The 288,358-nt window shown below is 35.3% G+C and overlaps 4 protein-coding genes, 1 non-coding gene and 1 pseudogene across 21 annotated transcripts; 4 read left to right on the plus strand and 2 right to left on the minus strand.

Annotated features, from left to right (window-relative positions):
* Nucleotides 1–31,009: 31,009 nt before the first annotated feature.
* Nucleotides 31,010–64,155, minus strand: ZC3H11D (zinc finger CCCH-type containing 11D). Its single transcript, XM_074325328.2, has 13 exons — nt 64,036–64,155; nt 63,575–63,695; nt 49,093–49,251; nt 48,087–48,164; nt 47,893–48,006; nt 45,884–45,994; nt 44,481–44,588; nt 43,920–43,922; nt 43,016–43,132; nt 41,465–41,569; nt 41,002–41,205; nt 39,187–39,279; nt 31,010–31,995 (listed from the first exon to the last, which is right to left on the minus strand). Exons 1-13 carry the CDS (start codon nt 64,045–64,047, stop codon nt 31,970–31,972), a joined length of 1,251 nt encoding a protein of 416 aa, XP_074181429.1. The 5' UTR covers nt 64,048–64,155; the 3' UTR covers nt 31,010–31,969.
* A 6,205-nt stretch (nt 64,156–70,360) lies between these two features.
* On the plus strand, nt 70,361–81,478 carry RLIG1 (RNA 5'-phosphate and 3'-OH ligase 1). Of its 3 annotated transcripts, XM_074325325.2 has the most exons (8): nt 70,363–70,626; nt 71,384–71,452; nt 73,370–73,487; nt 75,873–75,968; nt 76,800–76,916; nt 78,577–78,774; nt 79,790–79,959; nt 81,255–81,478. In XM_074325325.2, the coding sequence occupies exons 2-8, from the start codon at nt 71,450–71,452 to the stop codon at nt 81,441–81,443; spliced, it is 891 nt and encodes a 296-aa protein (XP_074181426.1). In that variant the 5' UTR covers nt 70,363–70,626; nt 71,384–71,449; the 3' UTR covers nt 81,444–81,478. The 3 variants fall into 3 exon arrangements, with proteins under 3 accessions (XP_074181427.1, XP_074181426.1, XP_074181425.1); XM_074325324.2 differs by lacking the exon at nt 71,384–71,452 and having other exon boundaries at nt 70,364–70,626; XM_074325326.2 differs by lacking the exons at nt 71,384–71,452; nt 76,800–76,916 and having other exon boundaries at nt 70,361–70,626.
* Nucleotides 81,479–82,065: 587 nt separating this feature from the next.
* CEP290 (centrosomal protein 290) lies at nt 82,066–171,032 on the minus strand. Of its 14 annotated transcripts, none has more exons than XM_074325316.2 (54): nt 170,883–171,032; nt 170,554–170,630; nt 170,139–170,265; nt 169,920–169,997; nt 168,803–168,872; nt 168,457–168,503; nt 165,950–166,093; nt 161,810–161,863; nt 160,896–161,063; nt 155,784–155,966; nt 155,012–155,101; nt 152,149–152,271; nt 151,238–151,361; nt 147,243–147,415; nt 146,376–146,538; nt 144,681–144,781; nt 144,520–144,607; nt 142,890–142,999; nt 141,246–141,330; nt 140,569–140,711; nt 137,538–137,702; nt 137,010–137,159; nt 135,267–135,382; nt 133,894–133,996; nt 133,577–133,807; nt 130,324–130,497; nt 126,260–126,371; nt 123,399–123,604; nt 122,307–122,458; nt 120,355–120,466; nt 119,289–119,744; nt 117,769–117,933; nt 117,071–117,178; nt 116,730–116,864; nt 115,269–115,535; nt 114,532–114,639; nt 113,671–113,870; nt 110,910–111,123; nt 109,840–109,977; nt 108,122–108,343; nt 107,657–107,779; nt 103,930–104,075; nt 102,935–103,090; nt 99,979–100,102; nt 96,870–97,001; nt 95,586–95,672; nt 93,809–93,973; nt 93,166–93,288; nt 92,024–92,196; nt 88,901–89,042; nt 87,647–87,720; nt 87,012–87,106; nt 83,440–83,519; nt 82,066–82,462 (listed from the first exon to the last, which is right to left on the minus strand). In XM_074325316.2, the coding sequence occupies exons 3-54, from the start codon at nt 170,238–170,240 to the stop codon at nt 82,235–82,237; spliced, it is 7,428 nt and encodes a 2,475-aa protein (XP_074181417.2). In that variant the 5' UTR covers nt 170,241–170,265; nt 170,554–170,630; nt 170,883–171,032; the 3' UTR covers nt 82,066–82,234. The 14 variants fall into 14 exon arrangements, with proteins under 14 accessions (XP_074181417.2, XP_074181419.2, XP_074181414.2 ...); XM_074325318.2 differs by having other exon boundaries at nt 160,911–161,063; nt 170,139–170,268; XM_074325313.2 differs by having other exon boundaries at nt 170,139–170,268.
* LOC141570301 (U6atac minor spliceosomal RNA) lies at nt 152,689–152,814 on the plus strand. The gene has a single exon (XR_012494306.1). It is a non-coding gene; the product is annotated as a U6atac minor spliceosomal RNA (small nuclear RNA).
* Nucleotides 171,033–171,243: 211 nt separating the features above from the next.
* On the plus strand, nt 171,244–217,438 carry TMTC3 (transmembrane O-mannosyltransferase targeting cadherins 3). 2 transcript variants are annotated; one of them, XM_074325305.2, is made up of 14 exons: nt 171,244–171,416; nt 182,079–182,295; nt 184,672–184,890; nt 186,448–186,547; nt 188,601–188,716; nt 189,167–189,339; nt 195,067–195,319; nt 198,994–199,142; nt 200,838–200,958; nt 202,854–202,965; nt 209,123–209,226; nt 210,497–210,666; nt 214,018–214,244; nt 215,941–217,438. In XM_074325305.2, exons 2-14 carry the CDS (start codon nt 182,107–182,109, stop codon nt 216,753–216,755), a joined length of 2,748 nt encoding a protein of 915 aa, XP_074181406.1. In that variant the 5' UTR covers nt 171,244–171,416; nt 182,079–182,106; the 3' UTR covers nt 216,756–217,438. The 2 variants fall into 2 exon arrangements, with proteins under 2 accessions (XP_074181406.1, XP_074181407.1); XM_074325306.2 differs by lacking the exons at nt 171,244–171,416; nt 182,079–182,295; nt 184,672–184,890; nt 186,448–186,547 and adding an exon at nt 186,572–186,604 and having other exon boundaries at nt 215,941–217,001.
* A 50,839-nt stretch (nt 217,439–268,277) lies between these two features.
* LOC109440040 (lipid transport auxiliary protein 1 pseudogene) lies at nt 268,278–268,836 on the plus strand (annotated as a pseudogene).
* Nucleotides 268,837–288,358: the final 19,522 nt, after the last annotated feature.

The following is a 288,358-nucleotide window of genomic DNA, read 5'->3' on the forward strand; positions in this document are numbered from 1 at the left end:
TGGAGCCAACAGAAAAGAAAACAAGGGAATTTGATCCCTGAACAAACTGAGACTGGTGCTGAGACCCCACTTTTGAATTCCCAACTATGTCTTAATAGATTCTATTTGGTTTTTAATTCATTATGAGCTGGTTTTAAATTGCTGACAAAATTGATTTAGCATCATTCCCTTTGCATTTTTTTTAAATCAGTATGAACTGTGCACTTACCATGTGCCAGGTGCTTCCTTAGCAATTTATTTATATTGAATCCTATCTTCTTCAAAATGAAAACCATATTATTATCCCCATTTCTATAGATGAGAAAATCAAGGTGCAGACCAGTTAAGTCACTTGCCCAAAGTGGTCCAGTTAGTGGTGAATGGAACTGAGATCTGAAACTACCTAAGATGTGGGATCCACATTGGATATATAGCTCCCTGCTGCCTACCAGGAATAAAATTGTAGTATGTAGGAAAAAACAACAATAATATAAATTTTCTGTCTCTCAAGGAACATATTGTCATGCTCTGTGGAACCATGGGGAATACTTAATAGTGTCTCTATTTTACTTATGCATTTAAATCCCCTGAGATGAAGCAATAATTCAAAGTTTAAAAAAATGCATTTACTTAAAATGCAATAAATGTTTTATATGGTTATAACATCTATATTCCCACAGAAATTGCTATTTTGTGACTCAGGAACACCTGCATGAAGTAAATTAGAAAACTTTATTCTGGGAAGTGAGGGGCTTCACTGAGTTAAGGTTTAATTTTGTGTAAATTAGTAGCAAGTGAGAAAGAATGAGTCAACCCCAAGGAATGGCCATCGCCAAAATGATGATATGGTGGTCCCAAGAGGTAGTCAGCAGAAGTGAGTATATGAAGGGTTCTGGGAACTGAGCTGTGGAAAACAGAAATCAATATCTGAGCCAAGGAGAAGTTATTGGAGCTCAGTTCTGGACCATTCTAGCAACAGTTGATAATTAATGTGGCTTGACTTAATTGGCTGAGTGATATGTAATCATTTTAACCAGTGTTTCAAAACTTGTTAAATCACAAGAGTTGCAAAGAGTATTGTTTGAAATAATGGATTCCTAGGTCCTCTTCTATAGTGCTTCACACAGGGGGTATCAGATGGGAATATTTGCATTTTAAATGAATATCTATAATAATAGATGGTTCTTGAAATCTGGCAAATTTAGGAACTAATCAAACCAAAGACTGAGCCAATGGTCATAACTATAAAATGGTGGTGCAATTTAAATCTGTGTAATGGGGATTTGTGCATCATCACTCCTTTTAGTTTTAGAAACATGAACAATCTTCATTCATGAGATATTTATTGACTACATACTACATGATAGCCATTTTGCTGTGTGTAGAAATTTGTGATGAACAAGTTGTGGCTTCTCTCCCCAGAAGTGTTTAGTTGACAGGAGAGATGCAAGTCAATAGTCAGTTATAATATAACTTTGATAAATTCAGTGTTAGAGTTAAGTATACAGTTTTACAGTAGCAAATAGACGCATATGGCCTATATTTAGGAAGTCGTACCTAAGTTGAGAATTGAATGGCAAATCAGGAATACATGGAGCATGTGCAAAGATTGAAGCTCTTCCGTGGGCCACCTTGTGTGAGGCAGGGGTAAAACAGACAGAAGTAGGCAAGAGACGTACATAGAAAACAGATGATGAAGGGGCTTCAGAAGATATGTAGAGTCACTGAAGAGATTTAAGGAAGACAGTGACATAATCAGATTTATGTTTTAGAAACAACAGTGTAGAGAATGAAATAGAGTCGAACCAAGTTTATAATCAAAGAGGTTAGTTAAGAAGCTGGGGCAGTAAATCAGCCTTTGATGACAGTCACCTATTGTATTAATTTTCTTTTGCTATCTCAAAATATTATCACAAACTTAGTGGCTTAAAACAATAGACATCTGTCTCTGTGGATTAGGAATTTAAACATGGCTTCCCTGGTTTAAGAACTTATGTGGCTGCAAAGTGTCAGCCAGGGCTCTGCTCTCATTTGGACCATCAGAAAGGAATTTCTTCCTCCCTTTCAGGGTTGTTAGCAACCTTCAGTTTCTTGTGGTTGTAGAACTAAGAGTTTCAGGTTTTGCTGACTCTTGCTCAGAGGCCGCCCTCAACTCTCAGAAGCTGACAGCTGTTCCTTACCACGTGGAGTTCCCCAACATGGCTTGGGTGGTAGAGGCATCTTAAGATCTCCCCACCACACCTGAATTTAGAAAAAGTCATTAGTGATGGAAAGAAATAGGTAAGGTAGGTCGAGTTATATTAAATCGATCATCTCAATTAAGATTATGTTGTTTATATCAATTCCAATACGATTGAGCCACTCATGAACCTGGGTCAGGTTTGTTAAACATAATAACAAAAACATTTGGACTTTCCCTTTTGGAGGGCTAATTTGCTCTATTAAATGCATTATTGGGGTTATCAGTGAATTGTCTTCACTACCATGCAATGATTATAAATTCAGCATTTGCTCAAAGTAGAGAAATAGACTTAGGGAGGAAAATTCCATCCCCCATGGATAGTCAGTTTGAAGACATTCTTTAATTACCAAGAAAAGATGCCCAAAGAATGCCATCCTTTTCCAGCAACAGTAACAGCAGGCATTAGTCACAGTCTTGGCACAGGAGCAGATACTGGAATCCTGAAACTTCACTTGCAAGTGGTTAAAACCAAGCACATCATTTCAAAATGTCATAGTTGACACTTCAGGAGATTACCAATGAATTCAATTTGGCCAAAACCTTAGGAATTTTTTCCAAATTATTCCCACCTTGTCGTTTTGCCGTATGTGTCATCAAATTCTAGTTTTCCTGTATAAATCCCCAAATGTGTTATTATTCAGAGATCAAAAGCCTGTTCAAATCATTCACAGAAATGTCGTAAGCTCTAGCAATATCCTGAGCAGTTAACAGGACTAAATTAAGAATCTTTCCTTTATTTTCAGTGCTGAAAGTTCAAATTCTCAAACAGAGTACAAAGTGTTCCTCAACAGTCATACCAATCAAGTATGTTTTTATCTGATTTCCCATATCGTTGTTAGTATACAGGAATGCAAATAAGCTGTTCCACTGGTATTGGCACTGCTAGACGATGTCAATTTGAATTTTAAATGCCTTCTTGATCACCAAGGTGTTACATCAGACATGCAGACCGAATTTGCCCACGGTGGGCACCACCGCAGCAGGTAAGTTCAAACTGGGGACAGAATGTTGCCCACTGATGTGTTGGCATTTTACAGAACGGCTGCAGAATAGCCTCGTGCTCACTACCCTTAATGGAGTTTTATTTTCTCCAGATTGCTACTCCTTCAGGCAAGACCCATGGGCAAGGAAAACAAGCCACACTTTCAGTCTACAAGAATAAATTAGATTGTAAGGAATAAATATGGCCACATAACCATAACAATGCTTTATGTTATTATTTATAATACTCAACGTGATAAATATAATAATATTATTGTGTAATGCTAGCTAATAATAATCATAGCTAATGTTTTGGTGGTGCATATAAGCAAGTCAGGGTGTTAAAGCAGATAACCACCCTAAGTTTATTCTTATCCCCATTTTAGAAAAGAAACTAAACTTTGAACCTAGTCATATATTTTATCCAAAGCATCTCATTTATAAGTGCCAGAGGCAACATTCACACTCAGTTGCATTTTCCTTGAAATTCTTAAAAGTATACAATGTGGCCAATTTCATTCCAAGAGTGTGAAAAAATAAAATAAAACAATGTGAATAAATGGTTGGTTGAAATAAAAGAAAAAAAATTTTGAAGAAAAATATATTGAAGAATCAATTCTTCCTGTCCATATTTGAAATTATATGATGCTTTACAAAATACATTTTTTTTCTAGAAATCATAATTAAAACAAGAGTACAATTCCCCATTTCTTAATGCTGACAAATGGATCCAGTGTTCTATAACTTTAACTTGGTTATTTAATTCTTTTTATTTTCCTAACGTACATTATTTCCCTTCAACGTTTCAGATAATGTATTTCACAGGGTTTCAAAATAAGTTTTGTTCTATTGAGTTAATTACACATTGCCCCTCTTTATTTTCACCCTTCGTATAGCACACAGAGTCTCTTCATTATTAGCTGTAGCAAACAACACTTGCCAGTGAAACTATTATCACCTAATCTCAATAAGTCTACGGGTACAGCACTCAGCTCAGGACATTTTTTTTTTTTTTTTCTCAGCTTGAATTCTGGACACATAATCATGCCATTACAAACACTGCCTGTGGGAAATAAGGAAGTAGAGCCATTTGCGTGCTACACCAACTGACATACCAGATGACAGCCAACTGCATAGCATTTAGCCAGTAAAACAATCAGAAACCACACTGTGGCTTCCATGCATGGAGGAGGATTGCAAGCATATGCTTCCTATGTCTTTCTGAATCAAAAGCACTCACCTTATTCTAGGTGTTTTATGTATCACATCCCACCCAGAGCATTACATGAGGTTTGAGGAACAAACCATCTTATAAACGAGCATCTTATAAATGAGATGCTTTGGATAAATGTATGGAGAAACTCCATGATGTTTGGGAGGTGGGGAGCACTTCTCGGTGAAATGGTTGCCTCTCTTTCTACTAGCTTTTTCTCATTGCCTTCCGTTCCCTACATACTGAGAACATGCCTAAGTGACCTGCAATAGCGTCTCAAACTGAAAGGGAAGTCAGTACCTTCCACATTCAATGGCTCCCTCTTCAAAACCTTTCTTCTTCTTCCCCCTTTCTCTCCTTCACTCCTGGATAGTCTGTCTAATGGTCCACAGTTCAGTTGAGAAATACTGTATACTTCTTAGTACCCATCATCACTTCAATACAATCAATGAAAGTAGAACAGAGTTTTGTGGGGAAAATAATTATGCCTCTTCAGTCACTGTCTCTCAGCTCCACACCCACCTTCTCTTATGCTTTGTGATGGAACTCTGTAAACCACTTTTTTTTTAATTACAATTTATTGGAGGTGGCAATGGTTAGTAAAATTGCATAGGTTTCAAGTGTACAATTCTGTAATCCATCATCTATACATCACATTGTGTGTCCACCACCCAGAGTCAATTCTCCTTCCATCACCACGTATTATTTGACCCCCTTTACTCTCATCTACCACTTTTCTTATGCACAAATTGCTGCCTGTGAAGCTTTGAAAATGAGGGGAGCTAGGAGACCGCTAGGTTGGAGGAGGAAGCAGGGGCTTGCTCTTTCCTGTTTTTTGTTGGCTTCTGGTAGACTTCCCAACTGCTATGGTTCCATGAGTGTCATATCAGCAAGGCTTCTTCATCTTGGCAGTGGCAGTTCCTTCCCACAGGAAGAAAAAGACTGGGAAACCAGAGACAGAAAAAGAGACATGCTTCTTTCCTTCTGTTCCCTGTGTGCTTCCTCTAGGATTCCTGTCTGCCTTAGTGTCCTGGGAGCAGCAACACATCTTCAACCTGGGAGAGGACGTTCCTTCCCATAGAAGCAGCTCAATCCAGTTTGTTTTCCCAGTACTTACAGACCAGCTTCATGGATATCAGCTCCCTCTGATTGGCATCCACTCCTCAAAGTCTGGGTAACAGCCCCAGCGGACCCATCCTCTGAGCTCAAAGATGGGAGACCCAGGTGAGCAGCACCCCTCTTCAGAGAGTGTGGTATGCTGGAGCCTGCCTTGCCAAGGGCCAGGAGAATAGAGCTATATGACAAATTATCAGACTCTGTGACTCAAGGAAATGCTTTTGTGGAGTGTTCTAATAGAGCAATTGGAGATAAAAGCCATGGTTTTAGAGCTGGAGAATTAATTTCTCGGATTCTCATAGTTGAGCATTTGTAGAATCGATTTTCTGAGCCTGTTAATATCATTGCCTTCAATAATTTTAACGGCTTTGTTTTCCCTGTAAACTCATATACTTCTGAAGGCCAATATTGTAAGCTCATAGAGGGTAGGAAACCCGTTTTGTATGCCTGTTCAATATACCTGAAATGACAACCACAAAGGAATTAAACGGCTTCTGCTGTAGTTCCTGACTTGTGTGTTGTGATCAGCAAGTTGCCAGAAAGGGTCTACCTACAGTGTCCCCCGAAAATAGAATGGTAACTTTATAACAACCTTAATTCAAAGTGTCAGCAGGAGAGAAAATGTAGGTAGTAACAAGAAATGGCAAATTGCAGCTTCTACAGAGCAAAGGGGTGAAAGAGCCAAACAAAACAAAAAATAAATAAAACAACAATAACAAAAACCTAGGCAACTCAGGAGAGTTATATCACGATTGCTTCAGTAAAGCATCCTTAAAACAGCAGTCACTGGGGCCTGCCTTTAGGCAACATTAATATTAGAAGCTCTGAAACCCTGTGAAGCTACCAGAGAGTAGAGAGAAACTGAAGGGGTGACTAGTACAATGAAAGCACAGTCGTGCTAGCCTTATGAGGCTGTTTATTCGGCAGCAATTTCATCCAGAGCAAGCTGATCACTTTTCCAACCCCTTAAATCAAACAGCAGGTATCTATATCCTCAAGGTAAGAAATATTAAGCTGTAGCAAACTTTCAGGCTTGAAACATTGCAGACGTGGAGCGGGATGATTTCTCAAGGTGGTTTCTCTCCCCATTTACTTGTTACTTTCATATTCTAAAAACTGCTAGGAATACAATTCCAGTTCCATATCCCTTTGTTGTTGTGGGTTTCATCGTCATCTTTCCTATACAAAGAAGGACAATTTTCATATGAATCATGGCCCAAGTTTTGGTCCAAACTCCCCATGGAAGTGTTTTGGAAATGTTTAGACTCAAAATACTCCTGTTCTTTAAATAAATAAATAGAAATAGAAGGTAGAGATTCAAGATCAAAACAAAAAGAGCTCTGGTACTCTAATTTATTTTCACTTTACAAATCACAAATCTTCAGTGATATTGGCATTAGTTGTAGAGGTTTCCAGAGGAATATGTCCTGGACTCAAGAATCATAGAGTCAAAATCTCAGTATTGGAACCAAAAGGTCATGTAGACCAAGAATCAGCACACTTTTCCCCTAAAAGGCCAGATACTGAGTATTTGGGGCTTTGTGGGCCGTAGGGTAGGCTGTCTGTCATATGCTCAGCTCAGCCACTGTAACATGAAAGCAGCGTCTACAATACATAAATGTATGAGTGTGGCTGTGTTCCAAGAAAATTTTCTTTATAAATATGGGCAGTGGGCTGGATTTGGCCTACAGGTCAAAGTTTATGACCCTTGACCTAGACCACTGAACCATGAAATGAAAAAGGAAGACAGAAAGAAGAAACTCCTTTAAGCTAGGGGAAAAAAAGAGGTCCTGAATATCTGACTTCTGTGTGATTATTCATATTTTTCAGGTATTATATTCCAACAGTTAAAGAGTACAAATCCTAAGTGTACAGCTTGATATATTTTTACGTAGAGACATACCCCCATAGATACCACCCAGATCGTGATGTAGAACATTTTCAATGGCCCCAGAAGGCTCTCTTATCTGCCTCCCAAATCAATTATCCAACGAGATAACCCCTATTTTCACTTTATAAATTAGTGCTCCCTATTTTTGAGTGTCATATACATGGAGTCAGGCAGCTTATTATTTGGTGTGTGATGGTTCTTTCTCAACATTATGATTGAGGAATTATTTATCATTTCTAAAATTATTTATAAAACTCTCACTCTAAAAGGTGAATTTCAAACATGTGTGTTCCATCATTATTTAGGGTAACACTACATATTCATGCTGGGGCAATGCTTCCAGGAGTGTGGTAGATCTTTTTGTGATCACTGTCCTTATAACTCAAATTGTATTACAATTGACTTGAGCTGCATCTAACATACTGGTAAAAGGTTTATTATCACACTCTTGGGACTCTGCCTCTTCCCGTCACCCCGTAGTCCTTACTCATCATCCAAGAGCACTAAGGGCTTAGGCACTACAAAGAGGGGTGGGTCAGGCTGGGAAGAAATCCGGCCTACATAGCTGTCTGCAGCATCTGTCACCGCAGTTTATGTCCCCAACCTCACAGATGTGCTGTGTAAAACGTGGTCCCCTAGCCCATGCCACAGTGAACTCTCCCCGGGTCTGTCCAAGTCTCACTTGCTGAGCCCCCTAACCATGATCCCTTGAAGGAAAGTCACTCTGTCAGCAACTCCACTCTCTCCATTTTGGCCTAGGCCACAAGGGACACTCGTTTAAAATCCCAAAGCTTTGAAGTGCTAAGGTTTTTTAGGCATCCAAACAGCTATTTATTTCTCAGAACACGATCCTAGAAGAGAAGTAGTTGGGTGTAGTAGTTAAGAACATGAACTTTGGATTTAGACAGCTCAAGTTCAATTTCCAGTCCCTTTACTTACTAGCTGTGTGAACTTTGGAAGATACTTAACTAATCTGTGCCTGTTTTGGCCTGTGCAAAATGGTGGTAATAACAGTACCTATCTTATAGGGTTGATGTAACCATTAAATTAATTCATGCATGTAAAGTGCTTGGAATAATACCTGATACATGTTAAGTTACACTTATATAGTGATACCAATTAACTTTAAAAGGCAAAGCCTTCTTGGTCATCTCTTTTGTATAATAATCAAGGTTTTATTATTCTACGTCCCATGGTAACAAAATTTAACTACCCATATAGGTTTAGTCAAATGTTCCAAATTTGGATGATACAGACATAAAAAGATTAAATACAAAATTGAATATATTGTATGATCTTTAACTGTAACAGATACACATATGCATAGAAAACATATTGCTAGGAATATGTCAGATGTCAGCAGTCTCAAAACTGTGACATTATAGATAACTTTAAATACCTTCTTCATATGTTTTAAATAATTTCTAATACAATAAGCACGTGTAACTTTTAATTTTAACAATAAAACTGCCTTTGTGTATAGCTTATTTAAAATAATGTATAAAACTTATTTGAGTACTAGAACTTCATATAGCGGAGGGTTAGCCATGGGGCAAGTCAACGAGCATATCAAAACTTTGGCTTGTCAGTATCTAAAAGAGGAATAATATCCCTGAATAATTGGGATAATTGGTTGTAGAAATTAAATCACACGAGGAAACCCTTTTATAATGTAATGTACTATACAAATGTAAGGCATGTCATTGATTATACTATTAAGTTTAAAAAGACAGAAAAGGTAATATTTTCAGAAACTCAAGGTGTTCATTTACACTCAGGCCATTAGGGGAAAAGTGAACAAAACTCCCAGCTAAGAAAGTGATTTAAAAGCTCATTAAACTATTGTTACTTCACTTCCTTTGTGAATGATCACAGGAGACTTTTGTCTGGCTTGAGCCTGCTCACATGAGAGAAAACCCACACTGAATACACTGCAAGTGCTAAGAAAAGTTTAGTACTACAAACACTGATGGAAAGTCTGCTATGAGCCAGGCATTATGCTACTTAGTAGGGATATAAAAATGAGTAAGGCAAACCATTATCTTAAAAAGTTTCACATTGTAGAAAATTTAAAGATAATTCCATGCGTTTTTAGTCTATCTTAATCTAGGATTGTATATCTTTTTAATCCTTGAGGAATATATTTTGATTATTGTGGTTCCTATTGTTTTCCACAATTTTTAAAGATCGACTTGGATGTTATTCACACACACACACACACACACACACACACACACCTATTGTTCTTGATTGTTAAGGTTGGTAGGCAGATGAGGAAACAGAGTCTGTTCATTTCATTCATAGTTCAGTTTTCTGCATTTATGGACATCAGTTTAATAAGATGGTGAGTCTGAGAAGTAGTTCATAAGAGTGAGTTGAATAAAATGAATTTCTCAATTCTTTCTACTCTTATTTTCTAAACTCTTCAATGAATTCTCCTTTTTTTGGTCTTCACCTTACTCCCTACAAAGCCAGTTCTTGAGATTACCACACTGAAATTTAAGAGTGGGAATTTGAGGAGAGATTGAAGTAACTTTACTGTGCTTGTTTCACTCGTCATCACATCACCTTTTGTCACACACGATCAGCAAAAGCAGATGGAGCTCACAAAGTATAGTCAAAGTCTGGCCAAAGAACCCCACTTCACTGACTAGGGAGGTAGCTCGAGTTAGAAAAAGTAATTTTGGACACAGAGTCACAAGACGTAGGTCCTAGTCCAGTGGTTTCACCTTGACTACGTATCAGCTGTGTAAACTCATTAAATGTCTCCAAATTATCTCAAGCCTCAGTTTCCTTAGTGGAAAGTAGACAGCTTAATAAATGCAGGGCTGCTATAAAGCACAAATGAGCTTATCCTCTTTTTTTCAGCCTAATTCAAAGCAGTGTTTGGCAATGGACATAAAACACAATTGATCTATCTGTTTCTCTTACAATGGAGTTATAAAATGGTAAGGAAGAAGTTAAAAGAGTAGACTGGGATCCATTCTCCTCCTTCATGGGGGATACCACTGGGGGAAAGAAAAGCAGCACGTAACCCAGTAAGTTTAAACTCCCTATCATTTGGACTTCTGGGTAAATAGACTATTAATGTATAGTAGGAAGAAGAGACTTCATCTCCGAAATGTCCTTATGCTTCATAGATTTCCCCAAAACCCCTGGCTCAGGATTACCTGTAATGAATAAGAGTCAGGATCCAGGAAGCAAAGCTCCCTGATGGATGTCACGTAAACTACGCAATTCTCTGGGGTATAAAACGAAGATGTTTCATAACTGTGGAACTCCCTACGGTATGAAGAGCTAGCAAACCACACTTGGGGACTTCATTTTTCCTGAGCCAGCGAGGCATATCTGACGTGGGAAGGAAGGACCTTGTGAAATATGCTTGATGTCCCAGCCCTCAATGCTTCACCTGAGCCATTTCATGGCTTCCATCCTCCTTATCGTGTACTAAACATTGATACCAGGTAAGGTCTCTGATTCCTGTGAATCTGATTTGGCAATCCAGTCCTATGTGTGAGTGCAGAAATATTTCAAAACTGCTATATCAATAGCAATCATAGCAATTCTGCTAGTGGGTTTTTGCTCTGGTAAACTGTATCTGTCTGTCTGTCTTCCCAATATGGGGGAGAGCAGTTTCCCTTGTGACTTCAGTTCTCTGACGGATGGATCTAAGAAGAGTTGTTGATATTTTCAGTTTGTTTGACTTTACTTGTTGTTAGGATGGAGTGGCAACTTCTAAGCACTTTACATGCCAGACTGGAATCCTGGAACCAATTTATAGTAATTTTAACAATGATAGAACAGGGAAGCCGAATGTTAATGGCAGTGGGATAGATAACAATTAAATATTTTACATCAGACTCACATTCTTAGTTATAATGGTTCAGATTTCCCATCAGAAAGGGAGTAAATTACAGAATATTTCCTTTAATAGGCATGTGTAATTTAGTTGTCTTCTGAAAATATTTAACTTTTGTAAATTCTCATTTAAGTGATTTAAAATATTTCTGTTTTATTTTAAGTATTCAAATGTATTCAGACGTATTAGAAATGTATCCCCAAAGTGAAAAAATGTCCAGCAAATTATTATACTGAAAATGTTGTAATTGAATTATTTTAGGAAATTCCACATATTATGACCTCCTCTTAATGCTAATTTGTATCACTCAAAGCATTCTATATTGTATTAAATAGCTGCAGAATGGACAGGGGAAGAACAGTCACCCAATTCTTCATTGAAAAAAAAAATGCTATTTGGCGATAGTAGTAGTTGAGACAAAGAGAGAGAGATCTAGCAATGAAGGTGACACAAAGGAACCAGAAGTGAAATAAGAGTCATAAGAAAGATGTAACTGTCCTATAGAAATCTGAAAAAAAAAAGACATAATGAAGAGGGAGCTGAAGTGCCAGCATGGTAATTTTGGAAACAGCAACATAAATAATTTATGCAACTGTCAGGCGGGGTCTCAGCTCCCACTCCCAGAGGGTGGACACAGAATTTGCTGAGGCCAAAAAGGAACACCAACAGAGCCACAGACAAGGGAGTCATACCACTATATTCTCACTGGTGGCTGGGTTGGAGACACAGGAAGCAGGAGCTGCAATCTGCCATCCGTGCTTGCTAACCCCACTTGCTAGCAGCAATCTGCCATCCGCTTCTCTGCCAACGAACCAACCCGCTAGCGTAGCCATGGCAGTTATATTAGTGGCTAATGGCTAACTGGTTACAGCTGACGGCCATCTGATCACTGCTGATGGCCGTCTATTACCCAAGTCAGCACCTTTCCATGTGAGGTCGAGAGCCTGGAAACTGCCCTCTGGGACTCTGTCCCCACAGCAACCTAGTCACTGTTTGATAATTATGAATTCTTATGTGTATATTTGACTTTTCTAGTCCTTTTATCTATATGTAAATTGAAAATAAGTTTAGATAGTCTACTTTTTGTGGGTTATGAGCTTTAAAATTGAGAAAATAAAAATTGCTTTGACATGGCATTTATTGAGCAGCACTTTGTTCTCATATTTAACTGACCTGAGTTTCTTGGTGGTAGGTTCTGTGCGTCGTTTTCAGCTCTCTAATCTTACCTTCTAGCACAGTGTCTGCCCTGTTGGGAGTTTAAAACATACTCATTGAATACAAAAGACAGGAGGAAGGGAGGGAGAGAAGGAGGGAAAGAATAAGGACAGTAAAAAGGGAAGAAGGGAGAGAAGGAATGAGGACAGAAAGAAAGGAGAGAGGGAGGGAGGCAAGGAGGAATTAGAAGGGATGGAAGGAAAGAAGGAAGGCTGACTTTAGTGATCCAGAAAAGAAAGAGTAAGTGGAACAAAATTCATTGATACCTGAAGTCCTAGCCAAAGTCCTTTGTCTAGAAGAGATAAGGAAATGTGGCTGAAAGGAGCAAAGATATATAACTGATTTCACAGACGAATGAAGATAAAAGGGGAATTTCCAGTGGGTGCCAGTAATGAGTTGTGTTTATGGTACTTTGTAAGCATGTGTGCCTAATTGGTCTGAATAGTTTTTTTTTAGTCCATTTACCCTATTGTCTTTCAGAGTTTCAGGGAAACAAATTATAATGCATTTGACTTAGATCCCTATAAAATGATATAAACATTTATATCATTCTCTATTCCACAGAGAAAATGAGGCAGCAAATTTGACACATAATAGTGTCATTCTATGAGCATCATACTTTTAAATACCATTGTCAAGAAACACGTCCTGATTGAATGTACTTCAGGCTAATAGAAGTTTAACAGAGGGTAAAGCAGTATCTCTCTCTCTCTCTCGCTGTCTCTCTCTCACCTTTTTAATTTATTTTAGTTTTTTTTCTTTTTCTATAGAATTTTTATATTATTCTTTTTTAAAATTAAAGTTTATTGGGGTAACAATTGTTAGTAAAGTTACATAGATTTCAGGTGTACAATTCTGTATTACATCATCTATAAAACCCATTGTGTGTTCACCACCCAGAGTCAGTTCTCCTTCCATCACCATATATTTGACCCCCTTTACCCTCATCTACCACCCCCCTCCCCCCTTACCCTCTGGTAACCACTAAACTATTGTCTGTGTCTATGAGTCTTTGTTTCTCATTTGTTTGTCTTGTTCTTTTGTTGTTGTTGGTTTATTTTTCAAAATAAACAAATTTCTCCAAGAGATAATCAGCCCCCAAATTTCAGTCTAGTGTGTTAGCTCCTGACAGTTTACTTATCCATAGCAGTACCTACTCCATTTTCTAACAAAAATAGATATACTATTATATCTATTGTACGTGTTTGTGTATGTCCCTTTCACTAGCATTAAAATAAATGTTTCTTCTTATCCTTTTTGACAGACTCGGAAGTTTTATTAGTTTTACTTCAATTTTGCTCTTTCTTCCTTTATGCACTAGTTCTTGTTTTATTTCTTGTGTCTTCCTCTAGTCCCTAATGAAGGAGGATTACCTTCCTGGACTCAAGCACTCATGGTCTATGGGTCCCACCTGCAACGGCTGATTTAAGTAGGGCCTCAGGCAGCCATGTTGCCTTCCTTGGGAGGTAAATATATCAAAGCTGCAGCCTGGCCCTAGGGAAGAATACCAAATTTGAAGTGGGACAATCTGGGCGGCTCTCTTCTCCACCCTAATGCAATTCATCACTGGCAGCATGATTCCGGCAAAGGCATCCTGAGAAAAATGTGCCCCAGAGTGTCCCTTGCTCCATCTGTCTTTACACTTTTATTTTCAAATACTATAGAAGCCCCCAAGCTATATTATAGCTTCTCTGGATCCTCATAAACTGAAATAAATTATTTTTTCTTTACATAAACTGTCTGCAATGAAAAGGTTATGTTTGTTTATTTTCATTTCTGGAGACTACTATTGCTATCATCAGTGAATCAGAAATAAATGTGCCAAACAAAATGTCTTACTATGAATGCTTCCTAGATTCATTTTGTATTTCTGTGATACTACTGACCTCTAGCGTTCAGAACACCGATATTTTCTTTCACTTCATTTGTACTTGGTATTTTCAAGTGTTCCTCATGGGTCTGGCTCTTCTATTAGTGAAATCTGATAAAAACTCTAAGTTCAATAATAAATAATTTCCTTTAATTATGAGAACTGAATCTGAGAATTAAGCTTTGGGGACTTTTTAAAATATGAATTTTTAGAAGACGTAGAAATATGTTTAATTGTCCTCATAGGCATTACTTTTGAAACATCTCAAAGTGAACATAGTACTGCTATAACCAAACACCCTAGTCCTCTTATGTCTCCAGCCTTCTATTTGTTCATACTAAAAACCTTGGAGTTAACCTTGACTTCTTTACTTCTTTCACCCTACAAATCCATGAGAAACCCTGTGGGTTCCACTATCAAACACGTCAGAATCCAGCCACTTTTCACACTCTTGCCACCACCATTCCGTCCCAAGCCACATGTTCTCTCCGGGATTATAGTGATAACCTCCTAACTGGTTTCCCTATAGCTATAGAGTCCCTTAGCTTTAGTAGTCGCCCTGGTCCCTTTCCATGGTCCCATGGAAAGCAGATTTGGGCATTACTCTGCTCAAAATCCTCAGAGGGCTTCCAGGGCTCTCAGAGAAAAGGCTGAAGTCTGGAGATGCCAAAAAATCCGTCTGACCGGCTTTCACAGCCCGCCTCTCAAACCTCACCTTCAACAACACTCCTTCTCACTCTGCGTGTGTCTTTCTCTCTCTGATTCAGCTACACTAACCTCTTGAATACTTCTTTTTCTAAATTTTAATAATATATTTTATTGAACCCAATATAGCTAAAATACTCAAACATGTAATCCATATAAAAATACTAATAAGGTGAGTTTCTTAGTTTTTTTTAAGTTTAAATTGCAGTTGATATAAAATATTATATTAGTTTCAGATGTACAACACAGTAATTAGACAATTATAGAACTTACGTAGTGACCGCCCTGATAAGTCTAATACCTGACACCATACATAGTTATTACAATATTATTGATTATATTCCCTGTGCTGTACTTTACTATGTAGCCCTATGACTATTCTGTAACTACCAATTTGTACTTCTTAATCCCTCCCCCTTGTTGACCTATCCCCCCAACACCTCTCCCGTCTGGCAACCCTCAAAATGTTCTCTGTGTTTATGAGTTTGGGTCTCTTTTATTTTATATTTTTAGATTCCACACATAAGTGAAATCATATGATATTTGCCTTTCTCTATCTGACTTATTTCACTTAGCATAACAGCCTCTAAGTCCATCAATGTTGTTGTAAATGTTAAGATTTCTTTCTTTCTTTTTTTTTTCTTTTTTTTCATGGCTGATTTATATTCCATTGTATAAATGTACCATATCTTGTTTATCCATTTGTCTATCAATGGATGCTTAGGTTGCTTTCATGTCACAGTTATTGTAAATAATACTGCAATGAACATAGGGGTGCATATATCTTTTTGAACAGTGTTTTGGATTTCTTCAGGTAAATACCTAGAAGTGGAATTGTTGGGTCATAAGGTAGTTCTATTTTTATTGTTTTAAGGAATCTCCGTAATTGTTTTCCATAGTGGCAGCACCAATTTACAATAGCACCAACAGTGCACAAGGGTTCCCTTTCCTCCACATCCTCACCAACACTTGTTGTTTTTGATTTACTGATGATGGCCATTCTGATAGGTGTAAGGTGATATTTCATTGTGATTTTAATTTGCATTTCCCTGATAATTAATAATGTTGAGCATCTTTTCCTGTTTGTTGCCCAGCTGTATGTCCTGTTTGGAAAAGTGTTTATTCAGGTCCTCTGCCCATTTTTCAATTCGATTATTTGTGTATTTGGTATTAAGTTATATGAGTTCCTTATATATTTTGGATATTGAGCCTTTATCAGATGAATCATTGGCTAATATCTTCTCCCATTCAGCATGTTGTTTTATCGTTTTGTTGATGGTTTCCTATCTGTGCAAAAACCTTTTAGTTTATTTTTTCTTCTGTTTTCCATGCCCAAGGAGATATATCAAAAAACATACAAAAATACTACTAAGAGCAATGTCAGAGTTTACTGGCTATGTTTTCTTCTAGGAGTTTTATGGTTTGGGCACTACATTTAAGTCTTTAATCAATTTTTTCTTTTTCAATTTATTCTTGTATATGGTATAAGAAAGTGATAGTTTCATTCTTTTTGCGTTTGTTCATCCACTCATCCCAACACTATTTATTAAAGAGACTGTCTTTACCCCATTGTACATTCTAGACTTCTTTGTCATAGATTAATTGACCATATAGGCATGGGTTTATTTTCCAGTTCTGTTCTCTTCCATTGCTCGATGTGTTCATTTTTATGCCAGTACCATGCTGTTTTGATCACTTTAGCCTTGTAGTACAGTTTGATATCAGGTAGCGTGATATCTCCAACTTTGTTCTTCTTTCTCAAGATTGCTTTGGCTTTGGGTTTTTCTGTGGTTCCATATAAATTTTAGGATTATTTGTTTCAGTACTTTGAAAAATGCCATTGGTCTTAATAGGAATTCATTGAATCCGTAAATTGTTTTGGGTAGTGTGGTTATTTTAACAATATTAATTCTGCCTATCCATGAACACATTATATCCTTCCATTTATTTCTATCTTCAATTTCTTTGTTCAATGTTGTATAGTTTTCTGAGTAAAGATCTTTTACCTTTTTGGTTAAATTTATTCCTAGGCATTTTATTATTTTAAATGCAATTGAAAATGGGACTGTTTTCCTAATTTTACTTTCTGATAGTTTGCTATTGGTGTATAAAAATGCAACCAATTTCTGAATATCCATTGTGTAGCCTGCTACTTTACTGAATTCATTTATCAGTTCTAATAGTTTTCTGATGGATTATATTAGTTTCAGATTATCTTTAGGGTTATCTACATATTGGATCATGTCATCTGCAAATAATGAGTTTTACTTCTTTCTTTCCAATTTGAGACATTTTATTTCTTTTTCTTGCCTGATTGCTGTGTCTAGAACTTCCAATACTATATTGAATAAAATTGGTGAAAGTGGATATCCTTGTCTTGTCCTGATCTTAAAGAAAAAGCTTTCAGCTTTTAACCAATGAGTATATTAGCTATGGGTCTGTCGTACATGGCCTTTATTATGTTGCAGTATATTCCCTCTATCCCCACATTGCTGACAGTTTTTATTATAAATTGATGTTGGATTTTTTTCAAAGGGTTTTTCTGCATCGATTGATATAATATGATTTTTATCCTTCACTTTGTTTATGTGGTATATCGTGTTGATTTGCAGATACTGAACTAGCCTTGCATTATGGGACTAAATTCCACTTGAGCATGGTGTATAATCTTTTTAATACATTGCTGTATTTGGTTTGCTAATATTTTGTTGAGGATATTTGCATCTATATTTACTAGGGATACTGGCCTATAATTTTTTTTCTTTGTAATATCTTTGTCTGTTTTTGGTATCAGGGTAATGCTGACCTTGTAAAATGAGCTGAGGAGTCTTCACTCCTCTTGAGTTTTTTGGAATAGTTTGAGACTAGGTGTTAATTCTTCCTTGAATGTTTAGTAAAATTCACCAGTGAAACCATCAGTCCAGGGCTTTGTTTCTTGGGAGTTTTTTGATTACTGATTTGATTTCATTGGTAGTTATTGGTCTGTTCAGATTTTCTGTTTCTTACTGATTCTCCCTTATTTCATTTCATTTAATTTCATTTCCTGGAGTTTTGTCCTGTTCTTTCATTTGGGATCAGTTTGTCTTCTCATTTTGGCTGCCTTCTGTGTTTGTTTCTATTTGTTAGGTCAATCTGTTATGTCTCACAGTCTTGGCAGAGTGGTCTTATGTAGCAGATATCTTGTGTGGTACTATGGTAGAGTCTCAATGGTCACCTGAGCTGGGTGCTCCAGGCTTGTTCCTTGTGTGGGTGGTGTGTGCTTTCCTATTGTATTTGAGCCTTGATTGCTATTAGCATGTCAGTGTGTAGGATTAACCTGCAGCCTGACTAGATGTGAGGATTAAGTGTGACTACAGTGGACAAGATGTTGTGTGTGGGCCAATCCCACAGAGCAGGATTTACTTTAGCAGGGCTCTTGTGCTTGCCAATCTACCCTTTAGGTGTGTCATTTGTGGAGCTGGTTGGTTGGTGCTCTGGTGAGGTCTAAAGCTGGCCACCAGGTGTGTTGGTACTAAGGCCTCTTGGGAGTGGCTCCAGTACAGTCTAGCATGGGGCCACCTGGTAGTGTCTACAAATTGATATGTGCTGGTAGCCACTTGTGCTGGGCTTGGAGGCACATAGGAGAGGCCATGCAATGAACCAAGCCCACCTGCCACTAGTGCTGGGCTTGGGGAGAGTTAGCAAGAAGTATAGGACACACTGAGGCCAGCTGCTACTTGCTTTTGGTTTGTGGACCTGTAAGAGATTTTAGAAGAATCCATAGCACAATCTGTGGCAGGCCATTGTGTAAGCTGCTGAAAGAGGTTAAGCTTGGGCAAGCCAGTTGGGTTGGGTGGGGTCTCCGGGAATCACCAAGGTGTGATGATTGGTGTTAGTCAGGCTAATGGAGCACTTAGATTTAGTACCTGCCTGCACCTGAAGGCTGCGTGGGGGAATGGCATAAGACAGGAGCAATGGCAACTGCTGCACTTACCTCCAAGAGAGAGCTGCTCTGACCCCTCCAGCACTGACTCTGAAGGTAGTCAATTCAGTTTCACCCCATATGGCCCTTGTGCTTTTTGAGCTTCTGACACTGTGTTGGAGCTCCCATTGAGTGAGTCTGTGAGTCAGTGCAGAGGCCTGTAAAGACCTGCAGCACATTAGCCTCTAATTGCCCATTGTCTTTATTGGACACAAACCCCACTGTTTTTCACAGCCAGATGTTATGGGAACTTCTCTTCCTGGCACTGGATCCTCAGGCTGGGGAGCCCAATGTGGGCCTGGGACCCCTCACTTTTTTGGGGGACCTCTGCAGTCACAATATCTCTCCTGATTCTTAACTTACGCATGGTGAGTGTGAGACAATCTTGTTCTGTATCTCTTTCCCTTCTGCTAGTCTTAACATGGATTCTTCTTTATATCTTTAGTTATAGGATTTCTGTTTATCTCGTCTTCAGGTGGCTTTCAATGATTATTGTTCTATAATTTACTTGTAACTTTGATGTGGTCATGGGAGGAGGAGAGCACCACATCTTAGCCATCTTGACCCGAAGTCCTTGGCTATTTCTTAAACAAAGACATTGACCAAGATGACCTGAATGTTCTCCTCAGCTTGAGTAAACTTTAGATAGGTTTCATCCTGCCTCTAGGCTCCTGGCTTCCTTTTTATTAGAGAATTTACTTTAGAAAACTTGTAACTGCGTTCTTTCTCAGCCCCTTTTAGATACAAATCTTTTTTTTTCTTTTCCTTTTTTTTTTTTAATTTCTTGCCATTTTAAAATCTAGGAATGTCTTTCTCAAGGACTTGAGAGCCAACACTTGGAAATATAACCATCAAGAAATATAGTGTCCCTATCTCCCAGTCTTTGTGGGAGGGTAAGAGCCTAATTTTTCTATTCTACATTGTAATATCACCTCCTTTCCATGAAGATATGAAAAGGTTTACTTTTCCTTTGGGTGGGGTCAAGTAACAGACACACGTGGCCTATGATGTCTCCACCAACACAGCTCTTAAAAATCTCCATCCCTTTATTTGTGGAGTTGCCTTAAATAAAATCTTCTTTGCTTGCTTAATTTTGTCAGGTGCAATTTTTCTTTGACAGCACCAAGCATACCAATTCCTTATAGTCTGGGTATTTGCTATTTCTTCACTCTGGAATGCATTGACCCCTAGGTATATTTGCATGACTTGCTCTCTTCCTTCAGACTTTTGTTCAAGAGGTCACCCATTCAGTGAGCGCCTCTACCCTAAATAAAACAGCAAATTCTATGACCCCTCCCAATCTATTGTCCACCATAACTTGCTTCATTCTTCTCCAAGAAATGTATCACCATCTAAATTAATATATATTAATTGTCTGTCTCTTCCCAATACAAGCTCCATGGGAGCAGGATTTTTTTTTTTCTAGTTTGTTTAGTGTTATATCCCTGACATTTTGATAGAGGTATTGTGAAACTATTCAAATAAACATTTGTTGCATGAAAGAACAAAAATGAATTGAGAAATCAATAGAATTCCCTTTTGTTTCTTTAGAGGCAAAACCAAAGTTTGAACTGTACTAATTTAGTTAGCCAAAACTTAATAATTCCTGACTTAAGCAAGCTGAGCACTTTCATTAGTATACTCTATAAAATAAGTATATTAATGCATTAAAAATGGAATTTTACCTAGAACCTACACAGGTATGAGGTAAAAATAAAAAAGGTAATAATTAAAAAGCACACTCCATTAAAAGAAACACATACTTCATAGATTTATTACTTCCCTTTGCTTCCTCTGAATTTCTGATTCAGCAACTCTATTGAAGAATCTTCTAAACGGTATTTTAGAAGATATGACAATGAATAAATTGTAGTTATTATGGAAGATAATGTGCTAATAAGAAATAAAACAATTTTGAAATGGAAATTCAGAAGAGAGTTAACTTATGATTATAATCGAACATCTGAAGCAAAATGGGGCTATATTTTAAAAGAGAAACTTGTGAACTGCTGGTTAACTGGAATATTTGGGATAATATTGGAGAAAAAAATTTTTACTGTATCATGGTCAACTTCCGATTCATCACCCCACCTCAAGCCCTATAAAATAACACTATACTTCAGAACAGAGAATAGTGGTTCAGCAATCTGTCACCTAACTTATGAAATGCTGAAAAACTATTCCCCGTTAAGTTCCTCCAATATTATTCAAAATAACAATAATAAAAGCTAATATATAGAAAGTGCTTACCATGTACCAGGTAAAATGTAAAATACTTTACATAGATCATCTTATTTATTCCTCTCAACTCTATGAGGTTGTATTATTAATATCTGCATATACCTGCCAAAAGTCGTCTACCAGTGAGGGGAAGAATGAAGATGGTTATAAAAGTCAGGTGAAGACATTGGATAAATTATCATATAAAAATTGTATAGGTGCTATATAAGAGAATAAGCAGTAGTTGGCATAAGAAATGTGTAATTACCTTATTTTCTACCACAAGGCCCTAAAATAACTGTCTAAAGGAAACTGCATCATTAATATCTACTCACAGATTGGCAGTAGGTTCCCAAGACTCTAAAGAAGAGAAGATTGTTTATGACTTCCTCCTTTCACAACCTACAGTGAACTCACGCAAATCCTGTGAGGGTAAATGGGATCAAATATATAGTGATGTAAGGAGAATTGACGCTGGGTGGTGAACACACAATGTGATATATAGATGATGTATTACAGAATTGTACACCTGAAACCTGTGTAGCTTTACTAACCATTGTTACCCTGATAAACTTGAATTTTAAAAAAAGAATCCTGTGGCAAATTTGCAGCACTTTGTAAAGACCCTGTTGGCAATGGTAGAGCATATTTTATTAAAAAAACAAAAACAAAAAAACCCTAATTACTGATCTTGCATTTGCACATTGCAAAACATCAAAATGAAAAGGTGAACACTCCAAGACCATCTTCAAACAACAAGAAGGAAAATTTGTGTTTAGAAAACTGACTAGAGTTTAAGTACGTAGATTCTAGAATCCTAACACATATTGGTTGCTGACTTGAGCAAGTTACTGAACTATTTAGAACTTCAGTTTTCTCATTTATAGAGTGGGAAGGTAAAATTAGTGCATATCTGATAGAATATTATGAGAATTAAACTCAATAACGTGTAATTCACTTAGCACATGTCTACCATGGAACAAGCACTCTATAAAGGTTTGATCCCTATTACTGTTGATGATATTGCTGTTATTCTTTGTAGAATCTCAATCAACATAGAACACTTCAATAAAATATAACATTTGCTAGAGATGCAAATTATTATTATAGTATTATGAAATTTATTACAGTATAATTTTCAACTTTAGAAAAATACTAATACTTATTAATTATAATATGCTCTAATTTGTTTTTGCCTTAAAAACCTCTTTTGTTTCCTTTTCTGATAGACTGTATAAGCCCACTGAAGACAGAGATTAAGTCTCCTTCATTTGACTCAATGACTCTTTATTCATGGCCTGCTATGTGTCAGCCATCATTCTATGCTCAGAGTAATCAGAGTAAACTAAAAAGTCCTTACCTTCATGAGGCCTTTCGTTTGGGAGTAAAAATTGGCAAAATGTTATATATACATATCTTGGCACTTCAGATATATATATATATATATATATATATATATATATATATATATAATTATATATATATAATACAGTATATATATATACAGTATATATATATAATTTTATATATACATAATACAGTTTATATATATATACATATACATATATAATAAAATTATATTTAATTTTATTTTTTAAAATTATGTCACTATAACATGCAGAATATGCAAAGGTGTGCTGGAGAGAGCTTTTTCCAGCTCAGGAGATCCAATTGTGTGCATTTCTTCCTAACTCGGTATTTAATTCTGTAAAATCACTTTGGTAGCTTTAAATCAGCCATGGTGGTGGGAGTTTTTACATTATAGAAATTAGCAATGCTACAAAATGCAGCTATCTTTCTGGATGTTGTTAAACATTTTAACAGTACCCCACTGGATAAAGTCTGATAAAGTGTGACATCACAATTTTGTGCACTTCTAAAAATAAATAACCCTTAACATAACAGCACATAATTATATTAATATGTTTTAGAGAATCAAATTTACAAATTATGGAACACAATATTAGTCTGAAGATGATTAATATATACATAGACTTATGTAACTAGACTTATTTTCTTCCAATAATGATTATTATTATTGATTATTCAGGTCAATGGAAGAAGCATCTCTTGATCATTCAGGGCCATGGAAGGAGCATAATATGAATAACCCAGAAAGTCAACCCATTGATACATGTTTTCTATTTAATTTTAAATATACTGCTTTGATGAAACAATTTGTATTTTGAATAAAAATGTATTTAGAATGATGTTAAGCAATTTGATACGCTTTAAACATAATAACCCACTAGCTATGGAGGGGGAAAAAAAGCTTCTGGGTATCAGGAAGAAGCAAATTTAAAATGATTTCCCTGTGGAAATCAAATGTGTGAAAATCATTTAGTTGACTCTATGCAGAGCTATAATGCCCTGGGCTAGAAATTTCCCAGGGCTGCATGCCTAGGGAGTATAAATTATTAAATCATAACTTTAAAAGAGGATTTTAAATTCTGTTACATGTGATTTATTGTTTAATTTTTATGTTATAATGTTTCAAATGTACTTCACTCTTATGTTTTAGATACATATTCCTATTAAAATATTAGCTATAGATTTGTTTCTGAATCAAAAATGTAAGCAAGGGCGACATTTGCACATCCTTAGTCAACGTGAGCTCTCATAAACAAGGAGCAAGTGAGTCTGAGAATTATCAGTCTGTTCTAAAAAAACCTTCAAACTGTATTTCTAGCCTCTGCCCCCACCAAAGCATCCAGATCTTATTATATTTAGTTGCTGTTTAATATCATGGAAGTTAAATAGCACATTAAGTCCTAAGAGTGTGGTCACATTGTTTCTATTAAGTTGATCAGCAAGTGATGATAGCCTGTCAAATATTTTTCAATAATAATAAATGGGTATCGTTTATCCCAACCCACCCCTCTCCCAGACACAACTCTTGGCACTTCAGATATTTATCTCAACCGCTCATAACAATCCTATCAGTAAATTTTTACAAATGAGGAAATTTATGTGCAGCGAGACTAAATATTTCCTCTCAGCTCAAATAGCAAAAAGCAAAACCTGGAGCCTAAAAAATGCCCTTTGGGGTACAAAGCCCATATGAGTTTATCGAATTTATTGGCAATTACCTTCTCTTTCTGTTAATCACGCTTCATGTTTTTCTATGGAAGTTTTTCTTTGGGGAGAAAAAAGAACACAAACATCTACTTGGCAATAGGGACAATTCTCTCCACAAGCAATACCATCCAAAGCCAACTCAATGCAAATTGAATGGGGAACCAAAAGTTCTCCCAGCCTTACTTTGGATGTTCCATTTTAATTAACCTTCAAATGGTACAAATTGTTCTTTTGAGTTTATGCCAGGGGCAAAGTAGAAGTTGTGACTCTTGTTTTTGCCAGGCAGTTTAGATACCAATTCGTGACAAATGAGTTTAAGTAAAAAGAAATTGTCAAGCTAAAATTTTCATTTCCAAGTCCAATGGCAGACTTTGGTAAAAAGAGTCAAAACAGATTTTCAAAGGAAAGGCTGTCTATAGTAAACTTTTCTGAAAGATAGCATAGACATATTCTAAAATTAGAGTTGAAAACAAGCTATTTTGTTCCCTCAAGTAAACCGAACAAAAGAGAATGTTAAAAACGTATAATAGGTGTATTGTGAGATAAGAAGCTATGCATATCCAAGAATAATGAATTAAATAAGAGAAACACCATGAAACACACAGCCCTGTACGTGATAAATGCCAGAGGACAAGTGACTAATCTCTTATAAATGTGCCCTTGTTTATTTGGAAAGTATGTTTAATTGGTTCTATGTGACTTTAGAAGTGGAACATGCTCCCCAGACAAGAAAAAGCTAAGGAGTTCATCACCACCAAACCAGTATTATAAGAAATGTTAAAGGGACTTCTTTAAGAAGAAGAAGAGAAAAAGAAAAAAGGATCAAAAATATGAATAGTAAAATAGCAAGAACTACATATCTATGAATTACTTTAAATGTAAATGAATTAAATGTTCCCATCAAAAGACCTAGAGTTGCTAAAAGACATATGCTGCCTACAAGAGACTCACTTCAGATCGAAAGACACACACAGACTGAAAGTAAAGGGATGGAAAAAGATCTGGGTGGTGAACACCCAATGCAATACGAGTATATTATTCTCAAGTATATGATGCACTATAGAAATGTTCACTTGAAACCTACATAATTTTACTAACCACTGTCACCCCAATATATTTAATAAAAATTTTAAAAATAATTAAAAGGAAATTGGAAATAATAATAAAAAAAAGCTGGGTGGCAGTACTTATACCAGACAAAACAGACATTAAAACAAAGGCTATAACAAGAGAGAAAGAAGGACCCAGTAATTCCACTTCTGAATATTTGTCTGGGGAGACCCAAAACACTAATTTGAAAAGACATGTGCTCCTATATGCTCATTGTAGCATTATTTACAGTTGCTGGGATATGGAAGCAACCTATGTGTCCGTCAGTAGATAAGTGGATAAAAAAAGAAGTGGTACATATATACAATGGAATATTACTTGGCCATAAAGGAGAATGAAATCTTGCCATCTGCAACAACATGGATGGACCTAAAAGGTATTATGCTAATTGAAATAAGTCAGGCACAGAAAGACAGATACTATATGACTTCACTTATATGTGGAATCTAGATAAACAAAATTACTTTAAATATAAATGGATTAAATGCTGAATTAAAGAACCTAGGCTGGTTAAAAGACATATGCTGCCTACAAGAGACTCACTTCAGATCGAACGAACAAACCAAACAGAAACAAACAGATACAGAGAACATTCTGATAGATGCCAGATGGGAGGGTAGGTGGAGGAATGCGTGAAGGAGGGGAAGGAATTAAGAGGTACAAATTGGCAGTTGCAAAATAGTCATGGGGATGTAAAGAATAGAATAGGGGATATAGTCAATAATATTGTAATAACTATGTGTAGTGTCAGATTGGGTACTAGATTTACAGTGCTGATCACTTCATAAATTGTATAAATATCTAATCACTATGTTGTACACCTGAAACTAACATAATATTGCATGTCAACTGTAATTGAAAATAAAAAAATTATTTAAAAAAATAAGAAGAGGAATATGCTTCCCGTCTCTCTTCCTGCCTTCTTTACCCAATTATTGGCAAGCAGAGCAGTCAGTGAGGGTTATCAAACTTTTCATTCAGTGGTACATTTCTAAATATGCCATAAATCATTTATACATTCAACGTATAGTTTCTGTATATTTTGAAGTTTTGACTGTGACATTTAAGTGTTTGATTCATCTGAAATTTATTTTTTGTGTGATATTAGGGAACACTGTCCTTTTTTTTCTTTTAACATGGATACTCAATTTCCCAAAACATCTACTTAATAGCATCTCTTTTCTCCAGTATTCTACAATACCACCTCTGCCATATAGAAGATTTACATAGATATGTAGGTTGGTTTTCTGGATTCTCTCTTTTCTTCCATTTTTGCCTCAAACACCATAACATCAATAATATGCTGTAATAGATATAGCATATGATTTCATAATATTGGATATCTTTAGAATAAATCTTGATGGACAACTTGCCACACTTGACTTTTCTCTGTTAGTAATTTATTTGCCATTTTTGAGGTTTAGGAATATCACATTAATTTTAGAATAAGTTTGTCAAGTTTCATGAAAAAAACTTGTTAGGTTTTGATTGACATGATATTTACTAAGTCCGTTTTTATTATAGACAACTGATATTTTTAATACATTGTCTATGAGCATGGTGTGGCATTTTATTTATTGTGTTGTTAATAACTTTCATTATAGTTTTATAGATTTCTGCATAAAAGCCTTGCCCATTTGCTTGCTTTATTGCTAGACATTTTATACCATCGTTGCTTTTATAAATACATCTTTTCTTGCCTACGTCACTTATTCTAAATATGTGTTAGTATATAAAAAATACAATTGACTTTTATATATCAATCTTATATCCCAAATTAACTAATCTCTCTTGATAATTCTAATAATTTGTCTATAAATATTTGGTGACTTTTGTATAGATAATTATATCACCTAGAAATAACTTCTTTCCTTAATTCTAATTGTTATAGGATGTCTATTACTTTTCCTTATCTTACTATGCCTACTAAAACGTTTATAAAAATGGCTAATTGAAGCAGTGGTAGTGGGTACACTTGCTTTGATCTTTGATCTAGTTATTTAGCATTCAAAATTAAATATGTTCATTGTAGGATTTTATAGCTATCCTTCATCATTGTAAACTCTGCTTTGCCTGTGCATATGTTTGATTATATGGCAAAAGGGAAATAAGGTTGCTAATCACCAGACCTTAAAACAGTGAGACTATCCTGGATTATCCAGGTAGATTACTTTTATGTGTCAGCTTAGCTGGGCCACATTGACCAGATATTTAGTCAAACATTATTCTAGGTATTTCTGTGAGGGTGTTTTTAGACGAGATTTACATTTAAATTGGTGGACTTTGAGTAAAGCAGATTGCCCTCCATAATGAGAGTGAACCTCATCCAGTCAGTTGAAGGCCAGAATAGCATAAAAGGCCGTCCTTCTCTGAAGAAGAGGGAATTCTCCATCAGACTGCCTTCAGACTCCATCTTCAATATAAGCTCTTCCTAGTTTTCCAAATGACTGACTTTCAATTCAAACTGTAACTCTTTTCCAAGGCTCCAGCCTGCTGGCCTCCCTCATCAGATTTTGGATTTCCCAAGCCTTAACAACTGCATGAGTCAATTCTTTAAAATCTCTCTATAGATATATAGATACAGATATATAGATGTAGATGATATAGATAGATGATAAACATTATAGATATAGATAGATAGATAGATGATAGATGATAGATAGATAGATAGATAGATAGATAGATAGATAGATAGATAGATAGATAGATAGATGATAGATCCTTTGTTCTGTTTCTCTGAAAAACCCTAATGCAGATTTTGGTTCTGAGAGAGACTGTGTGGGAATATAACCTTAAAAATGAGTTTTCTGAATTGGTTCTGAGGCTTCTGGAATTGGATCTCTCTTCTTGTTAGATTCAAAGACACTAATGACTATTTCAAGTAGTAAAGAAAGCACTGATAGCCCGTGGTGGGATGTGGCAATAGAAATATGGAAAATATTACAATTGGATAATCATAATCAAACACTACAGGATGTAGGTGACCATGTGTATGATGCCTTTGAACATTTTTGTCAAAATAACAAATATAATGATTGGTTGCTCTTAATGTCACTGAACATAGTGAGGAAAGAAAAGGATGAGCTCAGGGGTTAAAATTCCTAGTTCACTCACCACATAAATGACCTGAAAGCGTCTATGCCTGCCCTGAAAATGACCCTCATCTCTCATAGTCACTGGAAAACAAACCCAAAATCTCATCCTGCGAGTGACTGAATTACAATACAAATTGAATTGCCAGGCTCACAAGTTATTTACTGTTAGTGTGAGGGCATTGATTGGATAGGAACATCGTCCTGTAACTTGGAATGGGGCCATATGGAATGACAATTAAGAAGCTGGGAACACTGAGCCCCTGAATTCTGATGAGTCTTCTTTGCCAGGAGTAGCCTCTCCACCCCCACCTGAGATTAACCAAGAGGTAGTTGCCATGCAAGACAATGCTAATTCCCCTCAGCACTGACACCCACTACTGCTCTTGGAAATTGAATCTATAACTAGACTCAAGTACAGCAGGTGACTAAAGGTGATATACAAAGCATGACCCGTGAGGAACTACTCTACATTCCAAAAGAACTACTTGAGTTTTCTAATTTATATAGACAAAAATTCTGGGAATATATGTGTGAATTGATATTTAAATTGTGGGATAATGGTGAAAGGAACACAAAGTTGGATCGGGTCAGATTTGTTGATACAGGCTCAAAGCAGACATTCTGCTTTTGATGTTGCAGCTCAGGGAGTTATGAAGTGTTTGGTTGGTTGGTTGGTTGGTTGGTTGGTTGGTTGGTTGGTTGGTTGGTTGGTTGGTTGGTTGTTTGGCTGGCTGGCTGGCTGGCCGGCCGGCTGGCTGGCTGGCTGGCTGGCTGGTTGGCTGGTTGGCTGGCTGGCTTAAATATGGACTAAAAGGTGGCCCCGAGTGCATTAGCTAGAAATACCAAACCTGCCTTAGTTTACTATAGAGGAAGGAATTCGAAGGCTTAGGGACATTGGAAAGTTAGAGTGGATTTGTAATATAAGACTTAAGCACCCACCCATCCTGGGAGAGTCTAGCAGACACCTTCGTGTGTGCCCCCCAAATTCATATGTGTAAGTCCTAACTCCCAGTACCTGGTATGTGACCTTCAGTGGAGATTAGATCCTTACAGAGGTAACCAAGTGAAAAAGAGGTCATTAGTGTGGGACCTAAATCAATAGGACGTGTGTCCTTATAAAAGAAGAAATTTGAACACAGACAACACACGTAGAGGAAAGATGATGTAAAAAGAATGTAAGGAGATGATTATCCACAACTAAGGAAACAGACCTGGAGGATTCTCCCTCACAGCCTTCGAAGGGAACCAACCATGCCCAGAACGTGATTTCAGACTTTTAACCTCCAGGACTGTCAGACAATAAATTGTTGTTTGAGCCACTCAGTTTGTGGTGCTTTGTTATGGCAGCTCTAGGAAACTAATATACTAAATGTCCAATAAGTGCTATTTTTATTGCTGCTGCAGTTTGAAAAGAGTAGAATAATAGAACACCAGTCAAATTCATTGGAAGCTTTTGTATGTGTCATAAAAGCAACTGCCCACCACTGTTATCAGAAACTTAAGCTTAAATGCATGACTTCTACGTTTAGGAATCAGCAAGCATAGCTTCTTGCTGGCTTACTAAATTTTTTGGTTATCTACTTATCTTTGTCATCCTCTATCTTTTCTTATTTTAGATAGGGTTTGCTATCTTCTTTCTTCCCGATTATTAGTTTATCCCATTTAAACCAATTACCTCTTCCCTAAATCACAAATATAAAAATAGGTTGGTTAATTCCATCATCTACTTGGTCCTTTAGACAAAATGTATCATAATAAAAATGTCCATGTATTCAGGGATACTAGATGAACACATTCAGAAGAATGACATTCAAGCTTTCCTTCACATTTTTTGTTTTTCATTCCTCACTGATTGTTCAGCATTTTGGATGTAATAAAGATACAGACTGAGAATCCGTACTTCAAGAAAGATGTCTTGAATTGCCTTCTTAGAACTCTTCCTTCATCATTAGTTGAAACTTGGGAAAGACATAGATCTATTTGTTAAGTTGAATTATAGGATGTTTCTTATGAGCCTCCATCCAGACAGCTTTCCAACTCAGCTCTTTTTTTACATCCCTCTCAAATCTATCTCACCAAGATATTTTGCTGGCACAGTTTTCATTTCTATTTACTCTATTTGTGAAAACAAAATGACAATATCCTCATGTTTTTGTAAGTGGGTAGACAGAGCACCATTAGGTTTTGTAAGTGGGTAGAGAGAGCACCAGAAATTAGGTTTATTACTCTACAAGCTGGAATCACATCTTATGTTTTAAAATAAAATGTTTCTAAGAACCCTGATTCCCACTACCAATAAATATTGAACAAGAGGCTACCAATAACCACAAGATGGATAGAAGTATAAATACAGGGTGTCCAAAGTTTTAGTGAAGTTTTGAGCTTTAATGAACTTAGAAGTATTAAGGCTACAAACTTACAAAAACATCATTAAAAAAATTAATTACTTACATTGCTCTCTTATTTGTCTTTACGTGTGAAGAATACATTTTTAAGTTTAAATTTTTGTTTCAGTCACTCTGCAGATGCAACTTTAAAAATTAAATAAAAAATGTATTATTCAAGATACACAATTCTAAACAAGTGCAAAAGAAATGGAAATAAGTTTTCAAGTAGGTGTCTCTCTCATATTTATAAACATTTATACTTCTGGAGTTATAAAAGCTTAAAACCTCACAAAGACTTTTGGGACAACAGCTTATTAATTCACTGTGTTTTTCCTTTAACAAGTCCTTTTCTCAAATGCGATTGTATAATTTTTGTTTTCATAGTAAGAAAATGTTTATTTTTCAGTATTGAATGTAGTGCATCTCAGCAGACTGATTTTGTAGTTGCCAACTAAAAGACATTGTTTAGCAACTGCCCTGCATAATAACCTGTCTCTACAACACGTCCAAGTGTATTTCTATTGGAATTTCTCTAACATACTCATCACCAGACTGTCACCCTGGGACTGCACTGAATTTGTTTACACTTTATCTGTTATTATCACTGAAGGCTCAGCTTAAAACTTAAGGAAAGAAAGAAAATGTGAGGTTTCTTCCGCAAAGGATATTGCAAAACAGAGATCAAAGACACAATTTCACCCCTCAATCTGTGCAATCTAATTTAGCTTACAATTAAAGAATGATTTTAATTGTCAAACTTTTAAATTTTATTAAATGTTTGTAGCAATGCATCAAATGAATTCCAGACCTACCTATATAAATACACAGGCAGCTGTTCGCAATTTGCATTTTTATCAGTTTTGAAAGAGCACAATGTACTTCCTGCATCTTATTTTCAGAATTTGCATTTTATCATCTTTGACTACCCAGTATACAGTATGCTGTACTTGAATATCTCATTCTTTGAATTTTCATTTTTGATTGTAAATCAGATGATGTTTAGCACTTTCCTCTTTTCTTACTTTTCTCTTCTCTCAACCTCCAGTTTTACTTGCTTCCATTTCTTCTTGGCTCTAACAAAACACACAAATTATTGCAGTCATTTTCTTTTCCAGCATTCTTCAGGGTACTGACATTTTGCATGTCTTTTGCTAATTATTTACCATAAATCTAAAGGCAAAACAAAAACTAAGCCATTGCTTTAATTCTTAAGTTTTCAGAATGCCATTCAAACTAATCCCACTTCTTTCTGAAGCTTATTGTGTTTTGAATTTGGATGGATGGATTGGAAATAAAACTATATATATATATATATATATATATATATGTATATGTGTGTGTGTGTATATATATATATATATATGGCTGTACCATGGGGCACCCAGAATGAAAAGAATGAGTATTCCATCCTAGGAGACAGGTACCTCCAGTCACATCAGTTTTGTCCCTATCAGAAAGGAGAAGTGGCCCCAAGGGAAGGCTAGCAATGAGGATGACACCTCTAATTGCCTTCAGATCCTTTCCTCAGTTCCCAAAGACACATTTTCCTCTCCTATTGCATTATCCTTATAGTATCCAATGACATTTTCCCAAAAGGCTCCTCTCATCCATTTACACTTGTGTGGCCTTGGAACCCAGATATTTCTTGGAGGAATAGACTGGTGGCAGTTTCTTTTCTGCCTCCTCTCTTTAGCAGTCCATCTGTCTACTAAGTAATGCTTACGTTGCTCCTCTGTGCCCTAGCAGAAAGTACAGGGGAGGAAATACAAGCTAATCTTTCTCTCTCTTATTCTGGTAATGACTACAATTGGAAAGGATAAGAGTTTAAGAGTCATAAATTTTCTAGTATATAGCTCAGGTAAACACGAAAACTAATTTAATTTTGTTATAACTGTTTTTAATTTTTGGACTATAAATCCCATTCTGCCCAATGTAGAGAATTTATCTGGTCCTTTGCACATAAACTTTGTTAAATTCAGTGATGTCTTAGTTATTTCATATTTCTATTTCAATCACATTCAGATTTGACATTCTTTCTCAGGGTTTTTCTCCCTCCCCCACCTCCCTGCTACTTATCCTAATTTCTAGGATTGGGACAGGGAAGAATGACTGTTGCTATGTGACAACTAGGAAGAGAATGTCATCTCAACAATTTTGTGCCTCAACAACGTCTGGGTCATGTGCTGGGGTGAGTGGCAGCCCAGATAATGCAGTCTAGGGTTTCTCAAACTTGAATGTGCATCCTAATCACGTGGGAATCTTGTTAAAATGCAGATTCTGATTCAGCAGGTGTGAGATGGAGATTCCACATTTCTAATGAGCTCCCAGGTGCTGTCATTGCTGGTGGCCCTCAGATCACACTTCAAGTAACAGGGTTTGATCAGTAGATGATGGCTTCTAATCAAATCCCTCGCAGAGCAATCTGTTGAGATTTCAGCTGAGCCCTCCCCTCCAATAGGGTCCCCCCACAAAAGCATCTTTCTGATGTGATCCCCTCAGTCAGTCCCAGCCAGGAGATTTAGTGGAGATCTACTGGTCCTCTCTCCCAGGTAATCACTCTCACTGGAAACTCACAGGAATATATGATGCCCTCTTAAGCAACCTTGGAGCTTGGAAATCTCAAGAGGCTGTCTCCAGCCTTCTCGTGTTACACATGGCTTGCCCACCCCCCAACCCCACCACCAGATGGCATTAAAAAATTCTCTCCAAGGCTTTTCCCGCTAGGTGGCATCTGGGAAGTGCAATGCAGATCCTCTTCATGCTCGCATTCTTATCAACTTCAACAGGAATTCTATCACTGATCTTTCTACATCTGGAGTCTGGCATAGCTGGAGGTGGTGGGGGAATAGTACCTAATAAGTAACTCCACACTGTATCTGGTCTCTTGCTGCCACTCCATACTTTCCTCATTACTCTCCAGATTGAAAGAAAAAAGTGGTTTTCTCAGCACACATCTCCTGTCAAATCCCCTTTCCTGTACCATGCATGGATGATACATGTTTCATGTTCTGAAGTGACCCTTCCCTCCCCCAAATCCTTCTGCAATTCATGTTTAACTATCTGGGAGGGGAGGGGAGAAGGCTGCTGGGATACAAGAACAGACCCTGGGATGGGACCGGGGTGAGAAGCACATCTTCTAATACTCCAAAAAGTATCCCATCCACAAGGAAACCATGGGAGAAAAAGATGTGGCTCGGCAATTTGTAGTTTTAGTCAGGATTTTCATAGACCTCCCCTCCTAAATTAAATGCAATCACATGTGAAAACCCACACTAACTTAAGAGAAAATATAGTCAATTAATTCATGTTGCAGCAGAGTTCTCTTGAAGAACAATATGTTTGGGGAAGAGATGGGGAAAAAAGATAAATGATTGACTCCAGTACATAAACATATATACAATTCTACATACTGTGTCACAGTTGCAGCCAAAAGAGTTTAGAGAAATACTGCTTTTGAAGATCCCAGCTATTTATTTTGCAAAAGGAACTGTTTCTAGTCTGGATGTGTTCTGATTCATTCTGGAAAGCTCTTGTATGAGAGGATATGGATTTCAGATGATTCTGAAAGTTCTAGGCTACTGTTTTAGGAAGAAACTGCCTATCTGGAACTTTTTCTGGAAGGTTCAGTTTTCTGAAAAGTAATTAAAACCATCATTTTATCCTGTGTGGTTTTCCAAACCTACTGAGCCAGCCCCAGGATAACCTGGGAGAAGACAAAATCTTTTTAGCAAAAGAATCAACTGAGGTCAAGTCTGCTACAAACCTCTACCCTGGTGAGGTTCCCAAGATACCCACACCCTCCCAGAGAACAGAGTACAACAAGAGGGAGACCATAGTCTCTCTAAACTGTGTGGCCTGTAAACTTCATCTTAAAGGCCCTGATAGTTTCTACCAACCAATGCTTGTCTATGGTAGATATAGTAGGGCTTTAGAATTTTGTGTCAAAATATAGTTGTATGTATTTGCTTTGTAGTTCAGCAAAAAAATGTATATTAACATATAATATAATTGCTAAAACTGCTACACCTATAGCTAAGGAGAGAAATATATCAACAGATTCTGATTATACATAAGAATAAGCAAAGGAGAACACAATAAAACAAAGTAAAATTAAATTTCTAGTATCTAAACTTGTAGATCCAAAATGGCAGAGTAGATAAATGCTGTGCTTGCCTCATCCCGTGAATCCATCAAAGAAACAACTAAATTATAGAACAATCAACCTGGAGAACCATCTGAATTCTAGATGAACAGAGGTTTAATAACTGAAGATATAAAGAAGTTATGTTGAGACTGTTAGGAGGAGCAGAGACGCAAAACGGGGTGGCCACAAACCTCCGTGTGGCAGAGGAAAGTTGGAAGGGATATCTTGGCCACAGAGGTTCCCCATGGAGGAGCAAAGAACTCCACCCCACACCAAGCCTCCCAACCTGGAGTACTGGTGCCAAGAAGTGGAGCCACCACAACAGGTAACTATGAAAAAAAGAGGGGATTCCGACCATCTGGGTGGGATGGGAGGCTGCAGGAAACCCAGATGGCCTCATAAAGAGCCCATGCAGGCACTCACCCTGGGCTTCAGCGGAGGGACAATGACTCACATTGCCTCGGGGACAAACGGGGAGCAGACTGAAGTGTGTGGCTGCAGGCAAGGGCTGGAAGGACAGTCCTTGTTGGCCCAGTGTGGGGTTCTATGCCTGTGCAGCCTTCAGGCAGGGCGCCATCTTTTCTGTGTTGAGCCCGCCTTCAGAGGCCAAATCTGAATCTGAATGGTCGGCTGAGATCCGCTTGCTCCATCCTGCTGATTCATTTACACTCTGCCTCACCCAACTCCACATCTCAAGAGGCGTTTTGGCGACTGAACCTTACGGGAGCCAGCAGGTGGCAGCAGGCCTCAGTGTGTCCTGGCTTTTTGCAAAGCTACCCTAGACCCGGTACTGATGGCAGCTGTCCTCAATTTACAACGTGGTCTCGCCCACGCACTTCCAGGCACAGCACAGGCAGCGACCAACTGTGGTTCCCTTTGTACCTCCTACCAGGTACTCCCTGGCCAGTCACAGGCAGTGGCTGATCTGGGCCTGCACCTGAGCCCCTCCCAACAGTCCCCAAAACCAACATGCTTGGAGGTTGGATTCAGACCCCCAACCAATTAGCCTGACAAGTGGCACACAGAAAGGGTGGTCTCAACAGGCACCAGAGCCTGCTGGGCTGAATCCGGCTCCTTGGGGTAAGCCCCTTGCAGACCATAGCTGTGGACGTGGCCAAATCCCACAGCCAATAAGCCCGATGGCCAATGCCATTGGTACTGACATCCCAATAGCAACTGATGCTCAACTATAACAACCCACACAAGGGACACTGCTGGAGCACCCAGCAAGGTGACCAGGGACACTGTGCCACCGGGCTCCACAGGACACCTACTACTTAAAGCCACTGGCAAGACTAGGAGACACAGCAGCCCTACTTAATACATAGAAACAAACACAGGGAGGCAGCCAAAATGAGGAAACAAAGAACTACATCCCAAATGAAAGAACAGGAGAAAACTCCAGAAAAAGAACTAAACAAAATGGAGGCAAGCAACCTGCCAAATACAGAATTCAAAACAGTAGTTTTAAGGACACTCAAGGAACTTAGTGAAAACTTCAATAAAGAGATAGCAAACATAAAAAAGACTGGTCATAAAAAAGAACCAGTTAGAAGTGAATAAACAATAACTGAAATGGAGAATGCACTAGAAGGAATCACCAGCAGTCTACGTGAAGCAGAGGATTGAATCAGCGATTTAGAAGACAAGGTAGCAGAAAACACCCCATTGGAACAGCAAAAGGAAAACAGATTTTAAAAAATGAGGATAGCGTAAGCGACCTCTGGGACAACATCAAGCATAACAACATTCACATCATAGGGGTACCAGAAGGAGAAGAGAGAAAGCAAGGAATTGAGAACCTATTTGAAGAAATAATGACAAAAAAATGTCTTAACCTGGTGAAGGAAATAAACATACAAGTCCAGGAAGAGCAGAGAGTCCCAAGCAAGATGAACCCAAACAGGCCCATACCAACACATATTATAATTAAAATGCCAAAGGTAAAAGACACAGAGAAAATCCTTAAAGCAGCAAGAAAAAGACAATAAGATTGTCAGCTGATTTCTCAACAGAAACTTTGCAGGCCAGAAGGAATTGGCACAAAATATTCAAAGTGATGAAAAGCAAGGATCTACAATGAAGACTACGCTACCCAACAAAGCTATCATTTAAAATCAAAGGACAGATAAAGAGCTTATCTGACAAGCAAAAGCTAAAGTGATTCGTAACCACCAAACACGTATTACAAGGAATGTTACAGAGTCTTCTTTAAGATGGATATATATATGTATATGTATATGTATACACACACACACACACATATATTATGAATAGCAAAATGGCAATAACTACATATCTATCAATAATTACTTTCAATGTAAATGGATTAAATGCTCCTATCAAAAACATAGTGGCTTAAAGGATAAGAAAAGAAGACCTTTACATATGTTACCTACAGAAGACTCACTTCAGATTGAAAGACACACACAGACTAAAAGTAAAGGGATGGAAAAAGTTATTTCATGAAAATGAAAATGGAAAATAAAAAGCTGGGTTACAATACTTATACCAAACAAAATAGACTCTAAAACAAAAGGCTATATAACAAGAGACAAAGAAGAACCCAGTTATCCCACTTCTGAGTATTTATTCGAAGAAACCCAAAATGCTACTTCGAGGGGACATGTGCATCCATATATTCCCTGCATCATTGTTTACAATGGCCAAGATGTGGAGGCAGCCTGGGTGTCCATCGATGGATGAATGGATAAAGAGGAGGTGGTACATATATACAATGGAATATTGCTCAGCCAAGAACCCGAGGGAATGGGTTCTTGCCATCTGCAGTGGCATGAATGGACTTGGAGGGTATTGTGCTGAGTGGAATATGTCAGACAGAGAAAGACAGATGCCATGTGATTTCATTTCTATGTGGAATCTAAAGAACAAAATAAACAAACAAAACAGAAACACACTCATAGATACAAATAACATTTTGATGGTTGCCAGATGGGAGGGGGTTAAGGGGGTAGTGAAAAAAGGGGAAGGGATTAAGAAGTACAAATTGGTAGTTACACAGGAGTCATGGGGATGTAGGGTATAGCATAAGGAATATAGTCAATAATATTGTAATAACTATGTATCATGTCAGATAGGTACTAGATATATCTGGGTGATAGATGGGAGGGCGATTGGGGGACAGAGTGGAAAAGGGGAAGGGATTAAGAAGTACAAATTGGTAGTTACAAAATAGTCATGGGGGGCCGGCCAGTGGCTCAGGCTGTTGGAGCTCCATGCTCCTAACTCTGCAGGTTCGATTCCCAAATGGGCCAGTGGGCTCTCAACCACAAGGTTGCCAGCTCAACTCCTGGAGTCCCGCAAGGGATGGTGGGCAGCACCCCCTGCAACTAGCAACAGCAACTGGACCTGGTGCTGAGCTGCGCCCTCCACAACTAAGACTGAAAGGTCAACAACTTGAAGCTGAACGGCACCCTCCACAACTAAGATTGAAAGGACAACTTGACTTGGGAAAAAGTCCTGAAAGTATACACTGTTCCCCAATAAAGTCCTGTTCTCTTTCCCCAATAAAAATCGTTAAAAAAAAGAAAAAGTCATGGGGATGTAAAGCAAAGGGAATATAGTCAATAATATGGTAATAACTATGTATAGTGCCAGGTGAGTACTAGTGTCATGGTTATCACTTCTTAAATTAATCAAATGTCTATCCACCATGCTGTACACCTGACATTAATATAAAATAATATTGAATGTTAACTGTAATTGAAAAATTAAAAAACGGGGGAAGGTGAAGGGGAATAAGAGGTTCAAATTTCCATTTATAAAACAAATAAGTCATGGGGGTGTAACGTATAGCATAGGGAATACAGACAATAATATTGTGATAGTGTGGTACAGTGTCAGATGGTTGCTGGATTTATGGTGATCGCTTCTTTACATATATAAATGATGTACACCTAAAACTCATATAATGTTTATGTTAGCTATATATTTAAAAAAATCTTTTTTAAAAAGACCTACTAAACCCCAAGTAATTATGTTCATATATATCATGAAAATTTTCTAAATTTTCTAAAATATATTCCTTTCCTTGAGCTTAAAAACTTGTCATCCATTTTTAGAATTGTATGATATGTTAAAATCACTAGTAAATATTTACCTATATATATCTTTTCAGTTTTTGAATATGTTTTTGAAAAAGGAATTCTTTTTCGCCAGGCTGAACCATTATATGACGTTGACATATATTTATCTGCGGGAAAAAAAGAAGATTGAAATCAAATATTGTATAACTTTAAAATCATATTCCAGGAGTGTTTCAAAGTTATAAACATCTCACAGGTGAGGTTGTTCTCTAAGTAATTCATTTTACCATTTCAAAGCTAAGGCATCAGGAACACAAGTGCGCTTATTAAGACCATTTAAGTTATCAATGAATAGGGTTAACACATCTCTTCATTGGCTGTTCAATTCCATGACACTAAGCTAGAGGAGGGTATGGTATCTGGATGTGATCAAAATATTACATTGCCTTGCTTTACAATGATTTTACATACCATTCTGCTAATATTAATATTTGTAGAGTTAGAAGAAAGAATGGAGGAAAGAAAGGAGGGAAGAAGGGAGGGAGGGAGGGAGGGAGGGAGGGAGGGAGGGAGGGAGATGTGAAAGGTACAGCCCTGTTCCCCTTTCCTTTAGTGAAGTGACTCCCATGATGGCAGTGATTGCCCTACTGTAATGAACTCACTGTCCTAGGAAACCAAAGCATTTATATACTGAATTGGTCCTTAAATATCTACTTTTCCTCTGACAGCTCTATATTTGAACTATTATCTAACAAGGTTGTATTTATGTTTTCAAATACCACTATGCAGCTGTGGATCTCAAAGCCTCGTCCATAATCATGCTAAACATGTATTTGCTTTTTTCCCTGTGTCAACATTTTCACTAATAATGCAAAAGTGATCATGAGTGTAACCGCGACCACCTTAACACAAAGGTAGACAATGGCACCAAACTATTCTGGTAGTCATTGTATTCTTCATAGCTGTTTCCTCATAGTAAAACCATAATGAAATTAATAATAAAATAATCATAGTAAGAAAAAAAATTAAAACCCAATTTCACCTAAGAATATCCTTATTTTTGTATACAAATTCATACACCACTCTATTCAAAAACACATAGGAAAAAATATTTTAAATAAAGCTAACTTCTATTTAAATTATAAAAGAAAGGACCTAAGAGAGACATAGTTTTTACTTAAGTTTTACAAAGTACACAACATTCAGAACTCCACTAGCTAAACTGTAAAGATAGGAAAATACAAACATGAAACAATATAGGGATTGAGTGGCTTTTTGTTAAGTGGAGAAACGTGCAACTCAACTTCGAAAGAGCAAAATTCATCTGACAGAAGAAAAAGAGATTTGATTTCCTCCTGTACTTCTGACATATAGTATGATTTTGACTATCATATGATGGAATGATTTAGAAGCAATCTTTCCATGGTGGGAGAGATGAGAGGTTGTCAAAAATATTGCAGTTAACCCACAAAGTAACCCTTTCAGAAAGTAATCATGAAGGTCTAAAGAAAAGCCAAGGCACTAGCTTGAAAGTGATAATTGAACCATACAGTTAATGGAACTAGAAAATGTCGACTATTTGAAAACAATCCTCCAGAGAGAAATAAAGCTATGGAGGGGGAACAAAGTGCAGAGCTCTGAGACAAAACTAGAGGTGTGGGAGGTTCAATGTCAAGTCATCTGCACCAACTTGTTTTCCTCCATAGCCTTTAAATCATGTGCACGACTGCACATGGAAGAAATCCTCTCACAGGGTTTCTAAGATGGGGATGATGGCTTGGAAAAGGGAGAGGGGAGTAGACAGCAATGAAGATTAGTTGGACCATTAGGAAATTCCATGGGAATGCAAACCACAGACACGAGTAAACCATATAAGTAAACAGCCTCACCTGGACAAAGGTGGAGTTTGGGTTCCTTGTAAACATGGACCCGATTGGAGAACCCATTTGTGGGCCTGCTGTGGGGAGGTGCATTTAATGAGGCAGTCTTGACGGCATTGCTCTGAACATGGATAGAGGATGCATTCTCAGCATTTCTGGTTTTATTATTGTGATGGTAACTCATTTTACTTTTAGGATTTGGGGCCTGTACTGCTATAAAAGAAAGGGGAAAAGGAGTGAGGGATAAAACAAGCTGGTTTCATACCCTAAACAACATACTGCACTTTAAGTGTTTGATATCACGGTGGAAGACAATGCAAGCTAAAAGAACTAAGTTTATTGGAGTTGAGTTGATGTCTAAAATAACATATTATACCACAGTGATTTGTTTTTCGGGTATAAAATATTATTTGACATTTAATCTCTTCTCAAATTACAGTTTATGAATATCAAATATATATAGATACTATACCTCTCCTCATTCCTGGGCCGGGAAAGTTCTTTGGTTCATCATAAATCCATTTTATTTTTTTCACGCCTTTAAAATGAGGCTTCTTCACTGGCTGGACATCATCCACTTAGAGGAGACATAAATTGTTACAGTTTTTAAAAGAGATGCTTTCATCTGAAAATTACTGGAGGTGATAATTACGTATTTGTGCATTCACATGTCAAGCAAAAGAAAAAATAAATTCAACACCCTAATACTTTACTTTCTAGAACAAAGAGCGATTTATTTTTAACTACCAAAAAAAAAAAAAAAAGCTATCTTGAAAATAGATGAGAAAACTTTCTGTAAGTAGCATTCCTTAGAGAAAAATGCTTTTCTCCAAAGAAACATGTAGGTTCATTTAAAAGATGATAAAATTACATTCCAAATATAATTACATGTATCTCATGAAAATGTTACTGTAAGTAGTTTTAGAATTATTTTGAACATACATCTTTTTGTACATTTTTATCCACAATGACTACTACTTAAGAAGTTGGTTTAATGTAAAATACTTTTAGTGAATTTTACTTTCCCTTTTAAGATCTTAACAAGTTTTGTGTACAGATAGTTTGGTGAAACAAGACTGAATAATCAGAATCTGTAAGTGCTAACTAAGATCACTAAATTATTCACTTTTTACTTGCATGTTTTTTTTTTTTTATATGCATACTCAGTTTTCCAGGAGTTTTAAGGTACATTTCTCTAGACATTTGTTAAACAATTTAACAGAGAAGGGCCTTCGTTGTGATTTCTCTGTGCGGAAATACTGAACATTGACAAGTAACTAATGCACAGAGAAAAGGAACATGAATTGCACTATGTAGATACATTCGCTGTCTTCAGTGGACTAATAAATCTGCATTTGCCCGAGCTCTCAACCTCAGCGTAAGCATCAGGCCTTCAAAGAAATTGATTCACTGCCTGCTCTCCCCTCTCCAAACAAGATGCTCCACCCTTCCTCTCAAGTCCCATTCCACGGGCTTGGAAACCATATTTTTAACAAGTGCCACTAAAGTGAGCTTCTTTGGGAGTAAACCATCATAGTTCCCTTAGTGCTTAGCTGGGATCCAAGAATATTGTACGGGTTCAATAAATGACATAAAGGAGAGGAGAAAGGAGGGAAGGAGACAGAGAGAAAGATTCATGAGTCTTCATGCATCAAGAAAAGTAGCTCAAAGTACTGAATAGCGAGAAGTCAAATCAAGAAAAATAATCCAAAACATAATAAAAACATGTCAATGTATTCCAATATGGGTTAAATTAAAATGCAATACTAATGAATCTTTCGAGAAGGTAGCATGTTCTTAATTTTAATACCTAAATTAAAATAGTGGGAAAGTATGTTATTTACTAGGACCTACATCACAATTCATTGCCAAAGTTAGTAGAAAAATATTCTTTAATTCTTAATCCTGAATAATTTTTAAACCGTCCTTTTCTTTTCTTTTAAAAAAATTATATTTCAAATAAGCAAAACAAATCCATGATAAGACAAATATATCTAAGGCCAAAAAGAGATAGAGCTCTCACTTGAAGAGGGGTCCTCTCTGCACTTCATACTGATATTCTCAGTAGCATTTAATACATGCATTGTAGGTACTAGTCGGGTAGTAAGGGAACGCTTTGGATGAGGGCTCTCCTTGTTATCTTTTAAAGCAAATTAAGAAAATAAAAGGTATTAGTAAAAGAAGTGTCTCAGTTGGTATTTCACTTTTCAAACATTCTATGATGGGCATACCTCTTTAAAATATATGTATGTATATTACTTTTTAGAACTCATTACTGAAATGCCCTAATAATTGCCTTGAGTCCCCCAAATCTGTTACTAACAAAACATTAAAAATCCAGAAATATAGCCATTCTCTTCAATATGTAAGTTATATATATTTGGCAATATCTTTAATAACTCCATATAAAAGAATTAAAAGATTATCGATTTTACATCAAATGTGCCAATTTAAATTGAGGCTCCAAAGATACTTGAAATGTAACAACTTTCGCTTGTTTTATGCTTTGGAGCAGGACTACCCGACAGAGCTTTCTGCAATGATGAAAACAGTCTAGCTATGTGTTGTCTGAAATGATAGCCCCTGCTCACATGTAGATATTGAACACCTGAGATATGGTTAGTACAACTGAAGAACTTCATTTTTTGTTTTATTAAATTTTAATCAACGTAAATTTAAACAGCCACACGTGGATGGTGTGGATGGGTACTGTTACTAGTGTAGTTTTAGTTTTTGTTTTAATTTTTGCTTTTGATGGATTGGGCAAAAGTTTTCCATCTCTAAGTGAGAGAGAGGAACAGATTTACATATAATTTTCCATTAGAATCCTTTAATTTCATTACAAATGCCCTTTCCTATTAAGAACATTTATTCATGGGAAAACAGCAGATTCAGCTGATTAATATCAGATGGAGACTATGTAAAACCCTCTAATGACAGGGCAGATGTACTTTTAGTCTGTAATTAAGAGAGCTGCCCAGCAGAGAGGTAACAGTCGGGGCATTCTAAGAAGCATAAAACTAGAGGGTATATTTTATTATCATATCTTTTGATTATTCACAGGTTATAGTTAATAATAATTGTTAAATGGGGAAGTCAACATGGGATTAAAACTCTTTCCAGTGTTCACAAAGCTTTCTAAGAAAATTCAATCACATGTGTACTGAGTATTTGAAGTTGGAAAAAGAAACTAAAAATGACTTGATATTACCACGTAAGAGAACCAATAAGTTTAGAGCTAGCAAGACTCCTAGAAATCGTGTAGCCCAACAGGCTGCTTTTTCAGGTTAATTAGATAAAGTCTCATGGTCAAACAATTAGGCACGGTGTCAGGCCTGGAATCTTAGGGCTTTTGACTCCTATTTAGTGTCTATTTTTATTGATTACTTTGCCTATTGTATTCATTATCTTGCCTACTACAATCAAGCATTATGCTTAATTTATCTATCCAAATTAAAGATTGATTAAAATCATCAATGGTTTATTACCTTTAGTATTTGAATATTTTGACATGGTGATTTCTTTTTCTTCAGTTAAAGCTTGATTTTCATCTACTCCAAGAAATATGATCTTCTGTGGAACGTAACAATCACCGCCTATGAAAATACCTTAGTGTCAGTGGCAATGATGACAGAAAGTTGTACAAAACTATTTTCTTTTTTAATTTTATTGGGTAACAGTGTGTTTTTTCTAGTGGGAATAGAACCAGCAAGTTTGTTGTTAAGAGCATGCACTCTAACCAACTTAGCTAACTAGCCGCCCCCAAAACTATCTTTTAATACAGGATTATCCTCCTCTACAACATCCCTTTTGTCCATTTTTGTTTAACTACTTCTCAGTGATACCAACCCTATCTCAATATATGTCACATATATTTAGATTAACACATGAGTATATATGTATATGAATATACAGTATGTACACTTACATACTGATAAGCAAGAAAATTTACATAGTCACAATTAATTTTCCTTTGACATATAACAATGGTTGCTTCCACTCTTTATCACCCTTTAGAGATAATCAATGTAAATATAATTTATCTTTCATATAATATCTTCAGATATACAAAAGTAATTTTTATGTTCCTTAAAGGTCTTCTGTAATATCCATAGCTGCATTAAGTATTACTTATGTACTTAATTTCCAGATGCTTCACCTCATAAGTCACATAATTGTTTCAGGTAACCTTTATTAAAGGTGACATCCAAATGTGGACTGCCCTGTACAGAAATCAGTGAAACTAGTATAACAATATTTGACATTTATGGAGCATTAGTCTCTACGTCAGACACTCTACTGAGTACTCTAAGTGACTTATCACATTTAATTATCTTCCTGTACTAATCCTAATAAGTCAATATGAATTTACCTTAGTTATTTGCTAGCTGACACACATTACTGAATCATTTTGAAACCCTGTGGCTGAAAACATTTATTTTTTTCCTCACGATCTGTATCATGTCAGGATTTTCCCAACTTGAAGAAAACCTAACTTTAATGTCTTGATCTTAAATGAAGGCTTTGTTTATCCCATTTTGAGTTTGTTTACCTTATTAAATTTGACTCATTATTCCAGCATATTAATTTCCAGTCACCTGTAAATTTTATAAACATGTCTCCATTCATCCAGTCATTTAATTGTTTAAACATAAAGTCACTTATTCTACAAACACTTACAGAGTGCCCATGAATGACCAGACATTCTACTACAGGGATTCATCTACAGCAAGTCATTATATATACTTCCTGGCCTCAGGGAGTTTACCCAAAGCCATTGATAATAATGCCAAAACGATTTTGATGAAACAAAATTTGTTATGAGAGAAAATTAAGACTCACTTATTATATGATGATGTATTCAGAATCAACCAGTAATGAAATAACTCACCTCCATTTTCAAAAGCAGCTATGTCAGTCCTTGGTTTCCCATCCAACGATGCTTTCATCTTACCCTGCTTTTCAGATAGGCTAAATTTTGTTGGAACGGTAAGACCATCCCCTAGAAATAAAAAAAAAATTAAAAAAAAATAATTCTAGGAACCATTAGGTACTTAACAAGTTTGTGATAGAATTCATGATAATAATAAAAAGCCTAAAAGTTAATGCAAGCATTGTTTATAGTGATGTGATGAACAATAAATTTATAAACATTTGAATTTTAAGCAAATTTTGTAGTTATCAGGAAAGCATCAAACATTCATTTTCCTATGTGGATAATTTATAAAAAGGCAACTCAAAATTTAAGCAATCTAATACTATCATATGTGTATATGTATTTAGCTTATTTAATTTTTTATATAATGAACTTTGTAATATTCATTTGTTTATATATATTTACCATGGACAAATTGAGTAAAAAAGTATTAAAGTCTACTATTGACTTAAATATGCTAATTATATAGTGATAAATAATTCTCACCATTTTCCTTATACATCTCTAATTTTCTTCTAAAATAACTTTAAAAGCAGAATAAAAGAGATGTGACAACCTAATGAAACACATGATTCTGGATTGGGTTTTAAACCAGGAGAAAAACTGCATTTTGCTATAAAGGAAATGATGGCACAATTGGTGAAATTTGTAAAAAATTAAATAAATAAATAAAAGTCTATAAATAATACTGTGTCAGTGACAATTTTCTGATTTTGATATTTATACTACAGTTATATAAGATTTTTATAGGGGCATCATATCTGAAACTTACTCTCAAACAGTTCAAAAGTAATAACAACAATGTGAAAGTGAAAAATCATATATGTAAAACGATACTATTTGGGAAATCTGGGTAAAGGGTGCTCATGAATTTACTGAAATTATTTAAAAATAAAAAGCTTTAAAAAACATAATATAACGCATAATTGCATATAATTGTCTTTACAATCTACCATTTTCAATATTCATTTCAATACTAACTTGTCTGCTTTGTTTTTGGCTTGTTGTTGTTTTAGATTTTTTTTTGTTGTGATGGTGGTTTTGTTGTTTTGTTTTGTTTTGTTTTTGTTTTTTAGTCATGTGGACAATGTTGTCCTTCCCTAGATGGCTCCCACCTATCAGCCAGTTCTTTCTGATTGTTCTACCATCTGATGGTATATTCCTGCCTCCTCGCACCATATGTTTTAATGGTTTGCCACATATGTACTTGCAAAACAGGTACTTTATTCTTTATCCTATTATGCTCATCTTGATCCTGGGAGTGTTTTTTTTTTTCGTGTTTTTTTAAGGGGTAGGAAGGGATTACAATCTCTCTCACTGCTGCAAAACTTGTCTTTCAGCTCATGCTAGGGGCAAGAAAACTATATGAACTTACAGCATCCATGGATTTTCTCTGTGTTCCTGGTTTTATATCCAAAAACAATGTTCTTATTTTGCCCTGAAGAGAAAAATTATTCACCAACAGCAAAATCAGATTCACCGAAGTACAAGATCCGTGAAAGGCACAGCCTTGGATTACCCACCTGTGTTGCCCCTGAAATTGCCTGGTACACAGAAGGCACTCATTCAATGAGCAAGTGTGCCTGTGTTCTGCCACTAATATCATTCTGTGACCTGCCTGTTGTCTTTCTAGGGCTACACTGTCCTTTCTACTCATAAAGAAAAATCTACACCTATTTCCCAGGGAGATTTATTTTCATAGACAAAACAGTAAAAGCAAATTATTTACGGAATGACTACACGGGGCATGTGTTTATAAAGTCTATTCATTTTGTGTCTCCTTTTGGAAAGCGTGATTATATTAACAACAGCTTTTCATCTGATAAAAGCACTTCTTCTCAGTCTCAATTCTGATGTATTATTTATCATTTAATTCTAGTGTACATCTTGCTAAATAATTCACAGACTATCACACCAAGTATCTCTTGTGCATCACCTTAAAATGCTGCCTTTTAATTCCTTACCTTCTTGCAATTCCCTGCCATTTTCCGAAGACCTTTCTAATTCTTTTTCTGCTGCAGAGTCTGTGCTTTTTGATGATGAAGTATCTGGAGGAGCATGAAACCTGTAGTATTCACCTATCTCCCATAAGAGAAGTAATGGTTAGTATATTTGTCACATCAAGTATTAGAAAACCCACAAATATCTGATTGCTTACCAGATTTATAACACATCTCCCTTATTGCTCTTTTTTCTTCAATTTCTTCAGGAGTCTTTGTCCATAAACCAGAAGCATCTGTAGGATATGTATTTTTTAAATTAAATTGTCCCAAAGCCAAATAATCTGAAAATTTATAAACTAGAATGAAAAATCCCAAACATTGTTCTCATGGGTGGATTACCATTTTTTTAAATTTTTTAAATCCATAATTTGCAAACTGGCAAATATTTCTAATTGCTGTATTTCATGTATTAGAAAGAATCAGTCAAAAGAAAAGAAATGACTAATTACACATTATGTGTCTTGAGAAGCTGGCGATATAAATTCCCATGTTGCTGTCACAGTTGTTGGAGGGGAGAGATGCAGGAATGGGAGACAAAAGCAGGATCCTGAGCACAGGCGTGATGGTGGCCTGGACCCCACAGAAGGACACATTCCCAGGCAAAGACAGAGTGAGAGCTAGTTTTTCCGCAAGTTTATTTTGTCTGTACATACTTATTGGCATGTACTAGGCATGAATAGAATAGACTAGGATGTAAAGAACTGTTTCTAACCTTGTTTATACTTTTGCAAGGATTCCTTGGGATAATGCAGCTGACAGGGCTTTATAAATCATACACTACTCTATGGATCTCTGTAACTTAAAGGATTAAAGGTGAGATAGATGTAATCATGTAATCAACAGATGAACACACATGTATGTCAGTGTTAAGTTATATATAAATAAGTTATTGGTATCCCTATGAGCAACTGTACATATTTAAACATGAGATCTGACTCTCAGCCGCCATACACCAAAAACCTTCCGAGCCAAATGATAAGCATGTGTTCACATAAAACAAATGAGACCATAATGAATTTAATATACTTAATAAATTGAAAGCTATTTTCTCATCAAAATCTGCCTTACATATTACATTATAGACCTCTAATAGTTAAATATGTAGAAAATATTATGAGATTTTTGAATGTGCATTTTAAATCTGAGAAAAAGTTTACTAACCAGTTTGTTCATCTCCTTCCTCTTCTTCTTCCTTAAAGTTAGTTTGTAAAACTAAAGGCTGGTGAATGGGTCGTGATATATTCTCCTGAGTTTTCAGAGGTTCCTGACTCTGGGTCAGGAATGGAGTTTCTTCCTGAGTTTCTTTCTGTTGTGTAATATCTACAGAGAAATGCAACACTTCAGGCTTATCAAAATATTCAACAATCAACCGTTGTCCTCCTAATTAACTGCATACTTTGTTGAAAGGTTTCTCTTCTTATTTCTGAAAAGGTTATTAAACTAACAAAAAATATCAACATTATGCTGTAAGAGTGGAAAATGTGCTAATTCATAGATGTTAAATAGTAATTATAACCATAACTTTATATAGAACCATGACTTTATATATCACACTTTTGCTGTAAATGCAAAGTGATCAAAAACATTACTGTAGTCTTACGTTAGATGTGTGAGATAAGAATGAACTTAATTAATCACATTATGACAAATTAACAAAGTCAAATGCATATAAGGCATAGCTTATAATGGCAGAGTATGTGTGTCCAAAGAGGGAAAAATCCAATGGTTCTACTGTCTTGTGGCTGGGGGTGGTTACTTGGAAGTGAGAATGATACTTTCAGATTTCTCTATTGGCTACACAGTAGTTTGGACTAGCCAAAACTCTAGGTCACATTTACACGTTCTGTAACCTTCAAAACTCACCAGCGCATAACAGAAGTGGCTAATGAATATAATTATCTTCTATCATTGCTAATTTGACTCCTTTTGTTTTCTAAGCTAATAGTTATTTAATCTGGTTAATTATCAGAATCAGCTAAAGCAATTTTTCAAAGCATCTTCTAGGTCTTTGCTTTCTGAACTTCTGAATCAGTAGGTCTCGATTAAAGCCTCAAAATCTGATACTATTTTTTAAATGTCTCAGGTAATTATAAAGTCAGCCAAGTTTGGAGACCTCTGCCCCAAATCAATCATCCTCTAGATGGGGTTCTGGGTCATGGATATGCCCTCCCAATAATTTGAAAACAATCAATTATATTCCCCATCCTCAATTTCCACATATTTGTTTCCCCTAAAGTTGGTTTGGCTGACAACAGGCCTGAGTTCACAATAGCCTTTCCTCACTTTACAACATAAAGGCCTACCCTTCACTCATGCCAAAATTTACTACAGCACTTTGTCCAAAGAGAAATCCTCCTTTATGGATTAATCAAACTATCATGAACACATACAGCTTTCTCCATTACCTTGATTTGTACACACTTCTACCAGGAGAAAATCAGTGTGGTGGGCAGAATAATGCCACCCCCCAGAATATCCATAACCTATATATGTATTAGATTATATGGGAAAGAGGAATTAAGACTGCTAATCGGCTGACCTTAAAATCGGCAGATTATCCTGGATTATTTTGATGGGCCCAAAGTAATCAAAAGTGTCTTTAAAAGTGGGAGAGAGATGCAGAGGAAGACAGCCAAGAAAAGAGATATGACAATGGAAGCTAGGTCAGAGTGATGCAATGTCAGGACTTGACTATCCATTGCTGACTTTGAAGATGGAGGAAGGGAGACATGAACGAAGGAATACAGAAGTCCTCTAGGAAATGGAAAAGGCAAGGAAACAGAATCTCTGTCAGAGTCCCTAGAAGAAACACAGCACTGGGAACACCTTAATTTTAATCCAGAGAGACCTGCATCGAATTTCTAAACTATAGAACTGCAAAATAATAAACTTGACTTGTTGAAGCCACTTGGTTGGTCATAATTTGTATTGGATACTTTTAGCTATTATCAATATGTAATCCCAAGATTTGTCATTTGCTACAAAGAAAAGTTTCATTGAACATTCAAACCAGTAAATGTTAAAGCCACATTTTTTAAAAGCTTTATTGAGATATAATTCACATACCACATAATTCACTAATTTAAGTGCACAATCCAGTGGTTTTTAGTATATTCACAAAGTTATGCAACCCTCACCATGATCAATTTTAGGACATTTGATCACCCCCCAAAAGGATGGAAACCTATATCCATCCAAAAGCAGTTACTCCTCATGAACTCCCAATGCCCACCGCCCTACAAAAGCATAATATATTATACTTTCTGTTTCTATGGATTTGCCTATTCTGGGTATTTCATATCAATGGAATCATTCAACATCTGGTCTTCCGTACATGACGTCTTCCACTTAACATAGTGTTTTCAAGGTTTATTCTTGCTGCCGCCTCTCACAACGTTTTATTCCTTTTTATAGCCAAATAATATTCCATTGTATGAACATACCACAATTTATCCATTCATCAAAGGGTGGACATTTGGGTTGTTTCCACTGTTTGGGCTGTTATAAATAATGTCGGCATGAACATTTGTGTACAAGTTTTTGTGAGGATATACACTTCACATCTCCTGTGTATGGAGGAGCTGGGACATATTGTGACTATGTTTAATCTTTTGAGCCATACTGGTTTCCAAAGCACCAGTTTACATTCCTACCTGCAATATATGAAGATTCCAATTTCTCCACAACCTGTCAACATTTATCTTTCTGATTAAACCATCCTAGTGGGTATGAAGTGGTATCACATTGTGCTTTTGATTTACACTTATCTAATGGTTAATAATGATGAGCATCTTTTCATGAATTGAGTAACCACTTGCCTATTTTTCAGAAATGTCTATTCAGAGTTTTTGCCCATTTTGTAATTGGGTTGATTTCATTTTCCCCTTATTAACTGAAAAGACCTTCCTTTACCAATTGCTCAGCCATCTTACCTTCTACAAACCAGATGTCCATCGCTGCAAAGATCTGTTTCCACATTTTTATTCTGTTCCATTTGTCAATTTGTTTAGCCAATACTACACTGTCCTAATCTTTTTCACGGTAGAGGCCTTGATATCTGCTAAACAAATCCTATCCTTTCATTTTCTTCAAGCAAGTCTTGACTAGTGTTAGCTCTTTGAATTTTCATATAAATTTTAGGACCTGTTTGAATTTTGATTGTGATTGTTGTTCATATATTTTTTTTAAATCGATGTTAGGTATTGAATCACTATGGCAATTCAAATGTCACTGGATGTATTTAAAGGAGTAATACTTTTTTTTTAAATTTCAATATTGAGAAAATGTTGGAAAGTACACCCTTTGCAACTATTTAAACTTATGATCAAAGAGTTTAGGTAATCAAAAGTTTTAGAAAATAATTCATCAAAAATAAAGATTACTGCTCATTACACCTTTATATTCAGTGTATTAAAATATATATCCGAAGGAGAAAGTGATAGGATGGGAAAAACAGCACATTTAGTGACCAGAAATCACCCAGTTAGAAATATGAAATAAATAATTCAGGTGAATTACTTGGCAATCAAGTAACGCAAAAAAACTTCACTCAGATAACAGTTAAGTTTACTTCTCTATGATGGTTAAAACAGTGGTGTGCTTTGAGGTTTAACACATATTATTATAACTTTCTTCATTTGAGGTAACTTTTCCGTGAGACCTCAAATACCAATGCTCTGCATTTTAAGGAACTACTATAATGTACTTCCCATTAATTTACACAAATAGATAATTTTTGTCAACATTTTTCTACCCAAAGTACAGTTTCATGTCACTAAGATCAACTTTGGCGTGATCAGATATGTTTCATCTAACAGTTGGGGGGAAAAATATATATATATATATTACATACCATGTTTCGCCGAAAATAAGACCTACCTGGACAATCAGCTCTAACGCATCTTTTGGAGCAAAAATTAATATAAGACCCGGTCTTATTTTACTGTAATATAGGACTGGGCCTTATATAATGTAATATAATATGGTATAATACTGTGTCTTATATTAACTTTTGCTCTAACGCATTAAAGCTGATTGTCCCACTAGGTCTTATTTTTGGGGAAACACGGTATATATACATGACATATACATATCATACATATATCACATATATATCATATGTGATATATGTATGATATATGATATATGATATATATGGTATATATCATATATCATATATATGTATATATACCGTGGGTGCCAAAAAATGTATACACATGACATATATTCATCTTTTGTTATTGGTATATATTGAGTATTACAATTTTAATACAGTTTTTTTTTCCTTTCTTAAAATGTGTATATATTTTTTGGCACTCTCTTTCTCTCTCTCTCCATATATACACATATATTAGTAACACCATTATTTTTGCTTGCCCTTTACTCATTCCTTACTTAGTTTTATGTAAAGGACATCCATTTTCCTTAGGGAAATCACCTTTTTCCCATCTTCAATCTACTTAATTTGAGTGAAGAAAACCTCCTAAAGATTAGCTATTCTTTTGGCCTGAACAATTGTTAGAAATAAACGTGATTCCTACACATCATCAGATAAAGTTCAGTGTTAAGATTTTAGCTAGAAAAGGATTTGTTTCTTCTGAGGCTAATTTAGAATGATGATGATAGTGATGAGAATACTGAGTGCATCCTGAGTGCTTACTCTTTTCCAGGTATTCTTCTAAACAATTAGGTATTAATTCATTAAATATCCAAAACAATCCCATGACATAGGTATTATTACTATTGTTTATACAGATGAGAAACTGGGTCACAGAGATATTAAATTGTCCAAGGTCACGGTGGCAAGTATGTGGGAAGATGAGATTTTACCCCAGTCTGACCCAGAGTTCTCCATCTTTGCTTATTCTGACTCCAGGATCTAGATCTGAAGCTTCGGGGGCAATTACAGTATGTGGAGAATGACACTAGCCCATAGCCAAGAGTTGGCAAAGGAAATCCTGGATCCAGCTGGGGCTAATGTCTGCCCTGTCTCTAATAGCTTCAGTTACATGAGCTGGTAATTCTAGTTTTCCCTTAAATCAGATTGAGTCGGATTTCTCTTCTTAAAATCAGTAGTATGCTGGAGTAGGCTCAGATCAAGGCCTAAGAACTAATTGTCTAACGTTTAGGAATTTTGCAAACCAACAGATGTTATATTGGTAGCTTGAAATCATCCATGGTAGTATTATTTGCTCCATGTCTGCAAATACTGCCTATTTTTTGTTTTCCAAAGTGGGGATGGGGAGTAGAGGCACTTTTAAACATGTGACAGGACATCACTGCTTACAGTCACGAGAGCCTTATTTGGTACATATGGTAGACCACCACGTCATGCCCACACATTTCAAAAATTAACAATTACTGTCTGTGCTTTGCCAATTTTCAAAAGAAATTCAATTATTTTCATACAGATGTCATGTATGCTGTCATCATAATGCAATGTTTCCTACTATAAATCCCTTCCATAGCTAGAACACAAATGCAAAGGCAAAACATGTAGATTATAAGACTCTTGCATGATAAATTCCATTATTTTTAACCAATAAGTTGTTTTTATTCATGCTCTCTGGGAATTGGGTGCTATCTTCCCTTTGCTTGAAACAATAAAAAGTGTACTTATGTTTGTATGATTCACAGAGCACAGGTTCTTCACCAATCTTTTTCTTCACTTTTCACTCATTCTTTAAGAACGTCCACATGGGATGACTAGGTTAGGGCATTAGACACACTTGTATAGATTTTAAAATATACTGATTCATCTTCTTTGTGTATTTTTGCCAACAATGTTTAATCTAAATCTAATTATGAGGAAATAGATTCCCATTTAAGGGGTATTCTGCAACGCAACTGGCCTGAGCTCTTTAAAATGCCAATGACATGGAAGAAAAACAACAACAGGGAAATGTAGATATTAAAAACACATGACCATTAATTGCAACAAATGATGCCTAATTGGATTCTGGATTGGAAAACAAAACAAACAACTATAAGGCTATACTACTCAACACGTGGTCCCCGGAACCTGACAGCTTGTTAGAAATTCAGAACCTCAGGCCCCAGCCGAGACATACCGAATCAGACTCAATTTCACTAGATCTCTGGGTGATCCCTATGAATATTAAATTTTGATAAGCATTGCAATAAAGAACATTGTTGGACAATTGGGGAAATTTGAGTATGGACTGAATATTAGACATTCGTATCATATCATTATTAAAGTTCCTGTATGTGATAGTCATGTGTAATGTAGTTATGTAGGAGAATGTCCTTAAATTTAGGAGATATGTACTGAAGTATGTAGGGATGAAGTAAGTTTCAGGATATTTGCAGCTAACACTTAAATGGTTTCAAAAAAAGTGGGGATAAATATGTGTTAGTTCATTATATGCATATATGTAAGTATAATAGAAGGAAAAGAGAAAATGAATTGACAAACTGTAAGGAATAGAACATATGAAGGTCTGCCTGGGAACATTTGGGGATGTAAATTCTCACAGTGGCTGGGGTATGTGCTTGGCCTTGGAAGGATTGGCTACCCTCCCAAGGACCAAGGAAATATTTACAAGATGTGGAGCCTGGCCTTCGCCTTGGTGCAGGGGGGCCGAGCTCCGATACATCTAATCTCGTACCAAGGATTGGCCCCGTCTCCTAGCCAGATCCGAGACCAGTTCCTTGTGTTGCTAACAGGTATGCTTATTGGCTCCTTGCCGCTGTTGTTAGTGAAGTCCTCAAAACCCCAGAAAGCTGAGGCAGGCACAGTTGTTCCCTGGCCTCCTCGGCTGCTGCGAGATATTCTGCCTGTGTTGATGACTTTACTTGACTGGTATTTTGCCTGTGCTGATGAAAGGCCGTTGCTGTTTCTACGACTCTAATTGACTGGGCCCTGGTGATATGATGAATTGCCTCCTTGCTTGTTAGTGGTATGATGATATATTCTCCTAATGTCTGTCTTGTCTGTCTTACTTTCGCTTTGTGATAAAACTCTTTAACCCCTTCATCCCAGCTTGTGGTGGTGTGTCTTACGTATCGGGCCTTGAAATTAAGTCTGTGCACAGCAATCGATAATACTTATTGACACACAAACTGATGAGGAATATATGAATAGGTGTTCACTGAACTATTCTTGCAATTTTTCTGTAGGTTAAAAATTTTTGAAATGAAAAGTTGGAGGGAAAAATTACACTGAAGACTGGGCTCCAACACTCATTAATTTAATTGGTGGTCTATGTGGTAACCAGAAATGTTTTGTTTTGTTTTATTGTTTTTGTTGTTATTGTTGGCCATTATTGTTTTTTTAAGCTCCCAAGGTAATGTTAATTAGGACCCAGAGTTGAGATCCCCTGGATTAGGCGAACTGCAGATGTGGTCCCTGTATGTAGATGTATGTATGTATGTATTCATTCATTCATTCATTCACTCATTCATTCAATGTATGCAATTTTAGAAGCATGCTGGACCATGGCTGAGAACAGACACAGTGTCCAGTCACAGTGAAGAGTTGCCCATTCAAACAAAATTGTTCAAGTGTCAACCTTGTGTGGGTTATAGTATTTACTCAATCTCTCTCCTTTTCTCCCAAAGAGGAAAGAACTGAGTTGAACAGTTTTTTTCTCTCATAACCACTAATAATTGTCTTACTCTGCATAAGACAATGTCTTACTCTGTATAAGACAATGTCTTACTCTGTGTAATAATTGTCTTAACTCCCCCCCACACACACACACACACAAAATTAGACTATGTTTTGCCAATTCAAATATTCAAGTCAAAGTGTCTATCAAACTATTTAAAAACCATTTATTAGACAATGGTTTTTTAAGACTTGGAACAAAATGGTCAAGTACACATATTTGTTTAGGCGAGATCCTCTAAAGTGAGCTGATCCAAAGTTCATTTAAAGTGGCCAAATAGTCAATTGTCCAAGACACTGACTTAGAATAAATGAGAATGAAATATCCCATTCAATTGTTCGTTATAGAATAACATGGTAATTAGCCAAAGAGATGAACAATTGCTTCAACGTCTCAGCCACTGTTTTGAACAAATCGTCCCTTTACAAAATTGAGGGAGTCTGTTAAGGGAAACAGTTTCTCTGAGTACACTAACCTCTAATGTATACCATGGTAAAAAGAAGAAGTACCTATCATGCTTGCAAAGAAAATATGAAATGTACTCAGAAATGCCTAGCTAATTCTTTTAACTATAATAAATATCAACTGATTTATGTTTTCTTAGCACTATCATTTGGTTTAGCAATGATTTGCTTTGAAACTGGTTTAGCAATATTTACGCGAAATATCTTTCAAAAGAGTCCAAAACCTTTTTTAATTTGCTAGCAGGTTAAAGTTTAAATTGTGAAAAGGCTTACTGGCAGTTTTATGTTCTCTGACAAAAAATGCCGAACTCTTGACAATCACACTTAGTACTTAAAGACAACATACAACGGCAAATCAACTAATGAAAAATTGCTTTTGGCAAGCGCCTCATTGTGAAAGCACACAACTGACGTCTTAGGAGGCATTGTAGCTCCAACTCACCCACTTAATATGGACCACTTGATGGGTCACAATTCCTCAAGCAAAGACCCTACAAACTGTCACAGGCTGCACATTTAAATGCCTATATTTACCTTATGTTAGCCTAAGAGATAAAATCACACATAAATTGCGCAATGCTATGTGAATCGATACTTGGTTGTATTTTGCTAGCAAAAAAGAAAAAAGAAAAATGTCATAATCCCATCCTGAATTTATCAATCACATGCACTTACTGAAAACATAAAAATGTGTATTTTTAATAAAGGTACAATTTCATAACGCAATCTTTGTCTAAGGTGAGGAGATTTATGGTCCTATTTTTGGTTAATATGAACCTTAATGACAGGTGTTCCAGGAAATAGCATAGGAAATATTAGTTCTACAAAAGATCAAATTATACTTTTTGAGGTATTGAAATATTTCCAAAATGAACAAATAATACAGTAGTTCAATACATAATTCCACTGAGCTTAGTAATTTCCTACAGTCTGAAACTGAATCCTCTCTTCTAGAGCACAGAAATGTGTCTAGGCAAACAGAAGATAATTGCCTGCTTAAAACAAATACATAGTGTTCAGAATTTCCTAGGGTAGAAAGGCTACTATGTATCAATAGGTAATACTAGGTTCCTATGTTAGATGCTTGGGATTCCTCAGTGAGCAAAGAAAAGATTTCCGTTTTTATGGAACATTTGTTCTACAGGGAAGAGTCAAACAATGAAAACAGATGTAGTAAAGAAAATGATAAGGGTTATGGCAAAAAGAAAAGCACAGCAAGGCCAGGAAGATTGGGAATGAGTAGGAAGGAAGTGGGGAGGCTGATTACATCTCAAATAGAGTGTTCACGATAGACCTCATTAAAAGGTGATTATTTGACTAAGGCCTTGAAAAGGTAAAGAAATTAGCCATTAGGACACTGAGAGAAGAGCACTGCATGCAAAACCCAGGAAGCAGGAGTATGCATGCCTGCTGTAGGAAAAGCAAGGCAACCAGTGTGGTTGAAACACAATGAGCAACTAGAAGAGTTTTAGAAGATAAATTCGGAGAGACAACAGAGCAAGTAGAGTCATGTAAGCGTTTGTTAGGACTCTTATTTTACTCTGATTGAAATGAAAATCCATTGGAGGGGTGACATCTAATTTATGTATAAGAGTATCACTCTAGCAACTGTGCTTTGAACAGACGTAGAGATACAAGAGTTAAAGCAGGGAAACCAGTTAGGAGGCTACTGCAGTCATCCGGGCATGAGATGACGATGGTGGCATGGCTCAGGGTGGGCATGATAGAGGTGATGAGGAAAGTCAGAGTCTGGATATATTAAGACAGTAGAGTTAACAGAATTTCTACATAGATTAGACGTGGGGTATGAGAGAAACAAATGTGAGGCTGATTCAGATGACGTGAGCAAGTAGAAGGATAGAACTGGCATCAAACCAAGCAAGACGGGCCGTGGATATAGCAAGTTGGGAGTACAGGGGTAAAATCATGAGTTTGAACATGTTAACGTGAGAAATGTCTATTAGTCATCCAAGTTAAGAGTCCAAGTGAGAAGCTGAATACAGAGATGCGAAGTTCAAGAGAGGGAGAGAGTTCTGGAATGGATATGCAGATTTGGGAGTAATTTACACATGGAACATAATCAAAGCCACGAGGCTGGATGAGATTATCAAGGAGTAGACAGAGAAGAAAAGAGAACCAAGGACTAATTTCTAGAACATTCCACATGTAAGAGGTTGGGAAAAGAGGGAAAACCAGCAAAGGAGAGTGAAAACAGAGCACTAGATAGACAGGAGTGAAACAAACAGGGTATGCTGTCCTGGAAACTAGATAAGAAAATTATATCAATGATGAAGGGGGATCAAATGTTCAAATGTGTCAACTGCTAATGGTTCAAGTTATGTAAAGACTGAGAATTGACTGCTGGATGTAACAATTTGTATATCATTGGTGAAAAAACGGCTAAATAACTTGATTTACAGGGGATTAAGAGACAGTGGGAGGGGAGGATTTTATAATGGCAAGGATAGATAACCATTTTGAGGAGAATTGCTACAAAGGGAAAGAAAAAGAAATGGGGTGGTAGCTTGTGAGAAAATGGATCAAGAGAAGTGAGAATTTTTCTTTTTTAATAATTAGAGAGATAAATATGTGCTTGTATGCTGATAGGGATGATCTAATAATAATGAAAAAATGATTATGTAGAAGAGAGAAGGAAGAATTGTTGAATCGGTGTGCTTGAGTAGATGAGAGGGAGTGAGATCTAGCCAACAAATGGAAAGACAGGCTTTAGGTAAGAGTATGAACAGCTCGGCTTTGGTAAGGAGCAAGTACAGATGGTAATAGGTGGGCAGATGTAGTGATGGAAACCTGTGGAGATTCTCATTAAAGTTTCTCAGTTCAGTAAGACAGAAGACCACCACCTGGGAGGAGGGGTAGAGGGTTTAAGGAAAAGGAAGAAGCTATGAAATAATAGTCTGGGAGAGTATGAATGAACTGGGGGAGTGTCATGTAGTATGATTGGCAGTCAGCATTAAGGTCTCATTTGAGGTTTGTGATCATGAATTTAACCCAATAAGCATGGTTGTATATTTTTCTGCAGCTATGTTCAACTGTAATGGATCCCAGCACTGAGTGAGTAGTCCCCTGAGAGTTGTGTTTAACCAGTGTTATGGCTGCCAAGCAACTACAGTGAAGCCAGAAGGGAGCAGGAATGTGGAAGGTACGGGTAAAGGACAGATTACCAGACAGAGGTGAGGGAAGCTATCCAGGGGTGAGGGATTGTGAAAAGATGCCACAATCAATGAATTGGAGGTCCCGGTGGGTTTGAAGCTATGTGTAAGTCAGGATACTAGGACTGAAATAGAAAACTAGGTCATAATGTGAAATGCATGTAATTGATATCATGGGGTAGGGGGCAGTAGTTGGCATTCAGAGTGACTAAGAGAGAGTGACATGGGGACAGAATAAGATCAATGGAGGAATTGAGCTCAAGGAACTGAGAGGTTATGGTGATGGGTAGGTCATATATTTATATACTGAAATCACCAAGAACTGACGCAAGAGTATTTTTAGAGTTACAATGAGCCAGGAGTTCATACTTTTAAAAAATGAGGAAGAAGGTCCCAGACAGACGTAGACAAAAGCAAAAACAGCAATACTGTTATATTAATAATATAGGCTGTTAACACGGCGTACAAATTTGATGGTTTTAAGCAGTGGCAGAGAACAATTTGAAATTGGCAATGAGGACCAAGGAAACCTTCTACCTCACCTCCAGGTCAAGTGGTCCTTGAGAACTGGGAGAATACAAGGCCACTACTTGGAGAGTGCTGCAGGAAAGGCAGGGTTCTCAGGGGGGAAATGACTCTTAATTATAAAGATGAAGGGAAAGTTGAAGGAAAAAGTTGAGAAAGACTTCTGCTGATACTGGAAGGTGAGAGGGGAGGATGAAAGGGACCAAGTAAGAATAGCAGTGAGCCATGTGAGAGATGGGGTTTCTGGTATGAACTGATGTGAAATAATAAAACATTCACATATTGGTCTGCTCCCCCAGTTCCTGGCACAGAGTTCCTAGAATCTTGTCATTTCCTAAGTAATAAATGCACTGGGAGCATCTTCTGATCTAATATTTGGCCTTCGACCCTGGCTCCTGACACAGAACTCCTAAATCCCTTGCAATTTCCTGGGTAACAGGAGTGCCTTTTGTGCTAAGAAACTGACTCCTGGTGGGCTCCTGGATACCTTCCGGATGGGGGCAGGTCACCAAAACTGGGATTAGAAGCTTGGAACTTTCAGTCGCCCTTTCACCTCCCCCCATGCTCTGGGAAAGAGAGAGGGACTGGAGGTTTAGTTAATAATTATGATGAAGCCTCCATAAAATCCCTAAAGAACAGAGTTCAGAGAGCTTCCAAGTTGTTGGACATATCCACGTACCACGAAGGTGGCACGCACACCCCAACTCCACAGCGACAGGGGTTCATGCGCTCTGGCCCTTCCAGACTGCCCCTGATGTATCTTCATCTGGCTGTCATCTGTATCCCGTATGATATTCTTTATTATATAATAAATGAGTAAACATAAGTAAGAGTTTCTGAGTTCTGTGAGCTAGTCTAGCAAAGGATCAGTCTAAGGACAGAGAGATCATGGGAACCTCCAATGTGTAGCCAAGGTAGTTGTGGGTAACCTAGGGACATACTACTTGCAATTGATACCTGAAGTGGGGTGCAGTCTTTTGGGATGGAGCTCCTAACCTGTGGGGTCTAAGCTAACTCTGGTTAGTGTCAGAATTGTACTGAATTGTAGGAACACCTAGCTGGTGTTACAGAAAATTGTTTGGTGTTGGGAAAACAAATCTACCCATCTGGTGTTAGAAGTGTTGTAGTAGTGTGAGAGTAAAGGAGACTCTCACGAGTGTTGTTCTTTTCCTACACACACTGACATAAATAGTCCTGGTGAATTCAAAACAGGTAAGTGGCTATGATGAGGCTGTGCTGCAGGATGAATGGGTGTGTGGGGCTCCCTGCGGTCTCCTGCAGATAGAGGAAAGGAGGTTTGAGGAAGCAGGGCATTAGCAGCCTGTAAACCCAGCTTCTCCCTTTTACAAAGGAGGTAGGTAGCTTCGGGGAAGGGTTTGATTCCAGTGCACGAATCTAGTTTTGACCCTATGAGAGAGGGGAAAGCTTACTCTGAGACTCAGCCTCAGCCTTGACACCTGTCGATGAAATTGAGACTTCTAGAAAAGCCAGAAGTTATCTTCTGACTCCCAGATTCTATCTCTAATAGAAGAGAATAACGAAATGCATCCTTACAAAAACTTAGCCCAGGGCATGTCTTACAGTGGGGAGCCGAATAATTGCCATTTATACACTCTACACTTTCTTTGCCCAGACATGAAATCTTTGTTTCCCTCCAATCCTCAAAGAGCTGGTGTGGAAGATAGTAATTTTACCCATAGACCATTAAGATTCAAAGAAACTATTAACTAGATACAAATAATTTAGTACAAGTTTCCTCATGAAATAAAATCACATCATACGTACACCAATGAAACAAAGTTAATCACTTAGTAGATGCAAAACTTTCATCCCAGTAGATTACCTTTCAGTAGTCATCTATCCACCTCCCATACATCTATCTACACATCCAATTTTACTGAGCATGCGTGCTCCAGACACTGTGCAAAGCATTGGTAAGGAAACTAGTTAGGATCCCCATCCTTGTAATGTTTATAGTCTAGTGAGGAAGAGAAACATTGACCAAGGTATTACATATGATGAATATAAGGAGGTCAAAATTTTTCAGAAAAATATAACAAGGGAACCAAATATTTAGTCAAGGATTATCTGGAGCCAAATTTTCAAATCCCAAAGGACTGACACCCTGTAGGTTTACTTCCTGAACTATTCGATCAGGAGAAATGTGGTGGCCATAGCAGGAGAATGGAGTAGCTACAACATCAGGGAATCCTGACACCCCCAGCTCATCCTAACACTACGTTATTGCCATTCACTTTCAGGGCATAGACTCACCCGCTGCCCCGCACCCCAGAACCTAGTGTAAGGCTCATCACATCTCAGAATCGCAGTATCATTTAGTTGGATTGAATTGTGCCACAGCTTTTGCAGCAATGGAATCGCATGTTTTTTACCACTGAAGTCTAAGGAAGAACCACATATGCAGTTGTTCTTGCAGAAGCCGAAATGTGCAAACCAGAGTATGCTCTTGCTCTCCCCACTTTTGAGGTAGGTTTCTGCACATTCAAAGGGGCAATGGTCAGGCTATGACCCCAGGGTCTGCCTCCAGTTGTGCGACGCTTTGCTGAGCAAGATACAGTTTCCTTCTACCTTTTCAGATGAATAAAATCCACTTTAGATACACATGGTCAGAGGAAGTTTAACTTGCTCTTGGTTCACTTCATCTTATTAGCTGCTTGATGGCTCATTCCAAACCTCATCTCACGATTCTTGATAGAACCCTCCCAAATCATCCATTGGCTATTAAACTGTATTACTCACCTTGTCATATTTTACACAATGTGTCATTCTATGCTGCCACTCCAAAACCACGTTATGACATGGCATGTCTATGTTATTCAAAAAACGTACTCACTGCTACTTGGTGGTAAAAATAATCCATTGATATTTCGAGGTTTGCTGTGATAAAAGATACAACTGATCTTCACACAGCCAAGAGGTTGAGTTTCCCAGAAGCATGAAATACTGCAGTTTTGCTAAACAAAGGAAGTAGGGGAAATGTAATGATCAGTTGCAATAGTCATAATTAATACCATGTCCTACAACACAATACAAAGTGACAAAAACTATTGTAATTACTGATTTAAGATGGCTTTCAATGTTTCTAAGCTCTGCTATCTAAAAGATGCAATGGATATTCCTGAAACATATTCCTGCATTTTTCTAAGATTTTAAATTGAGCAAAGTGAAAATGCCCAAAATTAAGTAGTGAAAAAAAAGAATTATTTTTTCTCTACTGTGTTATAAGAGTATAGCTCCATATCATTGAAAGGAGACCCTTCTAACCAACAGGCATCTGATGCTGAGTTATTCTACCTGCATCTCCATGTGTCTAAATCTGCAAAGTGGATCTAAACATTTTCCTTCTCTCCATAATGAGCACACAGTGTCATTGCCAAGGGCCTCTTGACAGTGTCGGAACCGGCACTGGGAACCCTAGAAGGAAAAGGGAAACAGTGTAGACAACTCAGTATGTCAATATTAGTTTTCAACAACAGTGGGCTGCTAATTAATTAAAGAAAATATGAGGAGATCAAATTAGAATCACACACACACACACACACACACACACAAGAAAACATGCTAAAGATATAAGGCCATAAGTCTAAAAATTAACAAATGAGTCTACTTTTAGTAGTGAGACACTGACAATACAATCTAGTTAAACAGTACAACATGCCACAAGTCACTAATCAAATGCTATTTTTTGTTATCATTTAATCCGTGTGGTTCATTCAGCATAAATATATGAGACCAGTGATACTTTTGATCCAAGGACAGAACAATTTCTCTTTCTGAATAAAACCAGATACATATATTTTTTTAAATCACCAGTCATATTTTAATTGTGGAGATGATCTCTATTCCTCAATCTTTTATTAAATAAATGTTTTCTTAGTCTACGCAGATTCTGTTAAGTGCATTTATATAGGGAAAGTGAATGAAGCTTAAACTTTAGATTATTACGGAATTTTAAGTAATTATCACATTATGTTACATTACATTAAGTATACGGGCGTGCCAATAAAATGTATACACATGAGTTGTATTCATTTTTGTTATCAGTAAATATTGAGTATTACAATTTTAATACAGTTTTTTCCTTTCTTAAGATGTGTATACATTTTTTTGTCACCCTCTGTATATGTTTTTATGCCCTTGGTCTACAAAGATATGACAATTGTGCCAATACATATACACACCAACATCTTTATATACCAACAATATATAACAGATATTAGATTATTTTAATTGGCTGCTATTATTTTTTTTATTCTTTGTCTTTTACACATAGATCCAAAGTTGGAAAAACTGTAGGTCATTGTTTTTGGGGCAGAGAGGTAGGTAATATACAACAAAAATATTCCATTAAGTTCACCCTTCTTTTGACACGTTCCATGATTGTTTCTTATCTTTTACAACCCTTTTCTCCCATCTTCACTGTCTCAACCTTTCAAAAATGGATCTGTGCCTCTTGTAGCACAGGATAATACAGAGTCTAGGAAAACCAGTATTTGGCATTCTGGCTCCACTACTTGTTCATAGTCACAAAGTCAATACATTACTCACCTTCTTTGTGCCTCAGTTTCCTCATCTGTAAAAGGGGGGGGAATAAAATGCCCTCCTCACAGATTGTTGTAAAAATTATGTCAGATATAGTATTATGAATGCTATTATTATTTGTATTTATTCATGTAATTATTTATTGAGAACTTACTACCCATCAATCACTATGCTAAGTACTTGGCGATATAGCAGTGAAACAAACAAAACTCTCTGTCCACATAGAACATAAATCTATTATTGTTTTTCATCCTCGGGTTTAAACATAAGGTAATAGGCAACAGAAGTGTATCTAATTCTTACAGTGAAAGAAGTTGATTCCATTCAGGTTTCCTAGTAGAGATGAAACACCTTATACCAGACACATCATGTCTTTCACTGGGTTAATTCTGATATCAGCATGAAGCCTCAAACATTGAGTTTCTAGATTTATTTGGTTTCATTGTGATCCATTAATCCTAATCTCTTAGATTAAATATTTTCCCCCATTTAACTTAATAAACTGTAATTCATACTTGATTAATTTATTTGTATTATTTCTTTTCCTTTTTTCATGATATGTTTGCTGTTACTTTCACTTTTGACCGGAAAATTCATTAATTGGGTTAATGAATTTCAAATAAGGAATCTATTTGATATATTAACTAAGTTTGATAGTGATCTAATTTATTTGAGTTTATATAACTGAAATCACATTAACCAAACAGTGTGATATATCATATAATGTTTCAATATTAGGAATGTGATGTCTCAAAGAGCCTTAATATGGGCAAAACTATCACATGAAGATAAAAAAGCCATAGGCATGTAAATGGCATATATAAGTATATTTTCAAACAAATCAGAATTTTAAATCATCTCAGATTTCCTCAGAGAAATTCAATATACCAAAAATAAATGATAAGCTTTTACTTCTGATTTTAAATATGTAAAATATTTTACAGGAAAATAGTAAATTTTGATTCAGCAATGCAAATTATTGCCTTATCTTCCTTCATTTTATTAAAAAGCTTTAACATGTGAATACTGTAAATTGTATAATATTTACCTTCATGCATGTGGAATTAAAAAAGAAATAGCAGTCATTCCCAACTTCTGCCATTTTGAACTCTCTTGCTGCTAATCCAATGTTTTTTTTTAATATAAAAATTGCAGGGATATAAATATAAGAACTATCAGTGTGTAAGGGGGAAAAATAATTTTTTTTCCGCAGTTTTTCAGGCTATCAGTAGTATTCCTTTAAAACTGACCTCCAGTTGACAGTATATTACACAATAGATAATTCTTAAAGAAATTTAAATTAGAAGATACCTTCTCTAGCTTTGCAGAAATGTTGAAAGTGGTTGCTAGTAAGCACACACACTCAAAGTTCCAGAATTTTCCTCAGTTACCAAATCCATTGTTTGCTCATCACAAATGACCTCACATGTAACTGTAGGTTACCTTAGTGAATACTGTGCAGTATTTCTCTTACTCAATTCTAGTATGTTAACCAAAAATGGTTAGTAAAAATGAAATAGTATATTTTCTTTCAATGTTCTGATTGAATATGGAACATAAACTAGTTCATAATTTCATAACTTGAAAGTATTAAGTATTTCACAAATAAATGGCTATTTTCTAAACCTTATTTCTATATATAGTTTGAAAACAAAACTAAAACTTTAAACAGAGAAGATATTATCTATATTCCAAGACAAATTATTTAAATACGTACTCACCACTATCCACTGACATGGAGAAAAAATATTCAGATTGTGATATTACAATAGGTGTCTTAAAATAAATTAAACTACTTATTCATCTTGTAGCTATATTCCATTCATTTTTCATCCACCATAAAAGGAGGAAGAGCTTCTTCCTAAAGCAGAAAGATTCCAGAGCGCTTGCAAATTTTGAGAATTTGTTGAAAGCGAAGTGAAGTTCTCTGATTCCCAGAATGAGACATTTCAGTCAGCAGATGAGGTCTTTCTTCATCTTAGTATCTTTACTAAAAGTACTAGAACCCAGAAGAAATTAATAAAAATATCCATAGTAGGTGACTTAGAAGATGTCATTGAGATGACAGATTATACTAGATCAAAATGGGTTTTTAAATTGCTGTGTACTCTTAATTGGAAACAAAAGATCAAGACATATGGATTTCAATTTTGTCGAAGTAAAACAACTAACTTGGTATGAACTGTTTGAATACAGTGCTTTGGGGTAAAAATTGAGGAAATAAAATAAGAAACTATTGTTTGTCATAATTGTAAATAAGAGAAAATAATGAAAAGAACCAGGCAGTAGTAAAAGTAAATGAAGAAGTAAAGAGTAAAGATTTGGCTATCCACTTGAATATATTAGCAAAGAGTTATGGAAAAATCTACTATCTTGCCTTTTGCTTTGCTCTACCTTCTAACTCTACAACAAAGTATCCATCTTAAGCACACAGGATACTGGGAGAAACAACCCTAAGAATGATCTTTAAGTGGTCTTTGCCTCCAGAAAAACTCCCTCTTCACCTATCAACTTTTAGCTGCACTGGACTATTTCCAAATACTGTTACCAAGAACATTATTGTATGATTACATGTAACACCACGATTACAGCCATTGTGAAAATCCATGTTTTACATTGGGGAGAGGCTGACATGAAGTTTTTACTTCTTCAAGTATGTTGTAAACAACTATATTTCGTTAGACACAGCAAAAACAAGTCAAACTAAATGGGATTTTTTTTTTTTTTCTGTCATTGCAAAGAACAGTAAATAGATCTGTACATTTCGGTAGTCTATAGAATGACTGGAACCCTAATCTCTCTCTCCCTCTTTTTTTTTTTTTTTTTTTTGTAGAATTCATTCTAGTCTTCCAGGGAAAGCTATGACCATACCCAGGAGGATTTGTACTCCCTTTAATGGAGTAATGGGAAATTTGCCTCTGCAGCTGGGAGTAGGCACAAAAATTCTGTAAACATTTTGTGTTGGCCAAGGTAAACTCACATTAAGTGACTTTCATCTTAGGTGCATGCTAGAACACTACTAATACATCAGAGAAGAAAGTCTTTCTTCCAGTTTGTAATCCAATAACACCACTTTAAGTGTGGGGGCTGGTAGTTACTTCTAGATGGCTCTTCAGACATGAGAATCTGACAAAACTGCTGGCTGTTGCTGCCCATCCAGAGTGGGTAGTCGGTTTATAATTGTGAATTGGTCCTGTGGCTCTCTCCTGACTTGAACTCTTGTTTCCGCCAGAGGCTTTGCTCCAGGCACTGATGAAACCAAAGCACTGGAAGTAAAAGAGGGCTTCTTGAGGAATGATTAGCCTTGCGGCTACTATTCAGAAAGCAACTGGAATGTTTTAGAAGATGACCCTTTCTCAGAAATGACAGACTGTTGCATCTAGAAGATTCTGTGGCAGTTTGGGAAATAACAGTTGGTAGCTGTGAGGGTTAATTAATTGTTGTTCCTTAAGACTTATGAAACAAGCTGCTTTTTAGGTTTCCTTTGGAGGAACAAAAAAGTCAGTGGTTCTTGACTATAAAATGCTAAGTTTTGGGTCTCAAGATCTTGCAGCCAGCATCAGGTATACCCACTAATAAAATTTTTTTTGGCCATTGTGGGGGCAGAGCCCCAGAAAGCAGTTTCCAGGCTCTCGGCCTCACATAGACAGGTGCTGGCTCAGGTAGTAAATGGCCATCAACTGTGATTGCATGGCCATCAGCTGTGGCTAGTTGGCCGTCAGCTGTAACCAGTGAGCCATTGGCCACTAATATAACTGCTGTGGCTACGCTAGCAGAGAAAGAGTAGAGGAAAGAGGAGAGAGAATGGGGGCTAGCAAGAAGATGGCGGCTGGGCTGGCAAGAGTCGTCGGTGGGTTGCAGACAAAACGGACAGCAGGTCGCACGTCCAGTGAACCCAGCCTCCAGTGAGACCGTAGTGGTATGACTCCCCTACCTATGGCTCCGTGGGTGTTCCTTTTTGGCCTCACCATATCCTGCGTTCTTGTATGGGGAGCGGGAGCAGAGACCCCGCAGGCCTCCCTGCACGACAAATGGCTCCCGCACGACAGCCATTTTGTGTTTTCCTATGAGAACATCAAGCATAGCAGAAGAAAAAGTAACTAGTTTAAAATGGCAAATCTCTTCTTTCCTCCGTCTCCTCTGAATCCAGCAATCAAAAAACTAAACTGTTTCCAGGGATAGTTTATTCTTTGGTAACTCCCTTATGTATAGACATTCCAAGGGAGACAAAGTTGTTTATTTTTTCCAAGGGCTAGACAGCAAAATGCTGTACAGTATGGTACTTGCAGGTAAGACAATTATATAAATGAGACCTTTTCCTTGTCCAAGCACATAAAAAACGCAGTACTCAAAACTCCCCTATTGAAGATTATTAGCTTCGATGAGATGGAAAGGCAATTATTACTAAGTATTTAACGTTTATTTTATTCAGTCATCGACTCTCTTATCACTATTTGCCAATATTCTTTTGAGCAATAATCAAATAAAGATGTTTTAGCTCTGTAGTCGATTGACGACAACTACTGAAGCCATTTGGACTCTGTTGGAGCTCATAGTTAAGATAAATGAGATTTCTATGAAAAAAAAAAGAGATCAAAATCTGGTTATTGGTAGTGTGATTTTTGAGCTTTGCACTCCATAATGATCAGAACTAATGTTGCCTATATTATTGGGCACAATGAGGCATAATCCAAATGTCAATTACTTTTGCCCCAGACGTTTTAATTGTAGTGTTTTCTAACATCTTCCTGGGATATCGGTTTTCATTCGGCCTTCGGATGTCTCTGGATATTTCTAAACCTCTACACTGCTTGCCCCAGGAACTTTATTAAAGATAACAAGCAAGTAGGTTTCCTCAGAGTGGTGTTAAATCACCATGGAAATGATTCGTTATTTATAACTGGATATTTAATTTTCACAAATATCGTCGGTTACTACGTGTGGTTAAGCACACCCACCCAGAAACGGATTTGTTTTTTTATGGTCCTTAGAACCCGAGGGAACGCTCGCAGGAACGTACCTCGGAGGTATTTCGGCTTCAGCACTACAACTCCCAGAAGGCGCTGCGGCAAAGGGGCCACTTCCGGGCGGACGTCCCTGCCCCGCGCTCGGTGTTTGGGGGCGCGGGCGCTGCTGCCGTTCCTGGGCGTGAAAGTGTGAGTGGGTTGAGCGCAGCGGCCGATTCTTCTGTCCGCCAGGACCCGGCGTTCTTCAGAGGTTCGCTTTCCAGGTCCACTGCCTATTGGGCCCGCCATGAGGCGCCTGGGCTCGGTGCAGCGGAAAATGCCGTGTGTGTTTGTGACGGAAGTGAAAGAAGAGCCTTCCACCAAAAGGGAGCATCAGGTACTGAGGAGAACTGGTCCGTGTGGGCAGCCGCGCGTGGGCTTCTCTCCGCGGGGCTGGCTGCGCTTGAACCCGGAGAAGGCGCCCGGGCGCGTTGGAGCCGCCCTGTAGGCCGGGAGCGTTTGCAGGTTTCCTAGGGGAGGGATGGGGTAGGAGTCTACGCCCTGATCTCCTGGTTCGTGTATCTTCTTAGTTGCGAGGGAGGAAATCTGCAAGAGAATTTTTCTGATCAGGCGTGGAAATTGAAAACCCACATCTTAGTTAATACGCCTTTCTTCTCAGGTTACTACCTTTTGAGGAAGACCCCTTAAGTATTTACCACCGCAGCCCAAGCTTTACTTCTTTTCAAGAGTGTGGTGACAAAGTGGAGTTTTTAGAAGACTTGCTTTACCTGTTTTAAGACTTGCTTTACCTGGGAACCGCCGTCAGTGTTGACAACCAGCCTAATTAGGTCACTAAAGATCGGACCTCATAGTTGTTACCAGTAATTATCTACTTCACTCTAATTTTGGTGTTCCCATCTCAAGGTTTGCTGTGCTCCCAGCACCGTGTTTTACACACAGAGGGGCCTTAGTAAATACTGGTGAATGGTTAGTAACCTGTATCAGGACTTGACTATGTAGCCAAGACCTTGATAGCAGAATCCCCAGTTACGAGTTGAGTGCTTCCAACTCCTCATACAAAATCAGCAGGTACATTTGACATCGACCTCCAGCCCTCTGACATTATTCACGCTGGCCTTCTCCTTATCTTCCAGACTAAAAAGACCTTTAAGGCGTAGACCACCAAGTTATCTCTAGTTCCAGTTTCTAAGACCAGACACATGGTAGGCACTAGATAAGTATTTGCTGAGTTAAAGAATGAACCCTGGAGTCATTTTATCCCAGTTTTCCATTCACTTGATGCTTTATACCTTACAACATCTCATTCTGTCCTCCTTTCAACTGTCATCACTGTTGTTATGGTTCTTAGTATTTTATGCCCTACTTATTATTGCACCACCTGATTGTTCTTTTTTGCCACCAGAATGATCATTATTATGTTCTTTCCTAGTCAAAACCCTACAGTTGCTACTGGAGTAATTATCAAGGTTTTATTTTTTTTAAGCTCTGATAAACCTAATATATACATGACACATCGCCATCACTGGAGCTGTGATTCTCAACTCTGTATGCTGGGTGGGGGTATAGTTTGTAAAAGTACCTTCTACCAGGAAAACTAAACCCCTTGTCTCGTCCCTCTGCAGTTAAGAATAGCTTACAGTATTGCTTATAGCATAGCTTACAATTCCTTAACTATAATTCAATGCTTCCTGTTCATCAGGCCCCATCTACTCTCTCACCTAACTTAGTGGGAATTCTCTGTTCTAGCAAAGTCCTTTTAATCCTGTTAGCATACCAGGCACAATCCTGTCTCTGTATTTTTACTTATGGTATGAACGCTGCCTGGATCACCTCCAGAATTTTTTATTTTTTGAATCAGACCTTCTCTATAAACTCCTTGTTATCCCAGTGATTTTGCCTACCCAGAAATTGTAGAGGACCACTCTATTCTCTATTCGTTTTTATACACACATGCCTTATTTTTCCAGTCATATCTCACAGTCTTTAATGGCAGGTAGAGAAGGTATCTCTTGTAACTCTTGTTGTCCTTTGGCCACGTCCATAGCAGAGGGTGGTAGATAACTTATTCTTATGGAAGGGATATTTATACTCCTCAGGAGCTCCATGAGCAGAGTGGTCTCCTCCCTAGGATCTTTGATAAATCTGCACACACACACACACACACACACACACACACACACTCACGCTCACTATTGGGCTAAACCTTCTTAGTTCTACCACCACAAGTTAAATTGATATCCTCTGATTCTTATGTCATAAGTTAGTGATAAATCTCCCAGTCATTCAGTTTTATCTTAAAAGTACTGAATCAGTACCAGAATGGGGCTACTGTCTTAAGTTTACTCAACTCTAAAACTTCCATTTACAGTCTTAAGCCTGTACATACCGGTATAATGTTTATATTGTGCAGTGTTTTTTCACATTATGTAAGATGAATGTTACATCGAATAATTTAGACTATAAGACAGTGACTTAAGCCTTACGCAAAAATAGAAACACAGATGAAAAGTTGGTAGGAATCGTAGAAACAGTCTTTCCCTCCATTCTTGATCCTCTTTTGTCTTGTCTTCCTGTCAGTAGAAAAGCCATAAATACGCAAACAGTTTGCTACTAATAAAGCTGAAAGGGTCCCTGTTTGTTTTTCTCTTTAGCACTTACCACACCTAACATCGTATTACATTTTGTTACTGTTGTCTCCCTTGTTAAAATGAAAATTCCACCAAAGTCAGGGACTTTTTTGTTCACCTGTATATTCCCTACGCCCGAGGGCAATGCTTAACCCATTTGGCAAATAATTGTCAAGTAAATGATTGAATACACTGAACATCTATGTTAAGGATGCAGCACTGCTAGGAAGGTTCCTGGTGTCAAGCTTATTATGGTGGAAAAGAAACGTGAATAATTAAAAATCTGTGTGGAAAAACAGGTATTGCTGTGATAGCATAGAAAGGAGGAGGTGATTCCTGAGAACTTCACCGACAAAATATTTTTAAATTGTCTTGTAGAATAAACAGGAGATTGCCCCTTAGAACTAGTGAAATTAAAAACAGTCCAGGTGAGAGTGTTGAAGGCATGGATGCTCTCTGTGTTCAACCAGTTTTCTCTTTCTCTCTTTTAAGCCATTTAAAGTTTTGGCAACTGAAACTATAAGTCACAAGGCATTAGATGCAGATATACACAGTGCAATTCCAACAGAAAAAGTGGATGGAACGTGTTGTTATGTTACTACCTACAAAGGTAAAATAAAACTATACTATAAGTGTTTGTTTCTTAATCACTTTACAAACTATATGTATATCTGAAATGGGGCATTTGCTCTTCATAAATCCTTGGAAACCTAAGTATAAGTGCAAAGTAATAAAATCATAATTGTTATTTATTACATCGGTGTACCTCTCTCCTTTCTTGGGGGAGGAAAGGAAGGTAAGTAATGTGTATTTAATACCCATTTAAAGGCCATACAGTATTATAATAGCTTTATATGTGTTATCTCTGATTTGCACAATAAATTCTGTGGTTCACAGATACAGAATGTGAGACTCAGAGAATTTAAGTAATTTGTCTAAGACCATATAATTAATGAATGGCTGAACTGGTGATGGGACCTGGGTTTGTGTGACCCTACAGCAGATCCCAGTGCTGATTCCATTGGTTGTTATTACTACTAATCTCTTTGATTTGTTTTAATAACTTGAAAAGAGGAAGAAACTGAAATAGAAATTGTCAACTGTGTTAAGGGAAAAAGTGTTTGAAAAGGGGAAATATTGTTTGTGATTTCTTTTGGATAGTGAAATTACCTCTCAATTCCAGCAGGAGAGGTAGAACAGTTAAATGCAAATTAGACACATTTCTGGTATTAGGAATTATCGTCGTTATATAAAAATGAAAAACAGTTTTTCATTTTTAATTGTGATAAAATACACATAAAATTTACCATCTTCATCATTTTTAAGTGTCCAGTCCAGTGGTATGTATAGTTCACCTTGTGGTACTGCTGTCATCACCCTTGATTACCACCAGAACTCCTTCCGTCTTGCAAAACTGAAACCATGTTCCCATTAAACAACTCACCATTCCCCCTCCGTCCACCATTCTACTTTGTCTCTATGATTTTGACTACTCTGGGTACCTCATATAAGTGGAATCATCCTGGATTTGTCTCTTTGTGACTGCCTATTTCACTTAGCATGATGTCCTGAAAGTTCATCCATGTTGTAGTACATCAGAATTTCCTTCCTTTTTAAGGCTGAGTGATAGTTGGTATTTTGTTTATCCGTTCGTTCACTAGCGCATACTTGGGCTGCTTCCACCTTTTGGCTGTTGTGAACAATGCTATGAACGTGGTGTAAAAAATACCTCTTCGAGACCCTGCTTCCAGTTCTTTTGGGTATATACCCAAAAGTGGAATTGCTGGGTCATATGGTAGTTCTGGTTTTAATTTTTTGAGAACTTCCGTTCTGTATTCCTTAGAAGTTGCACCATTTACATTCCCACCAACAGTGCACAGGGTTCGAATTTCTCCACATCTCACCCACACTTGTTATTTACTATATATATATATTTTTTTTAAATAGTAGCCATCTTAATGTATGTGAGTGAAATGAAATTTTGGTTTACTAGTAAAAAGAACCTAAGGTCCATTCAACCAGAAATGACAATATTAATTTTAATCTAGTTCTTCTATATTTATATTAAGAAACTTCAGTGTCCATCATTGTGTGTGATTATGTATAATGATGGCAGTTGAGTAAGTTGGATTGCTAAAGAAAAGTCAGAGGACCCAAAATGACAATGCTTACAAATCCAGTTTGTTACAGGTGATCGGACATAATATAGCACCAGTATTAAAAGTAAAGGTGTACATCATACCCAAAGACTATTTCACAGCAAAGGGTCAGGAGAGGTTAAGTGAAAGCTCTTGTTCCCTCCCCCTCACCCGAACGTCCAGGCCCTGGCAGGACACACTCTCTCTCAAATCAGGAACCCCCGATGTGTGCAGGGAACGCCTCTGAAACATGGAACACAAACTGGAGTCTCAGGTGGGGATTTTTGTTTCATTGGTCACAAAGGCATCTTCCTGGTAAGTAACCAGCACCAACAGCAGAGCCCTCCAGGAGTGTCACTGAGACAAGGAGCAACTCCCTGGGCTCACTGTCACTAATACAGAATGCTGTCACACTGCCCTGAAACTTCCCGTGTTACTATTAATGAAGGTTTCATGCCTTGACCAGTGGTCAGAGCCATGCAAAACAGCTTAGCCAATGTCCAGATCTTCAGGAATGAACCCTCATGTTTCAGGGAAGGTATGAATACAGTTATCTGGTTATATTTCCATTTAGTAGAGGTAGCTTCAGTTTCTCACAAATGCAACTTATAATAACAGCTTGCAATGTCCGTATGAGAGGGTCATGTTATTTGTTTAACTAAAGGTGGAAGGCTTACATCAGGTACTGCTAGGTAGGATATGTCTGTTAGACTGCATATTTCACTTTGTCTTCTAGGGTTGCTTCTCTTGGAGAAGATGACCCTACTGTTTATTGGAAAATTTTATTCTGAAAGTTTTTCAAGGTAAGTTTTATTGTTTGCCATTTAATACTTTTCCTTTTATTATTATTTTTTTAGGTCGGCCATATCTTTGGGCTCGACTAGATAGAAAACCTAACAAACTAGCTGAGAAAAGATTTAAAAATTTTCTACATTCAAAACAAAGCTCAAAAGGTTAGTGGGTCTTTTTAAAAAAGCTTTTCATGATTTAAATAGCTGAAACTTATGACATTTCTTGCTGTGCTGTTTCTGTGCATTATATCCTTTTGTATAATTTAAGCACTTTGGAAAAAGAAGTATTAGAATTGAGTATCTTTGTATGTAAAATAACATTAAAATATGTTTAGGTGTTTCCCTAACATTTCTGTGTCTCTTCATTATAGTATATCAATTTTTTAAAACATACAAATTACTATATATATATGTACATATACATACATACATATATACATATATATACATATATATACATATATATACACATATATACATATATACATATATATATATATATATATATATATATATATATATATATATAATAATGAGCAATATATTTTGATTGCCTAAGTGACAAACATGTAATTTTATAATCAGGCACAAATCTCAAAAGATTATTAATATTTTTAATCATTAAATTAAAATACCTCTAGATATTATATAAGTAGATACATACACTCATCATTGCATATCTACTCATTCATATATATAATCTATATATTTGTATTCATAGTACATTAAAAATTCATTATAAATCTATACATACTGGAATGTTGGCTACTTTACTTAGACTGTTACCCCTATTTACAAATGCTGGTATGTCCAAATTGAAAATTTGAAAGTGTTAGTCCCCTAACCCTGAGAAGTATAGTCACACTGTAGTGATAATGGAGAATTATTATATGATACCTGATATTATGGGACTTATTAGATATTCCCACTTTGAATTTGTTCAGGATTATATATGTTTTAAAGTATCGCCACATATAAGATTATCTCTTTCAGAATTTTTTTGGAATGTTGAAGAGGACTTCAAACCTGTTCCAGAGTGCTGGATACCAGCGAAGGAAATAGAACAATTAAATGGAAATCCGATGCCTGATGAAAATGGACACATTCTTGGTATCATGAAATCTCTTCTAAAATGCAGTTTTGTGTTTACTGGGATAAAGAACAAAAGATCCATTTGATTAGAAATTATAGAATTTAATTTTAATCTGGTTCTTCAAAGTATTTAATCTGTTTAGCACACAATTTCTGAGTCTAATTTGTGTGAAGCTTAATAATTTATACTAAAGGTGTTTTGTATCAAGAATATCCTCTCAGTTTATAATTTTTTCTAAGATGGACAGTTGACTATCGATAGACTGTCAAAAATTAGTAAAGCATTGGGTGGGAGGGGCCTTGAAGATGTTAGGATAGATCAGATGATTGACCTTGTCTGAAGTGAGATAATTGAGCCTTTACATTTTAGATTGGCGCTAACAATATGTGTATATTTTTTGCAAAGATCCTAGAAGACTAATTCAGTTAAGGGAGGTGAAAATAGGTGTCTCACAAGTAGTTTTACTGGGGGTGGGAAAATATTTGCAAGTGTGCTGAGTAAAAGGGTACCCCAGATTAAGATTCAGTTTAACAGACATGTCTTGAGTACCTATAATGTGCAAAGTACTCTTAGGTTCTAGTAATACAAACATGAAGATCAGAGCCCTTGTCCTCAGAGATCTTGTAGACATTAGGGGAAATCCACCAGTAATAGTTTAAGAATAAAAAGAGTACACAAGATACAGTTGGAGGGAAGAGGAAGCATTAAGGTTCAACCTGTGATGGTTAGAGGCTTCTAAGGGGAGTGGACATCTATACAGAAGCTTGGAAACAGGAAGTTAGCTGGCAAGGAAGAGGGAGGGTCAGCTTAGGCAAACTCTCCCAAAGAGACCATGAAGTCTTTTGGAAATTTTATTTAACACTTCATTCTGGCTGGAATGTTTAGGGTGTGACATTTGAAGAGGTTATAAAAATTGAGGCTGGAGATGCGGTATTCCATGTAAAGGGATTTGAGGTTAATCCTAAAGATGATTATTAAACGGGTACAGCAGAACTAAATTTAAAATTTTAAAATAGAACTATGATTAAAATGGGTGGGTTTCACTGGAGACTAGTAGACCAACAAAGGTTATTACATTCATCTGGGTAATGAAGGCCAGAGATACGAGGGTCACAGAGGTATAAGTTCCAGTTTCTTTTTTCTGTAAAGAATTCTCCACAATGAAGTCAATCCAGGCAACAGAAGTTGGGAGGGAAATAATCATTACTTGTATTCTATCTTTCTTCAATTAATGTGGAATCAATATATCTTTAAGTAAATATTAAAACAATACAATAAACTGGAACAGTTACTGCATATAGCTGTCGTTCCTGAAACTGAACAGAAGGTAGAGAAAACTTAAAAAAATAAAAAAAAGGTTTTCATGCTGTCTTAGAATGGTGCTCAGTTGTTATTGAAAAGGCGAATTTTCTAGTAGAAGAATGGTGGGTGCTCTGTAGTGAATAATCAGATAAGTTAATTCCTCAATAGAATAAAAAATGAAACCCTATAATTAAAAAAGTGATTATGATTAAAAGAGTAGTAAAATTGGTATTTCCACTGATTTTGAAAGTGATACCTGTGTGTGATAAAACATCTAGAAGATACGGGAAATTTACCACAAAAATAAAAATTACCTCAAGTCTCAGTGCAGAGAAAAACAATATAATAAAAAACACTTTTTTCTTTAAATAACAGGTTGGGTACCAGTGGAGAAAAACAACAAACAGTATTGCTGGCATTCCTCTGTAGTTAACTATGAATTTGAACTTGCCCTGGTACTGAAGCATCATCCTGATGATCCTGGTCTTTTGGAAATCAGTGCAGTGCCACTATCAGATCTCTTAGAACAAACACTGGAGCTAATAGGAACAAATATTAATGGAAACCCATATGGTGAGTAAAGCCATTTTTCTCTTTAGTTACAGTAACTCATAAAGAGAACTGCCTAGGTTCAATTTAAACACATACACACACTAAAGAAATGACCAATGCATTTGAGTAAAGTAACCTAGGATTATAACCATTTCTATTAATTTATGTCCGTGGAGAAATTTAACCATTTTATTAATCCAAAAGGTTGATTTTAGCCTCTTGTTCTTTTCTATAACAACATTAAAGAACTATGTATGAAAGGTAATTATTCAAGTGTAAATTGAATTTTTAAAATTTAGGTGAACTGAGCTGAATGAAAATCATGATGTGCTTTTCATGGCTGGGTAATTAATTTAACATTAATTAATAACTAAGCATAAAGTAAGTAAAGAATTGGCAGTGAATAGCATATGAAGTTCTGATGAATTGAGTACAAGTCCTGAGGGCACTTTGGAGTCCATTGTTGACGGGGATGGATGAAGACAGATCCAAACACATTAAAGCTATAATGGCACAATCCTATCTAGAGCTTAGAAGCAAACTGATTGGCAGGTGGAAAGAAGCTAAGATAGTAATTATACAAGTTATCGGATATGGCATAGCTATTTGGCAAACATTGAATTATAGTTTAATGTGGTTGATGGTGTAAAGGAGGGGTTGGTGGACTTTTTCTGTAAACAGCCAGAATTTAGATTTTGTGTGCCATACCTCTGAAAAAACAGGCCATAGATGGTACTTAAATGAATGGGTGTTCCATTGAAACTATTTACAAAAATAGGCATCTGGCTGGATTTCACCCACAGGGCAGTTTGCGAAGCCCTGGTATAGAATACAGGAAGGTAGAATTTAGATATAATGGGATAAGGTGCCATTTTTGAGTGAGAGTTCTTGTATTATTTCTGTCTTCAAGGAAACCAGCTAAACTTTTTGGTAAATTTATTCTTAATATATTTTAAAGGGTTTTTTAGTTGGAGAGATAAATTTTCTCATTCTTTTTGAAACCTTTGTATGGCTAATGGAAAATTTTACCATATAGGGTTAGGAAGCAAGAAGCATCCATTACATCTTCTTATACCACATGGAGCATTTCAAATAAGAAATCTACCTACCTTGAAGCACAGTGATTTGTTGTCCTGGTTTGAAAGCTGCAGAGAGGGTAAAATCGAAGGAATAGTGTGGCACTGCAATGATGGCTGTTTAATCAAGGTAATGGCAGAAAATAGCTTGTGGAATTATGTCGTCTTACATTCCTAAAACAAAGAAATGGCACTAAAATACTCTCTACACATTGCAGTATTTCTGATGCTGCAGTAAAGAAATTTAATTTCCTCACCACATGTGCCGTCATTCTTTACGTGATGTTTTCCAACATGTATTTATTCTATGGGGATTGGTTCTTCTAGATGTGCTTCAAAATGAAAGGGATGAAAATGTTTGGAAACCCTGCGTACTGCATACTCCCTTCTTGGAAATTCACGTTGCACTTCAGTGCTCTCTGAGACATGCTGCACTAACTTAGTTTAATTTAGCATTTCCCAAACTTACTTGGTTATAGAATTAGTTAAGAATGCCAAGGGTCAGAGTATAAAGGATGAATTATTTTACACCTTGAACCCTTTCTGTCTGTCTCCTGGACTTGTCCATGATTTCTCACAGGTTCCTGAAATTTGTCATGTTCAAAACTGGACCTAGTCACATCAACCCCCTGACTCCAACAATTAATTCACTTAAGTCACAAACTTAGATAGCATTTAAACCCCACTCTCCATTACTTCATACATCCATTTATCAGTTCTTAAAGATTCTGATGATCTATTGAATCTGTGTATTTCTACCCAACCAATTAGCTGTTAATTTTAATTTAAGCCAAGATTCATGCTGGACTTATTATTTCATCCTCTTAAACGTTAATTATCAGTCTTACCCCTGCACTGTTCATTCTTCATGAATGAATGAGAATGTTACTTCCCTGCATAAAACTGTTTAATAACATTAAGACTTTTCATGATCTGGCCCCTGGAACTTGGTGGAACTGCCTCTACCCCATCTTCTAAACATCCACATTGTATATGTTGTAACCATACTTAACTAATTGCAGAAAAAAAACACACCATTATGTCACACGACATTCCCTTTGATTAGAATGCCTCCCCACCCACATTTTTCAATTGGCTAGCTTCTGTACTCAGCAACAAACTATTATTCATTAAATTTTTATGGATCCCCTGATTATGTTCCTGGCATATTTCCAGGTGCTGGAAATATAGAGTCAACAAAACAATGTCTCTGCCTTCATGAAGCTCACATTCTAATGGGGAAGATAGACAGTAAGCAAGTAAATATGTAATATGTCAGGAGGAGGACAGCTATGGGAAAAAAAAGGGTAAGATAAAGTGGAGCCTTAAATAGTGCCTGACAGATGGTAGGCACTCAAGATAAATATTTGCAAGTGAATAAAGATAATACAAGAGAAAACTGATACCCTTTTTTTCTCGTTTCAGGTCCATCGCCATCATCTTGGCTTATGCTGGCCAACTCCAGATACTTATATGAATTCAAAACCAGTAATTATCAACATGAACCCATACAAATATGACTATGCTTTTGATACTAAGTGTTTGTTTAATCATTTTTCAAAAATAGATAATCAGAAATTTGGTAGGCTCAAAGATATAATACTCGATGTGTAAACTGGAAATGCAATTAAAAACCAGCTTTATTGTTATATTTGAATCTTAAATATTCTGCCATGTTTAAAAGGTTCCTATTGTTCAGTGTCTGATGTAGCAATATATGCCTTCTAACATTTGAAGAAATGAATTTCCCAGATGCAAATATCTTCTCGGAATCTTACTTAGAATCAGCAAATGAACTTTAAAATGTAAGAAATGATAAGTTCCTCAGCTCGTACAAAGGTTGGAGTCTGTCCACTATAACTGAGGGGTAATTTAAAGACAACAATTAAACTAACAATTTTGGATAGTTTACTTTCAAAATTAAATGTTTAAGCTGAATTTAACCTAATCTTGCAGACATTTAATGAAATATGGCTCGACCTCTTATTTGTAGATATATATATATATATATATTTATAAAATCATAGGTACCTTAGATTTGAAAACCTTAACGTGTATATATAGCTAAGTATATGTAAAACCCAATTTTAAATGTTAAAATTTGTGTGAAAAGTTTATCCTCATGCTGTTTAAAACTTAAAACATTATAAATGTACAGAAATTCACCGTAGATCATTGTCTATTTGATAGTCATAACTTATTCTAAAAATCTTCAAAAATATACTTTTCCAGTATGTTAAAATTTTCATATAATTTTATTTACTAAAAATTCCAATTTAGGTAAAGGCACAAGGTATTGGGAAGGAAATCATGTAGGTCAGAGACTTGCTTGATTTCCAGATGGAATTTTAACTTATAAAGTTAATAAATAGTTAAATAATTTAAAACTATAGTTATAACTGCCCTTAATTGGGGAAATTAACAGGACTTCCCTCTTCATCTTCAGACTGTTCAGAAGCAGCAACAGGACTAGTTAATTCAACTCCAAATTGTTCATAAAGTTTTTTTAACTTTTCTTCTAAAAGAATATTCTTTTTAACTTCTTCTTTGTAATTATACTTCAGATCTTCAATTTCTTCAAAAAATGAAGGATCAAAATTTTCCAGTTCTTTCTTCAGCTTTTTTATTTCCTCCTAATAGAAACATATTGTCCTTAATTATATACGTATATAATGCACTCTTTAGGTATGAACTAAAGAGACGTAATTGCAAACATGAAAGCCAAAGTAACCTGAGTAGTCAAATACACTTGTAAAGGCAGAAGTATTTTCTTAAGATATTGTTAATAAGGTTTCATTGTACAGTATAAGTAACTTGTTAACTGTCAAATTAAATTATTTTTTGTACGTTATGTCCCAGTCTTTGACTAAAATTTTTTAGCTCTTAAATTGGGATTTTATCTTTCTCCAAAGGCAGTACACTCTCAGATAATCTCAGTGAGGCAACCAAACAGACTTGGCTGTTCACAACATGGAGGTTGTTTTGGTCAAGATTCTTTGGCTTAGATCTCACTTATATTTTTTTTACAAATATCTAACTTTTAATGAATAATGGTCAACTTCTTATAAATATATTTATGATCAGGAAAACGCTAGGACTTCTGCCTGGCTAAGAGTTATGCATCTAGTGAAAAGACATTTTGAGCTTCAGCAACCATTTAGAATAGCCAGCAATCATACTTAACTCCCATAGCAAGCTCTTTTGTTGTCTTTACAGATTTCTTAGACAGATAAAGCATAGCAAATACTTTTCTTTAAGGGAAGGGAACTATTCTTGAAAAGAATTTAAAAAATAAAAGATACTGTTTGCAATGTGACCCCAAAATTAAGAAAATAAAATAATGATCTATAGTTGTGACAATTAAAAAATAATTTTTTTTCTTATCTGATTTGTTTTATCTCAATTTTTTTGGTAGCTCTTGTTTAATAAATATTTTTGACAGCTGAATGTAATGAACTTTGTAATAATCAAGGTCAAATATAAAATATCCCAGGAATTTTTAGGATACATACTTAAGAATTCAAAAAGGCGATCATAAAAATAGTTTTCAACAGCTGTTTTCGCAAAACATTTGTAACACTATAATTAGATATATTAAATATTTAATTACCTTCATATGCTGCTTTTCTAGATCTGAGGTTTTGAGCTGTGTCTCCAAATCTTTTACCTTTTCCTTTAGTTGACCAGGAACTGCCAAAAAAATAATAAAATTTAGACTCAGCTTTTTCCCATTCTGAATAAGTTCAAGATAAATGATTTATTTTAGAGAATGAGGAAATTTATGAAATTAGAGCCTGGAAAATATGGCATTTTATAACCAAAACACTTCAGGCTGTGAATACTATACACTACCTCTGCCAGGTATTGTAATTCCATAGAAGGCAAAGAGAATAGATATCTGCTAAGTGTTAGAAGTGTAGAGTGAGGTTAAGTTTTACATGGAAGACTGTTAGGTTCCAGAGAAAAATTCTAGACCCAGCAAAACTTAAGTACTAAAAGTACAACAGAAGAATGAGTAGACTTAGGTAAGGGGCTACAACCATAAGCTGGCCCAGCAGCACTGCCTAGCAATTCCATGTAGATCAGTATGCAGTAATCGTGTAATGACTACTATGTGAAAAGCATGCTAAGCAGGATGGGTTACACAAAGATGTATACAAAGTCCTGAAACTTAAGTGGAATACGTAAGAACACAAACAGCACAAGGGCTTTGTTTGAATTTATGGATTCCCTCCCCCAGAGTTAACATCTCTAATTTTATAATGACAATCAAAAGGCAAATAGTATTTTTACTTTTAATTGCTAGTCTGCTATCAATTAACCACTACATATGTGTCATGTGATCATATTTTGCAGCCATTGAAGGGTAAAAATTTAAAAATAATGCGAATGTTTGAGAAAATAATGGGCAGCAAACACATTTTCATGAATGGTACAGGAAGTATATTCTATTAAGGTGCCCTTGAAATGGTCCTGTAATTATAAGTTGGAGACAGGAAATACGTTCCTCATCCTTATGGGAATAGAGGCAGCAGAACCCATCTTCTTTTGGAAGGCAGAGCAAAATCATACTTATCAAAGCCTTCCTCCTCACACCTTCACAGAACGTGCTAATGGTCTTTTACACAGTTGATTGTTAATCATCTGGATGCTATATTTAATTGATTATTTTTAAATTTATTGGGGTGACAATGGTTAGTAAAATTACTTAGATTTCAGGTGTACAATTCTGTATCACATCATCTATAGATCACACTGTGTGTTCACCACCCAGGGTCAGTTCTTCCATCACCATATATTTGATCCCCTCGTGGGAGTCTATATAGTACATGGATTGGTAATATGTAGCACTTTCCAAAAGTTAGCTTAATGACCATTTATATTTAAATAACGCTTTAGAATTTCCAACAGTTACGATTTGATTTTGAGCCTCAGCAATCTGAAATAAGTTATGTGTCCTATGTCCTGCAGACAAGGACTATGAAGGTTCAGAGATTCCCTCTCAGAAAACAGCCTTGGATAAAACTTGCCTCATGTCAACAGCACTAACAGCTCTTTGGTTCTGGGTCTAGTCCAGCATACTGAGCTGGCTGCTACGAGAGGTGCTATCAAGACAAGACTACTTTCAGCCACCAAGAGGCAATGTGGCATCGTGGTCAATAGCAGGGAACAGAGAGGAGCTTTGGTGTTTCCTAGATTTCGGTTTCATTTTGCCTCTGCTACTTCCTACCTATTGTGACCTTGGGGAGTGATTACTTAACCTCTTTGAATCTGTTTATCACAGGTAAAGTGGAGACAACAGTACCTACCATACAGGGCTACAAGAATTTAAATGCACTGGGCATAGTTTCTGGTACAAGTCATATGTGACAGCTTTAATACAAAGTAGCAAAGGACTAAGGTAGTATATTGAAAAAGCTATAGGAAATAGTCCAAGATTGTTCAGATATAAATTGGCATAATGCTTTGGCACAAAATTTGGCTATTTCCATCAAGCTATCAGCTATCATAAATATACAGTACAAACAATTGTTTCTCATTGTTCGCAGTAGTTACGGTCTATAGAGTCAACTGGAACAATGAATTCGTGTATATTAAACCATAGCTTTTAGGGAATACACACACACACCCACACACAGGGGGTGCCAAAACAATGTATATACTTTTTAAGAAAGGAAAAAACTATTAATATACACTGATAACAAAAGATGAATACAAGTCATGTTTAACCTCTGCAATTACAAAAGGTGCTCAAAGTGGTTACCGTCAGCGTCCAGACACTTCTGATTACGGTGAACTACTGTTTGAGCAACGCTGATCAAAATTTTAGTCTCTCTCAAAATGTGTATACATTTTTTGGGCACCTCCAGTATATACATATATAGATAGAGATAGATAGCTATAGTCTCTACCTATATCTATATACTCACACACATATGCGTACAGACATAAACACACATCTCAGATTATAGTCTGAAATCCTGGAAACAGCTCCTCCTGGTAGATTCTATTTTGTTTCAAAGAAGAAAACAAGGTTTGGAAGTGTCAAGTGACTCTCCTAAGGCTGCCCCATTAACAAATAAATGTCAGAATTGGGATTTAAACCCAGTCCACTCACCCCAGAACCAGAGCTACTTGCCCTGAATGGCACTACCCCTCTACCCCGTCTCATTCTCTGGTCATCTCTGTGTGAAAGCTAAAACAAGTAAGCAACAAACGAACCAGACAAAGAAACAAAAAGTCATAGACGTAGGTAACAGTTTAGCGGTTACCAAAGGGTAAGGGGGGAGCGAGGGGAGCAGAAGAGGGTAAAAGCGATCAAACATACGGTGATGGAAGGAGAACTGACTCTGGGTGGTGAACACACAATGTGATATATAGATGATGTATTACAGAAATGTACACCTGAAACCTATGTAACTTTACTAACAATTGTCATCCCAATAAACTTTAATTAAAAAAACTGCAGAGCGCCACCTTGTTGATCTCCCCTGGGAAAGTGGGGGTCAAATTTTTCACTGGCCTGTATTTTCGTAAAAGCACCACGAGTACTGATTATGGTGTTACAGGTAAATTTTAGTGAGTAGGTGAATTCACAAATACAGAACCTACAAATAATGAGGCTCGACTAGTCATTGTGTGTGAAAGCATGTGCATATACAGTACGTACGTATGTATATATGCGTACATAAGCACATAGGAATAGGGGAATGATTAGTAATCATTTCTGCGTGTGAATGGAAGCAGGTAGAAGGATGAGTTACTTTTTAAAAAAAGAAAATAACGAATATAGGCAATGTTTACTTATGTAGTTTTTAAATTAATTACCAAATGACAACATTTAGAAGAAAATGTTCAGAGGGCTTAAAAGGGCCTATACTTAGAAACTAGAAGCAACAAACCTAGTATTCATCGCTTAGCACTGTATCATGATTAAATCTGTAACACCCACATGGAACTTAAGGAGAAAAACACTGCAGTACTTGCTATTTAACACTACAAACAAAAACCTCGATGGGATTTTTATTATTGCATGGAGGAAGAAACATCTAAAAATTTATATCGGGCATTTAACTCTATAGGAAGATAGTTAACAGAAGTCTGAACAAACAATAAAGGCAGACTAATTAAAAAACTTGGGTTAGCGAACGTGTGCTTTAAGGGTGTTCTCAAGTACATTACCAGGTATAGTGCTCTGAGCTCCACTTTGGTCTTTGTGTACTTTTATCTGATGGATTAGTTCTGCTTTTTCTTTTTCCAGCTGACTATTAGCTAATCTAGAACACAACGATAAAGTAGTATTAAAAAAAAACAGACATTGCTCCAGAAAATATATGGGCATTTCTTATAAACAGTACAGTGCTTTGAACTTGCTCATATTTATAAAAGTACACATTCATTTACTCTCACTGCTGCCATACTACCATTCTCAAAGAAAGATCATGGAATCAACTCTTCATGTTTTTCTTAAAAGCTGGCCTGATGTCATTTTCAAGAGTAGTTTTCCTATTGGAGGAGCCTCATGAGAGAATACTACCCAGAACCCTGGAAGTAAAGACATTTTTTCTCTCTCTTTCATTAATATCTGTCTCTGATGAGTTAAGGTTTAATACAGTCAATGCTAGTAAGGGAGTTTAAACTAAATTACAAATCTTGATACCTATGTGAGGATCTGGTTTACAATTTTTTCAGCATTTATTATATAAAAGAGAAAGATTGGAATTAGGATGAAATAAGGCCAATAAGCCTTTTAGGTAGCAAAGTTGAAAAATCCTATTCTTTAAAGAAAAAGGGTATCATAGGAACAGATAATGTACCTAAGAATTTGAAGCTCCCGTTGAAGGCCTTGCTCTGTCTCAGCACCTTCAGGAATATGTTTGAGAATCTCAATCTTTGGATACAATGAAGTTAGAAAATAAAGTTTGACATGGAAATATGAGGTTTCATCAAGATACACATTTTCAATAAAGCATAATTTTAAAAGCTGGGTTTGCAAAAGCACACATGAGGATACATCGATCATGTTTTCTATTCATTATTCACTCAGCAATTATTTATTAACTACAGCATGCCAGGCAATATCCTCAGCTTAGAGGAAACAGCAGTGAATAAGCAAAATCTCTTCCTGCATGTTCCCACGCCTCCTCACAGCGAGGGAAGGAAAAAAATGAGTATGTGATGTGGTGTGTGCGGGGTGTGGGGTGTGTGGTGTGTGGGGTGGTGATGTGATGTGATACGGTGATGTAATGTGGTATGTGATGTGATGTGATAATAGTGCCAGAGGAAAGGAAGGGCTATCAAGAGAAATAACCCAGGGTAAGAGGACAGAATGATGGAAGGTGGCATAGGGTTAAGGAAGGTCTGAGGAGCCTCCATTTAAATAGAGACATGAAGTGAGAGAGTGAGTTAGGAGAACACTTGGGTGAATATTAGTCTGAAGAAGGGAAACAAGTACAAGTCCCTGAAGTTTGAATGAGTTTGGTTTGTTCAGAAGACTGAAAGGTCACTGTGGCTAGAACACTGAATGAGGAAGGGAAAGATGAAGCTAGAGAGGAAACCACATGCCACACCATTTACGGTTTTATTCCCGGGTAATGGGGAACCACTGGAATAATCTAAGGATGGGGCTGCTATGATTTGCTTTATGCTTTGAAAGGATTACTTGGCAGTTACGTAAGAATAGGTCAGAGATAGGGAGAAGGTGAAACAAGGCACGAGTGCAAGCAAGGAGACCAGTTAGGAAACGATTGCAATGGTGTAGGTATGAGAGAACAGCTTGGACTAACGTGGCAGTGCTGGAGGTGCTGAGATGTCAGATTTGAGATAGATTTTGAAAATTGAGCTGACATGATCTAGTGAAAAAGATGTGGGGTGTGAGAGAAAAAAACAAGTTGATGATCCAGGATTTTTGGCTTAAACAAACGGGTGGAATGGTGTCATTCACTTAGATGGGCCTCCCGGGGAAAAATTCGTCAAGAGTTCATTTTTCTCTACAGAAGACAATGCCAAGGAATGGCCTGAGATATAATTCATTTTTTCTATCATGTAAAGAAAAAAAACACATTACTTGCCTGGTGCTCGAGGTCTTCAGTGTATTTCTTAACTTTTTGTTCCCTCTCTGTTGCTTGTCTTACAAGCTGCTTAAGATCAGTTAGGCTTTGTGTTTTTTTGGCAATATCAGTTTCCAATTCTTTCAATTTGGTTTCATACATTCTAAAAGTATAAAGGAAAATAATTGGTGTAGACATGGAAAATAATTTCATTGATTTAAAAGTCAGTTCAAATTACTGCACTAAAAATAACCAAGATTATCTTATTATACTCTTCTAGTCAAATCTTTTGCTACATATTTATTTAGCATTAGGTGACAGCAAGGACTAAGTATCCCTAACCAACAGAGAGGCCAATTAAAACAAAGGATTTAGGTGTTTCTCAAGGTTATAAACAAGGATAGAGCATGAATTTGACCACTGTAAAATATTAGAATGAATGCCTTTTCAGTTGCAAAACAAAATCGAAAGTAAAATTCATCAGAATATTAAATTTTGTATTAATGACTATTAGGAATATAAAGATCATAAATTAAAGCATTTCATATACACACATAAACACACACAAACACACAAAAAAGAGAAGGTATACAGGTAGAACAAAATCAAAGGACTGCTAGGAGAAGAAAGATATGGAAAAGCAGGACTGAGACAAATGATCTGTGTTAAGAAAGGGATGAAGCTTATAAAAATCTAAGTAGATTTGTAACCATTAAAGAAATGATCAAAAGTTTTAAAAAAATTCAGATTCCAATAGAAAATTTTACAACATTGAGCTCAAATGGTTTTACAAGCACATCATACCACCTTAAAAGAAGACGATGTTTATAATATTCAAACTTTTTCAAAGAAAAGGAATGCTTTGGCAACAAAATCAGGTAAGGATAGTATGAGGAAGAAAATTATTATTATCTCAATATATTCAAAAGTTTTTGATACATCTTAGAAACTCAGATTAGAAGGCAGTATTTTAACCTAACAAAGGCTTATCGACCAAACTAATGAAATATCAGAAGCTCACCTCTTCATTTCATTGAACTTTCTGCTCAAATGCCACCCAATCAGACAGGACTTCTCTGATCACCCAATCTAAAACAGCTCTTGCATCACCACAGCCTTTCTCAGCAGGCAGGATAAGGCTTGATATGGAATAGGTATCACTCGTGTCATTCATTTCTTGAGTTACTAATAGAGCAACTATAAAGGTTTCGGCATGAGGAAGACCTAATGTGTCATGGGTCCCATAAGAGATCTCTAAACCACTTACCCTGAGCTAGATGTATAATCCCCGCTGCAGACCTTAGCACGTTTTTTTTGGTGGATATAGGAAGGCTAGAGGCCAAGGTCAGAATGATCCTTCTCTCTTTCAAGTGGACTCGATTAGGACTTAATGTCTTTTTCAAGAGGGTTTACTGAAGGCCTACTCTATGCTGTTACCTGTATAGTTGTCAGATTAAACAGATATAAATAATCTAAAAGGCAAAGTCATCTTCGAATATGGTTAAATATCTCTACCCCTCTCAAAGGTTTATATACTTTATAAACCATTTTCACATTAATCTTTTCTGCAGGCTTACACAGCCTATTTTAGAAAAGGAAGGACGGATTATCATCTCCATAGATACAAAAACTTGAGCTCACAGGAAAGAGATATAATTTACCTAAAGTCACAGTGAAAATTAGGTGTTTCTGGAAGCTACCTGGCTCTCCAAAGGAACCAAGGCAAATGTTTTAGAAAAAACATAGACTCTTAACATAAAGCACAGACTCTGGCATGTAGCAGGTACTTGAGTAATTATCTGCCGAATAAATACATCTCAAAGCAACTCAAAATTCTTTGAGTCCATACATGATAATGGAAGAAAATAAAGGACAAAGAAATCAACTGATAGGGTCGCTGGTTGAGAGCCTCTGCCAGAGTCCAAGCAGACAAACAAGACACCTTCTCCCCTTTACACTTTTCCCCGTGTTATTTCCTTTAACCCCCACCCTAGCCCTCTGACAGAGTTAAGAGAGGCCTAGAGTGGCTTCTGCCTCCTCTCAGTATGATAGGAGGACAGGAACCCAGGATCCTTTGCCTGGACTGCCTGGCCACCTGCGTTGCCCTCTCCTCTACCTGCATAATCTTCCTGTCCTTCTTACACTTGGATGACAAGGGCCAAGTAAGTGCAGGGCGGCAGGCCCACTGTGGGACTTGCTGAGGTTCCCATTCTAGTCGTGGTAACGGCGACTGCCATCCTACCCATCATCAAGTCCACTCTAAACAGCAGGGAGACACTAAAAGGGAAACTGGGATGCAGGAACATAACAAACTCTAGAATATGGGAAGATAAAGAGGGGTTGGCTTTCATACAGATTGACTAACGGGAAAGCACAGAGGCAGGATCTCATTGGTCTCTAGCTTTCATATTCCTTGAAGCAGCTGCTTATGGCTGGAAATGAGAATGACACCAAAGCCTTTTACTGACTAATCAGAGTCATGATGAGCCACTGTGGTGATAGTGGCAATGAACATAGTACGGCTTACTCATGAATGCCCATCACCTCTTCCACAGCCACAGAGCTTATTTGACAGGCAGGATTGCACATACTTGTAGAAAAGGTTCACGGAGTAGGAGAGAATCAAGTGCCAGAAGGCAGAGGGCAGCCAGTAAGACACTAAACCTGTTGCTGAATTCACCTGGTTGGGGGATTTGAAGGACAAGTTGCCCAAATATAACACCAAAATTTCAGTACAACCCAGATCCAGTATGCCACAGGTTGTGACAAGACAGCTCAGTTGTGCCTGGCTTATCCTTGAGATAGAAAACGAACACAACCAAGAAGCTGAGTTGCAGCTGGACAGAAGCAGCACCCAGGAAAAGCTGGGCACCATCAGTCCATGCTGGTGGCTGACAGCAGCTTCCTGATGCCCACCCAGCCCCAGCTCTGCTCTGTGCCATGCCCTGCCACCCAATTAAACACATTAAGGAAGAAAAAGAGTCTCTGGCAATGCTAGGACAAAAAAAAAGAATATCATGTTAAAATAACCAACCAACAGTTCATTAGGAAAGAGCTAAGTTAATCAGAACTGTCATATTCTGTTAAAAACAGCGGAATTAGAACTCATTAAACTTTGTGCAAGTTTAAACTATTTCCTCCTACCTGGTAACAACAATTGATTTCCAGCTCTTGCTGTCAGCTCCTTCAAGCTGGGGACCTCTACTTTCTGCCAACTGTAACCTCTTACCAGTCTCTTCTAGCTGCACTGTCATCTTCTCATTTAATATCTCTAAGTTATTCTTGGCTATACGCAATTTCTCTGCAGCTTCAGTTTCCTATTTTTAAAAGATAATTAGTATATTACAACAAAGCACAATAATATTGCCAAAGATGCAATATATTCAAAATTATCACTATAAATTAGAAAACAAAAATAATCTGGAGTCCTAAATGCTGATTAAGATTCCAATAAAAACCCAATGTTTCCTTTACTCTAAAACAGCAATACAATCATAATCACAACAGATTATGTAAATGAGGTTTAAAACATAAATTTACAAGTATTCTAGTGGTTACTTTAAATTTGTAATTTTGTTTGGCTACTTTAATCTGTCGTCTTTGTTTATCACACATTTAAAAGTTTTACTTTGACTCTCTAATACCAGTACGCCTATCTATAAGCATAAATTATGTGTAAGTACCATAGATTATTTCCACTATTAAACATCTACATTCAAAGTACAGTATCACTGTGGCCTCACAGTACATTCAGATAAGTAGTTTAAAAATATTAATTTCAATTTATTCACTGGATCATCCATATAAATAATTCCTATTTGTCTTGGCAAGGAATATATTTTGTCACTTAGAAAGGAATCTTACTGTTTGTTTAACAAAACAGTTTCATATACTCCTTATTGTATATCAGGCACTTTCTAAGTCACATGTGCAAATACCAACAGCTCTGTGAAATAGATATACTTACTATTCCCAATTTTATAGATGAGGAAATTGAGGTTAGAGGGAGGTTAGTAGCTTGACTAGTTAGTTACCATGGCTAATAAATTACAGAGCTAAGATGTGAATGCCAGCCATGTAGCTTCCACGTTATATGGCTTCTTAATTTATTTTTTTTAATTTAATTTTCAATGTTCCCCATGGTGAAAGGATGGCAAGCATACAAATATAATTGCTAAATCCCTTAATATCTCCTTTGAATAAACACGCTCATCAACGTTTTCACTCAGTTTTTTCAAGATGTATTAACATAAAAAAATAATTATAATCACTAACGGAAGTCATACTTTTTTAAGTTCTTTATGAAGCCTTTCATTTTCAGCAACAATTTTCTCTGTGCCTTTGGTCTTGGATTCATAGTGCATGCTCAGCTGTCGTCCAAAATGAGCTTTAAGTTTTTCTAATTCAGCCTTGTAATAATAATAATAAAAAATGTACATTATCAAGACAATGAAATAAAAGAAGATCTTGTAAACTTATAAAACTTAATTCAAAGTAGTTGTAGCGATTGTATTTGATAGTTAGAATTAGTCTTGTATCTAATACTGGTCATCTACAGCAAAGATTTCCAACCTTGGCTACACATTAGACAAATAAAAAATCACAATACTTATGGTAGTACGCACCCCAGAGGAATCTAAATACTCTCAGCACTGGGGGTTTAGGCACCTGTATTTTTGAAAACAGATACAGGTAATTATTTTATGTTGCCAGAGTAAGAACCATTGGTCTTGAAATAATAAGATGACCAAATGGAGCTACTCTAACTACTCTTAGCTTCCAATAAGTTCTTTCTGTAGGTGTAAAATACCAACTGCATCCATTAAAGCCATTTTATATAGTTAGATTATATTTAAATTTTTCTTTAAAAATTAATAAAAATTATAATAGTAAAACATTCCATAAAAGTGATCACATTTAAAATATTACCTTCAACTTTTCATTTTCCAGCTCAATATTAGCCATTTTTTCACTGGTCAGTATTCCTGATGCTTTTTTCAACTGTTCATTTTCCCTTTGGACTTTTTCAACTACTTTTTTCATTAAGCCAATGGTTTTTTCTAATTCTGGGATTGTCTTTCCACTTCTACCAGACTACAAAAAAACATATTAACTTTTTATTTAATCAAATATTTGAGAGAGTATAATATAAACACAACACATGCATTATTATACTCACATTATTGACTCCTAACATTTGAAGCCAAAGCTTGTATTACTTTCACTCATCATTAGAATAACCCTATGAGATAGGAATTACAATTTTCACTTTACATACAAGAATAGCAAGACTCAGAATTTAATAATCCTAGAGTCATGCAGCTGATAAGCAATAGCTTAAATACTCTAGCCTCGATGTCTGTTTCAAATGAATAAACTTAACAACATAAACATTCGATTTAGCATTAGCTCATTCCAGGATTGCAGAGGTTTCTTTATGTAGGAAAAAAACACAAAAGAAAAAATGTGCCTTTAAAGAGCTCGTGAGTTATCGAATTTGAAATGCAGCATAATGGAGGTGATTTACTTTAAGAACAACCATTGATTAGAAATTTAGTTTCCTTCCAATATAAATAGAAAAAAAAAATCTGAAATAAAAATCCTGGTGTAAAGTTATCAAAAGAGATGCATCACAAATTAATAAGTTTAACTGCTTATAATTTAACATAGAAACAGTTTTCCAATAGTCAAGTAATCTGCTTACTTTTTTGTCATTTTAGTCAGGATTCACACTGTCCAATGAATAGCCCTAAAAATATAAACTTTTACATAATTTTTATACTGTATACCTTCATAATTACCTTAGAAAAGGTTAAATTAAGAAACAGATTATTATTTATGACATGAATGTTTCTGACTGTCAACAAAATATTTGTCCTTTTCTACTGATACTCAATATTTTTACCAAATCCATCATATATTTAATATCACTGAAAAAGTTTTTGTCCATTATGATTGCTTCCACTTGTGCCACTTAATAATATGAGTTCAACATGGGCTGCAATCTTTGGCCTTGACCTCATGAGCAACATTTATTCATGTAAAAAGTGAATACAAAATAGCATAGGAAGAAATATACAGTAGTACCTCAGTTTTCAAACATCTCCGTTGACGAACATTTCGGTTTACGAACACTGTAAATTTTATGGATCTATGGTCTCATTAGATAGTAAAATTCATGCTAACTTTGCAGTTTTAGGGGTTGATTTTAAAGGTCTGGAACAGATTAATCCATTTTGCATTACTTTCTATGGGGAAACTATGCCTCGGTTTTCAAATGTTTCAGAACTCGAACAGTCTCCGGAATGGATTACGTTCGATAACCAAGGTACCACTATACAAGAATAAAAAATGAAAACAAAATACTAAGAAGTTGTCATGGACATCATAAAAAAAATTACAAAATGTTAGAATTGGACCAAGGAGCACTTAGGAGTTAGCTCAACAAACAGAAGAAAGATTCCTGAAAGTTAAATGTTTTCAAGGTGTGGAGGGATACGTAACAAAAACAGATGATGTGAAATAAAATGCATGTAAGCTATGACAGATGATAAGACAGACAAAAGCTTAATAATGTTTTGCACATAATAAAAACTGAAACTGTAGGCACTAGTAAAGACATATCACTACTGTTATGACATATCCAAACTTTTTCATTTCCAGCTTATCACTTCAAAACAAACATGGCATATCTTCACATACTCACCCCTCTGACATGGCCTAGTTTCTGCTCAACTTCTGCTTTCCCTTTCTTAAGAAATTCACACATTTCCTTCAAATCTCTTACTTGATTCTGTAAGATTAAAGCAAACACGTAACAATTTAGCAAAGCTATAGCCATTGGAAAGGAAAAGATAAATAATTCATCTGAACTAGCAATCTTTCCAACTGGATAGCCAAACGAACAAGTGGGTCTCTACAGCAAGAATTTTTAACTAAGACATGTTGAATTAAAGTATATAAATAAAAGAGTATTTTGTATATGACTTTCAAGATATATTTTCCACATTGTTGCCTTAATATACAATATAAATTTGAGTTGAGGACTCTGATTTTAACTGTCCCATTAGTTACATACATAGATCCTTACCCACAGTTGTCTGTTTTGCAGAGAAACAGACAACTGAACTTCTAACACTAGTTCTAACAGTGTTAAATCAGAATGAGAAGCAGGAAATAGCTTAATTATATGATTATCGGTGGAATTAACAAGATGGATAATATTTTAGGTTATAAAACAGAACTGAAACAATTAGCCAGCCAAGAGAAAACAAAATTCCCATAAACAGTATAAGATTTGGAAAACCAAAGATGAACTTTTTATAAACATCAAAATAAAGTAAAAATTCTAAGAGACAATTATCCTAATATATTTTTAATTTAAAGACTATTTTTTTAGAGACATCCTAACATCTTAAAGTGTAATCAATGTCAATGAAATACATCACCATCCTCTTGCCTCAGGGCATTTGCACCTGCTACTTCTGTTGTCTGGAACTCTTTTCCAGTATTTGTGTGACCCACTTCCTTCCCTGTCCCTTAGCTCTCTGCTAAAATATCATTTTATTAAGGAAGGCTTTCGATTACTATTCTGTTTCAAATAGTAATTCCCATACCCCCACCCAACACACACACACCCTTCACAGCAATCATGCTTTTTTTCCTTAGCATTAAACGTAAGCTGACATACTCTCCATTGATTGGTTTACTTGTTTATCAGCCTTCCCCACTAGAATGTAAGTTCTATGAGTGCACAAATTTATTTCATTGTTATTTCCCATTACCTAGAAGAGTGCTTGACACAAAGAGTGCCCTCAACAAATAATCGTTAAATGAACACATATAGAAAGTGTAACACTACCATAGAATTGTAGGAATATGAGTTTTTGTCTTCTTCATAAACTAATGTGGTAAGCACAACAATTAAGTAAGGAGAAAAAGATTTTCTGGCTTTAGATTTCCTAACTATAACAAAGAACGTTAAATTTACCTTCAATCTTGGCAAATCTTTATTTGCTTGTTCAAGTTGAAATTTTAGTTCAATATTTTCAGATGACAACTTCAAGTTTTCCCTCTGAAGCTCCTGTTCTTTTTGCCAGTGATCTGACTCTATTTCTGAAGTCTTCAGGAAAATGTGAAGTAAGGAAGATTTTTAAGGTTTAATAAATAAAAGCTGCATAAGACATACTGATTAAGACAACACAGTGCTAAAATGGAACATTTTTCCTCAAAGGAATATTAGAAAATTGGAGAGCTCTGGACAAACAACCACAAATAAATAAGTTAGAATACAAAGCTTGCAGGAGAAAAGGTAATACAGTATATTTTAATTAATATAGGAAGTGAATTCAATTATAACTTAACAACATCCACACATATTTGTATAATGCTTCCATATTACTCTTATAATGAATGAAGTAATTTATGATTTTTTTTTCATTCCAAAATAAAGCATGACTTTTATCTGTTATGGACTGTATTATGCCCACCTCCCTCTCCACTCCCAAATTCATAAGTTGAAATCCTAACTTCCAGTACCTCAGAATGATATTAATTTGGAGATAGGGCCTTTTCAGAGATAGTTGAGTTAAAATAAGGTCATTAGGGTTGGTCCTAATCCAATGACGGTATTCTTATACAAAAGGGAAGTTTGGACACAGACATGTACAAAGGGAGATGATGTGAAGACACAGGGAGAAGACGGCCATGTACAAGACACTGAGAAAGGCCCTGGGACAGAAACTTCTCTCACAGACTAAAGAGGTAATCAACCCTGCTGACACCTTGATTTTGGACTTCTGGCTTCTAGAACTGTGAGAATAAACTTCTGTTGTTTCAGCTATCAAACCTGTGGTGCTTTGTCATGGTAGCCTAGCAAACTAACACACAGAAGCCAATGTAAAGAAGTGCCTCAATCCCTTCCTCTTTCAGGAAGCTTTTCCTCATTCCTTGAGCTAAAGTAATTACTCGGTCCTCTGAAATTCAGTAACAGTGTATTTGCATTTGTCTTGGCGTGAATCCATCTTGGGTTATTATTTGTTTACTTTTACTTCTCATTCTAAACTATAGGTTATTTGAAAGAGAAATCTGCTTGATTACTTTTTTTTATAAAGTGGGAAGTCTCAAATTCTCAATTACTTTGTATCCAGTGGAAAAAAAGAAGCATTATAAACCTGGAAAAGAGGATGAAATATGAATTAAGTCACTTTCATCCATTTTCTCTTAATATTTAATTTTAGTCGATGTTTTGAAGACTCAGGTGCCTGGAATATCTTAGGTGGAAAGGATAAAGTAAAAAAAAAAAGGTAAATGCTATTTGATTTCATTTGGGAACAAATGTGTTATTCTGTAAGGTAATGTAAGCCGACCCAAAGTAGTATGTACATATTAATAGCATGTTCATAAACTGGACCTCCATTTAAATCCTGTTTGTTGATCACTAGAGAAGTTACTTATTCTCCAAGCTTCCCATGTAAAATACAAATACTACTCTGCGAAGTATTGTGAAAATTAAATGTAGGCACAGAGTCTAACACAACATAGATAGCAATACATGTAAGCTCCCTTTTCTCATTACATAACACATGGCAAAAAGACCACCAAAGGAATGTCTTATGCATGTTAGAATGTCACATAGCATCATAACAAATTTTTATCGACATTATTCCCTATAGTGAAATTTTAATCGCAGTGAGATTTTACAGCATGATGCATTAGACATTTCTAAGGCAAACAAACACCTCTAAAGTGCCTTATTTTTCTTAATGCTGTTACCTACTTGAATCATTTCAGCGACCTCCAATGGTAAAACGTAGTAACATGATCAAGAAATGTATACCCACTAATTTTGTTGGTGGTGGTCCAATGTTACTGTTTAAGGAGACGTTTACTAATAGTATTTTTTACAAATCCTACACAATTCTTTTCTATTTGCACTACATACGTATGCTACTTGCTAGAAGAAAACTCAGCTAACGCAGAGGTGAAGGGCTGCCACGTGCTCCAACCTGGGACCCGTCATTTCTGCGCTGGACCGGCTCATCCGTCGCAGGGTCCCCTGGGGCAGCTTCCTCCGCACACTGATTCGTGGCCACAGTGACTGCAGCGTGACCGCAGCCGCCCCCGCGGATGCTTCCGGATGTCTGTGTGTGCTCTGACTTCCATCTTCAGCTCTATGCCCCTCTCCTTGCTCCTCCTTGCCGGACTCATTCTCTTCCTTGTTTTTATGTTCCTGCTTATTATTTTCACAACAGTCTTGATTCATTTTCTCAATTCCAGGGTCAGGTTCATTTTCAAAATTGGAGTTAAAATCCGCCAAGGTACCATTAGTTGACCTAAGTGGTCTTGATTTATTGTTTGGTCTTGCCTCAGATATATTTAACTGAGTTGGATCTACGATATCTTCTGCTTTGTGTTTTTCTTCATCACTGTAATGCTGTAAAATATTTCTGGGTACCTGATAATGTAAGTTGTCACTGGCATCTATTCCCTTCCCATTTTTAACTCTGGGCACTGTTATGGGTGTTTTTTGGTTCCTGTGTAAAGTGTTCTTTTTGTGAAAAATATCACGCCTGTATTTATTAACACTGATAGCAAGGCTAGAAAGTGGAGTTGTGTCACATAACAGATTCTGCTTGAAGCAGAAGAAAGAGAAGAAACATGAAAAGAGAAAAAGGAAAAAAAAACATAACAGAAATATACATACTAAGTGATTTAAAATAAAACACAACAAACAATTCTACATTAGTGATTCTTTATAAAGCAAAACTAGAGACATATCATACGTTTGATGAAAATGTTATAACGTATTTTCCTATATTTATCTAATGGTATGTTCTTGCCACCACAAAACTCAACTACATTTACAATCTCTAGAAGTCATTTTTAATGAAGCTTTACGCAAAGCATAAAAATCTTAAGTTTACTGTTATTACCTAAGAAGGATTAAAGAAGTCAATATACCTCACTACCTAGTAAAAATAAAATTGTACTTAATATTAAAGACAGGGATCTACTGGTTTTGGCCAGAAAAGGTAGAGATTTATTTCACTTCTAAACTTTAAAATAGAAAAATGAAAAAAAAAAAGATGTACACTTACTGAAGGCCTAGAATATGCATCCTTCGAAGACTGTTTTTCTAAAGCATGTAGTTTTTCTTGGAGGTATCTATTCTGTAAACGTAAATCTTCTATAACAGAATCTTGAGGAAGAACTTGATGAGTTCTACAACAACAACCACAGACTCTTTACTATTCAAGCTTCAACTTTTCACTCCTTTACTATATTAAAATGCAGGAGAGAAAGAAAATGTATAACGTATTTCTTAACACTGTATTTATTTTAAATTCTACAAAACTTGCAAACTTTACAAAAAATAAATTAGGACATGACTATTTATGTTATAAAATGATCCTCTACAGATGATTCATTGCAGGGCTCCTTTAAACTATGCGTTAAAAGGTACATTTTGATTTACAGAAACATATTACATTTTTAAAGAACATGCATCTATGTATATGAAATTGTATAAGATAGCTGAATTAAAATATCTACTCTTTTTAAAACATTGCATAATTTCATTACATTCATGTGCTTCTCGAGAAGCTTAAGGATTTAAAAGGGCTCTTACTGTTGCCGGATAATAATCTGTTACTTCATGTCTACACGTATCTGCGTGACCCACAAGGCCCTCCACAATGTGGCATAACCTCACTTATTCAACCTAATTGTCCAGGAGTCTACCTTTACTAGGGCAAATCAACTCACTCTTACCCACACACATACAAGAGTCACTCCTGCCTCTATGTCTCTGCTTTCTTGGTTCTGCTTTCTTGGAATTTCCTTCCTTTAATATCTAGATTCAATGCATAAAATTCAGAAATTTACACTTGCACTGAGAGAGAAGACCAGTTCAATCTCTTTTATAAAGCCTTTTCCAATTCAGCCCACACAGATTTACAGTATTAGAAAAAAAAAAAAAAAAAAGATCAATTAGAAGGTTTCAAAACTATAATATTTTGATCCCTCTGAAAACTACAAAGGAAAAGAAAAAGGCTTAGTTTTGCTCTGACTATATACCGAGGGTGCCAAAAAAAGGTATACACATTTTAAGAAAGGAAAAAACTGCATTAACATTGCAATACTCAATATACACCGATAACAAAAGATGAATACAAATCACGTTTGACTTCTGCTATTATAAGAGGAGCTCAAAGTGGTTACCATCAGCATAATTTTAATGCTGTTTTTTTCCTTAAAATGTGTGTATATTTTTTTGGAACCTTCTGTATTTAGACTAAGGGAAAAAAAGGAGGGAAAGAGACACTGGTAGGACCAGATAGTAACTATAAATAGATATCAAAAGAACGAAGAATTCTTCAATCGCTTTTTTTCTCCTACGTCAAGGAAAATTCTGAAGGAGTTAAGAAACAATGACATAGAAGGAAAGGAGTTGGAATGTAAGTTAGGAGCTCATGAATGTTCCTTCAAAGAAGTTCAACTTCCTATGCTCACATTATATTAATAATGACACAACAGTACACATTAATGAAGAAGCACTAATGGTAATTATTGAAGATTAACAGAAAGTATAATAAATTTAAGAACAGTAAGTATCCTCATATCCAAATATTTCAGCTAGGTACCAGACTTTGACAATGATCAGTAACATGATTACAGATCATCTGTAAACACTTACAAGAGGAAAAAACAAATTAGGTGAAAAAAATCTACATTAATCTTGGAAGAAATGAGTGAAACAGAAAATTATAAGTACCGTAGTTTTCATTGTTGTTAGGACATGATTTTATTTTGCTTTGAATTACCATGACTAAATAAGAAGACACAACTTGGAAAGAGACCAAAACAAGAAAATCTCAAAGGCTCTGCTGAAGAAATGACATGGAAGTTTCCGGATCCAGGTACCATGGAGTAAACACATCCAACGTCGTCCCTCTCAAATGCATGGAGCATGCACTTGAGGACTTTGAAAAGTAAACAGTTTACAGATTGGGACAAGATACCAGAATTTAAAGTATCAGAAAACAGGTGATGAATTTACCTTTTCTTTTCTTCTAGTATTTATTGGCCAGGACACTACATTGCTGGAAACATTAAAGTGAGTGTCAGCACTGAAGGAAAGAGCTACCTCTGGGGGAGCCTTAAAATTCTAGCACAGAGAATGTGAAAATCCCTCGTTATTTTTTTTCCTTCTATCCGTTCTTCCCATGCCCCAACCCTCAAGCAATCCCATAGGCAGTGTTGGCAAAGACGGCAACGGGAACCCACAAACAAAATGGTTAGAGGGGAATCACCTCCTCCAACTAGCAGAGCTGTGATGGGTAGGAATGTAGTGCAAAAGTAGTTCCCCCACTTCGCCTCCCCCCCCCCTTTCAGCCCTCTGTTGTGTGCTTGGCTGCAGATGTGTGCACAGATGCTTAAGTGCACAGTAGAACAGGGAAACTAAAGAGCCTGGTTAGGTTCGAAGTACCAGAAGTACTTGGGGCAACAGGAAGTGTCAGGGACGTGGCAGAAAGGGAGGAGCTCACACAAGTACAAAGTTGTTTATGAACTTCTGGGCTCACCCTTGAGCTGTGTGTGTGTACGAATAGGATCCTATTCAGAACACCAAAGGCTCTGAAAACTGAACTCACAGAAGACGGCCCACATATGAGACTGTCATCTGGGAGGTACACGGGCAGGACAGATCCAAACAGTACTGTAAAGGCTTTGAAATGAAACTGATGTGGAACCATAGCCCACAAGAAAGCACGATGGAGCTTGGGCCTGCACCTACCCAGACCGACTGCCTGCTAAAACAAAAATATCTACATTTCTCCACAGATTTTATCTAAGATTCAGAGTCTCACAACATAATATTCAAAAGTTCAAGAATACAATCCAAAATTATATGGTATACAAAGAGACAGGAATATCTTAACTCACATGAAAAGACAATCAACAGAACCCAAGCTTAAAATAACACATATCAGTTTCTATGGGTCAACCCGTTTTTCCTCATTATAATGGATAGCACATTTCCACGTAATAGCTTACCTCATATATGACATGTCATTTTCTAATTCAAGATTTCTCTTTTTTAATTCTTCCAACTCTTTTTCTGATTCCAAAGCTCTCACTCCCATAACATGGTTAACAGTCATGCCAGTTGATTTTAGTTTCCTCTGCAAAGTAAGTTTCTCTTTATCAGCTCTGTGGGATTTAATATGGAATCATGAGAAAATACCATTTACTGTGTGGCTTATTCAATTTATTAAACCGTACCTTACTCATTACAACACCAATATACAAAATTTAGATCATTTTATATTTTCTCTGAGCTAACTTATTTTAAAATTATAGGACACTCCATTTATAAATTGTTAAAAATATATTTAAAACATAGTTTAAAGAAAAACAGAGAATCATAGATAATAAGTGATAATTAAAACTAGAAAATTTCTTATATTATCAAGTATAATGAAACTATATACTGTACAATGTGCACCCACCTTTTTGGCCCAAACTTTCAGAGAAAAAAACTTTAGTTTTTTAATTCAAATTTGTATTTGTTTACATTTAGGTAATTTTTTGTATTATAAAGGAATTTCAGCATTTATTTTTTAACATATTATGGTATAAGAAATTTATGTAACAAACAATTACAAAACACGAGAACAGATACAAAGTACAAGAAATTTTATGTACCGGTAACAAATTTACGATATTTACACATCATAGAAGGCCAAGAACTCTTTGTTGCAAGTTCGTGGTAAGTTCAACAAAACTAATTATTGTATTCCAGGGTATTATTTTGCCTGTGGATATCATTATTGATTTCTAGAGTTACACTTTCAACTCATAAGTATAAATAAAAGAATTAAAAACATGTATATAGATACAGAATTAGTACTAGCCATGTATAATGAGCATCCTTATTTTTCCCTCACAAATTTGGGCAAAAAAGTGTGCATTATACACTGCAAAATACAGTAACCTCCAGGTCAATTAAAGACTTTACACATAATTAATTAGCTTTACATTAAACTCACTTGGCAAAAAGATCCTTCATAGTATTCAACTGCTTTGTTAGAATATAGACGTCCCCCTCTTTTTCTTTTAACTTGTTTCGAATTCCCTCTATTTTGCTTTGCCATTTTTTACCTTCTTCCCATCTAATTAATTCTTCTCGAGCACTCTGTAAACAATAATAAAGGAGGAAGAACATTATCAATTTTTTAAAATTTCATTTTAAGAGTTATCAATTACAGTTTACTAGTACAAGGGTAAAACTAAACTTCCTAGAAAATATTAAACAGGTTCTAACTTCTATAATCTTTAGCACGCCACGTTATTCACAAAAACGCCCTTCAGTTTATGAATTCCATATTCTATAACTTGACAAATGAAATTCTGTAGAACAGTTTGGATTAATGCCAACACCCTAAAGGAGTCTTCACATGAAGATTTTAATACAGACGACCAAGACTACAGTAATCTTCTAACAAAGAATCTATATGTACAAATGACCAACACAATTTTGTCCCCCTATAGCAATCTCCTAACATCATGGCCCCTTCAAATATTCAATGCACATTACTTCTCTTATTCAACAGATATTTATTTAGTGCTAACCAGGTACTAGGTACTACTTTAGGCATAGGAATAGAAGCAATAATAAACCAAACAAAAAAATTCTATCTTCATGGACAGTAGAATCTAGTTTACATTGGGTGGGTGGGTGGATTAGGGAAAGGGGGCAAATATATAGATAAAAAACAAGAAAAATTGTAGTTATGTTAGTTGGTGATAAGTGCTAAAGGGGGTAAGCAGGAAAGGGAATTAGAGTCATTCAGGGATAGGTGTTAAGGCTTGTTATAACAGAGAAAGTGTCCAAGGAAAGTGTCGAACAGTCCATGTACTGAACAACTCCTAAATGTCCTACTGCACGTTCATACGTATAGTTAAAAATTCTGTTCACGGTTGTCTGAGCTAAGAATTTATATCTTCATTCTACTATGCAATTTTTTAATGGTTTTACCATGTACTAAATTTTCTATGAATACAACAGCCTTTCTTTTAAGTCTGTCGACATCATGCTGTAAACTGTACCAACAATTGTTCACCATTTTGGAAATCAAATTACAAATGGCAATGCCATTGTGACAATGTAAGCTGCCAATAGAATACATTTGCTTCAGTCTGAATTCGCATTAACATTACCTAAAGGTCAAGGCTACTTCATTATGTTTTCTAGTGCAATCATTCCAGAGCCTTTACATGTTGAAATATGAAAAACATATGTATTTATTATTTTTATAAATTATTTTCCTTTTATGTTTCTCCTTTATATTTCATTTAGGGCATTTATAATGGTATTTTTGAAGTTATGCATGTAGATATGAGTTTATATTAACCATGACTTTCATTTGGAATAGTGAGGGGACATTATGAAACATTATATTTACTTTAAAAAAGAATGTTGGGGCTTGAAAGGGTTAAAAACCATAATTTAAAGTCAAATACCCAGTTTAAAGTCAAATGCCCAACTAAGATAAGTTCCCCTATCAAGCCTATCTTTTGTTCTGCTGGGTAATTTTTTACCTTTTTTTACTTAGTTCAGCTAACAAGTACCCTTTAAAAAAAATGTAAAAACTTCGGTAAATGTTTGACAATTACTTCTGTTTTTTCTGAAATATATACATGGAATTTTGTGTATCTCCAGAAATATAAATATTAGTTGGGGGCATAAGGTATGTCATAAATAATTCTGCAGCATATAGCGCTTTGTAGGGACTGGGCAATTCTATCCCATCTGACATCACCCCCTGAAGAACTCAGGAAAGAAGAGCTGAAATAATTCAAAAATCAACAACAACAACAGAAAATAACAAAGGCAAATATCACCAAGGATCTGTTTGAGACTGAAGGAGGAAAGGGGAGAAAAGAGGATAGGAAGAGTAATTTTCATGTTTTCTGTACCAATATCCTCTTATGCATAGATTTCAGAATAATGTTATTGCATTTGAAAATTTTCATTCATTCCACAAATACTGAGCATCCACCATTTGCTAGGGACTGTTCTAGGAGCTGAGGATACAACAATAAACAAACAGGCAAAGTTCCTGCCATCAAAGCTTACAGTTCAAAAGATGAACACATAGCTAAGTAAATCTCTAGTATGTCAGACAGTAGTAAGTACTATGGAGAAAAGTAAAGTAGCATAATAAAAATAGGACTGCAAGCCATGGTAGTGGGTTTTGTTATAACGAGAGTATAGACATTGTTTATAGAGAAAACAGTGTTGAAATTTCAATAAGAAAGCATTCTTTGAGTATAAAAACATTCATAAATTGGAAATGCCCAGCACTGTGGAATCTGAAAGAATATTCTCACTAGATTCTTGGATATAGATTTTAATATCAGTGTAACTCTCTGTGTTCTTTTTCTAGTTAGTAATAATATCGTACACTGGTATGGACATGACGGCTTACAAAAAACTTTCATTGTCAAAACAATCTTGAGACACTGGCAATGCAAATAGTATTATCTGTTTTAAGGAGAAATAAGCTGAAGCACAGAGGTTAGGAGTCCAGGCAAAGCCCCAAGGCTATTGAGGTATTCTGATAGGAATCAGGTTAGGAACTGGTATCCAAGAATTAGACATTTGCCCAAGTACGGAGGCAGTGAAGAGACCAATCTAGAAGAGTAGACAGTCTGGGCTGGCAGTTTTCACCAACAAAGCTTCTGACAGCAAGTAGGTTGTGGATCCATGTATATCAATTACATAATTATGTGTGGATCCATATATAAATGCACACATTTTATCCAAAATTACTGACCTTGGTGAATTTTCATAGAGAAAATATTTTGTTTGGTAATACGCTGTTAAAACATTTAATCCTATTTTCTATTTTCTACACAGATTCACTAAACGTACATAATTTTCTTTTCTATTTCCATGTTATTTAAATTATTTTATAGAAATTGAATATTTCTGGGTAAATTTTTCGTAATTATAGTTTCTTTGTTGTGATTTTCTTCAGGGGCAAACTTTACTACTAGCACCAATATTTCCCAGGTCACTTTTGGTATTTTCAGTGCTACCAACAAGATATGTCTTCAGTTTATTATTTGTAACAAACTTAATTATATGTATTTTAGCCAATTTTATTTTTTCTTTGGGTTGATTATTTCCATCAATAATTTTTATTATACAACAGTATACTAGTTAACTTGTAAGAGAATTTTAAGCAATTTTTCCCACATGACAGAATCAATTTATGAGTGGGCTATTTAATATTATTGTAAGTATTGAATATATTCCAAATAAGGTTCTTTACCCTGAAATAATAGTCAAGTCTACTGACGGATAAAAAGGACACATTTGGTCAAGATAGAAGACTAAAAATGCCCAGCTTTCTTTTCCAAAGGTCAAATCACCAATATGTAAACAATTACAACGGGAAGAAGTGATAAAGACAGTTGGATATGTAAGGTGTGAAGAGATTTTGGAGGAAGACGTCACAATGTAATATCAAGAATATGACATGGAGATGATGTAGTAATTTCCAAATAAGAGTTACATTATAGGTGTCTCCTCAAGCACACTTGTAAATTCCTAGAGAACAGAAACTTGTCTTAGACTTCTCCACATTATCCAGTACCATTCATAGTATTATTACGTCTTTAAATTAATATAGTATATTAGCTGTTCCTCAATTACATACTTAACAGTCTATCACTACCTTAAACATATCAGTATGTTTCTTCACATACCTTTTCTTTCATGGGCTTTATTTCTATCTCATCCACCTTTCTTTCTAGTTGGCTTTCTAGCTTTTTAATTTTCTTTTGGAGTTCTTCAATTAAACTTTGTTTATTATCTATCAGAGGTTTGCCCTGAAAAATAAGATGTATTTTAACATTTTATAAGTAAAAAAGTATCAAATAAAATGCACAACAAATATTCCAATTAAATAAATTTTCTGAGATTTAGCTTACCATACTTTCTAAATGACACTACTGATATATATAACATGGTAGCTGCTTCGGCATTTTAATAAAGTATGCTATGCCAAAATTACAAATACAATAGAGATCACTGAAGTAATTAGCTACATTAATCAAGGTGATTTGAAAGCTAGCTTTAGCAAATATTATTTATAAAATTCAAGAGTGGGAATCAACTGCTACCTATATATTATAAATCAAAGACATTTTCACCATTACATATAAAATTACCTGTAATCCACTAGTTAGTCTTCTAATTTGCCTTTTCAGTTCATCATTCTCTTGATCAATTCCATCTTTCTCTCTAAGTATCTTATTATAGGCTTTTTCTTTTTTTTGTAGCTCATTGGTTAAGTCATTCAAATTATCAGTTAGTGAGTTTTCTCTCTTTTTACTTGTTTTAAGAGCTTCTTTCAATTTTAAAAGATTTTCACTTAAATCTTCAATTTGTGACTAATGTAAAATAAAGAAAGGCTTAATTCATAAACCTTCCCCAAGTATCAATGATAAAAGCAAAGTAATCTGAAAATACACCATAAATACTTAAGTAGAAAGTTTTAATCTAAATGTTTAAGTACACATGGAAAAAAAAACACAAACTATATATATTTTTCCATCTTCATTTCCAATAAACCAAGTCTACTTTGAGTTAAAAAAATAAAACATGAAGAAACAGTTTAGAACAATTAATCTTCAACAAACACCTAGAAGCAAAATTTTATCAGATAAGCAAATGTTTCATTATGGCTTAATTAATTTATTAAAGAAACAAGTACATACCAATGTACACAGTAATGTTTTAAACACTATGAAGCATAAGAGTAGTATAAACAAAATCTTTGACTAGAAGTAGTTTCTAATCGACTTTGTAAGGATAAAACATGAAAGAGTAACTTGTAATACCAGACGTATACATAAGAAAGTATATATAGAAAAGAGTTCCCAGCTGTCCTATATAGTAACCGTGATGGGAATACTGGTACTTAATATACATTTTGTTGAATAAATTATTACAGGCCAAACACATTATTAATACTACTAATAGGAAATTAGTAATATTATAATGTGGTTAGAAGAAAAACAAACTTTCCTGGAGTCAAAAAAGGCTTCGAGGAAAAGGAGTTGACGAATGTGAAGAGGTCAAAGAAGATGTTTCAGGCAAAGAGAAAGGTATTAAATGAAGAAGACATCAATAAAGGTTTATTCCTATTTATCTATTTATTACTTAATGCATTTTTACTGTCAACTACACTCATAATCTTGACAGGTGCAATAGATTTAAAAAACTGAGTAAAATCCAATCCTCATACAGTTTAATGGTGACGAAGAGTATATACAAATAAACCAAGAGTACATCAAAATTACAAGCAAAAACAATATACAAAAAGGTTTTTCATTTTACCCCGAATATAGTACATGAAACTTTGTGTAAAGAAATTTGAAAAGCCTTATGACATATACATGTTTTGGGAAAAAAGGTTTAAATTACCAAACCTAACAGCTGGGTAAGAAAATAATAAAATACATTGCCAAAAAATAAATAACTTCAAAAAAAGCCCTCAGAGCCAGGCAGTTCTATAGATTAAATGTCAAGGACTACATGATTTCCATAAACTATTTCAGGGAGTAAAAAAGGAGAGTTAATTAATTCCTAGTATGAACTAGCAAAAACTAGACAGAAAATTTTGATATGGCAAAAGAAAACTAAACAAAAAGACCTACACATTTATCTCATTTATCAATACAAGTAAAAATCGTAAGTAAAGTGTTTCTTAAATTTAATTATACTAGGAAGAGTAGCTTATAATGGTCTATCCTTTGCAAATCCCAAAGATTATGATAACCAGTGATAAGTACAATAAAAATATCTATTGTTGAAGAAAAAAAGTGAATTGTCTTCCAGTGGAATTATCAGGAATTGTTACACTAATGAATGGACTGATGTTCACCTTTAGCTCTTTAGTATGTCGATCAACAATTTGCTGAACATTGAGACTGGCCTCTTTCTGAGAAGTTGCAGAAATAATACGTTCTTCAGCTGCTGCTGTCATTTCTGCCCGGAGTTCTAAAAGTGCTCGACTAAGTGCCTAAAAATTACAACATAAACACAATTTTTTTTGAAAAATTGATATTTTAATGAGGAATCCGTAATACAAAAAATAAATAAGCTGTATCACTTTCAACTATTTTTCCTAAAACACCATGTGCTTAAGCAAGCATAATTCACAAACTAACAACCCAATTTTTTCAAATGAATTTCCTTTAGTAACTGAACTCAATTCTTTCCACATTGATTATGAGAATTCAAAATCTTGACAGTAATAATTTTGGGAACACAGCATTAAATCAGGCAATTTGCATTACAAAAATCAGGTACGTTTTGTTTTCAAATATTCAAATTTAGACATTTATCTGAATTACTCAGGACATACTTCCATGTGAAATTAATTGGATTTAAGTAGACTAAGAAAGTCACAGAATTAAAAAAGGTGTTAAAGTTTGCCAATAAATTTCATGAGCTAGCATAGAAAAACAATAGCACCTTCTAAAACAATTGAGTATATCAAATCTGAGATAAATTTAAAAAACTAATAAATCTGATAATCCACTGACAAACTTTTCATACAACTCTCTGGTCTTCTTTAATCCTTCCTACTCACTGTCATATCTCCCTCTTAATCCTCAAACTGTTCAAAACTGTTCAATTATTCAAATTTTTCAAGAATCCTCAGTAGCATAAAATCCCAGTAAAAAAGGAGAGGATATTATGGAGTTAACATTTCCCCTTATTTCCTACAGTTAACCCACAAATCAGGTAGCTAACAACATAAAAAGACAAGCTGGACTATATCTGCATTTAAAAATTCCAACAATAAATATTTAAAAGAATTATCTTAAAAGACCTTGCTTAAATAGCATAAGGCTTATATTCTTTTAGTTTATATTCTTTTAGTTTACTCTAAAAGCAACCTACCACATGTTATTTCCCAAATGTTGATAATTTTCTGTTGTTACTTACTTTTTGTTGTTTCTCTTTAAGGGCTAATTGGCTCTTTAACCTTTCTACTAAATTTCTCATTGTAGTTGTTGGAGCTCTTGAATTTGCTTCTTTTTGAGCCTGAAGTTCGGATTTTAAACTCTGTGACTCCTTTTGTGACTGGGCCAGAAGATACCTTAAATTCTCTACTTCTGCTTTCACTTTTTTCACTTCATCTGCATGGTTTTCTTGGAGCCTAATACAAGCAAACAAATGTATTGGTTGCTACAACTAACACTGATACACGTCACACAAAGAGCAAATGTTCGGTCCTAAGTATTCTTACAACCTAAGTCTTGATCCAAATCCAAGAAGTGCAATTCTTTATCCCACTTAACTACTCCTAAACTTAACATAAACTAGACCTTTCCTTTCTAGTTTCTGTCTACTATTTTTGGTAACTATTGCACGAAGTAATTGGTGGCTCTAGACAAATAATACAGAAAATGAACACAACAGCACTTTAAATACTGTGTCCTGCAAGATGTGACTGCTTCCTCTGTATCTGGGCTTCTCATCCATGGCACTACTGACTTTTTGACTGTGGCGGGGAGGGACATTGTATGATGTTTAGCCCTTGCTTCTACCCACTAGATGCCCACAGTACCTCCTAGTTGTGACAAGCAACAATGTCTCCAGACATTACCAAATGTCTTGGGATGGGATGGGGGGGAGGGAGGAGGACTGAATAATTACCTCAGTTGAGAACCACTGCGCTATAGGGTCATGTTTCAAACACAAAATGTAAACTTTCACAGAAATCACATGTACTATTCATTTGTTTATGGTTCTAAAATCACTAGTATTATATCTATAACTAATATCTATTATCTACAGATACGGAAGTAGATACTATCAATGGACAGTTAATTAAATTAATCCTACTGTTCATTCATCATTGGTAAGTCTGATATGCTAAATTACATCCAGTTCAGTGTGTATTTAGACACTGTATTAATAAGGTCATCAATATGGAGATTTAAATTATTAAACTCTGACAATAAGAAGACTGTATTAAACTATGAACCTGTGTTAAATACTCTAAGACTCGTTGCTTATAGCAAAAAACTTGTCACTATAAATAATCATCAAATTCTGAAAATACAAGGTTTTACTAAAGAAAACACACAGATCTATAATTCCCTAAGACACATTAAAATATGCATACTGTGGGTGATCTGATCATAAATGCCTAACACAGGTCATGGTGGGGAGTCAGACCCAGGCTTCTACTTCTTTAGTAAAAGGTTTATCTTTGCTATAAGCAGCCCTGTCCATTGTTTCTGTACACCTAGGGGTTTAACACACTTTTGAAATGCCTCTTTTTCAGACCCCTCCGAGAAAGCACATAATCTTGTTAATTATCCTGTAATCCAGTCCCCACCTTGCTTTCTCCCATCTCTTGCTGTCCCCTTTTGAATGCCAAATGCATAAAAGAAACTGCAAACTATCATTCTGGGAAGCACTTTGATGTCTGTTGAGAGATCTCCTTTGGCTCAGATAAACTGTAAATAAACTCATAAAAGTTTCCTACAGGTTTGGATGTTCTTACATTGACAATACCAATTTGCACAGAGAATAAAAGTATAATTTTAGACTAAAATGGCATGGCAAAATGCAAAACAACTACTGTGGCAAAAAATAAAAATAAAACACACACACACACACACACACACACACGCACAGTAATTTGAAAAGATGGTTATTTTCAACATCCAGGAATTAGGTTCAAAAGCAGAATTCTACACTCTAAAACATGACAGAGAATTACTATACCAAAAATAACATCTCAAGTATAAAATTTAACAGACTAGGGAAGATTAGATTAAAAAGATACCCGATGTTATTGCTAAATCTCTTTTAAAGAATAATTTCTTTAAAGTGTCAGCTTTTTAAAGCAAAAGTAGTATTCATTCTGTCAGAGGCATCTTGGATAAGTGAGTAAAGAATCAAAGGTTCTATGACAGCTTCAGAGCTAGAATGGAATTATAAGTCAAATAGTTCAACTCATTTTTCTTAGATAAGAAATTCTTATTTTCTCAGATAAGAAATCATTTTTATCAGATAAGAAATAAACTCATTTTTCTCAGATAAAGTTCTACAATGATTACAAAATACATAACTATAAACCTAGTTAAGGTTTCAAATCTATATTCTGATAAATTGGTTGAGCAATGTTTAAAGTCTCTAACACGGAGATGAATGCTGTGAACCCCCTTACTGTCAATATGGTTAATAAAAAATTAGCTAATTTTTCATTCAACATTTTTTGAACCTCTACAATGTACCAGAAACTGTTATAGATGTATAAACAAAAGTTTTATATTTATTTGTTACTTTATAGTTTTCAAATTACTTTCATATACAGTATCATTTGGCCTTCAAATAACCACTCTGAAAGAGCCAGGATAAGTATTGTCATTTCCATTTTACAAATGATGAAACAGAAGTTTACGGAGGTTAAAAACAAGATTCTGGACAAGAATTTGGGCTGGCGTTTGAGTCAGACTGACAAGAGTCAAATTGTGATTTTCCACCTCCTCCCAGGCATGTTACTGAGCCTTCCTGTGGCCTAGTTTCCTATGTGAAAAATGGGGAGAATATGACCTATGTTATAAGTAGTCCTGAGGCTAAAACGAGATAATATACATAAAGTTTTTAGAGCAATGCACGGCGCTTACGTTTATCCTCATCATATCATTATTACATTTACCTATTTTTAGAACATACTTCTAAGACTTACCGTAATTTAACGTTTTCAAATTCTTTGATCTTTAATTTGGTGATTTCTTTTTGTCTCTCTAAATCTTGGGATACCATTTTTAGTTTGACCAAAAGTGAGGAGAGAGCGTCATCTTGTTCTGCTACTGTCTGTTCCATCTCAGCCAGACGCATAAAATGCTTGATGGTAGGAACTGGAGTAGGAGACTGTTTTATTAAATCCTATGAAGTATGAATAAATTAGCCATGAACATGTACAACTTAATGCCATAATTATTCCATAATTTTAATTTGGTTCCTCAAATGATCAAGAATAATATCTGATCTAAAATTTAACAGGCAATGAAAGCTTAAAGAAAAAACAGAAAATAGAGATCATATTCTCTGTATTCCCAGGATCTAGCAAAGTGCATACATGCTGTGGAGGGTCAATAAATGTGGCTTGAATTATTGAGTTAAGGCTCAAGGATGCTAAGATTTGCATGTTAGGAGATGAAAAAGAGACCATTTCACACACGCAGAAGATCAAAAGAGGCAAGTATGAACTGGATTCAGAACAGGAAAATCAGTTAGATATTGGTAAGCTTATATAATAAGCAGAATTTGAAAACAAAAGACTGAGGTCAGATCATGGAAGCCTTCGAGCACATGGTTAAAGAATATAAACATGATTTTGTAGGCAGCAGCGAGATACTAATGGATGTGGGTCTGGGAGAAGAATGATCAGAGCTGTGTTTTTAGAAGATTATTCTGGCAACAAAAATAGGATGGCTTCCCCTTCTTCCCCCAAAAGCAAAACAAAAACAAAAACAACGGAGCTAAATTTTCAAGTATATGGTCTTGAAAATCTATAAAGAATAGAATAAAGTTCTTAGAATCTTACCCAAGCTGTTTGTTTGAATTTATTGAGTGAACTATCAGCCTGTAGTTCCAATTTATGATGAAGACTGTGAAGGTCTTCCTCATGTTTCTTTACAAGTTCTCTTTGCTCCTGTTTTACAGCAAATCAAAACTGTACCTTAAACTATGATTTCAATCAATTCACATTCTAGAGGTCTTAAATATGTGTTATCTTTAATCTTCCCAAATCCCTATGAGATAAAGAAGCAACACTTATATATTTACATATATATTTATACTAGTATGCATTTCCGCTAGCACCTGTTCAAGTGAACAAGTCCAGCCTTAGATCATAGTTTAATGTTAGTATGAGAATAATATGTATTCATCATGTTTTAACTTGTTTCTAGGAATTTTTTTAAATGTAGATTCCACCCTTCACCCCTCAAAAGTTCTAGCAAATCTGATTTCACTGATTACTTGTGTGACAGATTTCATTCCAACTTACTGACTCAACTTTTACATACAAACTCAACAGATATATTTCAATATCATACAGATGCACCATGACAACTATTTCCGGTTTAGTCAGTCCATAAGAGAACGATTAAAATACACAAACTTCCAGTTTTACTGACAGATCTGTAATCCAATCACCTGAAAGTAACAATTCTCAAACAGAATCATTTGAAAGCAAGAAATGAACTACTACATCAGGGCAGAATAATATTTGCATTTGACTAAAAAACATAAGTAAAATAGCACAACATAATAAAATACCTCTCTGGCTTTCTCCAGGAGATGCTGATATTTCTTTAACACTTCTTCCTTTTGATTTAACCTTGCTTTCATGTTTGCAATGGACTGTTGAGCAATTTTCAGTGTGCGATGTGACTGTGGTTCCACCTCTTTTCTGCCTAGGTCCGCTATGAGCTTTTCTCGTTCAGCAGTGGTAGGCAGCCGAAGCCTCAGCTCATTGATTATTTTGTCTCTTGACAGAATATTTTGCTCTGCTAACCGTACAGCAGATTCTTTTTCTTTTAGCTTCTGCAATGATCAAATAATAATAAATCATTAAAGTATATTTTTTGTTTTAAAAATGTTTCATCTGAATTTCAGTTATAAGTTAAAAAAGGAGTTTCCCTTTATTTTTCACATCATACTTGTAATAGCCAAATGATATTCAATAAGGTTAATTAGATTACATTTCTATGTGACAGCATAGTTATCTGTGTGTATATTTTATTTATTTATTTTATTTATTTACATGTGTTAGAAACGTCATCGTTATGATGAAAACGGAATTTAAGGTACTTTATATATATCTTATAGTTTTAGAACTAAGAATGTGTGGTGTTGCTAGATTTAGAAAGGAAATGTAATAAATCATTCCTTTTATTTCAGTCCTTTGACTATCAGGGTACTAGAAGAATAACTCATAAAACTTAGCTGAGTATAAAAATTGGAACTTTAGTGGCCCAGGTCAATGAATCACTATTATACAATCTGTGGTTTATGAAAACAAAACACAAAAAGTGTTCACTCTTCAAGAAGATTAAGTCAGATGTTTTAAATGAAGTAACTCAGTGGAAATTCACATAAATGATAAATCTTACGATTACTGAAGAAAATCTAAGTTTCCTTAACTGATTAAAAATATATAATTTTACTAGCAAAATTGTTTTTAAATGTACTTGCTTAGATGTAAACTAAAAGGAAAATCATATTCAGTTTATTATATTCTGTATAATTTAATAAAGAAGACAGATTTGATTATCTATTAATCAAATTTAAAAGCTAGATTAAACTAAAAAGTAATTTCTAGCTCTTTTTCAAATCCTTTAACCACCCACAAAAGGAATGAACTAGAACTGATTCATAGAGAACACAACATGCACTTCAAATAAAGAATAAAACAAGGATGAAAACAATTCTTGATGATACAGAAGGTAATATATTGCTCATAAAACTATAATCAAATGTTCTTGTTTCCTTCCATGCTCACTACTACTAGTCAGTGTGCTCAAAAGTGACAAGTATTGATTAAATGAATAATGAATTCATATCAGCTATATCTGTGGTTCTTTATTGGCTATAAGAAACATAATGGGAGAGTAGAAAAGGAGAGTGTAATTAGCAACAGATTCATCATTCTATACGTTATCCTCATTAAAAACATTATTTAGAAAATTCCACATATCCAATAATAAACCTAATCAAAATGCAAATTTTTCTAATTACCTCTTCTAGTGATTTGCAAGTTGCCCGTGTTTCCAGGATTATTCGAGCATTCTCCTTAAGTTTTCTTAGAGCAATCTCAAGTTGATTTGGAAGGGGCAAACTAGGGTCTGGCATGGATCCTGTAACTTCTTCAAACTATTAAGAACAATAGCATTAAAAAAAAAAAACAATTGTAGCATTGAGAAAAACAATATTAATTTTTGTAACTATATGACAAGATATGGTTAAACCCCACTTATATTTGAAATATAAAAAGATAAATTAAAATTCCATCTGACTTTAGAAACCATTGGTTAACATTATAGGCCATGCTACAGAGTAGCAAACAGGATTACTCATACCTTTTGTGCTGCTTTTAGTATTTCATTTTGCTGACGGTCAAAAATGTCTAGTTGACGTTCCAGCTCAACTTCTCTTTGATCCCAGGCCATTTGCCTTTCTTCATGAAACTGAAAAAATACAGTTTGTGTCAGACACACACAGAGACACTCACCAAGCAATTAAGAATTTTTACATACATTTTCTTATTTAATCCTCATGATAACCCTTTGAGGTCACTATTCTCATTATATGGGAAAAGGAAGCAAACTCAGAAAGGTAAAGTAACTTGCCTAAGATCATAAAGATAGACAAACGTGGAGTTAGGTTTTCAGTCCTTCCATGCATCCATTCATCCATCCATCCATCCACCCAAAACATATTTAATGACATGTACTATGTGTGTGCATGATATTAGGCAATGCAAACATAGTAGTGAACAAAGCCAAGTCCCTTTTACCATGGAATGTATATATTTGCTAATAAGGGGCAGACATAAATGTGCTTATGTATTGTTTTGTTTTTTTTTTTTAAATTTAAGACAATTATTACAACATAAATAAATACGTATTTTTAGAATGGTTTAGAAAATAAGATATTGAATATTTTATACCAGAGTAATGGGAGCTAAATTAAAATAGGAGAATGATGTAGTCACATACACAATGTTCTTATGTTTAAAATCTTAGCAACAAAACATCAAAATAAATATGACTGAAACCTTGTTCTGCTGCACAATTTCTTCCTCCAGATTGCTGATTGTATGCTCATATTCAGAAATTATATTATTCAAATATTTTATTTCTTCTTTATCCTTGACTAATTCTCGATTTAGTTTAAGCTCTTGCAGACGGAGTTCTTCTATTTTCATATGCCAACTGATTACCTAAAGGTTTACAAATTATATATGTAAATGTAAATGCCATATAAGTAAGTACCATATTTTGCGATGTATAATGCGCATTTCTTTGCCCAAATTTGTGAGGGAAACATAAGGATGTGCATTATACATGGGTAGAACTAATTCCCTACCTATATAAATGTTTTTAATTCCTGTATTTATCCTTAGGAGTTAAAAGTGTAACTCTAGAAATCAATAATGATATCCGTATGTAAAATAATACCCTGGAATACAATAATTTGTTTTGTTGAACTTAAAACAAACTTGCAACAACAAAGAGTTCTGGGCCTTCTATGGATGCATAAACATCATAAATTTGTTACCAATACATAAAATTTCTTGTACCTTGTATCTGTTCTTTTGTTTTGTAATTATTTGTTACATAAAATTTCTTGTACCATATGTTAAAAAATAAATGCTGAAATTCCTTTATAATACAAAAAAAAATTACTAAATGTAAACAAATAAAAATTTGAATCAAAGAATTAAAAAGAAATATTATTTTCCCTGAAAGTTTGTACCAAAAACATGGGTGCTCATTATACATGGGAGCGCATTATACACAGCAAAATACAGTAATATATTTCTCCACAGATCCTAATAATTTTAAATTAAGTTAATGGGCATTCTATAATAAAATAAAACATAAAATTATCATTGCTTGAGACACATGACAGTTTATTCAGAATTTCCATATAATTTTCTAAAAACATGTAGGATCTTAACAGAAAACATTCTTCAAATTATGTTTGAGTGGATATCATTAACATCATTCATTTATTCATTTACTTTCATGTATTTAGTGGGTACTTATGTAAGCGTGTAATTGAAGTATTGGTTTTACTTTCAAAAGTGGAAATCCTAAATATTAATAGCCTAGAGAATAACATTTAGTTGCAAAATAATTATTTTTAATTTAATTCTTTAAAATAAGGGTAAAAACAAACATTACATTAGAAAATAAATGTGGTCTTACTTGTAAATACTTTTAAACAAATATAATTATGAAGAGTAGAATTCAACTGATAACTACTATACTGTTTAAGAATAATTATAATTAGTATTTAATTAATATATATAAACTTTTCTAAAGCATTTTAAATTCTTTGATATTATGCAGTCTAAACATTTCTGCAAAATCATTGCTTAGAAGAGTACCATTTTATTTTTACATATAGACATTCAAATAAGCAAAGCCCTTCATTTATAAAATCTAAATTCTTAACTTACAATTGGAATTTTGGTCATATATTATGCATTTTTCATATAGGCACTTATTAAGAACTTAAAATTATTATGTAACTTTTTTGGAAATACCGAACTTAAAAATCAATGTTTACCTTTTGGGCCCCCCTGGCATCCTTTAAAGTGCTTATTAGCTCTTCTAGCCCCTTTAACTTTAATTCCATCTCCATTGTTTTGTTCTCCATATTTCTATGTTCTTGTTGAGAATTTTTCATTTCTTGCATTATCTTCAGTTTGTCATTTTGTAACTGAATCATTGTTTTAGAGAACTTTTCCTGTTGTGCCAAGGGTAGAGCTCCACTGAACTGGCGTCGTAGGGATTGAACTGTTTGGCGCAGATGTTTTGCTCTGTTTCTCCCCTCCAAACGGACATAATAGAGAGTCTGTTCTTTTTCATCAAGTTTCTGTTCTAAGCGCAAATTATAGGCCTCCATCTTCTGCAGCTTAGATGTAACCAACTCCAACTTACCAAGAGCAGTTGCCTCACTAATTTGAAGAGAAACAATCTGTTGGTACAACTTGGCAATTAGTGCCTTTTCATCAGACTGTGCCTAGTATAAAAAAATATATATATTTGTAGTAAGTTTCAAGTTTTCCCAATGAAACTGATCACAGATTTAATACCATAATTTAATGAATAAAATTTAAAAGTGTGTTATATGAGAACCTAAAAAAGCTAATCTTGCTTTAATACAAATTACCAAAGAATTGTAAAATATAAAACCTACAATCAAACACATTTAAAATCCAAATCTGGCATCTAAGTAACAGTTGGAATATTACTGTATTTTCTTAACTCCCATATCTAAATAATAATACTGATATAATACTAATGCAGACAATTTTTTTTTATCCTAAAAAAAGTACGAGGATATATGAAAAGCTACATAAAGCTCCAAGAGAAAATGTTGTTATAAAAGACCTATTTCTTTTCACTGTCTTAGCTTTGATCAGCAGCCAGCAAAATGCATTTGTAAGTTTTTAAATACTTTTCTGTATTGCGAATGGTATTTCAAATTAATGAGGTTTAATCAGGTTCCTTAACAACAATAGGAACCTCTTTTTGATATAGTCTCTGATTAAAACTAAAAAATCATTCCAATATCTAATATGAATTTAGGGGAAAAAAAATCTATTTAGATGAGACAATATTATACATACCTGATAGTCTAACAGTTGCATTCTGATGGACTCTACTTCTTTTTCCCTGGACTGTTGTCGTGCATTCAAAATTTCAACTTGACTTTTGGCAATGTCAGAAATCTCTCTCAGTCTAGGAAGTGATAAGTTATTTCAGAAATTATTAGGTACATTTTCTAAGTAAATCAATAGCAGGATTTCAAATTTCTAGACCCTTGGAAAAGTCATTAGTTTCCAGCGTCTCTTCTTTGTATGAAATACTAAAACTAAGTGTCCTAAATTGTTTCATAAAACATAAATCCACGAGAGGTTAACAAGTGTTCTGTTAAGAAAAACTCCATTCCCAACATCCCTCCCCCTTGAAAATTCATAATAAATAGCATCATATTAAATGTCCTGAAAAGTTTTTCTGTGTGTTTTGTTTTGTTGTTGTTGTTCTTTTTCATTAAAGTTTATCGAGGTGAAACTGTTAGTAAAGTTACATAGATTTCAGGTGTACAATTCTGTATTACATCATCTATAAATCCCATTGTGTGTTCACCACCCAGAGTCAGTTCTCTGTCCATCACCACATATTTGATTCCCTATTCCCTTCTGAGAAGTTTTAAAGTGAAAAATGATCTCAAACTGTATATATATATATATATATATATATATATATATATATATATATATATACACACACACATATATATAGCATTTCCCAAATGTGTATGTACAAAGAACTCCTCTCCCACACTTTTTTCTTAAGACATTTATTATCATAGTTTGGCATAGCTAGAATAAGGTTTTAAGTAGCTTTATTTGATATAACTATGTTAAGAATACAGAAATTAAAAATTCCTAGGTTCCCTAGGTAAAGTAATGTATGTTTTATTTTATTTTAATTTACGAGTTATCAGAAATGTGAAAAAAGAAAGATTATACATTTACTACAATTACAATAAAAGGAGGGGCTTGATGTTATTAAATTTCCTATATGACTACTGTGATAAGATTATACAGATAAAGTAAAATGTATTTTATTTTGGGCTTGAATAATTTTATTTCAGTGTGACAGATAATTCAGGTTTCCTCTCATTGACTAGAAGCTCTCACTACCAGTTATATAAGTTTTGATTAACTAAAATATAATAAAATGAAATAGTTTATTTCAAAAGGTGGCGTCCATGAGATGAGAGAAAGAATAAAAAATGGCTGGGAATGACTGATATTCCTAAAAAGACTACCAAGGTTCCAAAAAATGGCTATAAATAGGGGAGGCTATAAAACACTTTTACTAGTTATTTGTGCTTGACAGATCAACTCACAGCATGCTCACACTCTTCTACAGAAGTAACATAATTACGAAGGAGAATGAGAACACAGCATCTACCTGGCACACAGTATTTACGTTTTACATATATTTTGTGTTCTAAGCAAACAAATTGTTTCCACACATAAAATGAAAATAACAATGTTACTTCAGGGCTATTAAGTGGAACTGCATGAGTTAATATATGTTCAATACCTAGCACAGTATACATAGTAGATACCCAAAATTGAATCAAAATCTGAATTTTTCAGTGTATTTTCACAGAGGTCTTATGAAACAGGTAGAAGAGGTACTATTACTCCCTTAATAAAGTAAACAAACTTAAGTTCAAGTAAATTAAATGTCCTTTCCTTCCAAAAAAGTACTAACGCAGAAGAACTAGACCTCATAAGGTCTTGCTTCCAAGTTCAGCTCTTTATGCACTACTATTCCTGGATTCTGAAAAGTTGTGAATATTCAGAAGTTATTTCCTCTTCAATATTATTGTGTATGCCTGTTAAAAGTCAATCTTGTTAATATTATTTAACCACGTGCTTATAAAAAGAAACCAGTATCAACTGCCATATGAGCCCTATGCCACATGAGTAATTCGGTTTCTTAAAGACAAATTAGAGTGGACACATCTAATCAAATGACCAGGAAGTTCACATGCACTCACTTTGACACTTCAACTTTTAGTTCCATTTCGTTCTTCTCTAATTCTAGAATCCGTTGTCTATCAGCATCACTCACTGTCTTGCTCACACTATCAGCTAATTCATCTCTTAACATCTGTTCCACCTTCTGTGCGTCCAAGTTGATTTTGGTAAGCTAAGAAAAAGTACCAAAAAATGTTCAGATACAACAGTTTTTGAAGAGGTTTTCCTTATAATTTAGCTTTTAGGGTCCCGCAGTCCTCTTTACTTTGTATTAGTCCAGATACTGAATTGAATGTAAGGTATTAAGAACAGATGGAAGAGGATAAAGAGAGAATCAGGAACAAATTATGCAAACTCTGGTTATACACCAACGTACAAGAAGTCTTTTATATTAAGCAATTCACAATCTAATAATATCTGAATCTCTGATATTCTTAATTTGCTGGGAATGCGGTATACTCATTATATTTTACTTCCATTATATAATATCACCTATAAATAAATCTGAATGAGTTAATAAAATCTTAATATGTTTTTAGTGACTCAGTTAAACAAACAAAATGACATACATGTTTTGAAAATTATACTAATTCTCAAGATAACCAAACATTACAAGAGTTACTTCATCATAAACTGTTGAATATTTTGCAAACTGTATTTACTGCCAGCCACTTTAATAATTCTGATCATGTCAAAAAATTCTAAAACCTCCTAATAGAATGTAAAGTCCCTGAGAGCAGAGATTACTGTATTTTGTTTCCTGCTATAACTCCAGCCCTTATACAGTGTCTGGAATATAACAGGCATTCAATATTTTTTTGTTAAATTAACAGATGGTAATGGAAGGCAATCCCATTATTAAGCAAATAACTTGTTTTGTATATTAAATCTAATGATGTAATACTGGTGAGAAGAACTCATTCATAGCAACATCTTTCTTTTTAAACATTACAGATTTAAAAACACATCTTTTATTTTTATCAATTACATACACACAGCTACTACATTAATATGCTACTTCAGAGATGCCAACAAACCTCTTATATAACACAATGTCTACCATGACAAATTCCTTATTTTCTAATTACATGATAAAAATGATAATATCAAACCTCAGCGACTTTGGTTTCCAATTCAAAATTACGTTCTTCCATTTGTTTAAATGAAGTCCTTATATGCTCGTACATTTTTTGACAATGTTCAGCCCGCTGCCTTTCATTTAATTCCTTCATCTCCAGCATAGTGATTTTTTTTGAAATAGAAGCAACCTCACTGTTGGTTATTGATCTCTTTGTCTTATCCGTGTTAGATTCATTTCCTGTATACAACAATACTTAAGTCAATCTCATGCTTTTCCTATCTAAATTATATCCCAGATATTTTAGACATTGTATAAGGGGGCAATATGGTTCAATGGATAACACACGAGCCTTTTAAATTATGACAGATCTTTTGATTCCAGTAATAGCTCTGTTACTTCCTGTTTACATGCTGTCAATCCCACTTAATCTCTCTGGAACATACATTCTTCATCAATCAAATGATAATAAAAACTATTCCACATAGGAAACAACAATGTAAAAGATGTAGTTAGATGGTGTCACATGTACAGGATCAAAAAAAGGTAAATAAATATATTTTATTAACTGAATGGACATAAACTATAGAAAAGCAACTCAATGAAACATTATTTTATAAATACAATGATTTTGTTTTTAAAGTCTCACAGAGTTAAGCTGAAAGTAAAATATGAAGCCATGTAACTTAAAGATTTCACTAAATATTTTTTAACCATGAGTACTATTTCGCCTTGGTAAATATCTCATATCAAATAAATTACTTGATCAGTTATTGTACCCTGATTATATAGTGAATGTCGCATGGCTTGTCTTTGGACACAAAAGCCTGGGGTTAAATGAAAGCAGAACGACAACACAAAAAAACACTGTTTACCGTGACAAGGCATCATGTCAGATTACAATTAGTTACTTTAGTCATTTTTTGAGAAGGAGAAAACTAATACCTTTGCTTTGCATAACAGACATGCTCTAGGGAAAAAACCCAATGCGGTAGTGTTGTATTTCTTTGAGGATCAATCATATGCTCTGGGAAGTCAATTTCTTTAAGAAATCAAGCAGTGATTTATTTGTGAATAGTCTTTATAACACTGATACCAGTGGCCCTCCTCTTTTTGTAGCTGTCGAAGCTTGAGTTTCATAACTGAGTTGCTCCAAGAAACAGATCCATATTTTTAAAACAAGCAAAAATACTGTTTTGGTGTCGGCCTCATTTGTAAGAAGTCCCTCAATTTGTTCTGTGTGTATCGTTAAATATATGATTTTAGAATAGATGCTAAAAGCAGTGATCAAATAATAGGAACAGATCGCAGAAAGAAGCGAAAAGTCTTAGTGCAGCAGTCCATTACGGAAGAGACTCATCAGGGTGAACCTAAATACCATGAATGAAGGGGGGAAAAAAACTGCACATGACACCCCTTCTCCATTCATTTTCATGCTAAACTCTGATAACGAGGAGAGGCACATCACAGAGGATGCAGCAGATTAGCTGTCTGTATGTTCTTGTGTTTGGAGCTTTCTGAGAGAGAGGGTGGTATACCAGTTCAATACCAACTAATTCCTGGACAAGAAAAGCTAATAACGTGTCATTTTAAAGCAAAGATATAAGGACAATAGGAAATAAGAAAAGTTTTTAAAACTCTGGTTATATAAAGCCATGTATGGGAGAGATTAAGGCATTGGAAAATTCAGTAATTTCTACATAGGGAATTCAGACCTTATTAAGGAGCAGCAAGGTAAAATAAACCGAGAGCATACTAAAATGTGATGGAGTACCCTTTTTTGTATCTTAGTTTAAATGGGATCTTTTTTCATGTAGGAGCTACATGGAAGTCAATTCACTTTAAATCTCTTAATAAATTAAAAATTACATTTCTAAAAGTAGCTTATTTTAGACTCCCAATAACTCTTAATGGACTCCCAATAATTCCCAAAATTTTAGGTCCCTCTAAATAACATGCCTACCTTACCAACTAAACAACACAGCTTTATTTAGTTAGAGAAACCTTGGATAGAGTCAAGGTCTGGAAAACAAACCATAAAAACATCTTAACCAAAGCAGCAAATTTATTTGAAAATTATAAAGCACAATACTAGTGACATAAAATGATTTAAGTAACATAAACTAGGATAATCATTTGAAAAACTAATATGGAAACCCTAGCAGGAATCACAAAGATTTTATTGCCCTCTGAGACAGTAATATCTCTGCTAGATATATATGAAAATGTTTATTGTAGCACTATAAGCAATAGCAAAAGAAAAGCTAGTGATTTAATCACTCAAACAGAGATACTGCATGAATATTTATAATGAAGAAAACATGGAAATATTTTGATATATACTAAATGAATACAGCATATAATAACATGTTGATTATAATTTAAAGTATATATAATATGTAAACACATAGAAAGTAATACAAAAACTGCCAATATAGTAATGGACCTATTGAGTAACATAAATTCTTTAAAAATTTTTGATACTATATGGTGATCTTTTCATTTAAAAATATCAAATGCTGTATTCTTAAAATAACTTTATACATAGTGAAATAACTCATAATACTGTCATTAAAATGCAGATAATTCCCCCCAAATGCAGATATTTCAAAATTATCACCAGTCTTGATTGTCAAATGGTTCGAAACAGCTAAATTAGTCTTAAAATTTTAACATATGATTTAATTTGGAACAAATCTAATTTAACAACTGAAAACCAAATTTTGGTAGGGATTAATACAAAATTATTCATCATGTGCCTGCTAAACTCTTAGGCAGAGAGTTCATTTTTATCAAAATATTTCCTTTTCATCTGGTACAAAAAAGGAAACTTAAGTGAAAAGTATTCACTACTAGATCTTAATCATTTTATATTATCAGAGTCATAATACTTACCTAATTTAGTTTCTTGCCCCCAGGCTTGTTCAATAGTATGAAGTTTCTCCTTGGTAATCTCCAATTCTTTATTCAGAGACTCCATTTGTTCTTTTAGGGATACATTTTCACACTGAACAAACAGAAACATCACTGAGAAATTCCATTATTAATTCAGACTAAAACCACAAAAATGACAGTGTCTTAAGTTTATATACTATCTCCTAAAACTCACAATCTAGTTATTTTTTACAAAATTAGAAGTTCTCCCACATGTAATAAATGTGTGTGTGTGTATATATATATATATATATATACACACACACATATATAAATATACATATATACACATATACACACATATGGATACACACACACAAATATATATATATATAAAACATTATTTTAAAATAATCAAAACCTTGTGTATCCAATACGTGGCCCAATACTGAGTATTAGCTTCTGTCGTGTTTACTGTGGCAGAGCTAGAATACTCAGAGCTTCGTAACCTTCACAAGCCAGTGTTTACTTCCCTCAATCACACAGATAGCTACTGAGCATCCCTAGCATGCCATCAGTGACACGTGCTACATGTTCATGGTGAAAAGAAACAGACAAGATTCTGGTTTTCACAGGCCTTACCATGTGGTATCTTGGGTATGTGTATGTGGCAGGAGTTGGGGACGGTGTGGAAAGCAGCGGACAGTAAACAAGTAAGCCAACAAAACAGTCATTAAAAATGTCAAGACATAGAAAGAAAGAGAATATGGACCCAGGGAATAATAAAAGGAGGCATATCTAGATAGTGGTTAAAGAAGGCATTAACCACTGAAGAGGTGGTATTTAAGTTGAAACCTAAGGGGTGAGAAGGAGCCAATCTTGACAAGAAGCCGTCATGGAAAGAAATGATGGACTGGTAAACCCAGATGCTGCAAAGGAGGAAAGAGTTTGAAGTGCTGGCGGACTGGAACATAGTGAGCAAAAAGAAGAGTGAAGTGCAGTGTAAGACAAAGCTGAGAGGTAACAGAAGGCATGGAACTGGAATTTAAGTCAAGAGAAGGAACTGGAATTTAACTCAAGGAATAACAGGAAATAATTTAAAGATGCTAAGATGGAAGTTTTAAACAATTGTTCTGAATGCAATGTGGAGAATAAACCAAAGGGTACTCAGAGAAATCAGAAATTACTCAGGAAGATAGTGTGAAGTCCAGATGAGTGATGAGGTTGATTTGGACTAGGGTAATAGCAGTGAAGATGGAGAAAAGAGGACACATATGAATTCATTACATTTGGGAACTAAAAATGACAGAGGAAAGGTGTGATTAGGGCATAACTCTTAGGTATCTGCCTTAACTGAGTAGATAATAGAAGCACATATTGAAACAGAAAAGACTATGAGCAAAATAGACATCAGGAGTTCATTTTGGATATGTTAAATTTTAGATCTCCTTGAAACATGAGTTGAAGAGTAGGTAATTCCATACAGTAGAAGACAGCTCTGAGAATTCAGGCTGTAGACAGAAATGTAGGAGTTGGCACGTTAGTATAATATTTTAAGCTCGTTTATTCTTTATTTTCTTTTTCTTTTTCTTTTCCTTTTTTTTTTTTAACAAATAGAATGCCTGCTATGTGCCAGGTATTATAAGAACTGGACATCAATGGTAAACAAATTCCATCCTAGAACTTCTGTTTCAGTGGAGTAGTTTGAAAATAAGGCAATATATAAAACAATGTCAGGTAATAAGCGTTAAAAAGAAGAATAAAAAAGTGTAGTGAGATTTTTCTAAAAAGGGGATATTATGATGAAAAGAAAAGGTAATAAACTTGACTTTCTCATAACATGTACAATTACAGTTCTAAATACTGTAAATACATAGGAGAAAAACAAAAGAGGGCTTAGAGTATTTTAAGTATTCTTTTTTTTCCCTTTTACTTCCTCCTTCAAAGGAAAACTCTGGTCTTACTAGATTCCCATTTTCACCCCCCTGCCCTGGCATTTCACCCTCACATATTACCATTCTTATCTCTAATCTTCAATCATTCTTTCCCCTTTGGCTCTAAGTTTTCTTTCCCTCTCCCCTGAAACTTCATTGGTTTCATTTTTCAAAAGCGATAAAACAAAACAAATCCTCCTCTTGATTCTCCTTTAATACATGTCTATGTCTCTTTTCTTCTTTTATCAAATTTCCAGCTTTTCTATTGCCTTATCACCCATTTAGTTTTTGTATTTCCTTATCACTCACTGTTCTTTATATTCTGAAATTCAATTTTAATCACCTTTATTCTCATGAAACTTTACTTACTCTTAAAAGGCATCAGTGATTTCCTAGTCACCGTATATTATGATCTTTGCACCATGGTTCTACACCATTAATCACTGTCTGAGGTCAACATTCACTAATTCTAACTCTGTGCCAAAGAGAAGGTATAAACACACAAAAAATAAATTAAGTAGAGTTCTTGATATCAAGAGGCTTATTATATTCCAGAAGGGGTGGCAGACATATAAACACATATAATATGATGTGATATAAGTAGCAGAACTAGGTACAAGACACAGAATTAATATAGACAGAGACAGTGAGTTTGTTCTATAAAGAAGGATGCTTCAGAAAAAAAGAAAATGTCTGGACAAAGTTTTGAAACATCAATAGAAATTCACTGAGCAGATAAAGTTGGAGAGGGGAAGGGCTTCTAGACCAATGAAAGAGCATGTACAAAAGAATATGTTAGAAAAAGTGCTGTGTTGGAGAAAACTAGTAGTTCAGTTTCTAAAACATAAATTGTGAAACTCCTTAGAGCATCACAGAAGATGATGTGAAATAAGTGAAGTCGAATCACAAAAGGAACTTGACTTTTATTCTTTACGTGACCGGCAGCTTTTGACAGGTTTTAAGTGAGGGAGTGACATGATCAGATTCATGTTTAGAATTACGATTCTAGTGGCAGTAAGAAGACATAACACTGGAGACAGGGACTTAAGTCACGGCCAGCAAAAGAGAAGTACAAAAACAAAAATCAAACTAAGACATTGCCCATAGGGGTAGATATACGTTCAGAATTATAACACATATTAGAAGTAAAGAAAAGGCATATAATACAAATACAAAACTTCTTAAATTTTGAGGAAAGATGAAAAATATTCTTTGGGAAAAACAGATAAAGTTTACTCATCGGTATGTTATCTACAGGAGATTTCTTACCTAGGATTTTCTAATGATAGAGAGGAGAGGACAAAGGACATCAAAAATGAAAAAAAAAGAAAATTATTACTACACCTAAATATTCAGAATTTTCTATCAAAGTTAACATAATCATCTCTCTGGCAAGAAAAGTAAAAAGTAAACTGATCACAATTATTTCTAGTTAGTATTAATAAATAATAACAGGTAATTTTATAGGAGTCATTGAAAGCTATTGAGAACAATGTTTGCTTTTATTAAATGTATCTCCCTAAGCAAGTAAAGGCTTTTGAGCCAACAGAATTTGATCTCATCCCATTCCATGAAAGAACTATAAAAGAGAATAATAAGCCAAAAGACCCCTATTTCTGATGAGGAAGATGAACAAATCAGGACCTTGTTTGCCTACTTAAAAGTTATGGAGGTTAAGTGGCTAGAAGAGAACTACAAAGGGTCTGGGCTACATTCATGGACTATTTGAATAAAATTTATGATACTCCACCCTACTCTTCTGTATCTCTACCATAAGAATGAGAATTTGCAGAGATCATTCATGGTCCAGGAAGAGCCATTAATATCTATCTCATACACTCTCAGCTACAGCCACCCCAAGGGACAGAAAAGCCCGGGGCCATGAAAGAATGATTTATTCTGGGAACTGAGGTAAGAGAAAGGGATAAGTACTTAATGATGCTTCTTCTTTTGATTACAGTATCTTATTTGTCCCATGTTCATTTTCCTTTTTTAAGTGACAGGTAGAAAGAGGTTTGATTCAGCTAAATCATGCAAGAGGGCTAAGGACGATGACCTGGATTAAGTTGTCCAGAAGTTATTCTGCACTTATAGATATTGCCAAAGAAAAAATGGCTGACATCACAAGGTTCAAGAATCAAACAAACTTACCTCTAGGTGTTCCAGGTTATTTGTTCTTTGAACCAGCATATTATCTTTTTGCAAGATGTCCCTATACTTAGCAGACAGTTCATTGTATTGTTTATTGGCCAATTCTAGTTCAGACTGAGAAACACTATTATCTGTAACTTTTTGGAGAGCTGCAATCTTGAAAATGGCCATTTCCTATGTAAATAAAAATAGGCTGAGTTAAGTTGGTGTATATTTTCTGGTGAAGCACTAGCCACTTTTGAGAAAGATAATGCAACCAAAAGCAAAACAGATTTTAGAATCATTTAAAAAAATAAGAATTTTCATGTAAGAAAAAATATTGCAATCATGATTAATTTCATTCATATAAGAAATAGTATTATTTGGAAATTTTTAATCATAATAAAAATAACAGTAAAGTCATTCCTTTTATAACTGCTACCATCATAAAATGAAGCTTAGTTTATTCAAGCAAAGCATAATACACCGCAGCAAGAAAATATTTATCACAGAGAATGTATCTTTAGCTGCCTTTTCTAAATTTCTTAAGATTAAAAAATATCTTGCCATTTGACACCGAAATGGCAAAATTAGCATTACCACAAGTAACTTTTACAGCTTAGCTTTTTCTGCTTATTATAGCTACAAGACTAACTATAATAAAGCAAAAATTGTTGGTCACAGGAAGGAAACATTTAGGGAGAAAAAGTTCTCTCCTTCATAGTTATCTGTAATAAATAATATCAAAGCCTTTAAGTTACTTGTCTCATGTTCTATTAATTAGCTACACAGCTACAAAAAGCCACTATTGAAAGGCACTGTATTAATACCAAAAAGAAATGCCTGAATTTTAGTTCTCTCCAAAGTTAACTGATAAAGAGGTAGTGCAAGGAAAAATCAAATTTATGAAGTGAGGACGTTAATAAGGAATTTATAGTTACAATTCATTCTGAAATAATGAGGAAAAAATATTTGTAATGGTGCTTCAGATCCCATTTTGACAACTTTTCTTCTCCATGTAAATGAACACACACTATTCTACAGTATCCTGGGATTCAGTTTCACTTTTTCTTTGAGGAGGGCGGGGAAGGTTATGTTTCCCATCCCTTAAAAATCCCCTTTTTTGCCTTTCAAATTGTTGAGGGGGGAAAAAAAATCCAGGTTGAAGAGGCAGAAAATTCTAGGTTTTTTTTTCCCTTCTAACTCAAACAGTAGCTACTACATCTGTAATACTCTAAGGAAAGTATATCCTACAAAACCTAACACAAAAATAAAACAAGAACATTTCCTAAGTCTCAAAATGTCCTTGGTATGTGTCCAAATAAAAATAGCTTTAATTTTTCAACAGGTTTCTTGTTGCATCAGGTTTAAGCTTTAAGATCACATTGAAAATAGGTTTATTAGTGTAATAACTTCACCCATTACTATTTAAAAGGGGATGGAAAGGAGCTCAAGTTTATTTTAATTTTAGTCTTCTGTTTATATGACCCTATGTAAATTTAGACATGTCATCTGAACATATACATGTTTAAAACAAGCTATATAACATCAGATATAAAGCAAGGTACTGAAGAGAACACAGGGTATGCATGTTTTTGTGTGTTTGTTAATACGTACAAAAGGAAATACGAGAAGGAGAATCAGTTATCTAATAGGGGTAGGGCAGAATGGATTGAAAGGTCACAGGGACAGAAGATTTTTCTGACTGTATCTTTTGAACATGTGTATCTTCTATATTTAAATTCAGTTTCTAAACAGGACAATCCCTGAAATTGAAAATAATGCAACATAAAAGAGCTTAACTGTATATCAAATATATAGCATAAGCACAAAAAGGGAATGATTTCCAGTTAGTGAAGTATATGTCACCTTGACCATACATCCTTAGTAAGAGATATTCTTAAAAACAAAACAAAAAAAAAGAATTATAAAGAAAGTTTAAACTACATCTGGTAGCATTGCGTACAGAAATAAAAGAACAAAATCAAAGGTTACTACTAAAAGCCACATACTATCTATTTACCTCGTACTATTATATTTGAATTGGAAATAACAGTATGAACTCATGATTTGAACATACACATTTTTCCTAACTTGTCCACTGAAAGGGAACAGTACCATGACACTCCGAGAACAATGACACCTAGTGATCAGACTTTTGGTATCTAAAATGCCTTCATGGATTCTTGTCAAACTGCTCCCAATGGCCAAAGTTGAGATAAAAGAACAATGACTCCAACTGTTAAAACATAGTGAGTATTTTTGAAGTGTGTGATTCTGTTGTGACACTTAAAGAAAATAAATTTGGGGGGCGGGGGAACAGGTAGAAGCTGAGTACACCAACTCTGCATTCTGAAAACTGGTCACTAAAAGGGAAGAATGAAGATTTTTATCTTTCCTTTCTAGTAGTACACTTCAAGATAGCCAAATACCTGGGCTAATAAGGGAAAGCTCTTTGTTTTACAAAAGAATATCTGCTATTAAATGTAGAGAGCATAATATAACTAGAAAACCATAATTTTTGCAACTTCTAATGAAGTAACTGCATTAGGCAACAATAATGATCAGTGGATACTAACACTATTAGGAGAGATAAAGAAGAATTGGTTATTTGCATGGTAATAAAATATCTCCAATTAACTAAAATCATATAATAATTGATATAGCTCCCCATCAATAGAGTAATCAACCATGAAATATGGGACTACAAGATACTCTTGGAGCGATACAATATAAAGTATTATCCATAAAGCAAAGAAACATTATTTATGAAATATTCTTGCCAAAAATATTTAACCTGAATACAACAAAGGCTTCAGAGGGAACTTTAGTAATGCAATGGCCCAGGAACAAGTAAAATTACACAAAAAAATAATCATATAAGCCATCAGCATTTTTCAGAGAGGGGGGAAAAAAGGGGGATTCTGTACTGAAAAGACTTCAAATACAATGCAGCTTCCTTGACTGGATCCTGGGACAACTAAGGAAATGTGAATATGGTCTGGACATTAGATAATGTAAGGGATTATTGTTAATTTTGTTAGGTGTAATAAAGTTACTGTGGTTATGTAAAAAAAGGTCTTGATTTTAGAGATGCACACGAAAATATTTAGGAGAGAAATGTCTGCAACTTAAATATTTCTACAAAAACAGATGAATTATGGCAGAATGCTAATAAATGTTAACGATTAATCCAGATGATAGCTGTTCATTATACTATCCTTTCTTCTTCATGTTTGAAAGTTCTTATAGATGAAAAACAATCAGGGTATACCTTAAATCGTTGCAAACGCCCAATTTTTTCACAAACTTCAGCCTCCATTGATATCAATTCATTCTTCTGTTTCTCATTTTCTTTTCTAAGTTGTCGCTCCATTTCTAATAAAGTAGTATATTGCCTTATGAGTGACTTTTCATTCACTTGCAAGACTGTGATTTTTCTACTATTTTCTGAAAGTGTTTTTTTCATTTCATCTGAATCCATCTGAAGAGTGCTGAGCAAATTCTGCACAAAGACATATATTACTTGTTGAATCTAGCTATCTTAGTTTGTATAATATTGTATATTGATTTTAAAAGGGTTTAACTTACATTATATTCTTTTACTTTTATGGCATCTTGTTGGATTTGATCCTCAAGTTTCCTCTTTTCCTCTTTCATTGTTTCAGATTCTATTTTCCAGGTCTCTTTTTCACTTAAAAAAATAAAAATGACAATAGAGTAAACCTAATAACATATTTAAGTGCAGGAAGAGATAACTTTAGATTATGGAAATTTAAAGTTTTCATAAAACAAGAGGCATCATAGCTACTCAGTACCTAATAACACAAGAAAGTCAAAATTCCATTCACAAAGGATTTAGCCTGGAAGTTGTATTTTTATTTAATAAATGCAAGGTAAAGACATTATCTTATAAAATCATTTTAATTATTCCATAAATCATCACTCTACAATTGTTACAATATAAAAATTGCAGCTGAATCTTATAAATATTTGGTTAAAAATAGAAAACCATTACGAAAATAATCAATATGCCAAACTAATTGTGGACATTAAGTTTCAATATATGACTTTACTTTTAAATTTGAGTGTCAAATACTTGCAAAATATTTAGCATACAAACAAAATTAGAAGTCACTAGACCTAAGAGAAGGTGTGTCAGACACCTTTCCAAGAGATTGTCTACCCAAGAGATATTCTAGTTATCTGCAACCTGCTTGGCATAAACCAATTATGGTGTCATCATTCTCTCTGCCACTGAATGGTTCAGACTTGGACAGTTCATCAGCCCAATTCTAGCTAAGAAGATCTGAGTCAAAGTGCCAGAGGACTCTGGAAAAAATTTTTATCCGAAAATAAAAAGTTATGTGGAAAAAAATGCCCCTCTTTTTCAATGGACAAAATGGTTCCATCTTCTTTGAACTCCTATATGTATTTTATAACCACAGTAGATAATATGACCTAGCCCATAATACCCCTAAACATGACCTACCATTTAATTGGCTGTGGGTTTCTCGTTAGATCAGATAATAATCACCCCTAGAGTTTAAATCACCTTTCATTATGCATTCTAATTACCACTAAGGAATTTGTTCTATTATGGGATGGCAGAGATAAGGAGAAATGCATTAGTTCCCTATGAAAATATAGGAATAATTATCATGGTGCTGATGAAAAATGATGCTAACAGCTGACACTTACAAGGTGTTCATATGTGCCATGACATTTACGAAATGCTCAAATATGAGCATTTTCATATAATTCACTTGTTTCAATAACAACCTTATGAAAAAGGTATCACTATCACAGAATTCTATAGGTACGTAAACTGAAGACACATACAAAGCTGAGGGGAAGAGGCAGGAGGGAAGGGTAAAACAAAGTATCTAAATATTTTTTATGTTACTTTCATCATTAATAAGAATAGCTTGCAATTATATTTATAAAGTTTTGCTAACACTTACCTTAGATATTCTTTATACAGTAAGCTTTGTTGATGACGAATTACTGCAAATTTTCTATTATAGTCTTCAAGAGAATCATCTAAATTCTTTAATTTATTTTCTTTATATTCTAGTTCCTAAAAAAGGGTTTAGAAATAAGAATGAAAAAAAGCATCAGAATACATGAAATTTGAAGGTAGAAATTCATATTCTGACAAGATTATAGAAAAAAATATATAAAGAATAGTCACCAAAACCATAAGCAGTACAGATCACTTCTATGATTATTTTGAACATCTGAGTTTAAGGCATATGGAATGAGGCCATATATGCAAAAGAGCAGCCCTTTAAAACAGGTACAATTAATTTTTTTCATATATGATAGTTATAGTAACCACACAAATTGTCAGATACAGTAGTTGCAAAATCACCTCTAGTCAGACCCACATACCCTTTTGTGAACATATAGTACATACACTCCTCCCTCAAATTATCCTTTCCAATTATTTCATTTCAAAGATGAAGAAACTGAGACTTAGAAAGATTAAGTTACTTACTAAACATTAAAACTCATTAGCACTACCCTTGGCAACCATTTCTTAAGCACATATGCCAAGTTTGGTGCCAGGTGCTTCACATACACGCAGACACAACACTGGAGGTCAGATGTCTGACTCAGACGGCCTTGCTACTTCCCTCACTCCATGCTGCCTTGGATTGAGAGTCCAAATACCTGTTTTACCTCTGTGAACAGGTTTTTAGACTGCCAGTCGGCGCTCTTTATTCTACCACAGTGTTTCTCATGATTTTTACATAAACATGGGGAAAAAAATGAATGTAATCTCAACATGACAATACCATAATTACTTGGTGACAGTGTCCCCATATTACAGATGAGAGAAATCATAGAGTGCTAAAATTATGAATTTAAGATTAATGTCTAACACAAATTATAAAGTAATGCGCTAATAAGTAAAGTTGTCCCTTCCTGACTCAGATAACATACAATTTTATTATTCAGAGAAACATTAACATAATTTCCAAATAGAAACAAAAAAATTTGATAATCTTAACTCAAGCGTATTCAGAAATGGAGTATCTATAAAGAGAAATAGAAGTGCTTATAAATCAAAAACAGTTTCATTTACTTTGAACACATCTTTGTAATTATACTGCAATGCATGTGATGTTATAGGCATTCACGCTTCAAATGAAATTTTGAAAAGCATCTCTCATTAGGCCATTAATAACGACCATGATACAGATGGCAAAACTGAGAGAGAAACACAGGGCAAACAGTACCCTTTAACTTGCTGATGGATTAACTAACACTTTAAAGGGTAAAGGGAAGAAAGAGATAAAAGAAAATTGGGTTTAAAAGCTTTTGCTTTCAGTTAATACAAAAAAGGAACAATTTTAACCATTACACGAAAAAGCTGTGTCAGACTTTATTCATTTGAATTGCTTTTCCAAAAAGCAATAAATAAAAGGGCTGAACTCATTTACACATTACTACCCTATAGCAGCTGCATATTATTCTACCTGTCAATCATACATTTGATATGAGTAACACTCATGTGAACAAGATGTGTGCGCAGCATGCTTCTCGTGCTGATGAATGGAATAAAATGCTTTTATTCATAACATTCCATCTAACATCAAAATCCATTAAAATATCTCACTGTTAATATTCTAATAATGCATGACTAAATTTTAAAATATACTATCAATTATTTTGTTATTCACATGTAAAATTTTCAGTACCTGTAAGATATGTATTAAATATTCATTCAGAGCATTAATGATATTGGCACTAGATGGTGCTATCCCATCAGGCAAGTCCAGTCCTTTAAAAACAACATTTGATCCTTCGGATTGCCGTAAAAGACTGATTTCTTTTTCAAGATGATCTACCTGGAAACAAACAGTTCAGCAAAGAGAATCACATCTCTTATACCCAAAGAAAGACAAATTTAAAAGCAGTAATTTCCACTTCCACTGAATATTTTTAAAAAGTAGGTAAATGAATGTCCCACCAGAGATTAATTAAACCATAATTTAATTTTACTTAGAAATGCCTACTATACACTTAGAATTTTTGTATTGTTTTATGAGGCACTTGTTTTTCCACTTCATTTTATAAGAAATATCCAAACAGGAGTTTTCTTAATGTTGAAAGAATTAATTCAAGGGACATTTTCTCATAAAGTAGTCATTAAAAAAAAAAAAGTTTCAGCTTAAACCTATGTTCATATGTTTAGTGCATTTTCTTTTATTTGATAAAATCCTCACCTTTAAATTTGCTTTTGCCAACTGCTGAGAATAATTTACAGCCTCCTTCCGAGATTCCCTGAGCTGCTGTCTTAATTCTTCATTCCTCCCAGTAAGTTGATCAACTTGGGCTTTCAAATGCAGATTAGCATCAAAGATTCCTTGTGCATTCTTTGATTCTATAGCCTAGTATATTTCAATTATATTTAAGAAATGTGAAGAAAAACATTTAAATCATGAGAAAAAAATCAACCTTTAAATAAAATTTGCTTTATTGAAGCATTTACTATTCCCATTGCCATGATAATAAAAAAATATATGCCAAATCTATTTCTTACTTATGAATTTAAACTTATAAAACTCTAGTTTAACTTACATCAGTATTACCAAGCATAGTAATTACTTCATTATAACAATTAACAAGCAGCTGATCTTACAGACTGGTAGACTAGTAAAGCAACTGGACAGGAATAAGATGACTAGGGTTCAAATCTTAACGAATCTCTTACTAGCTGGGCAAGTGACTTAAATTCTTTATAGCTTAGCTTCCTGATCTCTAAAGAAGAGGAAATAATGTTAGCTCTGTCCACTTTACAAGGTTTTTATACAGCCAACATGAGATACAGATGCTTTGAAACTATGCAGCATCTGAAATTAAAGCATGAGCAAAGGAATGAAATGCTACTACATTCAATTAGGTGAATTTTGCATTGTGACCTCTCCTCACAGTTGAAGCATACATGGCAACAGAAGCAAAGTATAATAACATCGTATTATCCAAGAGTGCTGGATAAACAAAAATAATGTCAAATATTAAAATATCAAAATGGCTTCACTAGCCCTGATTCTCCAACAATGGCATACATAAATACACATGTACATGTCTACCTAACACATACATATAAATATATCTGGACTTTAAAAGAACTATATAGAACAAAACTGTTAAATGCACAGTAAAATTTCAGAAATGAAGGTAGAAAGACAAAGTGGTAAGATGAATAAAACCAAATGTAATCTACTGAGGCTGATCTGGGGTTTAACTCTTGGCAGCAGATTTATACAAGTCGCACTTTATCGTAAGGAGGTAAGGGCAGACTGTGTGGAGTTGTAAGTCATATTAATTCTAGGGGATACTAAGAAGACAGAAGTAGGTGTAAGGAGGTACTCTGTTGGACAACAAGTTAGTCTAGTTAGTTATCTTGCTAAGAAACAGCACTATGTTGTATTCATGTATTTTGGTAAAATAAGACTGAATTAGATGGTGATTAGAGGCATTGAAAAATGTAGCGCGAACCAGAATTGCATGATCTAAAGTGTCAATGGTTCTGAAGATTTCCTAGAGGAGGTATATTAGGCCATTTGTGAATTTTAGACAGGGCACATGAATCAGAAAAAAAGAATGACAACCCAGTATAGAAGCAGATAAAATCTACGGAAGCAGTGGTCCAGGGGAGGCCAGAGGCTGTCAATTAAAATAGAAGTTAGAATTTCCTGTGCTATTTATTCTGTTTATATTTGGTCGCTAAGTAGTTTCCCTTAGCAAATAAAGTTTGATCTGAGACAGTATTAGTAGTGGGTAGCATCATAGACAAAAGATGTTCACATAAGAAAACGTGAAGAATTATTTCAGACATTCAAAGAAGCAGAAGCAAAATAATCACCAACCAGAGAAGGAAAGTCAGAATGCGTAACATATAGAAGCAATCAAATGGTTCTCATAAATTTTGTTGAATGATTTTCTTGCCTCAGGAAGCTTTTAACATACCAGTATTCTCTCATTCTCATTCTATCTCTCTCACTCCACTAACAATACAGTGCTAACAAAAAATTCAGCTATTGACTTATCATTAAAAAAGCAATTCAATGAATGAGAATTTTTTTGCCTATTTAAATTAAGCACAAATTTGGGAAACAATATAGTAATGTATGCTAAATATGTTCAGATTATGCAAATTACATATTAAGAATCTGAATCTAAAATGTGTATTTTATTCAAGTTTATGTAACAAACACCCATTAATACTGTTAAACTTTAAGTCCCTATAAGGTAAATATAAATAGAGTATTATTTCATGCCTAAAATATTTCCTTCAGCAATGCTTAAGTCTTTAAATATTTAAAATATTCTTACTACACTCTATTACACTTCTAGGTTTGTGGCAAAAGATCTTACCAGACCTACCCTCCCACTTCTAACAAGTGACTACAGAAACAACTACTTAAAGGTTCTAGAAAATGAAAAAAAGCAAGAGATTTTGGAGGGGACTAGGAATTTGAAAGATAGGACCAGCAAGGAGTGAATTTACCATTTTTAAGGCTTTACTCTGAGAGCAAGCTGCAGCGGCAATTAGTGACCTGTCATCTTTCTGGCCTAGAAAACCAGAGGACAGGTCCCAAAGACATAGGTAAGTGAGAAAGGAATCCCAGAGGGGGAAAAAGCCAATAAAAGGGAGTTCCAAATTATGTGTAAAAACTCTCCCTGGTCTCATGCTGACCTTTGAAACAGAAGAACAGAGATGACCGAAGAAAATATCAGTGAACTCAAAGAAAATTAGTATCAGTTATTTAATTAGGAGAAAAAAGATAAAAAATTAAGGGAAAAAAAAAGAATAGAGTCTTAAGGACCTATGGATAATATCAAAAGGTCTAACATGTTTCACTATAGTCCCAGAGAGAATGGGGAAGAAAAATAATTGAAGAAATTAATGGTGGAAAACTTCCCAATTGTGGTGAACAGTACAAGTAAGTAGATTCAAGAAGCTCAGCAAACCCCAAACAAGATACATATACACATATATAAATGCATACACACATTTCTCACACACACACACACACACACACACACACACACACACACCCTAGGCACATTACTGTCAAACTGGTAAAAATCAAACATAAAGTTTTGAAAGCAGCCTGAGAAAAAAATACACTTTACATACACAATAACTCAAATAATAGTAAATGTGTCATCAGAAACTATAGAGACCAGTACACAGTGGAACAACATCTTTAAGGGCAATGAAACCATTAATATGAAAAAATAACTTACATTAACTAGTCTTTCAAGACTAGGGATAATTAGAGATGTTTCTCCTCCTTTAACATCAGGATCTTTCTGCATTTCCTTAATAGCTTGCAATATTTCTTTCATACCTTCTTCAAGTTGTTTATTTTCTTCAACTAATTCTTTTACTAAAATGACATATTTTTCTTATTGAATGAATAAATCTTTTTCACAATTTACAGTATTTTATATAGATGACAAATATTTCATATACAGTAAAAGTACCATTTGTAAAGAACAAATGCAAATAAATATACAAAAAAAGTTCAACTATAAATCCAATGTATTATATAGTTGAGTTAAATTATACGTCTATTGAAATTATATGCATATACATATCTCAAAGCTCAAAGAAATAAATCATAAGCATAATTTGCCTTCACTTTATATTACATTTTTAAAAATTTGTTTACTTTCATTAAAAAACAAAAGAAATAAAATATTTATGATCACAAAAAATTCAGACTAAGAACATTCTCTGAAAATAAATATAGCAAGGCAAACCAAAAGGATGAATGAGAAAAAATAACATCTATACATTATGGAGGTAATTAAGGCTAAAACACATTAGAAAACAGAGAATGTTTCAAAGTCCTTTCAGATTCATGATTTTCACTATAGGATAAATAAGTATAGAAAAATAAGAGATAATAGTAACTTACATTTATTCTGAAATTTGGCTATTATTGTTCTACTTCTTTCTAAATCTCTTTCCTTTTCAATTAGTTCTCTTGAAAGAAATTCATTCTGAACAAAACATAAAGAAAATAAAATTTTTTTTAATAAAATTATCACAATAATTTACAGTTTCGAAGTTTTAAAAAAGTTTGATCAACTGAGGTTTAACATACCAAAGCTATAGAGACATAGCAGCCGTCATAAAAATCAAATAAAATCTAAAATGTAAAGCAGATGGTGATCCCCCTCCCATCTCCTCCCTCCCCCCACACCCATGGCAAAAAGCAAACATATAATGAAGGTTTTTGTCTTTAGTACCACGATCACCTGTTTTGATGGTCTGCCTTTACCCTACCTGCTCTGCCTGGCTCCTATGATGTTCAAGTTCTATTTCTGCATTTCTACTCTGTGCATCCTTGATCAATAAATCCTGTGCTATGACTTCATTCTAAAGAAATATTTAATAAATTAGGCAAGCCAATGAGTTCCCATCAAATGTATTGCATTTTTAGAATTTTAAAAAATAGAATGTGCATAATTTAGTGTTAATGTGCGAACATGAAAAAATCTTATTATAATTACTACTTATAGAACTTTGTTAGAGAAGTAATCAAAAAAAGTGTTAATGAAAAAGCAATCCCAGGAACATAATTTGGAGGAAATTTCACCTGAGATCTAAGAAATACTAGTTCTCCCCGCAGCTGTTCTATAAGGTTTTCAAGTGGATCTATTTGAGATAACTGTGATTGGGCAGTAATAGGCAGATGGTCTGGAAGATTAACGTCAACTGTACTTTTCAAAATCTCTGCCTGTAAGGGTAATTCACTTTCTCTTATGTCTTCTTTCAAACTGGTATCCGCATATTGTATTTGGGGATGAACCTGTTCATCTTCTGATGTTGCTACTTGTGTTTTATCCATATCAGTTTTATTATCATCAATTTGTTGACAAAATATTGCAGATTTTTGCCTAAGTGATAACTTCTGCATTAAATCTGAAGCTGTTGATAAGGCTTGTAAAGATGAATTGCTTTTTTGTGTGAAATTAGTCTTCTCAAGGGCCTGATGGCTTCTTGATACTTTCTGCATAGAGTTGTCAGAAAGAGAGTACAAGTTGTCGTTTATTTCTTCATGACTGTCCCTACTGAAGGTATTGACTAACGATTCTAGATTTCCTAACGATTGTAGACATGGTGCTGTAAAAATCTCCCTTATTATAATAGTTTCTGGAAGTGAATTATTATTTTTTACTTGTATAGATGAAGAATGTCCAGTTAAAGAGACAAAAGGATCCACTTCACTTTCTACACTATGATGAATTTCCGATAACATTCTTGATAATGATCCTATGGTCATATTCTCTTCTGACTCTTTCTCATGTGACTGTGGAATACTGAATGATGCTCTCCTATGCAGCAGCTCTATTTTATCTGAACTCCTAATCTGTATTCAAAGTAAATAATGTCTCATTAATCAATCTTTGAATCAACAGGTTATTTAAATAAGAAAACATTTTTTTTAATTTAACAACTATAAAAAGAAGCAATGTCCAAAATAAGATAATGGGGCAAAAATGAAAGAACTGATAGCATTTTCTTTATTCTCTTTGACATAGCAAATACTGTTTACCTTTGATTGTGCTTCACTCACATTTTTGAGGCTCATGAAATCAAATTTTCTTTCTCCCATTCTATTCTCTTGAGAAAGGTTTTCTGTTAAGTTTAAGTCCTCAACAGTTCCTACATATAGAAGATATAACAAATTAGAAACATAAAAATAACTCTCCTATTATTCTAATAGTTTAATTCTTAAAAACTAGAATCAAGTTTTAGCTCAAACAAAAGGTAGAATAATTATTTCCAAAATCCTTGATCCACATGTAGCCTATACAACCCTTTGATTTAACTCACTTTTAGTAAGATATTAATATGAGAAACTAATATAAATTTTATCTTCTCTATCATTCCTTGTCCATTCTATGTATTAAACTGTTTAGTATATTAATAAATTATGAGGTTTTGCCCTTCTAGAAATTTTTTGATATACCATAAAAACCATAATGCTAAAAAACAAAAATAAATAAATAAAAAACACTATTATTCATGGGTAATTATGGAGTTGGGCCAAGTTAAAAAAAAATTCCTTCTCCATAGTCTTCAACAGTCATTAATAAATTTAACCAACCCTTTTCTGTATCACGTAAGATAAACAAACAAAAAATGTTAATTTTTATTCAACAAAACATTATGTAGTAAAGAATAATATACAAAGAAAGTTTTCAATGCATAGTTCTCTTAGGAGAAAATATTAATAGTAACCTATATTAACATAAAAATTATTAAGTTTGATCATTGCTAATCACACAATATTGGGATTGTCTAGAAATTAATAGAGACTTTACCATAAATTTTCCAAAGTCCATGATTATGAAGTTTTTTGTTCACTTGTTTTATTGTTTTTCTTTTTTTACCTGTTTCAGATTTAGGACTGAACCCAATGACACTCATTCATATACTCTTCATCAGACCATTATTTTCATTTATTAAACTTGTGGCAGAACCATGGTAATATAGTGATAATATTTCTAATATACAGAAAATTTCAGATCCAGACAATTCATTTTTCAATGATTCTTTATTTTTAATTTTTATTAAATTTATTGCAGTGACATTGGTTCTTAAAATTATATAGTTTTCAAATGTACATTTCTATAACACGTCATCTATACATTACATTGTGCGTACCACCCAGAGTCAGTTCTCTTTGCATTACCACATAATACGACCCAGCAATCCCTCCTCTGGGTATCTACCCCCAAAATCTGAAAACATTTATCTGTAAAGATATATGTACCCCTATGTTCACTGCAGCATTATGTACAGTGGCCAAGACAATGGAAACAACCAAAGTGCCCTTAGATAGATGATTGGATAAAGAAGATGTGGTGCATATATGCAATAGAATATCACTCAGACACAAGAAAAGATGAAATACTGCCATTTGCAAAAACATGGAGAGATCTTGAGATTATCATACTCAGAGAACTAAATCAGACAGAAGAAGTCAAGAACCATATGACTTCACTCATAAGTGGGATATAAAACTGAAAGCAACAAACGAACAAGACAAACACCCACACACACAAAAAATCATACACACAGACAACAGGTCAGTGGTTACCAGAGGGTAAGGGGGTGGTGGTAGAAGAAGGAAGAGGGGGCCAATGATTCTATTAAAGGTTTGAAATAATTGAGTATACCTGAAGTGGCAATTCTTCTTCCTTTTTCTTGACCCATTTGGCGAATTTTTCTTTTCAGATCAAGTCGTTCTTCCTCTAGACTTTCAATCTACAAAGTATAAACTATTAGTTTTTTTTTTTTAATTCAAGCAGGAAAAGAACCAATTGACTAATGTACTTGCCTCTTTCAAAAGAATCTGGTTTTCAGCTCTGTACTGCTGCTGTTTTAACCTTTTACTATGTCTAAATTCAGTTAAATCAATCATTGTCTTTGGTTCAAGGCCTAAAATATAAAGTAATATGATTAAAACCTTTCAACGTTCAAATTAATTACAAAAACTTCATATAACAACTAGTCATCCCCAAGCAAATGGTTATAATTTATTTATTCAGCATCACTAAAGAGTGGGGTACAGTTTATGCAAGAATTTCCCAGATGTTTGAATTGCAAGAATTCAAGAATTGCAAGAATTCAAACAGAATTCCAGTTTATGCAAGAATTTCCCAGATGTTTATGACAAAAACATATTAGGATCAGTTTTTTTCTCTGTGTTTGGCTGTAATAGAGGTACTATAAATGTAGTAATTCAGAAGAGAAGTTTTGGAATAAAACAGAATTGGGTTCAATTCCCACTTTCAACTATTAAGTAAGTCGTAGGGATAATACCATGTGTATTTTTGCTTTGGTTTCTTGTCAGGGGTTTAATAAAATTAACCTAAATAAAATACTCAGTGCAGTGCCTGGCACATAGTAGTCATTATTAATATCAATATCAGGACTATTATCTAAATAATGATTTCATTGTATTTGATAAATACCAGTTAATGTTTCCTTAGAATTAAAATGATCATCTGCAAAAACGATTCTCTAGCGAAAGGAACAGTAAATATTTTACACATATTATTCATTTGTAAAAACGTGTCTCCCAGTGTGCCCGTCACCTAGCTTCCTATTACTTCAGCAGCTGTGCTCTGACAACCAGATATCAAGGTTGTCTCAAGTAATTATGAACCAAACTTTGCAGCCTTTAAAGGGCAGAAAATCTGGTGCATGTGACAGCTATCTGGATGGCTCAGTCGTCTTTAGTAACTTCTAGACTGGATTTGGCTATGACCTGATAGGGAAAGTTATCAGAAGTCTAACCTGAGGTCCTGGTGTGACTACGGGTCCTCGTTAGACACTTGTTTAGAGAACACTTTTAGCAGATGATCATTTCAGTTCTAAGAAAGCATTAACTGGTCTTTATTAACTATAATGAAATCATTATTTAGATCTTTATTTTCATTTTAAAGTAGTAATTTAGATTGGACTGTCATAACTTAACATTCAAACTAGTAATATTCACTAATAAACTATTTATTGAAATCAATATATAACTCTCAAGCTATATTTACTAATTACTTCTTATAATCAGTAAATTACAAAAGTCAAGTACTTAAAAGTCTTCAAAAAGTTGAAACAGCATTTCTAAATGTCCTCATAAATTCATCTCAAACAAGAGCATTTTGCAAACTAACATGGTTCAGATGGACCCTACTTTTCGTGAAAAATCACTTAAGGGTTAACTTCTAAAATGTGGTATTAACTTAGTAGACTTTCATTTTTTAAACAAGCAGTTATTACTGAGGAGATCCTGGACTGCATAAAGTAGTACTCCATGCCTGCCCATTCACAGTCCCAACCCCATCAAATCCCCAATCCCGCTTCAATCAGAGTAGCTCCACTTTTATTTGTTTTAAATATTTTTCAGAAGAATTTATTTGAAAAAAAAAAAAAGTTCAACTATTTAAAAATAATAAACAAACAAGAAGAAAAACTAAAAATGACTGGACAATTAGGATTGAGCAAACGACATATATCTTAAAGGATAACTTACCCACACGCTCCCTGAGTGCCTCATTTTCATCAAGGAAATCATTGATCTTCATCTCAAGTTTATTGATTTCTTTTGTTAATACTTCAATCTCTCGATCTCTTATTTTAATTTGGTTTTTACAATTCTTTATTTCAATAACAGCATCTTCTAAACCATATACTCCCTGAAAAAAAAAAAATTCAATCTAATTTAAATATAACATGGTTTATTTGAATACATTATCAAATTCATGAATGTACTTTCTTATTAAGTCTGAGGGGACATGCACATATACCTAAGATTTACATCTCTACACTGTGTTTCTTATTGTGCTTTTAAAAAACAAGTCCAATAACAATGATAGAAAATGGAGCAGTTGAAACTCCCCAGTACAGTGCCCGAATGGCAAAGTGGCTCAGAATATTACACGTAAAACACTTCACAAAATAAATAGTAAGGGTGAATCAGCGATATCATTAGAATATGTATGTCATCAGTTGCCTGACTTCGTGGTAATCAGATTTAAAAATATGAAACACACAAAATAAGCCTGTGTTGGTATGGTAGGCAATAGAACTGCCCCTGTTCTAACTTATCAAACTAACCAGTGGTGTCACATCTACATGGTGGCAGAATGACAGATTCAAAGAATCTAATCCTGCTGCCTGACCAAAACTGATCACCTGACATACTCGTTTGAAAACCCTTCTCCTGCCAAAAAGTAAATGCTACTCAAAAGTTCGAATAGCTTAGCATGAGTCAATTAGGATAACCTTTATGACAAGATACTTTTGGAAAGTTTTTCAACAGTACTCGGAAATGGCAAAGAACAGTCCGAGTGGCAAGAATAATTCTAAACTCCTTGACTGACAAGATAAAAATACATACCGATTCGTAATCTTTTAATCGCTTCAGAGTCTCAACTAGTTCTTTATCCTTTTCCCTGGCATCAGCCTCAGCCAGTTCAGCTGTTCTCTCAGCCTCTTTAGTCTTCTCTTCTAAAATTTGAATCTTAGACTGAATTTTCATACAATGAGTCTGTTGAGAAAGTGCTGAAGTTCCTACAGAGTAAAAATAAAAACCATAAATGAATTGAATTGACTACTTATTCCTTTAAATCACTGGTTCCAAATGGGGAGCAGGAAAAGAAGTATATCACTAAAAACATCACTTTAATACTATAATTTCATATTTGTACAATAAAGTTATGATTTGCTTTCATTAACAAAACAAACTAAAAAAGTAAAGTTCAATAAAATCTTCTTAGCTGAAGGGGTATGGATTATAAAAGATTACAAAGCACTGATTTACACAGAATGATCATTGTGGGAAAGACTGCTAGGTTTATGCTCCCAATATTCAACCTACCGTTTGTCTACTGTAACAGAACTATGGATTTTCAGTTGGACACACAGCCACTTGAAATAAACATTAAATTTCCATTTATACTCCGGCTGCTATGTGTGGTCACGTGACTAATGGGATGTAAACAGAAAGGCCATGTGCATATATCAAGAAATGTTTTTAAAGGAAAGAAGAGAATCTTTCTTTTCTCCCTCCTCCCTCCTGCCAGCTGGAATAGGAATATTGAGGCTGGAACTCAGTCTTCTTAGAACATGAGATGGAAACCACATGCTGAGACAGGCAGAGTAACAAGATACAGGGGGCCCGATACCTGGTATCTGTGCAGCTCTCACACTAAACCTCAACTAGTTGCCTTAACTTTGTTTATATCATGGAAAAATACACTTTTTATCCTATTTAACCATTGTTACATTTGATTTTCTGTCACCTGCAGCTAACCTTAATCCTAACAGCAAAAAAAAAAAAAATTCCCTACTTGTATTTAAAATTTATTGACACAAACCATTCTGATATTCATCCATAATTAACATCTACTGATTTACAGGGCACATACTTATGCACAGGCATTTGCACTAGTGTGGGAGATCACATGTGTATCAGAAACAAGCCCTGCTCTCTGGAGCCAATAGCCTTCCTGGAGAATGCCAGAGGCTGTGTTGTCCCCGGGACATACCCTCCCTTTCTTCCACATGGCCGTCCACGGTATTTACCTGCCTATGCTTCAGTACGTGCCCTGTGCCTCTTGCCCCCTCTGCCTCCATCTTGCTGTTTGGGATGTGGATGTGAAGGTAAAGCTCCACTTAGGATGAGGCAGATGAAGGCAACACCCTTCTACTTCAAATTGGAATTTCCTAATTCTAGGCCACTGCACAAGTGAGAATAAATTTCTATCTTGATTTTGCCAGCATTTGCAGATCTGTCTCTGATAGCTAAATCTAATCCTAGCCAATGAAGGGAGAACATCATTAGCTGTCATGTTTATAAATTACACACCATCTGTGACTATGGACTGACTGACTAAGGTGTCATTAGGTAAGACCCCTTCCTTATTCAATAGCAGAGATCAACTGTCACTTACTCTCCTGGTGGCTAGGACATGCAAAAACCATAACATCAATCATTGTTTTCAAGTCGTTGAAGATGTTAAAGCATAATTCTAATACATAATATGTGGGCCTTAATGCTGCTCAACAATCACACTACATCTCCCCAGTCTATTCATTCTTCCAGATGACCACTTCATACTTTCTCTTTCTACTCTCTTCTCAAATGTCTGATATGTCTTCCCTTATCCACACTTTCAGCTGAGAACCTTGCTTCCTGTTCACTGAGAAACCAGAAGCATCAGCAGAGAAGTTCTACAGGCTCTCACCATGAGGGCATCTGCCCAGCCACCCGCTCCTGTTACCACGGCTGAACTCTGCTCCTAAGGCTGACTACTGCACCGCGACACCAGTTTACCATCCCACTGCCTTCTGCGGACATTGCTCCAGAAGTTCTCTCTCTCCCCTGCTTCAAGTTCATCAACTGATTCTTCTTTAATGGATCTTTCCTATTAACCTAGAAACATGACTATTTCTCCCATTTTAAAAAGAAATATACTTTCTTCACCCTTCTTCCCCCTCAAGCAACCACTCTATTTTTCTCCTTTCCTTCATAGAAACAAGTCCTCAAGAGTCTCTACATTTGTTCTATTTCTTCTTGAACCATTTTCTCTTGAACCAAAAATGGCCATGCTAAATCCAATGGTCAGATGATTCCCAGTGTTCATACTGACTTGTCAGCAGCAACAAATACAGCTCTGACCACAGTTGCTTATTCTCTGCCTCGATTACATTCCTTACGTGGCTTGTAGGACTCTGCATGCGCCTGGTTTTCCTCCCATCCCTCTGGCCATTCCTTTTCATTCTCCTTTGGGTGTTCTTTTCATCGCCTCAGCCGCTAAAGTAAAAGTATTCCAGGGCTCAGTCTTTAGAGTTTTTACTTCTTAACTAACAGTTTCTCCCTTGATGATCTCAACCAGCCTCATGATTTCAACTATCATTTTTATACACATAGCCTAGATTGTTCTCCTGAACCTCAGACTTGTATGTACAAGTACCTACTTAACACTTTCACGTGGATGTCTAAGAAGCATCTTAAACTTAGCATGTCCTGTTTAACTAAGTACCTGACCATCTCTGAACCTTTATCTTTCCACAGCCCTCCTCAGTGTTCAGACTAAAAGTCCTAATAACTCTCTCTCTCACATCCTATATCTGATCTGTCAGCAAATTCCATTTCTATCACCTTCAAAATACATCCAGAACTGACCACATCTAATAACTGCACTGCTATTATCATGCTCTAAGCTACCATCACCTCTCTCCAGAGGTTGTTATTATTAGTATCATTATTAATATTAGTACAATAGCCTTATAATAGGTCTCCCACTTCTGTTCTTACCACTCTGATACTCTTAAAGCAGACACAGCCTAAGGCAAATTGTATCACTCCTGTCTTCAGCAACTTTCTTTGGCATCCCTTATCACTTAAAAGCCCAAGTCCTTACACTGAACTGCTCGGCCCGTATATGGCCGCTGGTTACCTCTCTGATCTTGTCACCTATTACTGTCCCATTTACTCACACTGCTCCAGCCATAAAGGCTTCTTTGTTGTTCCTCAATCATGCTTGGTACACTCCTGCTTCAGTGCCTCTGCACCTGTCCTCACAGCTTGGGGACATCTGCAAGGTTCACTCCCTCACATTTTTAGTCTTCGTTCAGATATCTCCTCAGTGAAGCTTTTGCCTCACTATCTAAATTACAACCATACCACCAACTACCACCACCATTGTTTCACTTACACTTACGAAAACCCACATAGATTCACTCTGTGGTTTCCCTTTGTGCCTTATTTTTTATCTTCAGCAATTGTAATACATATATCATGAACTTATGAATAGATTGTATTAATGTGCTTTCAAATAACTACAGTATGGAGTGCTGTGGATTTCCACTGAGGTTTACAGGCTTATATTCAGAGGATAAGAAGAGTTAGGCAAGGTATTATGACCCAGGATAGGGACAATGTGATATTAAGTTGGGTAAGGATAATTCAAATAATGACAAGTCAAATCACTTCTGAAAACTATCTGCAATGCTGCTACATTGATCAAAATCTTATTGTCTTCCATTCTAGTATGTTCATTATGAAAAGAGAGTTAAATAAATATATTCGATTATATCACCATTTTTTTATTTCTTTCATATAGCCAATCTGGTAATAGAGGTTAATGTTATTTTCATCAGAGAAAAATTACAGAAAATATCTCCATCATTGACAATGTTAAACACTAATAATACATGTAAAGTAGTTAATAATATCATACCATTTTTTGAAAATGTGATAAAATTCAAATAGAAAAAAATCAATAATATATCTATTGACGTGACATGATTTTATTTTAATAAAAATAAAATACTTTTAAAATGTAACAGTATATAAACTAACTATATACTTACAAAATATTCAATTACCTTTGTTTCTTTGGAGCTCGTTTTTCAAATCTTCAATAATAGAAGTGGTTTTTTCCATTTCTTTTGTATATTGTTCTACTTGTTCAGTGAGCATCTTAATTTGACTATCTCGTTCTTGTATACCCTATAAAATATTTTTCAATATTACATATCATCTCTTTATGAATATTAACATATTTTATAAGTAAGAAAAAAGGTAGGTCTTGCTTTTTTAACAAGACTGTAGAATGTATTTTTTGCGGGTCAAAACTATGCCTTTTACTGTTTTGTATACCTCAACTGCACTACATGTTAGGTACACTGCTGTCACTCTAATACTTAAAGATGATATAATGGCTAACACTCAGAAAATAGGAATTCTAGAACTCTCTAACATCTGTGGCTTCTTATGACTCCTTTATGTTGCTTTTCCTCATCATCCATCCAATTCCATCTTTTTACCATTTTGTGTGTTTTGCCCTGTGCCGTCTCTCTTACTCCACTTACGTTTTTACTAACCCTGCAGTACCACATTCAAAAATATTGTGCCTTGAAATCGTTTTTATTCACCAAATACTTCCCAAATTTCCTTCTTTCTTTTGGACTACATTGTACAGAGCACAGATAATGAAAATTAATTTATTTCTATATGAACATATTTGCACTAAAAATGAAATTCTTACGTAGTTAAAATTATCCAAATCTACACAATGAATGTATTATCTGCCTCAAAGTAGAAAAATACTCAAAATAACTCTGTCCCTAACTTGAAACTTAATTCTAAATTTTTCACAGGACTTCAAGAGATTTTATTATATATTCAATAGTGCAAGCCACTACATTAGGAACAGGTGACATAGTAAGACTAGTTCAAAGTTTCATTGCCAACTGTAATAAACTGGTTGATAAAATGAATTTTGAGAAGGTTTTACCTGTTGCAGAGCCATAACATTACTTTTATCAGCATCAAGCTGGGCATTTTTCAGTTTCTCCCTCAGGTTATGTAACATTTGCTGATACTCAATAATTTCATCATCTTTAGAAGACAAAATTAACTAGAAATAAACAAAATGGAATCTGTTACATAAGAAGAAAATGAATACACCATTCCTCATTTATGATAAATACTCTATTAACATATACCATTAGGGGACTTCAAGAAAACACAGGCAATAAAATTATTTCAAGTGAGAAAGTATCAGGAACTACTGAAATAATCACTGCTCCTTTCATATGTACAACCTGAAGTTCAAATAAAAGTGATTCAAAAATATACACTAATTTTTGCATTTTTAGGAATTCAACTTTTAAATGATCTCAAGCTTTCAAAACCTATTCTTAAAACAAGAAGTTATAAATACCTCCATGCAATTACAAAAAGTTTTGTACAAGTAATCTTTATAAAGAAAACTTTAAGATGCCACCAAGAAGCATAAAATATTTTGCTTCTTTAGATATAAAGGTATCTTGTAGTGTTGTATAAAAGGAGAGGTGATAAGCCCTCCCCTTGACAAAGATGGAAGAGGCCCTCGGGCCTGACAACATGCATATGGTTAAGGCATTGCCACCTATTTCCTGGCATCTAACTATCGTTTTTTTTAATATCGGACTGCATATTTGAAAACAGCTAGGAGAGATCTTGAAAGTTCTTATCAAAAGAAAAAAAATTGTAACTATGTATAGTGACGGATGTTAACTGGACTTACTGTGGTGATGATCACTTTGCTATATATACAAATATCAAACCATTACATGGTATACCTGAAAGTAATATAATGTTGTGTCAATTATACCTCAATTTTAGTATCTTGTGTTCTCCGCTAGTAAGACTAAATATTAACGTCAATCTATAAATTAATTTATAAATTTAATACATATCCAGTAACAAATATTTTAAGAACTATTTCTATAATTTGTATTAAAAGCACGTTTATAAGGAAGAGTCTAAAAATGGAAAAATGAGAAGAGCTTTCGCAAACATGTGAACATAACAATTAATTAAAACAAGTGCACATGGTTAGACAATAGATTAATCAATGTAAAAGATCAATCTTTTTCTAACTTGAAACTTAATTCGAATTATTTTATAGGTCTGGATGGTGTTAAGAAACTTCAAAAGATTTTATTACATATATCGAGTAGTGCAAGCCACTACATTAGGCACATGTAATATAGTAAGACATAGTTCAATGTTTGTCCTAAAATACATTCTAATTCAACGGGAGTTTTGTATTTAATAAAAATGGAACTGTATTTCTGTAGGAGAATGATAAACTATTGTTTTGGACAACAAACTTGCCTAGTTAGTTCATCCATATCTCACTACTTCAAAGATGGAAATGTAAAAAATTAAACTAGAAGATACTAGAAGAAAATATGACAAAACAATGTTATATTCAGAATCCTTTCTAATTATGATGCAAAAACCAAAGCCATAAAAATATAATAAATTTAACTACACAATATATACATAAAAAAATACTTCATAGCAAAAAATATCATTAAGCACACAAGTGACAAACTAGAAGAATATACCTACAGTATATATAACAATTATACTTGTAGCAATTTATTCTACATATATACATTTTCAAAATAACGAACATGCAAAGATATTCATTAAAACACTGTTTCCAACAGCAAAATTGGAAATCTCCTACATGTCACACAAAAGGAAATCAATTAAGTAACGTATCTACAAAGAAAAATGATGCAGCCACTAAAAAGAACAATACAATACGATATGCACTGATATAAAATAATGCTTTTAAAAAAGATATTAAGTAAAAACAAAGTGCAGAAGAATACCTTTGCTACCATCTCTCTCTCCAAAATAAAATATGGTAAAACAAATTTTTTTCCCAAGGGTTGGTAAACTAGGGCTTGCAGGTCAAATATGGCCTGCTACCTGTCTTTTAAAAGATTTATTGGAAAAGAACCATGCTTTTTCATTTATGTATTATCTATGCTGTAATAGCAGAGGTAAGTATTTATACTAGAGACCAGAGGGTCTAAAATATTTACTCCCTGGCCTTTTACAGACAGTTTACTGACCTTCAATTGACTCTATAAGCCTCATTTTCAGACTTACTGCTTTTATTCAAAATATAGATTATCTCACTTCCCCAGATAATCAATTTTAACAGTCAATAAGTTTTAATGTGGACTGCTGGAAACATAGACTATAAAGGTGATAGCTTTCATAATTACAACTATTTATACCGAATCATTTCAGACTTTTATGAAAATATATATTCTTACAATCCTAGCTTCTGATATGATAGGCTGGGGGATGGAGCTGGGGTTGGAGTGGTGAGGAGAAAGGGTCCTTTGAAAAGATATGTCAGGAAATTCTGAAAGATCCCTTTCCTTACTCTCATTCCCACTGATGCCAATAGTTTGATTAATCTGACACAGAGGGCAAGTCAGAAAAGCTGACTCTAAACTAAAATTTAATATGGAACTAATGTATACAAGGTAACTATGACTTATGTAAAAAAAATAAATTCTATTTAGAATTATCTATTTTAGATGATAAATATATTATATTTTAGACTTAGATTTCTATCAAAAAGTTTAGTTTCGAGTTTAACTCATTGATATGGAGGAGCTCATTCAATAACAAATAAGCTAGACCACCATGCAGGACGGTCCTTAGAGTTATTTAATACACTTTTTAAAATGCCTAATAAAAATGTCATTAATGATTATGAGGCCTTTAAAGAAAACTAAAGACTAAAAAATTGAAACTTAAACTACAAATGAAAATGACACTATATCAATTGAAAAAAGCACCTTCCATTCTTCTACTTTTGCATTAACAGCTTCCATGACTGGATCATCTTCTTCATTTTTTGCTTTCAAAATATCTGTAAGCTCCTGAACCTAAAAGGAAACAATTATTTCAAAAAATGTTGAAAATCAGTGCAATATATATACATACATTTATTATTTATGAATATTTACACATGCATTACACATACACAACCTGCACGTGCATACACATATATGTATATATACTAAAATGCATATTCATTATTGGAGCAGTACTGTAGTAAGTGTTGACATTTAGTGGTTTCTGCATCTTTACAGTTGTATACTTAGTTTTCATTACTAGAGAATTATATTTGTAAGCATTACTGTATTTCCTTAAATAAGTTTAACCTCATGTAAGTAGTGAACAACGTATTGGTTTCTTTGCTATTCATAGTATATTTATTTTATAGTGTAAAATTAAACTTTATGGTCCATATAACTTCTAAGAGTCTTTAGTAGAAAAATTCCCATAGTTCCTACCTTTGCAGGACTGTTATCTATCTACACATTCATTCAGGTATCACCTATGTACTCTACATGGCAAGAATTATGAGGTATGTGTAAGGGAATTAGAGAAACACATATGAACAAATGTATCAACCCAGCAACATACTACAGTATAAAATGACATATTATAGCACAAGACAAAAATTCATGTCCTAGAAAGTTAAAATACCATCTAGTTTCAAATAAAGAGTAATGAGGCAATATGAAGTCTGCACAAATAAGTTAGTCCAACAGGAATACTTACTTGAAGCCGATAATGATCATTTTCTTTCTTTAATTGGTCCATTATATTATCTGTCTGATGTACAACAGCTTTCATTCTACTATATTCATCAGTCATCTTCTCCATTTCCTGTACGGACTCTTCTAGATTTTTTCTCATTTCTTGATTCTGAATTTCAATTTTCTCATTAGCTTCTGTTAAAGTCTAACAAAATTACAGACACTATGGTTAAAAAACTATTTAAGAAACTGAAATTTAAACTAAATTAAGTTAAATGGAGAGAGGCTTCAGGTCAAGATGGCAGAGTAGGTAAACGCTATGCTCACCTCTTCCCATGACCTCATCAAACTTACAACTAAACTACAGAACCACCATCACTGAGAAGTGCCTGAAGTCCTATAAAGAAAGATATAGAGAAACTGGTAGAAGGGGTGGGGACGAAGAAATGGCTGGCCCTACACCCACATGTAGTGGTTAAAACATGCTAAGGACATCTTGGCTGCAAAGGTTTCCCCTGAGGAGTGAGGGGCCCCCGCCCCACATCCCCAGGGTTTCAGTGCCAGGAAGCGATGTCCCCATAATTTCTGGCTGTGAAAACCAGCAGAGATGGTGGCTGAGTGAAACGGAGAGCTGCCATAGTCCCAGGTGTTACTCTTAAAAGGCCCACACCCGGACTTACTTGCTGATGGACTCACTCATTCTGAGCTCCAGCACTGGGGCAGTAGCTCAAAAGGCACCAGGGACATATGGGGAGGAACTGGCTTCAGAGTGAGGGCTGGAGGGCCAGCTTTCTCCCAGACTGAAGTGCTGGCAGAAGCCACTGTTCCTCTGTTGAGCCCTCCCACCACCCAGCCTGTATGCACAGGTGAAGATGGGCACCATATCTCAGTCTCCATTACCCTAGCTAATACCATTCATCCCACCCTGGTGATTCCCTGAGACCTGGCCCTACCCAAAATGTGGGCCTACCCAAGCCACTTCCAGTGGCTTTTCCATACAAACGGTATGTCTTGGCTCATGCTGCAGACTTCCCTAAAATCTCTCCAAGGTTCACAAATCCCAAACAAGCCAACATTTAGCCTCATACCTCTTGCTAAGCAACCCCAAGTCCAGGAATAGCATTAGCCAGCCTCAGTTAGTAGCTTCGATTCTCCTAGGCACCTCCAAGTGTAGCACAAGTGGCACCCATCGGCAGATCACTTTGTAGTTCATGCCAAATGATCCTGTGCAGGGCACAGGCAACGGCTGACCTTGGCCTGCATGAGTCCCTTCCAAGAGGCTCTATAACCAACACAGCAGGTGGCCAGATTCAGATCAAACTAGACCACTACCCAATCACCTTCACAAATGATACAACCAAAGGGCAGGCTAGGCAGGCACCAGAACCCCACTAAAGCTAATCCTGCTCCATAGGATCAACCCCTGTGCAACAGCTCCTCCACTGTAGTCACAGCCAGTCTCCATAACCGATCAGCCTAAGGTCAGTCCCTCCCACTGACATGCCAACAGCAACCAAGGCTCAACTACAACAGGAGGGCACACACAACCCACACAAGGGACACCCCTGGAGCACCCGGCTCTGGTGACCAGGGAGACTGCATCCCGGGGCTGCACAGGACACCTACTACATAAGGCCACTCTACTAAGACCAGGAGACAAGCACCTCTACCTAATTCATAGAGACAAACACAGGGAGGCAACCAAAGTGAGGAGACAAAGAATCATATTTAAATGAAAGAACAAAACAAAGCTCCAGAAAAAAGAACTAAACAAAACGGAGACAAGGAATCTATCAGATGCAGAATCCAAGAACACTGGTTACGAGGATGCTCAATGATCTCAAGGAGAACTTCAACAAAGAGATAGGAAACATAAAAAGGGAGATAGGAAACATAAAAAAAGAACCAGTCAGAAATAAAGAATACAATAAGTGAAACCAAGAATACATTAGAGGGAATCCACAGTAGATTAGATGAAGCAGAGGATATAATCAGCAATTTGGAAGATAAGATAGCAGAAAACACCCAATCAGAACAGTAAACAGAAAAAATAATCCAAAAAATGAGGATAGTTTAAGGGGCCTATGGGACAATATGAAATGTACCAACATTTGCATCATAGGGGTACCAGAAGGAGGAGAGAGCAAGGAATTGAAAACCTATTTGAAGAAATAATGATGAAAAACTCTCCTAACCTGGCAAAGGAAATAGACATACAAGCTCAGGAAATGCAGAGACCCCCAAACAAGATGAATCCAAAGAGGCCCACGTTAAGACATGCTGATATCATAAACAAAATGCCAAAGGTTAAAGACAAAGAAAAAATCTTAAAAGCAGTAAGAGAAAAGCAGTTTGTTATGTTACCCACAAAAGAACTCCCATAAGGTTGTCAGCTGATATCTCAACAAAAACTTTGCAGACCAGAAGGGATTGGCATGAAATATTCAAAGTGATGAAAAAGCAAGGACCTACAACCAAGATTACACTACCTAGCAAGGCTATCATTTAGAATCAAAGGACAGACAAAAAGCTTCCCAGACCACAAAAAGCTAAGGAGTTCATCACCACCAAACCAGTATTAGAAGAAATGTTAAAGGGACTTCTTTAAGAAGAAGAAGAAAAAAGAAAAAATATGAATAATAAAATGCAACAACTACATATGTATGAACAATTACTTTCAATGTAAATGGATTAAATGCTCCAATCAAAAGATAGGGTGGTTGAATGGATTAGGATACAAGACCCTTGCATACATTGCCTACAAGAGAATTCACTTCAGATCAAAGGACACACACAGACTGAAAGTAAAGGGATGACAAAAGATACTTCATGAAAAAGGAAATGAAAACAAAAAAAGCTGGCGTAGCAATACTCATATTACACAAAATAGACTTTAAAACAAAGGCTGTAACAAGAGACAAAGAAGGACCCAGTAATCCCATTTTTGGGTATTTATCTGAAGAAACCCAAAACACTAATTCAAAAAGACATATGCATCCATATGTTCATTGCAGCATTATTTACAATAGCCAAGATATGAAAGCAATCCAAGTGTTCATCAATAGAGGAATGGATATATATATATATATATATATATATATATATATATATATATCCATTTGAAGAAATGGATATACATATATAAAGGTACATATATACAATAGAATATTACTCAGCCATAAAAAAGAATGAAATTTTGCCATCTGCAACAGGGATGGGCCTAGAGGGTGTTATGCTAAATGACCTAAGTCAGACAGAGAAAGACAAATACCGTATGATTTAACTTATATGTGGAATCTAAAAAATAAAAAAATAAATGAACAAACAAAACAGAAACAAACTCATAGATACAGAGAACATGTTTATGGTTGCCAGATGGGAGGGGTTATAGGGAGTTGGGTCAAAAACGGGGAGGGGTTAAGAAGTACAAACTGATAGTTACAAAACAGTCATGAGGATGTAAACCATAGCACAGGGAATATAGTCAATATTAATAACTATGTATGGTGTCAGATGGGTACTAGATTTACTGGGGTTATCTTATAAATTATATAAAGGTATAATCACTATATTATTCACCTAAAACTAATATAATATTGTGTGTCAACTGTAATTTAAAACTAAAAAAAAGTTATTAAAAAAAAGAATAGAATTGGGTATTAAAAAAAGAAAAATATGGATTGAATCAGATCAGAAGCTATCCTTATTACCAGCCTTTCTGAAATGGGGTTTCATAAGAGATTTAATTTCAAATGTTCTATGCATCTACATTGGTACTAGCTATGTGTCCTTGGGAGAATTGAAAAAAACAGTCTCTCAGATAATTTTCTGTAGAGCTTAATTTTGTCTTGGAACCCTGGTGGGGCAAAGCTGTTTGTCATACCTATATAAGTGTTTTCACCAATCTTTAAGTAAGAGGGCCTGGTAATTAATATTTTAATCCCACTGAATATGATTTGAGGTTACTTTTGCATAATGATGCTAAAGTTACCTAATGAGAACTATACCTAATTTTCTACCCATTGTCTGGATTCAGTTATTCTTTCATTATATCCAGTTTCTCATACGCTATGTATTGCTATAACCTTTTACTTTCTAAATTTCAGTCAAATGTATCAACTCCTCTCTTTCTACTGATCTATCTAAGCTACCTCTATATCTCATCTCAGCTAAAACAACCTCCATCTAACTGGTTTCTCCTCATACATTCTTACATCCTTCTGAGCCAGTTCATACTAGGCAGCAGTCAGTATGATTTTCAAAATTATTTCATGACACACACACACAACCCAAAAAAACCTTCAGTGACTTTCCATAGATAATCAAGATCCTTAACCTGGTCTATAAGACCCCAGGTTGTCTGGCTCCTAACCAGCCCAGCCTCAACTTGCACCATTCGTCCCTCACTCTCTGTGCTTTGGGAATAATGCCACTGCCTCTTCCCCGCTTCAGATCAGAGTAACAATGTACACGATTTAAAAAAAAAAAAAAAATCAAACAATTCAAGCTTATAAATGTAAAAACAACATTCTTCCCCATCCAAAAAGTAATTTATTTTAACTTAGCTACTTTCTATGGTATGAATGGTCATATTTATAAATAATAAGCTTATATGGCTATTTTTTAATTTATTCATTTTAAACAGTATTTATTTCCTTTTATGGTAGATGAGTATTTGACTATTCCTCTACTACTCCCTCATCTGTTCCTATACTTCGAATACTGTTAATTGCCATTTGTTGTTAAACTATCAAACGAGGTTTATTATATTAGATTATGTAAATGAAATCCACTGCAGAACTATAATTATTAATTAAATAAAATCATAAGCATTTGATGAAGAAAACATAATTTTTTATAGCTCTTTAGTATCAACAGTTGTTGAGCAATTAAATCAAATTAAATATCAAGAAAACCGTACCTAAGAATCTTAGTTCTTCTTAAACAACTCCCAAGATATGCATATAAAAATAATGAATTTGAAAGATTTGTAACTTCAAAGATGCAATTATTTCACATTTTACAAGCACATAACTGCAGAATGGAAAACTATGGAATTTAAATGTAGGGCTAAAGACTACATTTATGTCATAACAAAATTAAAGTTTTATAATAATCATTGCTTTAAACTGACTTTTATCCATTTTACCTGAATTTCCTCCAGATATTGAACAAGTTCATAGTTTTTTTTAGATAATTGTGATCGGTAGTCACTGTCTTCTCCTCTTCTTGATAAAAGTGTTTCTTTTTGTGAATCTATTTGTTTCTGATAGTCAATAATATCTTGACGAAGTTGTTCGTTCTGAAGGTAGATCAACACAATATTTTATTAAGAAACTATCCAGAAAAACAAAATTTCATCTTGTAAACAGTGATTTCAAAACATATCTTTATAATCCTAAGGTTTCACTATCCTTAAAGCCTCACCTTTTTCTTTAGACGTTTGTTCTCCACAAACGGACAGGAAAAAAGTCATTAGAAATGAGAAAAGCAATATAAAATTAAAAAATAATTTGAAATTAAACAAAAAAAGAGAAATTTGAAGAGAATATTATTTTAGATAACCAAAGAAAACAAGAATATTAATCATCGACAAAAAAAAATAAAGAACATCTTGATTATGTTAAAAAGATAAGAACTCCTATCAGGATAAACAATGTATAAACATTATTTGGCTCACAAGAACCAAATAATAATTAGAACTGACAAGACTTCAGGAGAAACAAAAATTTTAAAAGAAAGCTGGATAAAAATAAGAGAAATAAGACAGGAAAACTGTTATATATTCAATTAGCAAACTAGTAAAGAATAGCTTATAAAACAGAAAGCAAGATTTATTCACACAGACTTAAGAGATGAATGTAGTACCTAATGGCCTCATTTCTCGATTTATTTTCTATTTTCCTGAGACAAAGTCATATAATAAAATCAGCTAGTTTGAAAACACCACTTACACGACTCCAGTTCTGGTTACAGTATAAATTTATGAAAACTTTTTTTATAAGTATCTTTGTTGAACCACCACAACTACTAAAATTTTTTACCAACCTCTCTTCTTAATTTGCTGTTTTCATTTTCTGCTTCCTCATTTCGAAGAGCCAACTAAAATAGCAAAAAAATAAGATAAAATTCAGCAGTAATTCAATATCATGTCAGGTTTCCAACTTATCAATTTAAGCTTTAAATCCTCTCCAATAATGTTTAATTACTAAGGACTACATGTCAACCCAAGACATAAATAAGACAAAATTTTTGAAACTGAAGAATTAGGAAGGATAAAACAGGTTAGGTTTAAAAGATTATAAAAACAAAAACTCTAACCAAAGGATACAAAAAATAAAAAACATTATCTCCTTCCCCTGCCCAAATCTTAATAATGAGTAGTGTTCTGCCTGAGATCTATCATTTTGCAATTGTTCTATGTCAGGACTAGACTATTCTTTGTTCTCAGTGAACATTAAATTACTTAGAAATATAAGGCAGTACAACATAACAGTTAAAACGAAGCAATCTGAAATCAGACTGTCCTAGGTTCATATCCCTTGTTCACCAATTTCTAGCAAAGTGTGAACAAGTCATTTAATATCTCTTAAACTCAGTTATCTCATATGTTGACATAAAAATTAAGTGTGATGTATATAAAGTCCTTAGCACAACGTTCAGTGCATAGAATAGCAAAAATATTTGAAGTGTCCTCTTTACATATAAATGCTTTCATTTGTGACTCTTTAGTTTCCCGAAACAGGCAAATATTATAATCATTATCATAGATCACCTATTGTCCAAACCTCAATCCTCTTATGACCTTTCACTTTTCTGCTTTCCTTCCTACTTCAAGAAGACAGAATCCTAATGATGTGCAACTATAATATACTTAAAAGTCTATAATAAACAGCTAAATGCACTATGTGATCCTTGATGGAAACTTGGATATTGGGTGGGGAGACATTACTGAGGACATTACTGAGCCAATAGAGAAAATATGATTATGGACTAGATATTAGATAACACTATCGAATTAATATTATATTTCCTGAGAGAGAGAGAGAGATCTGTGTGTGCAAAGACACTGACAGAATAATAAAGCAAATATGGCACAATGTTAACAACTGGTGAACCTATAGGAACAGTATATACATGTTTTTCTTACGATCTTTATGAAGATGTGCAAGTTTTCAAAATTAAAGTATAAGGAAAGTTCATAATAAAATGCAATGTGCTATACAAATCTTAAAAGCTTACATGTTGTTATTTATTATTATTTTTGTTATTATTATATGGCAGTTAAACAGTTGTTTTGAATTGAAAATTTTTAACAAGAGATGTCAAGAACTTAACACTAACACATTTAACACTACTGATGCTCTTTTTTCCCTTGGTATTTGAAACATCACACTCTTGATATTTGTTCTTTTTTTAGCTGTTCCTTGAAGCACCTCTTTCTATTTCATTAGACATTTCTATATCTCAGTGATCTGCAATTTCTATGGCTTCAATATCTAGGCTGATAACCCACAAATCCTTATCATCTACCCAGTGTCTCTGTTGAATTCCATATCCACAGATACACAAAGACCTCAAACTCAACATGCACAAAACTGAAATAACAATTGCAAGCCTTATAAATTCCTCTTGTGTCCCTTTTAAAGGAAAGGCAGTCTCCACCTATCCGGTGGCCCAACACAGAAAATTAGGTGGACTCCTCATCCATCCTTCTTCACCGAATTGGTCATCATGTCCACGTATATCTACATCTCTCAAATGTGTCTATGTTCCTTATCCCCCTCAGTCATTACTTTAATCAGTCCATCATCACACTTGCCTGAAATGTCTCCTTATTCATCTTAGTCCCCCCTACAATCAACTCTCTACAAACAGAGTAAAATTTAAAAGTATAGAACTAATCATAGTATCTCTGTGTTCAAAATTCTTCTTTTAGAAAAAGGACCAAATTCCTCAGGGACTGGCTTTTGCTTATCTCTCCAGAGGATCACAGAGTTAAAAATGGAAGGCAGGACAGCACAGGGTTAAGAGCACAAACTCTTTAGTAAGTTTGAATTCAAATCATGGCTATACCACTTACTAGTTGTGTAACCATGCATGAGCCATTACCCTTATCCTTTCTGTCTCAGTTTCTTTACTTGTAACATGGGGAAAATGTCACCTATCTCATATAATAAGTATCAAAGGAGGAAAAATGAACTAATGCATGTAAAATATCTGGCACATAGTAAGGACTCTACGCTAGCTATTTTTATCTACGTTCTAGCCAAAATGAATAACTGTAGTTCCCTGAATACACCATAGTATCTTACTTCTAATTAGCAAATGCTGTGTCTTCTACTCAGAACGTCCTTTGCTTAACCACCATGTCATCCCATTCCTTCTGGCAGGCTAAGACCTACTTCAGGTCTCAGTTTACAGATCACTTCCTGAACCTCATGACTGATTTAAGTATTCCTCCCCAGAGTATCCCTGAATATTCATATATACTTATATATCCCCAGAATGTTGTATTATTCCTATGTATTATGTATTATTTTGCATTATTCCTATATATTCCTATGTATTATTCCTATATATTTATTATTGACAATGAATATCACTGAGAAGCAGAACATAGTTGCCCACTATTATCCCTAGCATCTACCACATTATCTGGCATGCTGTAAATACTCAGTAAAACTGAATGACTCATTAAGGGCAAAAGAGAAATTGCCAAAGCAACTCCTACCCACATTCTATCTCAAGGAACCTAGCAGCTATAAAGGTACATATGCCGTACATTCGGATTTTCTGTGTGTGTGCCCATGAATAAAGATAATACCTAGTCTAAGATATTAATGAACAGGTAGTTCTGATTAGCTAAGGTGTGTAGTATGAATGATAAGAAGTCGACTAACATATGGGCTAGACAGAAGAAAAATAGCACAGAAAACCACACAGACATCCCCCTAAGCAATTATTTGCCTGTATATCATAGGTTGGATCCTTTATGATTATTAAGAAATCCATAGATCTGTTATGTTCTATGAGTCTTATGCTCTAAAACCTCAATCCTAACCTTTAGGTGGCATTAATCCATACTTTTCCACGGCAAAAACTGTAGAGATAGCATAACTATTACAACTCTTCCAAATTATACAGTAAAGTAGACATATTAAAATGGGGATGCTTTTCCTTACAAATCAATTTATCACGGATTCTCTTTAAATAGCAACGCACCTAATAATCACTGTTGTTTACTTAAAATTTATAACCATCTATTTCCAAGAGAACAATGGATGAAATACGATTATCAGGATATAATACAACATTTATCTTCTACAGGACACAAAGGTAGGAAAATCCTCTGGGCATTTGGGATGGGACAGTTATGGGCACTAGGGATGGGACAGTTATGGGCATTAGGGATGAGACAGTTACCACAATTAGGCAGCAAATTCTGTACTAAGTTTACTGACAGCTGAGGCAAAATAAAAGATGTTATTTTCTGATAGGAAGTACAAATTTATTTACAAAAAACAATTTTTTTCTCAAACAAAATTTAAGTGAACATTGCACGAATTATTTTATAAATAACCAGGAATAATATAAGAGGTAATATCAAACTATGTTTGTATAAAAAGATAACATGTCATGATTTAAAATATGCATTGATTTATAAAATGCTGGCATCATACAACTTTTTAAGAACCTATGTTACATAAGGTGAGGTACACCTGAAAACAAATCTGATTGATCATTATTGAATACATGATTAAAAGATTAATTTCTAAGTCTAATACTAACATATAAATAAATATACCCCCCAAAAAAATATTTTCACCTAAAATGAACTATGGCAAATAAGAAAATCCATTTTTTTGAATCCCTATAAGTTTCTTCATACTAATTTTCCAGACCAAATCATCCACTTTATATAAACAATTCTAATGTCTTGAGAAAAATGACCTCCAAATATAGAGAATTGATCTCCAAGTCATATTCACTAGAAGTACCTGATCCATTATATTTTCAAGATGTGATGACAACACGAACTATGATATAAAACCTTAGAGATAAGGATACATCAATTTTCACATGAGTCATAAAAACTGATATTGCTACCAATAATTATAAAAAGCATAACCAAGAATTTTTTAAGTAAATTGAACAATTAAGAGTCATCAAAAAAATGTGCCTTACTTGTTCATTAACTTTCTTCTCTTTCTCCAACTCCTTTTCCATGTCCTCCAATTCTCTATCTTTTTGTTCCAATTGCTTTTCAAGTTGGCGAATTTCATTACGTAAAAACCTAGTGTCACGTCCACCTGCAGACTGCTGTGCCATCTTAAAGTAATAAAACAAAAGTATAAATTAATTCCATTACATTTGTGATTCAAATGAATCAACAATAAGTAATTATATTGACTTTACATGTGTATTATAATCAGCATCAGATGTTTAAAATCATGCTAGTTAAAGAAACACTTTTTAAAATTTAGCTTTACTTTGCAGGCTGACAGCCCCTTAAGCTTTTCCTGATCCACCCAGAGCTATGAAGAATTGATTGTCAATCACTCAGGACCTGTTATAGCCTCTGAGCTAAGGTACCAGACTAACCTCCAGTCACAGAACATAAGTGATGAATTATCTAGCTTCTCCCTGAGCATCAGAGCTCTGAAACCAGGCTACAAACCACCAGAGCTTCCCCCCCAGTCACTGACCCCTGGTGCTCTTAACTTGCCCTTTCCCTCGTACCACAGACTATTTAGACCAGTGTTATCCAACAGGATTTTTTAAAATAATGGAAATGTTGTCTGCACGCCAGTACAGTAGCCACCATCTTTATGTGGCTACTGAGCACTTGAAAATATGGCCAGTGCAGCTAAAGAACTGAATGTTTAATTTTAATGAATTTAAATGTAAATAGCCACAAGTGGTTAATGCTATGATACTGGACAGCCCAAACTTAGCTTATCTTGAAAGAAGCCAACGACATCCATTTTGCTTCACTTCCTGTTATTTTGGGACATGGTCCAAAACATCAAATCTTTTGGTCATCTTATCTGTCTCACATTGATCGCTTCACCATACAGTTCTGTTACCCCTCTCAACCAATTTTTTCTCATTCTTTCCCTCATTCCAAAAGCTTTCCATTGAGCTCTTGAAAATCCTTTCAAGATAAATTATACTTTACATCTTCAACCTTTTTACTGAATCATCCTTTCCAACTCCCAGCCTTCACTGCAATTGGCTCCGTTAGTATACTAATTCCTTTGGAAGTCCTTCAGTTGGGAGGTGCTCACTCACATCCCATGTACTTCGTGGTCAAGAGTGGGTGTTGATTCCAACTTGCGACTTCCACACTATCATTCCTCTACCACCCTATAAAAACTGCTGCTTTGAATCTCACATAATATCCCACTATCCAGTCTCTACCTACTCATGATAGCAGCCACCTACTAACATCCCAGTCATTCACTCACAAAATTCATTGAGGAATTTTTGGCATATGATTCAGTCTTTCATCAAAAGCCCCTCTAAGCAATTTCCATGTGTATACAACTTTCATTCTTAGTCTTACTTTTTTTTTTTTACTTACTTCTTGAATTCGGTACAGCCTCCTACTGCCAGGCCAACACCAGGACCTTGTCCAAACAGGAATATCTCCTACATTATTCCCACAATACCTGCCCTTTGACCTTCCAGGACCCTGCAATCCCTGGACTCCTCTTCTCCCTAACCTCTTCCTGCCACCCCATTCTTGGTTTCCTGGATTATTCAGCTAAGATTCCATAACCATCACTTCAATCACTTTATTACCAATGTCGCCAACTGCCCCATCCTTCTATTCTATAGCAGCTCTCTGGCCAAACAGTAACACACAATGGATCAGACTTCAAAATTCACTTAATAAATATTTATTGAGATGGTTGATATTTCCCTAGACACTAGATATACAGTAGGGAATAAAAAATAAATCACCCAAGTTCACAGAGTTAACTCATAGAAGAATCAGAATTTGAACTCAAATTGTCTGACTACAGATCTAGCAATCTCCAGCTCATTCTTCACTATATCTCAAGCTTTATCTGACTTCCTGAAAATTTGACCACACATCTCCCACTCTTAATGTTAGCAGATCACCTTCTCTTCATCCTCTCAACTTCCAGGCACTAAACCCACAAACAACGGCTTCTGTAAACATCCATTCTTCCTCCCTTCCTCTTACAAAGGAAAGAGGTCCTTCTTTCTTTTAAGACTAACCTATTTGTATCACATTCCTCCCCACATTTTCAGGAATCTCAATGTATTCAGTTCCTTAACAATACTTTCATATTTTGGATCCCGGCTTTCTCAAAAGCTACTTCTACTATACCCTCTGTCACTATTCCTCACATTCCAATGTGCCTTGCTCCCCCTCAGTTACTAGTAATCCTTTGTGTATCTCTCTAAACTGTAAGCTTCATGAGGTTATTGAATGTTTTTATTTTGTTCACAATTAGATGACCAATTCTTAATAGAATTTGTAATAGGCATGAAAAATATATATTTTACATTTATTACATTACTGAACAAAGCAAATAATTATAAAAACAGTGTCATTCTCATAATTTTTCCAGCCAACAATTATCAAAATTGTCAAAATAATAATTCAAAATAATAAAATTAACAACAAATTACACCATAGGGAATATGAAAAGACATACCTCCAGTTCATTTTCCAATTTCATCACTTTAGTTTTTAATTGATTTTCTATTTCAAAAAAAAAAAAAGAAATGTTTCAATTGGTCAGATTTATATCAAAACAAGCTTTTAAAAATTTTTCAATGAAACTATTTTTAAAGAGCCCATCGTGACTGTAAAAAGATAATATAAGAGAAAAATAACAAATTTATACCAGACCCGTGAAGTAGGAGTTCTAGAAACAGCTTTCAAAATAAATTGACTATATACATTTTACAGACTTACATCAAAGCAAATTTCTCTATTGCTTAGTGAATAAATGGAATCCACTATCTAATATCATAATAGACTTTTCCCAAGGCATTTACCAAATTTTGCTTGTTCTTCTCCAGCTTTTTCAACTTCTTCCAAAGCTAGCTCTACTTCTTGAGCTTTCATCTAAACAGTAAAAAAAAGAAAAAGTGACTTCAATATGCCTTTATACTAGAATGCAAGCACTGAAAATAAGGATTTTATTTGCAATCCCAATACTTAGTGTCTGCAATGCCTATCACATGGAGATCTTCGGTAAATATTTGTTAAATGAATACATGCTTTTCTTTCTTAAGATTATAATTTCTAAACAGTTTGAAACATCTGTGATTCCTCTTTTTCCTCAAGTCTTATATCCAGTATTGCAACTTTTCCTTTGTTTTCCATTATCTTTTTTTTCTATTCTTTTCTACTATATCTTCTTTTTCTATTCTAATTTTCATTATGCTAGTCCATAATTAGAAGTCTAACCTCCTTCATCATGTTATGTCTAAACAGCTTCAATTCCCTTCAGTGTGTCCCATTAACATACTTAGTTTAGCCTTCCCAAGCCATATTTTTGTATCTATCATTGTGGCTCAAAAACCTTTAGTGGCTGACAGCATAAAATACCACTTTAAGTCCTTGACAAAGCTGTAAAATTACATATACCCAACATTTGTTTCCTCTGTGACCAGCTATAAACTTTCTGCACTTGTCTCCTCAATATAAAGAATATACACATTTCCCATTACGTTTTTATTTATGGTAACCTCTAGCTCTAGAATCTCCTTACCATTACACCCCTGCCTTCCACTTACCTAAAACTACTCATCACTCTTTGACCTTTATGAGGTCTTCTCACACTTAAATCTCTTCCTTTCCTAACAAATCCCTATAGTAGTCATCTGCATTTTTCATTTCTACCTCATCACTGTTAACATAATTAACATAGGCCCTCCCTATGTTATTTTTAAACATACACCTTCTGTTTCCCCCACACATTCTTTTAGGAAATTTAGAGCAGAAACTAGCAATGTTTTTGCACACTAAAATTATCAGTCACATTTGAAGATCTACTTTTTGTGCTGATTTTGATATTACAAAGTACTTTCACAGAGATTAACACTTAAGAACAGATTCTTGAATTTCTCTAATAGTCAAATCTGTTATTAAAACCTACTGCATACAAACCTTCATCAGTGACTGAGTAATTCTGAAAAGGTGTATCACATTTTCTTGACTTTCACTTTTTAGCTCATTTACTTCCACCTAAGTAAACAGAGAAGAAACTATTTTATATTACATAACCCTTAAGCAAAATATAAGAATTCTTCCAGTTACACCATCCAGTGATTTCAGGAACAACTTATCATAGTTGATGTATCTATGTATTATTTATCAATTAAGCACCTTGGATAAAGAAACCAATAAATTATCTGCCAATTCTTCTTGACGAAGCAGGTCATCTGGGTCAACTTTTATTATTTCTTTCCAGTTTATATTAGGTGGCATCTTGAATTCTTTAACAATGCTTTACCTTCTGTAACAAAACAGATGGGTATTAGCATTTTGAAGGGAAACAGCGTTTCTGTTTTTACAGTAATTTAGTTTTTATAGATTACATTACTATAACCTCGGTGTTAGCAAATAACTATGGCTCCTTAATAGTATAACAGATAAGTGGGCAAAACAGCCTTGATGAAAATATAGCAGTCGGCACAAACCATCAGATATTGCATCGGCTAAACAAAGTATGACAGCTCCCTTGCTAAAACTAATCTAGGTCAGAACTAAGATTCTGAGTCCCCTTCTCCATGATCCTTACCACCAAGGCGCGCGAATATCTAATGGGTCGGAGTGCTTGGAAGGCTGAACTTGACCCTTGATTCGGAAAAGCAGGAACTGTGGGTTTAAAAAAAGTGGATATATAAACGACTGAAACGAGTGCAGTCGAGCAGGAGTAACCAGGGCTGAAGCGAGAAGGCAGATGCATCGCGGACCAAAGACTATGGGGCTGGGAACATGGGCTATTTGGTGTGGGCCCTGAGGCTTAAAGAACCTGAGTGGGAAGAGATTCTCTGCTTCGCCTCACCAGGATCCACCCACCAAGCCTGGCAACCAGCGGCGGCTCCTTATCTACCGCATCCACCAGACCTGACTCGGCTGCCACGCCTGACCGCTCCCCAGCGCGGTTCCAACCGACGCTGGATCCAGCTAACTGATCCCGAGCAGCACGAGCGGCGGCGGCTGCTAGGCGACACCATTCCCCACCCAGTCAAGGCCAAAACAAGGCCCCGGATGCACGGGGAGCCTACATTTCACGACTGTGGGTGATGCTTTACGTTTAGATTCCCCAGAGGAGTCCCTGGACTCTGTATTAAGGAGGAGGAAAAGGGGGTGGGGTTAGGACTCCAAGTCCCAGAGTGCAGTGCTTTTGGAGGCTTGTGCATCCTGGGAATTGAAGTCTCTGAGAAGCGGAGGCGGGCCTTTCCCGGCGTGCAAAGCGGGAGGCTGCGACGGTACCGGGCCGCGGGGGAAAGATCGGGAGGCGGGAGGCGCAGTGGCCGAGGCGCGTCTGCACTGGTGACCTGAACGAGGTAGACCATGACTGTGCCTTCGGTGGCGTCGCTGCTTGGCCCGTTTTTTCTGAGGTTTCTCTAAGCCATCCCTCGGTGGAACTGCTCCCAGGTGAAGTCAGAGTGTCGGTCAGCGGCGGGGGAGGTGTTGATGGGAGCGGTCCAGGCTTACAGCAGCTCCTACCATTGGGGAGGAAGGGCCCTGTCGGAGTCTGAAGAGGTGGGACGACCCCGCCTTCTCCTTAGGCGTTTGCAAGGGACGCCCCGGGTTGTGCCCTCTGTAAGAAGTGGGGGGTGGGGGGGGGGAGTTTTAGCCTTTTTTGGTATCAGAATCTGGCTCTGTATAGTGGAGTGGGGCACGTGCACTCGAGGTCCTGATTTGGGGGCGAGTGAAGTATTGAGAAGACACGACACCGCATCCTACGACCTCGCCCCCCTTACCTGTAGCACTTTTACCTTCGCGGTTTGAAGGACTTGGAAGGCTGAGGAGTTAGTATAGATTGAAGGCTCTAGAAAGGAGAGGTTAGAACTTGTCTAGGCCACTGCTAGGGGTGGAGAGAGAAGGAGCCTCTGTATTCAGCATTCCTATTGCTGTCACTTACTTGGGTCCCGAGGCTCCCCTTCTAGGAACGTGCCTTCTCAGGTGTTTACAACTCGTATTTGTGCAAGTTTTGCTCATCCGGCTGCTCTCAGCCATTCTGGAGTATAATACACCACTAGGTAATTTTGTTAAGGAGCCGTAGATTTGAAATCTAAATGGCATTTTCAACTGTTTGGACCAGTGCCTCATCTTTCTTTCTTTTTTTTTTTTTTCTTTTAAGCACTTTGTTTTTTCTTACTATAGTTGATACTAAAATTTCGTTTTGAAAATAAATAATAGATTTCTTTCCAAACCATGGTTGATTAATAGCTTAGTAGAAAATAAAAACAAATACTGATTTTTTAGGTACATTTAAAGACAGTCATCAGATTTCTAAGAATGATCATTTCTGACTAATCTTTTACTGAAAGATAGTATGTCAAATATTATTCATTATCTTTTTTTTTAAAAAAACCATGTTCTACATTACATCTGCAGAACTTACTTATAACTGGAAGTTTGTAACTTTTGACCAATCTGCGTTTTGTTTCTGTGAGTCCTGTTTTTTTGAGTTCCTCATCTAAATGAGAGCATAACGATATTTAATATTTTTCTTTGTCTTACTTAGCGTAATAATACTCTTGAGGTCCATTCATGCAAATGGCAAGATTTCCTTCTTTTTATAGATGATTAATATTCCATTGTGTTTATATACCACATTTTGTTGATCCATTCATCCCTGGGTGGACTCTTAGGTTCTTACCATGGGTTGGCTGTTGTAAATAATCTGTAGTGAATATGGGGATGCAGGTATCTCTTTGAGATAGTGATTTCATTTCCTTCAGACACATACCCAAAAGTAGAATTGCAGTATAACATGGCACTTCATACATTTTCAAGGCACTTCCATACTAGTTTCCATAGTGGCTGCACCAATTTACATTCCCACCAACAGTAAACAGGGTTTTCTTTTCTCTACATGCTTGCCAACACTTGTCTCTTGTCTTGTTGATAGCAACCATTCTGACTGGAGTGAGTTGATATTTCATTGTGGTTTTGATTTGCATTTCCCTTGTGACTAGTGATGAGTACCTTTTCATTAACCTTTTCATTAAGACAGTTTGTGTCTTCTTTGAAAGATATTCCTCTGCCTATTTCTTAATTGGATTATTTTGTTTTTCTTTTCTGTTGAGTTGTATGAGTCTTTTACATAGTTTGTGTATTAGCCCCTTATCAGATACATATTTGTAAATATTTTCTACTATTCCATAGGTTTTTTTTGGTGTGTTTTTTTTCATTTTGTTTATGGTTCCCATTGCTGTGCAGAAGCTTTTTAGTTTACCGTAGTCCAACTTGTTTATTCTTGCTTTTGGTGCCTTTGCTTTTGGGGTCCAATCCAAAAAACCATTGCCCAAACCAGTGTTAAATGGCTTATCCCCTGTCTTATTACAGGAGTTTTATGCTTTCAGGACTTACGTTCAAGTCTTTCGTTCATTTTGAGTTGATTTTTGTGAGTGGGGTAAGATAGCAGTCTAGTTTCATTCTTCTGCATGTGGCTGTCCAGTTTTCCCAACATTTATTGAAGAGACTCTCCTTTCCCCGTTGTATGTTCTTGGTCCCTTTGTTTATTTCTGAGCTCTCTATTCCGTTTCATTGGTCTATGTGTGTGTTTTTATACCAATACTGTTACTGGGAGTGACGTTTTTTCCTCGGTTCTTGCCTTAAAGGAAAGAATTCAGTCAAGAGGTCAAATTTGTGCAGCATAGGACAGCAAGCAGTTTATTAGTAAAAGCAAGTACACTCCCAGACATGGAGCCCGCTGACCCAAGAGAAGGAAGCAGCCTCCTTACATTGTGTGAGGGTTTTTCTTTCTATAGATAGAATTGTCTGCCCCCTCCCCTTGTCCAGTGTCTTTCTCTCTTTCTGCTGGTGTGTCCATCCTCCCTTCCTGTTGTTTCCTGGGGCACAAGTGTGAACACGTTAATTTCCCATGATTTACTTGAGAAGCCCATTAAAAAGGGGCAAACTATAATTGTATGGTCCAGAGAAGCAGGATGTGCATTCTGATAACCGGGTTGTTTTCCCTCCATCTCCAGCATTTCTTTTTTCTTCTAAGGACATATCTTTTTGATAAGTAGGAGCAGCTGCAAGGGGCCTTTTAACCAGGGCTAGTTCCTTCCTTCTCCTGCTCATTTCTACCTTTCTACCTACCCTATCAATACCATGCTGTTCTATTTGCTATACCTTTGTCATTATCTCATTCAATCTTCATAGCAATCCAATGAAATAGGTCCTTATATGAGGTCTGACAATTAAGTTCGCAAACTTTTCGCAACCTGTTGCTAACCTTTTTTGATATCAGAGGAATTACTCATTATGAATTTGTACCAAGTGGACAAACAGTTAACCGACTTTACTATTTGGAAGTGCTGAAAAGGCTGCGTGAAAGAGTTAGACCTGAACTTTTCGCCAACAATTCATGGCTCTTGCATCACAACAATGCACTGTCTGGGAGAGAGTTTTTAGCCAGTAAAGAAATAACGGCATTGGAACACCCTCCCTACTCACCTGACCTGGCCCCCAATGACTTCTTTACCTGAAGATAAAGGAAATATTGGAAGGAAGACATTTTGATGACATTCAGGACATCAAGGGTAATATGTACAATGACAGCTCTGATGGCCTTTCCAGAAAAAGAGTTCCAAAATTGCTTTGAAGTCCTCCCCTTGGGGAGGACTTCAAAGGTGACCACAGTGATATTCAGCAATGAGGTATGTAGCACTTTTTCTAGGATGAGTTCGCGAACTTAATTGTCTGACCCCGTATTGTCATCATTTTCCAACTAAGTTAAGAAACAGAGGCTTGGAGAGGTTAAGTACTCTGTTCAAACTTAAATAGTGTGATTGAACACAGATCTTTATGGCTGGAGGACGTTTGTAAGTGCTATAGTCCCTCCTCATGCATGCTGGGAAACAATACTGTCAAGTAAGTGCTTGTACATCGATCTTGCTATTTATATGAAATATTTTCATATTCTAATTATGCAACTTTGTTTACTCAAGAAGTTGAATTAAATATTTTTCATGTTCAGTGTTTTTAATTCATAAGTTAGCAGGGGAGATAGGAATGAAATCTAGTGTTTGTTGAGCACATACTATGTCATATACTATGTTTCAACTGTATATTTTCATAGTAGAAATGTTATTTCTACCACAGCACCTTATTTTTCTTAATTTATTGTAACTGTTATTTTCTATTTATTCATCAGCTATTTTTGTTTTGTTTGTGGTGGTCTTTTCTACCCTCTACTTCCCTCACCCTCTTATTCCCATTTATATTCCCAACATCTCAAGGTACCTGGTCTAATGAGTGGGTTAAGACAGGAGTCTCGTTTCATTCTTCTGTATGTGGCTGTCCAGTTTTCCCAACATAATTTATTAAAGAGACTGTCCTTTCTCATTTTTCAAGTGTAAAAACAGGTTCAAAGAAGCTAAGTAATTTCCTAATAATTAATGAAGCTAAGATTGCAACCCAGATCTCAATTATAGTCCTGACAAAATGCAAAATGTTGCTTAAATGTCATTATTTTACTCATTCTAAAAATATTTTTGAGCTTGTACACACTGCTAAATACTGGGGATACAGCAGAAATGAGTTAGCTATGGTCTAGGTCCTAATGCATTTTAGTATGTTTGTACCTAACTGAATTAAAAAAATTTAACTGAAGTTCTAATTCAGTCAACTCTGTATAATTTTGAGGAAAATCACCTAAATTCACCATTATTTTTCATCAGATTTTCTGCATCAGTCAGTTTTCACCAAGAGAAGGGATTTATGTGACATTTTATAAATGGCCTTATTACAGGAACACTTGCCTGGACTTGCCTTCTTTCTTTTGGTTTTATGAGCAGTTTTATCTGACCAAAATCACTACACAAGAAAGACTTGCTTTTTATAATTGCTACCTCTGTTCTCTACCAACCAACCTATGTTCCTTAGATGTTAGTTCCATTGCCTTTTTGCTGCCTTATCAAAAAAATGAGCTTGCTTTTCTCGTGTCTAAGAAAGAAAGAGAGAGAGAGAGAGAGAGAGAGAGAGAGAGAGAGAGAGAGAGAGAGAAAGAAAGAAAAATGCAAGGCCACAGAAATTTAGTATCCACTGTGTATATTAAGTGTTTTGTTTGGCCTTGTTCTCATGGAGAGGAATAATTGTGCAACAAGCAGACACTTGTCTTCTCTCAACTTCAGGAGACTGGAAAGATTAGTAAGAATCAGTGTGAATGCAGACTTTGCAGGCCAAGGTTTTATGAGTTATAAAATAGTAATAGTATGTAGTAAATTATTCTTATTCAAAAAGATAAAATCATGAAATTATTAAATGGAGAGGACTTTCCTTTTCAGGCTAAATATTCCTAGATTTTATAAAATTTTCCTACAGGTTTTTTCCCCCATAATTGTGGTCTTCATCTGCTGCTGGATTTTTTGCACATATGTAGTGACATCTCATTTTTGTAAGCAAACGTAAGTTAGTCATCCCATCTACTCAGACCATATGCATCAGTGAATATGCTTACGTGCCGAGGAGAAGAACTTGAAATTCCCTGCCTTAGTCTGTTCATGCTGCTATTAACAGAATACCTTAGATTAGGTGGTTTATAAACAATAGGAATTTATTTCTCACAGTTCTGGAGGCTGGTAAGTCCAAGATCAAAGGGATCAGCAGATTCAGTACCTGATTAGGACCCACTTCCTGGTTCATAGAGGGTGTGTTTTCACTGTGTCTTCACATGGCAGAAGGGGCAAGGGGTCACTTTTCTAAGGGCACTAATCCCACTCATGAGGGCTCCACCCTGATGATGTAATCACCTCTCAAAGGTTCCACCTCCACATACTATCACACTGAGCATTAGGATTTAACCTGAATTGTAGGAGGGAGCACAAACATCCAGTCTTTAGCAATCCCACAATTAACATTTAACAGTGATGTGTTACGTTTTTGCAATAATGGCATCCAGTGAATCATGCCTCCCTCTATCTCTGCCCTTATGTAGCACCCTCCCTTTCCTCCACCCTCTACCACAGGTAGCTCTTTTGGTCAGAGCCTAAGATGACTCCACAACTGAGCTTACGACATGCATGAGAACTAGCTCACCCTTTCTCATAATATGGTCTCTTGGAGAATTTTTTAAAAATTCTATTATCTTGGCCCTTTTATAACTTCTCTCACATTGATTCTAGATTTACTTCCTTGGTTGATAGTAAAAAAAAAAAAAAAAAATTTCAGTTAAGCAGAGACTTGAAAAGAGCTGTGCATTAAGACTTGCCCTCCTGTTCTCCTGAGATCACCATTTAAAGTTCAGGCTAACCTAGTAAAGGATATGACCACAAGTAGCAGAGACCAGCTCTCTAAGCTGAGACCCCCGCCCCTTTAGATATCCAGCTTTAATCAGGCAGGTTAACTCTACGCACATGAGTGACCCCAGGCACAACAGGCAGAAGAAATATGTACCGTGTTTCCCCGAAAATAAGACCTAGCCAGACAATCAGCTCTAATGCGTCTTTTGGAGCAAAAATTAATATAAGACCTGGTCTTATATTATACTGGGTCTAATATAATATTATATTATATAAGACCAGGTCTTATATTAAAATAGGTTCGAGTCTTATATTAATTTTTGCTCCAAAAGATGCATTAGAGCTGATGGTCCGGCTAGGTCTTATTTTCAGGGAAACACGGTAAATATGTCAAATAAAACCACTTCTTTCAGACAATGGAGTTACAGTATAGGGGTCTGATGAGTCCAAAATCCGTAGAGTAGGCATGCTGGCAGGCTAGAAACTCTCCAGGAGGACCTGATGCTGCAATCTTGAGGTAGAGTTCTTTTCTCAGAGTGACTTCAGTTTTGCTCTTAAGGTGATTCAACTGATTAGGTGAGGTCCACTTGCATTTTGGAATATAATCTCCGTTACTTGAAGTCATCTGATGGTAGATGTTAACTGCATCTGCAAAATACATTCATAGCAACTCCTAAGCTAGAGTTTGAATAGTACTGTGTTTCCCCGAAAATAAGACCAGGTCTTATATTAATTTTTGCTCCAAAAGACGCATTATGGCTTATATTCAGGGGATGTTATCCTGAAAAATCATGCTAGGACTTATTTTCCGGTTAGGTCTTATTTTCAGAGAAACACGGTAGTATTACTACCGTAGCCTAGACAAGGTGACACATAACACTTACCATAATAGTAGTCATCATGAATAATAAACATTTTACAATACCATCCACTCAATAAAGATTAGCATCTCAATAATCAACCCACTTGGTATTTCTTAAACCCCTCATCCATACCAAGTTTATAAAGGGCCAAGATAATAGAATTTGAAAAGATTAACCAACAGAATTTAATAACGAGAAAAAAGGAGAGAGGTGGTGCTAGTGCACGCTCATGAGCCCATTTGGGGAGTCATCGGATGTTCTGCCCAAAAAAGACACCTGTGTGAGTAGAGGTTTGAGGTAGGTGTGGTAGGTGCAAATGGACAACAGCAAAGAAAAGCTGGATGTCACCCATTTGCAAGGAGGCAGTAGAGCTCTTCCTTCTAATGAAGGAAGATGAAATAGAGATAAAAGGAACTTCAGGTGACAGTCCCCAGTGATGTGGGGTTTTGTCCCTAAAGAACCCTCAAGCATCTATGAGAGTCTCATTGATGAGTACAGTAGTTAAGGAAGCTCTTGATTTTTTTTTCTCTCTCCATTCTGGTCTAACTGTAGTTAATTCAAAAACTATGTTTAACAATAATGTGAAGTACAATCTCTAAGTAAATAAAGAGAAGACTAAACCACATCCCCATTCCATGACAAAGGTCTTCTCATTTACAGTGAGCCCAAGCCTGGGGCAGAGGACAATACCAAAGTGGAATCAAATGTAGAGTTTTGATTATTATGTTAGAGTTGAGCATTTCAATTACTGAAACTGTTTTACAACTTAAAGTGACTGCAGAACTTTTTATCACCTAACTGTATTTAGAAATCATGGGCTCTGTCCAAGTTTCTTAAAGTAACATTTTTATAACCTTGTGTTCTTTAAGCCTTTAAATTCAACCTAAAAATATTATGTTTATAAGTTAACATGTCACTTTAAAAAAAAATTGCAAGTAACTCCAATTGAAAGAACTAAATGCCCTTCCTTATTAATCAGCTACATTTAAAACTTGATTAAATAGACTTAATTTAAAACTGCATGTAGAATTCTAATCGTTTTTATTCAAAGGCTTCACTTGCCTGACTTAACAAGCAAAACTTTCTCAAAACTTAAACCACTTTTATAAAGCCAGTAAATTAAACTTTAACACTATAGCAACTCCCAAGTTGTTATAAAAATCCCCATACTATTTGTAAACTTTCACTTTTTAACTAAAAGTCCTAAATCCAGAAATTGCATGGTCAGTAATTTAATATTACGAGTATGTGTTTTATACATATAATATTGTATTTTAAATGATACTTTTAAAAGCTAATATATATAGAGTCTAGGTGTGTGGCAAACATTCTTAAACATTATAAGTACTCTAAAAATCAAATACATGTCATTCCCAAATATAATTTCAAAGTATAAATGTTACAGGTTTAATTTACTTCTTTTCCTCTATTAATTTTAAACTTTCCTATGGTGAAAACATTTCACCCAACAGCAATTTTGTCTTCCCAGATGTTACCTGGTCAGGGACCTGAGATTATTATGGGGAGGAGGTTTCCAGCACATCTCTCTACAAGACCTGATTTTGATCTACCCAGTGGTGGATGTCCTGAGTTGTTTTGTTTTTCTGAATTACACACACACACACACACACACACACACACACACACACACACACACAGGATTTAAGTGTAGTTAAACACATCAGGTATTGTCAATTGGAGTACCTCTTCTATTAGTTTGAAACACTACTCCCTTTTTGTTTTCTGTTTTTGTTTGTTTGTTCATTTGTTTGTTTACCCTGAAAGCAGTGTTGTTGATGAAAAAAATGAATTGTTTGGATTCCTTATCTTTGTGTGGAACCTGCTTTATTTCTTTCTGGAAGCTTTTAGAATCCTCTCTTTGTTTACAGTGTTGTAATATTTTACAAGATTTATGCCCAGTTGGTAGAAAAGAGCGGGAGGGTCTCAAAATATATAAACAGACTTCTACTTAACCATCATTTTCAGCTTTTCAGTATGCTACCTTTGTTCTCACTTGTGTGCCCTGTATTGAACACTTTTTCACCTACTCCAGAGAGAAAGTCTCGAGTCTTCTGCCTTGGCAGAGGAGGGGACGTTATTTGGCTTTATCCAGTAAGAAAGTGGTCTAAACTTTAGTAAATCCACCTGCTCCTAGCTCTGTTTCTTAAGATCCTTGGTACCAGTTTTTGAGATTAATGCTGGCAGAGGTGCAGAAAACTTGGCAGCTTTATCCCCTTTAGCTTAAGATTCACTTTTCTGAGCTCTATTGAGTCACTTACTAATCCTTTTGCCTTTCCAGCTTCCAAAATTTGCTATCATCTCCTTTCCAATTATCTTCATTCTTGTGAAATTTATAGCCTTCCCTTTAAAAAAAGAAAAAAATAAGACCTTTAGTGTCATTTTAGCTTATTTGGGAAGGAGCTGAGACAAATGAATTCCTGCTCAGATTCTCCAATCTTTAAACAAACACCATCAACATTTTTTTGTGTGGTAATAAATGTGTACAAGTAGTCTATACTGTTTAGAGACGGTAAATCACTTCTGGATTTAAGCAAAGTCCTTACATAATTTTTCTTTTAATTGAAAACTATATGTCTTCAAAAGGTACAGCTAATTTCCTGATTTATTGAATTGGATTTTGCATTTCTTTAAAAAGTCTAATTTATTCTAAGGTATTCCTATCTAATTCTAAAGATATTTTAATACTTTCCCATAGGCTCTTGTATATCTCTATATAAATTATTGACATAAGAAATTTCTAAACCTGTAGAGAATTTTTATAAGCATTTACTTGACCAAACTGATGACATGCCGGGAAGATCTCAAATGCTCCAGACAATGACAGTTTTGCAATTTCTTTTATACGTTTGTAATTAAGGTGGGAATGTAAGGAAGATTACATGAAGGTGAGAGAAAGCAAAGTAACCTCAGATCACCCTGTGAGGTTACTTTTGGTCACCAAACTTGTAGGTACCCCCTTTTTCACTTAATATTAAAACACTGTCATGTGCTCCCTTGAGGATGGTTACACCTCCGAGGAGTCTGAAAAAGAGGCATTTCAAAGGTGTGTTAACTTAGATGTACAAGCAATGGATAGGGCTTGCTTACAGAAGAGAGAAACCTTATATAGGGCCTGGAGCATGACCACTCACTGTGACATTCCCAGCTAGGAATTCATGATCAGGTCACCTTGTAAGGTTATTTTTGGTCATGGAACTTGTACATACCCCCTTTTTTATCCACAAAATTATACATATAATTTTAAATCTTTGCCCACTCTTTCTACCCTATTCTTCTTCTCTGATTCCAACAGAACTCCCACAGATATAATTTAGGTCTCACATATCTAGCCCTGCGAGCGATGTATTAGTTTCCTATCGCTGCTATAACAAATTATCACAAATATAGCTTAAAATAGCACAAATATATTATTTTCCAGTTCTAGTTTTGATCAAACTAAGCAAGGCTGCAGGCTACAAGTTTGGCCCCCTGGAATAGGTAATAGTTGATCTTTAGATTCAAAAATAAAAAGCATAAACTTCCTCTAGGTTTCTCCAAAACCCCATGATCAATGTCTTTTCAAATATTTGTTTTCTCAAAAAGATTCATTTAGCTACTCCTGGAGAATATCCTACTCGATTTTTAGAGTTATCATGTATATGTCTGTTTCCCAGGTTACCTGACCTGTGACAATTGATAAAGAGTTCACTATCTAATTAGCTAGAGAGATAGGTCCAAAGATTAACTGGGGCAATAAAGCATTGTAGAGGTATGAGGGAGCAATTCTGTCTTAATATGGAGAAGTAATCAGCTAATGCTTCTTAGAGGTGGATGATATTTGAGCTGAGCTTTGAAGAATTCATTTTCTCGGAGAATTAACATTCAACTTTTGTTTTACTTATTAACATATTAAAATTGTACTTTTTTTTTTTTAATGTTGCTTATTTCATTTTTAACTTCATGATTTCTCCCCCTAGATTTTGTGTACAAGTGCTTGTGGGAAAGATGGCTGATATTAACCTCAAGGAAATAACTTTAATAGTAGGTGTGGTTACTGCCTGCTATTGGAACAGCCTGTTTTGTGGTTTTGTTTTTGATGATGTTTCCGCAATACTGGATAATAAAGACCTGCATCCATCTACACCTTTAAAAGCTTTATTTCAGAATGACTTCTGGGGAACCCCTATGTCTGAGGTAAGTAAGTAATTATTTATGTGTTACTTACGTGAATCTCAGATTTTAAAATAACCTGGTAGTTTATTACTCTTTCTTTATCAACATTGTCATCATAGCAACTAATGGATTTCCCCCCCAAAATTTTATGAGACATGTTTGTAATAAATTAAATAGGAAATTGAAGATGTGAATATCTTCTTTAAAGCATTATTTGTTTCTTTCCTTGGTTGTGTACCTTGACTTAATCTTTTTAGTAATAGCCTTTGTGTATGAAAAGCAAATGTAGGAGAACAATAGGTGTAATACAAGTTTATTTCTTGCTAACCCACTTTATTTCTTTTTCTCTCTCTTGTGAATGAGGCAAAAGAGATGACTACTTGTCATATATTTAACCACTTAAAAATACATTTATATAAAAGCTTTAATATAAATTAGACTTTAAGGGTAAAAATAGTAAGTAAAATTGTCAATTTTTCTGCATAAAAAAAGTGATTTATTAAAAATTTTAAATTTGTGTCATATCTTTTACCTAATAGTTATTTTAGGTTTATACTGAGAACCCAAAAGTTTAGTTCATTTTTATTGGGGTATTTTTACTTTGCCAGTAACTTTATTTTGAAGGTCAGTGTTAAACTGGGATTAAATCCTTGTCAGTTTGGGATCATATAGATTGGATTCTAATTTTAGTTCTATTATATAATAGCTGTGTGAAATAGATAGGAATACAACTTTAAGATGGTACGTCACTTTCCTAATCTATGAAAGAATAATACCTTGAGGCTAAATGAATGAATTAATCTGTCTACACGTGGCACATCATTGTTGAAACATAATATATAACATTATTTTATAGTTATAGTTTGTCAGTTGTCACTCCTGGCCCATTTCTGCATTCTCCAAATTTGGAAGCTTCTCAAGCATGGTAATGGAATCTTTCATTACCCTTGTCCCAAGCACATAATAAGTATTTTTTCTTATTAAATAAGCAGACATTATTTTCTTCTAACCTTCTGTTCTCACACAGTTCTAGCTTTTAAAATAATAAATCTTTTGATAACCAGGGGGAAATGTGGTCCTCTTATACATTGTTTTCTAGACAATTAATTTCCCCTCGACTCCTACCTTTTATCCCAGAGACGCTTAGAAATGTGTCCATTTCCTCATTTGTGGTGTCTTGTGATCTCAGTCATGGCACTGAGATTTTGACCTAAAGGTTTAGCTGGCCAGGTTAAAGGACTCATGAAAGTTACCCTATCGTGATATCTTTGCTATGTTTTGTGATTTTCTCAGCTTTGAAGATGAAAATTTGATTTTGTTCAGAGCGCCTATAAGCAGACACACTAAGAAGTACTAAGCTCAGATGGAATGGATGAACAAATTACAGTAACGGTTTATAGTGTATAGTGAAGTCTTGCTTCCTTGTATTTTCTGATGGGCATGTTCTCCCCTGTAGGGAAATGTGCCACTAGGGAAAAATTATTCTGTCATATTTAGGTGTCATAAGGTCTCTTGACAAGCCTGGAATTAGCCTCAAGGACCTAATGGTTGATGTCATCGAGTAACAGCCCAAAAGTTTGTAAGGATTTTTGTGCCAATATAGATCTTAAAGAAGGTTTAATATGTATTTTTCACCTGTGTGTTTCTTAAATCTTGTTTGATTTTTGTCTTTGAGTAAAAATAATTCTGGTTAAATGTAACTTCTATTAATAGTTTATTAAGAAATTCAGTACTTACATAAAATTTTATTGTCAGCAGAGACTACCACAACACAGGTGTATGTTCTCTTCGTCTAAGAAAATTTTTGCTCTTGTATTAGTATTACTCTCTGTGTAGTATTTGGGGATTTTTGTTTGGTTTAATATATTCAGGTATATACATTATGGAGGTGTTTTTCATAACACAACTTGACGGTACCTTTTTGAGTCATTATTATATAAACTTTACTGGTAAGCATTCCATTCTTATATTTCCTTTGGAAGATCTAGCCAGCAGTTATATAAATGCTTCTATAGGTAGTAGATTGGGAAGCAGGCTTTGGAAAGAATCCTGTACTTGTACTTCAGCAGTGCCACTATTGTCCCACTTTTTTATTTTTATTTTTTTTTTTAGTCTGTGCATTGAAAAGGAATTAACAGTCACATGTTCTTACTCTACTGTTAACTTCTCCCACCACTATATATCTGAGAGGAAGTTGCCTTATTTTTGGACTAAGGAAATAAGAAACACAGATTATAAAACTATCTTTTATGTCTGTGTTATTCTTGAGGCATTTCGTTATTTTGTTGTTATTTCTCAACCAAATGTAGATACTTTCAATAATAAATGCAATGATTAGTTTATATGTCCTGAAGGCCCAAGATACTTCAGTAATCAGTAATTGTTTTTTTCCTTTAGGAGAGAAGCCACAAATCTTACCGTCCATTAACAGTACTGACATTTCGCCTAAATTATCTGTTTAGTGAACTGAAACCAATGTCATATCATCTCTTAAATATGATTTTTCATGCTGTGGTCACTGTGATATTTCTTAAAGTCTGCAAACTTTTTCTGGACAACAGGAGTAGTGTGATTGCTTCTTTACTTTTTGCAGTGCACCCAATACACACAGAAGCAGTAAGTAAAATTGTTAATTAATGTTTATTTCATTATGTTTTTTAATAAAGCCTACACAGTGATTATAATGATATATATTTTTAAGAAAAATATTTAACCATAACTTTAATCCAAGTATTTGAAGACCTTATTTTTTTTAATTAAAGTTAATGGGGTGACAATGGTTAGTAATAAATATTACATAGGTTTCAAGTGTACAATTCTGTAATACATCATCTATATATCACATTGTGTGTATCACTATAATAAGTCTTAACTCCCTGGTGTACAGAGTCTAGCTTCCTACTACATAAAATTTTAAAATTTCCAAGTTTTTGAAACATAAACAGTTATTATTCAAGAACATAAGATAGAATCACTCAACTTTAGTAATATAACATATAAATGAATACAGTTCTGTTCTTTGTTAATTGTTTTATAAGTAAGATTTAAAATATTTATCAATTTGGCATTGTTTGTGTTTCAAAGGACAGAAAATAGTCAATAAGGCAAATTTAACTAGGGGATGAAAATATGTCAAAATATATAGAAACATGAATAGCCACCCTAACAAATGATGACACTCAGTATTTTCATACTGTCTACTGCCATCATTTCAAAACTGTGAGCTACCTCTGCTAGTGCCAATGTGTCCATCAGCCCCTAGTACCTACCAGGACCTACTCAAACTGTGACTTTATTTTTCTTGTTAACCTTGAAACTCCAAAACTGCCTCGCAACAGAGCAAAAAGCACTCTGTTCAATAGTTTTGTTTTGGTTGAAAGCAAAAGATTATGTTTAAACTGTGTGTGTGTGTGTGTGTGTGTGTGTGTGTGTGTGTGTGTGTGTTTTGGAGAGGGTTGTGTGTCTCTCCTACTATCTTGAACCTTTCGTTGTCTAGCTGAACAGGCATTTTTCCATGCATTTACAAAAATGATACATTGTTTTAAATTTTGCAGTGAGTTCAAAATACTCTAAAGGGAGAGGGTTGGTGTCTTATGTTTAAATTTTTAGAATTTAAAAGGACTTGTTAACATTTATTGTTTTTTAAAACTTTAGTTTGCAGGTTTATTATTAAATATAACTTACTGAATTTATACTTTTGTATGCTTAGAACTTGTATTCTAAGAATATATAAGAATTATTATTAAATATAACTTACTGAATTTATACTTTTGTATGCTTAGAACTTGTATTCTAAGAATATATAAGAAGTACTTAGCTTTTTTATTATTTAAGAACTATTCTAAATATTGTATTATATTTATGTAAGACGTTACCATTGGGGGAACTGGGTAAAAGGTACACGAGACCTCTCCCCACTACTTTTGCAACTTCCTGTGCCTCTGTAATTATTTTAAAATAGTACTAGTAATAAAAGAACTTGAGTCACTGATAAATTTATTTTTATAGAAGATATACAAATTCACCACATGAGGGCACCCAAAGAATGTCTAAGAAAGAATTGTACATGTGAAAAGTTACCACAATTTAGTTTCTAATTATAGTGCTGGTGCTATTATAGTTAAATTTTCAAAATGCTCCTCATTTATATGACTTCCTCCTTTTCCTTTCTAGGTAACAGGTGTTGTGGGAAGAGCAGAACTTTTGTCATCTATATTTTTTCTAGCTGCATTTCTGTCATATACCAAATCAAAAGGACCAGATAATTCCATAGGTAAATGTCTAGCGTTTTTGTCACATACCAAATCAAAAGGACCAGATAATTCCATAGGTGTGCGTGTGTGTGTGTGTGTGTGCGCGCGTGTGTGTGTGTGTGTGTGTGTTGGAGGGGGGTTTAATTTTACTTCTATAGCTATAAAACTTGATCATGTAATTTAATTACCTTTTAGTGCTTCTTATTAAACATATACCACACTTGGAGTTTGTATTTATATATTGTACTACTTTAGCATGTATGGACATATGAAAGTATGCAACACTGTCAGTACTAAAAATTTTGCATATAGTTTATATTTTATCATGACTAACATTTTATATGATACAATTTTTTAAAAAATTACCATAGAACATAGGAGTTTTAGGGTTATTCTTGGTTCCGTCCACTGCACTTATAAATGATACAAGTACCAATTCTTCAGTTGTCTTTCTGTAAATAAATAACACCTATGAAGGTTGTGATTTATATTGTTTAGGCAAAGTTAAAAGCCTATTAGTGTGTTATCGGGAGGATCACTTTATAAATTATATAAACATCTAACCACTATGCTATACACCTGAAGCTAATATAAAATAATATTGAATGTCAACTGTAATTTTAAAAAATAGTCACAGGATGTAAAGTACAGCATAGGGAATACAGTCAATGGTATTGTAATGGCTATGTACAGTGTCAGAGGGCTAGTAGATTTGTTGGGGTTATCACTTAGTGAGAGTTGTAAATGTCTGATCACCGTGTTGTTTTGTACACCTGAAACTAATAATAAAACAAAAGCCTATTAGAATATAATTTTTATTATGTGTTGATCATAGCTATTTATTGAGTCCCTAGCATTGGCCTACCCTGGAAGATGCTTTGTTATATTAGCTCATTAGTCCTAATGATGCCTGGCGTTGTCAGAAAACAAGTTTCAAGCAATAAAAATGATTTTTAAGCATGTGGGCACAGTGGGCATGAAAGGGGCTTCATATAACGGCCTTAACCTATATTTGGTTGATCTTAACATTTATACTTACTATCCCCAACAGTGTTTGGGGATTTGTTTAGTTGTTTGTTTGTTTTTGTTGGGTTTTTTTTTTTTTCCCCAGTAATTTTAGGTTGTAGAGTACTTTAAAATTACAAACAATTTTAAACATAGATGAGTTTCTATATTAAGCCCAATGTCAAAAGAAAATATATTAGAGTTATGACTTGTGTTCTTATTTACTCCTGGATTTTAAGTCAGTTATTTGAGTTTTTGTTTTGATTAATGTTCTTAATGAATAAAAACTGAGGTCACACAATCATACTAGCATTTTTTTAAAAACTGGAAAAAAAAATAGAGGTCATATTTTCCAATAAGAAAACTGATGTTCAGAACAGTTGCCCAAAGTCACAAAGCAAGTAAGATTAGTAGTAGATCCGGAATTACTCTCACAATTCATTGTTCTTTAATCAGTTACTACTAAGTAATGGACATTTACTTAAAGTTGATGAAGTAGGTTTTTCATTTAAATAGAACTTGTAAATATTGTGAAATTTTTAAAAGAGTAATGTTAATTTAAATGCTTTTTATTAACTTGTTTCAGACTTTGTAGTCTTTCTAAAATAAGAGTAGTACTCTACTTTGCCCAGTAGTTTTCAGTTTCAAGTTTTTAATAAATGAAGACTATTGATATCTGTGTGATAATTTTAGGTATTTATTTTTATTTCAAATTGATAGTTCATTAATCCTGACACTCAAGCTTATAAGTTTCTCTTCTCCAAATTGGCCACCCTACCTTTGTTTTAAAAGTTAGTATTTGGTTAGATAATTTTCATCTCTACGAAAAAATTTTTAGTTCAAATTACACATCCTGATATTTTGTTTTGAATATATAAAGCGAAATTTACAAAATTTAAATGCATTTTAAAATATAAAGTATAAGTTAGTGGGAAATAATGCAAATAGGAATATAGAATCACAAGTAAAGTTTTTCAGCAATGTGTGATGGTTGCCTAACTTAAAATATCCTTTTGTGATATCAAATTGTTTTGTGTAGTTTTATATTTTTCTGTTCTCAAATTACAGTGTGGACTCCAATTGCATTGACAGTGTTTTTAGTGGCTATTGCAACGCTGTGTAAAGAACAAGGAATAACAGTTGTGGGAATTTGCTGTGTGTATGAAGTATTTATTGCCCAGGGGGTAAGGAGAAATATAAATTTTCTGGTTACTATCTTGTTTCCTGTTGAATCGTATTTGCTATAATAAACTTATTTTCTAAATGCATCATTATGTAAATCAGTCTATCAACAATGATACTGAAAATTTGCAAAATACAAGCATTCTTTTCCTCATAGCCAGTGAAAATTACTTAACATTTGATAACACCTCCAGCTTTTTAAACACTGCTTTTTAAATTTCAATAATGAAATTGTTGGTCAATTTGGAAAAGTACACAGTAATATTGTACAATATAATTATTGGACAAGATTGTCGGGTTCAGTTTTATTCATTATCAGTTCCGCAAATTGTTCCATATTGATTTTATAATTACAGTCAATTTCTATCTAATCTTTCATTTACAAAATACTCCATTATTGAAAACATTGTAGTATATGTTTATTTATTGAAAACTTTTTTTTTCTTTTCCAGTATACTTTGCCATTATTATACACTACTGCTAGACAGTTTATCCGTGGAAAGGGTGGTATTCCCTTTTCTATGCTACAGACACTAATAAAACTCATTGTTTTGATGTTCAGTACACTATTACTTGTCGTGATTAGAGTCCAGATTATTCAGTCCCAGCTTCCAGTATTCACCAGGTATGAAATTGTTTTGTTTTGTTTTGTTGTTGTTGTTTTCCATCCTTTTTAAATTAACCTTGGATTTTAAGTGACTGTAAATATTTCAGAAAGTGTTTGATTTACATTGAGGTTTTTTAAAGAGACTTGAGTCATAATTAAGATTTTTTAAAAACCTGCATATGTTTAAAATATACAAATTAATAAATTTTGAGGTATGTGTACACTCATGAAACTACCACAATCAAGAAAATAATGACCCTCAAATTGGTTAAGTGTTAAATCTTCTATAGCCTTAGTGACTTTTGTCTTCTTGTTCTATTAATTATTGAGAGGATATTGAAATCTCTGACTATAACTGTAGATTTGTCTGTTTCTCCTGCAGTTGAATCAGTTTTGCTTCAGATGTTTTAAAACTATTGTCAAGCACATAAACATTTTGAACTGTAATTTCCATTTGATGAATTGATCCCTTTATCATTTTTTCCCTTTATCATTATTAAATGAGCTTCTTTACCCCATGTAATAGTCTTTACTCAGAAATTTACATTGTCTTATATTAATATAGCTACTCAAGCTGTCTTTTGTTAGTGTTACAAGGTTTATCTTTTTCCATGCTTTTACTTGTTATCCATCTATATCTTTATATTTAAAGTGGATTCCTTGTAGGCTGCATATACGGTAGTTGGGTCTTCTTTTTCTGTTTAGGCAGATAATCTGTCTTAAGTGGGGTGTTTCGGCTATTTACATTTAATGTGATTACTGATATTGTTTGATGTAAATCTACCATCTTGCTAATTGTTTTCATCGCCCCATTACTTTGTTTTCTTTTTTCTCTGTGCCTTCTTTTGGATTGAGTATTTTATTATCATCCCATTATTATCTCCTTGTTGACTTATTAGAGATAAGTCTTTGCTGTGATTTTTTAGTGATTGCTTTGTGGTTTTTTGTATATGTCCTGTATCACAGTTTATTTTCAAAGGATACTATAATTGTAAGTATATGTAGTATAAATGTCAGCGTCTATAGTATAAGCATATATATAATTAATAAATTCTTATATAAACATATAAATTGCTTTTGTGCTTTTTGCATACATATTCCTTGAGTATAAATTATAAATGCCACAATAATTGTTGTTGTTATTTTCTGCTTTAAACAATTAACTTTGGAAGAGATTTAAATAATTTTTTAAAGTTATTTATATTAACGCATACAGCTACCATTTCTCGTGTTCTTCAGTTCTTTATTAGATCAAGATCTTCATTTGGTACCATTTTCTTTGTGACTGAAGGACTTTAACATTTCTTGACATGTAGGTCTGCTGGTGATCAATTCTTTTAGCATTTATATCTAAAAATATCTTTATTTTGCCTTTGTTTTTGAACAGTATTATCCCTGAGTGTAGAATTCTACATTGGCTGGTTTTCTTTCGGTACTCTAAAAATATTACTCTTCTATTTTTTGTTTTACATTGTTTTCCATGGGAAAGCTTCTGTCATCCTTATCTTTATGCTTCTGCAGGTAGTGTCTTTTCTGTGAAGCTTTTAATATTTTTTCTTTATCATTGTTTCTCTCCTCTTTATTTTTTCAGACATAATTGACATGTAACGTGGTATTAGTTTTAGGTGTACAACATAATGATTTGATGTATAGACAGAGAAATGATTACCATAAGCTTAGTTAATATCGCCACACATTAATTACATTTTTTTTTTCTTGTGATAAAAACTGTTAAGATCTACTCTCTTAGCAGCTGTCAAATACACAATACTATGTGGTTAACTATAGTCACCATGCTATACGTTACATCCCCAGGACTCACTCATCTTAAAACTGGAAGTTTGGGTGAAGGTAGTCCAAAGGTACAAACTTTCAGTCGCTATTTCTTTTATCTTCATGTTTCTTGTGTTTGGGTTAATTGAGGTGTTTAGAATCTGTAGGTTTTACTACTTTATATATCCTTTGGAAATTTTTTAGCTATTCTTGAAGTTTTTTTCTGTCCTCTCTCCTTCTTGTGGGACTCCAATTACGTGTATATTAGGCTTCTTGAAGTTGTTTCACTGATACTCTGTTCATTCTCCCCACCCCCAAAACTATTTTCCCTTGGATTTCATTTTGGATTGTGTTTTGTTTTTTTCCCTGTGTCTTCAAGTTCACTTATTTTTCTTCTGCAATGTCTAATCGGCCCTTAATTTCTTACGGTTATTTTTCATCTCAGTTTCATCTCTAGAAGTTCTGTTTGAGGCATTTTTACTTGTTTAATGTCTCTGCATGTTCTAGTGCTTTAAAGTCCTTGTCTACTAATTTTGTCATCTGTCATTTCTTGGTCAGTTTTGATTGAATAATTTTTCTCTTTCTGGATTGTATTTTTATACTTCACATGTCTGGTAATTTTTAAACCAGTGCCATTTGTTCTGGGATGCATTTATTTACAAAATGTCTCATCCTCTAGCCTTGCTCTTAAGCTGTTTTATGAGATCACGGCAGCATTTATGTTAGGGCTAATTTGTCTCCCCTACTGACACAAGACCCTTTTGACTTTCCGATGGACTGTGAATTATGAGGATTTGCACCCTGGCTGCTGAGGAACTATTCCTAGCTGTGTGTGATACTTGGGAATTTTTATCTAATCTTTTTGGGAGGTACTTCCCTAATCATATAAGTTTTCCTAGGACTGCTATAACGAATTACCAGAAACAGGGTAGGTTAAAGCAACAGAAATTTATTCTCACAGCATTGGAGGTCAGAAGTCCAAAATCAAGGTGTAGGGCACAGTTGATTCCTTCTGACGGCTCTGAGGAAGACTCTGTTCTGTGTCTTTTTCCAAGCTTCTGGTGTTTGCTGGCAATCTTTGGCATTCTTTGACAAGTTGCTACATCATCCACTCAGCTTTATCTTTACCTGGCCCTGTTCTCCGTGTGTTTGTCTTTATTCTCTCCTCTCTGTATAAGAACGCCTGTCATTGGATTGAGGCCCCCCCCCCCCCAATCCAGTATAACCTCATCTTCACTCAACCTAATGTAATGGCAAAGACCCTGTTTCCAAATAACATCACATTCTAAGGTGCTGGGTAGACATTAATTTGGGGGAGACATGATTCAACCCCACCACACTGACCCTTGAGTATTTCCTCACATCATTATGCCGGTCAGTTCTCATCAGTGCTAAAAACTGAAGAGAGACCTTATAGCTCTCCTGAGTTTTCTTTCTCAGCAGCTGTCCTCTGGCTGATATTCTGCGTCCTCACTCCAGCCCCCTGGGCTCCTCGGTTTCCCAGCTTCATCTTCTCAACTCAGGGGTACTAGTGGGCTCTGCCAGGTTCTGCCTGACAGCTCCAAAGACTAAACTCTCCAGGTCGGGCTCCCCTCATTTGTTTGTCTTCCGTCAGGTATAACTGTAGAAATGTCCTTTGTTTGATGCTCAGTGTGTTTAAAAAAAAAACAATGTTTTATATATCTTGTCCAGTTTTTTTAGTTGTTTAAGGCTAGAAGCAAAACTTACCCTGAATTTTAACAATCTGCTTTTTCTTGCTCTACCATTTAGCATTTTTTCTATTTCACCTTATTGGGCTAAAATTTTAAATGAAGTTTATACTCGTTCTCTATTCAGTTTTCAGTAACTGACATTACAAGCAAAAACTTTTTTTTACCAAAAAGCCAAAATGCATTCATGTTGCTATCTATGATAATGCATTGCTAGCCTGGTTAGATAAATTTTATTCAGATAGTTCTGTGTCCAGCACTATCTTCGTGATATTTTTCATATAATTATCATTTTCAATAGTATTTTTTTCTTTAAAGAATCATTACATTTTAACTTCATAAATATTTACCTTCAAGTCTAGCCATGGTAAACTGAACAACTCATTTAAGTATTAAAGTATGGGAAATAGATTGAATTGTACATATATATACTCTATATTTCTTTCTTCACCCTTTAGTTTCAGTGTTTTTATTCTGTTTGTCATTCCTTTTAGAGAATTTGATATCCCATCTTCAATTTTACAATATGAAAGTATGGTTAATAGGTGTAAATGTATTTACTTTGTTTGTGTGTTTGTGGATGGGTATATAGAGTGTGTTACTGTTTCTCCGAAAATAACACCTAGCAGGACCATCAGTTTTAATGCGTCTTTTGGAGCAAAAATTAATATAAGACTCAGTCTTATTTTAAAATATTATAAGACCGGGTCTTATAATACAATACAATACAATACGATACCGATACCAATACCGATACCAATACCACAAATACAATACCCGGGTCTTACATTAATTTTTTTCTCCAGAAGATACATTAGAGCTGATGATCGGCTAGGTCTTGTTTTCGCGGAAACACGGTATATATAAGTATATATTTGTGTGTGTATATATAAATTTTATTCTATTTCATTACCTTGTGAAGTTGATTATAGTGTGATTTGACATACTTTGATATATAGTCTTTCTCTACAGTTCAGTTATTAAATTAGCTATCCTAAATAAACTGTTAATCATAAAAATGAATTCTGAATAGTAAGTTTTAGCTACAGGAAAAAAGGTAGCTTTGTATTCAGTTCTGTTGATTATTTTGAGAATTCAAGCCCTGATTCTCAAGATTTATTATTTTCCATATATGTAGATACTCAAATATGAAAATTTTAAATATTATTTGTCAAATAGTAATTTTTCTCAACCATTTGATACTTTTAAGAAGAGCAAATCAAATGAGTGGTAAAGGTTGGTTTTTCATTGACTTATTCATCTTAAAATCAGAAATTGGGTTTTTAAAGGACTGTATATTAATATTGCCAATAAAATCTAGAACATAGCCTAAAGAAATGAAAATCTGGTTAGTCATTTGAAATATAAACCAGGATACAAGCTTATTTTAATACATACTAGGAGGAAAAGTAGAACACAAATAAACTGTTACATAGGCCCATAGAGTTAGTACTTTCCTGGAAATTTGGTTTTTAACTTCCTAGAAGTCTAAGCAAAGAGGGAAAGCTCTTACCGTGTTTCCCCAAAAATAAGACCTAGCCGGACCACCAGCTCTAATGTGTCTTTTGGAGCAAAAATTAATACAAGACCCGGTATTATATCATACTATATTATTTTATGTTATATTATATTATACCCAGTCTTATATTAAAATGAGACCGGATCTTATATTAATTTTTTCTCCAAAAGACGTATTAGAGCTGATGGTCTGGTTAGGTCTTATCTTCAGGGAAACATGGTATGTGGTAAAACTTCTGTGTCTGTGACAAGAGAAAAACAGTAATTCTTTCTAAGAAGCATCATTTTTATGAGCCTTTAGTACTGAAAAAACTTTATATTAGAAAAACATTGGTTAGTGTTCTCAGAAGCATTCATATAACACATACAACAATGAATCTTATAAAACTTACTACTTTTGTTAAGAAGGTGGTAATTTGATGAAAGTACATCTGCAGTGTCAATATTATTATAGTATCCATGTATGAATTATTCTAATAACAAACTAGAAATGGATAACCTGCATGCCCTTCAATCAGTTCTTTATAAATATCACTCTTCTCAACTAGACATTTCATAAAGATGAGACAATTTGAACTTGGGCAAGAATCTGAGGTAGTCATTAAAAATATTTTTGTCTTCTGTTTAATGAGATTACATCGAAAATACAGCTTTTATTATTGTTCAGTATTTTATATATGTTATGTATTAATTTTATGTTTAGGAAATTTTTAGTTTGAACAACTTTTTTTCATTCTTTATGCAGGTTTGATAACCCAGCTGCTGTAAGCCCAACTCCTACAAGACAGCTAACTTTTAACTACCTCCTTCCTGTGAATGCTTGGCTCCTATTAAATCCTTCAGAGCTCTGCTGTGATTGGACCATGGGAACAATACCACTTATAGAGTCATTTCTAGATATTCGAAATCTTGCCACCTTTACTTTCTTTTTCCTTTTGGTGGCTTTGGGAGTATTCAGTCTCAGATATCCTGGTGATTCCTCTAAGACTGTTTTAATGGTAAGAAATTTCTTTATTTTTCAATAATATTACATTCCGTTGGTTAAGAGACTGCCTTTAATTCATTAAAAGCATCCTTTTAGAAACAGTCTTTTTTGTTCAACATCATCTTAATTTATATACTTACATTAGGTTACCCTAAAATTATATATCAGAATTTGACATGCAAGCATAATTTGACATATACCGGGGGTTCCAAAAAAATGTATGCAAGTGAACACTTTGGTCAAAATTGCTCAAGCAGTAGTTCGCCATAATTAGAAGTGTCTGGACGCTGATGGTAACCACTTTGAGCAGCTCTTGTAATTGCAGAAGTCAAACGTGACTTGTATTTATCTTTCGTTATCGGTATATGTTGAGTATTACAATTTTAATAGTTTTTTCCTTTCTTAAAACGTGTATATATTTTTTTGCACCGTCTGTATATTTAGCATATAAAACAAAAACTGATATAAATTTCCCTAATTTAGTAGGAAATCTGAAATCATGCAGCATCCTTTTGGCATCAATTTTTCCTCATTTCTTAGCTTTACCTAACTAGATTGTCTATTTTCTAAAGAAATGAGTCATATTATATACTTTTTTGTTTTCTTGGCACAGAGAAGAGTGTCATGTAAGGTATGCAGCCAGAAATATATAGCTCTTCAGTTCTCGTTAGCAAGATTCGTTAGCAGTACCTCCCTTAGGTATTTCTTACTATGTTCAGAGAACTCTGATTTCAGAAAAAGAAAAAAGCAAAGACTTTTCAAACAGTTTCTTTGTAATTTTCTTATGCTGCTCTAACATGTTACTCATAACAGTTCTGAAGACTCTTCCTCTAAATTCTTGAAGACAATAATCTTTCACATTTTCTTGAATCAGAAAGTGTTATACTTTGCAAATATATCATTTTTGGCTGGAGCCTCTAGATTCATTTATCCATTCTATTAAAAATTTTTATCTCAACCTATGTATTAGGCAGCATTATAGGCACTAAGAATGTGATAACAAAAAGAAATACAAGGACCTCATTTCCAGGGGACTTGCATCCTCGAGAAATTTGAAGCCAATTTCTAAGATACAGAGAAGACTGGAAAAATATAAGAGTTTGAGGAAAGATCATATTTACTATTCACCTTTGATCTGTTTCGTTTGAGCTATCTTTAAAACATCCTAGTGGAGATTTTGAGTATCACCTTGTGTCTAGAATTCAGGGGAGAAGCCTAAGCTACACATAAAATTTTAATTGACTGGCATATAGATATTTATTGAAACCAGGATGTGGATAAGAAGGTGTATGGAGAGGTTATAGAGCAGCCTTTGTCAACTGGGTTTTATGTCTTCTGGGGTTTCATTTTTTGTTTTATGGCATGAGTTTTCTCTGTTAAGTTTGGAAGCATGGTCACCTGCTGAAAGTGACATGGGTCTAAATTTGAGAAAAGTAGTCAAGATTCAAAACATCAAGGAGAGTTAGAGTAAACTACCAAAGAAACCTAAGAATCCTGAGGAGTCTTAAAGATCAATTTGAAGATGGTGATCATGAATTTATGATATTGATCTATTTTGCTTAGCAACTGTCTCTAGTAGTGCATTGTTGCTCAGATAAATACAGACAAGGCAGATATATGGTAGAATACGTCCAAAGCTGAGGTTCTGCTAAAAGAAATGTAATAAAAGGAAGGGTACGTGAATTTAAAGTTTTGGCAAATAAAAAATGATATGTAAAGTGCATAAAAAATAAAGAGAGAATAGTGTCAATGAAATGAACATAGATTTATATAACTTTTATTTTATGTGCATAAATAAGAACAATGGTGACCTTAGGTATAACTGCTTTAAGTATAGTCTTAAACATGCTAATTTTTATGAAGATAGACTCCGAAGATCTCTGGAAAGGATAAGCAGATCAAAGGAGTACCTACTACATGCCAGATACCATGTTAAGGACTTATTAAATAAGATGTTATAAGTATCTCAACAATATAATGTAATTATTAATCCCCATTTTATTTATAAAGAAACAGTTGCAAGGGGATTGATTGTTTACCTTATGTTACATAGGAAGTAAGAAATGAAGCGATTGGTCTGCAAACCCTTGGCTCTTTCCACACTACCTTCCTCCCTTTTAAAGAGTTTACATAAGAAGGGAATTACATTAATCATAGTCAACTAGGTTGGCATATACTAACAGAGAGTGTATTAGAACTTCTAAGTAACTCAATAATCATTAGAGACATTCTTTTATCCAAGAACCAATAGGTTTTTTGAGAGATGGCTTTTCTTTTTTTGTGTAGCTTATGTATCCATCCATGATGCATCTTTGGATCACTTTAACACTTCTAATTCTTTCAAATGAAATTGCTTTAGGGCAGCGATGAATTAATAGGGAATACTTTTTTAAAAAAGGACTACATATTTCAGAACATCTCTATCTGTTTCACAGCTAGCTGATTATTTTTATCAAGCACTTCTGGTAAGTGTTAAATGAATTATGTACTCTTAATCCTTTACCTTTTTGATTAAAAAGGAAACATGAAAATTTCAGACATAAATTGATATAATACTGAGCAATTTGCTGGTAGTGCTTTTCTTCAGATTCAGTATTGCCTCATTACAAATAATTAAAGTTTGATTCATGAGGAAGGTATTCTTTTATATATATACATATAGATATATACATATCTATATGTATATATATGTTTAAGTATAATAAGGAAAAGACATTGTTTCCTCTCAAACTGTTACTGTAGAAGACCCTCAAACTTCCAAAGCTGAAGGAAAAACTTGTTTATTCAATTAGTTACTATAAAACACATAGGGTTAACAAAATGCAGAAGTAGATGTCCATAGAAACAGATGTTCTAATGGCAACTGACTTATTTCCTTCCACAAGTTATTTGTGTGGTAGTTATTTGTGTCCTACTTTTCATAATGGCTTTTTAACCTGGAAACCATATGCCATCCCATTTCAAAACGGGGGAAAAAAATCACGTCATTTTTGAGAGGTTTTATTTCAGTGTGCAGTGTTAGAATTTTAGAAGTTCTTACTAGAATTTCTTAGAATTAGAGGTCTTAGAATAAAAGACTAAAAGACTTGATTTAAAGAGTACAGTTTTATTTTTATACATACACTGAGCCTCTATTGAATGTATGTGACTTACCAGAATATTATGCAAAGTAAAACGGAGGTACAGAAGTAGTCGTCTGCCATCTTGTCTGAAACATAGCTTATCGATTTCCAATATGATGTGGTTACTTATGTAGTAAAATCATAAAAACTGGCATGTTTAGCTATTTTTATCAACCTTTGTGGATTTGTTTTGTTAAAATCTATTAACATCTTTCTCTGTCAATTTATTTTTACTACATGTAAAAAAATTAGTTAGAGGTAAAAAAATTATATCTTATTTTATATATATTTTCAAGAAATATTTCTTACTTAATTGGTTGAACCTTAATTACAAGTTCTTGCATTGCATTCAAGAAGACTTCATCTCACCTTGCTGAAATACATTTTTTTGTTTGTTGTCATCATCGCTAAATTGCCTTCTTTGTGTTTAAATTAATATTCTTTATAGTATTACTAAAAATGGTCCACCAGTACATTATCCAGATTATTTGATAAAATACTTGAATTTGACTATTGCATGTCCATATATTTTTTTTAATTTAATAAAATATCTTTTTCTTCGTAGGCACTTTGTTTAATGGCATTACCATTTATTCCTGCATCGAACCTTTTTTTTCCAGTTGGATTTGTGGTTGCTGAGCGAGTATTATATGTTCCTAGCATGGGGTTCTGTATTTTGGTAGCCCATGGATGGCAGAAAATATCAAATAAAAGGTGAATTTAAATACTCATTTAATGCTTACTAACTATAGTATCAAATATGATACATTTAAGTATTTTAAATGTTTAGTTCAATTTTATAAGTCAAACTTTTATACTTATGTTTTTCATCTTCATAATCTCCTCATCTTTCTGTAATTCAAATTAGGAAAGCTCCATTGTACCTACCCCATCTTATGTTCTTATATTTATATAATTTTATTTCACAGCCTGAGACATAACATACTTTGAGTCAGACCCAAATGCAAACAAGGGTGTGTGAAACGTATGTAGTAAGCAGTTTGTAATTTCTTGCTAACATTACTGTCTTCACCATAAAACCACTATGTCCTAATTGCCTGAAACTAACAATTAAGAACAGAGTAGTCACTCTTATGTATATAAGACATGGTCAATGTCTCTTTCTCACCTCCAGTCACCCTTCATTCAACCCACAGAATTCTAACTTCTTTCTATATCATTTACTAACACAGATAACAAACTGCCTCCTAGGAGCTAAATCCAGTCAATGCTTTTTATTTAAAATTGATTTCTCTGGCATCTGTAAAAACTTTAGATTCTCTTTCACATCTGTTCATTTCTGCTCTAAATATTCTCTTAATTCTTCTTGCTATACCTACTCTCTAAATATATATGTTTGTTGTTTTTTTGAGTTTCACTCATAGCCATTTTTCCCACATTGCATATTATCCCTGGATGATCTCATCTATGTCTACAATATTAACTACTATCTACCAAAACTTTTCTCTCACCTTCTACCCATATCTCCATTTATAATCACTACCGGTATTTGAATGCCTGCCAGGCCGTTTAGACTTGTTTTCTCATTGAACCCTCACACTCCTTAACTCTATGTTGCAAATTTTTAAATTGAAGCTCCTACAGGTTACCTGAATTTTACAGGAACACACAGCTAGTGAACAGCAGAGTCTTCATTCATATGTGCAACTACTTCCAATGTCCATGTTCTTTCTGATTCTTGTACCCTTATCCTGGTTAACTGGATTTATCAAAATGAAAGAAATTGTGAGCTGTGTTACCAGGACAAAAACACAGACTCTGAGAACATTAGTACTAAATGAGATCATAGGGATTATTGAAGTATACCATCTTTTTATAGATGAGGAATTGAGTCCCAAATAATTAGCCTAAAGTATATAAGTAATTTGCATCTATTTTATAAAGAGGTAACGTTTACTATGATTTTTAATAATTCTAGCTTTCAAATGTAAAATTATTTTAAGAATGTCATGAAAATCTGTGATACGTGAACGTAAGCAGAAATGTTTTTAAATGTAATAAATGATGAGATTGACCTTATAAACACAAGTAAGAATATTCAGGTTGTAGGTAATGTTACAAAGGACTTTAAATGTAAAAAGTCACAATTAAAAACTGGTTTTATCAATTTTTTGTTATCAACTCTAATAACAAAGTCGCTTTTGAAATAGAGGCCAATATTGGAATATTTAATGAAATTGAAGACTGAAGTGAAAGGTAGTATTCATAATATTTCATTTTTTTGGTGGTGTTGTTTCTGAAGTTGGATGATTATTAGGACAATCCCTGTCCTTTAGAATAAATTCAAACATGACATTTGGGGACATTTAACATATGTCTTACCTCTGTTCAGAAAGGTAAAATGCTTTTGGTGATAGAGATAATTTGTTTTGTTTTATTCTCAAACAGTGTATTAAAAAAGTTATCCTGGGTTTGTCTGTCTATGGTGATATTCACTCATGCCTTAAAAACACTCCACAGAAATTGGGATTGGGAATCTGAATATACATTGTTTATGTCAGCCTTGAAGGTAAGGTATCATCCAGAATGACAGGAAAGTATGTCATCAATTACTTCTTATAGCTGTGTCTAAGGTGTTTGAACTTTACTTTTAATAGACATGTAACTGTCAATATTAAGTACTTCACCAAAAGATTAATAAAAATTGTACTTTATGTAATATATACCATAATCAGTGCTCTGAATAGTACTTACCTGTATGTCCACAGCATGTATAAATAATTACCTAATTGCTATACAGTTGTTAGAAGCTCAAATGATAAAATGGTTAAATAAGAATACTATTTTTAATTGGTTATAAGGTACACATTTTTTAACCTTTTAACATTGCTGAAATTAGAATACATCTTACAGTGAAAGGCATCTTATAATTAATTAGTGACTTTTTTCTTTCTTAATGGTGCATAAAACAATGGTGAGTCTTAATAATTGATGGCACCTTAGATTCAATGAAATAAAATACATGGCAAAAAAAAAATGGCACCCTACTATGTGGAAGACAACCAACCAATGGTTATATAATACTATAGGAAAGATGGGAAGTGGACTAAAGGAGTGATACAGCATTTCTATAGAATGGACAACATAAATAAGAATAAGTTCTTTTTAAAAATCACAAAATTTGTTTTCTAGTTACAAGCAAAGATTTGTTTTTCAGGTGCTCCCTTCCTGGTGCCCCTCTTCAAATCTCTAAATCTTAACTTCCTTTTGACTATTTCTCTACTCTCCACTGCCTAGCTTAACTGTATCACTGCCTCATTGCAGTATGTGTGACTTCTTAATTTGACATCCACTTAAGATCAGGTGACTATCCTCTTAAACCACTCAGTAACTCCATTATCTCCCCTTGCTCCAAAGTCTGCAAACAAATGAGCCTTCATTACCATTCTTATACATCCACACCCCTGGAATTCTAATGGAGCCCCATAATTTTCAGGAATTTTACTTGTCCTTACTCCCAGGACAATACTGAAAACCACGGCCCCAATCACTGCAGTTAGTTCCTTGGCTAGGTACCATCCTCTGCCATCAGGAGCACCGTGACCATCTGTGGACCCTGAAAGCACAGATCAATGTAGAACTTTAATCCCAGGGTTCTCATTACCATAATAGAATACATAATTAACTTTACTGGAGCCTGAAAATAAGTAATTAGTGCAATGTTTAAACACATTTTCATGATCGAATACCTTTTCTCCCAAAAGAATGTAAGTAGTAGAGCAGGAGTTTTCAAACAGCACAATGCTTCGATCAAATAAAATTTTTTGTAAAATTCTAGTTTATAAAATAGATGCAATCAGACTGCTGTGGTTAGTATGTTGATGTTAAACAGAAGGAGAGAGTAAATTTGATGAAGAAGCGTTCTTTGGCTCTTTTCTCATCTCCAGGGACATTTCCATGGAACACTCCATTCCAGTAGAAAACCACACAAATATCTGTGTTAGTTGGAGTCTTTTTTTTTTTTCTGGGAGAAAATCCAAGTAATTTTTTTCCTGTTTTATTGAGATATAATTTACATAAACTTTGTATTAGTTTAAGGTGTACAACATAATGATTTGATAATTTGTTTTTATTACAAAATGATTACCACAATAAGTTAACATCCATCATCTCACATAGTTACAGTTTTTTTCTTGTGATGAGAACTTTTAAGATCTACTCTATTCCTGATTTTTAAATATACAATATAGTATTGTTAACTGTAGTCACCATGCTGCAAGTTCCATCCGCAGGACTTACTTACCTTGTAATTGGAAATTTGTACCTTTTGGGCACCATTACCTATTCATGGACATCTCCATGGAACAGCCCATTCCTAACAGTATATCAAACAAATAGCTGTAGTAATTGGAGTTGTATTTTTTTAAACTGTAACTGATTTATGTCTGTACTTGTATATTTAAGGTAAATAAAAACAATGCCAAATTATGGAATAATGTGGGTCATGCTCTGGAAAATGAAAAGAACTTTGAGAGAGCTTTGAAATACTTCTTACAGGCTACTTATGTTCAACCAGGTAAGCATTATTAATTAACAGAATTATTTGAATAGTTTTTCTTTTTAAAAACTTGATTATATTTGGGAAAATAGGGTAGAGTTTATTTTCAAACTTTGAGTGATTTGAATACTACCAGTATTCAATGATGGCTTATTTTGAATTGGGTTATATGCTAAAACTACTTATATAAGATATTTAAGGAGTTTTTTTAAAACGTAGTGGAATTGTTGAGTGGCACTGATGAGCAATTCTGGTGGAATCATAGGTGCAAGAGCCTGATGCAAGAGAGGGTAGGAAGAATAATTGGAAACAATTGGTAATGAAAACTTTTATAAAGGGGATTGATAAATGGCAGTGGTGCTGAGTATGGGATCACAGGAGGGTAGTAGGGGTATTTTATTTTTCATTTTAAGATGGGAAAAACAGCACGTGTGCAGCTAATCTGCTGAAGCTGGGAAAAGTAATAATTCCAGGTCGGGGGACTAATTACTGGATTAATGTCCTTGAACAGATGAGATTAATAGGTTCTGGTGCACAAGTTGAGGACTTCAGTTAGTCGTAGAACTGATAGATATCCTGTGGTAACAGGGAAGACAGTATATATGGACATGACAATGGGCAGGTGAATAAATGACGTGGAGGAAGCTTCTGGGTTTTGCCCTCTGTTTGCCTCTGTTTTCTCAGTGAAATAGAAAGCAAAGTCATCACAAACTTCAATGTACCTATTAATCACTTGGAGATCTTGTTAAGGTGTATGTTCTGATGTATAGAGGTTTAGAGTAGGACCTGAAGTTCTGCATTTCTAGTAAGTTCCCATGATGCTTAGCCATGGATCCCACTTTAATAAACAATGATCTAGGAAAGTATATAGAGAAGGAAAATAATATAATTACCAAGCAGCTATAACACCCTACTTGAGATTAGGAGTACTTAATTTAAAATTAAACCAGTTGATGTAGTTATATGTTTTTATGTGTTTTTCTCCTACTGCTTTACAGCTGTAGTGGTACAGGCATGGATCATTCAAATAAACAGGATTAGGATTTTGTCCTATAAAAGGAGTGGTTATAATAACGGAACACAGAATCTAAGCTGGTGAAGGAGGGATGTGAGGGAGGGTAAGGGATGAAGGAAAGGTGACAGGATCAGTGGTTTATAGATCTGAAAAATCGTTGGTGTCTGAATCGAGTCTAGCTAGAGTATAAAATTTTTCAATAGGAATGCTCTTGGTGTTTCGAGTGTGCAGAATTGCATTTCAGGACATGTACCAAACGTGACCCCCCATCCACCAAATGCCATCATTACTTTCCATTCAGAATAATGACCAAAAAGTGCCACCACACACACTTTTCTAAATATCCTCAGAGGGGTGGGGAGTGGCAGGCACTGTCCCCTTTTTTCTATTAGATGTGACTATGGCCATTAAAATAACTATTTAAAGAAAGATGGAGGTGAAAGTCTTTGGAAGAAAAGACATCAAGGCCACGTATTAGAAGATCCATCTGTGTAGATTTTAACATCACTAAGAATTTTGAAAACTTTGATGTTGGAGAGAATGACAAGGATCCGGGAGCTATGACGGTGACTGCAGCAAGGCAAGATAGTGGACAATAGAGTTGAATGACCAGAAATTCAGAGAAAAGTGATTGTAAAATGGAATGACAATGATCTGACAATGGCGAGGATCCAAGAGGACACCTCCCAGACCCTTCCTTCAGGCCCAGAGTGAACCCAGGATGAAAGGGCACAGTCACCACTGGGAGGCGCTGCAGTCTGAGCCATGTCCCCGAAGCAAAGCCACATTTCAGTTACAGAAAGGTGAAGAGAAAGTTCTAGAAATAGAAATGATGGTCTGGCTTTCCAGTTTTTAGGAACATCTCAGGTAGTTTCGTTCCTCTTTGATATATAGGGTACATGTCTTGGGTTCCCTCACCTCTTTGCTTCTGTTCATGTTCTTTGAGCCTAGAATTCCCCCATCCCCCTTCCTTCCCACCCACCTTCTACCATATCCTGCCCATCTCTTACAACTCATCTAACTGAAAAACCCTCCTATCTTTCTAGTTAGAAACAAATATTTCTCATCTTTAAAACTCCTTACAACTTCTTCTGTAGCTTCCCTTTGATATTTGTAGTTTTCTATTTAGTACTGTATCCTATTTATGTATTTTAAAAAGTTTTTTTTAATTAAAAACATTTATGTATTTAAGCTGAGGAGCTTCCTAGGGGCAGCATGAACATCTTACTCATCTTTGCATTCCCTGCATCATCCAGCATGGTTTTACCCACAGTCAGCAGTCACTAACTGGTAGTTTTTTTGTTTTGTTTTGTTTTGTTTTTCAAGTTGGTATTATTTTTTGTTGTTGTTGTTGTTGTTGTTTTTTAATTAGTTTCAGGTGCACAAGACAAAGCAAAACTTAGACGTTTATCATTTATATCCCTCACACTGTGTGAACCCCCCTCCCCCCATCCACTATCCCTCTGTACATTCCCCAAATTAATTTTCAAACCCCCATGACCATCTTGTGGTTACCGACTATTTTTCAAAACCTCTCACCTTCCCCTTATCCCCACCCCCCCCGCCCCTCTAGCGACCCTCTGTTTTTCCTCCATGTTTCCAAAACTGTCTCTGATTAGTTCATTCACTTATTCTTTTCTTTAGATTCCACATATAAGTGAACATTATGTTAAGTGAAATAAGTCAGAAAGAGAAAGACAAATACCATATGATCTCACTTACATACTAACTGGTAGTTTTAATTCATTGCTTTCCAAAGCCTTGGTTGGATTCCTTCTCGGAGTTTTTAGGAAAGCAGAGTTATCTTTGATGTCAGACACACAGGGACTTTGAGACTTAGACGACATTATTTAAGCCTCTTCAGCCTTGTCTTTCTCATTTCTAAATTGGAACAGTAGTTTTTTTTCTCATTGCATTGTTTTAAAGACTAAATTAAATGGCATGGGTGTGTATGTATGTGCGTGTTTAATTTTATCTAGTGGGTAGAATACATATCACAAGATGTTACCAGGTGTAGGCCCTCAGTTTTTAATTTAGTACATATTTTTCCTCTTATTGTCAATCGTCATTTTTTGCTGTTTTTTGAACCTGTCTCCTTTAGTATGACTTTCCTACCTCACTCTCAGAAGTGCTCTTTGTAATCAGCCAGACTAGGAGAACAGGTAAACCAGTTGATTACAATTTATTATAAAATAGTACATTAACTTAGAAACGTTGAATTTGGCATTCAGAGTCATCTTGGATTATTCTTTGTTTTTTAGCTATGTTCTTCATAGATAGATTTGACAGATGAATGACATGTAAGGAGGGAAATCAAGAGTCCTTTTTTGTCCCTGTTAGATATACAGATGAAAATAGATTTATAAGTCTGGATACAGGTCAGGACTAGAGATAGAAATTTGGAGTAAGAAGCAAATAGAGGCTATTTAAACTCCTGAAACAGTACAACTTCACAACGAGTAGGGATCAGTAACATTTTAAAGTTAACTTTCAAAAAATCAGAAGGAGTTCAGTCTAAAAGCTCTTCTTGCTTAGCCGAATAAGAATATAAACAGCGGTGGTCTTTGACCAGGTGACATGCATATCATGTTAGATGAACAACTGATTGCAGTGTTTTTTGTTTTGATGATTACAATTGTTTTAAAAAACCCTAATTAACACAGGTAAAATTTTTGCAATTGGAATTACAGTGTCCATAAACACCTTTACAAGACAAGGGTAGATTTTTCTTAAGGAACACCAGACCAAGGTTTGTTTTTGCCTTAAAGTCAATAATTGCCATTTTAATCTAAGTCCAAATCTTTGAAACTGTTTATATCAAAAGAGAATCATGGACCTGTTCAACTTGGATGCCATCAAGATGGAAATGACTTTCAGAGAGCTTTTAGGAGTTTCCAGATGTTTATCTATTTACGTTTTAAAGGAATTGATAAATTTTTTGTATAAGAAATACTGGAAAGCAACATAGATGCCTAAAGCCATCAGTGTGGGAATGCTCAACTTCACTGTTGGTGGCGCAAGAATTATTAGACAGAGTTAGTTGCCTGTTACTTGCCAGTCTTCCTTTACATGGAATTAAATACAGACAGCTAGATTCAAGCTGCTGTTGGCCTGGATAGTGCACTCAGAATAGCAAGATTGTTCTTTGAAATTCTGTAGCTTTTTAGTCATTTAAATGTCATTGGTTTTTACATCTTGCCTGCTTTTCTTTTCTTTTTTTTCAAATTTACATTTACCTTACCAGTAATGCTGTTTCTTCCTGTAGAATCCCAAAATTTTGTGATGTACAAAGAAATTGCTTAAAAATTATGACTTTCATTTTATTAGCTGTATTGTGCGTATTGCTTTTCTTGCTAACAGCTATCTAATTGCTGTCTTTGTTCATTGAGAACATTGGACTGCTTTATTTACTCTAGTGTCTGAAGTCTTCATTGATGACAATATCTCCTTGCCATAATTCTGAGATCTTGATTCCAGTGGGTAGTAATTTTCCTCATCTTTCATCCAAATAGATAACCTCTTTTGTAAGATTGGTTGGGATTGATTTCAGAAACATTTTAAATACTTAGCTGACATCATTATATTTTTATTTAAACTTTAATTTTGGGGGGATTTTATGTATCCTTCATTTTTCCTAAGTAACTTTCTGATCTCTATAGTAGACAGTGTAAATTTATCTAATGTTAAAAAAAAGTGAGCTTTATAAGAGCAGAGACTACCTACTCTATTTTTATATGCACTTGGTAATGCAATGACTCTCAGACTTGGCTCTACATAAAATTGCCTTTTAAACGTTTTAAAAACATTTTTGCAATCCAATTCCTGAAGATTCTGTTTTGATAGAGGTGCTTGGGGCTAATGTATCTTAATTTTTAAAAGCTACACAGGTATTCTGATTTGCAACCAGGTTTGGAAATGGTTAGCCTAAACATTTTTTTTTCTTGACCCCCTTCTGAGACCCCATGACATTCAGCAGTACATCTAAAAACAGAAATCAGCCTCCTTCCCCAGCCTTGTCTCCTGGTTCTCTAACCAAACCTATACTGCATCTGACAGTTTTTGTGCAGTGCACACAGTTGCCAGCCTGATACATAATGTAGCAAGATCTTAGGACTGTTACTCTCCTCCTAGGGGAATGCCTAAGATATATATGCTTGGCCCCTATGTGTCCTGGGAGTTGCAGGCAGAGAACTATTCCACAATTGCAAAATCATCGGTGTCGCAGGCAAGTAGTAATCATAATTTGAAACCTTGTCATGTCTGTTAGAGATTCATGTTGGCTAAAATTTGTCTGATTTAAGATCTTCTCCCTTCTTTCTATCTTTATTCCAAATCTTTGAAATATTTGTTGGGAAATGTATGTTAAACCCTCATATCTTTCTTATTTAAATTGCGTATTTTTTCTATCCCTGAATAAATTTGCTGAGTATTCGATTTTCCATATCAAAATGAGACAAAAGTTCCTGACATTCTGATATTAACACAACCTTTTAAAAAGTTTTAAATAAATTATATAGGAATTTATCATCATTTAAGAGAGATGGGCTACTGCATATTAAGTTATATTATAGACTCCTGATAATTCCATTTTTCTTGCATTCCAACCACATTCACAAAAATTTGAAAAAACAAAATCACAAAGTTTTTCATATCTCTTTGCCCCTGTCACACCATGGGTGCAAATATAACATTTGAAATCATTCTAGGAATTTTAATGATCCTTTTTCTTTTTTTTTTTTTTTGCTTATAGATCTTTTTCACTTTTAGAGTTGAGCCATATTTTTTAAGTGAGTTCCACAGCTATGAGGTTAAGAAAATGGAAGCAAACCTTAGTATAGTAAAGCATAATGAAGAAAAATGATGTCAATTTATTTATTCCCTCTATTTCTTCCCTCTCATGTCTTAACCCTTCAAAGGTCCATTCAAATAGTTTTTTCATGTTATATGTGTATTTTCTGTCTTCACAGTACTTTACTTAATAATTTGCTAGTGTAGCATTCATTGATCAGAAGTTATAGCAAGTTGTGTTAGAAGAACTTTATAAGGAGGAAGCAGGACCTGTTACCTAGAGTTTTTGTTGCTAGAACCATGTCTTCTTAGTAGTAAACATTGAATCCTATTGAGTATTTTTGCCAACAAATAATTTCTTTAAAATTTTAGATGATATTGGTGCTCACATGAATGTAGGAAGAACTTATAAAAATTTAAATAGAACCAAAGAAGCTGAAGAATCTTATATGATGGCCAAGTCACTTATGCCTCAAGTAAGTTATCATAATGTATTCCTATTGTGTCATGTCTCCTAGATATCCACATAGGATAGAATTATCTAGATGGAAAATTCATATCTTTTCTTCAATTTATTGATGTAACAGTAAGGCATCCGATGGACCATCTATTAGTATGAGTTTTATAAAGGATTACATTGACTTTTATAGCTTACTTAATTAAAATTGTTTATAGTCTGTTTATAAAAACTAAATCCATAGTTAGGAATTTTAGATATTCTTGGTTACAAGTTATCAATGAGTTAAATGACTTTAAATGAAGAGAATTATATTTATGTACATTAAGCACTGAATTCAACATTATTCCCACCAAGAAAATAAATGAATAAAACAACGTAGCTACATCTCTGTTGCTGTGTTGTGTCCACCGTTGTTATAATGACACATGTACAAGATTCTGTGGAAATCACAATACAGTGTCCATGTTGGAAAAGCTGATCCTGCCCTTGACCAGCTGCTCTTGATCCTGCCCTTTACCAGAAAAGATAGTTTTCCCAATCGTAGTTTGTACTAATAGTATATTAATAAGAGTAGTGATAGTAAAGTGATCAGATAGTTTGATAAATGTTTTAGGAACAAAGTTGGACCATCTGATATCTTAATTATTTCAGTCCTAAGATTCTAATGTTAAGGTATATTCAATATAGATTTTTATCAGATGCAATTTATTATGTTCGTTGAAAATTTGGGTTCATATATATTACAATAACCTTTACTTAACCTGAATAATCAGCTAATAAGAGAATTTTATTTCCTAACTCTACCAACAAGTGAGGTTTTAGTATAACTCTGAAATAAAACTAAGTACCCTATTGTCACAACCAGGAGATATTTTGCTAACAACATAAAAGTTGACATGTTGTAACAAATACACTAGATTGAGAGAAAGGAGACCTTAGTTCTAGTCCTGTCTGACTTAAAACATGCTAAGAGACCTTAGTCTCTAAAAGTTCTTAATTATATGACTTCATAAAATGATACATGTAAATAAAAAGCTAATCATATTCTGTTGAACTGGAATGAATGTAAAAAGTATATCCTTCAGTGCCACAAAATGTTATTTTATTTACATTTTGTGAATACTATAGATGCTTTCACATTTTTATGATTTATTTTACTATAGCAGTAAAACTATTAGTATTATCTTTTCATGTTCTCTATATATTTTTAAAAAGTTACTCACCCTACTTGACTTTTATTTGGTAGTGAAATATCAAATTATGAAAATGCCTTTTCTTCTGAACAGGTTATTCCTGGTAAAAAATACGCAGCTAGAATTGCCCCTAACCACCTAAATGTTTATATCAATCTGGCCAACCTGATCCGAGCAAATGAGTCCCGACTAGAAGAAGCAGACCATCTGTATCGACAAGCAATAAGCATGAGGCCCGATTTCAAGCAGGCTTACATTAGCAGGTATCGTAGTTCACTGTAGGCTATCATCATAAAAAATTGAAGCTACATCTGTATGTACATTTTGACTATTTTGACGAAATTGGCTTTTGTTTCCTCAGTAATCTCAGTTGACAACCAAGAACATAGAACATAACCTGTTTTAGACTAACAATCAAATTTAATTGATTTGATTTGAAATGACAAGGGAGTCCATAACTTACAATAGCAAACTTTATGTTTTATATGAAAGAAAGGTTAGAAGAATCTCCTTCTTAGTTTTATGTGCTTCTCATCACCAAATTCGTTTTATTTAAAACACCTGAAACTTACGTTTTATAATAAGTACTTCGACTATCCAAATCTCAGGAGCTTTCTTAAATAAATACTGAGAATTTAGTGGTGATTGATGCCTTTATCTATCACAAAAATCTTTTTAGTTGTAAAAAAAAATTGGGGCATCACATGTTAGAACTTAATGCATTTCCCCATGTAAGTGTTATAGTTTCTATTATACTTGATGAAAACAGTGTGTTAAACTTTGTTTTGTGCTCTCAGTCCAGAAACCTAATCACTTTGTTTCTATGGGGAAAATACATTCAGAAGGTAATAACGTTTTGATCTCTTCATAAGTTTTGCAGGTTGTCTTTGTTCAGCCTTATCCAGTACTTTGCTTTAGGTTTAGTGGAGTTGCATCCATAAATAAAACCTGTCGTGGAATTATTAAACAGTCTCTGCATACCATTTTGGACAAATACCATGTTCCCGAAAATAAGACCTAGCCAGACAATCAGCTCTAATGAGTGTTTTGGAGCAAATATTAATATTAAACCCGGTCTCACGTAATGTATATATTATATGAGACCGGGTCTTATGTAAGACTGGTCTTATATAATATTAAAATAAGACTGGGTTTTACATTAATTTTTGCTCCAAAACACGCGTTAGAGCTGATTTTCCGGCTTGGTCTTATTTTCGGGGAAACACGGTAGGCATTGTAGAAGTTGCCTAATCAAGAATATCAATTGTTCATTTGATTTCATTCCTATGCTGATACTTCAGGAAAGAATAGTATCATAATAAAAGTAACTCTTATATCGCACATATGTCCTTATCAAAATGACTTTTTAAGCGTTCTAACCGGAAATATAATTAAATTAGAAAGATTTGTAAAATAGTTTTCAAATTGTGATCCTCAGGTCCAGATGTGTTTCTCAAAGGTGTCTGCAGGTGGCACTAGCGCCCCTTCCACCCTTCCCGATCAGCTTTAATTCTTTTTTTTCAATAAATAGTCATTTTAAAAGATGACAAAAAGTTAATATAAGAATGGGTAAAAAAAAATTTCACATGTTCTACTTTTTGTATAGTAAGACTTCTAACATAGATTAAAATACTGAAATTTCCCTATCACTACTGTATTTTTCTTCTTCAAATGCTATTTGGTCTCCAGACAAATTGATCTCCCACTCTGGTTACTGATGTACTCTATCTAGTCTGACTCCTTTTAACATATATTCAAAAAACGTATTTTTTCTATTTCCCTTTCCTGGTTACCGCCCCACATGTTACTGTCTAAAATCAGGCATGCTTTTTCCTTCTTTAATAATATTTGAAAACATATCAAGCCAAATTTGCCAGACTCATGAGTTTAGGCATGAGGACAATTTCAGATAGTTATTTTTGGTTTTGTTTTTTTATTAAAATTGGGATAATACGGGTTAATAACATATAATTTTCAGGTATACAAGATTATAATTCAGCTTGTGTCCTCTGTTGTGTGGTCCCCACCCAAAGTCTAGTTTCCTTCCCTTATCATATATTTGATCGCCTTTACCCACTTTGCCCCCCACTCCCCATCCCTTCTTTCCCCTCTGGCAATCCCCATTCTGTTATCTGTATCTGTGAGTTTGTTTTTGTTTTGTTAGTTTTTTCTTACTTTTTGTTTTATATTCTATATATGAGTGAAACTCTACTTTTTTTGTCCTTTTCCATCTGACTCATTTCACTTAGCATAATCTCAAGATACATCTATATTGTCACAAATGGCAATATTTCATTTCTCTTTATGGCTGAAAAGTATTCCATTGTGTGTGTGTGTGTGTGTGTGTGTGTGTGTGTGTGTGTGTGTGTATCACATCTTCTTTAATCGCCCATTACTGGACACTTAGGTAGTTTCCATGTTTTGGCTGTTGTAAATGATGCTGCAGTGAGCATAGGGGTACATATATCTTTATGAAGAAGCAAATAAGTGTTTTCATAATTTCAGGTAAATACCCATAAGAGGGATTGCTGGATCATATGGTAGTTGTATTCTTAACTTTTTGAGGAACCTTCTTATTGTTTTCCATAGTGGCTGCACTAATTTACATGCCTGCAAACAGTGTACGAGGGTCCCCTTTTCTCCCCAGTCTCTCCAACACTTCTTATTTCTTGTCTTTTTTTATAATAGTAAATCTAACACGTGTGAGGTGGTATCTCATTTGGGGTTTTGATTTGCCTGTCCCTAATAACTAGTGATGTTGAACAGCTTTTCATACACCTGTTGTCCGTGTGCATATCTTGCTTGGAGAAATGTGTGCCCATTTTTTAATTGGATTGTTTTTTGTTTTTGCTGAGTTGTGTGAGGTCTCTATGTATTTTGGCTATTAGCCCCTTATTAGCAGTATTGTTTGTAAATATCTTCTTCCATTCAGTTGGTTCCTCTTTCTTTTTGTTGATGGTCTCTTGCTGTGCAGAAGGTTTTTTTCAGTTTGATGTCATTCCATTCATTTATGTTTGCTTTTACTTCTCTTGCCTTTAGGGTCAAGTTCACCAAAACCCCTGTGAGACCAAGGTCCATAAGTTTAGTGCCTATGTTTTCTTCTGTTTGTTTTATTGTTTCAGGTCTTACATTCAAGCTTTAATCCATTTTGAGTCAGTTTTTGTGTATGGCATCAGATAGTAGACTAGTTTCATTCGTTTACATGTGGTTGTCCAGTTTTCCTAATGCCATTTATTGAAGAGACTGTCCCTTCTCCATTGTTTATTCTTAGCTCCTTTGGCAAAATTAGTTGTCCGTATATGTGTGGGTTTATGTCTGGGCTCTTAATTTTATTCCATTGATCTTTTGTCTGTTTTTCTGCCAGTACCATACTGTTTTGATTACTGTAGCTTTGTAGTGTAGTTTTAAGTCAGGGAGTATGATACCTCAAGTTTTGTTCTTTTTTATCTCAGAATTTCTTTGGCCAAATGGCTACGTTTGAAAGAAAATTTTAAGAACCTAATTTAAAAGGAAAAAGAAAACTATGACTATATGGAAAAGCTTAAAACTTGTGAAAAATAGTATCTACAAACTGACATGGTTATAAGTAAAGCTTGTGCTTGGTTTTTCCACAGAGGAGAATTGCTTTTAAAAATGAATAAACCTCTCAAAGCAAAAGAAGCATATCTTAAAGCACTGGAGTTGGACAGAAATAATGCAGATCTTTGGTACAACTTGGCAATTGTACACATTGAACTTAAAGAACCAAATGAAGCCCTAATAAACTTTAATCGTGCTTTGGAACTAAATCCAAAGCATAAGCTAGCATTATTCAATTCTGCTATATTAATGCAAGAATCAGGTATGTTTTCGCAAAATATTTCTATATTTAAACACATTGTAGTTTGAAATATAATAAAACCTTAACAAATTTATATTACCTGTAACATTTTATGAATGGATAGTTTATATCAAAACTGTATAAATTATTTATAGGAATATTTAACATACTTAGAGTAAACCTCTCAAGTAATATTCACTGACATATATGATACTAATTGTTAGTTCTTCTGGTATATGTTAAGATGGATTTTTTTCAGGCAGTCTATTAAGCAATACCTTATTAATCTATTCTGTCATTTTATACATGGAAGTATAATCTCTTATATATAAATATACTGTTTAAATAATATGAACTTGTAAAAATTTTAACATAATTATTTCTAGGAAGCCAAAAGCATTATATGTTTTAGAAAAAATATATTCTATTTGTATCTTGATTTATAAGACCATTTGGTATCATTTTATATCACTTTACTATTTTCTGAGATATTATTGTAATTGGCTATGTTTTCTATAACTTAGTAAAACTAAATTACTAATTACTGTAAATCAGGATCTTTGACATATAGACATTTTAGTCTAAGAAGGTAATATATAGATTTATAATCTTAATTTTTATGTTTGGAAAATCTGTATTTATATTTTTTAGTTAGTTCTTAGATACTTTTTTAAGCTTTTGCAAAAAAAATGAATTGTTCATCAGAACATACTATTTTAGAGCTAAAGAGGACCTTCGAGTTTACTTTTGCCAGCCTTCTTTTATTTAATACATTAGAGAGTGAGGACCAAATAGACCTATTAACTACCCCAAATTCATATTTCCAGTGTAGTAACTAGTGCAAGATAAGAACTTAAGTCTACTGACTTAATTTCAAGTTTTCTTTATTCATCATATTATCAAATAAAAGAATAGAGGGAGGTCTTTATGCCTGCTATTCAAAGAAAGTGTAAATTTAGAGAAGAGCTAATATTTTTGTAAAGTTAGCTGTCCTTAGTAATCACGAAAGATCCCCATTGTCCAACCCTAGGTTGTACCTTAAGCTTTGTAGTTATAGAACTTGAATTTATTTGCATTTATTTGCAATATAGATTATTTTAAATATTTGTTTACTAAATCCTAATTTATATTTATACTTATAAGCTTTATATTTAATGGTATACTTTTAACTTTGAAACGTCCTAAAGAGTTTAAAATAACATGCAAAAAAACTTAGTAAGACTGAAACATTTTGTTTATCCAGTGTTGTCTCCTAAGCATTTTTACATATATCGCGTGTATATCTTAGAAAATTCAATAAGCTAACCCAGAGAATTTAAATAACTTGTTCAGTGTATAAAGTCACAATGTTAACAGAACCAAGTTTGAGTATATAGGTATATATCTGTTTCTTTTTAATTCTCTTTTCTTCCTCTGCTACTCCCAGTTAGCTTCTAAACTGTAAGGAGGTATTTTGCCCCTTTTGGTTTTTGACGCCTTCTTAATGTTTTAAAATTTAGGAAATGAGCTATCATTTCAGTGTTTCAAACACAGTATTTCCTATGAAGACTTTGTGGTTTTCACAAATCAACATTGCTGTTGATGTAGATATAGCAATTAGTTGTTTTGATGCTGTCTTTTTATAATCTTAACTAGATAAAATATGAAAGTGGCTTTTTTCCTCAGATTTAATTTATTTGCTAACAATACTTTTTTTCTTTAAAAATATTATTCATAGGTGAGGTTAAAGTCAGACCTGAAGCTAGAAAACGACTTCTAAGCTATGTAAATGAAGAGCCACAGGACGCTAATGGTTATTTCAATCTGGGAATGCTGGCCATGGATGACAAAAAAGACAGTGAAGCAGAGATGTGGATGAAGAAAGCCATAAAATTACAAGCTGACTTCAGAAGTGCTTTGTTTAATCTGGCTCTGCTGTATTCTCAGACTGCAAAGGAATTACTGGCTTTGCCAGTTTTGGAAGAGTTACTCAGATACTATCCTGATCATATTAAGGGCCTCATTTTAAAGGGGGACATTCTGATGAATCAAAAGAAAGATATAGTTGGAGCAAAAAAATGTTTTGAAAAGATTTTGGAGATGGATCCAAGCAACGTGCAAGGAAAACACAATCTTTGTGTTGTTTATTTTGAAGAGAAGGATTTATTCAAAGCTGAAAGATGCTTGATTGAAACATTGAGATTAGCACCACATGAAGAATATATTCAGCGCCATTTGAATATAGTCAGGGATAAAATTTCTTCATCTAGCTTAATAGAACAGCCAATATTCCCTCCTGCTAAGACTCCAGGTGTAAAAGGAGAAAAAATTCCAATTGAAAATGTAAAAGAAATCAGAAGTGAACCCCGACCCACACAGATAATAAAAACAAGTGATAATAAAAGTCAGTCTAAATCAAACAAACAGGTAGGAAAAAATACAGACAAAGAGACCCCCCACAAAACAACAAAAGAAATCAAAGAAATTGAGAAGAAAAGAGTTGCTGCTTTAAAAAGACTAGAAGAGATTGAGCGTATTTTAAATGGTGAATAGCGTTACTCTGTATCTTGCTACCATCCTTTCAAAGAACAATGTGTATCATGTGACTGCTTACACTGGGAGCTTTGAAAAATAGCAAGGGCTCATAAGAGCCTATCATGAGCTGCCTCTACATAGGATCACAATAAGATGTTTATTAAAGACCTATCTTACCCCAGGGTATGTATTATCTAAGATATGGCTGTAGTTTTCTAAGTTTTGGTGAATGCAGCAGATAAATATTAAGTTATAGATGGCAAATTTGTATGTTTTGTTAGAGGAGGAAGAGTCTTCTGGCAGAATAATCTTAACTATTCTCAAAAGTAGTCTGAGGTCTGAATGATAATCCCTTGGGGTTAAATCCTACATTTGCTGTTTTATTCTGTGAATTCCCATTTATTAGCTGACTTCATTTTTCCTTTACCTGTTGGAATCTGGCTGTGGTTTGAAAACACTGAATACATTCTTCTTTCTTCAGTGACCTTCTGTTTAATCAGTGGACTTTGCACTACAAAAGAATACTGGCTTTATGTTGTATTCTTTTGTTGATTTTTACAAGGAATGCCAGATGAACATTTTAAAATAAGTCATGTGACATATGAGCTTAAGAATGTATTTTCACAATTGTGTGCTTGTCCTTCACTCTCAAATGCAATTTTTAATGAGATAAAGTTTTAAATATATGTACGTACAACACATTTCTTCTAATGGTGCTCATATATACTGTATATTTGTTTTGTTACATAAAAACGAATTCCACAGCATAAACCACATCACATAATCATGATTATCTTGACCTACACTCCCCAAACTATTCATGTTTATTAGTTATACTCATACTGAGAAGTCTCAATAACTAACTGTTTAAACTTTTGAGTTAAAACATAGTAAGTTTCATTTTCATCTTAGTGTTATCTCTCCAGTGTTATTTGAATGTTAATTTTGTTTCCAAAAACACACCTTAATCATTCTTTAGATACCTTAAGTAACTAAATTCAGTTCTCTTAAACTGAAGGCAAACAAAGACACAAAGTTTATTTTTAAACACTAAGTTCTTGATATTTTGTTATGGTGTATATTTTTATTAAATATTTATTTTGACTACTGAGCTTTCATAAAAAATTTAAAGCTGTTTTAATTCTATCAAGTATGGAAAACAAATTGCTATTGCATTTTCCTATATGTGTATATATTACGGTTTAACCAAAATTCCATCAGTCTTGGGCTGCTGTCCAGCTATAAAAGATAATTAGCCTAATACAGGATTAATGAATTGGTGTGTTGGTTTTAGTACATATAAACCTGAAAACTGTTAGGCTAAAGAGTAGATACTAATCAAATTTATTAATTTAAATCTAATTTTTTTCTTGACTTGAAATGCATTATAAATGCATTTCATAATAATAAAGTTGGTGTTCTGATTTAAAATGCTAAAGCTAAAGCTGTCCTAGGATAGTAACAAATATCTAATTATGCAGTATTTCAGGTTTTTTAGATAACTAATTTCTAATTATGTATTACATATTCCTGTAACTTTTTTAAAGAAACATTTTATAAATAGGTAACAAGTAACATGGTCTCCATTAAGGACACACTCTAACTAGGTTCCCTGAGGCTCTCTCATAGATTTCTCTCTTTTTTTTTTTTTTTTTTTTTTTTTTTTTTTTTTTTTTTTAGGGCAATAAGTAAGCACTGACTTAGGCTCTCTTGTAGTTTTTTTTGTTTGTTTGTTTTTTTAAGGCAAAAAGTAAGCACTGACACTAGTGGTAGTTAATTCTTGATGAAGGAGACTTTGTTAATCATTAAAGCAATACCTAATTTCACTTACTAAATTGTGGCTTTGTGACTTTAGATACAAGGTGGAGAATACCTCATATACTATGACTTGAAAAATGAAATCTATGGCATCCTTGTCTTTTTCGCATAACTTGAGAAAAAATTTCTGAGTGTGATCTCTTCTTTTATAGTAGCAAGTGAGTGTAGTTCAGAAGAGTGGAAGGAAATCTTTCATGACGGCATACCATAATAAAAGCTTTGAATAATATTTTAATAAAGTTGTATAACTATTCAAAAGATGAAAGATATATTAATGTTATCCAATGATTTTTATTAAAAAAAGAAAGTTCCTCCTAATTAACAGTTAGGACAGTGCCTACCATGTAGGAAGTGCTCGTATGTTTGAATTTTAAATTATTTATTTTAATCAAATCCATCCTGAGTAATTAATAATTTTTCAAAATCAATGTTTGTCAACCCTCATTATATTAGAATCATCTGGAGGGCTTTTACTATGGACCCCTCCCCACAAGTTACATACTAATTTTTTAGGAGTGGAGCCATTTTTAAGTTTTTCTAAAAGTTCTCCTGAATGATTCTAATGTGCGGTCAGGGTTAACAATCACTGCTCTAAATTCATTCAAGACAATCTTCTTATCTCTTCTGTATTAACTTTTTAAATGACTATAACCCAATTAAGTTTTGATGTTTCAAGTTCTATTCAGGAATATGCTCTTCTGATGACTAGTACAGTAAGTCCTCACCTAACATTGTCAGTAGATTCTCAGAAACTGACTTTAAGTGAAACCACATATAGTGAAACCAATTTTACCATAAGTTAATTGATACAAAAAGAATTAAGTTCTTACAGCGTATTTCTGGTCACAAAAACATCACCAAACTCCTAAATAAAGACCTAGAACACTTTCATTATTAAACGTTGAAATAAATGTGAACTATGCATACATTTAAGAAAGATTAATAAAAACAAGTAAGATGATTTTCCAAAAAATCATTTTCAGTTCAGCATCCAGGGGGCTCAAAGCAACTCCAAGCAGCTCAAGGCAGAGACAGGCACCAAACCTTGACAGGACGCCCTTCCATTGAAGGGCGCACACATCACCCACGCACTCGCACTGGCACAATTGAGACATGCCAGTTAACCTCATGTGCACATCTTTTGTCAATGGGAGAAAACCAAGCACCTGGAGAAAACCCCCGCAAATGTGGAGAGAATGTGCAAACTCCACAGAGTGGCCCCAGCTGGGAATCGATTTTTTTTGTTATTCTCATCGATGTTACAACGTCAGAAAAGACATTGAACAAAACGTTTCTTGAGGACCTGCTGTATTCCATCTTAAATTCCATCAAGTTTATTTATGTGTAAGATGATTATTTCTCTTTAAACTAATAATAGAAATTCTATTCAGGCTGTTCATGTGAAAAAGGTAATAGCTTTTTCTTTGCAACTGCCTTTTTGGGAAAATGGAGGGTAGGGACATTTTAATCCAGTTCACTAACCTATGGTCAGAGTTGCGAGCATCTGTAAATTTGGAAAAGAAAGCTTAATAGGTTTGTGAGCTAGTGAAGGATGTAGTTTTAGTTCTCATTGTTTGATAAAAGAATCTACCCCCCTAAAGTTCTAGGAAAGCTTTGACAATCCCAACAAGCAATTACGTTACTACTTCATGGCTTCTCAGAAGGAAGAGTTAAGTTTTTCTTATGTTGCTTTAGATGTGTTTCCTTATGAACATTCAGAATTGGGAACTTTAGCTTATTTTATGAGGTTGATGACTTGAAGGATAAAATGTGTTTGCAATTTTGTGTTTACTTTTGTGTAAATATTTGGTATGTGAGTTACACAATTATATTAAAACCTCGTGGCTTTCACGACATCGAATTTGAGCTCAACTTCATATTACAGGATGCTTCTTTAAAGATGCTTCACTGAAAAATCTGAAAATATAGATTTGTATGTCAATTTATACTTCAGAAATCCATATATTTGTCATTTATTTTTTTAAAAACCTGCCTGCATGACTAATTAGTATTTTAAATGAATCCACCAAAATATCTGGTAACTTTGTCCAAAATTTGACCTGTTAAAAGCTGTCAGCCATCTATGTTAAGGGTTCATAAGAAAGTAGTTTAAAATTATATGCATTTTATATTACTGTGGTGTCTGTGTGTACCATATTTCTAAATATTCACTATTAAATTGATACTTTTTAAAGCCTTAACCTGAACTGCCTTTTAGTGTTCAAATGAAAAAGGTAATAGTGTATTGAGATATCTGTCCCCACAAAGGAAGACCTAGTAGGTAGTTTTATTAGCAATCATCTGAGAAAAGCATGTGTTAAAGTAGTTCCTAACAGTGATACATTTTCAACCCTGAATGACAGAAACTCAGGAAAATGAGATGGTTATGTCGAATGTTATACACGATTGGAAGTCAGTGTAGTGAAATAACTAGGAATTTAAGCTGTGGATCTGCCTGGATTCAAATCTTGGTACCACATTTACTAGTATAACTTAAGGGAAGTCGTTGAAACTTTGTGTCCTCAGTTTTCTCATCTGCAAGTTGGGGGAAATACTCAAAGTTATTAAGATAAATATATCTCCTAGTGTATTAAATTAGCAAGTATCTTTATGACTATAAATAGTGCATGCTCAGCCATGTACACTATAAATAGCCTTTACCACATGCGTTTGACAAAGACCATAATTAACATCACTTAGTGAATTGTGATTTTAAAAAGCCATGAATGATTTGATAGGATTGACTTTATTTTATGTGGTGCCAAGAATGAAATTAACAGCTGTAACCAATAATACTGATCAATCCATCAAGTGCTGTCTTGACTATTTAATTGTGGTTTGATGGTATTGCATTGTCATACTTGAAAAGCTAAAGAAACAAAATGGTTTTCATTTTGCTGGCCTTATTAGTGGACAACTTTTCTAACAAGCAGTCATTAACTGTTATCAGGTGTTACTATCTATTTCAGGAACATGGCAGTATGCTTACATGTCAGAAGTATCATTTAATTCTATGCCTATTCTAAATTGGTTTGTTTAAATAAATTCAGCAAATGGAAAAATGTATAATATACCAGGGGTGCCCAAAATATGCACATGACTTGTATGCATCTTTTGTTATCAGTAAATATTGAGTATTACAATTTTAATACAGTTTTTTCCTTAAAACATGTATATGTATGTGTGTATATATATATATATTTGGCACCCTCTGTATATTTATATTAAATACATTAATATATTTAAATTGCTTAGGCCGGTTCTTGGCACATAGTAAATAGAATTAAGTTACTAATCGCAAGGCTGAGACTTGCATTCAATGCCTATGATCTGAATTATATGTGTGTTAGCAGAGGTAATATCACTGATTGGGCAAGGTAGCAAGCAAATTATTAGAAATCTAATATTCATGCATATTCATTAGCCGCCAAGCCAACAGGTACGTGCCTAAAATAAAATGTATTTATTGAATATTAAATTTATAAATTAAATTTGTTTAATTATTAAAATACACAAGTAAGAACTCCTACTAAGACACCTTAAAATTGTAGTACCTTGATATTTTGCTGTTCACTGCCATCAGGGAGGTAACATAAGATAAAATATTAGTGCCAGAAGTCTCTGAAGGCTTGATCGCCGGTGAATTCATGTTCTTTGGAACCCACTCCCAATGAATAACATTTCTGTAACTATGCCAATGGATAGCATACGTAGTTCCCATCAAGTAGCTTGTAATATTCTGTAAGAACCTGGGGCCTGCATGTTTCTGCCTTGAACCCCTCAGCAAACCATTCTAGTTTGCCCTTTCTTAAAAACTTCATGCTAAAAACTCATTCTTTACTCCTCCCTTCCTCCGTGGCTTTAGTTTCTGATATTAGGAAATAGTCTGATTAAATTAATACATACTGAAGTATGAATGACAGGTGCATCTTATTAACCATCTCAAACAGTTAATTGAAGGGAGCATCTTGCTTTGTGAAGTTTCAGGCAGTGTAGTGGGAGCTATTTAAGGATTAAGGAATTTCTCCACCAGTCTGTCTAGCTAAGAAAATAATTGAGAGAGGCCACAGAAAAGCTTGGTAACTACAACATGGCCACAAGGTCCAGTTTCTTTTGGGCCCTGTCAGGCCCGGTGACTACACTTTGGGAGTGGTATCAGAGTACCTGGATTGTCAGCAGACTTGGATCAAGGCCCAGTGGTGGTATCTGTAAAATTAATTCCTGGGCACTGGATACAGTGTGTACATTTTTAATACACGGTCTTTTTATATGACGTTTCCTTTAGTGCCTCTACACTGTCATTTGCAGGTTCTTTGTCTGTGTATACCTTAAGTATTAGTGTTCTCTCTCCCACACTTTCTTGATTTCTGCTTCTTGGAACAGTGGTTTCAGCTATATATGATTCTAAGTCTTCAGCCCAAATTTTCTCTAAGCACCAGAACCGTGAACCCAGTGGTCTAATTAATAAACATCCCTTCCACAGGCGTTCAGTACCTCCAGCCCCTCTTCCAGACCTCAGGCCTATGTGATACTAATTTAACTCTGCCTAACAGAAAGAAAGAAAAAAGAAAATATATCCAACTTAGAGCAGAGATAGGAGGTAAGGAAGAGACCAAAGGGACATGAGATCTTGCTAATGGTTTATCTACTCACAACTGGCAAAGTTTAAGACATTCATAAGGCAAATAAATGTAATTGTGGGGCTTAGATTAAAGACAAATACTCCAAATATATGGAAAGAAGTTGTGACTTAATCCATCAGAAAACCCCCTTTCCAATGCAATGTAGTAATGGGGTGGGCCAACTAGGAAATGCAGTATGACAAGTGTTAGACTACACACTAGTATAGCAGGAATTAAAGAATGTAAATGAGTTAGACCCAACAAACACAAACTTGACGAGTTCTATTTTTAATATTTTAATTATATTCCATTTTATATAATACATATTTAAATGAATTATAAATAACAACGTTCAACAATATGTTGTCTACCAAACAGTTGAAAATATGTAGGAAAGTTAAAAGCATGACAAAAAACGTCAACCAGTAAAAATGAACCAGAGCAAGCTGGAGCAGCAATTTTAATATATGACAAAATAGAAGTTAAGGCCAAAAGGCAAAAAGACCTAAGGGGAAAATAAATGGTGTCTACTGGTAAAAGGAATAAGATATGTCCATCATAAATATATATGTCTGTGGGGACAGAGCCCCAGAGAGTAGTTTACAGGCTCTCGGCCTCACGTGGAGGGGTGCTGGCTCGGGTAGTAGATGGCCGTCAGCTGTGGCTGATTGGCCGTCAGCTGTAGCCAGTTAGCCAATTAGCTGCTAATATAACTGCTGCGGCTACGAAGGATTGCCGAGGAGCCGAGCAGAGCCGAAGAGAGCGGAAGAGTAGAGCCAAAGAGAGAGGAAACAGAGTCCATTAGAGTGGAGGAGAGTCGTCGGTCGGTCGGTCGGTTGGCGGAAAAGCGGACGGCAGGTCGGCGTCCGGTGGGCCCAGCCTCCAGTGAGACCGTGATGGTATGGCTCCCCTACCTATGGCTCCGTGGGTGTTCCTTGGCGTCACCGTATCCTGCGTTCTTATGTGGGGAGCGGGACCAGAGACCCCGCAGGCCGCCCCGCACGACAAATGGCGGAGCGAGCAGGGTCTCCCGCACGACAATGTCACAGAATGTTAAAACCTAAAATCAAGCAACAACAAACAATAGTACAGGGAAATAGATGAATTAGAAATTATAGCTGGAGATTTTATCAAAACTCTGAGAAGCTAATGGATCAAGCAGAGAAAAAAAATAGCAGATAAAGGCCTAAATAATGTCTGAACTATTAAATTTTTACAGAATTTCACACTTGATACAGAGTATTCATTATTTCCTAGCACATACAGACTATTTACAGAAGTAGACTGTGTCAGACCACAAAGGAAACCTCAGTAAATTCCAAAAGACTGATATTCTTTGACCATAATACAAATGTACGCAGTAACACAAAACTGGAAGCAACACGGATGCTCATCAGGAGGGAAATGGTGGATAAACAAGTTGTGGAATACTCAATGAAATCCTGTCAGCAATTACAGAAAACAAACAACAAAAAACATATACACAACTACATAGGTGAATCTCTGAGCAAAAGAAGCCATACACAAAAGCATACATTATGTATGATTTCACTTATATGAAATCCCAGAACAGACAAATCTGCAGTGGATGCCTTGAACTACAGGGTGGGATGGTAGCTAAAGACCCAAGAGAACATTTTAGGGTAATGAAAATATATCCATGACCCAGTAACTCCACTCTAAGATATACTGATAAATTGCATAAACGTGCACTACAAGACAAATACAAGAATATTCTTAGCATATTATTTGTACGAGTCCCAACCTTGAAATCACCAAAATAGTAATGAAAAGGAGACAGGATATTTAAATTATAGTCATACAATGAAATGTTAGGAATATACAGTAAACATGGATGAACTGCTACATGTAACAACATAGATAGACGTCACAAATATTAGATAAGAAAGTGAAACACAAAGTTACTATGATTCTATTCATGTGAAGTTGACAACCTGGCAAGAAGAATTTGTACTGTTACAAGTCAGGATAGTGGTTAACTTAGAAAAGGAAATAGGTTGGTGGTTGTGAGGGAGCATGAAGTGTGGGCCTTGACGTTTAGGTTTTGTTCTGTTTCTTGATCTGGGGATGTACGCACACATAGGTTCAATTTTTGACCATTCGGAATATATGCTCTTTTCTGGATGGATAATAAACTTCAAAAAAAAAGTTTAATAATGTTAAAAGATGTATTAAAGGAAATGGAAAATACAATAAAAATTTAGGTGTAATATATACAAAAAAAATCCGACAATCTCAGTTTAGTAAGAAATAAATAAATATCAAATGTAAGGAATGACTGGAAGAATGTACAGTAGAATATAAATTTTACAACTGCTTTATTGAGATATAATTGACATAGAATGAACTACTCGTATTTACAGTTTGTTTGGTTTTAACACACACACACACCTGTGAAACAATCACGACCATGATATTGAACATAGTCATCACCCCTCTGTCCTCCCCTCAGTCTCAAGTAGAGCATCTTTAAAGGCCTCGGGTGGTGGGGGGAAGACACAAAAGAAAAGCTTTAAAAACCCAGAATTCTACATCCAATAAGAATAGCCTATCAGATTGGAAGTGAAGTAAAGACATTTTCAAATAAAACTAAAATAAGAGAATTTGTTGCAAGCAGACCTGCATTACAAGAAATGCTAAAGAAAGTACTTCAGGCTGGAGGAAAATGATGACATAAAATCTAAGATCCTAAGAAAAGAATGAAGTAGTAACATCAGAAATAGTAAATATCTGGATAAATGCTAAACCATTTGGTTTTTACCATCTTCCTCTTAATTTCTTTATTATACATATAACCCCTCCCTCCCAGCCCCACCCGTACATCGCTGATCTGCTTTCTGCCGCTATAGATTAGTTTACCTTTCCTACAGTTTCATATAACGATATCATTTCCTTTTTCTTTTTTTTGGTCTGGCTTCTTCCACGCTGAGATGGACTGAATGTTTGTGTTTCCCCCAAATTCCTATGTTGAAGCCTTAACAATGTGATGGTATTTGGAGGTGGAGCTTTGGGGAGGTAATCAGGTTTAGAGAACTCCATGGCGGATGCGCCCCTGTGATGGGATTAGTGTCCTTATAAGAAGGGGAAGAGAGATCAGAGTTTGCTCTCTCCCCCCATCCCCATAGGAGGACACGATAAAAAGTGCTGTCTGCATGCTAGGGAGAGGCTTCTCACCAGGAAGTAAACCTGCTGGCACCTTGATCTTGGACTTCTCAGCCCCCAGAACTGTCAGAAATAAATGTCTGTGTAAGCCACCCAGTCTTTATCATTTTGTTAGAGCAGCACAACCTAAAACGCACTCGGAATAATTACTTTAAGATTCATCTCTATTGCTGCATGTATCAATAGTTCATTTATTTTTATTACTAAATAATACTCCATTGTATGGATATACCACAGTTTTTATTCACTCATCTGTTGAGGCACACGCAAATGGAAATTTGTATCTCTGTCTGGCACAGTGACTTATATTTTCTCCTTATATATTTTTAAAATACTAACCAATAAAAATATAATTCTATCATTTCTGGTTTGCATTTTCTGACTGTCTACTTTAAATCTACTCCACTTCTGCAAGTGACCATTTGGGGGTTTAGTCCTCCCTCATGATCAGTCCACGTGTTTCTGGAGGTGTAGAGGCCAGAGTCTATAATTCAGACCTAAGTCATCTAATCATTCAGCATTTGGTATTGACCCCTCCACTGTCATTCATTTAGGAATGGCACCTTGACCAAATCAAAGCCAATGAAATGATCCATGATTTTGCTAGTAGTTCATTGATTTAAAATGAGAATGTAAGATTAAAATTATGGGAACCATCTTCCCACTGTAAAGAGAGATCCTATGTAAGAATAGAGCCAAGATATGGAGTACAGCATAAGGAATAGACACAGTGGAACTGTAACAGCTATATACGATGTCAGAGGGGTAGTAGATTGGGGGAGGGGGTTATCACTGTGTGAGGGGTGTAAATATCTAACTATTACATTGTTTTGTGCACCTGAAACTAATAATAATAATAAAGAATAGAGCTAAGATAGACTAGGCAGATCGTAGAGGCAAGACATTCAATCACAGTGATGTCATTAGAGACCTAGTAAGACTGCATCTGAAAAGACAAAGTGTGGGTGTCACTCAATCCCAGTCTTGGAAGTTAGCATTTTGATTACATGTAAGTAAAACAACGGGCCTCACGTGGAAAGGTGTTGGCTCAGGTAGTAAATGGCCATCAACTGTGATTGGGTGGCCACCAGCTGTGGCTAGTTGGCCGTCAGCTGTGGCCGGTGAGCCATTGGCCACTAATATAACTGCTGTGGCTACGCTAGCAGAAAAATGGGGGCTAGCAAGAAGATGGTGACTGGCAAGCGCGGATTGCAGTTAGGAAGGCGGGTTGTGGACAGTGTGGCTCCTGCTTCCCATGTCTCCAAACCAATTGCCAGCAAGACTATAGTGGTATGACTCCCTTACCTATGGCTCCATGGGTGTTCCTTTTTGGCCTCACCATATCCTGCGTTCTTATGTGAGGAGCGGGACCAAAGACCCCACAGGCCGCCCCTCATGACACACGGTTATTGAATAGAGAGATACTGGGTCACTTACCTGTAGAGCCCATTGTATTTTTAAGTCTCAGACGACCTGAAACATAGGATGATTGTGCTGTTGCTAGAATTAAGTACTGTGCTACTGGTATTTCCTTGTATTCTTGTAAACGACATCACTGAAGGTACATTAGTGTTTGTGCATGTGAACATATGTGAGACCCTAAATAGCCTGATTAGTACTTGTAGTACTGAAAATCTATTTAGTAATAAACAATTTTTAATGGGCCACATAGGTCCTTTAAGTATACCAGGTCTTACAGTTAAGTTTGCGAACTTGTTGCTGTGATGTTGCAAACTTTTTTTAGTGTCAGAGGGATTATTCATTATGAATTTGTACCGACTGGACAAACAGTTAACCAAATTTACTATTTGGAGGTGCTGAAAAGGCTGCGTGAAAAAGTTAGATGTAAACGACCTGAACTTTTCGCCAACAATTCATGGCTCTTGCATCAGCACAATGCACCAGCTCACATGGCACTGTCTGTGAGGGAGTTTTTAGCCAGTAAACAAATAACTGTATTGGAACACCCTCCCTACTCACTGATCTGGCCCCCAATGACTTCTTTCTTTACGTGAAGATAAAGGAAATATTGAAAGGAAGACATTTTTATGACATTCAGGACATCAAGGGTAGTACGACAATAGCTCTGATGGCCATTCCAGAAAAAGAGTTCCAAAATTGCTTTGAAGGGTGAACTAGGTGCTGGTGTCAGTGCATAGCTTTCCAAAGGGAGTACTTCGAAGGTGACCATAGTGATATTCAGCAATGAGGTATGTAGCACTTTTTCTAGGATTAGTTGGCGAACTTAATTGTCAGAACATCGTACGTTAGAAACCTAGATGATCGGATGGAATTTAAATAATTCTATTTTTCTGTCTATAATACTTATATTTATTATTTAGAAAGTTGTTTGCTAAATATATTTAAACTAAGAAAATATTTATGTAATAATTATCATTTATTGACAAACCATACTAGGAATATAAGTACATTTTCTCATTTGATTGTCACATCAAAACGGATCGAATATAATTTACATTTTAAAATTGATAAAATTGAAGTTTAGAGTGGTTAAATAAAATATCCAAGGATACAGCTAATGTAAAATTCAGGTTTTGAACTCAGATGTATCTGACTATAAAATCTGTTAATTCTACTGTGCTGTTCTACTTCATTACATATTGCCAGTTTATTGGTGAGCACTCATTTTTTAAACACTTATTTGTTTAATAGCTGTCATATATTGAGTACCAACTCCAACTTGTCAGAGTTACTGCATAATATAAAAACAGACATGTAAATTAATAATTGTAATAATACCTGAAAAAATACATACAATTAAACAGAGGATTCCAAGAGGCGCATTCCTTGAAAGGCATGAGAAAACTGAGTCTGACTAAGGAAGAGCAGATTCAAATAATCCATCTCATAGCCATTCTGTCACATGCCCACTGGATGGAATAAAAGGTTGAGTGGCATATATTATTTACATTCTTTCTCTTTCTCCCTTGGAGCATGAAATTTAATTCAAGTAATTTCAATGTGACCAGAATGGAATTCCAGTATGCTGCAAACATGCAAGAAATGTTTTGAATGTGTATCCCTTTTGCACTGCAGAGTCATTTTTAGCACAATGTCCAAAGTTTGTATGATCGAATGGGAACTGCTCTTTATACACTGTGTCATTAAATCCTCAGAACTCCCCTATTATATAACTAGGCCTTAGTTCCGTTTTACAGGTGAAGGATACAGGTTCAGAGAACTGGCACTTGTCCCAATGTGCATCCAAACAATGAACTATTTTTATAAAAGTGGCTGATTATATATGAGTAAATAAATTTATGAGTCAGCTGAGTGTCTTCTCCTATTAGTTGTGAGTTCCCTAGTATCATGGCTATGGGAAGGCTGAGTAATGCCCCCCCTAAAATATGTCCATGTTCTAATCTCTGGAATCTGTAAATATGTTACCTTATATGGCAAAAGGACTTTTATAGGCATAATTAATTTTAAGAATCATTAGATGGGAGATTATCCAAGATTATTTTGGTGGACCCAATGTGATCATAGGCGTCCTGGTAAGAGGGAGAGAGGAATGTCAGAAGCAAAAAGGAGATTAACAGTGGAAGCAGAGGTGGTAGTGATGTGGTTGGAAATGGAAGAAGGGCCAAGAGACACAGGCAGAGCAGCCTTTAGAAGCTGGAAAAGGCAAGGAAACCTTCCCCCCCAGGAGCTTCCAGAAGGAATACAGTCTTAGAAACACCTTGATTTTAGACTTTTGACTTTCAATACTGTAAGAGAATACATTTGTTTTAAACCCCAAATTTTAAGTAATTTGTTACAGCAGAAACATAAAATTTACAGTGATCTTATCCTATATACTTTGGTAATGGATAGAACTGGAGTTCAAAATTTAGATCTGTTTCTTTCCAAGAGTCCATTCCTTTTCAAGAATGATGGTTTTCCCCTGCTTATATTATCTGTCTCTCTTGGGCAGTGCTGTGTAAATATTGACAAATCCAAATGTTCAATCTCTCTTTTCAAAAATCTATCAGCAAACATATTTGCTTTGTGTTATATGTCAAATCGGTACAATATAATTCAAATGGGTATATATACGAGATCTGACAATTAAGTTCTCCAACTCATCCTAGACAAAGGGCTACATGCCTCACTGCTGAATATCACTATGGTCACTTTCGAAGTACTCCCCTTGGGAAGCTATGCACTGACACCAGCACCTAGTTCACCCTTCAAAGCAATTTTGGAACTCTTTTTTCTGGAATGGTCATCAGAACTGTCACCATATTACTCTTGATGTCCTGAAATGTCTTCCTTTCAATATTTCCTTTATCTTCACGTAAAGAAAGAAGTCATTGAGGGCCAGATCAGGTGAGTAGGGAAGGTGTTCCAATACAGTTACTTGTTTACTGGCTAAAAACTCCCTCACAAACAGTGCTATGTGAGCTGGTGCATTGTCGTGATGCAAGAGCCATGAATTGTTGGCGAAAAGGTCAGGTCGTCTAACTTTTTCACACAGTCTTTGCTGCACTTCTAAATAGTAAACTTGGTTAACTGTTTGTCCAGTTGGTACAAATTCATAATGAATAATCCCTCTGATATCAAAAAAGGTTAGCAACATCATTGCAACAAGTTCATAAATTTAATTGTCAGACCTCATATCCAATATGATTTATCCAAGAAGAGAACAGCGTTCGAATCTTATAAAATATGCTCAGGCGTATTGCCGTAAGTCTACAAAAAACTTATTTTTTGAGACTGAAATTAATAACAACATTAAAGTGGATAGAATTAGCCATCAGTAAATATAAACTAGTTGTAATGATATGTTTCTAAACATACGTTGCTGTTGAACAAAGGTGTTTTCAGAACCAAATGAAATGTTAAGAATATGTAAAGAACTTTGATCTTCATAAACTGGTCAAATCCTCAGGGAGAGGTGATTAGAGGCTTGATCAGGAACCAGTGCTGATTTGCTCAACCATATACCTTCAGGTCCTAGCTGTTTGAGGTATGTAGAAAGTACTCAACAAATATTTTTGAGTGGTTAAATAAAATTGCTCTATTAGATGTTAAAAAAATACTTTAAAAAATAGAAGTATGACATTGGTGCAAAAATTGATACACTAGTTAATGAAGAGAATAAAATATCAACAGTCATATTCTAACATAAAAGTAGCAACACTATTATCTACTGATACTTATTGTAAGCCAAGCACTATGCTAATTACTTTAACTGCATTATCTTATTTAATACAGTATCTACTGCTATTTTCATCTTTCCCTTTTAAAGAAGCTAAGACTGGAAAAGGTCAAAGTGGTAAAAACAGATTTTTTGTGTGATGCCAAATCCTATGTGTGTATTTACCCTGTGACACTAACTTTAATTATTTAAATGTGATAAAGGTGTTTCACATTTCCTTCAGTTTCATAAGGAAAAAATAATTTTAAATGTATGATATTGGGATGACTGATTAAAGTCTTTGTCATCTCATTTATCCAAATTAATTTTAGACATAATAGAATCACTAAATTAAAAAACAACTTGATATATTTTGTTATCAAAAAATTACAATTTTGCACTTTAAAGACACCATAAATAAAAATCAAACCTGGAAGAATAGTTGAAATATATATCACATATAATATACTTAAATATTATATAGTATATATTTATATACTATATAAAGTTGGAAGTTCACTGTCCTCATATTTAAAATACGTTTTCAAATAGGAAAGAATTCTTCATAAAAAAAAAAGAAAAAATTTCTCCAATAGAAAATGAAATAATAGATAAACAATGTTCTGCAAAGATGTAAACAAATGGTAACAAAGTATATAAAAAATATTTAATCTCAGGAGTAATCAACAAGTACAGAAAGGAAAATTGCAATGATGTCTTCTTCCCAATCAGCTAAGTGAGGATTTAAGAAATGCCAAATATTGCAGATATGGGAGGAACATGCACTCTCATCAAAGTTAACAGGAATATAAATGGAAATAGCCTTTTAGAGGGAAAAATTAGAAAATGGGATCATAAGGTTTAAAATATGTATACTGTTTGATCCATCGATTCCATTTCTGTGACTTTGTTCCAGAAAAATAATGAAATAGGTATGTAAAACTATAAATACAAAGAACTTTATCTCAGCATTTTTTATGATATTGAAAAATTGAAAAAGATGTGAATTTACTGGAAAGGTGTTTATAGAACAGTATTAGACAAAAAAAGGATTACAAAAAGCTATGTGCAGTACTATTCATTAAAAGGTATAAACAGTTTTAAATAAATACTCTCTAAGTATCATGTGTATATTTCTATTTATCCCAATTCCTGGCATAAAATACTTTATATTAACCATCAAAATGTTAACAGTAGTGTATTTCTGAGTGGATGGAATTGTAGATGACTTTTATTTTCCATGATTTTACTTATCTATATTTTATAATTTCAAACGTAGTTATTTTTTTCTGATAATAAAAAAGAAAAGTAAGAAAAACTAAAATTGATAAAAGAATGTGTTTCCACTCACCCCCACGCCAAATCTGATCATATACTACTGCCCAGCTTTAAAAATCCTGTACTGATTTATTTACTGCGCAAAAATCCAAACATTTTATCCTGGTCGTCAAAGTCATTTCACATCTGGTCTTAATGATATTGACTTCACCATCCACCTCTGCATCTCATGGGTCTTCTGAATACTTCTGGAAATTGCCAAGCCCTTTTTGTCCTCTGCTGAAGAATCTCTAACCCTATTTCTCCGAAAAGCATGACCTCTGTGAAGGTTTTCCTGCTTCCCTGGGAAGAGCTAGCGCTCTCTCAGCCAGCTCTCTCTCACAGCTTGTCTGTTAATGACTTGCCTACTGTCTTTCTAGCTCCAGCCACTGCAAACCACATGCTTGCAACACTCCAGGTGAAGACAAGTAACATGCCTGGCAGCTATGCTTTCCCTATGTCTTAGGAGTTGAACGAGTTGGCATTGGAGGATGCTGCAGATTAGATGGTATAAAACAGAGGTTTGTAAAAACTCACAATAAACCCCATATAAAATCACCATAAGTGTAATGAAGTATTCTTCACATGTAATTAGAGTTTATACAGTATAATTAATAGTTTGAGTGAAATTCAAAATGACAGTTTTAAGCTCTTTCTAAAGCAGTAGCTCACAGGAGCCTGTGCTAAAGGAAAATGTAACATAAACATAAAAGGTAGACGGATGGTAGGATGGATGGCTAGATAAGATAGAGAGATTGATCAATCGATAGAAAGATGGGGGGATAGATAGAAGATAGATTAGATAGATAAAATGAATAGATAATAGTGTGTCATTCTCCTTGATTATGGATTAATGGAACTATGGTCTTATACTATTCTGCAAATACATTAAAATCATCTCTTTCAAACGTGTTTCCTGGATAACTTTGGAATGTTTTGGCAGTGGCAATTTGTTTTCAAACAGCATGCTAGCTCAGATCTATTGGTAGTGGCTGCCTAGTGCGCTATGTTGGTTTATCCCTATTCAGCAGAAAGGAGTATGATCAATGGAAATGGGCATGAAATAAGAGAGTGGCAGCATATGGCAACCCTGGGCACATCAACCTCTGAAACACTTCGATAATGGGAATTTAAGAGCTGCGCAGGCTGTGTAAACTTTCTTTTTTCCTTTTCGTTCCTTGATTCCTGTCTCTTCTTATAGGGTCTACGTTCTTGGATAAGGTCCCAAAATAATGTTTTTCTTCATAGTCAAGTTCTATATAAACTCATGTTGATAAATTAAAACACCTTTAGCCTTTAGCTACTTCAATATAAATAAAAAGATTGGATTAACGTGGTGCATTTTAATGAGTCAGTAGGTAAAAATCACTTACAGCAACTCAGTATGTTCTAGTGGCTGAATAAGCAATGTTTCCTGGTAGTTTGGCTACCAGCTTATACTGATGAGCCATTTTAAGAATAAGAAATTTGGAGAGTTATTTGGCTGGAATATGCAAAAACAAGATGTCACGCTAGGGCTTCTTAAAAGTTCCTCCATAACAAATTCAAAGATATATAATATTATTTACTGTGCCTTGGCAGCTCATTTTCTTCTTTTATAAACAGTCAAAAAAGCAGCTCTGGTTTATTTAATTCCCAGAAAAGAAGAATTGGAACCATTTAGCCTGCTTAATATCAAAACCTACCTGACCCAAAAGAGAATCAGGAGGACAGTCACAGAACACTTTATTTTAGTTACATCATCCCATTCCAAAACTCTCTGACTGCACAGAAAATGGGATTCTTTTAAAAAGCCCTAATGCGATTTCCAAACATTCACAAGAAATGTAGCCTTCCTGGGTGAGGGGTGCCTAAAGTACAAAAGTGCTTCTAAAGTGCCCAGCTTAAGAGGCACAAGAATCAACATACCCAGCGGCCAACTCCAGACCAAGCCAGAGTACTACCGGGTTTGACCTACAAGTGACACACCCAGAGGGGATTCTTTACAGGCACATAGAGGCCAAAGGGCAAACCACATCTAAGCGGTCAACCCTCACGCAGCAGAATACCCTGCGTGGGCAAAGCCAAATCTCACAACTAGTCAGCCTAGGAGTTAACTCCACCTACTCACAAGCGAAAAGCAATTAAGGATCTTCTTTAACAGGACAATATACACAACACAAGAGTCACTTTTAGAGCACACGCAGGGGAGAAGAACAAAGTAGTGCAAGTCAAATATAAAGGACATTTATTATATATTAATCCAGCAAGAACTACGAACTCCAGGGCATCTACCTAATACATTGAAGCAAACACAGAGAGTCAGCCAGAATGAGGAAACAAAGAAACATATCCCAAATAAAAGAACAGAAGAAACCTTCAGAAATGGAACTAAATGAAGCAGAGGTAACCAAACTGTCAGAGACAGAGTTCAGAATTCTGATGATAAGAATGTTTAAGGAACTTAGAGAGGACATCAAGAAGTATGTAGAAATCATAACAAACAACCAGTTAGAACTAAAGAACACAGTTACCGAAATAAAGAACTCACTTGAAGGAATTAACAGCAGGTTAGATGAAGCAGAAGATCGAATCAGAGACTTAGAAGACAAGTTAGCAGAGATCACCCAAACAGAACAACAGAAAGAAAAAAGAATAAAAAACAATGAAGATGGTTTAAGAGACCTATGGGATAACATCAAGCGCAACAACATGCGCATCATAGGAATACCAGAAGGTGAAGAGAAGAAACAAGGGATTGAGAACATATTTGAAGTAATAATGTCTGAAAATTTCCCTAACCTGATGAAGGAAACCAACATTCAAGTCCAGGAAGTGCAGAGAGTTCCAACCAGGATAAACCCAAACAGGTCCACTCCAAGACACATTATAGTTAAAATGGCAAAGGTTAAAGACAAAGAGAGAATCCTAAAAGCAGCAAGAGAAAGACAGAGGGTTACATACAAGGGAACTCCCATAAGACTATCAAATGACTTTTCTGCAGAAACATTGAAGGCCAGGAGGGAGTGGCAGGAGATACTCAAAGTGATGGAAAACAAAGGCCTACAACCTAGGTTGCTTTATCCAGCAAGGCTATCATTTAAAATTGACGGGGAGATAAAGAGCTTCCCAGAAAAGAATAAGCTAAAGGAATTCATTACCACCAGGCCAGCATTGCAAGAAATACTAAAAGGACTTCTGTAAATAGAAGAAAGATGAAAACAATCTAACCACAAATTTAAAAATGGCAATAACTATGTACCTATCAATAATCACTTTAAATGTAAATGGTTTAAATGCTCCAATCAAGAGACATAGGGTGGCTGAATGGATAAGAAAGCAAGACCCTTGTATATGCTGTATACAAGAGACTCACCTCAGATCAAAAGACACACACAGGCTAAAAGTGAAGGGTTGGAGTAAGATATTCCATGCAAATGGAAATGAGAAAAAAGCTGGAGTTGCAATACTTATCTCTGACAAAATAGACTTTAAAATGAAGAAAATATTAAAAGACAAAGATGGACACTATATAATAATAAAGGGATCAATTCGACAAGAGGATATAACCCTAGTAAACATCTATGCACCCAACATAGGAGCACCTAAATATATAAAACAGATATTGACTGACATAAAGACAGAGATCAACAGTAACACTATCATAGTAGGGGACTTCAACACACCTCTGACAACAAGGGACAGGTCTTCCAGACAGAAAATCAATACGGAAACAACAGCCTTAAATGACACATTGGACCACTTGGATTTAACCAATATTTTCAGAGCATTCCACCCCAATGCTGCAGAATACACATTCTTCTCAAGCGCACATGGAACATTCTCCAAGATAGACCATATGTTAGGCCACAAAGCAAGTCTGGATAAATTTAAGAAAATTGGAATCATACCAATTGTCTTCTCTGACCACAGTGCTATGAAATTAGAAATGAACTACAGGAAAAAGACTGGAAGACACACAAATTCATGGAGGCTGAATAATATGTTACTAAATAATGAATGGGTCAAACAGGAGATCAAGGAAGAAATCAAAAGATATCTCGAGACAAACGAAAATGAAAATACAATGACCCAAAATCTATGGGATGCCGCAAAAGCAGTCCTAAGAGGGAAGTTCATAGCACTGCAGGCCTACCTAAAGAAACAAGAAACATCACTAATCAACAGTTTATCTTCACACTTAAGGGATCTGGAAAAAGAACAACAAAATAAGCCCAAAGGGAGTACAAGGAAGGAGATAATAAAGATCAGAGCGCAAATAAATGAAATAGAAACCAGAAAAACAATACAAAAGATCAATGAATCCAAGAGTTGGTTCTTAGAGAAGATAAACAAAATTGACAAACCTTTAGCCAGACTCATTAAAAGAAAGAGAGAGAGGACCCAAATTAATAAAATCAGTAATGAAAGAGGAGAAGTGACAACAGACACCGCAGAGATACAAAAAATCCTAAGAAATTACTATGAGCAACTGTATGCCAACAAATTTGACAACCTGGAAGAAATGGACAATTTCCTAGATGCATACAACCTTCCAAGGCTAACTCAAGAGGAGACAGAAAACCTGAATAGACTGATTACCACCAAGGAAATTGAATCAGTAATCAACAATCTCCCAACAAACAAAAGCCCTGGACCAGATGGCTTTACAGGTGAATTTTACAGAACGTTCAAAAAAGAATTGTCACCTATTCTCCTCAAACTCTTCCAAAAAATCCAGAGGGAGGGAAGACTCCCAAACACTTTTTACGAAGCCACTATCACCCTGATCCCAAAATCAGACAAAGACACCACAAAAAAAGAAAACTACAGGCCAATATCGTTAATGAACATAGATGCAAAAATCCTCAACAAAATACTAGCAAACAGAATTCAGCAATATATTAAAAAGATTACACACCATGATCAAGTGGGATTCATCCCTGGTATGCAAGGGTGGTTCAACATCCGCAAATCAATTAATGTGATACACCACATTAACAAAATGAAAAATAAAAATCATATGATCATATCAATTGACGCAGAAAAAGCATTTGATAAAATTCAGCAGCCATTCATGATAAAAACCCTTAAGAAAGTGGGAATAGAGGGATCATATCTCAACATAATAAAGGCCATATATGATAGACCCACAGCTAACATCATACTCAATGGGGAAAAACTAAAACCATTCCCCTTAAAATCAGGAACAAGGCAAGGCTGCCCACTTTCTCCACTTCTATTCAACATAGTGCTGGAAGTTGTAGCCACAGCAATCAGACAAGAAAAAGAAATAAAAGGCATCCAAATTGGTAAGGAGGAAGTAAAACTGTCATTATATGCAGATGATATGATACTATATTTAGAGAACCCTAAAGACTCCACCAAGAAGCTATTAGAGCTGATAGATGAATTTAGTAAAGTAGCAGGATACAAACTTAATATTCAGAAATCAGTTGCATTTGTATATACCAATAATAAAACATCAGAAGGAGAAATTAAAAAAGCAATTCCATTTACAATTGCTCCAAAGACTATAAAATACCTGGGAATAAATTTAACCAAAGAAGTAAAAGATCTGTGCTCAGAAAATTATAAGACACTGAAGAAAGAAATGAAAGAAGATACAAATAGATGGAAACACATACCATGTTCATGGATAGGAAGAATTAATATAGTTAAAATGTCCATACTGCCTAAGGCAATATATATATTCAACGCAATTCCTATCAAACTACCAACGACATTTTTCACAGAAATAGAACATATAATCCTAAAATTTATATGGGGTAACAAAAGACCCCGGATATCTTCAACAATCTTGAGAAATAAGAACAAAGTGGGAGGTATAACAATACCTGACTTCAAATTATACTACAAGGCTACAGTAATCAAAACAGCATGGTACTGGCATAAAAACAGACCCATAGATCAATGGAACAGAATAGAGAGTCCAGAAATAAATCCATGCCTATATGGCCATTTAATCTATGACAATGGAAGCAAGAATGTATGGTGGGGTAAAGACAGTCTATTCAATAAATGGTGCTGGGAAACTTGGACAGACACATGCAAAAAGATGAAGCTGGATCACCTCCTTACACCACATACAAAAATAAATTCAAAATGGCTTAAAGATTTAAATGTAAGATCTGAAACCATAAAATTCCTAGAAGAAAATATAGGAAGAAACTTCACAGACATTACCCGGAGTAAGATTTTTACTGATATATCCCCTCGCGCGAGGGAAGTAAGAGAAAAAATAAACATGTGGGATTACATCAAACTAAAAAGCTTTTTCACAGCAAAGGAAACCATCAATAAAACAAAAAGGGATCCTACTGATTGGGAAAAGATATTTGCCAATGATATATCTGATAAGGGGTTAATATCACAAATTTATTAAAAACTCACTCAACTCAACTCCAAAAAAACGAACAACCCAATTAAAAAATGGGCAGAGGACATGAAGAGACATTTTTCTAAAAAGGACACACAGATGGCAAACAGACATATGAAGAAATGTTCAACCTCACTAACCATTAGAGAAATGCAAATAAAAACCACAATGAGATACCACCTCACTCCAGTCAGGATGGCTATCATCAATAAATCAACAAACAACAAGTGCTGGCGTGGATGCGGAGAAAAGGGAACGCTGGTGCACTGTTGGTGGGAATGCAGATTGGTGCAGCCACTATGGAAAACAGTATGGAGGTATCTCAAAAATCTGAAAATGGAACTACCTTATGATCCAGCAATCCACTCCTAGGTGTCTATCCGGAGAAATCCAAAACTCCAATTCAAAAATCTTTATGCACTCCTATGTTTATTGCAGCACTATACACAATAGCCAAGACATGGAAACAACCGAAATGCCCATCAGTAGACGACTGGATTAAGAAACTATGGTACATTTATACAATGGAGTATTATGCAGCCATAAAGAAGAAAGAAATCTTACCATTTGCAACAACATGGATGGATCTAGAGAACATTATGTTAAGTGAAATAAGTCAGAAAGAGAAAGACAAATACCATATGATCTCACTTATATGCGGAATCTAAAGAAAAGAATAAGTGAATGAACTAATCAGAGACAGTTTTGGAAACATGGAGGAAAAACAGAGGGTTGCTAGAGGGGTGGAGGGGTGGGGATAAGGGGAAGGTGAGAGGTTTTGGGAACGTACAGAGGGATAGTGGGTGGGGGGAGGGGGGTTCACACAGTGTGAGGGATATAAATGATAAACGTCTAAGTTTTGCTCTGTCTTGTGCACCTGAAACTAATTAAAAATAAATAAATAAATAAATAAAAAGCCCTAATGCAAATTTTATAACATTCATTTATTCTATTATTTTATCCCTTTAATGCTCTTTTGCTAATTTCTTTCTTTCTACCACCCTTTAGGAACATCCAGGAATTAATCCTTTGATCTTTGCTCATTTCCCTTAATGTTTACTTTTTTTCAGAAGCTCCACCATTCTCATGGTATAATTTGCCAGCTTTGTATGGATTGATGGCTAAATGTTTACCTTAAGTTCCAAATTTTCAATAATTGTCTATAGATCAATCATGCTCATAACAAATACTAAACTTTTTTTTCTTTCCAGAAAATGTTGCCTTTCAGAAATATATTAATCCACTCATTTTTCATTGTATCATTCGTTACCTATTGTCTCCCATTTGGGTCTTTTATCAGGATTTGTGGAATTAGTAAAAGTGATTAAGCTCTAGTCATTTCCTGAACTCCTCCCATCTCTGTCTAAACTTTTCTTAGTTCAAGTTCAGCTATTCTTTTGGGGACCTGAAGAATTGGGCCACTGCACAGGTAAATTTTGATTGGTGAGTAATAAATATGAGAAGATGATGATGATTATGATTTTAAAAGTTTTCTCTGTGGCAGTAGGTTGGCTCAGTTGGTTAGGGCATAGTGCTCCTAACACCCAGGTTGTTGGTTCAATTCCCACATGGGCCAGTGAGCTGCACCCTTCACAACCAGATTGAAAACAATGACTTGACTTGGAGCTGATGGGTCCTGGAAAACAACACACACAGTGTTCCCCAAAATACCCCAATAAAAAATAAATAAAAAGTTTTCTCTGGTAGACAATGGAGTCACGATTGCTCTGGTAGACAAATGTAGACAATGGATAGTTGGAAACATACCTAAAAGATTATTTTAATTGTTCAATGAAGTTAGGGATGAGGGAAGAAAGGAAGGTGGGTCATAATTACATGTTAGCATCTGATTATGATTTTCTAGGTTATCTCTTCCAAAGAACAATCATATTTAAAATGGCCCAAAACTGAAGGAAAGAAGAAAGGAAGGAAAATACTTATTACAAGTATCCATACAACTTGGTGTGTGGTATTTAGTAAATATTTTCTGGTTAAATGACTAGTTAATGGGTTAGAGTCATGGTGAAAATTTAAGTCAACTTGGAGGGTTGCTAGGGGATATAGTTTTCCTTTAAAGGCGGCTTTCTTCATACATCTTCATTTGCAGCACGTATCTGGCAACCCAATTTACTTAGGGGTTTGGCTGCCCATCTCTTGTCGTCCCTGACTAATTGCGTTTTACTATCAGTTTCCTCCGTCATTTTAATATTGCGCACGTCTTGATAACTGTCATGTGGTAATTATATGTCATTTCATTTGCACTTAATCATGACACTCCAGAGAGTAAACTCCTAACTGTCAGAGACGCTTTTCTGAATAATCTCACAATTCCTAACAGAATGCTCTGTGCAGTGAAAATCCAAAAACGCTTGGTATCTTATTCTGAAGTTTGACTCAAATATGTTAGCAATGATCATATTATAGAAAATATTCAGCTTATTTGATGTTATAGGGGCTTCATTTTGAGTATATTAGGTTTTGTTTTATTCTATTCTGTTTTTTGTATTTAATTTATAATTCTCACTTTAGGAAAATTGCCTTTAGTTTCCAGGAAGCAAACATTTCCAGGAGATTAATCATTTGTTCCTTTGTTTCCATTATGCTATCTCCTTCCGTGATGTAAATTTGCAGGTGTTGATGTATTTTCTTCAAATCTGTTTGTGAATATTGATAGTTGGTTTTATTCACACACAGGAGTCCTGAAATTGAAAAAATGTTTAGTATATATTGCAAACAGCTTTAATTAAATCACTTCCTAAAGCCTGATGAGGATATTTCATCACTTGGGACTTAGTTATGACTAGGGATAGACTCTGAGACCGAGAAAAAGAAATTAATTTGGTGGCTTGTTTGTGACAAGAGCTATTGCATATCACTTTTAAAATTATGTAAGATTAATTCTTTGATATCATAAAAATACTTTTCTTTTGAATTTTTTATATTTTTTCCAGTTGTATTGAGATATAACTAACATATAGCAGTATATTAGTTTAAGGTGTACAACATAATGACTTGATATATGTATATATTGCAAAATAATTACCACAGTAAGTTTAGTTAACATCTAGCACCTCATATAGTTGCATTTTTCTCCTTGTGATGAGAACTTTTAAGATCTACTCTTTCAGCAACTTTCAAATATACAAGAGTATTATTAACTATAGTGACCATGTTGTACATTACACCCCCAGAACTTATTTATCTTATAACTAGAAGTTTCTTTTTTCAATTTTTACTAAATTTATTGGGGTGACATTGGTTAGTAAAATTATATAGGTTACAAGTGTACATTTGTGTAATACATATATGTCATCTATATATTGTATCGTGTTCACCATCCAGAGTCAGTTCTCCTTCCATCACCATATATTTTACCCCCTTTTCCCTTTTCTATCACATGAATTTTAGAACTTACTTTTCATGAAGAATAGCTATTTTTCCTTCCTATGAGTAAACACTGTGTACAAAGTTATTGACTCCTAAATTGCCATATGAAATACTGAAAAAATGTTATTACGCTTTCTATTATGGAAAATACTTTCATCAAGGTAATTTCTGTTTTAACACAGCTGGAACACTAAAGAAATGCATAGATTATACAATTTATTAAAGTTTGTGTGTTAGTTTTCTGTTGCTGTCCTAATAAATTACCACCAACTTAATGATATAAAACAACAGAAATTTATTATCTTATGGTTTGTGGGTCAGAAGCCAAACACGTGTCTCACTGGGCTAAAATCAAGATATCAGCAGGGCTGAGGAAAATTCATTTCTTTGCCTTTTCTGGCTTTTAGAGGCCACCCACAGTTTTTGGCTTGTACTCTCTTTCCTCCATTTCTAAAGCCAACAATACTGCTCATGTTTCATCTCACTGATCTTTCTGTCTGTTGCATCTCTCCCTTATCACAGCCAGGAAAAGGTTTCCATTTTGAATCCCTGGTGTGATTACATTGGTTCCCCAAATCTGCCCGACATCAGCTTAATTTCCACATGTGAAACTTTTCAAATCATAACTTAGTGTACGAAAAAGCCCCTGGCTTCAATCTATTTCAGTCATCAAGAAGATGGTAAATTCAGCCCCAAACCTGATCCCTGTCCTTGAAATTTTTAAAGGCTCTCTCTCTTATCTCTAACTGCTTTTTAGTCATTTTCTCTTTGCAAATAACTGAGAAGACAAAGTATGTTATTGAAGATAATGAGGTGTAAAATCTGTTTCCCAGTCCTCTACTAGACAAAATAATGTTTCTCTATGCCAGGTACAGTTTTCAGGCTATAAACCTTCAATATTAATTGAAGGTGTCAAAAGCATAAATATAGATGAATTAAACTATTGAAAGTTGTTAAAATAAAATGTGTTTGTATTTGCAAGCAATATTATTTATTTAGGTAGAACTCTTTTTTTCCCTCTTACTTAAATTTTCAGTATAAATTATTTGAGAAATTATTCTAATATTTTGATCCTGTGTGTCTCCATGTTCAACTTAGAATGAGGGGGAAAAAGGCTTTGAGTAAGAGCATTATACCGTATGGTATTGAAAGAGAGAAAGGAGAGAGAGAGAGAATATGAGAATATTCAAGGGGATTTGACTGGCTTAAAAAATGATAGAAAGTGGTTTTAATATTCATATTTTTATCCCTGTTTAAGGACTCTCGTGGAAGTTTGCCTGTAGTCTGAAGACACACTTATGCTAAAAGCCCAAAGAAGACCACAGAGAAGGAGAGAATGGAGTCCATGAAGAAGACAGGTAAATGTCAGTTCATAACTTTAATCCTCGTGACATTCAGAAGTTCACCTGAGCTATACAATCGTAATCTTACTTTCTTGTTTCTCTGACATAGATCAAATCCTTTCAGCATCCGCAGGAGAACCTAATGGACACCTTTGCGCAACCAGCACTAGTAGAAATGTGGAAGGCAGGTAGAGTAGAATAGGAACAGATGATTCAAAGATGAAACTTTACACTCTATTCTTTATGTCTCTTACTTACTACATTCATCTTTTGCAAGTACCTCTTCAAATTGCTTAATCGTAGTATATACTATATAACACACTCATACTGTATAATATATTCTATACTATATGTGTTCTATATAAAAACAATAAGAATAATGGTACTATAAAGTGTAGTACTCTTCAGGAGTACATAATATTATGACAGGTAGCCAAATTTATTATAATAACGACCACAGAGTACTATGTTTGTGGAGGTATTAGATTAAACACTTGATCTTATTTAATTTAGTCCCAAAACCTTATCAGAAAGGCTTTACTGGTATTCGCTTTACAAAGAGGGAAGCCAAGGCAAATTTTTCTAGGTCACACAAGGGGCAGAGTCCAAACTGAATCCAGGTTTACTTGACTCCAAAGTCTTTCCTCTTAAATGTTAATCAGTGTCATCCACTTAATAATCATTTAGTAATAACACATTATTTCTATTAAAACATAGCTAACATACAATATTATATTAGTTTCAGGGGTACACCGTAGTTATTTAACAAGAGCACATCCTCAAACACCTTCGGTACAATAATTTCTGAGCTATGTTAAAATACTGGCATTAAATATGAAATAATTTTTAAAACAATCACTATTTTATAGTATCTTCAGAAACTACTTTTAAAAAAATGTTGAAAATCTAATAGAGACTCCCAAAAGAGAAATAAAAAAGCTTTTCAAGTAAAACTACCACTTGCCAAAAGATAAAATCAGAATATTTTTCCAAGCCTAAACACATTAAAGGAAAAAAAAGTATTTTGCAATCAATGTATATCTTTTCATTACACATGCTTTAGTCAAATTATATCTGTAAAATATATCTTTAGGTAATGACTTTAAAAAAAGAGTTTTAAAAGATGTTCCATAGTGATATTCATGGTAAACACAAAAAAGATTTGGTTAATATTCTAGCCAACTTCATAGAAGTCAGCGTTTTCTCTACCCTGATTTTCAACTGGAATTACTGGGGTGCTTTTTAAAAAATACTGACATCCAAGACCCATCATAGCCAATTAAATTATAATCTCTAAAGGTGGTTTCTCAAGTTTGTTATTTTGTTAATGATTTTCGTAGAGTTGAGAACATCTAATCTACATGAATAATTGCAGTTGTGATAATAATAACCACTCTTCATTTGTTGACTGCTTTCTTCTGCATCAAATATGTACTAGGTATTTAACATGCATCCTGAAATTTAATCTCTATATAAAAATTTTATTACTGCCCATGTAACAAAACTTACACCCCCCACTAGTCAGTAGTGGTGACAAGACTCAGACATCACTCTGAAGCAACATCTCTCTCCACTATGCCCCAACACACCAAAGCAAGGATTAAACAGACAACACTTCAATCAGTCAGAAAGTAGCCAAAGCAAAAGTATTTACTTAGCTGTCTGGGCAACGACCATAGGGGGAAAAAATTGGATTGCAATACTTCTGAAATGTTTTCTAGGCAGCCCTCAGTTTAGGGTGTGGTATGCAGAATAGTAATAGAACCCAAGGATGTCCTTCTCCCAATTCCCAGAACCCGTGAATACGAATATACTAACTTGTACAGTAAAAGAGACTTTGCAGATGTGATTAAGTTAAGGATTTTGAGATGGGCAGCTTATACTATTATCTGAGCAAGTCCAATACAATCACAAGAGTCTTTAAAAGAGGGAGGCAGGAGTATCAGAATCAGAGGAGGTGATGAGACCACGGAAGCAGAGATTGGAGTGATGGAGGACATGAGACAAGCAAAGCAAGTAACCTTTAGAAGGTGGAAAAAGCAAGGAAATGAATACTCCCCTAGAGCCTCCAGAATGAATGCAGCCCTGTTGACACATTTTGAACTTCTGATCTCCAGAATTGCTCTAAATTTGTTTCCATAGCAATGAGAAGCTAATACAGAAAATACAATACTTGCCATGAAAAGTCATGGAATTATGTAAAACTTCACCCACTGAGGTAATCCAATCATTGTTAAAGATAGTTCACAGATAGAGTTGTCTTAGGATTGTTGCAAAATAGAAATCACGGTTTGTAAGATATGTGCCAAGCACAAGAAGGGCAATCAACCACACAAAAAGTAAACCTGTCACCTCTCTGAAATTTCTGAATCCCAATAGTTTGAACCTATGAATATATCTCCTCAAAGGAGGAAGACACATTGTTGTACAATGTACAACATAGCACCAAAAGAAGCTCAATGCATCGTGGCCTTTATGGATTTGGGGTGCAACATATATCGTATATGAATGTATTAATTACTTTACTGAGTAATGCGTGATAGTGTTGGGTGGGGAGCAGAGCAAGAGAAGGCTGGGTGGCATGTTAAGGCTTCAGTGGAAGCTGTTTTGGCAATTGGGCCTCATGGCCCAGTGGATCTGATCATACTCAGAGTATTTACTGCAAATACTGCTGTGGTGTGGAGCCTCTTGCAAGCACCAATAGGAGAATGTCAGACCTCTAGACTTTGGGGGTGAACCCATGCCTTCTTCTACCAGTAATTATTCCTCTTTTGAGGAATATATCCTTGCGTCCTACTGGGTCTGGGTAAAGACTGCATGCCTAACCATGGGATATCAGGTGACCACGTGGTCTAAGCTTTCTATCTTGAACTGGGTATTTTCTGACCCTTCGGTCATGAAATTGGGGATGCACAGCACCACTCTGTCATCAAATGGAAATAATATCCAGGCTCAGACTCCACTGAACTGATATGCCTGCTTCAATGTCTCATGTCTCTCAGTGCCCACCTGTGACGCTATGGGGAGTTCCTTACGACCAGTTGACTGAAGAGGAAAAATATCTGGACCTGGTTTACAGTTAGTTCTGCACAGTTTGCTAGTACCAACCACAGATGCATTGCTGTAGCTTTACAGTCCCACTTAAGGATGGCCTGGAAGGAAAGGGAGAATGGAAGTCATCCTAGTAGGCAGAACACTGAGTGGGACATTTTATTGTCTACCTTGTTTGGACAAAGAGATAATCATAAGAATGGGTCTGCATTGCTTTATGGGAAACTCAAGGTGGTTTGGTTTTATGGTTAGGGACCTAGGAAGAACAGGATTGAAAGGTTAGGGACAAGGAAGTCTGGAAAAGATGTATATGGATAGACTGCTCAAATTTAACTTCTAGTGTGAAAATAATTGTGTCTCACGTGGCATCTACTCTAGAGGAGTTTTGTAATAATTACGTGGACCAAATGACAAGTTCTCTGAATGTCACATGCTTCTTTCTCAAATCACCCCAATACTTGCTCAATGAGCTTATAGACAAGATGGTCATGGTGACAGGGGTAGAGGCTACATGTGGGCTCAACAAGCAGAAGTTCCCCTTACCAAGGTTGACCTGGCCACACTTTCTCATTCGTTCCTACCTATCAACCAGCAAACAAACCACCATGCTCTTGATATGGCCATTATCTAGATCTATAGTACAGGATATCAGTCCTTTAGCTGATGTATAATTTATTTATTTTTTATTTTTTTTCAGTTACAGTTGCTATTCAATATTAATTTATTAGTTTCAGGTGTACAATATAGTGGTTAGACATTTCTCTAATTTATGCAGTGATCCCCCAAATTAGTCTAGTACCCACCTGGCACTATACATAGTTGTTGTAAGGTTATTGACAATATTTTCTATGCTGTATTTACGTCCGTGTATCTCTTAATCCCTTCACCTTTTTCACCCAGCTCCCCAAACCCCTGCCATCTGGCAATCATCGCATTGTTCTCTGTATCTATGTGTCTGTTTCTGTTTTGTTCATTTATTTTGTTCTTTAGATTCTACATATAAGTGAGATCATATGGTATTTGTCTTTCTCTGTCTGACTTATTTCACTTAGCATAATCTTTTCTAGGTCCATCCATGTTGTCACAATTAGACCTAAGTTTTATAAATACTTTTTCACACTCTGACTTGCCTATTTTTTTTTTACCATTTTTAAATTTATTTTTATTAGTTTCAGGTGTACAAAGCAACATTAGACATTTAAATCCCTCATAAGTGATAACCTACCCCCCAAGCTACTACCCCTCTGACATTTTATATAGCTGCTACAATACCATCAACTCTCTTCCCTATGTTGTACTCCACATCCTGTGACTATATATACCTATATACTTAGTTATAGTTGACATTCAATATTATTCTACTTCACCTCTTCAGGTGCATAGCTCATTGGTCAGGCATCTACGCAGTTTATGACGTGGTCCCTCTGATAAATCCAGTGCCCATCTGGCACCTTACATGATCTTTACAACAGTGTTGATTATATTCCCCACACTGTATTAACTATCAATTTATATTTCTTAATACCTTCACCTTTTTCACCTTGACCCCCACCCCATTCCCGTCTATGACCCTGACAGATCTAGTACCTATCTGACACCATACCTAGTTATGACAATACTATTGACTATATTCCTTATGCTATACTCTATATCCCCATGACTACTGTGTAACAACAAATTTGTACTTCTTAATCCCTTCCCCTTTCACCCATCCTTAACCTCCCTCCCATCTTAAAAAAGTCCCTCTAAGAGTCCTTGTAATACTGGTTTGGTTGCAATAAACTTCTTCATCTTTTTCTTCCCTGGGAAGCTCCTTATCTGTCCTTATTTTCTAAATGACAGCCTTGCTAAATGACAGTAGAGCAATCTTGGTTGTATGTCGTTGCTTTTCATCATTGGGAATATTTCCTGCCATTCCCTTCTTGCCTGCAAAGTTTCTGTTGAGAAATCAGCTGACAGTCTTATGGGGGCTCCCTTGTAGGTAACTGACTGCTTTTCTCTTGCCGCTTTTAAGATTGTCTCTTTGTATTTAACCGTTGGCATCTTAATTACGATGTGTCTTGGTGTCAGCCTCTTTGGATATATCTTGTTTGAGACTCTCTGTGCTTCCTGGGCTTATATATCCATTTCCTTCACCAGATTAGGGAAGTTTTCTGTCATTATTTCTTTAAATAGGTTTTCATCCCCTTGCTCTCTCTCTTCTGCTCTGGTACCCATATAATGCAAATGTTGCAATGCTTGATATTGTTCCAGAGGCCCCTTAAACTCCATCCAATTTTTTCGATTCTTTTTTCTTTTTGCTGTTCTGGTTGGGAGTTTTCTGCTACCTTACCTTCTACATCACTGATTAGATCTTCTACTTTATCTAATCTATTGTTGATTCCCTGTAATATATTATTTGTTTCCATTATTGTATCCCTTATTTCTGCATGGTTCTTTTTCATGATTTCCATCTCCATTTTTATGCTTCTTATCTCTCTGTTGAAGTTCTCCCTGAAATCATTGAGCATTCTTATAACCACTGCTTGGAACTCTGTGTCTGATACATTGCTTAGTTTCACTTAGTTTTTTTTTCTGGAGCTGTGTTCTGTTCTTTTATTTGGGACATGTTTCTTTGTCTCCCCATTTTGCCTGCCTCCCTGTGCTTATTTCTATGTATTGGGTAGGGCTGCTATGTCTTCTGGTCTTAGTAGAATGGCCTTATATAGTAGGTATGCTGTGGGGTTCAGTGGCGCAGTGTTTCTGGTTCCCTGAGTGACGTTCTCCAGGTGTGTCCCTTGTGTGAGTTGTGTGTGCCCTCCTCTTGTAATTGAGCCTTGGTTGATAATCGCACATCAGTGTGACAGACTGACTCTTGGGCTCACTGGTTGTCAGGACTGGCCTTGACTACAGTGGAAGAATTGTTGTGCAGGGGCTGACCCTATGGAGCAGGATCTGCCTCAGCAGGACTCTGGTGCCTGCCCAATCATCCCCTTGGAGGCAGATTTGGAGGTCATATTTGGAGGCAGCTGGGTGATGCGCTAGCTTGTTCTAAAGCTGGCCACTGGGGGCGCCAGCCCGAGGAAAACCTTGGAGGGAATCTGCTGTAGGTAAAGTTCAGCCCCAGCCCAGTGTCCCAGCTGGGGCCACCCAGCAGGAGCAACAAAGAAATCCACAGATAGCTGCTGCCTGTGTTGTGCTTGGAAGCTCCTTTGAGAGGCCAACCCATGAACCAAGGCCAACTGCCACAATTGCTGGCTTAGGGCTGCTCAGCCAGAAGTACAGGACATGCTCAAGCCAGATGCTGATTATGTAGGTTCCGGGAAATTTTGAAAGACCCTAGAAAAGTCTGCAGCTTGACCCTAGGCAGGTGGTTTGCCCTAAAAAGCCACTGAAAGCAGCCTGGGTGTTCCCAAAAGTTGGAAGGGGCTGGGTCTTGAATCGCCAGTGCTGGGCAAACTAATGGCAGAGACTCAGAAAAGGCGGCCACCTGTATTCGCATGTGGGACGGGGGAGGATTCAGCAAAGAAACAATGGCCTCTGCCAGCTCCCCCATCCAGGAGAAAGCCACCTCTCTAGCCCCCATCCCAAGCCAGACAATTCAGCTCCCCATCATTTGTCCCTGACACCTTTCCAGCTGCTGCTCCAATGCTGGAGCTCAGAGCAAATGATTCTGTTGGTGGGTAAGTCCACACGCAGTCCCTTTAAGAGGAGCGCCTGTGAAGGCAGCCGCACTCAGTCTCACTCAGTCACAATCACCGCTTGTTTTCACAACCAAAAATTATGGGGACTTCTCTCCCCAGCACTGGAATCCTGGGCTGGGGAGGGGCTGGTGTCTATCACTCCTTTAGGTGATGGGGGGATCCCCACAGCCTAAATAGCCCTCCTGATCTTTAATGCTCACACATGGGTGTGGGACCAGCCCGTTCCCTGTCTCTGACCTTCCTACCAGTCTGGAGGTGGCTTCCTCTACATGTCCTTAGTTGAAAGTTTAGCTTGATTTTAGGCAATTCTCAATAATGGTTGTTTTGTAGATTAGTTGTAATTTTGATGTGGTTGTGAGAAAAGGTAAACACAGCATTTACCTACTGCACCGTTTTGGTTCACTCCCCCACCTATTAATTTTCTTAATGCTGTCTTCTGATGAGTAGAAATTATTATTTTCATGAAATCTAAGTTATCATTTTTTGTTTTGTGGTTATTGCCTTTTTTGTCTTATTTGAGAAGCCTTTAGCTACCCCAGCTCATAAAGATATGTTTCTATATTTCCTTCTAAAAATATTATAATTTACATTTAGGTCTATGATCCATCTCAAATTAATTTTTGTGTATTGTGTGAGTGAGGCATCGGAGTTCATCGTTTTCATATGGATATCTGTAAATTCCAGCACTATTTGCTAAAAAGGCTTTCGTTTTTCACTGGATTGTTTTGGAGGCTTTGTTGAAAACCAGAAAAAAAAAAGTAAGTCCATTTCTGAGCTCTCTGTTCTGCTGTATTTACCTATTTGTTGATCCATATGCCAGTACTACAATGACCAAATATTATAGCTTTACATGAAGTCTTGAAATCAGGTTATTTATATAAGCTCTCCAATTTGAGTCTTCTTTCTCATAACTGTATTGGATATTCTGGGTTCTTGCAATTCCACATACAGTTGAAAATTAGCTTGTCGATTTAAAAAACAATAGTCTGCTGGGATTATGATTGGGACTGATACTGTCCTTGATGTCTTGCTGTAATTATTTAATTACTGAACATTACAAAATTTTGTTAAATTCAACTTCAATGCTAATTCAGAACACTCTCCATGTTGTCATCCTTTTATTTGCTGAGTCTATCACTGACAGTGTTGCTTTCTGTGTGTGGCCTAGACTGAAAAGATCAGTGTAATCCTAAAGTAAGTCTCCATCTTCTGTATCTAGCCAAAAACTACACCGTTTGCATCTAAACAAACACCGGTAAAAGCACTACAAGGAGGAAACTATAATAAATGCGCTAAACACAAATGGCTATGAATACAAAACTAAAGGAAACCCTTGTTTCTGGTCAATCTAATGATCTCCATGTGCTCAGGGTTATTGGCACTTCCTATAAATGAATAAGATTTTTGACAGCAGCTTCAATTTGGGTACTTCAGAGTGAAATCACATCAGTGGACTTCAGGAGTCCTTGTTGTCAGTTCGACACCATTTAATCACAATATATTCTTTTATTCTAACAAAGGTTATAAAGATGAAGTTTATTAATTCAATCAGATGCCCTTTGAAACCCTTTACCAGTCACGCAGAAAAACTTGACCTATCGCATAAAGTTCTTCAGTAGCTGCTCATAGCTTTTCTGTTTCTTAATAGTTGACCTGTTTTCTGATGGACCGTAGCACCTTTAAATAAAATATAGTTTAAAAGCTTGATCCATACATATAATCTGTCTCATACTACATTTCATAATTTATTGCCCTTGCTGTCAAAAGGCATCAAATTCTGAGATTTGCTTAAAGAGCTCTTAACAGAAGGTAAGGATGTTTAATTTAAGTCAGTAGATACGAGTATTTTGTCTTTTGGCTGAAGAAAATCCACAGAGAATTTTCAAAATACAGATGTACGTAGAGTATGATCTTAGAGACCAAAGATAAGTAAACTGAATGTAGAATTGTTATGGCTGAAAAATGTTGCCTGTGGCTGCTGCTCGTGGAATCCAGTCACTTCTCTGTGGAACCGGCTGCATGTCCACCATTCCACCAAACCCATATTTAATAAGTGACCACTCAGTTTTAGACACTGCGTTAAACACTGGGGGTAAATATAATAATAAAATGCTGTCTGTGTCTTACATCATTTCATAGCTAGTGGGGAAGGGATATGTAGCAACAACTAACACTAATAATAAATGTGACATAGTTATGTACAAAGCGTTCTAGGAGCCCATATGGAGGACAGTGAGTCCTGCTGGAGAATGCGTATTTGCAGAGAGAGGACAGACAGCTACACCACAGAGGTGGCATTTGAAATAGACCCCAAGAAGTTGAGCAGGAGTGGCTAGCAAGTTTGAAATCAGGAGAAAACAAATGCATGTGAAGTCTAGAATAAATTTTATAATGCTAACTTCTCAGTTCCATCACTGAATTAGCGAATATTTTGTTAAAGTCCTTTTAAATCTATATTCTGAATCTGTATCTTTTAGGATTATGTTAAGTAGTGGTGGTTTTTATTGCTACTTCTTATTCCTTCTTTCATAGTTTTGATGAGGAAACTAGACATTCTCTCGTTGACAATGGCGGGCACATAAACATTTTGGCTCACTGACAGTCCAAATTGTTGTAAAAAGTTTTCTCCTACCCACCAACTCGTAGCAGCGTCAATGAAAAGGGTTGCTGCCCAGGAATTGTTTGCATACCTCAGTAGGAATCAGTTATACTAAAGCACTGCATATTCTCTGAGGATGCTGCATCCCTGGCCATTCAGGGCATCTGAATGTTAGCAGCTCTTTTGTGTCTATGGTCTTTTATAATTGCCTTCAATAAATGCTTAAAGAGTTATTTTACTTGGGAATTTATAAAAAATGATGTAAGAATGTCTTGAAAATAACGAAATATACACTAAGACTTAAAAATATATATATTGCTATACAATTAGTTAGGAATAACTATAAATACAGCTGCTCTAAACAATGCAGTCCTTTGAACCTCCATCCTAGATTCTCTGGTGAAACGCATATGTGCTGAGGGAAATCCATAAAAACATTAATTAGCCCAGTACTGTTTGAGTTTTCTTCTCATCCAGTCATTTAATTCATCTCTCCGTGTGTTGGTCATTGTCTGAATTGGAATAGCTACTTCCCTTGTATCAGGGAGGTGTGTCAGAGTTTAAAACACAATTGCCCAGTATGCTCAATGTCCCTCTCGGGAGTTGTTAAGCATTCAGACTTTAAAAGAGAGAGTCAGTATCATTTGTTGCTTGGCAATATTTATCTCAGAGATATGGACAAAGATAGAATTAAGATTGTCTCTTTTCTTTAAAATCTTGACAGCAGCTTTTTATTACCCAAGAATTTCAGTAAGTACTCTCTGCCTTTTTCCTCTGCTTGGCTCAACAATGCCTTAGTTAAGATTTTCTCAAATGCTGGATTTCTTATAATCTTATTCTTTTCAGTAAAGATTACTTCCCACATTGTCATCATTCTAACTTCAGAAAGAGGCTAATGATATGAAGTGTATGCTTAATGGTTATACAGTGAGATCCCAATACTGGTGTGGAGCTTTTGGGAGGAAGAAAAAGGAGTCAGTGATCTCTGTCTCCTTGTAATTTATCTTTCCAAATGGAATGTTATGATTTCCAATGTCTTCTTGGGAAAGAAGATTGGCAATATCTTCTTGGGAAAAGCCTCTATTGAGAGGCTTTTCTATGAGAGAGAAGTAATACATCCCAATAGGATTGTAAATTAACCTGGGAGGTCTTCAGCTCTGGATGGCCATTTGGAGCCACCATAGAACCAAAGGATAAAAGATCAAGAGGAGATGGACTAGCTGTGAACTAAACTTTAAGGAATAGATATGAAAACTAGAGGGATCTTTGATGTTTATGACATTCCAACTAGACTCATTATGACAGGGATGTAGGGAAAGAGCCCTAGCAAAGAATAATATACACACACTTTGTTGAGGTGTAGCTACTAGTGTCATATAGCTCAGACGTCTTTAGTGGCAAGGCATCAACATGGCATAGATGCAATGCCGGAATGTAACTTTAATATTTTGGAAACTTCACTAATAAAGGCAATTAGTTCAGTGGAGAAAGTGAAATTTAATACAGGATCTAAAAGAAATGATTCTTTATCAGCTTGTCTACATAAATTCCTTCTTCTTTCACCTCCACCCCTCTCCAAATCATTTTTATAGATAATGAATGTGTTGTCTCTTTTCACTAACAATACTCTAAATATAGGAACTACCTCTTCAGGAAAGGCTAAACGGCTCCCATCTCTATCTTTTTTCACTAGCACCATTTTTTTTTTTTATAGCTTTGTAAATTATTAGCACATTTTGGAGTTGCCTTCATTATAGAAACGGACAAACTAAGTTACTAATTGATTTTTCCTGAAGACATCCTCTAGTATAGATGAATTCTAAGATTCATGAATGTAATGAGAATGTCTTACTTACCCATTTTAGTAATTAATATAAATTTTAGTACTTAATACAATTTCTGTTGAATGTATGAATGATAAATGAATGAATAAATAAATAAAAAGTGCTTTGATACTTGGACTTTATCAACAGGAACAAAAAGACACATCCGTGCTCTTTAAAAAAATTAATGTTTTAAGCTTATGGTTCCTGATTTTACTAAAAGACAGTTCTCTTGACTCCCAGAAGTTCCTATCAGTTAGATTCTGATTTACAAATGGAGAAATCTCTTTTTGATGCCTGTAACTGCTTTATCTGAGTGTTTAGAGGAACTCTGACTGACATCAGAAGAATAGAACCTAATCTTCCGCTGGAGATTTAAAATTACTGAATACTAAAGTACTAAAATAATACTTTAGTAAATTCAGAGGCTTCTCTTCAGTCAACTGCTGGTTGAACTAATGTTTCACTTAAGTGAAAAATATGTTTAGCATAATAAAAAGTAACAAATGCTGAGTTAAATTTGTGTGGTGGGTTTTGTGAGATGGTGTGAGCACAGTGAAGAGTAAGGATGGAGACGTCCTAGGAAGTTACAGCCACTGTCATTTTCTCATCTCTGTAGTCAAAATCGCTTCAAAGTTATTGTCATGCAGGGTGGCATGCGAGGTCCCCCTCCCCACATAAGAACGCAGGATATGGTGAGGCCAAAAAGGAACACCCATGGAGCCATAGGTAGGGGAGTCATACCACCATATTCTCACTGGCGGCTGGGTTGGAGACATAGGAAGCAAGGGCCACACTATCCGCAACCTGCCATCCACTGCTCTCTGCCAACCAACCCCACTTGCTAGCTGCAATCCGCACTTGCAGGCTCAGCCACCATCTTCTTGCTAGCCCCCATTTGCTGCTAGTGTAGCCACAGCAGTTATATTAGTGGCCAATGGCTCACTGGTTACAGCTGACGGCCAACTAGCCACAGCTGATGGACATCCAATCACAGTTGATGACCATTTATTACCTGAGCCAGCACTTTTCCACGTGAGGCCAAGAGCCTGGAAACTGCACTCCTGGCTCTGTCCCCACAGTTATATAACATTCAAGGATGTAATTTCTTTCTTTTTTAAAAGATTTTATTGGGCAAGGGGAACAGGACTTTATTGGGGAACAGTGTATTTTTTCCCAGGACCCATCAGCTCCAAGTCAAGTTCTTGTCCTTTCAATCTTAGTTGTGGAGGGAGCAGCTCAGCTCCAAGTCCAGTTGCCGTTTTCAATCTAGTTGCAGGGGGTGCAGCCCCCCATCCCATGTGGTCGCATCCAGCACGACGTGGGGAGGGAGAAGGGTGGCACAGCATTAAGAAAAGACAGTAGCCAGAAATAGAGTGCAAGCATGGGCCAAGAGGAACAGTCTCAGGGTCTGAACCCCAAATCGGGCCAACGTGTAGTTTTTATTGGTAAACTTCTAAAGAGGTAATGATTGTTAATCTCAAGATCTCTGTGTTAGTAGTCTGCTGGCCGTCTTTCCGAAAGTTCCCATTGTGCTCCAGCCTGAACTTTGCCTTCACACACACGCACATCTCCAAGGAATCCATTGAAGGGGAGGGACCAATATAATTCCATTGGGTCTCAGTTTGCTGAGACTTCCCCTCAAAGGAGATTTTCCGATATCTCTCCATCGAGCTTCAGTTTGCTGAGGCACTCCCTTGTGAAATCCTGGGAAGAGCGTGGGGGAACAAACGGTTTGGCAGCTGTAAGGCAACACCATGTAGTAGTTGAGCCGGCAACCTTGTTGTTGAGAGCATGTGCTCCAACCAACTGAGCCATCCGGCCACCTGGGAGCTCAACAGCAGCTCAGCAGCAGCTCGTTGTCTTTACTCTGGTTATGGAGGGCGCAGCTCACTGGCCCATGTGGGAATTGAACCGGCAACACTGTTGCTCAGAGCTCACACTCTAACCAGCTGAGCTATCCCACTGCCCCTCAAGGATGTAATTTCTTATCCTACAGAAGAGGGAGCCAGAATAGAAAATAATTTACTAAGTTCTATTTTGTATTGCCAAAAGAGAACACAGCCTCGTGAGTTTTTAATGACTAGACTATTGAGATAGAGGTCAAACTTTTCATAAGTTAAGGCTTTAGTTTAACTACTCAAAATGAAACAAATGGGAAAGTATTCTTTTAACTGATTCTGATAGTGTTATTTTACCTTACTTTTCAGTTCTGAGGAAAGGGGCATAAAAACCTTGAATTTTATTCCTGTTGCTCAGTGACAATGTTCAGAGAAATGTGGCATTTTTTCGGTCATCATTTGGGTAAACTTGGTTATTTTTGTATGGCCATCTGTTCCTAAACTAGGCTATTAAGGATATTCTTAACTTTGTTCTTTTCACTGTAAAAAGAAAAAAGAAAATAAAAACACTGAAATGTTTTTCTATGCGACACCTGGTGGGTAGAGGAAAGAGGAAGAGGGGGAACACAAAGGGGTATGCTTTAAATATTATTGAAGTATAAGTTAAGAAATAGGAATTTAACTTTTACAAAGTTAATGCTACATAAAGGACATAGCACTCTGAAATTTTTTTCTATCAAATCTTCTAAACTATGTATAGAGTTCCTGTGATTTGCCTCTATAAATATTGTGCCACTTATTTTAACTGATATATGCAATGCTAATCTGATTTAGAAAAATATTTTTTTACTACTAATAATTACCTAGTAATATCCTGCCACAAAAGCAATATATGTTCACAAGAGAATTTAGATAATACAGGTAAGAAAAAAGAGAGAGAAAATAAAAATCACATACAATTCCATCATCTAGAGATATTTCTCATAATTTAGTGTAGATCTTTGCTGTTAAAAATAATGTTTGAGAGTCAGTGTAACAACATTTGAAAATGTTCATGACATATGAAGAGAAAACAATCAGATTTTAACAACAAATTTTTGAATCAAGTAGGCATTCCTCTCTATTCCTCTTGCTAAGTACAACTAAGTACAAAAACTTTCTACTCTCTCTAGCCAAGGGACCAGGGAAAAGGTAACCTAGCAGAACAAAAAACTTTTAGACAACTACCCCACTTGAGCCAAACACCACTGCTCCTCCCCCATCCCAGCCAGCAAAAGCCTGAATGGAAGCCTACTCTTATCTGGGTGTAACAAGGTGCCTCACCTTCTTCATTAGAGTGGTATCAGAGAAGATTGAGTAGGAAGCTGGGACTTTCATTCCCACCCAGTGATAACCAGGCACTGTTCCTCCTGGTTTTTCAGTGGAATTCAAACGAGGATCCTGGATTTCAACTGCCATCCAGTCATACAAAGCACCCTCCTTTCCACTAGTGTTGGAGAAGACCAAGTGGGAAGCCAGAACATTCACCTTTATCTAGTGGTAAGGACCTCTCCCCCACTACAGCGTCAGTGAAAGTCATGTGAGAAGCATATGAATTTTTACTGTATCCTGCATGTTTTTTGTATTGTGTTATGAGACTCTGGACTTTATTGAAATCTCTATTTTAGCAGACCTCCTCTGACATGTGAGGATTCTCTACTCAGCCTTCTTTGACATCCTAACAGGGAGGGATACCTGTTACAAGAACGTGCTTGAAACATGAAAAAATAGATTATCTCAACAACAACAACAACAACAACAACAACAAAAATAGAAGACACCAAATAGGAAATTTAAAACTGAAAAATATAATAACTGAAATAAAAATCTCAATGGATTGACTCAACAACAGAATGAAGTGGACAGGAAAGAATCAGTGAACTTGAAGTTAGTATAATAGAATTAACCCAATCTGAACAATAGAGAAAATAGACTGAAAAAGAAAAAGAACAGACTCCCAGGGAACTGAAGGATTGTAATGAAAATATTAACACTTGTGCCATTGGAGTCCAGAAGGAGAGTAGAAAGAGGATTAGGCTGCAAATAATTTGAAGAAATGATGGCTGAAAATTTCCCAAATTTTACAAAAGATATAAACCTACATGTCAAAGAAGCTGAGTGAACTTCACACAAGCTAAACACAAAGACAAGTTGCACGGATGTGTCTGCCTTCATTATAATAACTTTTCTCATTTTGTTGGTTGCTTTTAGCAGAGATTATTTTTAACTTTGAGTAAGTTATGGTGCATATGTAAGTAGAAATTATGTAGCTGTTCTGGGGGTTTGAATATGGAACCACATTTCTCATTCTTCCCATTGAGGCATGGAGTTTATTTTGCTTCCTGTAACAGAAGGAAGTCCTGTTACCACACATGAAATGCAAAGGAGGCAACACTGTGCCAATTACATGTCTAGCCTTTAAAAGGAGTAGCAGCTTCTGTCTGCTCTCTTGGAATGCTCACTATTGGGACATTCTCTTTCAGAACCCAGCCACCACGCTGTGAAAAATTCAAGTTGTTTGGAGAGGCCAGAGCTCCTGACAAGCATCACCAACTGTCAGCCACGTGCATGAGCCCCCTGGGACATTCCAGCACAAATGAGCCCCAGATGCCTGCAGTTCTAGTCAATGTGATGTAGCACATTAGAACTGCCCAGCTATTACCATATTACCATATGACCCAGCAATCCTTCTCCTGGGTATCTACCCAAAAAACCTGAAAACATTTATCCGTAAAGGTATATATGCTCTGATGTTCATTGCAGCTTTATTTATGGTGGCCAAGACACGGAAACAACCAAAGTGTCCTTCGATAGATGATTGGATAAAGAAGTTGTAGTATATATACACAATGGAATACTACTCTGCCATGAGAAAAGATGAAATACTGCCATTTGCAACAACATGGATGGATATTGAGATTATTATGCTAAGTGAAATAAGCCAGACAGAAAAAGTTGAGAACCATATGATTTCACTGATATGTGGGATATAAAACTGAAAGCAACAAAGGAACAAACAAACAAATAACAAAAACTCATAGACTCAGACATCAGTTTAGTGGTTACCAGAGGGTAAGGGGGGTGGGGGTAGTAAATGAGGGTAAATGGAATCAAATACATGGTGATGGAAGGAGAACTGACTCTGGGTGGTGAACACACAATATGATATATATATATAAAACGTATTACAGAACTGTACACTTGAAACTGATGTAACTTTACTAACAATTGTCAGCCCAATAAACTTTAATTAAAAACAAAGAAGAAGAAAAAAAATGGTAACTCTAGGAAACATACTAGAATTGTCCACAGTACATTAAACTATGAAAGATAAACCATCAAAAATGAACTGCCCAGCTGAGCTCAGTCAACCCACAAAACTATGAGATATAGTAAAATAGTTATTTAAGCCATAAGCTTTGAGTTCCTCTTTTATGCAGTAGTAGATAACTGAAAAAGCTGATAAAAATGTTGGAAATAAAAAAATAAGAATAAAAACTGTCAGAAAATAAAAACTATTAGGAAATAGACTGATGATATGGGAATATATCAATTTTAATGTTAAACCACATGCAAGAAAAGACAAAGTGTGATTGATATTTTTAAAAAATGTATAGTAAAAACAATATAATTTAGCACTATATATATAAAACATTTGTGTTTTATATATATGTCTGATATATATATATATATATATGAATATATATATGATCTTAAGTAATCATCTTGTTTTTTCTTAATTATTGGACTGGAAGGAAATACAATATGTTACCAGTAGTTGAATAATTAATTTCCCTGAATCTCTATATTTTTAAAATTAGCAGTTAATACTAGTCATAAAAGAAAACACTCTCTGCCTTAACAACAGACAGAATAAATCTGGTAGTATATTTTTTAAAAAGCAGTACATATAATAATAAGTAGATCTCAGTTTAGAAGAGAAATTTAGAGTACTAGATCAGAAAATACTATAATATAATTTAGACAAATAGAAATTCTTAGAATAGTCAATCCAGTTGTAACATCAATTCTAATTTAGCTTTGCCATGATAACCAAGTAATTACTTACTTTAGAAAGTGTCAGTAAGTTAATAAACATTGGCCCTTAGTAGCAGATCATATTTGTGGTTTTAATCCACAATCAAATGACTTTTGTTTTAAAGTTAAAATTAGTTTTAGAAACAAATGTTTTAAATATAAATATTTTGAAATGTATTATCTCTCTGATACACTAATTAGAATTTCCAAGAGATGTAGCATATGGACTCATAGAGAGGAAGGCATAAAAGGGAACTTTGTGCTTATCTAGTGAACTTCTTAATTTAGAGAGTGTAATGCAGTAAGCTAAGGAATTGGTCAGATCCAGAATACAAATGGAAACTGGAAAGAGGGTAGTAAGAGATTAAATCTGATAATCCAAGGTGGATCATGGGCCATTATCCAGCCTTCCTGAGGTCTTCCGATGGTAATGTTGTGTGGGGTGGATGATCCCACTAAGGAGGAATTTCAATTGGAAGCAAAGTAAAGCACTGAGAAATAGCAATGTGTATAGTTTTGCTTATAGTAGGTGACCCTTTGGAAAACCAGTTTATCTGAGCTTGGAGGAAAATTTTAAACATTACGTTATGTTATATAACAATCCCAAATTAGATGGGTAACATTTTAGGGAGTGAGAACTCTTAAGTATTTTCCACATAATGCCCCGTTTTCTTCTTGAACACTCTAAGGATTTTTCTGGTATATGCTGGAAAAACGTATTCTCTATTATAAGCCAACCATGTAGAAGATATAATATTTTGCTGGAGGGTGAGTATATTCTGGCCCTCAACAACATCTGCTAGGGAGGACAAACAATAGTTCATTCATTTAGTCAAATATTTTTTACTGAGCATGTTTGTATTACAGTCACTTTAATAGATTCTGGGATACACTAGTAAATAAAAGTCCCTACTGTTGTGGAATTTTTATTAAAGAGACAAAATATATATATTAAAGTATTAGATAGTGACAAATGCTATAAACAAAAATAAGGTAAGATAATTGGACTATTTTAAATAGAGTAATCTGGGAAAACTTTTTCGAGATACTTATATTTGATCAAAAGTCTGAATGAAGTGAGACACTTATAATAAATGAATAAAACATGAATAGTTCAATATAAATAATTCATACCTCAACCTAAATATATACATAAACAAATAAATATTTTGTCTATTTATTTTTTATTGAGGTATAAACAAAATGAAGGATATACAAATCATATCACCATTTATTTGACATATAAATATTCCAAAGATTTATATTCTCTAGCCAACCTCAGTAACTTATTTTAGTGCCAATCCTCTCTCAACAGAGAAAATCCTCCTCTGTAAATTAGCAAATTTTTCATGTAAGATGAATTAATGTTTTTGCATTTGCTAATTGATGTATACCTCACTTAATGAAATATATATGTTATTTCCTAGTTATTTACAAATAAATTTTAATTATAAATTAATATAGTCTCACTGACACAAAAATCAATTAGAAATGTTATCACTGAGAAAATTCACCCAAGTCCATAAAACAATATTTAAAAGTACAGCATAATTTTATAAATGATGCAAAAAGTGCTTCATGATAAAATGATTACTCTCTAATTTTCCATGTTTCCTTTTATTTTATTTTTGACTTTGAAAATAATAATTGTAGTACTAGAATAATTCACATTTTTTTTCAAATAAAAATAACTTTCCCAACCTGCTTTTTCCATGGAGGATACTTCAAAGTGAAAGAGGACATACCATAAAATTTGCATGTTTCTTTGAATATTTTCTAGGAGATTGCATGATCTTTTGTCCACACTTCTTATTTTATATCATAATTCACTGTACATTTAAAAACATCAAACCAAAACTGGTGTCTTCCATTTATTGTCTATTAGCTTTCAATCTCAATTTAGTTTGTATTAATTATTTTTTTACTCTAGGCTTGTTTGAGACAATTCTCTACGCACACGTATTTTGTTGGTTTTCCCAAGTCATTTCTCCACTTAATTTTTTCTCAATACATAATTATAGTAAATATTTTCAAGTGTTTCTGAAAGCAAGTATACCTGTTCAAGTAATTTAGTAAAAGCTAACCAGAGAATTATAGTGTTTTCATCACGATTTAAAAAAAAAAAAAAGTTAAGGTTTCAAAAGGCAGTTCACCGAAACAATTGTTTCCTTTCAGATTGTATGAAGAATTACTCAAAAATTTCTCAAAAAGTAGGCCAACAAAATGTCAAAACAAATGTAAACTTTGACTGTTACATGTAAACTATTCAAATCTGTGTTAGTCAACCTAAGTGTGCCAAATACTTAAAACAGATTTACTGATTTTCTTTTTTATTCTTAATAGTTTACAAAAACAATTATTTTTCAACTCTGCTGTTTCTCTCATGAAAAAAACCCTAAATTCTTGATACATTTTTTGCTTTCTAGACATAACTATTTGGAGAGCTAAAGATACACTAAAAATATGAGAAACCCTAATTCAAGTGACTTCACTGATGCAACTCTGCTACTTTGAAAATTATATAAACTTGAAAAAGAGCTCTCTTAACTCTTGGTTTGTTCTTTTGGTACTGTATTACATCAGGTAAATTAGGAAACTGGACTGAGGAAATGAAATGATTATCATTATCACCTTTTGTTGAAAACTTACTCTGTGCCATACTTTGATCTCACAGAATCATTTTCATTATGTCATTTAATTCTCACAAGTGTTTCATAGGTTAGCTTGCTGTCATTATTCTAATCTTGTAGAGGAGCTACCTGAGGCTTCAGGAAATTAAATTCCCAGTTCCTAAGGGGTAGAGCTAACTGATACCTATTGCCTAGATGTGTTGGGTTAGTGTCGGGGCTCTAATTATAACAATTTATAAACAATGTTTTTATTTTTTCTTGCTCTTATCTCGTTTTTCAGTTTGCTCTCTTTGAATTATATACTTTTCTCCTTTTAACTCCAACATGGTTTAGTTTATCATGTTAACCATACTTAGTTTTAGCGTTTGCTCATCTTGTTTTATTTTCTTTCTGACTCCAAAAGTGTCACAGCTCAACATTTAAATTTTTGTCTTTGATTATTTTAGTTGATATTTACCTTGAGATGGAAATGGTCTTATCCAACAAACTCTTATCCAACATACTTAAAACTTTTGCCTTTAATATTCAGGACCCTGAGGAGGACTAGTGAGCCAGTTCTAAGTTTTGATATCACTAAAACCTTTTTTCTTTTACATTATCTGAGTCCAGAAATTCTAGTTATTTGTTACTGGAACCAGAGGCAAAAAGAGTCCGGGACTCCTGCTTCCTGTGCCGCTCAGCCGATAGACTGACACGGGAATTGGGTCGTAGAACAAGCGTTTATTATTAGACAACCAGTGGTCTGAGAAGGCTGTGGGTTAACACTTCCAAAAACTGCCTTTACATTCTCAGTCCGGCTTGGGGTTTTTAAGGGAAAATCTGGGCGTTATGTCCCAGGGTTCTGCATGGAGCCTTCCCTCGGGCGACGTGGCTCTCCAAAGTGGTCATCAACCCAGGAGCAGTGATGGGAGTAACCTGGAAAGAATGCTAGGCCATAAAGATTGTGATCAGTAAGCACAAGGGTATTAACCATAAGTTTCAGGGTAATTTTCTAAAGTAGGTAACTGGGACAGGGGCCATTCCAAGCTCAAACACAGGGAGAGGGCTTGATCTATTAAGCTTTAAGGCAGGGAAAAGGGAGGCCTGTTCTGTAGGGGGTCCCAACCGGGCCCTGTTTCACTACTAACTGAATGTAATTTTACTATCTTACATAACAAGTACAAATTGAACTAAAGCACATTTAGGAACTTTTACCAAACAGAGTAATTTTGAGAAATAAGTGATAGCAGTTATTTTTAAAACACCTAAAAACACAAACCATCTTCTAAATGTTTTAAAGTAGAACTTCAGTGCTGTCTACCAACCTTATAAATTCCCCAGATCATATTTCTTTCTCTCCTAATTCTTTTTGTCTTCTAATTCAAACTTTTAGAGAGAGCAGGCTGTACCCACTCTGATCCAGCAGGAATAGAAAACTCAACATGCTTTACATTTTATATCCCTCTCACCTCCTATTGGGACTTCTGTAATACCTCTGTATTCTCCGGGGCTTAGCAGAAATGCTTTGAAAACACTGCTTCATTTTGCTAAGTGAAAGAAACTAGACCCCCAAAAGGCTACAACTATATGATTCCTTTATATAGCAAGCTGGAAAAAGAAAACTATAGGGAGAGATAACAAATCATCAGCTAGTGGGATTAGGGGGAAAAGGGAGGAAATGGCTAAACAATTGCTACACAATGGAATTTTTAGGGTGATGGAACTGTTCTATATGCTACTGTTGTTGTGGAAAGTCTTCTCAGAAAAATAATATAAAAATAAGCAAGTAACGGAAAGACTAGAATGAATTTTGTGGTGCTGGATTAGAGTTGGAGATAGTAACATAAACTCGTGTTTATTTTAATAGATATACATATAGATAGATACATAAATAAATACAGATATGTGGGCATGGGTATTTATACAAACATGTTTCCTAGTTGTGTCTGCTGAGAAGGCCTAAGCAGTGACATCTTAGTAACAATGGATATATCTAGTGCCTAGATCTTGACTACTAAATACAATTCTCCAATAAAAGGGATCTGGTCTCATTGGAGAAATGGTTTATACTAGGGCTGGTCAGGGGAACCTCGAAGTAAGCCTAAAGCATTGTAAGCCTAAAGCTGGAAAGTAAGGAAATGCAGCTAGATAGATCGATAGAAAGAAAGGAAAAGGATGCAGAGATGGAATCATATCAAAAGGACAAAGGAGCCTACCTGAAGGAGTTCCCAGTCTCCAATACTAGAACAATTTGAACAAAATAAATAATGTTATTGGACTATAACCCCCCCCCCCAAATATGACTCTATACTGACATAAGTGAATAAATAAATAAATGGAGGAAAGGAAAGAGATCAATCATTCTTACAGAAGAATTCCAAATAATAGATGAAGAAGAAATGAGGGAAATAGGAAATCACCTTTAGAATATCACAGTAACCCTTGCTGTACACAAGATCCATTGATGAATGCTGTGCTTAGTGTGCAAAATTTTAAGGTGAAACAGAATCATTTGCATAGACTTAAATGATTAGGGGACGTTACAGAAACTTTCAATGGCCTGTGGAAGGGTTTTACCAAGAATTTTTCCAAGATTCAAGTATAAAATTTGTGTTTAATTTTAGTTAATTTAGCTTTATATCTATAGTTGCTTGATTGTGACTTGCACTATTTAGGCCACTGAATATTAGGATTTCTCGTACAATAGTGATACATCAAAAACAACATAAATGACTAATAATAGAATTTCATCATGTTATATTTGTATGTTGAAATATACAGCCATTAAAAAGCTTTTTTTGTGTGTGTGTGTGAAAACTAATAATACTGGAAGATGATCATGACAAAATGATAAGTATGTAAAAGCAAAATGCAAACTGTGTATGTGCTATGAATATACTTTTATTTTTAAAAATGTGTATATGAACAAACATGAAAAAAGACTGAAAACATATATGAAATCTGACAATTGAGTTCGTGAGCTCATCCTAGAAAAAGTGCTACATACCTCATTGCTGAAGATCACTATGTTCACCTTTGAAGTACTCCCCTTGGGAAGCTATGTGCTGACACCAACACCTAGTCCACCTTTCAAAGAAATTTTGGAACTCTTTTTCAGGAATGGCCATCAGAGCTGTCGTCGTATCACCCTTGATGTCCTGAATGTCATCATAATGTCTTCCTTTCAATATTTCCTTTATCTTCGGTAAAGAAAGAAGTCATTGGAGGCCAGATCAGGTGAGTAGGGAGGGTGTTGCAATACAGTTATGTGTTTACTGGCTAAAAACTCCCTCACAGACAGTGCCGTGCGAGCTGGTGCGTTGTCGTGATGCAAGAGTCATGAATTGTTGGTGAAAAGTTCAGGTCGTCTAACTTTTTCATGCAGCCTTTTCAGCACTTCCAAATAGGAAACTTGGTTCACTGTTTGTCCAGTTGGTACAAATTCAAAACGAATAATCCCTCTGATATCAAAAAAGGTTAGCAACAGGTTGCAACAAGTTCGCGAACTTAATTGTCATATCTTGTATATCAAAAGGTTAATAATGTTTATCTTGTGCAGTAGAATTGAAGGTGATTTTTCTTTTCTTTTTCATTCTTCCCTCCAATGAATATGTGTTTGTTTTATTACCAGGGGTGGGGAGTGGGAAATAGCAATAAAACAAAAGTAACTTCTATGGTTGACATTGTCCAAATCCTTCCTCATGTGGATCTGGGTTAGGTTGCCCTGGGTACCAACCCATCCTAGTACTGAGCATAGGTCACAAAGGACCAAAACAAAGGAGTGCCATTCTACCAGAGACAGTAGAGTACGAAATGTCACAGAGTTGAATGTATGTCAATCAATTTTTAGGGAGAATTAATAGCCCCAAATCAGAAAGACTGAAAGTAGACACCCAAACCCAAAAGGTAAAACAAAAACATGTTGCTTCAAATAAGTGCAAGGCCCAGGAATCAGAGCCAAATAGAAAGAAAAAAAAAGACAGTAAGAGCAAATTAGGGAAGAATTGATAGGGCTCTTGATGATTGCCATGCATTCCCAAAAAGGGCCTGGAGCTTTTTCATTTGTGGCAGTGGTTCTCAGGAGGTTGGGCTGGCGTAAATGCATAGTGTTATAGTAGCAAGGGCAGAGGAAATCCCCCCTCCTCCCTCGTTCATGCTGTTGTTTCTCAGTCTAATTGTGTAGGACACAGCTCCCTGGCCCATGCTGGTATTATGAGTCTTTCACTCCCCACTGGCTGAAGCAGTCAGTCACCAGTTGTCAGTCGGCCGCTCATGGCAGCACGCAGCATCTCACACCAACCTCTGGCTGCTCACTGCAGCCCAGCTCCAGGGATAGCCGTTGTTCACAATCTTAGCTGTAGAGGGCGCAGCTCACTGGCCCATGTGGGAATCAAACTGGCGACCTCAGCATTAGGAGCATGATGCTCCAAACACCTGAGCCACTGGGCCAGCCCAAACTATCCAACTTCAGGACCCCCCCCCCCCCCCAATCTGCCATGTTTTCTGGCCAGGTCCACCTTGGTCTTTCCCCATGAGGAAATGGCCTGGGAGCTTCAGAGAACCCAAGCGCCCCTGCCTCTGTGGGGCCCAAACTGACAAAGCAGGTTAGAGGGTAAACCCGAGTAGTTGTGTGCGGGATGGAGAGGCCATGGCGTTCAACCATAACAGATGGTGAATGCCATACTGGTGATGGCCTACTGGAGTCTGGTGTGTGCACTGCTATTTATTTTTGAGAAAAGGCAAATCATGTGCTTTGCAATGAAATCCCACAGGGGAATCATGTCCCTGTGGGACACAATGCCCTCAAGGACTTAAAAGAGGAGATTGATATTCAACTCTCCACGGTTCAGTACATCAAGTATGAACCTTGCGGATGATGACACAAGACTGCTACGGCTGGAAACCCAGGGAAATCAGAATTGCTACAACCATCTATACAGGGTGAAAGCGCTGGGTGCCATCCATGCCTCTGGTCTTTGGCCACAGGGAGGACCTGTACTGTCAGGAGTCCCTGGATGAGCTGGCCACAGTGATGAAAGCATGAAGTGGGAGCTCTTGGGGACAGCACCAGTCAGCATCCAAAGACATAACCCAGTCTCCTGAAGTCTCCCTCACAACCGTCCAGGTGATCTACCTCTCCTCAAGTCAAAAGAGTAACTGTGCCAAGCACCTCCCTGAATTGCAGAGCTTCAAGGACAACTATAACACACTGGAGAGTACTCTGTGATGGAGCTGAAGGACTCTTCTATTAATGGAGCCAGACGAACTGCAGCATCCCTGCTGGGCAGCCCTCAGTTCACCTGGCTCAGCAGGCCCAGCCTGGGTCAGCGGAAGCTCTTATGGTGTCCGGAGCTCTAAGAACCATGCCTAGAGGATCATTCTCCAACCTTTCTTAGGGCCAGTTTCAAAACATCGGTTAAGGCGTTATTTTCCTTTGGGAGTGCTTTTTTCTGGGTTATATTCAGATGTTTTTCTTAATATTTCTGTCAAAGCTTCCTTAAAAATCCTCACTTGGTTTTGATCATAGTCTATCTGCCCTTTTCTAGACTAGAAGTATTCCCAAGGGTGAAAGTGGGGTGATAGGGTTTGGTGTCTTCCATATTACCCCTTTGTATGTGATTGAATGGGAGCCATTTGGGTTTCAGACGTCTTAAGAGCTAATTGGTGGGAAAGGCAGACAGGAGCTGGCCAAAGTCTGGAGAGGCCTTGAGTGGCATGTGTTACAATTTACCCTGGTGCTGTACTTAAACCAGGATGTGTTAAAACATTAACACAACTTCCCTGACATACAAGGATCTGACCTTCCATTTTTATTCCACAATGTCGTGAATCAGTTGAAAAGGGAATATTTTGACACCTGACATAATTCCATCCCCCCTCCTCTATTGGGGATGCTATAGGACATTCTAAAAGAAAGCCTGGTTAGACCAATGCAGTTGTCTGACTTTATAAATTATTTAATAAAATGAACAATTAAAAAATACCAATTTCATTTTGCTGTTTAATGTACATTGGAAAACACCCACGTTTCTAGTCTTTTTCTTTCTGCCACATCCTCGTCTGTCAAAATTCTTGATGGTCTAGCTTAAGTTCAGCCTCCTTTCTAAAATCATCGTCAGTCCCCCAATTGGATGTGATTTCTCATCCTCTCTTTTAAAGTCTTGCAGATTTTATTTATACTATTTATAAAGAATACAAGTTTGTCAGCACAGTGAAATAATAAACTGGTCTTTCAGATTTGAAAACTTACAGAAGCCTGGGTTGACATATATTATGCTGCTTTATGTGACACATTGTATGTAACTTATAGTGAACTAGCTAAATGACAAAGTGTTACATGCACATATGTATTAAGAGAAAAATGATAAGGAAAGTTGTCACCCACTGCAAATATACTCCTCTTGGGAGCTATATTTCATTTTAGTAGTTAATACTTTCACATACCTGGTAGGTACTTTCCTGTTTGTTTTTGAGTCATAAATTATTCTTTAAACACTGGAATACTTCCCACTGTCAGAGTTTACACATTAAATTATAATCTAGAGCACTTCTTTTACCTAGCCTGGTGAGATTAAATATAGCCTCTAAGCCACTGACATTTTCCAGTAAATGATGTGACAGTACTGCTGTTGAGTTTCGGGCAGAAGAGGGGAATGGGATAAGCTATCATACTTTAATTTTAAAGAAATAGAGATAGCAGCAAATTATTGTCATGGCTGCTTTTTCTTACATTATACAGATTTTTCACATTAATGAAATGACTTCAATATTTCTGATTCCTACAAGTTTTTCTTCTGGGCTGTGATGGTCTTTTTTTATGAGACTGTAGCTATTTCTGATTATGTAGTTTTGCTTCTAATAATCTGCAAATCGACTTTAGTTTCTTATTGACTTATGATCAACTTTTGTACATAGAAATTAACTTTTGGTATCTTATATAACAAAGCTGTAAATCTTTTCTTATAACTTCTTACGTGAGTTGTCCATCGGGGAGCCCAGATATATGCCTTAAGCTCAAAAAAACAGAATCACTGTATTTACCTCATTCTGCCACTGCTGCTGTAAAAGTTCTCCTTTAACACCTGGGGTCATTCTAAGTTTCTCTCTCCCTCACCTCTTGTATCCAACCAATCACTAATTTTTCTCATGGAACACACAAATAATTATGAATTGGATACAAATTACTGGGATTTTAGGTAGTCAGTACCCCGTTTTTTTTGTCCAGTGCAGAACCAGTTGAGAAATAGGGTGTCAGAAAGTGGAGACTATAATACTGTCTTAATTGCTGCTAAACATTTGAAGTAATATGAAAGCTAAATGAACTGTCTAGAATGTCATGGTAAGCCCTGGCTCCTCTCAGACCTTCCATCGGTTTTAGGAAAGTTCTTCTGTGGGTCAATTTGGTATTGAAAAACTAACTTAAGCTTTCTGCCTCCCACTGGTCTGGTAAAGAAAGAAGAAAAGACATTCAAATCCTCAGTGATAGCAGATGATTGACATGGAATATGGACCGATGACTTTCAAACATAACAGAACCTGCTATCTTGGCGTGGGGAGGAGTGGTTGAGAAATGAGGCAGGAGGCCAGGAGTTTAAGTTAGGGTAGTCCATCTGCTGGAAACAAGAAAAATGGGAAATACATATACTCCTCCTCTGACAAAAAATAGGAAGAAAAGAGGGAGAGTTTGTAGTCGTGGAAATCAAAAGAAGACAGTTTTATAAGAAGAAAACAGTTAAGCACATTTCAAATGCCACCCTTGCATGTGATACTCTCTGTCTGGAATTCTTTAAGCTCAGAGTCTACTTAACAAGCTCATATTTCTCCCTGAAGGTGCAGTCAAGTGAGATCTCTGTGAGACATTCGCTGATTTATGTAGTCAGAAGGCAGGTAGTTCTCCACCACCTATATTTGCTTTGCAATTGATATTTATCTTTTAAAATTTACCATGTGTCAATGTAATTGTTTAAAGCTCTTTTTTTCCCACCAGAGTAGGAACTCTGAAAGCAGATGTTGTATGTTGCGTTAAAAATAACCAATACATTTTTGCTTTAAGATGTTTATTACTGTATGAATATCAAAAATAAACAAAATAAATAGGTTGGAAATAACAATATCCATTATATGAGTAGATTTAATGGATTACATTGTAATCGTAAATGGGATACCAGATATGGTCTAAAATTTACATTTTTTAAAAGGATATTCAGTAATATAAGAAAAAAATAAAAAAGTAATGTTATAGGTAGGAAAAAAGAAAGTTGCAAAATAGTTTATAAAAATTATATATCAATATTTAAAATTTATCTACACATATCTGTATGTAAAAACACATCATTTTAAATAGAAAACATACCACAATGTTAACCATGTTTATTATGGGTGATTTGATTTTTTCTCCTTTATGCTTTTCAAGTTTTTCCAAATAATAAATATTAGAAAAAAATATTATTGTACAACAAAATATTATATAAACTATGGCTCGCTGGCTTCCTCCCTCTGGTGCATGGTGCTCTTCACATTGCTGACATTCCAGAAGTCTTGGTGAATTGCTAGAACTATTGGGGCCACTGGTTCGTTGACATCTTTGTACAGCTTTCAATCGTTATGTTCCCGTAAATTCCCTGGTGAGTTGATCTGAAAATGTTTACTTAAATTTTTTTTCTCCATATTTCCAAATAGGCACCCGTGTATCATTATTGGCTTTACCTTTCCATTCTTTTTGAAATAAAACATACAAGAGAGCTTCCTGTCATCTGAGGGATAAATCTTCAGGGAGATGAGCAGAGTTAGACCATCTGCCAATTCTTAATTAAAACATGCTTTTTGACTTTAACACATCCAAATTGGATGTTTTAAGTTGTTCTTCCAATGTCTGTTAATGTTCTTTTTCTGTGTTTGTTTCTCAGCTACTCCACCCATCCCATACGGCATTCATTCTGGCTATCTGTATCAGAGTAGTTCATTAAGAAGGTTAATACGTCTGCATGTAATTATTTTTATATCATTGTTAAGGAATTTGGTTATCCTCCTTATTTTTCATATAAAGGGCTGTAATTGGCCAGTTTCCTATAGAGCTCAAAGGGGCCCACAGCTCTTCAACTCCTTTACCTCAAAATATTTTGTGATAATTGTTTAAATTGTTGCATTTTTTTTCTTTCTATGGATCTTTCTTAATAACCTTATTTGTTAAAATTATTTAATCCTTTTTCAAGTTTTTCTTGTATTGACAAGGGTTTCTTTTACAAGGCTGTTTTCTAAATTGCCAATACCTTTACTTAACTCTTTGTATTGATGACCACAAGTCGTGATGGACAGCTACCTGTTGTAAAGGATAACTCGGCACATTCTTAAAACTTGTACAGAAATCTGTGACCTAGTCAATGTTTGGTATAAAATTCCTCATGCTTGCCAATGAAAATCTGTCTTAGCAATTGAACAAATTTCCCTCTTGATTTATAGGTCCCTAATAGTGAATGCATTTCATTTTTACCCAAAGTCTCCTCAGTTTTAATATTACTTTATTGTGCTTTACTTTATGACTTTCTTTTATTTTCTAAATGTCAGGATATACCTATAATTCCAATATTAAAGGAATCAAAGATCTAGTTTCCCCTAGTGTCATTAGCAGCCTCTGTCTAAGAGAGTTTCCAATGATTCTTGCTTTCTGGGATTTTCACCCTTGTGTAATTCTTTCCTCTTACGTGTGGGTTGGACATAGTAATTCACTTCTAATAAGCAGAATGTAGCAGAGATCATGGGACATCATTAACATTAGGTTGCAAACAGACGACGGCTTCTGTCTTGGCAGTGTCACTCACTTTCTCGCTTGCTGAGGGAAGCCAGGTAGCATGTTTTCGGCTACCCTATGGAGAAGCTGATGTGGCAAGGGAAAGAGGGAGACCTCTAGCCATCAGCCAGTAAAGAACTGTGGTCCTCAGTTCAACAGCCCATGAGGAACTAAATCTTGTAGACAACCATGTTGAGGGAAATTGGAAGCAGATTCTATCCCAGTTGAGACTTCAAGTGACACTGCAATCCTAACCAATACCCTGACTACAACCTTGTTAAAACTTTGAGACAAAGATAGTGCCTAAGCTACATTTGGATTCCTGACCTACAGAGACAGTGAGATAATAAATATTTGTTTTTTAAGCTGCTTAATTTTAGAGTAATATGTTATGAAGCAATAGATTACTCAAACACCTGGCCATATATCTCTACTGATATTCTTGTGTAAGGGAAGATTTACAAGTATATTTTATGATTATTTCACCTTAAAAGGGGGAAGCATCTGAGAATTATAAGATGTTGGACTATGTTTACATTCAGAATATGCCATTTTGGTTAAAATAGGTAGCTATGATCTTGAATTTTCTAGCAAATGATTACTGCAGTATTGTCTAATTCCCAGTGCAAGCACTGAGCCAACAAGATGTAGTCTTCCCACATCTAACGAGCTAAACACAGAACTGCATAAGTCACTGAGAAATCAGCTCTCACTTCTTAAGCAATCTTGAGAAAGAAAAGAAGCAAAGAAAATGTGGCTACTGTTTAGAAGCTGGAAGAAGAGGAAAAACAGGAGAACTCTAATATTAAATCCAAGTCATAGGCCAGGGCTGTAGGATTTGGCATAGAACATTCTGCTTATTCAAATCAATTTAAGAGATACAACTCCATTTCTTGGTTCAGTCCTCGAGAAAACCCAACTGTGGTCAAGCCACATTCTGAGAAGGCTCTTCATGATTCACCATCCACTTCTACCCCAAGAGAACATGCTCTCACCACGAGGATAACCCATTGCGGTGATACAAATTGGGGCAATGGATCTGTTTTCAGTTTTCACCCCGTGGCTGTATCAAGGTCACCATCGCCTCCCCCAAAACTCTTGCTTGGCTGATTTATCAAGGTCAGAGATAGAAGATCTAAGTTTGGCAAATCCAATCCTCTTTCCTGAAAGTACAAAATTTGAACGGAGCCACCTAGAGAATAAAGGTTACTAGCGCTGGGGTACCTAATGTCAATACTCAAGAAAAGATTGAACAATTTCTGATGCTGAAGACTCAAAGCAGCCTTTGTTTCCAGACTTTGTCAAGGCAGAATGATGGTCCAATATGTTTTTCACTTCTGCTTGCTATCTTAATAATCTAATAAATGTAACTGTCTTGCTTGAGTTAGCCAGAGTAATTTTCAGTTATTTAACAGCGATGCCTTGACCTCCCTTATTTATTCACTGCATCCCTATTAAATAAACTTCTACTTTATGGTCTTGGCTATTATAAGTCTACAATTTAGTATTCTCACAAGATGAATCAAAAAAGAAAAAAGGCAAGTGAAGTATTTTTATAGCTAAATAAGTTATGACTTTTTTGAAGTAAATAAATAAGTGTAAGTTTATTATAATCCTAGATTGATGAGAACAAGGCTATGTGGGATATATAGATAAATAAGGCATTTCTACTTGGTATCCTGTTGATTAGTTTTTCTACAGTCCTAATTAACACTTTTGTTTCACCTATTTTCTTATTTATTTTTATTTGACTTCTGATGTAATTTTACATACACATATATAATTATAGATATGGAGTTATAAATATATACATGTGTTTCATGATTCCATTTATGTGAAGTATCTAAAGTAGTCCAATGTATAGAAGCAGAAAGTAAAATCATGGTTGCCAGGAGATGGGGGAGGGAGACATGAGGAGTTGCTCTTTAGTACGTATGAAGTTTCAGTCATACAAGATGAAAAAGTCCTAGAGATCTGCCGTACACCAGAATGCCTACATGTAGCAATACTATACTGTACACTTAAAAATTTGTTAAAAGAGTAAATTTCATGCTATGTTTTTTCCCACAATTAAAAAAAAAGCTACTGGCAAAATTATATTGACAACTGTCTAACTGAAAAATATGATGCAGTTATGACTTCTGATGAATTTGCATCTTAACAACAAATATAGAATTTAAGATGTGGGAAATCTTCCGAGAAGGCAAGGCCATAACATCTTGAGTCCATTCTAAAGTGCAGTGGAATTCTGTGACCTCTTGGTGCATAGGACACAGTTTGAGACCAGATCTTCATAAGGTTGCACACTGACTTCCTGTGAGTTTCACGTAGCTTTTGTGCAGTCTCTCAGCAGCTGGTCTGAATCACCAAGTCTGTGATTAAAGTTGCATCAGAGAAATTCTCTTAGCATTCTAAATTATTTACGGCCATCTAGAAAAGCAAGATAATATTTAGTGTTATCTTACTAAAGTGTACAATTTAGTTATTGGGGAAATTTCTTACACCTTCCTTAGAAAAATCTTAAGGTTCCTTTATTTTAAAGAGTCCAGTTCAGGTCATTCTGACAGATTGCCATATCAGTGTAATGCTCTAAGGTTCACAGGATTTTTACTTGATGGATGAATATTTACTTATGTCTGTTTGGTTAACTTCACTCTGTGGTTGAGCAGCTGTTTCCTTCTGGTTATGAAACTAGGTTAGGTTAAAAAAAAATGACATTGCCTTCCACTGCTGCCATTATGTGGGAGGGAAAACATCTCCAAGCATTTATTCAACAAATATTTATTCAGCCCTTACTATATGCCAGAAACTGAGGATGAGGTTAATAATAAAAAAGCATTACAGTTCCTGACTTCACAGAGATTGTGGTCTATGGCATCCAAAATGGTGATCCATGCTTCTGAAACCCACCCAAACTGTAAGAGGTCCAATCTCCAAGTAAAGGATATTTTTGGAATACTGTTTATGAGGTGTGATAAAAAATTATGGTGAATATTTAAATAAAAAAGTTATTACAGTAAAAGACATATTGCCATTAATCCCCCTCAAAATATTCCCCCTCACTTTGAATACAATTATCCCATCATTCTTGCCACTTTCTGAAGCAGTTCTGGAAGTCCTCTTTCATGAGTGTCTTTAGTTGTGCTGTCGTGGCTGCCTCAATGTCCTGAATCAATTTAAAACATTTTCCTTTGATGGTAATTTTGAATTTGGGGAAGAGCCAGAAGTCACACAGTACCAGCTCCAGTGAATAAGGTGAAAGAGGACACATTGTAATGTTTTTATTTGACAGAAATTGCCGTACCAGAAGCGATGTGCAACACAGAGCATTGTCATGATGGAGGATGAAACCGTTTGCCTATTCCTCAGGCCATTTTCTATGCCATCGTTTCTTAAATGCTCTAATAAGCCTTTATAATATTCAGAGTTCAGTGTAGTGTTTCTGGGTACAAACTCAGCCTGCACAATTCCATCAAGGTCAAAAAACACAATTAACCTCACCTTATAGATCTTGATTGACGCACTTTTTTCACATGAGAACTGGGTGATTTCCATTGAGAACTCTGAAACTTGGTCTCAGGATCATAACCATATACCCAAGTTTCATTTCCCATGATGACATATCTTAATAAGCTGGAATCTGAGTGTCTCGATCACACAACGCCAATGAAATTGACAAACACTGTTGCTTCTGTTTGAGAGTCAAAACGGGTGGAGCAAATTTTGCACTCACTCGTCTCATGTTCAAATCTGTTGTTAAAATGCTTTGACCGTAACCCTAAGAGATGTTCAGAGCCTCAGAAATTTCCCTAAAAGTCAATCACCTGTTTGATTGAATCATTTTACTTACTCTTTCAACTTCTCTTGGATTTTTGATGTTGAAATACGCCTTGATCTCACCTTGTCTTCAATCGATTCACAACCATTATGAAATCATTTGAACCACTTGTAAACTGTCTTCATGGTCACTGCAGCATCAACATAAACTAATTTTAACATTTCCTGTGTTTCTTTAGCACTTTTTTGCAGTTTGAAACACACTTCATGTTAATGCTTTGTTTGTTATCCATGATTTACGGCAAACTTTAAAACACACCTTCTCTCAACTGTAGCTTACCCCAACTGACTGCACTGAACAAGTTGAAACTTGTCACATAGGTTCTATGCATCACTTCCTGCATTGAAGATCCCTGCTTTTCCATTGGATGCTACTTGGCAGTGGCATTCACCGTATCTTTTGACCACACCTCATATTTCCTTCCCCCAACAGCATCCTGCTATTGATTGTGGAAGATACGTGTCAGAGCTGAGCATCTTCCATTTACTTAGATTAAACATTATTTTAAACAGGAAATATATTTTAGATTCTGCAGTAAGGGATTTTGTAATTAGTTTCTTTATAAGTAGAGATCCTTTTATTGTTTTCTGTTGTGCTTATTATTTTGGTTAATGTGCTATGCAAATGTGTACACATACCATGATCTTTCCTGGAAGTCTAATTTGATTCAAATTTACACAGTAACAAAGTGAGTAACAAACTCATTCCCTTAAGCTTTACCATTTATTTTGGTCGCTATTTCAATTGCTCTTCAAAAATGATTCACATGAGTACAGAAACAAATTTTACATTTTATGAGTAAGTTTAACTTTTCTCACACTTTTTTAACAGTGGAAATTGCCTTATGCTTTTCATCAAATACGTAATAAACATATGTTTATAAAATTTTAAGTGATAACAAATAATTTAAAAAGAAAAATACCATTGTTAATCCTATCATCCAAAGATGTCCAGTATTAACATTTTTATATGCAGCTTTCCAAAATTTGTAGTAGACATACACACACATACAAGAACACACACAATCTTGCCCCCTCTTTTTAATTTAAATAAGTCAAATTATTTAAACCTATATGACCACTTTATAATCAACTTTTATTACAGGACATCTGTCATGAACATATTTAGATTTCAAAAAATATAGATCTATAGCATTATCTTAATGGCTGAATTATATAGTTCATTTCATGCCATAATTTATTTACCCAACCCTTATGTTTAGATTTCCTTGAATATTTTATTCTTAGGAAATCTCATTCGGGTACACTGTAGTCCCTTTCAGGAATTGTTTCCTGTTAATAAATTTTTTATTTATTTGTATTCTTTTAATACTTAATAGAAATTCAACTAGCTCATCAGAATTTGCTTAAGTGTACATAAATTTAGAAATAATTATACATCAGTATTGTACCATGATGTAACATTAATTTTATATTTTTTCTTTTCCCTAAGCAACAAACATTGATAATTTGGATTTTGCATTTTTCTCTGGTCACTTTCTATTAGTTTCAAACTGCTCACCTTCCAAATTTAGTCATATTTATTTCAAAATGAATGTATTAAATCTGAACTGTTCCATGAGAGCAACCACCTCCCAGAGTCAGAGGAAAGGGAAAGGCAAACATGCCACCCATCCAGGAGGCCAGGCCATTACCAAGGTAATTCTATTATCTGTCTCTTCCTTCCACAATGTAACATTCAGCATTCTTGTCTATTCGTTTCCCGGGCTGCAGCCAGGAGAAGGAGAGAAGAGAGGTATCGCTCTCACTCCTCACACACATGCAAGCAAGTGCACACAAAGACCAAAGTGCGGAGAATGTATTACTGAGTCACATCTAATTCTTTCTTGTCCCCCACTTCTTAGTATTTTCACTGTGGTCTTTGTTTAGGGAGACAGGGGAAGAAAACAAGGGAGACCTCATAACCTCTCCTTGAGAAAGCATGTAATAATAACAGCTAGAATTTATTTCATTTTTACTTCATGACAGGAATTGGTCTAAGTCTTTTACATGTGTTAACTAACTTAATCGTCATACCAACCCCACGAAGATACTACCCTTATTACTTCCAGTTTATAGATGAGGAAATTGAGGCACAGAGAAATTTAGCAATATTTACTAGTCAAACAAGTAGTAAATGGCAGAATAGGATTCAAACCCAGGTAGTCTGATTTTAGAGCCACCCCTCCCAATCAGTTTGCTGTGTCTCTATAAGACAATTAAGCGAAATGCATGCTAGGCAGCCCAGGCATCTAAATTTGTGACAAGACTATCTCCTCTCCTTGGATTAAGATTAATCGTTAGAATCAGACAACATGAAAGAAACTGATTATTGTTAGTCCCCAAAGACACTGCTTTAGCTCTATGACCTCAGATTATGTTGTCAGTGCTGCCAGGCATTACGGGTGCCAAAGGCATCCTTCTAGACCCTGATTCTCCTTGTCTTTCAAAATGCTTACCTGGTGGTCCTATTACTGCCAATCCATTGCACTGTTGCAGATCCTTGTCAGCTGCTGTTTTATTCCATTTTTGCAGATGTTGTCATTACCACCAACACACCATACCACAGATTCCGTGCACCAGCTACCAGAGGGGGCCCAGTGGGATCAGTCCCACTTGCATACTTCCTGAGGCAAAGCTTTCTCTTCCTTTGGAGCTGCGGTTCCATGTTGGTGCCTGTTCTCCAATTTCCCCTTGAATACTCATGACACTCTTTCCTTGAAGAGGGTTTCACCATCAGCCGCAGACGAGCTCCATCTCCATCCCTTGACCTTAGTTCCTAACAGCTAACCTCATCCCCGTGGCAAGTCCCACCATTAGCCTTCTTTCATCCCTACTTTGCTATTTGCTTTCCGTATTTTTTTTCAATGGAGAGGAGTACAATTTTCTGTAGTAGTTTTATATCCACATAAACCTGAGCTATATTGATAGATCCTTTTCCAAAATTGTATGCTTGGCTTCCAAAGATTCATTTAACATATTTAACTTGTATACTTCACATCATAACATTTCTGACACTATCTCCAGTTCAGATTTTTATCAAGCTGCTTTACGTTAAGTTGAATAAATACAACTTAACAATTCACTCCCTCTGGGGCAAGGTATGGGTAAGCAATTGTGAAGTCTGCATTCAATATTACATAGATTATCTGATTTGATAGAAGTAGGTGCTGTAAAAAAATAAAATATCTTTTACTTTAAGTTGTCCACAGACAGTATCATTCAATAGTAAGCAAATTTAAGTTTGACAGGAAAAACAAGAGGGAAATTTATAGAGCACAGATTTGAAAATACCTAGAAACTTACATGAATGATATGTTTATTGCTGTAGTCGAAAATTTGTGTAAAAATTTTAAATGTTTGAAAATTGAATAACTGTTCAAAGAACTATTTATATAATAGTGATATTTTTAAAGGAGTACTTAACATTACATATATAGCAATTAGGAACAAATGAAGAACAATAAATAGCTGTGGTACTGGGAAAAAAATTTTAACATTTGCTGAAGCTACCACTAAGTAGAAACCAATTTACACTATTTCTATTTTCCTTCAATTATTCTCTAATAAAACACTAAGTTTCTAAACCGGCATTTTACTAATCAGCTATTGCTGTAATAATAAGTAATCCCCAAATCTCCGTGCTTTATAATCATATATGTATAATCATACATATATATATATATATATATATATATATATATATATATATATATCACTCATGGGTCCACAGGTTAGTTGAATGTTATCTCAGTTCAGCTGGGCTTGGCTGCAGCCTGCAGTTGGATATCAGGTATATTCCATATGTCTTATTCTAGGACCATGGGTTTCCTGGGGCACTCCCTCTTCATGGCAATGGCAGAGGTGCAAGAATATAAGACAAATCATGCAAGCACATTTAAACTTCTGCTCATGTTATGTTTGTGGCCTCTGACATGCCACTGGCTGAAGTAAGTTGCTTGGCTAGGCTGAATATCAATAAATCAAGGAAATATGCTTGGCTTGCTCTACTGGGAGGACTCCAACACCAGATACAAAGATTATGGGTGTATATTTCTATCACAGAAAAGGAGTGAAGAATTGGGAAAAAATAGTCCAATTTACCACTGAAAGATATGGAATCAAAGTGTTCTAAAGTTCTAGAAATATCAGGGAAGTATAAAAGTCAATATTTTGTTTTAAATAAACCCAACATACATGCTGTAATATCTAGAATAATCAAAAAAAAGGCTAGTAAAATTACATATGTGGAGTAAAGGTCAAAATGAGATTCCTCTAAAACATTACAGATCCTGGAGGGTCATATACATATATACTCTGCAGGTCTCCCGGCACGACAAATGGCGCAGCGAGCAGGGTATGGTGCCAGCCAAAGCTCTCCAAAGGACAGTGGAGCAGTTTGTGTGTATGAACACTCAGTCTCTGGAAGACCAGGAGGAGCAGCTGCTAGAGAGATGGAGCCCCGTGGAGAGGTGGAAAGATGTGGACGGTTCCCCAACCAACATAGGCCGAAGAAAGCAAAGGTCGTTGCGGCCCTGTGGGCCGGGAAGTTCCTGCTCAGGCAGCCCGGATGCGGGACTTGTCCCAGGAGGAAAGGCTTGCTGAGTCCTCCGTGGGAGATGAGGGTGAGGTCAAAGTCGTCCCTCACCCCCAGGACAGCCCTGGTGAATGACTATGGACTATGGGGAATTGCCTTCCATCCCTAATTTAATGGACAGCTTGACTGTTTGTTTGGGGGAACATACCACCATGTAGTGGAACTGGGGGATATTTGCTTTTGTGTCTTGACTGGCCACCATTGCTAATATGTAAGCACCTTGATTGTGAGTCGCTATTGTTCCAGCAGGGTACCCTGAGAGGCCCAGAGAGAGTGGCAGTGCCCTGAGAGCCCTGGCTGTGCCCAGGAAGTCGGGCTGTTCCCAGAGAGAGTGGCAGTGCCCTGAGAGCCCTGGCTGAGCCCAGGAAGTCTGGCTGAGCCCTGAGATACCCTGGCTGTGCCCAGGAAGTCGGGCTGTTCCCAGAGAGAGTGGCAGTGCCCTGAGAGACCTGGCTGAGTCCAGGAAGTCTGGCTGAGCCCTGAGATACCCTGGCTGTGCCCAGGAAGTCAGGCTGTTCCCAGAGAGAGTGGCAGTGCCCTGAGAAATCCTAGCTGTGCCCGGGGAAACTAGTGGTACCCTAAGAAGTCCAGGAAGTCTGGCTGTGCCCAGAAGTACTGGTGGTGCCCTGAGAAACCTTGGCTGTGTCCGGGAAGACAGGTGGTACCCTAAGAAGTCCAGGAAGTCTGGCTGTGCCCAGAAGCACTGGTGGTGCCCTGAGAAACCTTGGCTGTGCCCAGAGAGCCTGGCTATGTCCAGGGTATTGCATTCACCTCCATGCTCCTCGCACAGGGCCCCTCGCGGAAGACGCTTGTCGCGTAGATTGTGTGGCGAGAGCCTGTAGGGGTGGAGTGTGGGGGCAGAGCCCCAGAAAGCAGTTTCCAGGCTCTCAGCCTCACATAGACAGGTGCTGGCTCAGGTAGTAAATGGCCATCAGCTGTGATTGCATGGCCATCAGCTGTGGCTAGTTGGCCGTCAGCTGTAACCAGTGAGCCATTGGCCACTAATATAACTGCTGTGGCTACGCTAGCACAAAGAGAGAAGGAAGATGGGGGCTAGCAAGAAGATGGTGGCTGGGCTGGCAAGCGTGGATGGCGGTTTGCGGACAGTGTGGATCCTGCCTCCAGTGAAAGTATAGTGCCGCCAGAGAGAATATAGTGGTATGACTCCCCTACCTATGGCTCCGTGGGTGTTCCTTTTTGGCCTCACCATATCCTGCGTTATGTGGGGAGCGGAACCAGAGACCCCACAGGTCGCCCAGCACGACAAATGGCACAACGAGCAGGGTCTCCCGCACGACATACTCGTATATACCAGGGGTGCCAAAAAATGTATACACACGACTTGTATTCATCTTTTGTAATCGGTATATATTGAGTATTACAATTTTAATACAGTTTTTTTCCTTCCTTAAAATGTGTGTATATTTTTTGAATATATATATATATATATATATATATATATATATATATATATAAACATATAAACACATATGTATACATATATGCATATACTTTGAGGCAATTCTGAGCTTACGATCAATGAGGAGATTGAAACTCTGGAAACTAGATAATTCCAAGGGGTGAGTCACTCAATTTCAATATGGTATCTGTACCATGCACCTTGACTGCAGGCATCCAACTCTGAGCATAATTTCCTGCAATTGTCTTGTTGACAGAACATCCTTTTACCCTTTAAAGGAACTAATCCTCTTTCAAAAGAACACTAAACATGATTTTTCATGATAAAAGGAGATTTGTGTGCTTAGACAAACTTGAGCATGAATATTTTGCCTCAGTATCTAAGGCAATCTCTTTTGTGCCATTCAGGAAAAGGTCACACATAGGATATCACTGCAGTTGAAAAGTCAAGAATAGTTAAATATAATGAATTAATTAGGTCATTAGTTGTTTTATATCTTTAATTGAGATATACTTTAAAATGAATTTTACCTTTCTAAACTGGCTAAAATATCACAAGATGATCTAGTATAGCAGTTTGCTAACTGTTAATAATGATGTTTTAATGACCACTAGAACTCATTTTAATATGTCTGGTTCCTTCGGGCCAAAAATGCACCTCAGTTCTCTCTCATACATAGGAATTTAACCAAGTCTAACATATTTAGAAGTCCCAGAGATGTAGTATGTGTATCACTACTTGTGCCGAAGTTTTACAAACTTTCTAATTGGGTTTTCCATGGAGGAACTGATTCCACCTTTTAGAATAACCCAACTGTTTATTTTCTCCTCTTTTGATGTAGACCATCAAGAAACTACAAATTGGTCTTTGTTTGTTTTTTGAGTTTTTTGTTTTTTTTTAAATCTTATCTTGACTTTGGCTCCCATGGTAAACCTTTCATTTGTGTTGAGTAAATTTCCCTTCACATTCCCCATGCTCAATTCGTTTCTCCAATCCCTTTTCTTAACCTCCTCCTGCCCTCACGCTGAACTCAGCCGTTAACAGTACTTCTTCTTATCAGTGGAAGGAAAGTTCATTAGAAAACTCCCTCAGCTTCCTGGCTCCCCACCTCTAGGCTTCTATGTATACCACTTTGATTCTTAGAGTAGGTAGAGACTTCTCCCTGTGCACTGAACCATGCATTGGAAAAATCAATCATTTGAAATGTCTTCTTTCATTTTTTAAATACCTCTAAAGATACGTGGAATTTAAATTGCAAAGTAGACCTCTTTTGCTTTTCTAAAACTTTCCTTGCTCCGAACATTACTTGTCTCCAGAATCATCCCTCTAAGTGAATGATGTAGTTATTCTTCAGATTGGAAATCTTCTCAGTCTTTCTGACTCTTACATCTTATTCTTTGACCCCTGGTATCTTACCTTCCAAAAAAAACTTACTCATGTAGTAACCAAGCCCTATGAATTCTCAGAAATGCTTTGCAATTTTTGTCTTCACCTCTTCATTTCCAGTTACTGAGTTTTTCCAGATGTTGGTCATTTCAATTTTAGCAACTAGCTCCTAACTGGGTTTTCTCCCATCGGTGTCTCCTTTTACTCCAGTTAACTTTCCACATAATAGTGGAAGAAGGAAGGAAGGGAGGGAGGAAGGAAGGAAAAAAAAGAAAAGAAGTAGAAAGAAAAGAAAAGAGAAGGGAAGCAAAGGGAAGGGAAGGGAAGGGAAGGGAAGGGAAGGGAAGGGAAGGGAAGGGAAGGGAAGGGAAGAGAAGGGAAGGAAAGGGAAGGGAAGGAGGGAAAAAAAAAGAAAGGAGAAAAGATTGATTATGTTTTTCCTCTGCTTAAATAGTAATTTTGGCTCCTTGCCTACATGAACAAAGTGAAATTTTTTGGCTTACTCCAAGTCACCTGTCACATTCTGTAGCTAATCTCTCATTCTGGTGTCATTTACATCACTCCCTGATATGTACCTACTGTTCTCAAGAAAATTCTTAGTGGTTACTGCCCAAGCCAGGCCTGTTGACAAATTTATGGCTCCTGATATGTTGTTCCTTCTGTCACCCCCTGAAATATTTCACCTGGCATATCCTACTCAGCTTTTCCACCCCAGTTCAAATACCACCTTCTCTGGGAAGCCTTCCCTGACTTCTTCAGGCAGTGTTTTGAAGCCCTTTATGCTCCCACATCACATTCTCTTACCTCTATTGTTGCACTTAACTTTGAATTGAAAACGATCTGTTTCAATAATCAGTTATTGTTTATAGCATATAGTTTATATCTCCTTAATATCTATTAATTATGTTTAATCTCTTCTTATACTCTGTGTCACCACTAGATGCTCAACTTCTTTAGGCAGGGTCTGTATCTGTCTTCTTCATTTCTAATTCCAGAAACTATCATATGTTTATTTAGCACATAGTAAATGTTCAGATATGTTGTGGAATAAAAGAATCCACTCATTCCTCTCAATTCTTTACTAGAGAGAGAAGGGGTCATTTTTTTCTTCTCTATCTTCTAATACTATACCTGCCACACAAGATACATTTATATGTGTTTATTGAACTAACCAATTCCCTATGTTATATTCTAAATCCTTTGCTTTGAACTGGTTTTCAGAGAAAGAATGGTAGTTAATTTAGGAGCTAAGGACATGAAAAGAAATGTTTGCATTGTTTAGACTTGGTCAACTCTACACTATTTACACATCTGAATTTTTCTGAGTCTTTCCCCATAGACAATCTCTTAATTTTAGAGTCATTTTAGATATCATTAATTTACTTAGTCAAATCCTGACTAGATTAGAATTACAAACTCCCCTGCCCATTTCTTTGGTCATTTTAGGCACAATAAATTCTCTGCATATTTATCCTTGAAAGTAATGCATTGCAAAGCAACTTTTTATTTTATTTTATTTTATTTTATTAAATTTATTGGGGTGACAATTGTTAGTAAAATTACATAGATTTCAGGTGTACAATTCTGTATTACATCATCTATAAATGCCATTGTGTGTTCATCACCCAGAGTCAGTTCTCCTTCCATCACCATATATTTGATCCCCCTTACCTTCATCTCCCATCCCCCACCCCCCACCCCCCTTACCCTCTGGTAACCACTAAACTATTGTCTGTGTCTATGAGTTTCTGTTTCTCATTTGTTTGTCTTGTTCTTTTGTTGTTTTTGGTTTATATACCACATATCAGTGAAATCACATGGTTCTCTGCTTTTTCTGCCAACTTTTACATCTAGAAAATGTTAACCACACCAGCGAAAAAGAAGGGGAGAATGCTGTGACTCATTAACATCACTCCTTTCATCAGTTGTTTTAGCTCCTGGAGTGCTCACCACAATAGTCTGACCTATGTGTGGTCTGAGCTTGCAGGGGACCAGTGGGCTGATGACAGTACAGCATCAAATGGAACGGCCTCATAAGGAAAACATGACACCATTCTTTTTTTTTTTTTTTTTTGACACCATTCTTTTGTAGCTTGTGCAACTTCATGAAAAACACAATTTATCTCTTGTTTTTTTCTCTTTTTCATACTCATAGCTTGGAAAGTATATATATATATTTGGTTTCATCTTTCTTAAAAAAAAAATTCTCCCATATATCTTGTATATTTGTAGGTTAATTATTTCTAACAACCACCATGTATTTATTGGAAAATTATCATGTGCCTGCTGCTGTAGAAGTTTCAAAAGCAATGCCATACGCGATTTAGTCCCTGACCGCGTCCAGGAGCTGATAGTTCTTGCCAGGAACTTTTTTCTCCCTTCCTTCTCCCTCCCTCCTTTCCTCTCTTCCTCTCTCTCTCTCTTCCTCTCTGCCTATCTCCACCTGCCCTTCTCCCTCCCTCCCTCCCTTTCTTCTTTCTTCCTCTTCTCTTCCTCCTTCGTTTCTAATTAGAAAACTCTGTGTATTAATATATGTAGATCAGACAATTAAGTTCACAAACTTTCCACTGTCCACTTACACGGTGGTAAGTTCGCGGACTTAATTGTCTGACTTTCATATATTAGTACATATTTATCCTCAGAACATCTGAGTAATTTACTAACTCTTTCAGTCTTTATCTAACACTTTACTTTTTTTTTTTTCAGCTCCATAGAAGGAACTGAATTGTCATGTAGGTAAATTTATTTTCTTCCCACTGATGCTATAGGCAAGTTAGACTATCCTGTCTCAAGAAAAATTTGACTATCACTCTATTTACGATTAAATAGAGTCTAAAACTGGGAGACAAAAGCAGGCCACATAACTATAAAGAGGCAAAAGTGTACATTTATTTTACAGGGAATTTCTCAATTTGCAACTTGATCTTTAGAAATAAAATGGTTGAAAAAAATTTTAGGATTTCTAAGTGAGGGTGTCAGTAATGTTTGCCTTAGGGTGAGTAGGCCCAATCAGAATTACTTCCTGTAAGTCACCACTCTTAGCTACGCTGTCTTCACACACTTATGTAGTTAAGTGGTCAGTTAAAAAGTATCACAAATTTATGACTAGTAATAATACTACTAATACTCATGACATACTTTAAACACTAAAGAGTATCCTTTTTTTTTTCTTGGACCAATATCCCCTTCAGTTCTCTGCATCCTGTAATTGTTTCATGAGAGAAGAAGGAAGAGTGGAAGCTCTCATAGTCAGAATGCCCATGGGAGTGAGCTACAGATGTGAACTTCAACTGTTAGATGTGTCACAGATGATAATGCCTTAAGTCATAAGCGGAAATTCTTCAACTTTGCAAAGAAAGCATGGAAGTTATTTTGGAACGCCTGAATGAGTCAAACTTTGGAAAAGGGAGCAAAGAGGAAGTATTAAGATTCATGCCTAGAAAAAGAGAGCAAAAGCAGAGAGAGGAGTCCTGAAAGAAAGAATAGGAAGTCTGTGAGAGCAAACTTAGTCTATTTGATAATTTTAATTGAGACTGCACTTGAATGGCTATTCAAAGCTAAGATAAATCCTCACAATACAATTCGTTTATAGGATAGTGGAGTCCTTTTGATTTGTTTCACAGAATGATTTGGTTAGTTACTTTAACTCATCTTCCTCCTGTGGATGTAATCTTTAAATTTATTGAAATTCAATCTTTTGCCTTTTCCTACGTTTGACATCC

This window comes from Rhinolophus sinicus, chromosome 1 (genome assembly GCF_057876585.1).
Source record: "Rhinolophus sinicus isolate RSI-liver-muscle chromosome 1, RSI-T2T, whole genome shotgun sequence".
NCBI classification, from domain to species: Eukaryota; Metazoa; Chordata; class Mammalia; order Chiroptera; family Rhinolophidae; genus Rhinolophus; species Rhinolophus sinicus.

Bases quoted from the DNA above. Each gene is read 5' to 3' on its own strand.
- CEP290 (XM_074325316.2), bottom strand. From the start codon at position 170,240: ATGCCACCTAATATAAACTGGAAAGAAATAATAAAAGTTGACCCAGAT. The intron at 120,467-122,306 runs GTGAGTGCATGT...ATCACTTCCTAG, and splicing joins CTAAAAGTTGAAGTGTCAAA to ACTGAGAGAGATTTCTGACA. The intron at 113,871-114,531 runs GTAAGATTCTAA...CATACTTCATAG, and splicing joins AATTCAAACAAACAGCTTGG to GATTTAATAAAACAGTCTCC.
- TMTC3 (XM_074325305.2), top strand. From the start codon at position 182,107: ATGGCTGATATTAACCTCAAGGAAATAACTTTAATAGTAGGTGTGGTT. The intron at 184,891-186,447 runs GTAAGTAAAATT...TTTCCTTTCTAG, and splicing joins ACCCAATACACACAGAAGCA to GTAACAGGTGTTGTGGGAAG. The intron at 202,966-209,122 runs GTAAGCATTATT...TTAAAATTTTAG, and splicing joins GGCTACTTATGTTCAACCAG to ATGATATTGGTGCTCACATG.
- ZC3H11D (XM_074325328.2), bottom strand. The intron at 41,206-41,464 runs GTATAGTATCTA...TTTCTTTTATAG, and splicing joins CGGCCCAGGAATGAGGAGAG to CAGTACAGGCCCCAAATCCT. The intron at 39,280-41,001 runs GTGAGGCTGTTT...TTTTTCCCGCAG, and splicing joins CAAACTCCACCTTTGTCCAG to ATAAATATATGTCAACGTCA.
- RLIG1 (XM_074325324.2), top strand. From the start codon at position 70,537: ATGAGGCGCCTGGGCTCGGTGCAGCGGAAAATGCCGTGTGTGTTTGTG. The intron at 73,488-75,872 runs GTAAAATAAAAC...TTATTTTTTTAG, and splicing joins TTATGTTACTACCTACAAAG to GTCGGCCATATCTTTGGGCT. The intron at 76,917-78,576 runs GTATCATGAAAT...TTTAAATAACAG, and splicing joins TGAAAATGGACACATTCTTG to GTTGGGTACCAGTGGAGAAA.